Below are 276552 nucleotides of genomic sequence, written 5' to 3' on the forward strand. Positions count from 1 at the left end.
CGGGGGGCGGTAGCGGCCGGCGCGGCTCCTGCGCTCCCGGAGGAGTCCGCCCGTGCGATTCAGCACCCGGCAGTGCTCTGCCTCTGGGCTTACCCCGCTCTCGCCTTCCTTACGGGGGCAGATGGAGCAGCGGGCAGCGGCGGGGCACGTGCCGAGGAGCTGCCATCTCGGGGGTGGCGAGGCCGTGGGTCGCCCCGGAGTTATGGCCGCTGAAGTGGCAAAAAGCCGTGTCCTGGCCACTGGGTGTTCAGCAGCGAGCGGGTGATGGAAAGCCCTGCTCCACCGCTTGTTGCTGCTATGAAGAGTTACCCTGGGTTGGGTTAGCTGCCAGCAAGGGCAGGCAAACTGGGCTTCCTGGCTCTGCTTATCCTACTCCTGTTACTTATCTCCTGTTCCTTATCGTGCTGTGTTTCTTCTCTGGAGGTAATTTAGTCGCGTCCTGTCCTGTTTAGGTTTCCCCCAAGGTTTAGAGGGGGCTCTGTGAGTGGGGCCAGACCTGCAGCCAGCAGAAAGGCTACCTGGCGAGAGCTGAACACGGCCGGGCTGCCCTGGGGCCAAGGGGGACGCACCCTGCGTCCATGATACACCCCTAGCAGGCCCCTGCTCCATCTCCGGGTGGGACAGCCGAGGGGCCTGTGTGAGTGCACAGGCCCTGTATTGACTTGCCCTGGCTTCAGGTTTGAGCTTACAGCCCGTGTTCCCTGATGATCTACCTTGTGAGCTATGGGAGAGCTCATATGTCAGCCGGGCTTCTCTGGTACCTTCAGTTTTGCTATCTGGTTCACACTGACTCAGCCCAGACACATGCCACCATGTGAACTTCCTTGTCAGCCGCCTGGGGGGGCAGAAGAGTTGTCCCCCTTGATTCTGCAAACTCAGACCATCAGCCCTCAGTTTAAAGATCATCCGTATCAGAGAACCCTTCTGTCCCTGCTGAGAATGACCGGGATGCTCTTATCACCTGCCCGCTTCTGATGAATCTCCAGTGTCCAGAGCTGGGCGCTCATGCACCAGTTTCCTGGTGACCCTCTTCCAATGACAGCCCCATCAATAAGAAATCCCTGTTTGTGTTGAGGGCACACACCCTGTTTATTTTTGTTTCTGCTAGTTTCATGGCAGGGCTGTACAGACGTGGAAAAAGACACAGCTCTGTTGATGTTTGCCCCTGGGGTCATTATCTAGTATCTGAGTGCACGTGGGAACCTGCATAATCTCAGTTGTGAGCTGGGGTCCTTTTCTGGCTTCTGAAGAATCATTTATCACTGCTTTGCCTCTGTGCTGTATTCATTTAGCAGGAGCGACTGTGATGGTTATCTGAGCAGAGCTGAAAACAGGGAACCCAGTAAGCCCTTGGGGCAGAGCCAGAACAGACACTTCAAAGTAAAACCCCAGGCTGGAGCCTACGACAAGTGAGGGAAAGCCTCTTGTGCACAGGTGAGCCTCTCTGAAGTCTCACTCAGGCTCCTGGAAAACGTGCTTCTTTTCAGATGACTTCTTTATCTGCGCTTTCTGGTTGTCATCACTTGAGGGCAGTTAAGCTTATGTCAGGTCTTGCTCTAGTTAAGCATGATTGGATCAAATTTTAGCTGTAAAATTATCCAAAACCCAGTGCAAGCAAGGAAAAACTCATGGCTTTGGGGCTGGCTGTGCCCAGACTGTGTCAGGGAAGCTATAGTTTGTTCATCACCATCTTCCTAGGGTGGGATAGGATGCTTCCCCTTTACTTGAATACCAGCTGCTTCAGCAGACCAGCTGGGGCATCCTAAGATCACGAGTGCTAGATGTGACGCTCTCCTATGGTATTTCTTGACGCAGTCTGGCCTACACAGGACTCAAACTCTCAGGCAGAAGTTGCTGGCAAACAATGTTAGTCACATGAAAAAAATGGTTGTCCAGTGACCGATGTTCAACCCTCAGTGTTTAATTGCAGCCGAATGCCACAGTGATAACGGGAGGCTGAGTAAGTCCAGCCAAAGTTAGTTTCTTGAAGAGGATGGAAATTTCTTATTTCTTGTCCCCGCCAGGAGTGACTCAGTGGCTTTGTATAGACAATGTGTTGGGCATATGTGGACACACAAGAAATGAGTACCAGGGCTCCTAAGATGAAGGGATGCAGGGTTGAGGAGAGAATGCCAAGGTGTGTGTAGAGCTGTGAGCCTTCAAATCACAAGTGTGTGGTGAAAACCAATCTGAACAAAAGTGATGCTCAGTGGTGTTGACCTACACCACGACAGGCACCCAGCTGGCTGTTGCCTCCTTGCTGTACTTCTGGCAGGGGTGGTAGTCCTGTGCCATGCCTTCCCCTTCCTTAGGAGACATTGGAGTTTTTCTCCTGAAATTTTTCTCTCTCTGTATTAGCAGCTGTGAGCTTTGGGAATAGCGGTCTGGATGATGCATGCGCACAGCTCCTTCCCCTGGCCTTAGCGATCAACATTGTGAAAAAGTGTAAGATGAAGTGATCCAGTGTCATCTGAACTGACACTGAAAGAATGAGTAATATTGCTGTGGCCTTGCAAAGCTCTGAGTAGGCTAATTAGCCAGGGTGATGGCATGGCTAATTGGACAAGGCCGGGTGTGGTGCTGGTACAGGTGTTTTGCTGGTACGTGCAGGGAGGAAGCCTTCTTGATCAAACTTAAACTACTTCTAGGTCCTCCCTAACATGTCTGGTTGAAATTTCCTTTTGGTGGGACCAGGTACCACCTTATCCATAGAAAGGATACAAGACATCAAAGCTGTCCTTGCTTTGTGTGAGTGTTGGACCAGATGGGTCCTGACTCCCTTCCAGCCTCAGTTACTCTGTGATTCTGAACTCACCAAAGGACTCAAGAGTCTTCCCCCAACACAAACAAGCCAGCAAATTGTCCCCGCTGAACCAGAAAATTGTAGAGCAATGAACAGCACAAACCCCGTTGATCTTTGGCTCCATCCAGCATAGCAACTGAGGGAGTTGTACCTTGGACTCCCCACCAGTTTGCTCTGGGACACACTTTCCAGGGGCTGCAGTCCCTGGTATGAGGGGGAATGTACACGGCTCTGCCTGGATCAGATGCTACAGCTACTGCTACTGTGTCTGAGTAATTGGCAGAGACGCATGTCGCAGGGAGCAGCTGTTGAACAGAAATCACAGAGGGTCATTTAGTTAAAAGTTAAAGCAGAATCAAAATATAAAGCATTTGCCAAGGCAGATGTTTTGATGCTGGTAGGGCTGTGCTGCGCACACCGGCAGTGGGCAGTCGAAGTCCATTCTAATGTCCACCCAGTGTCCAACCTGCAGCAAGGGTGGGAGGCTGGACAGGTGTCCCCAGAAGCCAGAGAAAGGCAGAAGTTTTGCCTTCTGTTAGAAGCTAGATTTCCCCTTGGTCTTAGCACTGCCCTGGAAACTAGCACCCAAGTGGAGTCTGCAGGCCGGATAGGAACTGGGGAGAAGTTTCAATGTAAGGAAGATGATAACTTTGATTTATTTTCTGAGACAAATGAGATCATTTCTTCCCTCTGTGTTACAGTTGAGGGCTCTTGTGTTTTTCATTCTTGTGTTTTACAAGTGTTTATAATTATATGTGTGGCTTCAGAAGCCAATTAAGCCTTCATTTGGAGGCTGCTCTGGATGCTGGAAGCCCTCCATTAGCCTGGGCTTCTGCCAGGGAAAAACACTACATTGTCTTTAACAACTGTACCAGCTCCTATCTGCTTAATGTTGATTTTCCTATTAAGTTCAGCTAATACTTTTCTAATTGTGTGAGCTGGGCCTGAAGCCAGGCTGGGTGACTTTTGCCGGCTGCTTCCTAGGCTGAATCAGAGATGGGCAAAACCCTCACAAACACTTCACTGTGCACATGTTCAGTTGCATCTAAACAGCGGCTGTTCTCCTGAAAACTGACTCAGGCTTTTATTTGTGCCCACTGCGTTGCTTTCCAAAGCAAGCCCCACACAGTCAGGAGATGTGGATGCTAGAGAGCATACTCACCGCAGCACTAGGGGCCTGGCATTGCATCAGCTTACCCCATGAGGTACCAGAAAGGATACCATGGAAATCAGAGGCCAGCCCACATCTCTGCTTGTGGATGAGCCATGGACCGTGGGTCCTTTGAAGCAGATAATACAGTGCTAACTGCCCAGGAGGGAGTATTTACAAACGGAAGGGCTTGTTATATCCACAGGTCTGGGCATTCACAGCATGTGGAAGGGAAGATGCTGACACCGTGGTAGGGTAGGAGATCTCAGCCACTGTATTCAGACAGAGTGCTCAGGGATGCCGTTTGTCTGCTGCGGGTGTGTTACGAGAGAGTGGTATGACAAACCTACTGGACCAGACACTTGTCACTGTGGTTGAGGCAGAGGTGTGATGTGACCACCACTGTCTGACTGGAGAGGTACTACCTGGCTGCAGGCTGGGCGTCTGTGTCCAGGAGCTGGTTCTGGAAGCCTTAAGGAAAGATGGGATTTTTTTCTCTTGGGAGCAAGTGTAGAGGCAATGTCCAAACAAAATGTGTGTTGTATCATACTGGCAAAAGAAAGGCTGGCTATTCTCTGAGAGTCTTGCTGAGAAATAGAAGCCATTATCAGCAGATAACTGACAGCCATCGCTGGAGGAGACCCATGGTCTACACATTAAAAGTGTCTCCTTCTCAAGCCTTTTCTCTCAGGCTCTGGTTCAAAAATACGTATGATAAATGAAATCTAAATAAAATGGCCACATGACAGGTTCAAAAGTTCATTTGCCTTGGAATTTCTGGCAACAAAGTGTGTTTCCTGCTTAAGGTGTTTGAAACACAGAGAGGAAGGTTTAGAGAGCTTGAAATTCACTGCAACAGAGCACTAGGCATCCAGACAAGTCGTTATTGTAGATGGTTTCCTGGTAGCGTAAAGAAGCAAGAGGGAGCCAGGGCTATTTCAGAGCAAAGTTGAAAACACTAATTGACTTTTACTCACTGGGAAAGAAGACGTAGCATGACAAATGGCTTTGTGGTTTGAATCATTAGAGACTGAGGAGAGAGTTGCTGGCTAATGGGACTCTACTGGGCAGAAATGGCTGTGTTAGGATTGCTGTGAGCAATTTGCAAGATGTGCTCGTAAAGCACAGCAGGAGTCAGCAGGACCCCGTCTGATGCCACGTGGCCAGGCAGAAAGTGAGGTGGTAGAGGGATGAGGCTGAAAAGGATCAGAGAGGAACTGGGCAGCACCTGGTGGTTGCCTTCCTCCCTGGGATGAGCAGTGCTGCGCAGCCCTTCCTGGGGAGGTCAAAGATGGCTCTGCCCATCTGAGGAGCAGGCTTAGTTGCTCTGACGTGCCTCACCTGGGCCCCCACCCTCTGCTTATGGATCAGGAGCTCTATTTAAACTTGGGCCTTGGGCCTCAGTCCTCTCCCGAGCTATGTTGTAGGTAGGTCTGTCTCCAGCCCTATCTCCTGCTGCTCCTGATAGGGCTCCCTAAATGTCCCCTGCCCTGATCCATCCCAGGGCTGTGGATGGACTATTGGTTGGTCCCTGTGCAGCCTGTCCTGCTCAGTGAGGGCACAGCCTATGCTGACGTCATCCTCAGCTCCTGGCTTGTCCCTCTTTATGGAGCATCTCCGCTCCTGCTGCTTCCTAACACAGCATGTTTTGCAGTGGGTCCTCCTGAGAAGGCGACTGGAAGTCTGATGAGCTGCAGAGGGGTCACCAGACAAGCCCTAGGAGGAAGGAGCTAGTCTTCTGGCTTGTGGCCTGTTTTCTGGAGGAGAGATGCCTTCTAGCTACAGCAAACACGTTTATTTGTTGAAATAATAAGGTAAGAATCCAGTGCTCCTTATTTCACATCATATGCATCAGGGTTTGTTTTAGCTGCTGGAAGAAGTGATCTCAGAAATAATCCAAGGGTCAGTTTTCTAACATTAGACTGGAATTGTCTTTATTTACTTTTACAAACTTGGCCAAGGCTCAAGGCCCTCTAATGTTATGTATTCTTCAGTAAACACAATTAACTGGAAACTCAGAAACACTGATATCATTTTTTCCCTTGGGACTGGTCACTGTGAGCTGCTTTCTCCAGCCAGAAAATTAACTTCCTTTTCCCCAGGGTTGCAGAATAGGTGGAAATCCATTTGGCTCAAAAAAAAAAAAAAAAAAAAAAAAAAAAAAAAAAAAAGGCAAAGAGGTTTGATGATGCATCCTAGCTTGGCTTCCTGCAGTGGTCAAAGGGTAGCAAAGTCTGGTAAGAGCGGGAAGGTCTGGATTACGAAGGGCAGCTGCACTTCCCATGTTGAAGACAGGTTGTACAGAACTGGTGGGGCCCTGCTATTCAACAGCAGTTCCGTGATGGTCTCTGAGGCAGCCAGGTGGGATTGTTAGGAGCAGGACACACTGTGCACCCAACATTTAACCAAAAACCTTACATGTAGGTATCGTAGCTGAACTTTAGACTCCTGTTTTGTCACGTCCTCAATAAGCCCTTGCTGAGGGAATGCAGAAAGGCCATCTAGAGCCTCACCAAGGTCCAAGGCAGAGGTAAATAAACTACATTTGTAGTAGGAGCTTTTCTAAGTGGTGTTATAAGCCCCTCCCCAGGTGATCCAATCTAGTATTTCATGATCTTACAGCTGGAAAAATCTTGTCTGCTGTCTAATCTAATCCTTATTTGCTGTACTTCGGGACAAACATTTCTTGTTCTTAACCAGCATGGACACACACTGAACAGTTTATCATCTTCCTCTCTGTAACAGCAGCTTTTTATGGATGTGACATTTAGGTACGTCATGTATCGTTACCCTGCGTCCCTTTGGTCTGCTCACTTCTAGATTGGACAAACTAATTCTTTCATCTTGCCTTATAGGTCTGTGATCTGGACTCTCTCCAGTTGGTCTACAGCCTTCTTGAAGAGCAATACCCATCTTCCAGCCTCTTACTGAATGTCTGAATGAGGAGAGCATATTGATTATCCCACATAAACATGCATAAAAGATTTGTAAAAGAAATATTAAGGTTGAAGTGAAGCCTGAATTAAAACGTGTGTGTAAACAATGGGGGAAAAACAACAGAATGAGGATTAAAAGAACGACCTGTGCTGATAATGTAGAGCACTGCTCCCAGAACCGGGTTCCTAGGATGCCATTCCTGGTTGTAAAACTGAAGAATGTGTTTGTGGCATGACCAAAAGGCCTGTGCTCTGGTAAGGTCACAGCACAGACAAGTCATCAGCAGAAGACCCCACGTCCTGCACAGAAAATGGCATTGAGGTTGCAGCAATTCACATACCATTGCTTTTTCTGATAGGCCACCAGGAAAACAAACAAACGTGTCCAGACTAGGAGAAGCAGATAATTCTCAAATCTGAAAAGTTTAGCCCATGCTGTTGGTAGCAAGAAGGACACTGTGTACAGCTTCAGGCTGGCATACCTGCCTTTCTGCACCTCCTACGTCTTGCCCTGCCCTCAGCAACCTTTCCCTTCCATTCCTCCAACAACACCAGGCTGCCCCAGCCTTTGCTGCTCTCCTGTCTGTACTTCCAGGTCTTTTCTTCTTTGGTCTCTGTTGCTACTCCCCTGCAGTCTGTCATCATTCTTGTTGGTCTTGCAAGTCTTTTGTTCTGCTGCTGCATCCCAGCTGTCTGTTTTTCTCCCCAGCTGTCACAAGTTCATAGCTACCTGCTGTCCTGTGCTTTTGGCTGCATAGTCCTGGTCCTGCTTCTCAGTGCATAGTGGTCCCAGGCTGGTGGCCTTTTACCTCCTGGGAAAAAAGTTTATCTGCTTAGCCACGTAGTTGATCGAAAGCTTCTGTATCTCATCCGTTCATCCTGAGCTGACCTTCAGCAGACTGTCTGTGTGGATAGCACATTCTGCTCTCCCTCCCTTCGCTCCCTGTGCAGGATTGCTCACGTTATAATTCTCCATGCTTTTCCTCATTACTAAGTCTGTATTTACACTGCTTCTGAGCCCTGTACATGCTAGATTCAGTACTGCTCTTCCATGGCTGAATATTTGGAGATTCTGGACTGATTAGGAAGGGCAAGGGTGTCTCCACCCAAGCCCCTTGGAAGTCTGATTTCATGTACTTGCAGGTAAACAAAGTATTTGCCTTGCTGAATTGTAAACTCTGGGTAATTGGGCCAGTTAGTTTATCAGTGGAGGCTGGTTGAGATAGTCATGTTTCTGCACCAGTACTGAAATAGGTTTCCTGAAAATACATTAGCAGCTGCAGAACACAGAACAGGGCTGGATAAAAATTGGATGGAGTCTTGGTTGGGAATAACTTCCGTGTCCCTATATAATAACACCTGAGCGCGTATCGTGGGTCAGCTTGGGCTTCAGGGTCTATTACTGTTTTGTTGTGATATCAAGCAGATACTGTTAGACTAAAGGATTTGCTTTAAGGCTCTGTTGATCTCAGGCTGGGGGTAACATATCTTCACCCTGCTCTCTCATGAACAACTCCAGACAATATATGAAAGGGAAGCTGAAGAGAAAAAAAAAATATATATATCCTTCCACTCTTACAGCTGTCCCCATTCCCCTTCCAGCCTCTGCTGCACATTACCTTGTGTGACTCACACAGAACAAAGACAAGCACGAATTTAGAGCTAATTTCTTTAAAATTTGAGCCCACTTTGGTCTCTGCTGCTGACAGAGTCCAACCTGCCTCCCCTACTGGACTGATGGGTTTTGGACCAAGTGCGCATATATTAGAGAATTTAAAAAGCAGTAAAACAGCACAGCAAGATTCAGCCTCTATTATCCAGGAGCCATAAGTAAAGGCAATCCACAGCTGGATGCAGGAAAATGGAGAAAACCAGAGGCAAAAACCTCTCCTGTCAACACCAGGTTTCATGCAGTGGAGTAACTCTGTTAAGCTCAGCACTATCACGTTGGTGTACTTTGGCTATGAAAGAACATGATGTGGGTGTCATCTGTGGACAGTGCCCGTTCCCTCCTAGTATGAACACTATGGTGTGAAGTTCTTTTGACAAACCAGCCCTGGGGATGTGGCACCAGGCCGAAGATGCTAAACTGGCATATGCTGGCCCCAGGGCAGTGAGTTCTTGAGCGGGAGCAGTCTGAGCTTTTATGATAAATACCTTGAGCCATGCTTGCAGGGGTTATGGCGCTGCTTGAGCAGGTGAAGGTCTTGGTTCCACTCCTTTCTCCATGACTTTTTTTACTTTTTGTGATTGGGATGCAGCTGGCAAGACAGCTGGCCTCTGTGCCTCCTGACTTACTTCCTTTACATCTCATTGAACAGAGGCTGCTTCAAGAGTTGCTCAATAACTCTTGACGAGAAAAATCCTGTTGGAACACAGTTTTTGCTCGATACAGAAAGCGTCGCAGTCCACACTGGGAAGCTGCAACAGAACAGCTCTGCAGACCAATGGAAGCATGTCCAGGATGGTGCCTCTAGATTACTGTAGCACAGAGTCCCTCAGCATAACAAGGATATAAGCATCAGTGATCAGCAGAGAAACTACGCTTGAGGGCTTGTTTTGATTTCTGCTTCAGCCTTCCAATCTAACACAATTAATGCGCATCAGGGAGCAGGGCAAGGAGACACTTTGTTCTTGTATCTTGCAAAGTCAATCAGTTGCATAATATGAATCAGAGAGGCAGTAGGAACGTGATCAAGTGCAGAGAAGGGACACATCAAACACTTTATTGTGGCTATGGGGAGCGGTGAGCCAGGTGTCTCCCTACCCAACTTATCTTTCCCAAATTGCCTTTAAGCCTGTTTTGTATCAGCTGCCTGTCACTCTAAGCACAGCTCAGACTGTAAGGTAGCTTCCCTGGAGCCCCTGTCTATTAGAACAGGAGAGGTAAGCACCCCCAAAAGCCTCCAGAACGATTTGGAGTTTCAATTAGCCACTTCGTTTGCATTAGCCTCACAGCGGGGCAGGGATTGCTCAGGGTCTGTGCAGCGCTGTGTGCTGAGCAGAGCACGGTTAGTGCCAGCATGCCTGCGAGACAGGTGAGAGACAGCACCAGGGCAGGGTGTCACCCTGACTCTTTGACTCAAAGGACTGAACTCTAAAGGGGAAATGGCCTTTCTTCTTAAGATAAGGCTTAAACTCGGAGCTCCTGCAGCTTGGGAGAGGTGTCGAGGCAGCTGGTCTGGTGTGGTGCAAGTAGGTTTCTTTCTGTGTGTCGTCCCCCCGCATCCTTCTGAAGCTGGGCCACTGTGCAACCAGGAGTACCTGTCACGGCATCCTCACACCTGGTGCGAGAACCAGGGATCCAGGTATCATGGTAGCCTGAGCTCTTGGCTGCTCCCCCTCCTGAGGCTTCTGCTTTTCTTTCATCAACACGTGCTTAAACATTTTGCAAATCTGTAATGCTTATTCAAAGCTTGAGCTGCAGATGTACTACCCTAAATCAGAGGGGACAGACCGTCCACACAGGGCGGAAATTGCAACACCCTAACTGAGGGTGAGCCTGAAAAAGCCATACATGGTTTTGGCAGCGTCTGTCTCTGACAAGGAAGAAATGCCTCACTGGAGCTTGATGCTGACTTAGAAAATGGTGGATTACCAGTCTGTTCTCTTCCAGCACAAAGTTTGATGTGATGCCTTACCAGATGCTCTGTGCACACCTGCTGGCAGCTAAGCCCCACATATTTTGGTTGAAGGAAGCAGGGCTACAAGGTGGATAGCAGTGAGGGATGTTGAAGGGAGAGGGGGCAAAAAGAAATCACTCCAATATGAAGCCTTCCAGGCATCTGACACTGTCTTAGGCAATTTCCTTCTTTGCCTAACAAACAGCAAGAGCATTTGCTGTTGAAAGCACGTCTGAAAGCTGTGGGAGTGTATAATGACTGTGAGGGGCTTCTGGGCTTTCTTGCTCCACTTTGTAAATTCATCTCTCATCCTTGTTATATTAGCACTATTTTTAGCTGCTCTTACTCAGAGCATAAGTGATTCTCCATTATGCATCTCAAGCACAAGATAACAATAAAGACAGTTAGGGACGTTGCCAAGCAGAAGGGTCATGCTGGAGGCCTGTGCCTGGCACAGCTCCCCTAGAGATCCTACCACAGTGTCCCAAAGCACTGGGGCACTTGTTTCAGCTCTCAGTGACCTCCCTTGCAGGGCAGCAAGGCCACTCAGTGCATGCACATGCTCCTTCCGGAGACAGCCAAGTCTCCCTGGAAACCCTTGGCTGCTGGACTGTGTTCCCAAGGATCATCTTGTCCAGATGCCATGGGACGTGTCCTCCTCCTTCCCATGGCTCATCCCTGGGGCCTCTCCTCATATAGCTTTTTGTCCCCTCTGTACATCACTGACCACTTCTTCCCTGCCTGCTCTTCTCCTTTCCAGCTCTCATGACCCCAGCCTTTCCCATTTCTGGCCAGCGTGGCTCCATCCTGTTCCTCAGCCTGGCCTTCCCTCCACAGGCACCCCAAGATGCTGGTGCTCACAGGGCAAGGGAGGAATATAGCTAGGGTCTGCTGGCAGCAAAGAGGTAGGACACGTCTCACGGAGCGGAGGTGAATGCAGAGCGGCGTGAGGCTATCTCAGTGACAGAGGGAGAGGACAAGCAATGCCCAGGGAGGATTTGCCGGCTAACAGGATATTGGGCACGTTTTTATGGGCATCTAGTGCTCTCTGTAACAAACTAGGGTCCGTGCCTGGCAATCCTTTCTAGGTGGGTCAAGCCCATGAAATTGGGCTGAGTGGTAATCTCACGTGAGGGTTTTGTGGGTGAAGTTTAGTTGGCCTGACTGGGACTGCAGCATTATTTCACAAAATGGGGAAACACAGTTTGTCAGTACCACTCTCACCAGAGGCTTGCAATTTCCTACGATGCACAAATAAGATAAACACTCTACTTATGGAATATAAAAGCACTTTGTACACGATGGCAGTCAATTTATACTGTGATAATGCTGAACAGTACAACTTCTTTCAGAGCCATGCTTGTCTTTAGAGCTAACTTGTCTCTCCATCTCTCCAGAGATCAGAAACAGTACCCTGGATCTGAACATACTTGATCTGAGAAACTCTAGGTCCATAATGTACCTTTGTGGCTCCATCTCTGAGATTATCCAAGGCAGCATCTCCTTTGATTTTTGCATTATATCCTTGGGACCACAAGTCCCCTGTGGATGACAGTTTAGGGATTGCTGCAATAGGTCTTGGTCAGATCCCTGTGTGATCCAAGTGATCCTGTGTTAGATGAGCCAGTTATGAATACTGGAGGCTTGATTCAAAACAGGTGTAGAAGCCCCTGTTTTTCCCTTCTGTGTTGAAACTTTTTTCTAGCTGAAACACCAAAGCACAAATGTGCCTTGGGATGGCAGCTTGCAGGAGTCTCACCTGCCGAGCCAGTAATTGCAGTCTTTAGCACCCAGCCTGCATCCAGAGTACCAGAAAGACAGGCAAACAGGGTTTCGGAAGAGGCAATAAGATCTCAGCCATGTGCATTCTGCTGAGAAGTTCAGAAGGATGAAATGTAACAACATGGAGCATTTATTTATTTTTTGGAAAAAGCAGACGTTTCTAAATGATAAAGCATTAAATGTTGTTACTCTCAGCGTGATGCTGTGAGCATCAGCTGAAGGGCACAGCCATGTACCATGTGCCATAGATTTTGCTCACAGCTCTTTCTCTGCTTTTTTTTTTTTTTTCTCTGTGGCACAGTAAAGCTCAGGTCTGCTTGGATTTTCAGCACTGCTGCAACATAAATTTTAAATAGCAAGATGTCTTGGCAAAACAGAACTCACCGAGCAGTGACTGTTTTCCAGTAGTCTTTGCATGTATTGTATGTACTATATGCATTCCTATGCAATCAGTTTCTGCATCAAGTGACCTTTTCCCAGTGTAGCAATTCCACATTTTTGCTACATTGGGTGTTTGCCACTTCCAGTTCCATTTTGTCTGGTTCACCTCCAAGACACAGGTCAAGGAACTTCAGGCTAGGGTCAACTGTTTTCAGTGCAGTTTCATTTTGTTGCTTCCTTTTCGTGATTTCTAAACTAGCTGCACATCAGGGCTGACTGATCCATTGAATACCTGGCTCCTTTTAGAATTGCCCTTCAGGCTGGGGCCACATCAAGAGCATTTACTTCTACCCCGAGTCAACTCAGCAGTTGTATGCAGCAGGCTGGCATCACACAGTGCTTTTGAATGGATGCTGTTTCTCTGCTGCAGGTGCTTGTCCTTGCTTTTGTGTTTCTTTAGCCTGCAATCATGATGCTCTGCGAACCCATCCGCAGACTTGTCAGACCTCACCCTTTAAATAACTGGCATACCCTTGAGACAAGCATTGACAGATGCTTGCTGCTTCCAAGCTGCCTTTTGTAAGCGGGCTTAGAGAATTAAACAACTAAACTGTGACCGGAGCAGTAAGCAACATGCTTTGGATGCTGAGCCATGACCCCACTGACAAAATGTCCCCTGGGCTTTGCACTTCTGAATAAAGCTCTAGCCTTTGTTCCCTGGCATGGGCCCTTGTGGTATGGCAGCTCTAATCCTGCTCAGCTGTCACTGGAAAGATAAGAGGGAAGGAAGGAAGAAAGGTCCATCTAAGGTTAAGACAGTCGATCTCACTAAATCTGCAGTGATGAAAGATTTAGCCTTACAGCCTGTAACTTCACATCCTCTAGTAATTGTCTAGGCAGAAGATAGCTCAATCACATTAAAAAGTTGGGCTTTTTAAAGCTGTAGAAAGGAAGTCACTGCACAGCTGGGTTGCTAAGGTGGAGAAGGGCTGAGGAGTGGTTTTGTTGTACGCTGTACGTAAAGGCATCTTAATTTCTGACGCATCAACCCTCTTCCTGCCTCCCTTTAAGCCTCCTCCTCCCCTGTACCTTAGGGCGCATTCAGGTGAAGCAATCGGCCCACGAGTGAGAGGTCCCCAGGCGAGGTGTGCGCAAACCACTGACTGTAAGCTAACGTGGTGATGGGCCCACAGGGGTCAATCACAGCTCCTGTCTCAATAGGGGATTTCCCAGTAAGCTTCAAATAGTAAGTGCAAACAGCTTGTGAAGAAGAACTTGAAGGAACACAGAACTGTGTGTTTAAATCGACAGCAGCTAAATTCATGTTACACGGTATCAGCTCAAAATATGGAGTGAAAATACTTAGACCTGGTTGCTGCCAGGGGTGAAACTGTTCACTGCGAGCAGTCCCTGGTGCGTGTCTCACTTGAGCCGTCTTTGCTCAGGGGGAGCAGCACCCAGCTCTTGGGTGCTGTGCTTCAGCCAGGGTGTGTGGGCTGAGGAGGGACTGGCAGCACACAGACAGGACAAAATCAGCTGCCTCACGCCCCCAGGCACATTTCAGGCACAGAAGAAGCAATGGCAGCGTTGGGATCTGGTATTGGGAGACTTCCAGCGGAGCTGCAGGCAGAGCTGGGACAGAGTGCAAGCATCTGCTTGGTGTCCCTTGCAAAAGACCAGTGAGCGTGTCCCTGCCTGGGGGCTACACAGCCCTGGGGATGATCTACACAGTTTTATATCAACCGAGTGCAACTGGCTTGCACTAGGATTCTTGGAGGAATAGGCTAAAGAGCTCTCAGGACAAAGAGTGGTCCTTTTTCATACATTTTAGAATAAAAGGAGACTGGAAGAAAGCCATTCTCTAAGAGGGGGTGAGCTATATAGTCACAGAGCTATTAACCTTTTGATCAGTGCAGGAGCACTATTAGTATGGACGATAGCAGGCTCATTTGAAAAGGTGGTGATATAATTGATACCAGCTGATGTGATTTAATGGAAAAATAGACCTTTTCTAATGAGCTTAATAGTGCTTTTATGAGGGAGTTGTGGTGGTGAAATAGATTTATAAATGAATATGGGTTGCTATCAATATTTGGCTTAAAATGTCATAAAATCCATATTAAATGGACTAAAAGTGGCTAAATGAGACATTTCAAAGTGTTTTTAGAGTTGGGAAAGCATCAGTGAACAGGCATATGTTGGCTTGGTTTGTGGTCCAGTGTTATTCAAAACTTTCTTAGTGATTAAGAGGAAATGTTTAAGGGGCTGTTAATCAAGATGGATGATGAGAGAGAGATTTGGGAAACTGGAAGGCAAATTACTCAAATTATAGCTTTTTTTGTTGTCTGATGCCCATAAATAAGAACAATAGCCAGACCAAAAAACCCCACTTACTTCATTAGCGAACGCAAACCAGGAGAAAAAAAAAGTCCATTTGGGCTGAACAAAATTCTTCCTTTGATACAAGACAAAATATTGTCTTCTGGGTAGTAACAGGAGAAGGGGGCAGCCCAGAAACTGAGGGTTGAAGCAAAGAAAAACCCAACCAAAACCCCCAAAATTATGAGGAACTTCCAAGCGCTTAGAAATGACAAAAATCCACTGACATAGGAGCATGTATAAGTAGAAAATACCTGAGAGCATGGCAAAATTGTATGAGCTGTACATTTGCTTGTATGAATTGTATGAAGTTGGGGCTAAGGAACGTGCTGAATGAATGTGCTAACGTTTACAGAGCATCGCTTCAGAGAGGAGCGGGCTCAGCAAGAAACTCTGACAACAAACCAAAGCTGCTTTACCTTTAAAAGTTCATCTTTGCCTCGTCTAAGAGAAGCAGAAAGGTGACTGGGTCAGCCTGGAGGTACATCCACTTGAGAAGGTTTCCATGTGAGCAGCAAATTAACCGTGTGGCAGAATGGTGAGTCATCCCTCTCGTCCGGGCTAATTTGGGAAGAGATGCTCTCTCCTCAAAGGCTGCCTCTGGGGACTGGTTGTGAGGGCCATGGCTGTGGTCATGCGTGAAGTCAGGCGATGCATTGCAGAGACATGGGAAAGAACAATTTCCTCAGACTATGCTGTGGGATAGCGTTTCTGGGATTCCCGGTGCTGGCTGGGGGACCCTATGGGGACAAGCGTGGCCTCTCCATGTGTCTTTTAAAGAGGTCACAGTCAGTGCCCTGGGACAGGAAACATGGCTGCATGCCGCGTCAGACACAGGCACGCACCGAGCTGATTCATCCAAACTCAGACCCAAATGGTTCTTCCAGGGCTCTCTGCTCCCAGCTTATGAGCCGTAATTCAATCAAAGCACACATGTATGTGGTGAAGATGCAGCCCTTGTTACTGGAAGGAAATCTTACCCACTAACAGGTGTACTGGAGAAGATGTCAATGGCGGGGGGGGTGCACTGGAAGGGATTTTGTGCAAAGAGTGCTCGGGGCTGGGGTATGGGAGAAGCAAATCAGGGAGTTCAGGACAGCTCCAGGCCTCCTCCCTGCAGCAGGGCTCAGTGCCGGGGCTGCTCACGTGGGCAGAAGTGTCACCAGGGCAGCTGCTTGCGCAGGGCTTCTGCAGCCTGGCGCCTTGGGGACCAGTGCCACCCCGGTTAGTGCTTCTCAGGGGTGTGGGAGCTGCTCCAGTTCCTCACCAATGCTGACTGCAGAGCAGATCGTGGGCCAGACATGTATTGGGATGGGGATGCCCATGATAAAGATGGGCAATGCTCTGCCCAGTGTCTCCCTGTGCACCCAGGTGATTTGCTAGCCCAGTCCCAAGGTGCCTGGCTGGCTTTGTGAGACATGAAGAGGAGGAGAGTGGGCCACTGTTAGCCTCTGCAAGGTGGACTGGGGAAGGCAGCAGTGACAGGAGAGGCTCTGGCCCAGCAGCACATCCTCACAGCTCCCATGTCGTGCCCTTCTCCGTTTCCAGTGACACAAAGCAGCCGTCTTCCTCGCATGCTTGTGCATCCCACAGCACGCTGTTCTGAGATGGGAAGGGACCGAGGTGGGGGAGTCCCGCGCTGTCAGGAGGGCAACAGCCTGTAGTAGCTCGGCTCTGGGCAATGACCACTGAAGCAGCATTCCCCGTGCTCCCTGCCTCCTCCCACGGCCTGCCACTTGGCTGCAGCTGAGCTGAGGGACACATCCCACACACACTTGTGTACGGGGGTGAGCACACGTGTGTGACGTTTTTCCCTAGCAGTGATGGTGGGAGGAAAAGCTCCGTTTCATAGCCTTGTCTCTAGCTGCTTGGGGAGGCAGGGCAGGGGATGCAGCAGGTACGAGTGGGTGGGGGATGAGGGATGCCACAGTGGGAACTGCAGACGTTCACTATCGTGCTGTCTGCTGTGAGCCCCTGGGTGCCTCCAAAGCACTGCACGGCCAAGAGATGTATTGGCCTGGGAGCCCACACCCCCAGCCTTGCACCCCCCAGCCCATTCTCACTGCTGATTTCTCCATGCTGCAGGTGAAGCGAGCCAGAAGTGACATGACAGGTGTAAAAAGTGGCAGGAGCTGCCCCTTCTCTATCTGGCAGGGAGGAGGAGATTTTGGTGTTCGAGCACAGCACAGTCTGTGCCCTGGGAGAAGAGGCCTGACTATGAAGGGTAAGAGATGGAAGGGGGTACTTTTGATTGGGGACCAGCTGGAGCAGCTAAGAGGATATTAAACTGCAACAGCTGGGAAACACAGCTTAGAGGAGAAACAGTACGCAAACCCAAACTCCTCTCGTGGGGTCCAGACTGAACCAGTTGTTGTTAATGAACTGGAAAAAGGGAAATTTCAACTGCAGCAGTTCTCGGAGTCTGCATACCTAGTCCAGGGAGGATGGTCTTAATTGCAAAGCCCTTTGGGCTGGCTGTTGTGATGGCAGTGTTAGAAATTTCTTATTACAGCCTGCTCACATAGAGGTTGGGAAATGCAGGAGGTGACTTGATGTTGACAACGCCAGCATTTGAGTGTCATTAGAGCCACACAGCGAATGTGCTTGCAATCCACAGAGAAGTGTGACATTCCTAAATCTGGTTATGTGATAATTTGCAGAGAAACTGCAAAATTTCTGTGTTCTGCACAGAGGTTCCCTGCCCTAGCAAGCAGCCTTTTGGAGCTTCCTGAGCCAGGAGGTCAGGCTCTGGCTGCCAGGGTTATGGTCAGGGTTAGAGCTTGCAGGCACCTTGACCATGTCCGCCAGCAGAGCTCTTGAATTGCTTGAATGAATGCGCAGCAGTTGCACACGAACAGCATTAACATTGCAGAAGTTTGAGATTAAAATGAAATTAAATTAAATATTTAGCAATTAATTAATTAGTTAAGTTTTTTTCCCATTGGCCATATTCTGCCCTTTGGCTTCTCTCCTCCGCAAAGAGAATACATCAGAGATCTTTAGCACCAACTCTGCCAGTGCTCAGTTGCTTCCTACAGATCCACCCAAGCGCTGTCAACTCAGCAACACTAAAAACACAAGGGGATTCACTTAGTTAAAGTTTTACACTGCTCTGCACTAGAGCTGATTTTTGGTCCAAACAGTGCAGGACTTGCAGGCATGTTGCCTCAGGATTGGCAACAGGATAGTCACATTCATACAAAAGCATTTTAAAGTTAATTGCCTTTCAGCACAGTTAATGATCTGAGAGGATGCAGTATGTATGCCAAGGCAAGTAAACTAGTCTGGGATTCGGGTTGTCTGTGCTGCTGCCTGTAGGCCCTAGAGGCACAGGAGGGAAAAGCTCACCCTGCAACTTCTGCAGGTCATGGGCAAAATATTTAAAGGTTTCTGGAGAGGGACTGCAGCAGTGGGTGGCGTAGGCAGACAGCCTGCTGCTGAACTGAAGCTTCTTTATTTCACAGCGGGAGCAAGACTTGAAGTGCAGCAGACCATATGCATGCCCGTCTGCCCAAAGCTTTCCCCTCTTTTATAATGATGGTACAGCCTGTGCTGAGCCACAACTCAATAAATATCAGCCAATTCTCTCTCTCCAGAGGGGCAACTGCCTTCTGCACCCTCCAAGGGCTGAGGACAAGTGGTATAGCTGGAATCATGCTGCTCTCCCTTGGGACTACAGCAGAGCCAGGCAGCGCAGTCACCACCAAACATCCCCACAGCCAGGTGTTTCATGGGTTCATCCTTTAGCACAGAGTAGCCTCAATGCTGCCACAAAGTCCTCTCTGGGAAGGCACAGTTATGCCTATTGTTTAAATTAATCATCTTCCCGAGTCCCAGGGTCTGGCTTTTGATTAGGGGCAAATGCAAATGGAGAAGTAAGGTATTGCAGTGATACCCATATATCTAAGGCAGCTGTGTTGTCAGCCTCCTGTCTTTCTTTTTCCTACACATGTACATGAGCTGTCCCCAAATATGCGTGTGCCGGGACACACACATTGTATATTCCAGTAGTGATATGCCCCTCAGAGCTTTTTTTTCAGCCTCACCAAAGGCGTGTATCCGCACGGTTGTAGAATAAAAGAGGACAGTCTTATCTGCCTGGGTAGTTCCCTGGTGAATTTACTTTCTTCTTTCCTTAGAGTGCTGGTTTCCGCATTTGTTGGGATTACGGGAACCTTTTGTGTTTAAAATTCTTGTCCCTTGTTTTCCCCAGGTTGCTTTAAATAGACGGGGAAAATGAACAGAGGAACCAGCAAAGCTCATCTCCCTTCTCAGAATTGATTCTCTGACCCTTTTAACTGTGCCCCTCTGAAAATCTCCTCCAGCTTTTATCGGCACTGTTCCATCTTTTGCAATAAAGGAAAGCCCCTGAAGCTTTTTCCACCCTTTTAAAAGAATCCACCTCTGCAGCCAGACACCAAGCTTCATTTCTGGTAAGGTTTTCAATCCCACTCACTCCTTTGTCTTCGTTTGTACGTCACCCTCTTGGGTGGGCAAAAAGGGGACGGGTGCTACCGCTGTGCTGACTCCTGACTGGGTCACCGAGTGCTGCTGGGCTGGCTGGGCTAGGCTATAAAACAGAGCCAAGGCAGCGCAGCTGGCTCAGAGACGAGACTGAATTCTGCAGACGGTGAAGGACCCTCACGCAGCCTCTGCCGCCTCCTGCGTTGTTGTTTTTCCTGGAATACAGAACCGACCCCGGGAGCAAGATGTGCAAGGGACTCGCTGCGCTGCCAGCCACTTGCTTAAAAAGGTACTGTTTGTTTCTGAGCATCTCTTGATCTGTCTTGTTTGTCTGGAGATACGCTGATATATTGCACTTTGTGTCTGAAGCAGAAGTAGCAGATTTGGCTCTGATTCTTTTGTAAGATTAGATACAAATGATTGCTTACAGGCTTTTTCTTCCCTGTTAGTCAGAAGCAGAATTGCTTAAAGGTTTTGTACGGAGCTGTGGGAACTCTAAACCCATCCTTCCCATCAGCAAAACAAGCAGCTTTTAGCATTGCTATATTTTTATATTCCTGTCATCCGCTTCTGCTGCAAGCCTTGCACCTCTTTTCTCCTTTGAATCCTTTTTCTCTGCTGAATTTTCTGTTCTTGATTTTTTGAGGGGGAAGCAAGGCAGACAGGGTAGCAAATAATTGAGGGTCATTCCCCAAAACACGTCCCAAATGCAGAAACCCAGCCTGGCAGGACCAGAGACCCGGCCGCCAGCGGGCAGGGCAGGGATGTGGGCCAGCCCAGGGCACCGCAGATCTGAATGCAGCAGCAGCCGGTGTGGGGTCAGCCTGTATCCCCCGGGTGGGTACTGATGCTGAGGGACCAGGTCAGGCTGTACCCCTGGTGCACAGCGCTATGGGGCCAGTGTGGGGCTGGCCATACCCCTGTTGTGCGGTGCCGATCAGGATGGGCTGAGCTGTATCCCTGCTGTGGGTGCAGGATCTGGCTGCATCCCGGTGTGCAGTACTGGCCAGGCATCCCAGTGCTGGCAGAGCGGAGCCTGTGTGCCCCCAGGCACGCCCTTGGCAGCATGGCCTGCCCCACAGCCCAGCGTCAGGGGGTGTCTATGCCTGCAAGGTGGCCACAAGCCCTCCTGGAGGGGTTACTCCCTTTCAGGTGCTATGGGGCCTGGAGACCCCCAGCAGGGTGGCCCAGGTCCCCAGAATGGCACCAGCCCCACAAAACTCCCTGCTTATCCAGCCCATGCAAACTTGCATGGGTCTCTGCTGGTGCAGCGCTGCCTTTCTGGCCGCTTATGCCCCCACGAGCACTCCTGAGGCTGCTTCCCAGTGGCTGTGCAATGGGAGAGGGTTGGGAAAGTGCAAACTGAGACTCAGCCTGTTCCCATCTGGGAGGAAAAGCTCCCTGCTCATGGTGGATTTGAAAACAAGTGCTGAAAATGTGAGGAAAAAATATTGACACCCTCCCCCCCAATTTGCAGGAACATTTGACGGGGGGGGGGGGGAAGAACATTTGAAAAAATGCAAAGCAAAAAAAAAGTTCACATCTTTTAACCACCTCTGTCCAGGATTCCCCAAAAAATCCCTCTCTCCCAGAAAGCTGCGGGACTCGCTGCAAGCAGCAGTGTCTTGTTTCCTCCTGCTGCCGCCTTCCTGCAGAGCTGAGCGGCCTCCTTCTTCTAGGGGCAGGTAGCACGGCAGCGCCAGGCAGCCCGAGTCTGGCAGCACAGAGTGCCCGATGTCTGCCTGGGCAGGGCCTGCTCTAAAGAAGCTATGAGTTTCCTTCGCTCTCACCCTAGTGCTGGAGTTGTTACGGAAACATTTATGAGCATAAGCAAGCAGTGAGATAAGATATGGACGGGACCACTGACAGGATGCTATGGCTGGAGCAAAGAGCAGTGCTGGGAGGCTGAGCGGTTACTGGAGCTCTTGCTCTTTTCCAGTCTTTGATCTGAGGAGCAGGAGAAGAATTTCCTGCTTACGCTATCATTGCACCCTGCAGCAGGCCAGGGTTTGCACCCCTGAGCAAGCAGGACTGATATACCTGCCCCATCGTTCTTAAACTGGAAGGAAATCTAGAGAGATGCTGAGGCCAATACCAGCTGCATATCTAGATGCTGCTGTCAGGAAATGGTTGTCCTGAGCACGCTAGAAATCAGAATAAAATTAAGCACGCGCCCTTGTAGGAGCTCGCCATGGAGCGAGGGAGTAGCTTGCAGTCAGCGTGGCCGGTTGTGCTGAAGCTCCTGGCTCATCCCCTGATCTCGCCCCGTGGTCCTGCTCCGAGCCCTTCTCTTCCTCCCTTCCCTCGGTGTCAGGGGCAGCTGCTCGGCGGGGTGGCCTGGCACGGCCCCGCCGTTCCTGCAGCTGGGTGATGAGGTGGGGAGATGGCAAGGGCTGCAGGAAAGAATTAGTAAGCGTGTAAGAACTGGACACTGGTAGCTGGGCAAATCAGTTTAGGGAGAAGTGACACGTTTACAGCCCAGTGATGCCTATCTATCACAATATTTTAACTGTAAACAAACAGTAGGAAAACAGCAGCTTCTACCCCTTTGCCAGCCCTGCCTCCAGGCTGATTACCATCTCAGCAAGAAAATGGTGCTGTTGAACATGAAAAATGACTGCTTTGACTTTGTTATATTTGTCTGGCAACAGAAATGTGCTTTATGTGAGGAGTGGAAAGTTAGCACCATAGTCACTAGCAGTGACCTGCACTTGTGACACTGAGGAATGCTGAAGGAGCTTATTGTGGGTGAGGAGGCTGCAGAGGGAGTTGTAATGCATGATCTTCATCTCGTTCTTGAATTGTTTCTTTCAGTGCCAAAGACATGAAGCATCGTCTGGGCTTCTTGCTGCAGAAGTCAGACTCCTGTGACTACAGTTCTTCCCAGGGCAAGAAGGAGAAAATGCCTTCAGGCCAGAGGTAAGAGCAGATGCTGCCATGTAGTTAAGCCCAGGCTGGCTGCAACGTGTTGTTTACTCCTTCAGTGAGCTGAACTACATTAGCGTTTCTGCTGCTGCTTCCCAGTACCTCCTGAACACCTGTGTGTTTGAATCTAGTGTGGTGATAGTCCTCAGGTATTGATAGTCCCTTTCTACATAGGAGGTTGAACTAGAGGTCCCTTTCTGCCAGCACTTCTGTGATTCAATACACATGTGCACGTGGAAAGACTCGTGCAGTCTCCTGCTCAGGGGAATAACACCATCACAAGACCCAGTGCAACTTGACACATTGCAGAATCGGCATCACCGTCTCTTTGAGTTGGATTTGTGCAATGGTCCACACAGCTGCACAGAGGTATTAGCACAGAAAACAGAGAGAGCAGCCTGTCAGGGTATCACAGCTCTCACTGAGGTGCAAGTAGATGGTGTCCTTTCCAAGGAGGACTCCAAAGGCCAAGGTATGCTCCTGGGATAGATGAGCCCTTGGATGTTCTGGTATGGTAGGGGGAATGAATGCAGGATGTGTTCCCACATTCCTCTCTCTTCCATATAGCTACTGTTCCTCTGACAGGTTAAAGAAATCAGCCCTTTGGAGTTTACTGACATGACCTGTAAGAGTGATCCCAGGTCTGTGCCCCATCAAGAGATGCAGCCAGTCACAGAATAAACACAACGTCCCCAACAATTTTTCCAGGAAAATTCCTTTCCAGCCCATGGCTGGTGATGGGGATTGCAAACCAAAATTTCTGTAGATTAGATCTGGGATCACCAGGGGTCTCTGTAAAGCAAGCAGACATTTCCTTCTTGGTCTCTCTTGTATGCTCTTACAACACTCAGAGAAAGAGATTTTCTAGTGATGCTGAGCAAAAAATCAAATTTGTCCTTTCTGTGCTCCCCTTAAATCTTCCCTATGTTTCTCCCTTTGTCTCCTTTTAGGGTTAGCCAAGAGGAAGTCAGAAAGTGGGCAGACTCTTTGGAAAACTTGATCCATCATGACAGTAAGTGAAGAGGGCCCTTCTGCTGGAGATGTTGAGGGTGCTGCCTGCAAAGTGTGTGTGCTGAGCAGTCCCTGCAGGGGGCACGGGACATTATCTTACGTCTCTCAGCCGCACACAGTAGCTCCTTTGGCCACACAGGCCTGTGGGAGGGGTGGTGAAGGGTGCTCTTGGTCAGATCCAAGGGACCATCCCAATGCATCACGAGCGGGGCTTTGACCTACTGCTGAGCTGTCCCTTTTGTGAAGGCAACTGGTTTAGCTCCGTGCAAGGGGAGGGCAAGACTGCAGCACACGGTTAACAGTGGGTTAAACAAGGACCAAAAAGTGGAGAAACTGTTTGCAGCTGAGCCCATGGGAGACTTTGTCTTCCTGTCGGTTCCAGGCTACGCTGATGTCCTTGATGTTTCCTTTGTGTTGTTCCCATGGCCTGAGACTCTGTGGCGTGTCTTGGCTGTCTCCTCGGGGCCTCCTGGGAACACATGGGTTGCTTGTGTTCTCCTGGCTGAGCCACTGAAGGTCACAGTGGGGGAGTAGGCAGCTGAGGACCCACGTGTGATATCCCCATGGGGCCTGTCTGAATTCCAGCCTCCCTCGGCACGCACGAGCGACGGCCGTGGAGGCAGGCAGCCGTCCCCAGGGGAGCTGCTCATTCAGCTCTGGGAAGAAGAATGCAGAATGGCTGTTTGCTGGGGTTCATGGGTATGACTATCCAGGAACCAACACTCTTACCTGATCTGATGTTCCTCTAAACAATCTGTAGGAGGACTGGCTGCTTTCCGTGCCTTTCTCAAATCTGAGTACAGTGAGGAAAACATCGAGTTCTGGGTCAGCTGTGAGGACTACAAGAAAACGAAGTCACCAGCCAAGCTCAGCCCCAAGGCCAGGAAGATCTATGATGAGTTCATCTCAGTGCAGGCAACAAAAGAGGTATGTGCACAGAACATTTCTTGAGCAAAGGTATCACCCTAAATCCTGAACCAGGCCAGCAGCACAGGGAAGTAGAGATCTGGTAGTTTCACAAGAGTTGAAGGATGCCGCTTCTCTGTTAGTTAGCAGGCAAATGGTGTCATTTTTATTGCTTTCATATTAAACTTGGATAGAGAGAAAGTGGGTTTAGTTACAACCATGTGACCATCCCATATGTGCACTCAGCTGGGAGAAGCCTGAGAGGACTATGACTCCCAGTGTTCCAGCTGCTCCTGTGCAGTTGTTCAAGTTTCCTGCCTGGCTGCATCCCAGAGGGATATGTGTCAGTCTCCTCTGACAGTTTGTCTGGCAGCAGAGATGCATTGGTATCCAGCTGCACAGATTCTGCCAAGGCTACAGGGTATCCAACAGCCATTTCAGACCACTGCCCATCAAGGACAGCTTGAACATGCTTGGTGAAGGGACGCTTGCCTTTTCCTTTACCTATGCTAGCCACTTCTGGGACAGATTTGAGTTACGCTGTCCCTTTGGCCCACAGGTGAACCTGGATTCGTGCACACGGGAGAAGACGAGCCACAATGTGCTGGAGCCTACACTGTCCTGCTTTGATGAGGCTCAGAGAAAAATATTCACCCTCATGGAAAAGGATTCTTACCGCCGTTTCCTCAAGTCCCCCTACTACCTGGACTTGGTCAGCCCACCTGGTGCTGGCTGCGGGCCCGAAAACTGCAAAAGAAGCCACACTCACAGCTTAGACTGCAACTCTAACATCATCTCTCAGTGTGCCTGAACCTGCAGCGAGGGAGGGGCGGGCTGGGCTCTTGCAAGAATATACGGCAGCAAAAGCATTCATTGGCGTGAAGCCACAGAGCTGTCTCCAATAGCTGTCTAATGTCCCAGTTGTATCCCATGTCATGCAACAGCCAGCATTTGTAACCCAAGCCAGGCTCAGTTTGTGCAGCAAACCCTCCTCTTGACTCCATCGGTGTAGGAGCCCTTGAGTCCATGTCTGACATGAAAGCTGGGTGCAATCATTGCATGTCCGCTGTGTTTCTGGCGAGCCCTGCAAGCCCAGAGAGCGGCGGGGGAGGACCTGCTCAGACCCAGCACTGCCCACCAAGGGACCAGACCTGCAGTGTTGCAGTGTGACACCTAGCAAGGAGCAGGGGAAAGAGGAAGCCAAGGGAAGCGTTGGGGACTGTGATCTCGCCTTTCTATTTGTCAAAAGCTTAGATGAAAGGACTTGCTCTGGTCCTTAGCTGTTCATATAGCTCCCAAATGTCTAGGCTTTCAGTAGTATTTGCTCAGAACTCAGGCTGTGCTGCATTACAGTAATCAGACATAGGAAGAGCTGCTACTCTTTCTTGAAGGGAGACCAAAACTTTTCAAACAGCCTCCCTCGATCACCACAGCCACAATCGCAGCGAAGCTCTCCCCTCTGGCTGCTTCTCCCTCTCTAGAATCTAGTTTATGCTGGCCAAGGATCTTTCCTTAGGACTGTACAGAGCTATTATTTTGGGGGAAGTTCATTATTTAATATATTATTAATGGTGTCCTTCATGCTCCCAGGTTAAATACTGTAGCTGAGCAGAACAGAAACATGTTCCTTCTCTCCCAGACTGCCAGGTATATATTACTAACTCTGGGAGTGCCATCTGAATTCAAGTTTGCCTGCCCTGGCTTGTATGGAGCAGTTTGCGATGAAATAGAACCACTACCACAACAGCTGGGGAGGAAAGACCCTGCCTGGGAGTACTTGAAAATGTCTTTTTTTTTTTTTAAATGTTATTTATGTGAGTTTATAATTCAGTAGTAGCATGACTCACTTTTTTCCTGAAGGTGGTAGGAGGAATGTGTCAATCTCATTACCAGAAGGCAGCTTACTTTTTAATTACTGCAGTTAGACATGGCCTTCACTGGGGGCTTTGGGACTGACACTGACCTGCAATTGGAGGCACAAGGAACAGATGCAGGGCTTGCTGTCTTGGGCTGCAGTACTGGGTATTGCCAGCCAGCAGCTGGGACTGCCTGCTCTGAGCAGTCCAGTGGCTGTCGGTGACACTCTCCCCCAACCCTTGGTCTCTCCTTAGTTGGATATTGCGGCTCTGACAACCGTGTATTCCTCACTCCGCATCCCAGTCCAGACAACAGTTCTCACACCGGGGTTTTGACATGGCAGGAGGAGGTCGTGGTTCTCCAGCAGACACGTCCAGGCCCACAGAGAAACATCTCTTTTGACATTTGCTTTATTTTGTATTTATTAGATTGTACTGACGCATACCACCCCTGCATGTTCAGCTAAGAGATGGAGAGGCTTGCTAAAGCTCTGAACATAGCCAAGCATGTGGCTATGTTTTATTTCCCCCTGGTACTGGGAACTCTTGATAACTATTGCAAAAACTGTATTGATATTTAAATAATGATGAATACATTCTAAATAAAAATGTTTGCATTAGTCCCTTCTAAAGTGCCATTGTGTGAACCAAACAAAATGCATGGAGATGCAATTCGTTGGCCAAGGTTACTCTAAAAATTCATTTTACAAATGGCTTCACTCAGAGGTTGTTTTAAAGTACCGACAGATGAAACAGCCATTATATCCTTCAGATACCCTCGGCACTGTGAGCCTGGGGGATGCTGGGCTTTTTGGGGTCCGTGCTGTGCCTGACAGCGACCTCAGCACCGGGATCACCCATCCTTGCTGAGGGCCTGGGGCGAGCATGATCCCCCCTTGACCGCCTTGGAGGGGGGAATGTAAAGGAGCACCTCCTCGCTGCAGATGTTTTCTCACCCAGATGTTTTAGCTCAGAGCTCAACCTGTCCCCTTGCCCCAACCCTGCGAGTGCAGAGCTGCTGCCCGAAGGCGGCGTGGCTGGGGGCGAGCAGGGCTGGCTCTTGCTCAGCCCCTGCCCCTGCAGGCACCGCGGCTGCTGCCGGAGCGTGAGCCAACTCTGCGAGCCAAAGTCCGAGACAGCACCCAGGCAGCGGGGCTGGGAGTGCCCGTGCCATGCTGGCGCTGGGGCGTTTCCTCTGGACCAGCCTCCTGAGATGATATTTTTATTCCCTTTTCCGTTTACTGAGAAACCACCGCATCTGTTGCAGCAGGAGTTCTCAGAGGCCTCTGGTCTTGCCAAGGCTCTTGGGCACAAGTTTTGCAAGTGCCCTGTAGAGGGTAAGGAAACACCACACCTTCAGTGCAGAGATAAAATGAATAGTCCATCGAGATAGTAGCAGAAATAAATATACGTTTATGTGTGGATAACTGAGTGGTACAAGAATATGGTTAAACTCAAGCAGTTCCTCAGTGCACACCAGCGCTCCGCGTGAAGATGTCTAATGGAAATCACACAGAGAACGTCAGACTGAAAACCTGCTGCTTGTGGGTGTGAGGAGTCAATCCCCACTCCTGACCTTGCCCTGGCCCTCGGCCACAGCACTGGCACCCTCCAGGGAGTGACTAAGGACTGGCGGGAGCCTGGGCGAGCACTGGGACACCCTCAGCCTGCCGTGGGCAGCGGGCAGCTCCCGCCACTGCCTCACAGGCTTTGGCAGTCCCGTGGGCTGGGACTGGGCAGCACCGGCAGAGCCCTGCCTCAGCATGCAGGGGAGAGCCGGGTGATTCACACCGTGGCTGGTGAGGTGCGAGGGTCCATGTCACTGAATTAACCAGAAAACACACAGCAAACGATCCCCCGGCATTAACCCGAGGGATGCAGCTGCAGAAAGCCCTCCTCCGCATGTCCCCATGGTGGGGAGTGGGTGCCAGGGAGGCAGCGTCTGGTGCCCAGGGACCGTGGCTGCAGCGTGGGGTTGCCTTGCCCCACGGCAGGGGATGGGGGTCCCTCAGAGAGCGTGAGACCTGCCTCCTGCGCCAGCTCAGGCACCAGAACACGCCGGGGCTGCGGCACCCAGTGGCCACGGCCACAGGGTGATTTTGGAGGATGTTTTGGAAGATGCACCTTCACGTTCACTCGGGTGGATGGCCAAGGTGTCCCTCAACTGGGTCTAGGACCGCAATAAACCCATGTGTGCTCATCTCTGCCACAGCCCCCAGGCACAATATCCAGAAACTCTGGCTCTCTGACTCACTGGGGATCCAGATGCCTGCGTTACAAGTATGTATATGTGTGTGTGTGTATGTGTGTGTATACTTGTATATGTCTATAGGAATATAGATGTACAATATGTCGTGTGTATAGTGTTCATGCATATGCCAAATTTCATAAGAGCAAGAGTGATAAAATATATGAAGTATTTCCTACCAGAAATGTAATGGTTGGTATCAGCCCAACCGTAAGTACCTCTGGGCCTGCGGAAAGCTTGGCCGTGGGGTGGGTACAGGCATTGCCGCCTTTCTGGGGTGAGCCTGCCTGAGTAATTAGCCAAACGACCCTTCTACACAAACACAACATCCCAAGAGCTCCGAAACGATTCAGGGGCCACATTTTAGGGCCGCCCGGTAGCTCACTGGCTCCTGTTCAATCACGCCCTAAAGTAGGCTTCCAGTATTTCAGCAGAAATCAAGCTGGGGAAGGATTTCCAATAGAGCTGTTCACCTCTCCTGAAACCAGCCTCCACCTTTCTTTTCAGCACCTACATACCCAGACACCTTCTCCCTGCCCCACAGGTCGCTGTTGCAGCTAGTGACATCTCAGGTTTCGATGGTGCACAGCGAGCCAGCCTCCAGCAGCATCCCAGCATTGGCATTTAACTGTGAAACGTGTGAGGGTATCCGGAAATATCTCCCGAAGGATTAAGTAAAAATGAAAGATCTGGGTCTTTCTGCAGGGAAACCTGTTTGGTTTTGCATTTCTGTCAGTTGCGCCATGAATAGGGAGCTTGAACATGCTGAACCCACTTGTCTTGACACCAGTTCATGGAGACATTAGGAGGGTGCAGGGCGTGCGCCTGGGCAGAGGCGGTGGGAGCACGCTGCAGCAGAAGGGCTGCCCAAGCCCCCTGCCATGCCCAGCCCTGCTCCTGCCTCCCCCCTGCTGCCCACCAGCTCTGGGCAGCGGGCGCTGCCGGCGGGATCCTGCACCCTTTCGACAGGACCCTCCTGCCGCTCGTGGGCTCCCTTGGGATCTTTGGGGCTGCCTAAGCCGCCCCCTGCGCTCACCCCAGGGGAATGCCCCGCGAGCATCACCCCCTGCCACTCCAGCACCGACTTTCCCAGGCCATTTGCTCCAGAGGAAAAAAAAGTCACGTTTCTGATGGCCTCCATCCTTCCCCTGCCTCCCCATTCCTGCCTGGAAAACGCAGCCCACTTCCTGCAGCTCAGGATGCATTTTTCTTCGTCACCATAGTGACAACGTGTAAATATTTGGGGCTGGTGGGGTTTTGATCAGATTTTGAAAGTCTTGAAGAGGTTGGCAAACCCGTTGTTTATGTTACTGCAGTTCAGATGGAGTCTCATGACTTGCAGTTGAGGTTAAGCAGCTGGGGGGCGGCCGGGCTTGTTATTTTGCCGGCATCTGGCAGGTTGCTGGCTGGGCACCTCGATCCCTGCAGCATGCTCATTGCAAGCCACGGCCCTGCGGATGCTGCACTGGGAAACCATCACAGGGGGTTCATCGCATTTGCCTCGAGGCTGAAATGAGACCCCAAGCCGCCTTTCACATATGCCCTTGCCCCATCCTCGGATGTGATTTCTTCTGGTAGCGAACAGTGGGCTGGCTTGGAATTATTTGAAAAGAGCTGGTCTTTTTAAGTGACAGCCTTATGGAAACACATGTCCTGGGCAGATGGGAGAAGACAGGAGAGAGAGATGCAGGCTACACAAACTCAGCAGAGTTTGCTGTCTGTTCAAGAAGACAGGGGTTTATTTTTCATATTTCCGATGATGGTTTTGTCTTTGGGTTTGAGTTTTGTTTTTCAGTTGTTTGTTTGGTTTTTTTTTTTAATTGGATCTGAACAGTTGCAATTAGCAGCTTTTTTTCCCCCAGCATGATTTTCCTCCCTCTCTAATCGATGCCCCTCGATTGAGTTTGTGCAGAAGCGTCGCTTTGGTGTGCCTACTGCAGAGAGAAGCAACTGGAGCAAGAAACCACTGCAGCAGCACCTGAAGCTGCAATCCGAGCACGCTGCCAGCCACCAGCACTGCTGAGGGCTGCGCGTAGGCACTGGGGACGCGGGCACAGGCTGCAGACTGCGAGCTCAGGGCGTCGTGCAAGTGGTTGGAGCGAGTGGGAGGTGTGGGTTGCTAAACAGTCCCGGTGTTTTGAACAAACAGATCTCATTTTATCCTCTTTACTGTCTTCAGTGTGAGGCAAACAGGCTGTCTCACAGCTGACTCCAAGTGGAGTCACTGGGGAAGCGGTGCTGCAGGCTCGCTCTGCCCAGCCCTCGTGCCAGCCAGGTGCGCCCCGCGGCGCACGGCCGTGCCGCTCCCGGATCTGCCGTACCACCGTCCCTGCTGTACCGCCGTCCCTGCCGTACAGCCATCGCTGTGCCTGCTGAACAGCTGCTTTCTGAAGACAAGGTGACGCCGATCCCGCAGTGGACCCCGGGGCTGCAGGCATGCTGGGCTTGGCCAGGAAGGGGAGCACCCATAGGATACCCTGTGCAGCCCCAGCAACAGCCTGGGAAGCTGGGAGGAGGGGGAGAGCCTGGGGCAAATCAGCAATATGGACAAAACCGGGAGAAATATTGTAATGTCCTAAGAAGGCCTAAGAAGCTGGCGCCTCAGAGCCTCTGACTGAAGCCGAGCCCCGCAGTGCCAGCGATGCGCTGGCTGCCCAAGTGGCTCTGGTCGCTGCAGGGCTGGGGCTGCGCCACCGCCCTTCTAGGTCCCAAACCCAGGGAGGATCACCAGGGGTTTCTGCTAATTGGTCTTTTGTGGGAGAGGAAAGAGACTGTAAGAGAGGAGACATCTGGGCCATCTGACAGTCCAAAGCACAGGGGGAGATGTTTAGCAACGCCCCTGGGTGCTCTTTTAGGGTGGTATCAAGAAAGCAAAGCGGCTACAGGAGAAGGGGCAGGTGTTTAGACAGAAGCAGTGGGACCGCCCGCAGGGAACGCCTCGCACAGCCCTGCCACGTTGCTACTTGATTAACTCCTGATAAAACTCCGACCGCACAAATCTGGGCAGGGAGTCTTTCTCCATTAGGGCAAAGATCCTCTTCTGGGCCATGTCAAAGCTGCTTGGCGATGGCTCCACCAGGTTCTTCATGGTCACAGCCTTGGTGAAGTGGTCGATGTTCACCTGTGATGGGAGTGTAAGAGGGATGGGGACCCTGCCTTTGTGAGGGGCGGGTGATGGTCGTCTCCCCTCGCCTGCTCTGTCCCACCAACAACCACGCAGAGGTTACAGGGAGGGACTGAAACACGTTCGCTTATCTGGGGGAATTATTGGTGGCAAATCTGTAATGAAGGCTGAGGTCTATCCTGTAGCAAAGGTAACTCTGGGGCGAGGGCTACCATAGATCGTCATGCCGTATGATTAGCATAAGCCCTCCGTGGGGAGAGGGGGACAGGCATGTGCTGGAGGTGCCTGCGGCGGGAGGCAGCCCAGCAGAGGCTGAGCGTGTGAACAGGGGCACCGGGGCTGCGAAGGGTGGGAGTGCAGCCCGTGGGGATGGGGCTGCCTCTTGCTGAGGGTACAGCCCTCTGAGCCCCTCAGCCATGGTACAGGGTGCCCTGCAGCCATCACTCGCCTTTGGGATGGGGGCCACCTGGGCGGCAGCCTTATCCCTCCTGGCACTGACTCCTGCCCTGCAGCCACTGACCTCTTTGGGTGCCTCGGTCTGGATGAACTCCTCATAGATCTTCTTGGCCTTCTCCGCCATCTTCACAGGGGACTTGGTTTTCTTGTAGTCCTCACAGGCCACCCAAAACTCGGCGTTCTCCTCGCTGAACTCGGAGCGCAGGAAGCTGCAGAAGCTGGCGAGCCCATCTGCGGGGGGAACGGGCCCTCGCTGAGCACTGGGGATCCCAGGGGGGCCGAGCTCTTGCTGAGCACCAGGGAGGGACATGGGATGGGGGGATGTGACCACAGGGGGATGTGAACTTACAGGGGTTTTGCAGGAGCTTCTCCAGGGAATCACGCCACTGCAGAGCCTCCTCTGGTGATGGCCTGAAGGGAGTAAAGAAAGCCCAGGTTGTCCATGCTCACCTCACAGTCTGGGCTCCAGGTTTTTAAATAATTCCTTTAAAAATGGGGAGGAATGGAGTAACGAGCTGTGGAGACTGTTGCAGAGCAGTGGCCATGGTCAGGCAACGGAGATGCTGCTGCATCACAGCACAAGTGCCCTCCTCCCGGGGAGAGCCGAGTGCCAGGGGAGGTGAGGACCGGCTAACTCTCCCATGTTTTGAGCAGAAACATGGTCAAACCTCAAAGCGAGTCCCCTCTGCAGCTGCAGGTCCCCACCTTGCCCCAGCACTCGTGTACAAGAGGGCAGAGCAGAGGCTCTGCAGGCAGCTGGGAAGCATCCCTGCGTTTTCCTGCTGGGGTAGGGAAGGATGCTCCCCGCTGAGGAGGAGCGGAGGAGGCTGGATCCTTCCAGCCCTGCACTGCCGGGGCTGGGGTCAGCGCCCCTCCACTCCCACAGCCCTCCCGCCCCATTCCCACGCCCCGCGGCGGGGCGGGACGCCAGCCTCGGCTCCTTCCCCTCCAGTGGAAACCTTCAGTGTTTTTCATGTGCGTGGCTTTTCCTCTTTTTTTTCTTTTCTTTTTTTTTTTTAAATGCGATGCTTGTAATATGACTAAAGAGGGTTGTGGGTTTTTTGTTTGTGGTTTTGGTTTGGTTTTTTTTTTTAAGCCTCGAGGAGTTTGACCGAGCTGCCCTGGGGCACGGGGCTCCTGCCTGCCCTGCTGCCCACCGGCCAATGCCTGGTGCTGGAGGGAGCGCTGGGCTCGCTGCAGGCCTTCCCCTCTCCCCGTGGGCAGCGCTGCAGCTCAGGCTTGTTTTGCTGCCGCAGGGGCACGTGTCAGGGCCAAAACCCTCTGGGTGAGCAGAGCATCCCTGGGTGTGGGGAGGGAGCAGCAGGCAGGACAACCTGCCGGTCCTGGAGGCCTTGGTGCTTCAGCAGTGAGTCTGGGGAAAGTGCGGGTGCTCCTGCCCAGCTGGCAGCTGGCGTTTGCTTTCTGGACCTCAAACTGCATTTGCACTTGCTATCAAGGATCAAAAGCTCTCCCTGCCCCCATGCTCCTCCCAGGTGTCTCCCCACCCCCAGTGAGGGGGAGCATCACTGCAGCGACCCAACACAATCCAGATTTCCTGGAAACTACCAAATTCACTTTTCCATTAGCTGAATGTCCCAGGGATGATATTAACTGCGAGTGAGATGCTGACGGATGAGTGATACTGAGGCTGCGCAACAGTGCAGTGCAGGAGAAAACACCTCCTCCAGCCAGCGGGGAGTGAAGATGTCCTCCAGCTTTTGCCGGGGACAGCTAATGGGGACAAATGTGTCTCCTTCACAGAGGCATCCAAGGCACAGCAGCGACTGAATGTGAAACGTGCCGTCCGTCGGGGCTCTGCCTGCCCTGCCTGGCCCGGGCAGCTCTCGCAGAGGCACACTGCAGCCAGCAGGCACCGCGCTGGCAAGCATCCCCGCATGCTGCAGCCAGCAAGGCGGCTGCAGCTGTCTGCAGGCTCACGTCAGGGCGAGCAGGGTGTTCATCTGCACATTGGGGCTGATTTTGGGGGGTTGTTTTGATTTCTTTTGGGTTTTTAGCAATCCCTTGGTGCAGGGTTACTGGTTTAGAGTAACATTGCCTGGGCTGAAGGATCTGTGGGGAGAGGGACCGGTGTAAAACAAAAAGTCGTGATTTTAAAGTGGAAATAGAAGCCTGGCCTCGTGAAGAGTGGGCATGCGCCTCTCTTGGTTTTAGTCGTGACATGGCCACTTGAGCCCTTTGAGATGAACCTTGTTCCCGGTGCCATGAGCAAGGCTGGCTGGGCCAGTCAGCCTTGCCTACCTCTAGCAAGTTAGAGAGCCTGGGTGCTGTCAGACCTGGGTCCTCCAGCACTGTGTGTGTCCAGCTGCAGCTCAAGGACAGGGAGCAACTCCTTGGGGCAGGGACAGGTGTCCCCAGGAGAGTCACCCGTACCCGATGGCAGCAGGTCTGGGGGGTGGCACAAGGGCGACTGGGCAGCGGCTCAGGTACTTGGCTCAGCTTCCCGAGGCTGGGCTGGAGGTACCCTATGGCTGGAGGCCATCACCCTGTGTCCAGAAAGCCATCCTGCTTTTAGATTTAAGCTAACATTTCTTTTAAAGGTTTATTTTGTCTCCTTTGAACTGTTCCTCCTGCAGCACAGGCCGTCAGCCTCTCTAGCTTCTCCTCTGCTTTGCTTTGTCATTAAACCAGCTCAGTGCCGGAGAGCAGAGGCTCAGGACAAAGGCAATGAGGTGAGACAGTGCCATCATTGCAGAGCTGCCCAGAGCCAGCCATCGCGCCGTGGGGCCATGCACCCAGCTCAGGGACACGCTGCAGCCCCAGAGCCACCAGGCTGTGTGAGGCTGGCACCTCTGGACAGAGGCGGGTGACTCAGAGAAGTCCAAGTGCCGTATGCCTCTGGCAAAACCTTTATCGAATGAATGTGAAATCTCATCAAAAGTAAATTGAGTTTCCATGAGAAATCTGGTTTCCATAAAGCTGTATTGCCTGACACATGCTGCCCTGACGTAACTCTTGGAGCCCGCACCTAGCCGGCAGGTCACAAGGAGTGTGCCACGAGCTGCCTGCCACGTAAAGCCCGCTGTGCCCACCCGGACCCTGCAGCCCGGGCTTCAGCTCCTCTGCATCCCAAAAGGGCTCGTATCCACAACCTCCGGCCAAGCACACGTGCCAGTGCAGCCCGCCCCGGCACGGTACTCACTTCTGGGCCTTGGGTGGCTTCTCCGGCTTCTCTGGGTAGGGGATGACGAAGTCAATGGCCGAGTCAGGCTTCTGGAGCAGTGTGCCCAGCTTGGTCTTGATCTCCTTGGCCCTGCAGGAGGGGACGAGCAGAGGCAGGTCAGGCGGAGGGATGGGGCAGCGGGGATGGTCCCTGCCCTGCACCCGCAGAGACCCCGGCACAGACCCCGGCACAGCTGCTGGTGAGGTACAAAGCTGTGTAATTAATTACACACAGACAAATGGACCCTAATACTGTAAAGGCGCCTGGCTGAGGCATTTCAAGCTGGGGACTCAGAATTAGCAGCAGCTCTTGATCTCCATCTCTTTGCTTTGTCCCCATCTGTGGCTGGGATAATTGTATCAGCGGAGCTGGTGGGCTGCTCTGGGGATGAATTAGGGGATGTGTGTGTGTGTAGCACTCAGTTTCTATAGTGATGTGCCCTGAGGAAACACTGGTGAGGAGGCGAAGGAGCTCCCTTCCAAGAGGAGGCCATGCAGGGCACTGTGCTGGTCTGCACAGCAGTGCCTGCCCCACACTGAGCCCCATCCCGCCTTGCACCCACCAGCAGTGCAACACAGGTGGCATCTGGAGCAGGGTGCCCTCCCCAGGTCCTGGTCTGCAGCCAGAGGGAGCAGGAAACTCCTCATCGTGTCCCCTGAGCTTTTTGATGTCGCTGCCTCTGCCTCCAGTGATGCACAGTGCAACCCCCGAGCGCAGAGCTCTGCTGCCCAGTACCCTTGCACCATGCAGCCAAAATCCTCCCTGTCCCAGGGGATGCTATTGCTAACACATAGGTTAGCACGCACCTCTATGCTTGCCAAAATCAGGGTGAAACGCTCCTTGCTGTGCTCTCTGCCCGCCCCGACCCTCCCAAGCACTCACAGCTGGGGGCTTCCTCCTTTCTGGGCACTTTTATTAGGATTATATAATTTTTCTATTGCTCTCTTGGGGACCACCAGCAACCCACCATGCTTCCTGCTAGTGCTTGTGGTTTGTTTGCTCATGCCTAAGTAATATATAAGCCCTACGTCTGCAACAGGAAGGGTCCTGCAAACAGGTAACTCCTAGGTGCGGCTTTCCCCGGGCAGAGGGGAAGAAGGGCTTCAGGAGGTGAAGTAGTCTGACTAGCAAAACAGTTTCATCCTCCATCTTTCACCCTTCATCCATTTGGAGGATACATAGACAAGAGGGGTCCTGGGGCTTGACAGCAGGTCCAACTGTCTCCCAAAGTGTGCCCTTTTGTGCAATATGACTTGCAACGTGGTCCTGAGCATCCAAAACCACAGAGGAGGCTCCTTTGCTGCAGCTCAGCGTTGGTAGCAAGAGCAAGCCGAGCTTCTGCAGAGAAAACTCAGGTGTGCTGCATAAGACTGAACAAATAAAGGGGTGAAAATGGACACACACACACACCCATCTTTGCAGGGCACGTCTCTGCCCTGGCACAGCAACATTTAGTGACTTCCAGGCTCGCTGGCACAGGGGGTGGATGAGAGCAGGGGGACACGCTGCTTCCCCACGGGCTGGCTGGGCTCGGTGCCTTCGCCACGGCGCGGCTGTTGAAGCCGGGCTGCAGCTCCCTGGCGTCAGGGCTCATTGCACTTCTCTCTGCTGTTTATTTTCACAAGCCCTCTGTGGACAATCGCTCCCTTGCTATGTCTGCTATTTCATTTCCATTCCTTCAATTCTTTTTCCGCTCCCTGTAAAACTCCCTCTGCGTTTTGGTTTTCCACCCGCCAGCCCCCGCGGGTGACTTTTTGAGACCTGGCGTGGGCTCTGCTCCTCCGCCGGCTGCCCCTCGCTTCTGCTGCAGACGCCTGCATCCGACAGCCACCCTTGCACAGGAGCGGGCAGGGGCTGGCAAGGCCCAGGAGCGGGCAGCAGAGCCAGCCGGAGTGAGCAGCCCAGCTTGGGTCTGCACGGACCACCTGTGGCGGGTGTACAGCACAGGGCAGAGCAGACTCAGAAATCCAACTGTCTTCATGGAAAATGTCAGCAGCTACAGGGACAGCTTCTGTTGCTCATGCTTCTGAGAAAACTTGAATCTTGCCTGGAACAACCAGGACCTTAGGTGAAGGGTGATGAGGTCCCCACGCTCCCTGCACCGAGGTGTCTCTGGGGCAGGGATGCTGCCATGCACAGTTCGTTCCACTCCCTCTAATAAATAAATAAAATGTGGATAAATGCTCTGAGCTGAAGCTGGTTCTCCTGCAAGCCTCAGGTGCCCATTGGCGTCCCACAGGCTGGCACTGCCGTGCAGTGACCCCCATGGCACAACCCTGACCCACAGGGATGGCACAGCTGCAGCGAGGAGGAGCGGGTGAAGGCAGCAGGAGCTGCAGCCCCGTTAGCACCAAAGCAACAGGTGGATGCAGAAGGTGCCCAGGAAAGCTGCTGGGGCATGACAGCCTCCCCCCCGGTTCTGCTTTCCCGGACATCTGTGCTTGTGGCCACTGCTCCCTGCAGGGAAGGGGACACATGGGCTCGAGAAGCTTGTCTCAAAGAGGGGCTGAGCAGAAATGTCGGCTGCCACCTGGTCCTTTCCCTGCCACTGCACCGTGCTTGGGAGGGCAGAGCCGGGGATGCTGCTGTGGCCGACTGCTATGCACCAGGGAGGGTCTCCTCCAGGCAATCGGACCACGCACGCAATCGTGGGGGTTTCATCTGGCAGGAGCAGGGGTGAAGAGCAGGGGGGAAGGGGCTCACCCACCTCTGAAATGAGGACGGTGGATGCCAGCGGGCCCCAAACAGGCACGGGGAAAACACGGGCTGTGCTGGGAGCAAGGGCACCGAGAGCCAAATCTAACACACGACAGCCTAAGGAGGTGGGGAGATAGGACCAGGACTCTGTTGCTGTCTGAGCAGGACATGGGGACCTCGCTACCCTGGTGCAAATGGGGCCAACACACGCACAAGATCTGGATGCAATCAATAGCGGCATCACGCAGCAGCAAGCACTGTCCCGGATAATGCTCAGACCTGGTTCAAAATCTGGCTCTCTAATTCCCACCCTCTGACAGTGACTAATGGCCAACATCTGTCGGGTTCAAAGGACACTAATGGGCCTTAATGGCCCTGAGCAGCCCCAGCTGAGCCCCACACCCTGCCCGCGGCCAGGGGCTCCATGTAAGCTCAGCCCTGGGACTACCTTCCCTTTAGTGGTGCTGTAGGTGGGCTCCTTCCCAGTCTGGTCTCCTGGCTTGATGTTGGACCTCTATTGCAGCCCTACTGCCTGCTGCTCCCGACGGGGCTCCCTGGGGAGCCTGGTCCCAGTGTGGGGACAGCAGCAAGAACGTCCCCACCCCGAGTAAGTCCTCAGCTGTGGGGCCTTCATGAAATATGGGGAGACCGCAGAGATGAGGAAGCGTGTTGAAAGGAAGTGAGAAAGGACAGCCAGAGGGCTGAGCGCTTGCAGGCTGGCGGGAGGGAAGGACTATTTAAAGACACCATCCTGGCATCCTCCAGCAGATGTATTACAAGCTTTCAAGCAAGACTTCAGCAAAGGCTAAACAGCAGGGTAAAAAAGGCAGTTATAAACAAAGAGGCACCCTTCAAAACCACCCCACACCCCCCCCAGCCATGACCAAGTGAGAAAAAGCAAGAGGACCATAAACTGTGAAAGGTTAAGTGTGAGAACATGTAGGAGCAAGCCAAGAAAAAGTCTGAGAAACAGCTTCCAAGATGCATTAAAAGAAAATATGGGCTCTGTCAAACACGTCAAGAGCAAGAAGTCTGCTGGGGAGAGCCAGGAGAGACTCCAGCTTTAAAAACAAAACAAAACAAAAAAAAGAGGTTTGAAGAAGTTAAAGCTATAGCTGAAAGCTAAAGCTGCTGCTGTGCCTGAGGGCAGGGAGGTGCCAGAGGGAATGCCCCTTGAGGGGGAAAAAGGCTCTAGGGGGGATTTGAGGAGCCATAAAGCTGCAAGTGTGATACTGTACGGGCATGTCAGCAGCAGCTGTATCAGACAGCTGTGGTGGACACATGGACAAATATGGTCTATTGGAGAGGAGACAAGGCAGATCTGGCAGTAGGAAAAGATTCCATCAAACCTATCGGCCCTCTCTGAAGAGGCCAGCAAGCACGTGCCTTGGGGAGAGCCGGGGGGTACCAGCCCCTTGGGTCTGCAGGAGACCTTGGATGGGCTCCCCAGACCCCAGGCAGCTGCAGAGGGGAAGGTCGTCTCGTGGATGACAGCGTGGGGAACAGCGTGGGAAAGGTAGCACACAACATGTCGGGGACATGGTGTGTTTTCCTTGGTGGGGACGGTCCTAGGGGAACGTGGGCTGGGACCGTGCTGTTAAACATATCACATGCATGGGGAGAAGGGCTGAGCAGCAGATAATGTGCTACCCCGATACGGCACTTGGGGACCGGTTGCGAGGAACAGCAGGAGGGTCTCTTGAGACTGGCAGTGAAGCGGCTGTTGAAATGCCTCATAGAGCAACACAAAATGACGCACACGGGACAAACCCAGTCCTAACTCCACGTATAAAACCGTGGGCTGTAAGCGAAGCGGCCTTTCAAGAGTAATGATTTGAAGGTGTAACAGAGGTCAGTGAAAGCATCAGCATAGCAGCAGTGAAAAAAAACTAATATAGGATTAGAAAGTAGCAGAAGAGTGACAACAAAGATGACAGCAGAGCAGAAACGTGTGGTTCTGGGAGAGCATCTGGAAGAGTGCTGCCCATGGTGCAGGAGGCTGCAGGAGACCAGGCAAGGTGAGCATGGGGCCACGTGGATGGCTGAAGGGCACGTTTCAAGCAAAGAAATTGTCACAGGCCCGTGCTCCTGTTCATGCCTGTGATGGGAATTTGCCTTGCTTTCGGGCAAGCAGCATCAGCTTTAGCTGATGAGGGGGGACTTCTCCTGAGCTCCCCCCAGGACAGTGAATGCTACCCTCGCTCTCATCTAAAAACCAGTACTAAAGCATTTGCAGTTGCGAGGAAATCCTCACTGTGTAATTCATGTCTAAAGTCTTTTACCAAGTTTCCTCCTTAGATGAAGGATCGAGTGCCCTGCTGGTGCGGGGAGACCCCAGCCTCGGGCCATGGCCCCCTTGGACCTCGGCTTCTCACTGGACCCCCTTCAAGCCCCCTCCAGCTCTGCAGGAGCGGAGGAGGGGGCAGGTTTCAATCAGCATGGAAATGGCTGGGGGCTGGAGCCTGCCTGGGTTCCCAAGGGGTGAGAGCAGCCTGGGAAGCACCACCACCACCCGGGGCAGGTTTCGAGGTGAGCACCGGGGCAGAGGGGGATGAAGATGAGGATGAGGATGGGTGCCACGAGCCAGGCAGAGCAGGCACTCTGCACAGAGCCGAGCCTCGTGAGAGGGGCCAGGGCTGGCTAATCCGTGTGCAAGGGAGATGCAGGCGGTTAAAGAGGATTTTGAGGGACTTTGGAGCCAGGGCTGTTTTCACCAAAGAAAGGCAACCGCTTTCCTGCTTTTTTCCTCCCCCACATGTTTTGCAGACATTAAGGTCTGAGGACAACACACTCCTGCTCTGGGCCCGCACAGGGGAGACGCTGACGTTGAGGGGTGGTTTTGGGGCAGCCCAGACTTGCCCAGCAGAGAGATTCCCAAACCAGACAGGAGAGTTTGGGACTGGATCAGCGCTCACACCCCCCAAGGGTCCCAGTCACTCGCAGCATCCCACTGAGCCCCCGCCAGCAAGCATCCCTTCCCTCCCAGTTCAGAGCTGGCTGACCCCAGTCCCCATAAGAGATGTCCACCGTGGGGCTGTGCCGGAGGAAGAGCCTCTCTGCCCCCAGCCGCCCCGGCAGAGCCCAGCGGAGAGGCAGGCACCCCGGCATCCCCACGCGGGCTGGCCGCTCTCACCTCTCCAGGCACGTGTGGGGCAGCGCTGCTAATCCTTTGCACATCTTGGCAGGCTGTAGTTTTCCTCAGCCACGAGAAGAGTGTGAGCGATGGCCAAAGCAGGCAGCAGCAGCTCTGTCTGCAGCCCAGCTCCCCCCTCTCCCTCCTATATAACGCCGGGAGCTGGACCCCTGCCAGCCCCGTAACCAATGCCGTCCGTCCCGCCACAGCTGGCCCCGGCCCCAGCGGCTTCTGGATTTTGTTTTCTCCTCTCTAAGCTCACATAGAGGGAAAAATGTGTTTTTTCTGGGGTGAGATCAGGTAATCAATTGGAAGGGCCAAACTGCTGTTGGGGGGGCTTCAGGAAGCCCACAGGGTTTCCTCTTAATGTTATATCAGGCTCCAGGTCAGTATTTAGAAAAGCCAGGTAGAAATGCTTCATTCAAGTGAGGTCTTTTTCTATGAAAAATTTCACTTTCATAAAAATAAAAGTGCTTAGGAGAAGTCTTGCTGTTGATTTAAAGGCTGTGGCTAACATCAAAATATCCACAGCTTCAATAGTGGTTATCAGCTGGTGGGTAACAGACTTGTGTTCCAGAACAAATTCCTTTTAATATAAGCTTAAAAAAAAAAAATCTTTTAATCATAGCAAATGTTCTGGTTTTATCTGACAGTGACACTTTGATGAGGCCAAAAAGGCTTCCCACCCAGAATTTTGTTAAGCGGAAAATTTGGACCCTATTTCCATCTCCTTTCAGAGCAGTAAAACACATGCCAGAGCCCGGAGCCGCCACCGATGTGGGATGTGGGGCCTGAGCAGGGACCGGTCCCCGCCTCCCCCTGCATGGCTCTGCCCCACCAGGACACAGCCCCTTGCTCACCCAAAGCTTGGGTGCTGCACAGCACCGTGGTGTTTCTGTTTGCTTGGGTAAGATCTCTTTGATTGCTCCTCTAAAACTCATTATCGTGGAGCGAGGGCCTCCCTATGGTCGTGACATCTCTGGCACGAGTTCCTCCTGGCCTCAGCCAGGCACACCAGTGTAGGTGTAACCCCAGAGAGAGACGGACTGCTGAGGCAAATTATGGCAAAGATGGGGACCAGCTTGGCTCCGAGGGGCCCTGTAGCCAAAGCCCTGACTCGGTGGCTCCCTACAGCCACTCAGGGGGGGAGGATGAGCTGCAGCCAGCAGCTGCAATGGAGTCACTCCTAACACTGCTGAGCAGTGCTTGGAGTGGAAGGGGTAACTGCAGCCATCCCAGATGTTTCCATCCTGGCTTCCAGATGGGCTGTGACAGCCCATCCTCATCAGGGTCACCTGGGGCATGGCTCATCGCCCAGGTCCACATGGCCAGGCTGGAGCCAGCACAAGGGGAAAGCCCTCAAACACACACAGGGTGGCTATGGGGGCCTCAGCGCCAACTCTTTTGCAGTGGCAGGACTTACTCACACCAACAGGGGTCTTTGCCACCCCGCACCAGTGCCTGTGCAATTACACCTGCTCTGGCACAGGCACGCAGAGGGTGTGCGGCTCCGTTCTGCCTCCACCTCCCACTCCACCCCAGCCAGAGCATCCCCTGAGCATCCTGCTCGGGCTGTAGACTCAGGGTTCACCCTGAAAATCTGCCACATGCTTGTCCTGACCTCAGCTGCCTGGGTGACTTTGAAAATGCGCATTCAAGTGCTGTGTTTAGCACCCACAGCTCGGAGCTGGGAATAGGAGACCTTGCTCCTAACCTGGCTGTCCAGACTCGAAGGGCACTGATGGCCTTAATTGCCCTGACCAGCCTCACCTGCCCCCTCAGCCCAGGGCTACATTTAAGCTCAGCCCTGGGCTCCTTTTCCTCTTCTGAGCTGTGTCAGAGGAGTGCCCGGCTCTGGATGGACTTTGGACCTGCATTGCAATCCTGTCTCCTGCTGTTCCAGGATTATGCAGCAAATAATGTCTGCGTTTCAGCGTGTGAGTGCAGTGACTGAAAGCTGGAAGTCCACTAGAAACCGTGCCTCCCTGGAGAACTTGGGTTAGCTTTTTACTAGTTTGTAATGGAAATTGAATGAAAAAAGCACACCCTAAAATTTCAGAGGATGAGATACTTGAATGACCTTTCCCTGGGTTTGTGCTGATTATCCCCAGATGCACCCAAGCAGGTGTGCCAGACCTGCCGGGCTGGGGGGCTGCCCCTTCCTGCTGCCCGGCACCGATGTGGCCACCAGCCCCTGTGTGCCTCGCAGAGCAGGGAAGGAAACAATGGCAGCTGCAGAGGATGGAGGTACTTTAGTCCTTCACAGGCTGCTATCATTTTGCCCTTTTCACACAAGAGTTGGGCAGGGGCTCTGTTACCAGCATGGAGGTGCCTCACCCCAATTTGGGGATAGCCCAGAGCCCAACTGCCCCATCTCCCAGCAGCTGGGATGCAGCAGGGGGGCTCTCCGAGAGACTGCAGCCTTGCAAGCTCAGCAGGGCTGTTGGGCTGTGCCGGTTGCCGCAGAGCCAGAGAGTGTGTCAGGGCTATTTGTTTGCTAGCAGGGATGTCACCAGGGTACCCCGAGTGCCAGGTCGGTGGCTGCTTTGAAAGGCTCTCTTGAAGGCGAGGTGCTGTTTGCAGGGTGCTTTGCCAGCCGGCTGGGCACCTCCTGGCACGGAGGGGAGAAGGTGGCAGTGAGGGGTGGGCGAGAAGTGCCAGCGGTTCACACAGCTGCCGGGCTGAGAAGGGCAGCGAGGCCATGGGACCACATGGGAAATCCCCACAGCCTTGCGCTCGGCTGCTGAGACATTGGGAACACAGTTATTTTTTCTCGTTAATCTTCAGTAATAAAGTCAGCATCGGAAATCCCGGGGGAGCTTAGATCTGTGGGATCAGGCGGTTTGCGTGAATGCTGTCCAGCAGACACCGAGCACCCTTACATGCTCTCCTTCCGGCTGCAGCCGGGGCCGCATGCCCCTGGAAAGCAGACAGCCTCTCCAGGCACGCCGGGGGCATGGCTCCAGCTCTGCAGACCTCCCGCTGCTTGGAGGAGCCTGGAGCTTTGCCCTGTGAGACCCCATGAAGGAACTGGGTCTGTCCCTTAAAGACTTTTACCTACTTTACCTTTTTCAGTCCTGGGTGGGCAAATCCCCTAGTCCTGTGGCAATGCCATAGTTTGGTGATGGATGCTCTGTAATCTCTTCCACAGCCCCAGGGTGGGGGTTTAATGAATGCACAGAGCAAGCTGGGGAAATTGAGGTCCAAATGAGTGATGAAGCTTCATGAGAGAGGGTCATAAGGAAGCTCTACCGTGTGCTGGGATTGCAGTTGTGCATTTTAGCAGAGACTTATCTGAAACACTGAAAAAGAAACTATATACCATTGAGCAGAAACAAGGGTCACACAGAAATAGTTTGTATTATTTTCTGCAGACCTTTGTCCAGTAAGAAATGTTTGGTTTGTGCATTTCAAGGCTTTAGACTGCTAAGAAAATATTTCCAATAAGAAACTACCCAGACCTTCCTTTTCTTCCCACGACAGCTTAATTTCTTTAAGAGCCCTTCTGGGAGAGCCTTTTTGGAGATCCAAGTGCACCCCGAGGACCAGATTGTCTTGTGTACACAATGGCTGGTTTCCTCCAAGAGCGCTCTAGGTTTCTGCCTTGCAACTGCCCCCTCAAAAGCCACGTGGAATCTCCCATTACACCAGATTTATCCTGGGCTCTGTTATTTCAGGACTTTATTATCCAGTCTAACAACTTGCCTTTTATAGAAGGCAGCCTCTCTGCTTTGCAGTTTCCTGGTTCCCACTGGAACTTTTTAAAAATTAGCATCATAGTTAACAACGTTGGCTTTTTGGTAGACGGATCACTGTAATTCTCACCCAGGCGAGTATTTGGCAGTTCATCTGAGCACTCCTTCCAGCAGATTTTTAACCATGTGTTCTAAAAATGGGGTTAAAGATATCTCCCCCCCCCCCAGTGCCTTGGGACAGTCATGCAAATGCATGTCCCCTAAGAAATGAACCTAGTATGAGCTCCTTCACAGCAAAGGCCAATGTAAGTAACTCATCAAGCTTTTCCGTGATGGCTCTTTCCTTCTTGTAGAGCCTGATCACGTCCTGTCCCCGGGGCTCTCTGGGGAGCTTTCTGCTTCTCACATAGTCATGATTCATTTTTATGCCTTTAGGACACTTTTCTCAAATCTTCTGTGGCCAGCCTTTCACCTGTAACTTTCCAGAGCTTGTGTTCTTTTTTTACTCTCTCATCTGTATGCAATTTTCACTTCCTTTAAGGTCTTGCCACTTCAGGTGTTCATTTCCACTCCCCTGTATAAGGACATCACCTTTTTTTTAAGGTGAGCCTGCCTCTCATTTCCCTTTTGACATCAAATATGACTTTTAAAGTTACCACTTTTGCTCTAACCAGGACAGTCTGGTCAGTAATTATGGCTCCATGGCCCCTCATTTGTTACCTTTGAACTAAGTCCTGTGCACACTTCAGGAGTCACTCGGGTAACACACGGTGTGGGCTTACACCATCCCACTGCCTCCACCAAGCCTTTGAGGTCCAGCCCGATAATTAAAACGCTTGTGTAGAAGGAAGGAGACAGGGGATCCTGGCTCCCTCCGCTTGCTGCATCCAAGTCACTGACACAGGAGCCATGGGTGAGGTCGAAGAGGAGAAAACCCTGGAAAGCAGTGTCACCCGGAGCACAGGGACTCTGGCCAGCTGGGAATTCGAGAGTCACGTCTGTCCTGCATCCCAGCTGCAGAGCCGCCAAGTTCCTCGACCCCAAGCACAAGGCCTGAGAATGGCCAGGGCCACGGCTGGGACACAGTGCTGCTCCTCACGCCTGCTCTGCACCTGGGGCAGGGACCTGCTCCCTTCCAGCACCCGGGCAGCACAGGGCAGGGGCAAGCCCACCCCGAGACATGCACAAGGCTGGCCTCACCTCTTGCACAGGCAGAGCACCCTTGGGAACAGAGCTAAGCTCTGGTTCACTTGTGTCCATAAGGAAAGCCCAGAGGAGCCTGTGGTGACAGGCATTTTCAAGTCAACGCAATTATTTGCGTAGCGTTCATGCTACTGTAGGTACTACAGTGACAGCCTGGATCTGAGCAGCAGCATCCCTGTAGCGGCCCCTCTGCACCCAGAGCAGATCGGCGAGGACAAGGCATGCGCTGCGTGTTTGCAGAGACCTACTGCAGGCAGAGCCAGCGCCCCAGGCACATCAGCAACTGCTGCTGAGCTTCCAGGAGCTCCACTATCAAAGCGGCACTGGTGCCACCGTGTGCTCTGCAGGGCGCAGCATGTTCTCTGCTCTCCTGTGTCCGTCTACAGCACGGCCACTTGCCCGTGTGCGTCCCTTGAAGTGACACCAAAAGACACAATCTGTGAACAGATGTGGTTGGGTTGGCAATGTGCAGGAGACAAACAGGATTTCGACACAAAGTTGGCACAAACAGACCAGTCATAGGATTTTATTTAAGGCCTGAATTCAAGAAATCACCTGGATTACACCATTTTTACCTGGATTCGCATGCTGGATCCAGGCAGCAGAGCACATTGTTTCTCCTCACCCACCAGCCAGCACCTGCATTTTTGATCACTTGACAGAATCAGCCACGATGCAAAGTATACCTCTGTCTCCACATTAGCCATGGAAGCAGCCCACTCCTTTCCCACATGTGCATTCATCCTCGGCGCAGAAGAGCATCTGAATGGTGAATCAAGCTCTTTCCTGCCCATCCCTTTTGCTCTACGTGCCCTGCTGTGGCACTGCCTTTCCCAGCTCGTGAATGGCCCCATTCTCCAGCACCTCCACCTTCCCCTCGCCTGGCTGCAGCACACTGGCCACCATAGCCCTGGCCACTGTTTCCACAGGCACTGAGTAAGCGGTGGGGAAGACCTGAGCCACAACACGCAGAAACTGCTGGGCCATCCACTCCGCGGGGCGGGACTCCTGGCGCTTGCACAGCAGCACCCTGCAGAGCGAGGAGGTAAGGTGGGTCAGGCTGAAACCATCCCCTGGGGAAAAACTAGAGACTGGGTTCTCCAGCTGCACCGGGCCCAGCCCAGCTTGCTAAACCCACATGGGGGCCACGGGGCTTTGGCAGGGTCCTGAAATGTGACTGAGCTGAGCCCTGGGACACTAAACTCTTTTCCCCGCAGTACTGCCAAAAGCAGGATGCCAGTTCTCCCAGGCAGCAAGAGCATAGTACAGATGAAAGGATACAGGTGAGTGTCCCCCCTGCATAAGGTCAAGGTCTGTGTGGAGACAAGCTTTGACCTATGTCCCCCAACCTCTGCTCTCAACCCAAGCCTCTTCTCCTTGCATGGCATGTGACACTAGCATTGGGACAGGCCATGGAAAACTGCTGTGCTTGATCCCTGCAGTACTGGGAAGCAATGTGCTCATCCAGGAGCTGCATTTGCAGCTGATGGCTTTTTCCACTTCCCTTCCCAGCCCTCCCCTTATGCATCCTTTCTCTCTTTCTCCATCTCCCAATCCACGGCCCTGGCACCCCTCCACCTGAGTCCTGTGTCCTCCCTCCTCCACCGCTACTCACGCTGGCCGGAGAATGGTACAGCGATCAAAACCAACAGCCTGGACCAGGTTCTCCACTTCCCCCTGTCAGAGCAGTCGGGCAGGATGAAAGGAGAAAAGGATGACTGAAAGCACCATTCCTGCCACCCCATGAACTGGCAGGAGAGAGTCGCTGAGCTGTGGGCAGGACGGCACTAATGCCAGTGCAAAGCTGGTACGGGCCAGGCACCGCCTGGGCAGCAAGCAGCTCTCCAGGGAAAGGCAGCACGGGGCGAGCATCCAGCGTGGACACACTGACCACTGGTCAGCAGCGCACCCTTGCAACCATCACGCTAACTGCAAGCGGACGCTCCTGAGACAGCATCTGGACACAGTGTCCAGCCTGGGGATCCCGGCACAAGGCACTGGCAGATGGCAGTGAGTCCGACAGATGTTGGGGGCTGCAGCACACAACGTATGGGGAAAAACACTTTTGCGATGGGTATGGTCCCACCTGGGGAGCCTGTGGGCTCTTCACCCCAGATAGTTCACATCTCACCTGGAGACAGCCCTGAGCCTCCCCATATAGCTGTGAAGCCACCCCAGTTTGGGATTGGGGAGCCTGGGTCGGGCTGGGGACCCCAGCAGGTCTGAAGAGGGACATGGATGCCGCATGCGGGTGCTGTGCTGCTTTGGACGAACCCAGCCCCCTTCCCTCACCCCCTTGTCCCCCAGCAGCAGCAGGAGCCATTTGCATCTCTTGCCACCTCAGTGCCCGCTTCCCTCCCGAGCGCCCCAGGAGGAGCCCCCAGCTGCCCCCTCACCTTCACGCGGAGGTAGAGGAAGCGGCTGTGCTGGTTTGCCCCCCGGGAGGACTGCAGGACAAAGTGTTGGCAGCCCCCTGCCCGCGCCAGCTCTGCTGCCTGCGCCACGTAGTCCCGGTCCACACGGACGAAGCCATCCTGCGGGCGAAGGGCAGAGGGGCTCAGCACGGCGGGGGAGAGGGCAGGCGGCACCCTGCCCCCCGGGGGCCCCACTCACCGCGCCGGCCTTGGCCCTGGTGGTGCCCAGGCAGCAGAAGCCAACGTCGTGTCCCTGGAAGGCGGCGGCGTGCTCGCTCAGCCGCTCGAAGTCCACCACCGCCTGCTCCTGCGGGGAGGCCGAGGGTCAGCGCGCCCGCCCCGGCCGCCCCCGCCGCCCCGCCGCCCCCGGCCCCGCGGCCCCGCGCACCACGGCCGCCCCGCTCTCCTCGCCCAGGCTCAGCCGGCGCCGCCCGACCAGCGTCACCCTGGCGAAGAGCCGGCGGGCCAGCAGCTCCCGCAGCAGCGCCCGGCCCGTCTCCCCCGAGGCGCCCAGCAGGAAGCAGGCCCTGCCCCTGCCGCCGCCGCCGCCGCCGCCGCCGCCCGCCGCCGCCATGCCGAGGGCGCAGCGGCCCGGCGGGAGGCGGCGCGGTGGTGGGGCGGCCCCGGGCGGGGAGCGGCTGCGCTGCCGCCGCCCTGGCTTCCGCCGGCCCGGCGTTTACCGCACGGGAGCCGCTGTCTCGTCTGGGCTCTTCCCGGCGGCGCTGGCGGCGGCGCCGAGGCGAGGGGCACCAGCGGCGGTGCGGCACGCTGTGGTTGCCCATGAGACAAGGCCTTTTTCGGGGGCTGGGGAGGGTGCCCGGGAGGCTGCAGGGTCCCTGTCCCCCCGAGCAGGGAGGGGGCCGCCCCAGGGGACCCCCCCTCGCCTCGCTGCTGCTCCCAGCGCGCAGGGAGAGACGTCTGCTGGTGTCCCCCCTCCTGTCCCTCCGCCTGCTGTCATTGCGGGGGGCAGAGCCACGGCAGAAAGCGTCCCCGGGGGGATCTGTGCCCTCCCTGCTCGGGCGGAGGGGATGTGACCCGGGAGGGATGCTCAGAGGAGCCTGTCACCTGCCGGGCGGCTCCTCTGCAAAACCCGCGGGGCTCAGTGCGCCCGCGGTGCCCCGTAGCTGTGTCCCCTGGGCAGGAGGTGAGTCGCCCCCCCGGGCACCAGCTCTGGACCAGGCCGCAGCCGTGGGGCTTGCACCCCAGCAGTGACGGCAGCCCTGCTCACCGGGAGCAGCCTCGCGGTGACGCCGGTGTGAAGCAGCCGGTGGTGCCTGAGGAGCGAGGGGATGGAGCCCACTTCCCGGGTGACCCTCGCCGGGCAGGTCTTGGGGCGTGTGGGCAAGCACAGACACCCTGCTCCAGATCCCTGCCTGGATGTTGTCCTTCTGATGGGGACGATGGCAATCAATCATCACCGGGGGGGGGGCAAGTCCCACCAGGAGCCAACCCGGGGCACGGCTCTGGAGCGGGCACATGGGCACCAGGGGCTCTGTGCAGCCGCTCCCACGGGTAGCGTCAAGGGGCCCCACAGCACCCCGATCCCGTTTGTCTTGATTCCTGGGGAGGGAAGTGCAGAGGCCTGAATGGCTGCTTTCGGGATCAGCCAGGCGATTTTCCAGCCTGGCGTGTCTGCTTGGCCGAGGGCTGAGGATGAATCCCTGGTGCACGTGCCACATGCGAGGCAGGACGCGCGTCATGACCGTCACCGGGTTAATGGCCGGCATCCCGCTCCGCCTGCCAGTGTGCCGCCGGCACCCACGGCCACACGCCCCATCCAGCGGGCTGTACTCCGCAGACGCAGGCAAACCCAGGTGGGAGCAGGAGGGGGAGGCTGGGATGCGCCGGGGCTCGGGGTAGTGGGACAAGTGCTTGGGAGTGGGAGGGGAACCATACAGTGTGACAGTGCAGAGTATTGGCAGCAGCGTGTATGGGGCACGTGGTAAGCTCTAGGATTTCACGGGATGGTGGGATAGCTCTGGGGAGGGATGGGGTCGGGATGCATGGGGGCCACTGCTCATGGTCTGCTTCTCCTCCACGGCAGGGCTTGGTGGGGCCAGCCAGGCACCGGGGCGCCGCTCTCCTGGCGGCATGGAGGCGCGGTGCCAGCGCAGCGTGGCATTTGACTGCATGCCCCAGCCGGCAGCCTGCTGCCCTGACTGGATGGCGGGGCTCCCCGATGCCCTGCCTCTCTCCCGCCTCTCCATCCCTGGCACCCACGACTCCCTCAGCCTGTTTGGCAGCCGGCGCCTGCGGTGCCAGAGCTGGGGCCTGGAGGCCCAGCTGGCAGCCGGCATCCGCTTCCTGGATGTGCGCTGCAAGCTGGCGCGGGGTGAGCTCCACGTCTACCACCTCTGCACCTTCCAGCGGGCCAGCCTGCGGGGGGTCCTGCGCCGCACCCTGCGCTTCCTCCGCGCCCACCCTGGCGAGGCGGTGCTCATGCGCATCAAGGAGGAGCTGCCCATCTTCCACCGGCCTGGCTTCGCCGGCCGGCTGCACCGCTGCTTGCTGGAGGAGGGACAGGGCCGCGTGTGGTGCCGGGAGGAGGTGCCAACGCTGGGCCAGGCACGGGGGAAGATCGTGGTGCTGGAGGCGCTGGCGCGAGAGGTGCTGGGCATCCCCTACGAGCAGCTGAGCATCAGCGACGCCTGGAACGTGCTCTCACTGGAGCGCAAGTGGGCCCGGGCGCGGCGGCACCTGGAGAGGGCGGCCGGCGGGGACCCCGCCACCATGCACCTCACCTTCTGCTCTGGCAATGGGCTCTTCACCTGCCCCGAGGAGGTGGCCCGCTTTGTGAACCCCCGCTGCTACCAGCACCTGTGGCGCCGGAGGGGGCAGCCCGTGCGCTGGGGGGTGGTCATCATGGACTTCCCAGGGGCAGGGCTCCTGCGGCTCATCGTGGAGAGCAACACCCCGTGGGCCAGTGGACACATCACAGCGGCCCCTGGCACCCCCACAGTACCCTCGCGGCACCCCCGCGGCAGAGGGGACGGGCGTCGCAGATGGCACAGCTCCGCTCGCTTCCCGCGCCGGTGTCCATCGGGACGGATGCTGCTGCCAGCCCCACGCCCCTGCCGAAGGACGTCAGCGCCCGTAGAGAAAAAGCGGGTTTCTGGCTCTTGCTGCGTGCCTGGAAGCCTTCCCGTGACGATGGTGTGACATCGCCAGCGGTGGCAGAGGAGGGTTGGCAGCTGTGGTCGGAACCAGGCAGCCCGAGGAGCTGCCCCCTGCACGCCGCTCTCCCCTGAGGAGCCAGGTATGGTCCCAGCACAGGGCTAGGCCAGCCGAGCCCCCGGCAGAGCAGCAGGGACAGGTGGAGGGAGAAGGTCCTGCCTTGCCTATTCTCGGGCCAGTGAGTCCACCCGAAATGCCTCTCTGCAAAACAGTCCTTTTCCTGTCAAGGGTAAATAAAAATAAAAAGAAGCTAGGAAAGCACTCACTGCGTTGCCTTGCCATTTCCTAGCAGAAACAACCTCTTGCTTTTGCTGCTCAGCTGTGAAAGAGCCTGCGCCCCTCTGCCCATGGCCAAAGCACAGTTAAATTGGTGTTTGTAACCATCTTGCTCTTAAAGCAGAGCCGCAAGAGGTCAGAGGAGGAGGAATTCATTTTAAAGGTGACAACAAATGGTTAGGGACATCCTTCCCCTCATTATTTTAGCTTTTGTTTTTTTTCTTGCAGGGGCTTGCCCCAAAAGTCAGGACTGTTAGAGAGAGGCAGCCTCAGCAGGTGCCACCGACCTCGTGCATGGAGAGCTGGATGGCCACAGCAGCGGCATCTCAGATGGGGCTACCCCGTCCCTGGGATCACACACCAGGGGAGCGCTGCACAGGGCAAAGCCTGGTGCTTTGCAACAGTGCGGGCAGCATGGACAGGGCAGTTTGTAGATGCACAAAAGCAAAGTGCTTGAGACATAAAAAAGACCTTAAAACACATGTTGTGCCAGCGCCTGCCCTACCTGCAGAAAACAAATCAGCAATTTAAATAGACTGTCAAGTTGCAGGACACAGTAGCTCCTTGGAGCAGAAAGATAACCAATATCCCAGAGGAGAAAGCATCAAACTGCTGGCTGCGCTGAAGCAGGGAGGTGAGAAGAGGAAAGCTCAGCCCTGGCCTGCCAAAAGGTGAAGAACATCCTCAAGGATGCTTCTGTCTCAGGGGAAAACGCAGCTGGGCTCAGTGCCTGCCGGAGGGGGTGCCACAGGATTTCCTGGCCGGAGGAGAGGACATTGTTTGCTCCGCAGGGGCTGGCCCTGGCTGGAGATAGAGCTCTCGGTGCTGAGTATGTTCATCCGCTGGCCCTGCGGTGGCTCTGCTCGGGGAGCAGGGGAGGACAGAGCCCATGCTGCCAAGAGCCGGACGGGAGGGGAGGGGAGCAGGCAATAATAGTGCACAGGGGGTGACAGGGGTGACAAACAGGAATCTGTCTCTGGGCTTGCTTTGTTAGACAGGAGAAGATTGAAATCTCTGCATTAAACCAGATGCGACAAAAGCACTGGTGACGTCTGGGGTGCTAGCGGCCTGCTCCAGTGGCTGCCAATGCCTCCACTGCCTTGGTTGCCCCCGCGCCAAGCCAGCATGACAGTTCTAGGTATCGCTCTCATGCCAGTAGGACGGGTGCCATTGAGGCAGGGCCAGGCAGGTCGGTGGCCCATCCCGGTCTTCCCGGGACACACAGTGCTGTGGGGAGCTGGGCAGGGTGCAGGCAGAGCAGTCGCAGTTCCTAGGAGCAGCTCTGCATGCTGGGTGGTTCTGCTCTTTCTTAAGGCAAGGGCTGCCTGCGTGGCTGTGGGGCTGCCCCTGGATGCGGCACATCCCCGGAGCTGCACCCCAGCACCCCGTACCCACCTTGTGCCCCGGCTCACTGGCAGGGCAGAGGCACTGCCTGGGATTCCCCAGCTGGGCAGAGCCACTTGTTTACTCCCTACCACAAAAGCAGTGAGATAACTTCAGCATTATCTACGCCCCCGGCATCCTGTTTGGCAAACCCTTATCTGTGCCATGCATGTGTTGCTGCTGCCAGGCGCCAGGGAGCCAGCAGGCAGCGCGGGCAGGGGTACGTGGCTGGCAGCGGTGCCCAGTGAAAAGGCTCTCCCATCACCCATGTGGCAGGGGAAAGGTGCAAGGCAGAAAGCTGTCCTACAGCTGAGATCAAGGAAACGTCTCTGAGAGGGACCAGGTGGGGTGGGCAGGAGTGATTTGCCCAACACTACCCCTGCATCCCACAGCCGGGGCTGCCCCAGTGCTGCGAAGTCCCTGTGCGTGGGGGTGCAGGGTGCCATGGCCCCTGGGCTGTCTTGCCACTCCAAGCCAGTGTGGCACTCAGATAAGGCCTCTTCCTGTGCCCAAACACTTTCAAATTGTGAGAAAGATTTTATTGGGCGCTGGGTTCCTCCAGGGCCATCGGAGGAGGGTCCAGGTGCTCAGGCTGCAGGCCAGGCATCGCGCTGGGAGACGTGCCCAAAGGCACCCTGCAGCTCAGCGACACCCTTTGGGTCAAACATCCCCTGGGGACCTGCAGTGGGGGGTAGCTGTCCCCTGCCTGCATTCAGGAGGTGCCTCTAAAGCCTCAGGGAGAGCCACCTCAGTCCCCAGGGTGGAGCAGGGGAATGGCAGCAATGGGGCTGCACCCCGGTGGGGTGTGGGTCCTCACCAGCACCATGCCACGCTCCTGCAGGGGTGCCACTGGGTCCCTCCTCGCTCTGGTGGGCTGCTGAGCCCTCCCCGGCGGTGGGGGTGAGGGGGGCTCCCCAGGAAGGTGCACGCTGTATCACTGGCGGCAGCTGAGCTGGGCGGGCTGTGTCAGGGTGACTCGGTTCCTCTGTGGTTTGCAGGGGGACATTGCACAAGGAGGGGAACAGGCTGTGCCACCGTAGGGCGGGAGCCTCTGCTGAAAACAACACGAGTGTGCCTTTGCACGGGGGGGGGGTGTGGCGTGGTGGTGATGGGGCTGCTCCTTGCACCCCTTGCCCCCAGGGTCTTATTCCCCACCAGGTCCTGGGCACTCCCTGGGGACACATTGTGGGGTGCAGCCTGGACTTGGCTCTGGGGCTCTGCAGAGGCTAAGCCCTGGGGCATCCACCCACCTCTCCCAGTGCCCACCTCCCCATACAGCACGTACAGCCCCTGGCACTTTGGGTCCCATCCACACCTGGGCACTCCCAGCGCTGTCGGGATACTCGTGCAGGCATCACAGCCTGCCCTACACATGACACCCTGCCCACAGCACGGTCAAGCACACCAAGAGGGAGCAGAGCATCAGCCTAGGCGGGCAGTGACGGCTACAGCGGCCAAGCTGCTTCCCCCCGGCAAGCCCTGTGGTCACAGCCTGTGGGTGGGTTGCCCAACCGCGCCGGCTGCACAGCACCCTCAGCAGTGGTTTGCAGGTGGCAGTGGGGCACCTGTGCCCCTTCCCCACAGATACAGCCTGCGGCAGGGCTCTCACAGGAGAGAGAGCATCACCTCCATCTGTGGCTCAGGACCAGGGCACAGCAAAGGAAGCACATTTCCATTCCTGATCCTTGCAGAGTCCAGAGGGATAGTGAGGAGGTGACACAGGAAAGCATCTTTGTACCTGCTCCCTCGAGCCCATGCCAAGCAAAGCCCTGGCTTGCAGCTTGCACTGTGCCCTCGGAGAGGCGGCCGGGGGGACAGGATGCACCATCCTGCCATCTGGGAAATCCCTGCGCTGCTCAGCCCGTAAGGCAGGGATGGGCCCTTCCTTCATAAGTGGGGCAGCAGGAGCCCAGTGGCGAGCCTGTGCCCTGCAGCATCCTGAATCCTTCCCAGGGAGCCAGCCTTGGAAACCACCCGAGATGTGAAAGGGCTCCTGGGCAATTAGCCAGCTCCCAGCAGAGCTGCAGAGCTGATTTGGCTCTTCTCTTCCTCCTACTACGTGTACCTTTGTCCACTACCTGCAAAGCAACCCTCAGTACCCATCCTGCCGTGCAGGACCCTCTCTCTGAGCCCAGGTACCTGCAGGCACAGGGTACCTGCCCCCACAAATAGCTTTGAACTTGGCCATGTTCTGCCCCTTGCAGCAGGAGCCTCTGGGTCTCAGCCACCTTGCTTCTGTTTTTAAAACAATAGCAGAAGCTATTTGTAGTTACAAAAATAAAGGTGGGAGTATTTTTTTTCTACTGCTCTGCCCTACCGTGTCGGGTTTCAGCAGAAGTGAAACTGGCAGGGGCAGAGCCTGCTCCCCCCAGGGCCATGCACCCACAAGCATCCCTCTGGCTCCCAGTGGGTCTCCCACCACATCGGAGAGGCAGCTCCCACCCTGCCCAGGTGACCCTCAGCATTTGGAGATGCTCTCCTGTGCCAGCAGCTGCCCCTCAGCCTCTCTGACCGCCTGGCTGCTTCTTCTCTTGCCGTAATTGCACACCCTCTGCACATGAGCTGCTAGAAAGCGAGCGCTCCTGAATTACTGGACATACAGGCTCATCCTCAGCAATTCTATAAAAACAGACGATTGCAGTAAAACATTTTGCAAGGAAGATATCCAGAGACAGGAACCGAGTTTCATTTACATTTGCCAAGTATAAAGTCATTGTAGTGGGTTACGGCTTTTGTGGGATGGGTTCCTCCTTTTGTCTAGCATGAGTCCCACTGGAGCAGCACCAACTTCTCTGGAACTGGAAAATGCATGTGACCTGCATGGCTCTCGTTTTGGCTTTAGCTGGAAGTGAGCAGAGTAATTTCTTCAGGAAGTGTTCCAAGGCAATTTTACTTAGCAGCAGAACAGGGTAAGGAAAGATTTATGATGATTCAAGAATGATCCAAGGGGAGGTGGACACAATGAGGCATGTTCCTGAAGCATCAGTGGAAGTTCATAAAGGATATTAACAACTCAGGGGAAGTTCCTCTGGCATGTTCTTGGACCTTTCTCATAAAGACTTAAAGGCAAAGACAGGAAAATACATTGTGTAAGTAACTGTTTATAAATGGTATATGAAGATTCGCAGCCAGAGCAAAAAGCCTGTGAGTGAGGAGAGCATCCAGCGCAGGAGCCAGGAGGCTGCAAGCCACGCTCCCGCTCAGCCCACGTGGGAGCTCATCCCTCATCCCTCCTCTGTCCTCTGACTGCCAGTGTGGGCACTGCGACATGGACATGGTGGGTCGGAGAGGTCTCGGTGCCCTGGGCTGGACCCTTCTGCACCTCCTGGGGGACTCAGGCAGGTCCGGCTCATTGCGGGTTGGCTCCCATGGCAGCGTGGGGATGCAGCCAGCTCCTGTGCCGTGGGGCAGGTGACGAGTTGAGTCCCGCCAGAGCCACTGCGAGGGCTGACCCTGCTGTTCCCCTCCAGCCCTGGGCTGGGAGCAGGGTCTCTGGGGGTGGGAGAGCCCTGTGGCAGGGGAGGCGGAGGCGTGGGGCAGGATGCGGGCTGGCAGCAGGACTGGGGTGGGAGGGGAAGAGGCCAAGGGCAGGGAGCGATGCTCTGCACGCTCGGAGGAAGTGTGAGCACCGCTGCCCGCCGAGGGCCAGACACGCCTGGTGCTGCCGGTGGCTGGGCAAGGTGCATCTGTGGCGCCGACATGGTAGGTCCTGCTCCTTTCCTTGGGGACGGCTCGGATTCTGCCCGGAAAAGAGGGTTAGGGAAGGGCAGGGCTGCAGGCAGGCGCTGCCAGGAACCAGTGCCGCTACTGGGGACCCATGGGATGGACCCAGGCTGCCCCTGAGAGACCCTGCCCCGGGCAGCGAGGCCATGCCAGGCACACAGGGCACTGGCGCTGCAGAGGCAGCTGCCAGCCCTGGGTGGGGGGAGAGGGGCGGGGGGCACAGGGCATGCCCTGGACTTAGAGGCTCCCCAGGAGTGAACTGCACTGCTGGCAGAGCCTCCCCCGCTGCCCAGCTGTGCTGCGGGCACAGCCCCCGCAAAGTGACTGGCTGGAGGGGCCCTTTCTGCAGCAGAGCTGTACCTGGCCGGCGGCACTGCGCGTGCCTGTGTGCGAGCTAGCACAAGCAATGTGCCCTTGTGGCTACCAGGACCGCCTGGTAGCAGTGAGGGTGCACAGCGGGGTGCATGACCCACTGTGGGATGTGCATGCTCACACCTCCCTCCCTGGCACGCAGGGCACTGCTGCAGGACTGCGGTCTGCTGGGAGGACGTGGGCTCTGGGCTCTCGTGGCATCTGCTACCTGGGCATCGCTGTCATCGCATGGGGTAAGCCTCCTGCCACCCACTCGGTAAGCCCAGCGTGACCCTGCTGCCGAGAAGCCTGCAGGTCCGGGAAACTGGAAAAGGGCAGCAATGTTATTTTGGGGGCTCATTAGTCACATCCCCCATGGCTGCCAGCCCCAGGGCTGGATCCTTCTGGGCTGGGAGCTCCCTCCAGCCAGGCCCATCGCGGGACAGTGCTCCCCCAGGGAGGGCCAGGCCACACGCGGGGTCCCCACAGGGTGTCTGGTTTCCCAAATGCAGCATGGCAGCTGGTGCATTATACCCTGGACTGGAGAAATGCAGCAGCAGCAGCTTTACCCACTGCCTACGCCCATGCCTATGCTGCGGAGCTGGGCGCAAATGTACCCACAGGACTCACAGGTGCAAGGGTTGGGAGCACAGCTGGGGCAGCACCACACAGAACTAAAGCTGCTAATTGACATCAGGAGAAGAAATCAGAGTAGAAACTAACTTGGTTTTGCTGCCTGTAGGATATTTCCTTCACATGTTGGCACTGCACAGAGCAAAACCTGCTGGTGCCTCTCTGTCCCTAGAGATCCTCCATGAGCTGGGTTATTTTCCAAAGGACCTTTTGTGATTGACCTAAGGAACAGAGGCAAATGCAGAAGTGTCAGGAGGAGGCTAAGATTTAGCTCTGAGGGGAAAACAAAAATGCAAAGGCACCCTGAGAGCAGAGGGTGCTGAGCGCCGCCCTCGGGGAAGGCGTTGGGGGCTGCCAGGGGAGCTGAGGGGTCGAAATGCAGGCAAACAGCACCCACCTGGGGGTTCAGCTCCAGGTGGAGCAGGGAGAGGTAACATAAGGCTGAGGGGAAGGAGTGGGCATGAGCTGTGTTGTAGAGAGGGTGTTACTGGTGGAAAGAGGCAGGAGAAGGATGGGCACGTAGTGGATAGGCTCCCTTGGTCCTTCTTGGTTTGGGAATGGGGTGTGCGAGGGTAGCAGGGTGGTTGCCCTGAGCTGTGCTGGGGAGGTAGCAAGGGCCAGGAGGTGGGTGGCAGGAACTGAGGACAGGGCAGGCTCCCAGGAGGTGCCCTGAGCTTCTGTCCTGCAGCCCCAAACTCCCAAGGGGTGAAAAGGAGGGCTGTTGTTGAAGACCATGTTTTCCTCAGGTTCAGCTTTGTTGAACAAAGTGGATAGTTTGCTCTTTCACAGGGAAAAACAGACAAATTATGTGAATTTTGCTTAGAAAAGTGCATAATTATTGACAAAACTAGAGCCCTAATTAGACTTGTGAAGCCCTAGATTTGCGTCTAATCTGTGATGCCCAGACCTTTGCCTGCATGACCACAGTGTGATATGCTCTCCTGAAGACACAGGGTACCCCAGGCCGGTTGTTCGGAGCAAACTTTGATTCCCATCTCACTTTCTGCACAGATGGAGATATGACCCCCATATGACTTTCTGCAGTTGTGGAGATACCTGCTTCTGGGGAGGAGGGGGGAAGCTTTTTTTGGTGGCTAAAACCCTTTGATTGCATCAAGTTGTGGTGCGAAATGCTGTAAATAAGAGCAGGGTTTCAGCAAAGTGCCCTTAAATCTGGGTGTGGGTTCCAGTTAATCTCTAGCTTTGCCCTGCCTGGTGGGCATGACCAGGATGTGAACTTGACTTTTGCAAGACATTGTTTTGCAATACTGAATTTTACAAGACTCTTCAGACCATCTCTGGCTCAGATGAGCGGCTTGGGATCCAAATGCTTTTGGGGGTGAGGGCATGCTTGCTGCTCTGCCTTGCTCCAAGCTGACTCTCATGTAGAAGTGTAAAGCAAGAAAACCGAAGTGGTACACTTCTGCACTTGAGGAAGGAACTGTGTTTAAGAAACCACCTCGATGTTGGGTTTTCCCCTTTGGGAAACCTTTGTGGGCAGGGGAGTGGGACTGTGGGGCTGGGCTTTCACCCCTTTTGCTCAAGGAGGGGTTGACATCGCTGCTTGGGGCTCTTCTGCCAGCTGGGCTCTGCCTGCCCCATCCCATGCTGCCCTCTGTCTGAGCCTTCACCCCATCTCCCCCACCTTCCTCATCCCTGTGCCGCCCCACTCCGTCCCGCCTCAGCTCCTTCTGCCATGCCTGATCCACCCAGGTCTCCGTGTACCCTTAGAGCTCCATTCTCACCCACACTTGTCCCTTTGTCCTGTCCCCTCACCCGGCTGGTTGCCAGCATCTCTTGGCCCTGATGCCAGCCCTAGCTCACCCTCATGTCCCAAGGGACCCCATCCCTGACCTGGCTCCCATCTTTTCTGCATCAATCCTGGACCTCATCCTCTCTCGCAGGCGCGGTGATGCGGATGGAGGTGGGTGCCTGGACGTACCACTACAGTGACCGAGGGGACTACACATGGGAGCAGGCCAGGAACTACTGCCAGACCTTCTTCACTGACCTGGTGGCGATCCAGAACAAGCAGGAGATCGAGTACCTCAACGAGAGCCTGCCCTTCCATGGGCGCTACTACTGGATTGGCATCCGCAAGCTGGGTGGCACATGGACCTGGGTGGGCACTAGGAAGGCGCTGACGAAGGAGGCGGAGAACTGGGCAGCCGGGGAGCCCAACAACCGCCGCTCCAACCAGGACTGCGTGGAGATCTACATCAAGCGGCCGCAGGAGTCGGGCAAGTGGAATGATGAGTCCTGCAGCCGGAGGAAAAAGGCACTGTGCTACCAGGGTGAGCGGGGGCACTGCAGCGCAGACCTGGATCGGGTGGGCTGGGGACCTCGGCAGGGTGGCCAGTGGCTCCTGATGACCATCCTCTGTGTGCGCAGCCTCCTGCCAGCCCTTCCCGTGCAGCCAGCGCGGCGAGTGCGTGGAGACCATTGGGAGCTACCGCTGCGAGTGCTACCCTGGCTTCTACGGCCCTGAGTGCGAGGACGGTGAGCCATCCATCCCCACCCCTCCCTCCCTACTGGAGAGCCTGAGCCCTGGTGGCAAAGCGGGCAAGTTTGTTATGCTCCTAATGGTCTGGTGGCACTGTGTCTCTCCCAGTTGTGCAGTGCGCCAAGCTTGAGCCCAACGGAGTACACATGAATTGCAGCCATCCCTTCGGAGACTTCAGCTACAACTCCACCTGCACATTCGAGTGCCAGGTGGGGTTCGAGCGGCGAGGAGCAGGCATGCTGAGGTGCCTGCCTTCCCAGCAGTGGTCAGCAGAGACCCCCACCTGCACAGGTAGAGCCTGCCAGGAGCTGGGGGTCTCAGGGATGTGGCACTGATGCTTTGGGGGGCCAGCCCTGTGCGCCCAACATTGCTCAGGCAAGCAATGGGCTGGGCTTGCTGTGCCCCTGCCCTTTGGGGAAGCAGCTCCTGGTGCTGCATGCAGGGAGCGATTTCCCGATGAGGCTGCAATGGGCAGAGTGGCTGTGAGCTCTGGATAAGCCCCCTGCTCTCCCCAGCCGTTCCCGTACTCTTGCTCCCTGTCCTGAATCACATCCAGGCACCAGCACCCTGCACACACCATGTGCGGGGGCAGGATGGTGTCTTGGCATCTCCGTCACCTCAGTGGCACCATCTACTCCTCCCTAAGCCCACCCTGATCCACCTTGGGAAGGTGCTCGGCATCTCAGGGGTCCTCAGAGAAGAGTGAAGGGGGGCTGCTGTCCCACAGCTGGGGGAAGGGTGTGTACTGGCAGGGCTGGGCTGCCACAAGCAGGGTGAGGACCGGTGAGATGAGGTTAGATATAAGCTGGGAGGGACAGAGTGGGGCAGGAAGCCGCAAAGGAGAGAAAGCTGTGGTATGTTACACTGCAGGGGCAGGGAAAGTCTTCCTGTCAGCAGCTTTAAGGTTTGCAGCCAGGCGCCCCAGAGAGGTGCTGAGCTTTTCTGGGGAGATGCGAGAGCCCTGCTCCACCATCCCTGTGCTGCTGCGTGGTGGATCTGCAGCCTTGCACAAGGATGGGACGAGTTGAAGACTGGAGCAGACATGGGACACAACTGAGGACCCTCTGTATCAGGAGACCCAGCAGGAGGTGTCAGGGGCTGGGCAGGGTCTCTGTAGATATATTTAAAAAAAAAAAGCCTGCCTTAAAGTTAGTGCTGCCAATGACACCTGTGCTGGGTGGGCCTGTGGTCCAATATGGGATTTGTTTTAGGCAGCTGAGACCAGCAAAGCTTTCTGCATTTAAGAGGAACGGGCACGGAGATGTGATGTGACTGTCCTGTGGCCAGTGTCCCCAGCGGGGTAGGGTCAGGAGCTGGCTCCCAATTTTGTGGAAGTTTTGATGATCTTAAAGGTCTTTTCCAACCTAAACGATTCTATGACTCTATTTGATGAAGTCCCCTCAGGCAAGCTGGGCTGAGCCTGTCCGCTCCAGGCTTTTCAAGTTCCCAAAGGCTTGCTTTCCCAGCTTGTTGTTTTTTTCTGCTGGCTGTACGTGTGATGATTTTTCTTTTTTATGAAGAATCAGATGAGTCAGTCGGTCACCCTTCCTGATAACGAAGCTGTGTTAGCAAGCATTGCCAGCTGGGTTTACTGCAAAAATGAGCAGAGGGTCCTGCTGCCGCAAGGCTGACGGTGCTGCGGGCACCGCGAGGGACGAGGCTGCCTGCCCTGCCCTCACGCGCCCTGCCCTCTGTCTGCCTGCAGCCATCGCGTGCCCCCAGCTGGCTGCCCCCGAAAGGGGCCGGGTCGATTGCTCCCACCCCAATGGCACGTTGGCCTTCGACTCCACATGTGCCGTCTCCTGCCAGGAGGGGTTTGAGCCGACTGGGGTGCAGAGGCTGCGGTGCACGGCCGACAGGGTCTGGACGGGCCCCCCCCTGCGCTGCAAAGGTAGAGCCCGAGCTGCATGCTGGGGGGTGCCTCAGCGCTGGGTTTTTGGGGCCCTGATAGACAGCTCCAGGGATTCTGTGGGAAACCAGGCTTGCCTGTAAAATAGCTATGAAAGGAAAAGTCTACCGAGGAAAGTGTTTGGTGTCAGTCTGAAAGCAGAAGGTGCAGGGAATGGGGTCTGTCTCACCCAGGCTGGGTGCCAGTGGAGTTAGATGTCCTCCTGGCACTAACCTGCAGTGGTCCTGCAGTCAGCAGAGCCGCTCGCACCAGCAAATGTCGGGTGCTGTCCCAGCACACAGCAAAGCATGCCCCAGAGACAGCCTGGGGAGGCTGGCATGCAACCCCTATAGCTATTGCAGTCAGCCCCTCCTGGTCCCCTGCAGCCTCACAGCCATCTGGGCGTCCTTCCCCCTGCTGCTGGGACAAGGATGGAGGCAGGCCTCTGCTCCACCCCAGGGAGGGAGGCAAGTAGGACTGTAGCAGCCATGGTCCTTCATCCCGGGGCTGCGACCTAGTACCCTAGGGGATACACCCTAGTGCAGGGGATAAACAGGGCTCTGGCAGAGCAGCAACTGCCCCCCCAGGAAATCATTCGTATGGCAGAAAAGTCATTGTACCAACTATGTTACTACTGTTTTTGAAGAGGTGAGACTTGTCTGGGTGAGAAAGGTAAATCAAAGACATATCACCATAGATTTGGTTTTATTTGATTGGGCTTCAGCCCTAACCCCTAGATTTAACCTCATCTATCCTGTCTCTGAGACCTGCTCTCCCATTGCAGCTATCACCTGCCCAGTGCTCAGCGCTCCGGACCGGGGAGAGCTGAACTGCTCCCACCTCCATGGGGACTTTGCCTTTGGCTCCATGTGTGCCTTCTCCTGCCAGACAGGGTTCGCACTGATGGGGTCGGAGAGCCGTGAGTGCACGGCCACGGGGACCTGGACGGGGGATGCCCCGCACTGTGAAGGTAGAGCTGCTGCTAGAGCTCAGGGTGCCATTGGCCTTGGGGTGACACTAGGATGTTCCCCAGCCTCTTGGTCCCAGCAGTTTAGTCTCCCAGTCCCCAGGCTCCTCCTTGAAGTGTGCCTCTTTGCCCTGCAGCCATCGCCTGCCCGGTGCTCAGTGCGCCAGACCAAGGAGAGCTGAACTGCTCCCACCTCCATGGGGACTTTGCCTTCGGCTCCACGTGTGCCTTCTCCTGCCAGACAGGGTTTGCACTGATGGGGTCAGAGAGACGCGAGTGCATGGCCACAGGGACCTGGACTGGGGACTCCCCACGCTGTGAAGGTAGAGTTGCTGCTCAAGGTGTCACAGGCCTTGGGTTAACCCTAGGATGATCTTGGATGTCATGGTCCTCTCATTCCGACAGTTTAGCCTTGTAGTCCCCAGGCTCCCACTTGAAATGTCTCTCTGTCCCTGCAGCCATCGCCTGCCCGGTGCTCAGTGCGCCAGACCAAGGACAGCTGAACTGCTCCCACCTCCACAGGGACTTTGCCTTTGGCTCCACGTGTGCCTTCTCCTGCCAGACGGGGTTTGTGCTGGTGGGGCTGGAAAGCCGCGAGTGCACGGCCACAGGGACATGGACTGGGGACTCCCCACGCTGTGAAGGTAGAGCTGCTGCTAGAGCTCAGGGTGTCACTGGCCTTGGGGTGACACTAGGATTTTCCCCAGGGTGTTGGACCCAACAGTTTAGCCTTGTAGTCCCCAGGCTCCTGCTTGAAGTATATCTCTCTCCCTGCAGCCATCGCCTGCCCGGTGCTCAGCGCTCCAGACCAAGGACAGCTGAACTGCTCCCACCTCCACAGGGACTTTGCCTTTGGCTCCACGTGTGCCTTCTCCTGCCAGACAGGGTTCGCACTGACCGGGCCAGAGAGCCGCGAGTGCACAGGCACAGGGACCTGGACTGGGGACACCCCACGCTGTGAAGGTAGAGCTGCTGCTAGAGCTCAGGGTGTCACTGATCTTGGGGAACATGCCTGTGCCTCCCCAGCCTCTTGGTCCCAGCAGTTTAGTGTCCCAGTCCCCAGGCTCCTCCTTGAAGTGTGCCTCTTTGCCCTGCAGCCATCGCCTGCCCGGTGCTCAGTGCGCCAGACCGAGGAGAGCTGAACTGCTCCCACCTCCATGGGAATTTTGCCTTTGGCTCCACGTGTGCCTTCTCCTGCCAGATGGGGTTTGCACTGATGGGGCCAGAGAGACGCGAGTGCACGGCCACAGGGACCTGGACTGGGGACACTCCACGCTGTGAAGGTAGAGTTGCTGCTTAAGGTGTCACAGGCCTTGGGTTAACCCTAGGATGATCTTGGATGTCATGGTCCTCTCATTCCGACAGTTTAGCCTTGTAGTCCCCAGGCTCCCACTTGAAATGTCTCTCTGTCCCTGCAGCCATCGCCTGCCCGGTGCTCAGTGCGCCAGACCAAGGACAGCTGAACTGCTCCCACCTCCACAGGGACTTTACCTTCGGCTCCACGTGTGCCTTCTCCTGCCAGACAGGGTTTGCACTGATGGGGTCAGAGAGACGCGAGTGCATGGCCACAGGGACCTGGACTGGGGACTCCCCACGCTGTGAAGGTAGAGTTGCTGCTCAAGGTGTCACAGGCCTTGGGTTAACCCTAGGATGATCTTGGATGTCATGGTCCTCTCATTCCGACAGTTTAGCCTTATAGTCCCCAGGCTCCCACTTGAAATGTCTCTCTGTCCCTGCAGCCATCGCCTGCCCGGTGCTCAGTGCGCCAGACCAAGGACAGCTGAACTGCTCCCACCTCCACGGGGACTTTGCCTTTGGCTCCACGTGTGCCTTCTCCTGCCAGACGGGGTTTGTGCTGATGGGGTCAGAGAGCCGCGAGTGCACGGCCACGGGGACCTGGACGGGGGATGCCCCGCACTGTGAAGGTAGAGCTGCTGCTAGAGCTCAGGGTGTCACTGATCTTGGGGAACATGCTTGCGTCTCCCCAGCCTCTTGTTCCCAGCAGTGCAGTCTCCCAGGCTTCTTTTTGAAGTGTGCCTCTTTACCCTTGTAGCCATCAAATGCTCAGCACTGGCCACCCCCAGGATGGGCCAGGCTGCCTGCTCCCACCTCCATGGGGACTTTGCCTTTGGCTCTACGTGTGCCTTTTCCTGCCAGACGGGGTTTGTGCTGATGGGGCCGGAAAGCCGCAAGTGCATGGCCACGGGGACCTGGACTGGGGACACCCCGCGATGCAAAGGTAGATCTTGTGATCACACGTGTGTCTGGAAATGCTCTGTTGTAGCAGACTGCTTTCCCCAGCATCCCCTTCCCCTTAGCACCCCTGATCCATGGCAGCTCATCCCCTGGCTCCCCAGCCCATGTGTCCCCATCCCACCACTATTGGTCCTGTCCTATTGATGCTACCACTGTGCTTTATCTCCAGCCATCAGCTGCTCGGTGCTGGACCCCCCCAGCAGAGGCCAGCTGAACTGCTCTCACATGCACGGGAACTTCACATACAACTCCACATGCACCTTTTCCTGCGAGGACGGGTTTGTTCGGATGGGAGCAGAGGTGCTCCGATGTGCGGCCACAGGGAACTGGACCAGGCATCCCCCTGTGTGTGCAGGTACGGTGGGACCCCCCACTCCCCTAGGGTGGGGCGGGGGGGGGGTAGCTTTCTGCAGCACATCTTGAACATGGCGGGGGGTACCCCAGCAGCTTGGGTGCCGTGAGGTCCTTCTGACAACTTTCTAACCTGGGTCTCCGGATCTGTTTCAGAGGACGGTGCCCCCTTCTTGAAGCAAGTCCTGGCTTACAGCAGCGGCACGGCTCTGGCGGTAGCCGGCATCGTGCTCTCAGGGACGCTCATTGCCCTCCTTGCCAAGCGGCTCAGCGACAGAGGTACAGAACGCCTCCCGCAGCCCACCGTCGCTTTGGCCAGGGGCTCTCAGGCAAGGTGGTTACAGAGTCCCAGGGGAGGGATGGGATGATCAGAAGAGTTTAACAGTGTGTCTGCCTCAATCCACATGTCTTATTTGCTGTGACTTGCTTGGATCCTTGGCAGTTTGTCCAGCTGAAAGTGTCAGCAGCCAGGTTTGGGGGGCAGAGCCAGAAAAATACCTTCGTTATGAAGGGGAAGAAGGCAAATGCTTCAGCCCCTCCTCCCCGCTCCATCCCATGCTTGTCAAACTCGGTTCAATTTCAGACGCTGCTGCTGCAGCTTCTCACGTCCTTCACTAAACAGATCTGGTTATTTCTTTTCTATCATCTGTTCCATCCCCATGGACATTTTGGCACTGTTATCAGAGGAGAAGAAGAAGCTCCTGAACCCCACCAGGTGAGAGCCGTGCTCTGCAGGAGGGTGGCTCTGCCCCGTGCCCGTCACAGCCCTGTGGTCGCCCCGCTGTCACCCAGACCTGCCTGTGCGAGGCTGCTTTTCTGTGCAGCAGGAGCATCCTCAGGGCTGACGGGGCTGTGCTCACCCACGCCTGTCACACTCCCGCCAAGCTGACACCCTTGTGTCTGTTTTCCAGTGACCTAGGATCACCCGGCATCTTCACCAACGCAGCGTACGACGCCAACCTGTAAGGTGAGCGCCGGCGAGATGCTTGTGGCGCCCTGCGCTCTCGCAGCATGCGGGAAACGTTCCCCCCTGCTTCTGCTGGGAGTCACACGTGGAAAATTCACCTGGGCAGCCATCCTCCGGGCTGGGGTGCTGCCAGGTGGGGACACCCCTTGGGAGGGGAAGGGGGGACCGGCTGCTTTCTGTGCTGCTCCGAAGGGGCTAACGCCAGCTCCGGCTCTCCTGTGCTTCCAGCCTGGCCGTGACCAAAATCCACCACGTCCCCCAGCGCTGCAGACCCGGCGAGAGCTGCCGCCGGGGCCCAGAGGGACCCCCGCCTCCGGCCGCCGTCCGGGCGGAGACCGCGCCCACGCTGCGTGCACACCCCCACCCCGGGGAGCGGGGCTGCCTTCCTGCACCGCCCACGCATGAGGACCTCCGACGAGCAGCCTGGGGCCGTGGGGCCGCCTCCGCCGCCGGCCCCTTCCCCTCCCGGAGCTGCCTCCCCCCCTCGGGCCTTCCCCCGCGGCTCCCCCCACTCGTGCTTCCGGCGACGGGCTTGTGTCAGCAGGGCCTGAATAAACGCCTGTCTCTAACGAGCCGCCTCTGTGTGCCTGGCTGCGGGCGGGGGCGGCCCCGCCTCAGACCCCGGCCTCTGGAAGCGAAGCCGCGGCGCGGGCAGGGGCCGTGGGGGCCCACGCGTGCCCCGGGAGGCCGCGCCCCGCCGTCTGTCCGTCGGCGGCCGCCGTAGGCGGGGCGGGGCGGGGCGGGGCGCTGCCCGGAAGGAGACGTGGGTTTCGGGAGGAAGGCGGAAGCGATGGCGGCGGCGGAGGCCGAGTGGGAGCCGTCGGGGCTGCTGCCGGCCCCGGGGGGCGGTCTCGACTGGGGTGAGCGGCGGGGGGGGGCTCGGGGGCCGGGGCCGGGGCCGGGCCGGGGGGAGCTCCCCGCCGGGGCCGGGCCGGCGCTGAGGCCGCTGTCTCTCCCGTAGAGGCGGTGCTGGGCGAGGAGCTGAGCGAGCTGCTGGGCGCCGCGGAGCCGCGGCGGGCCCCGAGCGACGAGCCCGACGTGAGTACCGGGCGGGGACGGGGGCGGCGGGAGGCCGGGCTCCCTGCCCCCGCCGGCGGTGTGTCCCCGCGGCCCGGCTCGGGGGCTGGAGGCGCCGGCGGGGATCCCCCCGGGGAGCGGCGCGGAGGCTTCATGGCGGTCGTCTGGCAGGAGGCACTCGAGCTCCCGGGCCGGGGCGCCGGTGGCTGACCGGCCTCACCCGTTCGCCCCTGCCTTAGCTGCGGAGATGCGGAGTTGTCCGTCAGTTAATAAACTGCGGGATCAAAGCTGGAGGTTGAAGAGGGGGAGGGTAAGGTGAAAGCTTGGGGTGCCGTGTCCAGGAGAAGCTGCGTCGTCGGTGGCCGGAGGAAGGTAAGCTTCCCCTGCCAGGCAGCGCTGAGGGCAGAGCGCGTTCCTGGGCTGCGCGAAAGGAGGAGCGTGGGTGCCTTACCTCTGTGCCCACCGACGCTGCGCTTTATCACCTTGCCTGTAAGATGGCTTCTTGTTTTCTTGTCTGTTTTCGCGTTTTCTCCTAAACCCTTTGCTTGCAGCCTTATGTATTGATCCCCATGTTTTTCGCTGTCCGGTCGTACATACTGCTTTTTCTGTCCCGGGGCATTTGCCTCATGGATTCTCCACTCTCTCTTCTTCCCCTGCCTTCTCTTTGCTTACTGTGTCCTAATCCACCCCCAGCACAAGCCCTGGGTTGTCCAACATAAACCTCAGGTACTAAGAGCATTCCTACAGGCGTTGTAGAGCCAGGTGCTGGAGAAAGTTTGGGAACTGCTGCATTGTACAAGGGCAGGGTGTTGCCCATCAGCAGGTCAGCATTAGTTACCTGTGTGGAGGCTCTTACTGCACAGCTCAGGCTGTGGTTTTTGGTCATTCCTCCTCTAAATATGCTCTGACGAGCTTTTTCTTCATCCTAGCCTGCAAATACTAATTTCTGTGCAATCTGCAGACTTTCTGAGCCTCCCTTTACGAGGCAAGTGGAGAACATAAGGAGAGGTACATCTGCAGGATAGTTTTTAGCAAGAAAATCTTTGTATATTTGTATAAGTTGGGTATGTAATATTTATATTTTTCATGCACGTGCTCATAAAAACGTTACATTTGAGTAGGGAACTGAGACTTACAGTTGCATCAGCAGAAAAAAAGGAGCAAAAACTTGATCACTGTTTTAAAGGTCGTACAAGAAATAATATATATGAAGTGGTTTTGGTCTCTTTTTTTCTGTTGGAAAAGAAAACTGGTGTCCCTGGCTTTAGAAGATGATGATGATGTCAGTTTATTCAAGTATAGGGAGGCCTAATACATACTGTTCATCCGATCTTGAGCAAATCGGTCCTTGTGTCTCTCTTCCTGCTGGTATACTGATACTGCTTTTGTTTATAAAGTGCTTTGAGCTCTGATGATAGAAGGGCATGAAGTAAATCTTTCAATGAAGATGAAAGGGAGGATGCCAGCAAGTTGCTAAGATTTGTGTTTTATAGAAGGTGGTTCAGTGACTGGACTTAGAACTTTGACCTTACAAATTACTGATAACAGTACAGTAATTAGTGACGGTCTTAAACTGGTATGCTGCTTTCCTACAGCTCTAAGCTTTAAAAGAAGCCTTCTCTTGTGTATTCCAGTTGAGAATTGCCCCCTTAAGGGCTTTTATCTCTGCGTGCCTGGAGGCAACTGAAGTGATAGTTTTGTTTTGTTTTCCAGAGCTGTAAGAATGTGAACATAATGGCTGGTGGTTTCAATGTGTATTGTCTTTTTGTATTGTTTCTTTTTCTGAACTGTCGTTTCAGGAAAATGATCTCTATAACTTTCATTTTGATTTGGATTTGATGTCTTGGGACTCGGATCTTTGGAATATTACAGGCCATGCTTATGCAGGTAATTTACCGTTTTTATTTTGCAGGTGTGACTATTCCCTCCCGCCCCACAAGGGTGAGCTGTTATAACTTTAGGATAGTGGTAACTTATGTGAAACTATTCGATGTCCTGCAGCATTTAGCTCTGTGCTGAGGAGTCATGCTGTGTTTCTGTCGGATGGGTACAGCTGGCAAGGACTGCCTACAAGCTAAGCTGTTTAGTATCTTTAATCTCGCTATGTTTTCTGCTGTGCCTTGCTTCAGGGATTAAGTAGCTGGTGTAGGGCAGTGTGTTCTTTACTGATCTCCCATTGTTAAACACTTGTACAGTAAAATTTCTTTATCTGCCTCTTGCAGATGCAAGCGTGAAGACAGAACCCTTATCACCAGCCACTTCAAATTGTTCGGTCCCTTCTCCATCGTCTGCGGACTCTCCAGTGCAGAATGTGCCTGTATGCAGAAACTTCCATGTAACGCAGATAGCAGCAGTAATTCGGAACCAGCTGTGACAAACAAAAAGCCCAGTGATTTACTTGTCTGACCGACTTCATGGCATAAGAGGAAACAGCTTATTTTTCCAACCCTTGCAAAACCAACTTCCCTTCAGTGATCTTCTCCTTCCTCTCCTGCTGTGACCCTTTCTAAAAAGAGCATGTTCAGTTCTGTTTCCTCGGTTGTGTGTACTGGGCTGGTTGCCAAGCAAAATGCCTTCTAAAGTCTAGCAGTTGCTGGCCTCTGCCCCCCTTCACTCTGCTGATAAGGAGAGGTACTTCTTTGGTTTTCAGTGGTACTTAACATTGACCAGAATAAAACTGCAGAACAAAACCTTTCTCTTGTTTGCTGAAGCAGCAACACAGATGTGATGAAAGGCTGTTATACTCTGAACTGCTAGTAGACGCTTCTATGTGTTTCTGAAGCATTAATCTCATGTACTTTCTATCTGCAGGATGATGTGGACTTCAGCTGTAGCTCCCAGATGTCTCCCATCTCTCTCTACAGCAGGAGTTGCAGAAGCCCTGCATCCCCTGAAGGAGATGGAGGGAAGAAGCCTGCTGTCAGCATCACTTCTCGGTCTGGTATGAAAGACTGAGTTACTTTGATTCCGCAGATAGTACGCGTATTGTCTTGCCTACGGATGTTTAACTAAGAGACATTAGTATATCCTGTCTATCCTGTCATTTCTGACTTGAATTTGTGATTGGATATGTCTGTTTTTAACAAATATTATAGATGGGTAAAAAAAAGCATACCAAAAGCCATGTTATTACTGCTTGAATTCTTTATTTTCTATCTTCTGGTCCAACTCTGACTCTTTTTCCTTTCCTAGCAAATCATTCTGCGAGGACCCTGAAGAGGTGTGGTCAGACAGCATCCAGGCCTTCGATACAACCCAAACCCCTTTTGCCTGCTGTACCTGAGGCTCAGGCTAACATCGGCATCCCACCTAAAACCATCATTATTCAGACTCTTCCCACACTTGTGCCGCTGCCAAAGCATCAGCCAGTTGTTAACATCCAGCCAGCACCTCCTAAAGGTAGGTGAATTGTCGTGACTGAGCTAGGTCTTGGGGGTAAACACTATATCTGTTTGGGATGGTCGCTAGAATGAAGTTAGCTTTGGCGAGTGAAATGGGAGGGGTAGGGGGGAAAAAAAAAGAGGGGTCCTACAGGCTTTGCTGAAAAAGCTTTAGGCCGAGAAGATGGCGTTATTCCTCTCTCATAGTCCTGTGAGAAACAGCACTCACCTGGGCATTATGTGGAATGGAAGACAGTATAGTAAAAGAGACTATGCTGAGCACTGGCAGTTGTGGAGATAAAACTGCTGATTTGGAAGGGTCTCTAGGGATCCTTTGCTCTACTTGTGATGGCAAGAGGTGCATAAGGTGATTACAGTACTATTCTGTCGTAACCAAGGGAAGATCCAGCAGAATCGGTTAGGATGGCTTGGATGAAGCTTGAAAGCTTGGGAGGAGTGATAAAAGCTTTTTTTTTTTTTAACCCACATGAAACTCTGCCACAGGATGGTGGGAACATGAGTTTATGGCTTTTTATCTCACTGATCAGCATTAAATAGGATGTTGCGAGATCTGCTAAGAGTTGAGAGAGCCATGCCAGAGGTTAGAATAGTTGCTTACAGCTGCAAGCTGATTTTAACAAGTGGCAAGTGATTTCCTGTTTGCTGATAATTCTTCGTTCCTCCTGTTGCCCTGTAACAGATTTTTGAAGTAGCTTGAGCCTTCATTTCTGAATCCCAAGTGTTACGTTACTCTTTAGCTAAGGCAGTAGGGGCATAACTTGCATTGCTGAAATTGTCAGATGCAGTTGCTGGCTTTCACCAGCTGATGGCTGCAGTTTCTCTCAGTTGACTGTACAGGCACTGAGGCGTGGAAGGAAAAAGAGACAAATACTTAAGGGCATGTATCTAGAAATTATTGCAATAGTGAAAAATTTGTCTTCGTTACTAGTTGCTCTGCCAACAGGAGTGAAGCCAAAGCTGGAGACGCTGACATTTGTTATAACATGCCTAAGATTGTTGGACTGCTTAAAACACAGGTCAGCACAGTCAGCGTGACCTAATTCTTATTCCTTCTGATATTCCAGCTGATTAAATACCATCTGGAATAAGCAATGTTGGGGATATGGATTTTTTTGATATAAGTATAGTACTGTGAAGATCAGCTTTTCCTTTTCCCTGAAGAAAAGTCAGGAGAGTAGTTTCTGTGAGGCACTATAGAGGAAATACTTTTGGGAAAGTATTTCCATGCCATGTGTTTATTTTAACTGATGGTGTGTTTAAAAATTCTATAGTGCTGCTTCCATAACAAAACCATAAGGATCTTTTTTGTTAATCAAAACACCCTGAACACGACAAGTTGGAGCTACCAGTTTGAAATATGCTATTATCTTGAAAGGAGCATGAGGAATGATATTTTTATAGTCCCTTTCATAAAAGCTTAAAGAAGAAAGCATGATCTTAGAGCATCACATACTTTATGCATTAAAAAAATTGTTGAAATAATTTCAAATTCACTATTTAAGGTTCTTAAATAGGGTAGCACTAACTTACGATATGTTCAAGATCATCTCTGCAAAAAAGGAGATCTAATCCTACATCGCATAGATAAAAGATCTTGGCGCTAGGTAAATGACTTAATTTTTCACCTTCCAGAAGGTTGGGTAAATGCTGTAATACATTGTCGTGCATTCTGGTTGGAACGCTCAGCTGAAACATGTTGTTTCTGAAAGCTGGCAAGGTCATCTTGTTACAAAGGATTAAAGAGACATTCATGTGTTTTCAGACAACAAAATATTACTCAAGCACCTGCTTGAGTTAAATGTAGTTGTTGGACTGAAATTTCTTGGAAGTGACTGTTTTTAATTCCATTTCAAACTCTGTCAAAATTACCTCATTTTTTCTGCTTGCTTTTCTTTAAGCTCTGTTCAGCTTATGCATAAAATTTCTTACATATGACATTTTTCAGAAAAATTGGTCTTGTCTTAGTGTGAATTGAGGCTTTAACTTATGTTTTGAAAGTGTAACTTGCATTGTTCTTTCTTGTTTATCTTTCTCTATGCTGTTTCTGAATTGGTTTGTATAGTATGAGTCACTTCTGTGTAGCAACTTTTCCACTGAATACAGCAATAAAATAGGGATGGACAAAAGGGAGAAGAAGGATTGAGGTAAGCTGGCTAAGTTCTTTGAAAAAGTTGCTCAAAGTGCATCAAGTATTAGCAGTACCGAAATGAGTAATGTTTCTAACAAGTGTTGACTTTCAGTTACTTTGAAGAGCCATCAGCTTTGGGGAGAGAGCTTGATTTAGTGGATCCCTTTAATATGTCCAGTTTTGGTTTGCAGGATGGATTAAGAGCCCTGCAAACTTTTGAGCTTTTTTTTTTTCTTTTCCCATTCCTATCCTGTGGAATATACTAATGCTGAAGAATTGGACTTGAGATAAATCATGCGGGACAGGAAAGGAAGCAAGGCTGTCTACCTTCTATATCAGTATTCCCCTACAAACTGGTCATGTACAAATCCATTTCATATGCTGAGCACTCCTGTTTGTTCTCGTGTTCTAGGTCAATCAGTGGTGCTCCCCCAGCCCACCATGGTACAGCTCCAGGCTTCTGGGGTGCTTCCTGCCTCCCAGCCAGTCATTGCCGTCACTGGAGGGACCACACAGCTTCACAATCATACGGTGAATGCATTGTCTCCAGCTGCTGGAAATGGCTCAACAAGTGGCAAAATAACGGTGACTAAGCCCTTGCTTCAAAGCACCACACCAGCAATGGGGCTGGATGTAAGTTCTGACTGTGTGATGATAGCTGATAACCCAAGCTTGGAAACAGTTTTCAGTTACCTGCATGTGGGATATAATGGGAGGACCAGGTCACTTTAGAGTCTCAGGAGGGCAGAGCTGTAGTTGAGCTCGGCTGATAGGATTTCGAAAAGTCAACAGGGAATTTGGCACCTTGGCAAAGAATGGGGAGGAACAGCTTGATATCTGCTGGCCTGCCTAGAGTTGCAGACCAGGTACGCAAGCATTGTGGCAGAAGACAGCGCTGATATATTTTTTTTTTTTTTTTTTCCTTTGCTTTTCTTCTCAACTGCAAGCTTTCAATGGTTGGAGCTCTCTTACATACAGGAAGATTGGATATATCTGAGTTTTGATTAGTGCTAAACCATTTTTCTAATCTATATAATAAAAACACTCCTTTGGAAGTAGGTGAATTGGAAATGTCAGCAGGAGGCCTGATTCTTTTTCCATCCCCTCTATCTCCCCAGATTTTACTCGTGATTTTTAGAAACTTCAGGTATTGAGTTTCATGTGATCCTAATCTCATCAGGTTCCCTTTTGATCCTACACTGAATGAGTAGAAAAGGGGCAATTGCTCAACAGTCACTGTGCAAATAAGTTTTTTCCACAGTAGCTCACAGTAAGCAGTAGGTGTAAACAGAAATAGCTTTTGAGATGTGTGGGGTTTTTCCCCCTTCAGCTTTGACATCTTAACTAGCTAGCAAGCTGGGTGTTAACTTGATTTAGTTCTTAGTAGTTTGGAGCTGCTTTGGTTGCAGTTTGTTGTCCAAAGGAAGGCATGGTTGTGGAAAGTACCGAAGCTTCTTGTGTGTGGCTTTTAAACTCTCAGGGTGTCGTTCTCCAGTGTGGTATTCCAAGCACAGTTGTCGTGAGCAGAGGGAGCTGTCACATCTCTCACAGTGTGAGGGAGAAAACGCTGGTGTCCATCCACATGAAATTTTGTAGTATAGTGACCTGCTTATTGGCAGCACAGGACACTGTTTCTCAAAGGCATGTGCTTTCTGGCTTCTTTGGAGGGATGCTGCTGTACGGTTTCCTGCTGTCTGAGCATTGCCACTCATCCTCACTCTTTGTGTTTGTGTGTGGGCTGCATTTTAAAATGAAAAATTATTTGCTACAAGTAATTCAGCAGCCAGACTGCAATGGAAACCTAATCTTGACTTTGCAAGAAGCTAACAGAGGTCTGTCAGTAGACAGACCAGTTAAGAGCGCTGCATTTTTAAATGATAATTGCCTGCCATGCAAAGCCAAACTGAAGAGACCTGTCAGCAGTCATTAGATTTGTGACTCCCTGTAATCAGGACTAGCATGGCACCTTGCTGTTGTCTGAATATAAGGTTTAATTGACAAAACCCCCTTATTGTCATCACACTTCATATACACATCTGTGACAGTCAGTAGTCAAATGTGTAGCTGAGGTAATGAATAGCTGTTTGTTTTGAACGATGGTTGTGTGGGTATTTCCACCTGAAGCTGTTTTAGGGAGGCAGTTTTAAGACTTGGTATCAGCCTAAATGCTGCACATCTTACCTATGTTTATTGAAACATGAAAAAACAGTTGCAACTGCTCTTCAGCACATACTGTGAAATAGCACTTTGAAAAAGAACAAATGTTTCAGGATGCAGCTGGCGCCAGTAGGGTTAAAACATCTTGTGATTGCCATAGACGCCATATGTGGCGCTCAGAGTTGCACAGCTGTAGCTGTCATTTGAGCTCTGTAACATGTGTTTTTGTTTGCTAATCTAAGCAGATGTTGCAGGATAAAAAGAAACACTGCAGGACTTTCTTTTGGGCTTAGGAGGGATGAAGTGTTAGCTTAACACTCAGACCTTCCAGTGGATTAGACTGAGATTGGCTTATAGCAAGCTGTACGTGTGAGGCCCTGTGTTGTGCTTGTCCTGATGGCACACGTATGCGCAGCTTGCCAGCCGCAGGGAAGTGCCAGGCTTTCAATGCGGCCACCCTTCGTTGAAGGAAAGAAGCTCTTAACTGAAAAAGCAGATTGCTTTTCCTGTTGCAATTAAATGGTATGAGGACATAAATGGTAGGTGTGTGAGGGAATCCAGTTTAGTTGTGTCCTTATAGGGCCTTTCTCTCGTGATTCCACCCTGTAGTGAGAAAGGATTTAATTCTGCCTCCCTGTTCTGTTGACAAAAAAACATTGTAAATTTAGAAAAAATTAGATTACGCAAAGTTACTTCAACATAAGTGTGGATTTCTACTAAAGAATCCTGTTTTCTGTGCTGTACATTGAGTAATTTTCATATGAAATAAACGCATTAGTCAAGTTGTGTTCTGTTGAGTTAGAGACAAGAAAACCCAGATCTTTCATAAGAACAGAGAAAACACTTGCATAGGTTTTGTATTCCCGTATTTAAGATGCATCTTCGAAGACAGCAGCTTTCGTAAGCTGAAGTAATAAGCCAGCCAATGTGAAGTTGAAATGGTTTGTACTTTCAGCTCTTTGTTAACTTTCCTGGTGTGTGTACCAAAAACTCTGTGGAGTATGAGACACGTTCTTCCTGCCTTGTGCTAGAAATACAGCTTGCATTGGAATGGAGGTTAAATTTTGCTCAGAACTGAGTTTTCTTTGGAAGACTAAATTGAGGTTGCCCTGTTTATTTGTAAAGTGCGTGACTCCGTAAAGACTCTGAAGACAGTGGACAATCTGAATCTAGTTAGTACTGTTGGAAGCAAGGTTTTGCAATGAACCTTTCACTTCATATTTACAACATCTTTTTTGTGTGTGTGCTAGCGGTGGTGTAGTTTTTAAACCTAGGAAACAAAAGTTGCGTCACTGATTAACGTTTGATTTTAATGCCAATGTTTTCCCTTTATGGTCTGTGTTTCCTGAGAACCAGAAGTTACTCTTTTGAGTAGTAAATTAATACAATACAACCTACAAAGAGGGAGGCTGCAAAAGAAGTTAGCAGAGGTGTTTGCTACGTTTAATCTTTGTTCAGCACGTGTGCAGAGCAATGTTGCTCAAGCAGTCTGATGTTATAAATTAGTTCCTCTTTCTCTTCTGATTATCAAAATGCTCAAGCAAGGGGCATGTTTGTCTTGATGCCAAGCCAGCTATGTAATGCTTAGTGCCATACTGCTTCCAGGTTTAAGCATTGTTGCACTATTTCACCCACACAACTCTTTGTTTCCTGCATCAGATTTAGGCAGGATAGGGTGTGTAGTTCTGGCTTATTCCCCAAGAAAAGCCAGGCAAGCACTAGAGGGATGACCAAGGACCTTGATCTGTTTTGGGGATTGTCAATTAAAACAAAATAACACAAGGACATGAATAGTTGGGTTTCATTTAAGCAAGCTTAAGAAATGAGTCGAAGTGAAACTGGTGTGGTGGCATAGACTGAAATGCAGTTATTGCACCAAGTACCCTGAATCAGACTGGGGAGAGCCGCTGTTCCTGACAGCGTTTGGAGAACACTGAGTAAGGGAGGGCAATCTAGGTAAATACCATCTGAAACGTAGCTGGTGGTGTCCGCAACAGCGATAGATGTACCTTAGGATCTACTCTCAGTGTGCAAACGCTGCACTGGTGCTTTAACTCCATGTTTTCTCCAGGGAAGCAGGTAGATTTGCCAGAGGTTTCAGACACTTAGTCAAAAGCTATCCAGTAGCGAATAATCCTGAGCAGGTCTGCAAACAAGAATGGATGTAAACAGTTTGGTCTTCTCTGTTTGACTTCATGATGCAAAATCTCTTTTTAAAAAGAGGAATGTAACTACTTGTTTGAAATATCGCACAACTCGAGCCAAAGCTGCTGCATGAACTCATTCCTTATTATTTCATCTCTGGATAGTTGAAGTGATCCTGGCCCCAGATCGGTGTGTTCTATACGCTGCAGTCTTTGGCTAGCCTGAATCTTTTTTTTTTTTTTTTTTCCCCAAAGTTTTTATATGTCTGCAGAAGTTTTCTTAAGTATTGTAGTACTTAAAAAATTCAAGACAAAGCTTAGTGTTAATGAAAATATGTTAAAAACTTTTCCTTCTCCACTCTGTGCTAAAGAGAGAAACTGGAATAAGTACAAACAACTTCATTTTCACAGACTTTTGTTGGTGGCAGCAGACTAGACATATAATAAATGATCTTTACAGAAAGCAATTAGATCAACATGGAGACAGCCCAAAACGTTAATGCACTGTAACGTGTTTTCTTAGTCTGTGTCACCAGACTGCAGTATCGTGAAGAAGAATGACTTCTTCAAACAGCCTGTAGCCAATTTTTCTTGCAGACACCAAAGCCCTAGAGCAACATATTGTCTGTGTGCGGGTATATACAGGGAGAGAGTCGGAAAGCTATGGTTAAGGTTCTTTAGGCAACCAGACCTTAACTGGAGCACACTGTCTGAGTTCGTTACTGTTACTATTCTGTGACTTGTTTATTTTTTCCTAGACTGATACTTCTAGAATAGTTCTCATCTTTTTTTCTTTCGCTTTCATGCTCAGATAGATACAGATTACCCTGGTGCACGTGTTGGTAGCTACTGGAGGATATTCAGGTCTGTGTAAGATACAGCATTCAGTTCCCTTTCAATGTAAACATCATTAAGGCACATCCTGTTGTAGCTTAATAATGTGATGGAAGTCTTCTGTTTTTAGTAAAAACAGAGTTGCTGTTGCTAATCTGCGAGGGAAAGGAAATCAACAGAGTAGTGTTTAAACTTAGGATTTCAAGTAGTTTTGTGTAGCTCTGCAGTATCGATCATCGTTATCCTTGTCAGCAGCAAGATGCTTTCAGTCTAGGTCATCCCACTCAGTGCAAACCATAAAATAAGTAAGTGGTAAACGATGATAGACTGTTCCTGCTTGGGAAAAAAAATCAGAGTCATCAAGACTGTTGGCGGATGGGGGGGGAGGGTACTTTGAACTGTCCCAGTCTGGTCTTGCAGACCAAGTGCCTGCAAGTGGTTGGAGTGAATTATGTGCCCTCCTTCAGTGTATTTGCTGGTTTAGCTTCATCCAGAAGGAATCCAGTTTGTATACTCTATCAGAGACTGTTCTGTGATGTGAACCAATGCATGTTAAGTGGGGCAATCAGGAAATGTGCGTCAAAGCCACACTCCTGATCTGAATTAAAATGCTAGTATAGGTGCACCCAGAGACTGCATTTAAACTGCCATGTAAGTGCTTGATACACATAGAATGTGCAATCTGAGGTCAGCAACAGTATTCAAAATCTCAAAAACTATGTAGCAGAGCTGGAAAAGTTACAGAAACAGGTGTAATCAGTGTGGAAATGGCTTCCATACAGGACAGACTAAAAAAATGCAGGACTTCCCAGTTAAGAAAACAGGTGACTGATTGTAGCCTATAAAATGGTGTACAGTACAGTGAAGGTGAAAGACATTGTTGCTACCTTGCAGACCTGTAGATATGTATTTTCTGTGTTTGTGATTTGATTGATCACATCAAACTGCTGCTCAAGTATACATTTTGTGTCCCCTACACATAGAAGGTTGAGAATGCAGGAGAAAAGAGAGACAGCGCAGGACCTGTTTTTTCATTATCCATGAGCTATAACTCTTGGAGGTGTACTGTGATTCCTAGTTGCCTCTGTTCTGAACATTTCAGCTCATTTGAAGCAGGGTGCAGGAAGCTATCTATGCAGACTTTTGACAAAGTAGAGGAGCAGAAATTATGCATGAAATAGAGGCACTTTTTACTTATGGATCATTAAGAGGCCTCCATATTGTCTGTCCAGGTCAATGTCTTGAGAAGGCAGCAGCGCATGATCAAAAACCGTGAGTCAGCCTTTCAGTCACGGAAGAAGAAGAAGGAATACATGTTGGGACTGGAGGCAAGGCTGGAGGCAGCCTTATTGGAGAATGAGAAACTCAAGAAAGAAAACAGCACACTGAAGAGGCAGCTGGATGAAGTGGTATTAGAGGTAAGACTTTGTGGTGAAGATCTGACTTTATAATAAAGACAGTTGCTCAGGTGGAAGGCACCGAAACAGAATCATGGAAGTGTTGACTGGGAGACCTTTGGAAGTTTCCGGCCCAGTCTCCCGCTCCAAGCTGGACTTTCACCAACTCTAGGTCAGGACAGCTGTTGCATTATCTAGTTGACTTTTAATTCCTTGTTTATGGTGCCTCTGAAGATTTCACGGAGAAGGTAGACTGGATAGAAGCTGAACATAATGTACAAACAAGAGAGGTTTATTTTAAGTGGTCCTGGGGTGCATTCATACATGATCAGGCAAGTATAAATCTAAAAAGCATGCATAATTTGGTTTATTTAGGTCCTGACATACCTTTGCATGTCTGTGCCCCTTTTTTATTGCATATTTTCTCTGTTTTTTCCTGTCTAGAACCAGAAGCTCAAAGTATCATCTCCAAAGAGAAGGACGCTGTGTGTGATGGTGATACTGGCTTTCATAATGTTGAATTATGGTCCTCTGAGGTAAGCTGCCTAGGAATTCTTCCTTGCGTAGCGAGTTTGCTGTCCTGTGATTTTTTTTTTTGTTTGAATCTTTATTATAGTCTGTGTTGTGTTTTAAAGCCTTGAGCTTGAATCCTGACTTCTGTCCTTTACTCTCCTCCTGTGTAGGGGGAGACTTATCTGTGTAATGGTTCCTCTTTTGGAATCCTCCTGGCAACAAGAGATGGATCTTATACTTTTAATTTCTCTTGGCTTGGCATTTTGTTAATCAGTGCAGCGTACAGCAGTTTGTCTGCTCCATTTATACCTGAAGAGATTAAAGAGCTGTGTTTAGAATCGTTTTAGAAAAAAAGTCACAGACTGCTTGTCTTCATCTGTGCTAATCTCAATAGCTCTGAGATCAAGCTGCTTCTAGTACCCAGTGCAGGAAATACCACTGTTTGTTCCAGTGCTTTGCAATCCTGACCATTGGATGTGTCCAGCCACAATCTTCCTCATTACAGTGTAAGCTCTGTATTACTTGTCTTCTAGATCTGGTGAAGAGATTGTTCCCTCTCCTTAATTAGTTGAAGTGGTAATCAAAAACATCTCTTGTTCGAGCTGTATCAGTGGGGCATAGGAACCAGAGAGCAGGAAGGAAATGCTGCATTACTTCCCAGACACTTTATAAAGAAATCTGTGGAAGAGAGGAGACTAAAAAGGGATACTTCTGTCTATTTAAGCTGGCTTTGGAACATAAGGACCTTTTATATGAAGCCATTCACTTTTTCAAAAGGGGAGGATATTTCAGTAGATTCCCAGTCAGCAGTGTCTCTATTTGTCCTCAAACCTCGGGTCAAACTAAAGGAATGGGATGGGATATATCTGGAGGAAGACTCTGTTTCTGACTATGATAAACTTTTACAATGTTGGTGTTTGTATTTTTAATAATATTAGAAAATTTGCTAAAGCTGAAATTACTTTTGAAGTATTCGCACTTATTGCAAATACTGTCTATCTCAGGCAGTGAAATACAGCTGATAATTTTACTTTGATGTGGATGATTTTAAGGTAGACCGTTTCTTAGTGCATTTAGGGTTTGTATTGGGAGTTTTGGCTGTCAGGCAGAAAAATCAGCTTCCAGATACTAAGTGATTGATTTGTACATCCCATCCACATTTGCGAACATTACCACTCACTTGAGAGATGCTGTTCTTACTTGGTGAGAACTAATAGGATGAGTAATCTTTTTGAACCTGGAAGAAATTTTAGTTGCCTCTGCATTACAATGAGGAGTTGGAATGCATGAAGCTCTTGTTAGTTTTGAGAGGCTTGGAAACATACAGAGGATGAGTGGAAAGTCTTTTACCACAGTGCTCTAAAGTTCCTGTGTCAGCTTCTCTACCCCCCAGGAATGAGTAAAGTGTTGAGCTTGATGGCAAGAAACTGCTGTCAAAGTAGACTGAAAGGTCAGTTTCTGTTCATATCTTTGCAACAGTCAGTAACTATAGAAATGTGACAGGGTTAATTTCTTGGCCTGCTTGGTGTTTAATAAAATAGATAAAGCAAAAAAATGCTTGGATGTCTGGGTGAGCATGCCAGCGTAATCGTTGCGCCTGAACTAGGTGGTCTGCATCAGTACTGGATTTAGGCAGTGAGGAGAAATGTAATTGCAAATTTGCAAGGAATTACTCTTATCTTTCTGCTTTTCTTTTTTTTCCTAGTGGAATAAAAGCTTGCACTGCATTTAAAATACTAGACTGTATCAAGGTGGTGTGAATGTGGATTGTGCAATACCCTTTGGAAGGCTGACAATGTGGGATATACAAACCATTACTTAAGATTTCACTCCTCCCATATGCATTTTCTTCCTTTTATAGATGTGTCACTGAGTGGTACCTCCACGAACATGATAGTCACAATCGCTATTCTCCTCAGTCCTTAACAACAGAAGTTTACAATACACGTGATGCTTTTCAGTCCTTGCAACTTGTTAGAGAAATAAGGATTTTATTTTTTTGTTGATATCCATGCTAGCTTATAGTTCAGCAAAAGTACTTTATTACACCCCACCCCGGCCCGAGTTAGCTATCTGTGGAATACCTAATTTCTATGTAGTGGTCAACTGGAGAGAAATTTGATTTGAAACTTTGTGACAGTGTTGCCTTTTCTTCTATGTAGGAAATCATTTCACTTGCACACCGGTATGGAGATATGAGAGCATTCAGGCACAGGATGTTTTGATTCAAATACATTAGCAATGAATATTTCATTATTTAAAACTAATGAACCATTGCAAAGAGAGAGTGACATCCCAAAAAACCAAAAATGTGGGCATTTCACCCCCTAAATTCTGTAGCAGGCTTTGAAATTCCCTTAGCTGGCCTTATTGTAAGATGCTTCACAGTTTCTTAATCAGAAGTGATAGGATTCTTTGAAGGCTAGAGGTAAAACAAAAGAACAGATACGTAGGTTTTCTCTTGAGCTGCCTATTTCCATCAAACCAGAGAAGGCAGGGAAGCAGTCAGGTTGGTTGGGGACTGGGATGTGAAGCTGAAGGACAGGCAGTCCTGCAAACCCTCTGTGGCCTGCAGCAGGTCAGTAGAGGTGCAGTGCAGTGTTTGGGCACTTGGCATCCCACACAAAAGATATCTGGATGGTTGGCTGTGTAGTTAGTTCTATGTTTTCTTCTGTATTAGTGGATATGTGTTGTACTAGCACTGTTTCACATAAAATTTTGTTTATTGGTCTTAAGTCTTGTTGACTATGTATGTAAGTGGTGAGATGTTTGCGGTATTTCATGGAGGACTCTGAGGCTGTGGTGTTCTGCTGTTTTAAGATTATGAGAAGCCATCCAGAATGTGGCAGCACTTGGCAAACAAGTTTAGCAGATAAAATTATTCTGCTGACACATTTTTTCATGCTGGCAAATATACTATGTGTAGGGGTAATCTGTAACGTTGAACATGGGAATATGGGAGTGGGCCTGAAAGTCTGGTAGGGAAGCTGGTATATTGACCCAAGAAATCTGTTTGAAAATATTGGAGGGAGAGTCTAGTCCAGTCCGTTTAATTGCCAACAACAAGCTTGTCAGAACATCCTTCAGTCTTGGAAATGGCACTATGTTATCTCTGATAAAAAAAATGTAAGTTGAATTAAATATAAATTGAACATAAATGTGAATTGAATACTTGTCGTAGCTTGTATAGAGTTAGTGTTAACTCTGCCTTATAATGTACTGTGTTACTGAACTCTTTTGGGTTTGTTGATATTTGTATAGAATACTGAAACTCTCAGTTATTAAAAGCAGAAGTGATTTAGCAAGAGTTCTATTAGTGTAAGTTTCTATTTCATCTATTTGCTTTATGTTAGAAGAAAGGCATCCAGGAATTTCCCATCTGTGTGTCAATGAACTATGCTCTAATATTTGTGAATTATTTGGATCTGGATTTAACATCTATAAAAAATTTCGTTTTATTATTATTTAAGAATGATTGGTGAGGTGTATGAAGAGAGAAGGGTACATTTTGATTTCATTCTTTGAAGAGGTCACCCCCTTTCCCCAGTCTTGCATACCATGAGGTGCAGGACAGAATTGGCAACCCACCATGTTTGCACGAAATGCAGTGAGCACACAAACCTTGGCATGTAGCAGGGCTGGGACCTGGAACCACAATATCTGGAGGGAGGCAGCATCTCCTGCCTTCGCACTTGCCTTCTGTGAGAGCCGGCGTCAGTCGGCATGGCTGCATTCTCAGCTGGCATGGCACCCCTGAAAGATTGCTGACTTCCGGCATTAAGAAACATATAATTAGCTTTGCATTTTTTTAAATCATCTACAACATGAAATCTGAACGTTTTCAGACTGTTACAATTCCTAGATGCCTTTCTTTTCTTGTTTAATTTCTATATTTGTGTTACCGTGCCTGGGTACTAACCAGATCTGAAAATGTGTTAAACAAGCACAATGTTGAAACAAATGGAAACCAAGCACATGTTCTAGTCTAAACAATCCATGTATTTATTTTGGGAATCTTTTTCTTATGCGTCTCTTCCCTGTTCCCATTTGAATATAAATTGTCTTGTGTGTTTGTTTTTTTTCATGCAAGTCCTACATGTGATAGTAAAATATTTGCAGGAAACTAACCCAACTAGTGTGTAAAAAGTAGAGAAGGGAGAAGGATCACAGAAGATGCAAAAGGTAAATTTTCTGCACCTCTGCTTCTTGGGGCAGTAGCAGCAAAGCATGTAAGCCAGGTACTTGCTAGTGGCCTTAGCATTATTTTCTTGGCTATGTTCAGCTATTTATTTTTTTTCCCCCCTAATGAGTCTGCTCAAGCTTACATGGTGGTCATCATCTAACAACAGTCTTAGAGCGTTTATAAAGATGTCAGCCAGCCAGAATGTGTCCTAACTACCATTTCAGGTATTTAGTGGACAGCAAATAAAGAAAAGTATGGAGTTGGAGAGAGGAAAGGCAGATCTGCAAAGAGATTGGAACAGAGGGTTTGAGAAGGAGGTGTGATTTTTTTAATTTTATTTTTTCTTACAAGTTGGCTATCTCTGCATGGCTGGAGCCCCTTTAAAACTGGAAAACAGACTTGGTGATGTAACCAAAAATTCTTAAGCTGTATTTATGGTGGAGGATGACTGAGGTGGTAACTTATGGAGCTAAGTAAAGCTGGTGCTTCAAAATCTCTTGTGTCCTGTTGGCCTGCAGCAGCTGCGCTAGAATTGCTGGCCTTTTGTAGAGACTTCATTGCAGCTGCTCTCTAGAGTGTCCTGATGGGTTTTCCTCTACTTTCCAGGACTATCCTGGAAACTGAACAATCTATTAAAAATTTAGATCCACTGGGCAATCTGCAAATAAAGACACCAGCCTGGGTAGCTGAGAAGTATGATTTTTCTGCTGTTGCCATAGACTGGAACAAATAGAGAAGCAGTGATTTTTGACTGTTGAAAGACTTAGGGGCGCGTCCCATTTCTTAGATTGGTAACACAAACGTTAACAAAAAACCCAGAAGTGGTAAGATTAATCATCTTTTAATAAAAATGAGTAGATCACCCAAGGGTTGTTCAGCTGCATGCTGCCATGATCTGCTGCTTGTAAGCATGAAGTAAGCAAAACACAAGTCTCTCACCAGCACCCAGATTAGCATCCCACCTAGTCTGCAGGCTGCTAGTCAGTATTAATGTAGCCTGCTGAGCTTTTGGAGTATGCATGGTTTGGGCTGCTGAAAGCACCATCCGTTGAGCACACCTGTACTGGTGTCGGTATGGTTTAGAGCCCTTACTTGAGCTGAGCGGTCTTGAATTGGTGTGTGGGAGAGCAGGATTATTCTGAGGTTTGGTGCATTCAGCAGTGTTTTTGTACAAGTTTGCTATTGTTTGAGCCTTAATGCTGGACTCCTTGATTAAAGAAACAGACCAGTCTTACGGCAAGCAGGAGCCTAGGGATACTTTGGTGGTGGGATGTCACAAAGTTAGAGAAATAATTTTGTAGTTCCCTTAAAGGGAGCATTAGCTGTGTGGGCAAAGGAGCTAATCTTGTTACCATAACATCACATGCAGCAAGTGTTGTGCTGCTGCAGGGATGTTTGAGCTGTGTGTTGTGTGCTCAGGTTTGTTAGTGCAGATCCCACCCACAGCAGCCAGTCCTGGGCCAAAGTCTCAGTATGGTCTGGATCTCACCACTGTGCTGCCCTAGGAGGTAAGCTCAATCACGAGACTGAGCGGTGTGGTGGCATGTTTGAGAACACCCCAAATGTCTGCTTGAGCAATATGCGCTAAGCAGACTAAAGCCATGTGTCTGGCACCTGCCTAAAATGAAGGGCCATGACTAGCAACTGCAACACAGTATTTTGGTTTCCCGTTGCCTTAACAGTTCTTCCTGATGGTGCGTGTGCTCCTTCCGCACACCATTCCAGTGCGAAGTCAGGCAGGTTAGTTGAAACCACCGCTGGCTTGTGGTGTAATGGGACTCCCCAGCCAGGCTCCCTGCTTGGCCGTTGCCACCTTGCAGCCGAGCTAGCGCCTGATCTGGGAGCGGTGCTGAACTGCGAGCGTTAAACGTTGTCCCTGTGGCCCGTGATTTCCTTCAGCTGCAGGCTGGATAGCGTTGTCTAAACTTGCGCCGACTGCTGAAGCATCTCTAAAGATGTTCTGAGAACAGAGAACCACAAATCATGGGCTGTACAACAGGGTGAGTTTCTTACTCTCAATTCATCCAGTCCTGGGCTTTTTTGCACTCGGTAAACGATAGAAAAGGATTGTTTCTCTGCTTTTTGCAAGCCTCAATAGCCTTCCATGTATCTTCAGCAGGTTAATAGACTTAAATATGGTATATACCTGAAGTATGCTAACAAACATACACGCAAATGATGACAGTCAAAGGGCTATTAATTTCTTGCACACTAGTAGAGAGGAACTGGTGGAATGTGAAGAGAAAACTATTAGATGAGTGCAAGAGGCATGCAACAGTGCTGTGTTAGCCAGCTCCTTCTGGCTGCCAAGGAAATACGGAGCCCTCTGAGTGTTTTAGCAAAAACAGCAGAAGCTTCAGAAGACACTTGTGGCTCTTAACACTTCTAATACGGAAAACTGACTTGAATGTTTGTGACACTGAAAGAATATGTTTCAATGCTGAGTTGAGTGTACATTTGTGTTGGAGACGGCCCAAAGCTAGAAAACTACTTCTGTAGCACACCTTTCGTCTTGTGTTGTAGTTTCTCCTTGAGTAGAGAGAGAGAAATCGAGAGGAAAAGGACAGGCTGAGTAATTTGGACTTGGGTTCAGGTTCCAGACCTTTCAGAACCTGTCTTGATGGGTTGGTGCTTGAATAAAATTGAATACTCTTGATTTTCTTACAAACGACAACCGCAGGAGCAGGAAGTGATTCCTTCCTCCTTCCTTTACTGATCACAGCCACATGTTCGTCCTGGCAGAGTTGTGCTTTGGCCTGGCTGTGCTCGCTTGCCTTGTCCTGCTGCTGCTGGTGCAGTTGCAGAGCCTGCACAGGATGCCAGATGCACTCACTGATAACTTACCCTTTTCTCCATGCATTCATCTGCTGGGCTGGGAGTGAAATACAGGAAGTTTTTGCCTGAAGGAACATTGCAGTTGAGACTACTTGCATCAGGCCTGCCCAAGCTTTGGCAATAAAGGCCAGCCCGCTTCCAAATAACTGTGTATAGCTTTCTAGGCAAAAATAAATGCTCTGGGTGTCGATGCTTGCTTTCTTCCTTTCTTTTCTAACAGCTTTATTAAAAACAATTTGCTTTTTAAAGAAAGCAAAACACAAGAAAAACACAGAGATCATCCCTCCAATTTGGGTTGCTTTCCGCATCCTTCCCAGCAGAGGAAAGAGGCCGGGCCCCTCTCACCAGCCCAGCACTCACAGAGGGTAGCTGTGGAGCAGCCTGGCAGGAGAAGGTAGTGCCTTGCTGTTGGCAGATGGTGCCCTCATCGGGAATAAGAAATAGTTTCCAGAGAGCATTTGGCACTGTGGCAGCCTTGTCTGGAATCAGTTAGGAAGAGGACAAGGTCCTCGGTTGGTGTCTCCTTGCAACGTCAACTTTAGCCCATTGGAAACATCCCAGCTCATAGTCAGAGATGGTTCTGTCCCCAGAAAACTCTTTTTTATTATATCACTATTGGCTTTTGTCTACAAATTGCTGTACAACTTAAATGTCACTATGCAAAACTTGAAGTGCACAGGGCTTGTTCAGCCAGAAGTACAAATGAAATTTAGTTTGGGCTCCTGGCAAGGCTTGATTTCACATTTATCAAACTGACATTCAAACCAAAGAAGTAAAAATACAGCTAAAATATCAGGTGCCATTGAATGCCTGGAGAAACCATGACAGGAGTGTTGCTTTTCTTTCCTTCCTATAATCAATTTTATCTATACTTCTGAACAAACATCTGCATGAAGCATTTAATGGTTCTTTCTTTTTTCCCTTGGATCTGGTTTTGCATCTTAAACAAGCTGATAGCTCAGCCAGCTTGGACAGGGTGTTTGTGGTTGTGTGAAAACCCTTTAATGCTCACGGTATCTAGGATGTCCAAATGCAGGCTGCAAAGCCTTGGTAGGCACCCCAGGTGTGCAAGTGCGACCAAACAGAAAAGGTTCCCGCTTCCAACTTCAGACTGGTCGTCTTGTCCAGTAAAGCCATTTCTCAGCTTTGGTCTTTCTTGACTTTTAATGTGCGGCAGTAACTCAATTCCTGCGAATAGCAGGACTTGCTCAGGGCAGATATGCCAAAGTGCTCTTTCTTTTCGAAATTCTGATGCTGTAGCCCAACAGAATGAAAAAAATGTTCATGCTTTAACCGTCTGTCATATTAGAACTTTTTTTTTAAGCAGCTATTGATATCTTAGCTGAAAATACTGTTTTTCAGAAGCTTTTTTCCCTCTGAGTGGGATCACCTGCCTTTCTTTTTCACTGTTTCTAGCCTCTTCTACCTGATGTTTTTAAATGCTCAATATTGACATCATCTTCAGTGTCATGGTGTAGGGATCTGCTCTGTAGACCCTTCCTGTTCCAGCTTGTATTGTTGCTGTTCTGCCTAGCACGTGTAAACCTCAGTATGCCTCAGGTGGGCAGGTGCTTCCAGATGTAGCTCTGTAGGAAAGGTCCGTCCATCATCCCAGCTGCTAAAGGGATTCCTTGGTCCTAAGTCATGCTTTCCCCCCGTGTCAATTTGAGATGTCAAAGGAGGAATATTTCTGATATCCTGTGTCATACCCTCATGTACCCACTTGGCAAAGAAAGGTCTTTGAGAATGACAAGTCAGAGGATATAGACTGTTACCTACATGTCCTGTCCCATTTATTACCTGAAGATGGAGCCCTATTTACAGACAAACTCCACAAGTGACCTCTCGTGTAAGAAATGAAGGGGAAGAAATGGTACAACAGAACAACATCATCTTCTATTCAGATGGAGAAAAAACTAACAAAACTCCCCAAGTAACTAGAAGGTGGAAGCAAGGCGGTGTTTCAAGTTGCAGGGTTTTTCCTTATCCAAAATGAAAGATCTTTTGGTTTTGGGTCATTGCCAGAAACCAAAGGAGCAAGGAAGGGTATTATTTTTTTTTATTAGACATATTTGAGACTTTGAGAAGGAAGCTTTTGATCATCTTCAAGGTCCTAAAAAAAACGAATGGGAAAAGGGAGGCAAATGTAGCCCATGTAGCTTAAGGCAGAAACTGCTGCTAGCCCTGCTTCAAAAGAAGCATTTTGTGGAAGGAAAGGGCATTGAAATAAACACCATAAATAATACCATATTTTGTCCTCAAGCTGGTGCCCATGTTCTCAGAAGTGGGAGCCATGGTTTATGCCTGTAAGGGTAGCAAAACATACTCTGTTCACCTCCTTTTTTGTCTTTTGCTGCTGAAGATGTCTTCTTTCAGGTTGAAACATCCCATACTTAGCTGCTGCCAAAAGTGAAATTTTAATTTTTATGAAAAGACTAAGGTGTTTTAAGCATGAGAAGAGTAAAAATAAACATTTCCTCTCTATTAAAGCTGATATAATAAAATGAGGTGTGTGTGGTTTTGAGTGGCTGTACAGCTAAAACAACTAAATTACGAAAACTGAAGATTAGCTATGATTGCAGAGCAGTGCTTATCTTTATCCTTGAGGGACTTGATTTGGATTTCTCTACTTTTGCTCAGAGTGAACTGGAGTAGCAACGTGTGGCATGTGGCACTTCACCTCAAACTAGTCACATTGCCAAGCTGGAACCTGAAGTAACAAGAATCGCCTTTGCAGAATGAGGCAAATAGGAAGGAAGAACCATCATGGAAACATGCTTATTTGTCACAATTCTACTGATGAGGTTTTTGTCAGCTTTAACTAAATAATTACATGGAAAGTTTTTTTGGTTCAACATGTCATTTTGAACAGGAAAGGAGAGAAGTAGGATAGGATAAAACACCAAACCCAGTAGGTCCATCAACACACTGGATGGCTGATACACTTCAGGCTGCAGAGAAACGGTTTGTAGGAGACTTACAACTTTCAGATCTTGTGATGGATATTCTTGATTTCATGAATAAAGTTCCATATACTTTTAGCTGTCACGGCTCCAAATTATGTAGAGACATTTCACAGATGAGTGACTTCCAGCAGGAACATGTGTCATCCCTTTAAGCATCAGCCTTAGTTTTGAGCTCTGGTTCTGGGCTTGAGATGCTGCCAGCTGTGCTGATGCTTTCATTGGAAGAGAAGAAACGCGATCTCAAAAAATATATTAAATAGTGGAGATGTAAAATTGTATAGCCTGGTGTTGCGTGATGTATGAGGCTGTGAATAAACCATCCAGCTTTCCCTGCTATGCGGTAGAAGCAATGAGACATTGGGATGCTAGTGTACGTATACAGTAAAGAAACAGTCTGTAAGTACAGTTCTGCCCATTGTCATTAGTGAAAACAGAGCCTGTAGCGTTTCTGCTGCCCTGAGTCTGTGCTGCTGCCTGGAAACCTGAAGGAGAGGAGGCAGTCCAAGCGACATCAGCCTGGGTCTGGAATTGCCCTGGCTCTGGCGGTTCTGCAGAACGTGACACAATTACTCACCTGGGTTACTGCTAACAGGAGCGCAAATGTGTTGGCAGAAGAGAGGGGATTGCTAGGCAACTATGTCTGTGTGCCTTCTGCTTGGTTGTGGAGTATTTAATCTGCCCTCCTTGCTAGTTCTTGCCTTTCTCTGTTGTTACCATTTGTATTCGTTGCCTGTTGCAAAGTGATGCCATGTAACAAGGAGGAAAATGAGATCTTCCCCTGCAGAGTTTGTGCTCTGCTACACAGGAGAGGTGGGGCGTGAATTAAAATGTCCTCCCTAGTCAGTGATCAACATGCATGGCAAGGATCTCTTCGGCATGCTGGGGTCCTGTTGTATTTTTGTATTTTCACCGTGTTGCTGCTGGTGGTGCTCTGCTGTTGTCAGCTAAGAAGGTTAGGACTTGATTTTGTAAATATACGTATTTCAGGAAGCAGCCATGTTTACAAAAGGGTAAAGCTAGCCTCTGGAGAGGATATCTTGAAGTATTGCTTTTGTGCTCTCAGGATTTCTCACTTGTCAATCACCCTTCTGAAATAGGATGCAGTCAACTCATATAGCAGCTGTCTGGTTGTTTTTCCAGCTCACATGTGAAATGCTGCTACCTTGCTTTGCATGGAGAGCAGCGCAGACGTTCCTATGCTGCATGGCTGGCTGGCTGGCTGGCTGAGCAGCCCCCAGGGGAAGATCCTTCAATCAGTGCAAGCACAGACCAGGACGACAGGGCGTCTGGGACCATGGCCTGCTGCCGCTATGTAGATGGGGTTGTCAGCCCTGCCAATGTTTCTAAATCCAAGTAGAATTGAACATATATAAGTTTGTGTACAGTTTTGTTAGCTGTCTGGCATAATATTCCAGGCTTGCAGCTGCACAGAATTTGGTAGCTATATTTTCCTTACATATTGTATTCGTATAAACCGCGTCAACTGTGCTTTGAGGCTGATGAATGTTAAAGTACAGGGGTACTTTGATTTGAATATAGGTAATTTTCTTATGCCTGCAGATCTAGGTTACAAATGGATTGATCTCTGTTTCATCGGATGAAGCTTATCGGGGAACATGAAAACCAGATCATCAAAATCCTTCAAACAATTAAAACTGAAGAAGATAACAGAATTGCTTTTCTGTCTACTAATGCTTTAAATGACAGTAATATAATGACACAAGACATCATGTTTTTACGTTAGATATGACATGAACCTTATCCATGTAACACAGCAGCAGCCAGAAACTTATCCGTCTGAGTATTTAACACTTTACAGTAAAGTGTCTTGCAGACCCTTTATATATGTAATATGTTTTTCTATGGTGGTTATGTTTTCCAGTGTATTCGAAAAGGATCCCAGTGAAGTTGATTCCACTGCGAGTTCCAGCCACCGGACCAGAAATCTTCTGGAGTTCTCAGCTAGGCAGGAATCCAGCACAGCTCAGAAAATACCCGAGAACATCATTCCCGAGAAGAGTAATAGGTGAGATGAAAAACTTTAGCATATTTTAAGTGGCAGAGGGCAGTGGTGCTTTTAGACCTCACTGTCCTTCCGTTTGCTAACCTTTTTGGCCAGTGTTATTGTTGCTCTTAGAGTGCAACTGAGTTTACAAACACAGTGCTTTGAAATCTGATCTCTTATGGTTTTTATTACTTAACAAAATTTACCAAGTTGCTTTTCAAAGGGATATGATGTTTTATCTCCAAGATTACCCAATACATAGAGCTTCAGAGTGTACACATGGCTATGCTGTATGGTGTTAGGGACAATGTGGTGGAAGAGAGCGTATGAACAAGTGTGTGTCATGGAGATTTTCATGACCTTCAGGTTTTCATCTGTCTGCTTTTTTCCCTGATCTTTGTTTTAGCTTGCATAGTTATGGTATTTGTCATATTATCTGTCTCTTCTTACTTTTCAGGCTGGAGTATTTACTTTCTTAGTTGCTCAAGAGAAGACTGGGGAAGTTCATGATTAAGAACATACGCTGTACTTAGCACTGCACTTTTTTAGAAATCTCTCAGTCCATCCTTATGCTTACCCATTATTTAATTATATAGTTGCTTTCAAGCTTCCTAGAATCTCTAGCATTCAGTGCATAAGTGAACATATAATTGTCTCCAGATTGAAGTCTGGCTAATCCAGCTCATGTTTTCCCCTTACAAGATTTATCCTATCAGATTGTCCCTTTCCAGTAGAGTGTTTTGGCTAGTTGAACAAAGCCAGGCACAGATGTGCAGAAAGCCCTAATGTATTTTGCCATGCAGAAAGAAGGCAATAAATCAAGAGCATTTTAAGGCTGTAGCCATGGTGAGGGTTTTGTGTCCTATGTGGCACGTTTCAGACCATGACTTATGCGACGTAGTGGTAGAGTAGTTCTCTTAGGAGGATGTGCTAGTGCCTGTACCTCCTCCTTTTCTTTCACTCTGTTTTTTGGCAAGCTGTGAGCTCTTTGCTGCATATTCTCCTCTGTCAGTTCTAGATGCAGTAAACAGGAGAAGCAGACATGAAGATGGAGAGAAAGCTGTGAAAGGGAGGGGAATGTGAATAAGGCTTTCATAAGCTCTTGTACCTGATTTTTCAGAAAGAAGTTGAGGTTTAGGAGCTACAAGTGTCCGTCAAACCAAGAGGACTAAGGCTGTTATATTGATACCCTATCAAGAGAAGAACTTATAATAGGTATTTGGGATAAGTAGTTAACCCCTGAGGAGGTACAAATGACCAGGAAAAAGGAATATTAGCCTTTGCTTTGTTGCTGAGAGTGCTGTGGATTTTTGTATTGAAATACACACTCTTTTTCTCTTTTTATCAAAGCCAAGCTAGCTTCTGGAGACTGTTGAAGATGTAAATCCTCTACACTCAGTTGTAATATAGTTTGTGGCTGCACCATTGTCATATGGCTCATGGTCTTTACATCTGCATGGTTTTAGTGGCCAATAAATCTAGTATTTCTGTAGCAAATCTTGCACAGGTCTGGAATGAAAGAGAAAGTTGCCTCTGCAGAGATCTCCTAGTTTACATATCATGAGGAATATTTTACAGGCTTCATTTTCTTTCAATATCTGGCCTGTTTGGGAAGAGATCCAACATCTGCTAATGCTCATCTGTCTTCCCTGTGTTAAGTGCTATCAGACCCCTTTGGGGAACTGACTGAGACCGTTGGATGTTTGATAGAAATCGTTATTCACCTGTTTCGAAAGTCCCATAGGAGCAGCTGTAACCTTTGTGGGTTTGCTAATGGTAGTGCTGATTCTCTGGATTTGGTCAAAAGTTCATGAAAAACTATTTTAAGGGATTTCTTGATGTCTTTTTCTTTTTTCCCCAGGTATGATCATTCTGTGTCTGATAACAAAGCACTGATGATAGTCTCAGAAGAACCACTGTTATATATTTCACCACCCCCACCCCCCTGTCAGCCCCTGATCAACCGGACAGAGTCACTGAGGTGAGCAAACAACGTTTCCTGAGCATTTAAGCTTTTATTAGGAGTTTAGATATAAATTGTGTGTTGGGTGAGTGCTGCTGGACAGACAGCTGTGAATGATGTTATTGTCCATTCATAGTGTTCATCCAGTATGTGACCAGTGCCTCTGTAAGTGTCTGTACTGTCCCATATCTACTACCATGGAGGCAGGAGATTGACTTGGATGTTTGTCATGTTTTTATGTTTTTAGTAATGATTTTCACTCAGTTTTCACACTGATCATTTAGCAATAACCAAATAACAGTTTTCTGATTGCATGGAGGTTTTTCATGACTTGAAAGAGAAATCACTTCATATGTAGAAATGCTCATAATATGGAAATCAAGACCAGATAAAAGCCTCTTCCAACTGAAATACATAAAAGATGGTCTCCTACTCTTCAGCTTCCAATACAAGCAAACTTAACCTGACATTGCAGGTGTGCTTTATTCGCTGTTAGAAAACACCTAGCTCCACTTTTTCCAAATATATTAGTGCATCACTAACCTTATCTCCATTCTGCTTTGTCCATTCTTTCTCTCAAATTTATTTGCTGTATTTTAGCCTTCTTAACCAATATTTTGTCTTGAACTGTCAATTTTTTTAAATTTCTGTAGTCCTTCCAGTAATTTCAGAATTACTGTTCACTGGGCAAAAGAAAGTACTGTATCTGCTTTATGTTGAAACATCCACGATCCCAATACTTTATAGATATTTCCTTACGAATTCCCTCATAAATTTAATCTTGCAATTATATTTTCTTACTCTGATATTAAAAATAAGTTTTCGTAAGGTAAAAGAGTAGTAGTCTGCAGCATCTTTATAGTGGCTTGTTAAACTGTTTTCTAAAATTAAAAAACTCGGCCACTGTTCTTTGAAACATCTGTTAACTCTGTGGGTTTTTCTAGGCTGAATCACGAACTTCGAGGATGGGTTCATAGACATGAAGTGGAACGAACAAGATCTAGAAGGTTGTCAAATAACCAACAGCAGAAAGCACGGGTTATGCAGGTAGGCAGGTTTATACTGGTGAGTCAATAGCATGACAAGATAATTTCAGACAACATAACAAACTATTCTCTCTTACTTGTCTGCACTTGTCATTATAAACAAAAGTAGCAATGGTGCCTGTAATTAGGGTACCCGACACTTCCCATTTTAAATTGTGGGTTTGGTTGATTATTATGTTGTCAAAGTTCTTCCATTCCTGCTCTTGGATTCAGGCTAAAAGTTTTTAATTTTTTTTAGCCGTCATCAAAATATGTTCAGTGTTTTCTAACATGACTTTTATGACTTCTCTGTAAGTCTGCGTAAGGATAACCTACAGCGTATTCATCTGGCTCATGGTTAAGGGGCGCAGCTGATTGGTTTTGTTGAAATATCTCTATTTCATTTTTTTCAGATTTTTGCTAGAGGGATATGTTTTTGGTAAGACTACAGAATTATGAGATTTGTGCTCATATTTCCCATTTTTTAAAATCCCTTTCATCTACATGGCATACTGATAGTGACGATGAAATTAAGACCATGAATTTTCAAAGTGTTTCAGTTGATTAAGAGCTAGTAACAGCCTTAAAAGGAATTGAACTTGACAATGTGGGAAATACCACATTTTTCTAGAGAAAAATTATTGAATATTAAACTTCACATTCTTCTCACTGTTGTCCAAAGGAGAATGGTAGAACATTTAAGTAGGGTGAGTGTGGGTGCTTCTAGCGTTTCAAACAGCAGAAGCGTGTTGTGGGTAGTATATTTTGGCAGAGGCACAAAGTGGATGTGACCTCAGAAGAATTCTGCAAATCTGACATCAGTGATAGCAAATTTTGCATGTGGATGACACAATATGTGCAACTGTTGTGTTTGGTGCCGGCTTCACTTCTTTGTCTCCGAATGTGTGACTTTAAATTTAGCTGTATTAAAACACTTGCTTTTTCTTTGGCTCCAGCTTGATTGCTGGTTGCTGTTTCAGTTATTCACATTTCACCAGTGAAAAAATGTACATTTATTGTTTGGGGCACTGATTAACTTCTGCACCCCATTATATATTCACTCTGCTACAGATGTGATTCATGTTTTATGTAGTGCCAAACCAAGAAAATGCTTATTGTTTTGAGTTTGTGTCATCGTTTTGTTTTCCCCCTTTTTCAGAGCTCCCTCAGTGAGAAGGCAGATTCCCAGCTAATGGCCATGCCTTACACAGACACCAGCCTCAGGTAAGGCAGAACAACTGCTTTGTTATTGCTTTCTACTTAATAACCTAGTTTTTCACCAACAGCTGGTAAAAATGCCAGTTTTTACCTTGTTGTCATGATTCTTAAGCTGGGTGCTAGCTACATTTATTGGCCTAATTTCTGACCCTTAGCAAATAACTGCTTCTAATGATTCAAACTACACTTAAAGAAACCCCTGTGTTGCAGCACCGCTCTTCTGGGGTCTTTCTACCAATGAGTCTTAAGAGAATCTTTACTTTACTCTGCAGGGTCCCTTCCTAAACAGGTTTGAATCTTAAGGGGGAAAAAAAGGGGGAATTGTCTTGGGATTATCTGGAGGAACATCATTAGTTTATATGAAGGTTTCAAAGGGCTGTGAGTCCAGTAAGAGAAAGGTTTCTCTCACTGTCTTCAAGAGCAGAGCCATTATAGCTAGCACCAAATTATTTTGACAAAGTTAAAGTATCATTACATCTTATTTCTATGGTTTGTCTTCATCTCCTGATTTTCCCTGCTGATTATTAGAATACCATAACACAGAGCTTCCTGATTGCCCCTGCCCTCCCTCCTGCATACCTATCCTGTCCCTCTTCCCTGGGTACAGGAAGAACTGGAGAGAAAAGGTTAAGGAAATGAAAATTGTCTCTCCCGAATTCTTTGTGACGGTGTTTAAAACCATCTCTGCTTTGAAGTGCCAAAGAGGAGTGTAAGAGCAGAATGGAGTATAAAGGGGACTTCTTTTTGAGAAGAACACCTGAAATGTTGCCATTGAAAGTAAGACAGCTGTGGCCCTTCTGTTTGCGTTGCGGCTTTGAAAGCAGGATCAGCCTGGGAGAAAATAACAAGCTGCAGGCAAATGTTATGGAAACCAGACTGCCAAATTTTGATATTTCTTGACTAATAAGAAAAAAAGAAAAAGCTTTTTTAGTTCTGTAGGCAGATGAAGGATGTCTGTTTTAACTGAAGACTGGACGAACAAGCCTCATGGCATAAGGCAGTTTAATATACATGCTTGCATTACTCTAAAAAAAATTATCTGGATTATTAAAACCAGTCTGCAACATCATGCAGCTCTGTATGGAATAATCTGCTGTGCTCAGAAAGAAGTGAGATTTTTTTTCAGATGAATGATGTTTAAATGAACAGGACCAGTGAGTCATGGCAGCTGCATGCTGTGACTGTCCTGGAACTGCTAAGAACATAGAACAGACTTCCAGTTCCTCCCAGAGCCATCAGCTATTAGATGCTCCGTGAAATCATAGAATCACAAGGTAGTTTAGGTTGTAAAGGACCTCTGGAGATCTCCAGTCCAACCTCCTACTCAAAGTACATTTAATTTCAGGTTTACTGTTTGTCTCTGTCAGAAGAGACTGTCTCCATCTCCATTGTAACCCCCATTAAGAAGCTGAGGGTTGCAGTTAGAGCCCTCTCAGCCTCTTCTCCAGGCTGAACAAGCCCAGTTCCCTCTGTCTCCTGTCTCTCCTTGTACATCCTACGCTCCAGGCCCTGACCGTAATGCCAGCCCAGTATGCAGTTGCCCCCCAGACACCCTGCTGGCTTGTGTTCAGCTTGCCTGCCAGCAACCCATGTCCTTCTCTGCAGCGCTTGTGCCTCATCGATTGGAAAGACAGAAAAGGTGCTGTTTATTCAGTTCTGTTGTTGATGCTACCCTGAGGCATTGCCTTTGGAGAACTGTTAATGCACTAGCAGTGTCTCTGCAGATGTGTAAACCCAAAAAATAAACCACTTGTACTTTTCCTGATAAGTAACGTAAATGTTTGTAGATGGCCCTGAAGCTTTTATTAACGATGCAAGTGTCTTTCTGTGGAGTGTACAGTCAAGGTTTTTAATTTTTGATACCAGTCCTGTGGCTGGAAGTGGAGTGACCTTTACCTTCTGCAACGCCCTTGTTGGTGACCTGAATCCATGACCAGGAGGACATTAGCAGGATCTAGATTTATCTTTGTAGCACTGTTGATACCAACATTGTCACTTTGGTCCTGGATTCCAAAAGAAAATTAATGAGTTGAAAAGTTTTGCAGTGAAGTCAAAGCAGAGGAGGGAGATAAAAATTAAGATGATTTCAAAGAAAACCATTAAACCCCCTCAGCATTTTATAGTCTATTTAGCTTTCTTCAGAGGTAATTTTGATGAGGGTTTCTGCAAGTGCATTTTTAGGCGTCCGGATAGGAAACTGGGACTCTCCAATTATTTTCCTCTTTCTAAATTTTGCACTATTGAAATTGTGGTTCTTGGTGCATAAAGCACTGTGTCCACCACCTCATTACTTCTTAAAACAAGCATATGTGTAACATCCTAGTGCTCTGTGATGCATAACGGAGTGCCCTTTGAACGTTTAAAACAAAAAAGACTCATTTATCTTCCAATAAGTGGCCAGACTCAGCACCACTCTTGTGGATACACAATTTAATATGATGCTTGCTTGTAATATGGTAAGGTATTACTAAAACAACTGGTAGCTTTGCACCTGTTTTCAGATCTTAAGTTCCTCTCTTCCTTTCACGGAGCAGTCCACAGTGGGCACCCTTAAATGCCCAAAGTTAAGTATGGTGTAATCCACTGGTATTACTTGGAATTTGGGACTAATGTTAGACTTGTTCCATGAACCCAAGAGAGCTTTGTAAAGGGCCAGTGGTTTCCAAGTGTTTTGGAACAGCTCTCTCCCATGGCTGGATTTAGAGTTATAAAAGACTGTTTTTTAGGTCTAGCTGTATCTTTTGGAGTGTGGGCGAGCAAACGGATCTGTGGGACCTGTTTCAGTTTTCAGGATGTGTTTTACTGAGCAACACGTGGGCGTGATGCCTTTTATCACAGTAAAACTTCAATGCTGAATCTCAGGGGTGGTTTGGTGGGCCTACGTGTTTTTATGAATGAGTAATCAGGCTCAAATTAGCTCTGATCTTTGTTTCCTGTGTGTGAAGGATGTGATCTGATTCCTCGCTTGCAAAGTTCTGCTAAAGAGGATATATAGGGTAGAGCTGCCTGCTCTTGATCCCCCAGGACTTACCCCCAATCCTGTTAAAGGGCAACTGGCTTGGCAGCTGCAGTCCTTCGATTGCAACAGGACTATATTAGCAGTAGGAGAGGAGATAATGACAGTCTACTATTACTGCTGCTCAAGAAAATCACTTGATGATAGATTTGTGCCTTGTTTTGGGTGCATAGTTATGTATATTTTAGAAACATACCAAAATAACCGAAGTCAGCCACCATAGTTTAAAATCTGGGTCAGCAGAAGACAGCTTGGGAGGGATAGCCTGATCAGTGTTTTTGCCACAAATACTGCAAACAGACAGTATGCTATTAAAGTGGGAAAGAATTAAAATGACTGGTTGAAGGTCCAGCTAATGGTTTGTGTAAGCACAGCTTTCCCATTTGATTAAATATGTTATTTTTGAATGGGATTGGGGAAGTATACATGATACCAATACGTGCTGGGAATTTCTCACCTTTCCAACATAAACAGTGGATAAGTACCATGATTGTATGACTTGCCAGTGTTTTTGCTTAGAATGGTTTAGACAGAGTGTCTTTTCCTCATGTCTGATATATGTAAGACAAGAATTGTGAAAAAGATAAGCCAGAATTATGTGAATATCTTATTTTTGCTCCACTGTCTAAATTGAAAACCGAGAGCAAACCTTTGAGTTGACCAAATTGATGCCAAAAAAAAAACCAGTGGGTGAGAGAGAAGGTGGGGTTGGTCCCTTGACAGTAAGTTAAAAGCTCTGTTTGTGCTTAACTTTGCACTTCTTTCAATTTGAGTGGTTTGTGTCCTTAGCAATAAAAAAAAAAAAAAAATTTAAAAATGTTGATTTTTTGTTTCTGAATGACATTTCATTCTAAAATTTCCTAAAATCTATTTTCAGAAGTCATCACAATTATTCAGACACTTTAGGTTGAGTTGAAACTTTTTTTTCTTGTTGAGCTAGCAGGCGGTTTTTTGCCTTGAATAAAATCAAGCCTGGAAAAGTTTCCTGCAGCAGGACCTTTAAAACACCTTGAACTTTCAAAAAATACCCAGTAGTTTCACTGTCTTCACTTGTGTTTAATGTTTCTCATGCTTCTCTCAATGGATGAAGAGCTGCTGTTCTTTTGAAAAGCAGGTCTTTAAAGTTATCTCACTGAAGTTAACTTTCTTGTCTAAAATAATTACCTTCCCCCCTTCTTTATTTCAGCAGGAACTCAGGGAACGAGCTGCAAGTGTATTACGCCTCTCCAAGGAGCTATCAGGATTTTTTTGAAGCTATTCGCAGAAGGGAAGATACGTTCTACGTGGTATCATTTCGCAGAGTAGGTATAGTTTTTGTTCAATACTGGCCTTTTATGTGTATCCATAAGACTGTTTCTAACACTGAGTGAGTGTCTTTCCTTGTAATACAAAAGATGACCTAGTCAAGGTTGAAGCTAAATTTGTTTCTTCATAAGTGATGCTTCTGTGTATCCGTTGCAGTAATATGGTCAGATCGTGGTCTTTGCTAAATACGCCTATCACAGGGGGAGCTTTGCAGAAAAAACTGTAGTGCCAGGGCAAGACAGCACAAAATTGCACGCACCCTGTGGTTAACGGTTATGCATGGTAGCAGTCCAATAATTGAAATAGTTAACTGGATATTTATTTAATAGGTGTATAAACCTTTTATGCTTCTGGGTATAGGAATACATGTACTCTGTGCACAAATTATTTCTGCTAGCTTAACATAATATTATTTCTATCTTCCCCTAAAACACTTGCATTTGCAGTTTTATGTGCCACGTATTGCAGCTGTACAGGACTGCATGCAGTGAGAACAATTTTTCTGCTGTTTTGTGACTTGTAAGTCGAGACAGATGAGCAATTCTGCTGTCTGTGCTGGGATACAGCATAAGCTTGTGTTACAGCTTTGTCAGGCACATCCTCATGTCTGCAGTGCAGTTAGTGACAGTAAAAGCTGTTTTAAAATGGAATTCCAGGTGTTTGATGGCATTTTCTGTACTGCAAGCCTGAGCAGTGTTGAAGCCAGGACAGCTGCAGTAGTGAGAAGCTGCTTGGGTTCTGGTGATGGAAATGATCAAGGCAACACTCCCTTTTGCAGAGGGCTTGATGAGTCCTTAGACATGTCTATAATGTGTATTTGTCCCTGGCCTGAACCTGGGGTCTTGGCTTGCTAAGCCTCCTGCCTTGCTATTTTGTAGTTGTGATATTAGATTAGAATTGTTATATGCATGCGCACTCCCAGCCATGGTTTTCCTAGGACCCTGCAACTCTCCATTTGTTCCCTCATGATAGGAGTGTCCTGAGAGGGGTCCCAAGGTGGTGGGGGACCAGTAGTTGCCACTGCAACAGCTCATCCAGCTACAACCAATTCCGTGTAAGAGCACACAGAGGAGCATAACTAGTTTTAACAGTTTCTGTGTTGTCATAATGATAGCAGTCTGTAGATGCTATATGTACGTTGGTAACGCATCCTTGTTCAACCTGGTCTACGGTAAGTTTCTTAATTTGTGAGATACATGTCTTTAGAAAAGGTTCAGGCAAATATAAGTAGTGGTGCTCTTGTCAGGATTAGGGTTTTATGCTGAGTAGAAATATGAGGTTAGTTTCCAGTCTTGGGATTACTGGGTTGTGTCACAAGGCTGGAATTTTGTTATTAAACGCTTGGCGTGTTCTGCTGTTCTTTCAGCTAGCAACACAAATACAGCCAGCACCAGGCTCCGCATATCCTGAGGATGAGTAGAAGAGAGTGGAGAATTGATTATAAAAGTTTTTCTGAAAACTCAGAACAAAAAGCAGAATAGTGTTTGTTTAGTTCACTGTCGGCCGTTGCTGTAGTCCACCTGAATGCATGTACTGATACATACGCTGTCGGATTAATGACCTGGAAGTTGTCAGCTCTCATTTCGACTTGCAGAGCTGTCATTGGAAACAGAGCATGTCTTGTGCCACGAAATCCCTACTGCTTGGCTCTGCTCTACTGCAAGGAGAAATGCAGGGACTTTTTTGAACCATCTATGAAGTTTATTTGGTAGCAAAGCTGTTGGCATTTCTGTTTTATGAATGAAATGTCCTCAAATTGAAGGCAGTTTTATGCATTACCTCATTTATTATTTTAACAGGGCAAACCTGATCTAGTGACAAGCTCTGCCCTAGGCACTTTTAAATTACTTGCTTGGATTCTTTTGTGAGTGCAGAAGAAAGGACTCCTGCACAGCCCGAGGGGTGCCATCAGCAGGGCCCCAGCCAGGGAGGTGCCCTTTCACCTTCTCCTGAGGACTGCTGACTTCATCTTCTTTGGACCAAAATTCCCTTTTCAGTGATGATTAGGAGCTGAGAGAGGGGGACCGATTTCCTCCTCAGTGTTACGGGACAGTTCACTCGAGTTGCTTGCTCGCTTGTCCAAGGTAGAAGGCAAGGCCTGGAGATGATAGGTTTTGTTCTCCTCTCTGGCGATTTGCCATGCAGACTCTCCCAAGCACTTAGTAAGCTGTTAACAGCCATATACAAAAGAAGAGGAATCATCCAGTTAAGAGTCCCAGGGAGTGGATGGTTCTGGTATCGGTGACGGTCCTGCTCCGAGTGGGAGATGGGACTATGGATCTCCAGAGGTCCCTCCCACCCTATGTCTCTGGGATCCTCTGCCCGCATGCTTTCTGCTGTGTGCAGTGTCACGTAACCCAGCATTTTTCCTGGATGCATATGCTGAAATGTAACACATTTTTTTGTATGTGTTCTGCATTTCTGACTTGCGCTAGAGGACCTGTGCCCTGAGTTCCTTGGATTTTCTAGAAAATGGCATTTGCTAGGGCTGCCCATGCCACTCTTACATAGTAGAACTCAGCCAGAGCTTCTGAAGGTGCAAGGTAGGGGAGCAAAGCTCACATGCACTGTGTCGTCCTCTGGTGATGCTTGGTACCCGTAAGACCGAATTTCTCATGATCTCTTCAATTTTATTTTCTTTCCTTGCTTTAGAAGGCTTGCATGTCTGCGTATTTATAGTTGGAGTTTGATTTTTTTTATCTTTTTTAAGGAGGAGAGAGGAAAATGAAGTAGTATTTGGATTAGCTGAGTTCATACAAGAAGCAGGGCTTTCACTCTGGGAGTCTAGAGAAATTAATTTTCTGCTACTGCCAGGGGAATCTGTAATGCCATTTTCAAACAACAAGAAATATGTAACTGACAGTGAGTAAAGAATTCTTGAACTGAGGCAGTGTTGTCTCCCAGCTCTGCCAGGCCTCAACAGCCAACATCCCTTGTAGGCAGGGCTCGTCACCATTTATTTCTTGAGATGTTAACTTGTTAATTTTATTTTTCATTGCTGCTTGACTTTTAGGAAGCCATTGTTCTCAGCATTGTTCATTTGGCATTGCAGAAACTGACATCTGGCAATGTAACAAGATAATGCATTCCCAGTAGTATATATTCACACCTGGGCCCTCTGCTGTCCCCAAATGCCCCAGCACTCAGAAGCTATGTCTTTGCAGCCTGCCTCGAAGTTGGGCTGGTTTGGGTTGGTTTTGGGAGCATGTTCAGAGCTGAGAGGTCTGTGCAGCGGGTACCGAGAACGAGTTGCCGTGCTGTGAAAAGCGTACGGCAGTTTGAGCTCTGCTGAAGCACATTGGAGTCTCCAGTTGGCATTGAACCGTCCCTCCATTTCTCCCAGGTCTGAGAGGCAGAATTGGGAGTCTGTTGCTTTGCCAGCACCTTTGATTTCTGCCCTTTAACGTCTGTGATACCAAGTCTGCTTGATCTGTTCTAAAACCCCAGTGGACCGCGGCTGCAAAATTCGAGTTAGTTGATACAACGTGCTCCGTCAGCAGGGAGATAGACGCCGGGCTGCCGCTCCTGTCAGCCTGGCACTGAAACAGCTCTCTCTCAGAACTCACATCTGTTTTGCCGTGGAATATTCAGACCTTGAGATTGTTTCTGGAATTACTTGAATAGCCAGCTTAATTTGAAAGGTAATTAAGTAAATCATTGGAGAAAACAAACGCATTCCAATTTACTTTGGCCTGTAAATGCCACTCCACTCCAGATCCTTTCACTCTTGTGTGGTTAGGATCAGAGTCCCCGCAACTTGCAGTGATTAAGCAGTAGATTTCCCCATCCTGGAAGATTCTGTCAGTGACCCTTTGATGACATCTCTGCAGGCTTATTAAGGACAGTGACATTTTTTAGGGTAAGAATGTAATTACTGTTCTTAAGGAAAGCATGGTTTAGAGTTTGATTCGCTTGGGAAATTTATAAGGCCACTAGCATTTCCTCTCACTACTTTATTTGTTTCAAAGCACAAATGTCTCCTGATACCAAAGTTTGCCCATTACATTTAATGCAGCGCGCATACAATATCTGACGGTATATTGCAGTAAAAAAGTAGACATTAAAAGGTGATTCTGGTTATTATTTGTTAGAGTGAGAGTGGTGCTGGACCTATGGGAATCAATGGCAAAGCCTTTACCGACTTCAATAGGACCAAAATTTCACTTTGTAAATTTCTGCTTCAGTGCCGTGGCACTTAAACTATAGAGCTTTAAGGAAACATATTATTATGAAAGTGAATTTCTGGTCCTACAAGCTGACATCTGCAACGAGCATTTAAGGATTTCTCAAGTTCTGCAAACAAATTTTCACTGAAGTGATTAAGCCAAATTTAAATCAGAACTTTTGCTTTTTCTTTGTGTGAATGTTCAATGTGCTAGGAATAAAAATATCTAAGTTGTGTTTTGGTTTTGTTGGTAATAAGCCTGTGCTGTGTTAATTATATTTGGGATGATATATTACTTTCAGGCGGCAAAAGATTATAATGCCTGGCTTTCACATTCTTGTGTAGCAGTAGTTTGCTGTGCTGCACACACAGTTCTGGCAATAGTTTGAATTTATTCAGGGAGGATGAGTGAGGCAGGTTCCAATTCACTGCACACTTGATGCCATCTGCATCCTGCAGGCAAAACTGCATTATAAGAAGTCAGCTACAGATGGTGTTTCATAGCCAGAAATTCAGTCCTAACGTATACTTTTCTCCTATTTTGTTACACTTGACAATGGGTGGTTTTTACTGAACATGAAGTTTTCTGCTGTTGACTTTGTTTGTGGATTTCCGTGGGCTGGGATATATAATTTGGTCTTCCATTCAGATAAAATGCAATGATTAGATTCATATAATGCTGCTGCTCCTAAAGACATGGTAGCTAATTTATGTATTTGAGTCCTGTGGGTTTGCAACTGCTGCAAGTTAACATGCAGATGTTCGAAAGATTTTACAAACTCCTCTTTCTCCTTGGGGAACCTGACCTTAGCTATTGAGAGGAAAAAATTACTTTATCCCAGGATCCTAGGATTTTAAGATCTTGTCCTATATTGTATATGGATGCTGAGAATAACTGAGGACACAGTATCTATGATAAAATTGCCTGTCCTTTTTCAAAGCAGAGGTCACCCTTTAGCCCATCTTCTCTGTGAGGCCAACTCTTGCCTCCCTGGGAAAATCTGAGAAAACAAACAGTGTGTGTGATTGTACTTCATCGTGCCCTGATGCTCAGTGAGCCGGCCTCTGTCAAATCATGGCTGCATTTGACTTTCAAATTTGAAAATCCAGTACGAAAACCTCCTGTTTCCATCTTAGTGTCGCTAGTGAAAATTAAGTCTGGCCTGCTGCATTCTTTGTTACAAATTCCCTCTTTTTGGCTAAACTGTGGATTCTCTCTGTGTCAGAGTGAACTTTCTCCTTCCAAAGCCCTGGTGTCCCTATGAAAACAGTGAAGCAAACTTTCTTTTTGGTCTTTCTCAAACTGTCATCCTTCCTGGTGTGGAATATTCCTGGTAGGTGAGGAGCAGGGAGAGCTGACTATCAAAGCAACTGGGAGGTGGTGGGAAAAAGCATTCTCTGTGGTCTTCTGGGTACTCAGCTGGGGAAGACGTTGCTTTTGGTAGCATCGTAGAGCTTGATCTAAAAACCTCTAGGGAGAAATTTAATAATCTAAAATTAAGTCTAAAACTGTATGTTGGTCTGTAGAGCACAAATGGCCTTACCTCAATCCTGGGATTATCAAAGTACATGTGTACGAGAACAACACAGCTCCAAGTTTAAGTAACAGGAAGATCAAAAGAAGTTTTTTTAGGTTTGCAGCTGAAGGCCAGCAATTCTGTGAAAAGCATTTCTATCAGGGCCTTACAGTATTTTCCAGCAAAACCTCTGATTGCTTCATTATTTCTCACTGTTGTTACCCTGCAATGCCTGGAAGTTGTCTTGCTGTGTGAGAACATACTTTCAAGAGTGAAGCAGCAAAAGGCCATGCGTGTGCTGTAGAGAGCAAGCAGGCTGAGCGGAGAAGAAGGAGCCAGGCAATGAGACACCTTGGCTGTGTAGTGAGTGGAAGCCAAAGAGGAGCAGCCAGCAAGTACCAGCTGCAGCGTAGCCTCTGCCAGGCGGCAGCTGTTTGGCTCAGCCAGATGCAAACAGCGGTTAGGAGGGACTGGAACAGGAATGCAAAACGCGTTTCTGAGGAGGGAGGTAATGCCTGTCACATCAAATGGGGTTTTGTTTCATTTGGATATGTCTGTTCTGTTCCTAGCTCTCCAAGACATTTTGGAAGCAAAGTCTTAGTCACTCTGATTTTTATCTCCTTGGGTCCCTTTGAACCCCACTGTCCTCCAAATAAAATTGAGAATTAATGGGGTGTTGAATACAGATGTATAAGTTGAGACAGAAAAGTCACTCGAATATGTCTGGCACGGGGCAAAAGATACTCTTGAGTTTTCTGTGCATAGTCTTGATTTGTTTGTCTTCTGTATGGTTGCTGGAACTTCATGAATCATATTAATGCCGTCACTGAACTTCTTTCAGCCTTGTATGTCCCAGGCCTAACTAATACTTTGTTATTTTTAAACTAGTATTTGGAAGGACAACATACACTGTAGATAATTATAGTGAAAATAAAACACACTGCAAAAAATGTCTCCAAAACCCAAACTGGTTGCAGACAGACGTGACCAGTAATAGTATACATGTATTCAAAATGTGCTGCATGCTTGACACACAATGCGTTGTGGGCAAGAAATAGAGGAAGATTGTTGGTTTTGGAAAGCCTCTGTAAAAGACCCGCTGGTTATGAAATTGGTGTGGACATAGGTTAGAGAAGTATAATTGGGAAGTGTGGGAGGAAGATGTGATTATAAAATGGGAATTGTCTCAGTAAAGGAAGTGGCAGCAGTATCTCACTTATTAAGAATAGAGAACAGACAATTGCTGACAACAGAGTGAGCAGGAACACACGTTTATCCACAAACAAGTAATGTGCATTCAGTGAGAGCAGGCAGTGGAAATGCAGCTCTGAAGCAGTTCCTTTCCTTCAGGAAATAACCCAAGTTTAATAACGCATTAATAATACTATAATAATGCTTTTTTTCTGTAGGAATAGCATGGTATTCATTGAAGAAAATTTGGCTCAGATTATTCTGAACAGTTCCCAGAAGGGAATGATGGACTCTTGCTTATGATTTGTAGCAGTATTTAATTATGGAATCGATGCTGACCGAGCCGTAGCTGTATAAAGACATAAATGATACCTTCAACTCTGGAGCTGCAGTAGCCAGGAAGGCATTGACTTGTGTTTGGTAGGAATGAGCTTCTGCGTGAAAAAATGACCTTCATGATATTTCATTTGCCTTGAATGATAGTATATGCACAGAGCACTTTGAAATACCCATGCTTATTTTCGTAGTTGGACTTCACACTTTCACAGCTTCAGACTACTGATTTTTTTCTGTTCATATTCAGTTTTTATATCTGACAGCCCTAGACAGAGTCTTTATAAAAGTAAAATGTGCAGAACTGAGATGTTCTTGATTTCATTGAATAGTGTTTGTGTCCACAATAGAAATCCTACCTTTTAGCGAATGTTAATCATTATAGTACTACATTTGAGAGCATTATTTAAAATCTTAAGCGCACTTTTAGAGTTAATTCTGATCAGATGAAGTTATTTGCTTCCTTTTGCCAGGTTTTTAGCTGGACAGCACACAAAGCTTATTTTATGAAGTAAGAGCCCAGGTGCTATTACGAGTGCATAGAGATTATCATCACCTCCCACTGGACCGGACAGAACACTTGTGGCTTCCAGGTTTTTTTTTTAAATCACTTACACTCCTAGGACAAGAAGTGTGATAAAATTAACTGTACATTTTTATCTTTAAACTGGCTTTGAAACTTGTAACTGGCTTTAAAACTGTTTGAGAGTGGAACATAAAACTTGTTTTCTACTTCTGGGACTTATGGTTGCTTGTGACCTATCTACCGGGATAGTTAATGGACAGAGTAGTACCTGCAGAAATTCACTTGCTTCTCATAAAGGGCTAAGACATGTTAGGACACTCTTTGGCACCTAAATCTCCTTTCTGTGAATCCTAGAAAGCAGCAGGGCCTTTTCCTCAGGTTGCAGTCTTTTTTTCTTCTCTGTGTTTTATTACAGTATCGGGATGGGTCTGTTGCAGAAGTGTATGCTCTATGGCTAAACGCTCTTTTGGAGAGTCCTGTATAGGTGTGTTCTACCTGTGTCCGTAGCAGCTTCTCACCACTTAATTATTTTAAAATATACTTTCATACCAGCTCTCAGTAGGGTGAACTTTTGTTTCTGATAGTTAAAGCAGAGAGATGGGTCTGAGAATGAGATAATTTTGCTTCATGCCTGGTATGGCTTGCTCCTCACCATGACTACATGGTGGATGGAAACTGTCCAGCTCTGGGTCAGTGATTCAGAATTTGGAGTATCTTGGGCTAAGCTGAGAGATCTTTCATGCTGGCAACCACTGTTCAGGAAATGCTCTTTGTGTTTTGATCGCAAATGTTAAAATGTGCTTGTGAATAATTCTGGCACTAGAAAATACTTCTCATCAAGAGAAGGCAAAGCTACGTGGGAGAGGCACATGAGCAACTCGAACAGCATGTGCACCCCGAGAGTCCTAGGTAGAAATGGCCTATCTGTTACATTCCGTGGGCCACTGCCCTTGGAGTTTGGTTAGCAAAGCTCCACTAAGCATTGCATTGCATAAGTGATTATTATTGTTCCTTGGTTTCATGACTATCCAAAATAAGGTTTGAAGCATCAGCTGTCTCCAAGAGAGGTGATATCCAATATGAGAAAAACAGTCTAAGCTGTGCTCAGACTGAGAGCTTGCTCTGTGCAAGGAAGGTACACGGGCCTTCTTCTCAAGCTAAGTCCAGCCAGGCTCTTGTGTATTAAACAATACTCTCCTCTGACATTCTAGAAGTGGACATTCCCAAGCTGTTCCTCATTCAACGTTCCTTCCCTGAAGCCTTGGCCAGTGTGGAGGTTCTTGGGTTGAGTCACTTGTTAGCATCTGGGAGGCCCTTGTTTAATCTCCTTTCCAGGAAACCCACATGGAGCTCTCCTTTCTAAGAACAGCCCTGAGTGCTCGGACCTGGAGTTTTTCACTGGGATCAGGAACTCAATGGGTAATCACTGGGCAGATGACTGCTGGAAAACGAGGTTGCAAAGGAACCATTTTGCTGTCTCGGGTAGCCTGGGGCCAGCATCTCCAGAAGGGTATCTCCTTGACATGAGGGAAATACACTGTGGGTTTCTCTTTGCTTTTGCTAAACCATCTGTTTGGTATTTGCTTACCAGCTGTAAGCTGTAACTCTCCAGGAGGCAACCAAGGTGCCACATACAATCTAGGCAAGAAGTTTCCTAACTTCTCAAGTTCAGTTTCCAAAGTGCTGACATTGAGAAATCTGTACAAAAATGAAATGGGACATGAACAAGCTGTCATTTGGAGAAAAAGGACAGATGCAGCAGTTTTCTTGGTGTAAAATTTTGACAAAAGCAGTTAATTGTGGCTCTAGAATAAGAGAAAGTGTAAAGAACTACATTTACACAAGCAGAAAGAAACTCTTTAGGTTCAGGCTAAACACAGAGGTGATACTACAAATGCTAAAAAAGGAGTGTTAAGCCAGCTGGGTAAACTTGCAATGCCGTGACAGGATATTTCCGTTTCAGTGTACAGTTGGTTAGTGTCGGTTTGGTATGGCAGTCCAGGATGAGGATTTTACCCACAGCATGTGGCTTGTCAAAGGGACGTAACACATGCATGTAAAAAGTGTGTATGTACTTCAGTCTCATTATCTTGCACACGTATGTCTCTAAACAGGAGAGTACAGCTGCAGACCTTGTGAGAGAGAACAGCCTGATGTCCTGTATGTGCTTGAATAATTAGCATTTAATTCCCTACAGCACTCCTATCGCTCCTCTGCTCTCCTGGCGGTTATAACCATCACTGTCTGTTATCCTCCTGCAGATTAGGACCTCTTCATGTGGATTGAAACTGACAGCCCTTGTGACTTATATAGTCTCTCCGAATCTCGATAGTTGATTTAAGAATTTACCTGTTTGCTTATAAAAGTCACTTCCAGTAACTTAATTCTCATAGGAAACAGAGGCCTAGGAACAAGACCAGTCTGGATTAAAAGAAGGAAAATAAACCCAGAACCCTATACCTCGTCTATGGCACCTTTTGTCCGAATCTGTTACAGATCACCTTTATCTGCTTGCAGTGCTTTTTCTGTTTGAAAATGTCCTGACAAAGCCTTGATGCAGCTGCTTTGGCTTGTATGAAATTACAGCATTGAATCTGACCCATCAAACGATGTGTTGCTGTGCTCCTTGTCTGCGTATCCCTCCCAGTAACGGCATGTGCAGTTGTTATAGGGCTGTGTGCGCTTTTGGTATGCTTATAAACAGCTTTCTGTGTGATCAGAGGGAGAGAGGGAAATGATCTGCAGCTCAGGGACTGCCTGGAGTTCACGTTGCCTTTCGGCAGGTCAGGGGTAGCTCTGCAGAGCCAGGAGAGGTTCAGAGGGCAAGAGGGAATGGAAATGAAAGGGAGCACATCTACCATGACGAAGTAGCCTCAGGCTTTTGCTCTTCTCTATATCCTCCTGTTGAGGGCCTGATTAGGTGTTTTCATTGATCAGCTGGGGCAATAGAGAGAACAGAGGCTACACATATTAAATTGGTTAATGACAAGCCGAGTGGCCCTCCAGCTGTGTTGGAGGAGAGGATTAGGAGTTAGTGCCTTCAGGGTGCTTAGTACCTCTTTGATATTTTGCAGAAATTGTGGTGACTCCAAGATGTTCAATCTTTTTGTGTAGAATGAAAACCACTACGGTAGTAGTGGGGAAAAGAGGGGAGGGCTCATGTGGGAGCATAGTTCAGATGGTTAAAAAAGTGCCCATGCAACTGATGCAATCCACAAAGTGAGATCGGTTATTTTGCCATAGTATTTGTAGCCTCAGTGTCTAAGAGTACACGGATGTACTTGTCCAAAAACCTTCATGCGTCATTCTTCACATCTTTATTCTATGATTAGAATTCCAGTAGAGCCTTTCTTTGACCTGAAAGTCCCCTGTATTTTGAAATAGTTAGAAAAGCTGGAAACTCCAGTGGCTTGGTAAAATGTTGTCAATGGGGCATTTCATTTTTAAAACCCACATTTATGAAAACATGGCTTCTGTGGTTCTCTGATATGGTTGCATCATACTTTGCAGGATATTGGTGGAAAATGTGGAAATTAGCTTGAGACTTCTTGTTTCACAAGCAAAATTTACGTAATTAGAATACTTGAAGGCAAAAGCATTTATTGTAGTTCTAGATGTTTAAATTAGTGGCATATGTCAAGTGAGATGTGCACAGATAAAGGCAGAGAACTGCACCCATTCATTTCTGTTTGGTATCACAGGCACCATCTCCCTGTACACCAGAGTTTCTAAATAATCCTTAATGAAAAGGATTTTGTAAAAATCCACTAACAGTCTTGTGCAGCATTGCCGTTTTGTTTTTCACTTGCTGACAATTGCGCTCAAACTGTGAATGTTCACAAAATCATAAGAGTTTGTGCTGGAGGGGCCTCTGCAGGTCTCTAGTCTGAAGCAGGACTATTGTCAGCACTAGATCAGATCAGCTGTGGCTTGGTCTAGCCCAGTCTTGGGACCCACCAAGGACAGGGAGACCTCCCACCTCTGTGATGACCCATGGCAGGACTGCACCGTCTGGCAGGGGAAGAATCTGAAAGTCCCAAACCACTGCACGTGGCTGTGGCACCTTGGCATGTCATGCGGCACTACAGAGTTTGGCTCCGTTGTCTCTGTAACTCCCTTCAGGTACTTGTAGGTTGCTCCTAGATCGGCACCCTCATCTCCTCTTCAGCAGGCTGAACCAGCCCAGCTCCCTTCATCTCTCTTCAAAGACCACGTGCCCCAGGCCCTGACCATCTTGATAGCCTCTGCTTGCCCCACTCCAGCTTCCCCACATCCATCTTTGCCTGAGAGAAGAGAAGGGGACCCAAAACTTTACATGGTATTCCAGCCATGGTCTCACCAATGCTGAACAGAAGGTGACAAAACTTTCCTCAGTGCCCTGGCCACACTCCCCAAATTTGGCATAGGTTGGCTTGATTTGCAGTGTTCCTATAATACTTCTATTTTTCTTCCTTAACTTCTCTGCATCTGGGTTTTTTACTTAAATCATTTCACAGACTGCTGCTGCTGCTTTACGGACTACCAGGAACCACAAATTCTCGGCACCGCGCAAGGCTCCTTCTCTTAATGGAGGCAGAAAAGCCCCTCTCAATTTTTCCCACCCGTCCCAAACACCTACCATTGCATGGACTGAATTTCCTTCTGGAGGTGCCTCTCTGCTGTAGATTTTAAAGGGAGCCTAGACAACTCTGTCAGACAGCTAAAGCTGGAAAAAATTAATCTCACCCTAAGTGGGGAGATGAAGGGCTTCTATTTGCTCGAGCCATTATGTTTTAAATGTGGTTGAGAGCTGGCAAGTACTGATAGAAGAAAACACATTGCTCTCCAGGAAGAGAGACAGGCCCAGCCTGAAAGCTATAGCCCAATATGTCTTTTGAGTAGCGTGCAAGCAAGCATCTCTCTCTATTTTTTTATCTACCCAAAGCTGACCTTTCACTCTCTTTAATCTAATCTGGTGCCTGTGATCTTGCTAATTCAATTGCTGTGGCAGACAGGCAGTTACTCACATGCACAGTCAGGAGATGGACAGGGAGTGTGATGCTCCTGCACCAGTTTACACCCCTGCTTATCCTTTGTCAGTCAGGCTTCAGACCAGGATCCAAGTAAAGTATTGTTGTCACAAGAGAAAGCTTTTTCTAAGGAAACTGCTGTTTTGGTCATGAAAAGTGCATAATGCTTAGCCTCCATCACAGTGCTGCAAGTTTTGATGGCTTATATGAGTTCCCGCAGCACTGTAGTGAAAAAAAATGCTGTGCTCTCACACTGTTCAAAACTGGATAATTTCTTCTCTTCCCTAGCTACATGAGCAGCTTCCAGGATTTTTTTAGGGTAAAGACCAGTGAGCCAATTAAACAGTTTACCACCACCAGAAAGGAGAGTTCCTGTTGTCAGTGTTTCCTTGGTTGTGTATACTCCTGTCAGATCCGTCCTTGAGCTGTTTTATTGTGTTGGCAGAAAAACAGTCTGAAGGGTTCAGAGGACTCGCAGGAGAGTCTGACAGTTGCCAGAGGTTGGCAGGGAGTGCGAGGGATGAGGGAGAGAGAAGGGACCCTCCTGTTTCTGGTGGCCACGGAGGTCAGATCGCTCAGCCACCTGTAGCATATACCCAGCCATTCTGAAGTTCACTTTTGTAAGATAGGTTGGGGGCGATTAAGAAAGAATCCTCAATGTCAGGCATCCGAGATCCTTTTTGCCCCCAAGTGTGAGTTAATCATGTAACTTTTTTATGCCTTTTAAGACCATTTTCCATCAGGTTATTTTCTTGTTTTGGTTTGAGAGCTTCTTCTCTGGGGAAAAAACATTAAATGTTTATAGACCTTTTTCCCCTTATAAAATGAAGTCTCTTTCTAGAACTGATTTACACCTTCCTCAGCAACACTAGAAATTCCAACAGAGCAGGCGCATGGCAACAAAACTGGACTCAGAACTGAGATTTAGAAGTGAAACTTAGCTACAAATGTGAAGAGGAGGAAGCTCATCAGGCTGGGGTAAATATGAGTCAAGCAAACCAACAGGCAAAAAAATGGAAGGAAACTTCATCTTCATACTCTCTTGTTTTAACTGAGATTATTAGCAACAGAGGTGACAACTTCTTTAACATTATTGTGCTGAATATCTCTTTAATTAGAAGAAACTATGAATAGCTGATGAATCCTTAGCCATACAGATGTCCTGGGATCTGCAGAATGAGAAGCATCTTTCCAACAAGCATCTGTAATGCAGTACACATTGCACAGATTAAAATGCTGCTGTCAAATTTGGATTCAGCCCACTGCATCTTGATATTAAAACCTTGTTGTCTCTGAACCAACATTTTCGGAAAACATAAGGCAGCTTGGATTTGGAGCACTAGCCCTGGCCTGAGTGTGCCAGACCACCGTCCAGCCATCGGCGGCCTAGGAACTTTGCCTGTCCCTGCTGCCAAGACGTACAGAGACCCACCCAAGTCTGAGCTGAAGTCATTGCTGAGCTCTGGGTAAATCTAGGGGATTCAAGCAAAAATGCAGTCTCGCTGCTGACTGAGAAGAGCGTTTGTTTCCTTGTTATCTGGTTGTGTTTCTTTCTGTATCTCTCATGTTGCCTTATTTTTGTGGGTTTGACAGTGGCATTTGCTTTGTGGGAAATTATGTAAAGGCACACTTTTATTCAACTTTGGCAGAATGTGGAAGGAGGGGGAAACCACTTTCTGTAGTGAAATCAGAGGAGGGAAAATGATAGATCGGTAGAGAAGGAAGAGCACCCATTTCTTTAGGTTCCTCAGGGAAATGCTCCTAAAGCCACTTTACCCAGCAGATACTGACAATGCAAATGAGGCCTAAATTTTTAAAACCAAGTCAAAGGCAGTTTACTGAAAGTACTGCCTGTATTTATAAAACGCCTTTCTGCCTGTGACCTAAAACATCATTTCTTGCCACTGCTGGGAGGTGATACCTCCATCTCAGTGAAGAGGAATTACCCTCGGAGAGGTTAAAAGGTATATTCGGGTACCTTGAGCATATGAGGCTAAAGGATGGGGGGCAGGAGGAGGTCCCCAGAGACTTATCTTATGGCCAGTTGCTTTTCCCAGAAAGCTGAGGGATAACAAGCATTTCTAACAGAGACTTTCCAGTCCTTCTGATGTATGTCTGTGTAGCTGATTCAGCTTCCAAAATTAGGAAAGATCTGTTGCTGCTAATTTCCTGTGCATCTGCTGCTCTCTCAGAAGCAGCATCTCCCTGGCTGCAGATTAGAATCAGGCTGCCGCTGTCTGCTCTTGGGCAGTCAAGGGCAAATAGCGGCAAGCTACGGCTGTCCCAGCAGGGAGAACAGAGAGGAGCACCCTCTGCTACTGGGCTTTGGGTTTTCACTGCTGACTGGAATCTTCATCAGAGCAGAAGCTTAATTTGCAGAACTGGGATCATTTTTAGATAACTTTAATTGCATCTGTTTAACAATGATTGTGGCCTAGAATTTAATTCAGACTATTACTTTATTCTCTCCTGTCATTAGCCTTGAAAGCTGTTCCTGGTTTTTGCCACTCATTGCTTTTGATTTTTTTGTTTCCTCCTCCGTATGCATTACCCTCCCCAGTGAATAGATTGCCAGCAAGTTAGCAACAATCACACATCAGTGGATGGATCAGGAAAAGGGAGAAAGTCACAGTGACTGTAAGATGTAAGTTGCTGTCGGCCAAATGTCAGTTTATTCCTTCAAACCAGATTTGAATCTAGTGCCTGATATCCTGGCTGCAAAGGACATGTATGGTCTTTTTGCAGACGCTAAAATTTGTTTTAAGATAAATCCCATGCTAGGTGTTCAGCTCAAGAATGCATCTGCTCACGTTCAGTATTTGGGCTAACGAACAGTTTGGTCCTTTTGTACAATATGATGGACTGGGTGCATCCTTTTTAGAATAATTAGCCGATTCTGTAAAATGGAGCTTTGCAGTCTGGCAGTACTTTTATCCAAAACTTTAAATGTATATTCACCTGTGCCCCAGTAATAAATATAATTGTTCTTTTCATGAGAACAGCTTTTGGATCCATTTTCTAAAGATTGCCCTACAGACTGAATCCTGCATCTGTGTTCGAATTCTGGCTGTTTGGCCCTTTGGCTGAGCTGTCAAAAGATGATGGGTTTGTTGCACTGACAACTGCAGGTGATCTACGTCTTGCCTTGCAGCTATCTTACATAGTGTGGAGATTCAATGGGAGATTTAAATAAATTATTTCTGTTGCTGCTGAAGGAAAGAAGACAGTAATTTCAAACCAGAGCTGGATCTTCTGCCACATGTTGTAGGACTGAACACACTATGATCAAATTAATTGCCTTGATATAAAAAAGGTTAAAGTCTGGACTCTACTTGACAGTTGTTTCTGGTTAGGATTTTAAAGCTTTCTTGCATTCCTGACTACCTGCGCATGTGGGAATTTTTGCTCTGTAGGAAAGGATGCTTTCTTCTGCTTTGAAAGGAAATTGTTTTGTCAGAAGAGGGCTCAGTCACCGACTGTGTGGCCTTTCATGGACTTGTGTAGCTATTCTTAAACATTTCTCATGTGTATGCAGCCCTGATTGCTATGAGCATCTTTCTCATACAGTCTCTTCGTGAGTGGTCTGCAAGTTAGTAAGACAGGGAAAGGGTAAGGTAGAAGCATAATCTTGACAGACCCTTCCAAATTTGAGACAAGGTCCTTATGGATCTTAGAAATGCTGGTTAGAAGAGCCCTCTGGTCCAGCCTCCTGTGTGAAGGAAGGCTGTTGCCGACACTGCGTGACGTTGGCCGTGGCATTATCAAGTGGGCTCTGAAGACCTCTGAGGACGGAGATCTCACCACAGAGTGAGATCAAAGTGTTCTAGTACTTCACTGTCCTTTGAACTCAGTCGGAAGAGAAAGCAGAGCACAGCCTCGTTAGCAAACAGATTTTGAATCGCAGTGTTGTGTTGATCCGGCATTTGGAGAAAGCCTGACATAAATTTCTTTTTACCCGTCCAGCTTCTGTTTCATGGGGAATCTGATCTAGAGAGAAATAAGGATTTACAGTCTAGTCTATCTTGTGATACTGGATCCAAGGAGCGTGCCCATGAAACCACATCATTTTTGTTCATTGGTTGGCTCTCTGCTTCTGTGGCAGGGTTGCAAAGGCAGAACAGCAGCAAAAAGGTGTTTGTTGGTAATAACGTTCCTCACTCCAGTTTGCGCTGTGTGTGCTCTTCTGGGGCAGAGTCTCCAGTTTGGCAGTAATTCTGGGAACCCAGAATTTGTCTTATGTAGAAGACCTGAGGTCTCGCAAGCAAATATAGAAACTCTGGGTTAACGTTTTTTCTCTTTTGCTGAGAAGCAAAGAATCTGGATTATATCCTTTTTGGTTTTCCTGGACCTTATTCACATGCCCTACCTAAATTACATGTTTTTGCAATTACAGATTGCAGTTGCAAAACTAATAGCCTGCAGATGCTATGCAAAAGCAGAGCTCTGCTGCAGTGAATTAGAGAAGGAGGGGAATTTCTTTTTATGGGTAGTAGTAATAAAACAATTAATTCCTTTTGGGTCTTACAACTTTGTAAAATCTACAAAGATAATTGACAGGCTCAACTGGGAGTTACAGATGAACTGCATTTCTGTGCTTATACAGCCCATGGGAAGGACAGAAAATGGCAGAGAAACATCATTTTCAAATAATTTGGAGCAAACTTTTTTAAATTTTATGATGGTAGTTTGAGAGAGCCTTTAGAAGAAAATATGATCCTTATCAAACATAATGGGAGGAACTTTTCCACCAGTACAAGCTGGGATTTCTTTTTTGTCTTCACAGAAGTGCAGCACTGAGTCAACTATTCATATACACGTATCTTTTCCAGTTTATCTTGAAATTCAACTATTTCCACAAATAACACACACACACAAATTATCAAAGCGTTTTCAAGTCCTTAAAAATCTTCCTATACAATTTTAACCAAAACTGTTTACTTAAACATAGAATTCTGTTCTTCACATCCTCTTACTTTGTGTTTAGGAATTTTTTTTTAATCTGCTGCCAAACCAAAATTACATCATAGCAAATGCATGCATTGTTCTTTACTTTCGGGCCTTGCAAAGCAGTTCTGCAGACAAGTTTAACTGGCTGGATTTCTGTCCAGTCTCTGTCCTGTGCCCTCCTTGTTCACAAGGCCTTTCTTTTTCTTTCCTATACAAAGGAAAAAAGACAAAACTACAAGGAAGAATACATTTATGATGGAAATAAAGTCCAAATGGGGTGCCTTTACCTCACTCTCCACTGCAGTCGGACTGGCTTTGCTGTGCCTCATGGTGTGCCTAATTAACGTATGTCCACCCAAGCCTCTGCTAGCTGTGGTTTTCTGGAGTATTCCCTATTCACAGGGGAAGACTGATGGTATTTATTGCCTCTTATTTAGGATGTGCTGCAAGTCAAAAGTGAGATTGAAAAAGCTCAAATGGAAATGAGGCGGGTTCATCTTGGGTAATTCCAGAATGAGGGATTTGCAGAGGAATGGGGAGCTTGAGAATAGCCGGTCATTTTGTAGCTGGTGTCACTTTGTTAACAGGATGAAGATAGATGTCTCAGTAGGACGGAAGGTTGGCGGGCCTGTCTTCTGGAAGTGTGCTTATACTCTGATTCCTGAAGGGAGACAGGATTCCTTCTCAGAGGCCACTCAGAGTAGATACTACTGTTTGACTAATAGATACCTAATTACCAGCATATTTCAGTGTTATCTTAAGCCATAATTCCTCCTCTTTGGCCTTGGAAGTTGAAAAAAGGGATTGTAAACCATGAAAACAGAAAAACTGAATATTCTATCAATTTTTTCACCTTTATATGACATCTGCTTTACATCTGCCTTTGGTGCATCTAAGTAATACTTTGCATTATAGTCTGTTGTCTATTAGAAAGTTATTGTGTTGGTCTTCTCAAACCTTGATGGAGTAATGAGATTCTCTTGCCATTTTATTCTTGCTTTCTTAATTGTAACCTTACTTTTCTACCTAGAGGGAACTGAGTAGGATGCCAAGTGAAACAAAGGGCAGCAAATTAAGCTAGGAGGACGTGGGTTCAAACCAAGGAAAGGAAGCGATTCATACAGTAGAAGTAGACTTGTGGAACTTCTTGCCAAACTGCATTATGGATGCTATAAGTTTACATGTATTCAAGGGAGGACTGGGAAAGTTCATGGACAAGAAATCTATCAAAAGCTACTAAATATATAGAAGTCACATCTTTGCTAAAAAATCCCTAAAACAGTAATTGAAAATGGTTGGTGGCTGGAAGACAGGTAGGGGGAAGTGTCGTATCTGTACACGCTGCTTGTTTCCATCTTAGCAAGATGAGTTGGCTTTCCTTGGAGTCAGAGGAGGACAGCATTGGCTCTTGGGCAGCAGCAGGAATGCCCAGGCCAGGACAGGCAAGAAGAGGAAATCAGGAACAGCTTCAGCAGCAGGAAAGCTTAATATGCCTCAGGTCATTGTGAAACTGGGTCCTCTGCTTTTACACCTGGAGATATTTTTTTTGTTCTAAAATAGAGTCATATGGTGACTGCTGTTATGTCTTGGATCTTTTGGGAATCACAAGGTACTGGAGAGATGATGTGAATAAACGTCTAAGCCTGAGATGCTTGCAGTCCATTTAAAAATCTAAATTAGGTCACTTTAATTTGGCCTCTGTTTTTTAGGTTCCTTTTGGTCTTTAAGGTAACGTAACATAAGTTCAATCCAAAAGGAGAAGGGAAAAAACGAAGTAGTAATTCTTGCTTTACTTATGTTTGGTTTCTCCATTTGTGAACTGCACAGAGGACACAGTTCACAGCAGTCTCCATATCTTTAGTAGTCTCCATAACTTTTTTAGTTCTTAATCCAGCTCTTGACCTTTGCCACAGGTTCTCCTTTACACTGAGAAAACACTTAGTGCTGACCTCCAAAGCTGAGTAGACATGCTGCAGTGCTGCCATTGAAGAGAATGGAGGAAACTCCTCCAAGGGAGCTTTGTGACAGAGTGAATTTCCCATTCCTCTGAGGTCTCTGGGATTTTCACGAGGCTCTCTGACTCACAGCAAGGTGCTTTCCAGTTAGTTTTGGAGCCCAGGCCATGTCACATCTGGCAGTAGTACAGTTGACAATAAAAGGCACTAAAGACTTCTTCATTAAAAGGTCTCTCATGTGGGAACTAAACTGGACAGCAACTCCCTCTTCTGCAGGGACAGTGGGCAGAAAGCGTTCCAGAGTGCAGTTAGGTGTTATTTATAAAAAATTGTCTGGGAATGTCAGAAAGGTGTAATCTTACACTACAGGACATTTTATTGACTGTGGGATTGAGCTATTTCTGGTAAAACGCTTAAATAAAAAGCGTATCTCATCACTTCATTGCTGTGTGCAAAGTGTAGGCTGTAAAAACCACCTGTGCACAGGAACACTGGTATTGGAACAGCATTGGCGTGAATAGGAGCGCTTTTGGCAAACGTAAAAGCAGAAAAAGAAGCTCTATTCCCACCACTTCTGGGAGCTTTCCTGTTATGGGACAGTTTGCCCTCCCCGCCCCCCCACCCTCCCCCAGTGGGCTTAAAACATAGAAAAGTAATTAAGTTCTGTTATTAGGGATTGGGACTTGAATTCTTGATTACAAACTCTTTTCTTTAGTATGCCGCAAAATCAAACTGTGTTAATATATGCTAGCTAACCTCAAGTTTAATATATGCAGAACTAGTACTCTTTCAAATTAAGTTAAATGGTTATCGTTAAACCCAAAGTAGTAAACCTACTGGGGCCTCCCAGGGTGGGCTGTCGAGAGCCGATGCAGAGAGGCTGAGACCTTGTGAATTTTTATTGCGGGTTTTCTGTGGATTCCTTGCAGTCTTTATCCCATCTTTCACTCTCTCCCATACTCATCTTCGCACGTCATGGATTTCCTGCAAGGATCCATGACGGGGTGAGTAAATCCGTGTGGATTTCTAAGGTCTACCTTAAAAAAAAAAAAAAAAAAAAAGGGAAAAAAGACATATCAACTTTAAAAACAAGGCAGCTTTACGGTTCGTGTTATAATGAGCAAGTATCGTGGCTATGAGTCACAGTTTGTGTAGAGGTTTTAACTGGTTTCCTCTCTTTTTTCTGCTCTTAAAACTGTTCCCATGCTTTTCAGATATAAGGGTCAGGCTGAAATAGTAGGATAGCGGTAGTTTCAGAGGCACCCTTCCCTCTATAGTTACTGCCCTGTTTAATGCCACCAGTAGCGAAAGCAATGTTGCAGGAACTTCTGGCATTTTCAAATGGACCAGTGCTGCATCCAGTATGGTGTATCCTCGGGACACCATATGGTTGCCATCACCCAACCGAATCAACAGTGAAATTATACAGCCATTTCCTCTACAAATTTGTAAACTTTCATACACGCTCACAGAGGAAACCAGAAACAGATATGCCAAGACCTGATTCTCGTTTACACCATGATCTGTGCTGTGTGCTTCGCAGTGTCGGGAACCGCTGGGGTAAATGAGAATCAGCCCCTAGGCCATGAGTGCATTGCAGTAAGTTCTGTTCCCTGGAGAGCAGCCTCCTTTTGTGTCCAGAGAGCTGCTGAAGTTCAGCCCTGGCTGTCCTGAGAGTGAAGTTCCAGCTTCACGGGTACCCTTTCCCGGTTAGGAGTCGCATGCCAAAGGCTGCGATGCTGCTCAGTGCAGGTTTGGTGGCCTGTATAGGAGATCAGGACAGAAACGTCACGCTTCTGGCAACAGCCAGGCAGCCTGAAACAATTATTTTGAAATTTTCAAAAAGTGTGAAATCTGTGGTTTATGAAAGAAAAGCTGGCTCATTGGCTCTGTCAGCCCATGGTTTTAAAAAGCCCAGCTCCTCAGAGGACCTGCACAGGGCAGCCTCTGAAGTTGCATGCAGCTTTTTGGGCCTGCGGAAGCACATTTTTGTTTCATACTCTTTGTATGGCCAAAAGCGTACCTCTAAAGAAGGTCCAGTGTCATCTCATTGACCTGAAGTCCCTGAAGATGTTCAGAAAAAATAGGTTTGAAAGACAGTACGTGGATTTGATGCACAATTTTTCTGGTCAAAAAACCACTTGCTTTCTATCTGCTTCATCTTGAGATCACTGGGTGTGGTCGGATAGTTAATAGATAAGCTTTTAAGCCGTCAGGACGTGTTGAACGCTACCAAAAGTAGTGCCACTAAAGAAAAATGGTCCCCCCCGGCAGCTTTGGGAAGCTGCCAAGACTTCAGTGAGATGTGGGAAGCTCCTCAGCCTGCATCGGCAGTGGTTCTAATGCGGTCCTAGAATCACAGCGTGAAGATTGAGGCTGGAAGAGATTGAGGCACGATTCCCTGGGAGACCTCTTAGTCATAAACAGAGATGAAAAAATGCCCAGCTACAGTGTGTGTTTACTGTAAGAAGCCTTCTGAAGCTGCCTGGACAGAGTACCCTTTGGCATGCTCAGGCGCCTGGCTCTATTTGCCCACTCTGCTCTGGCAGACAACTGTCTTCGTTAGTTGCAATATTCTAGCACATAGCTGGTCTCCAAGGCAATGGTAAAGATCAAATCTCCTCATCAAGGCAAATTACAAGAAGAGCACATTAAGGTTTTCCTGTGGTATTTTAATCCAGTCTCCTTGGAGCTTCTATTCCTGTAAAGTAACGAATGTCACTTGTTTTCGAAAAGATTATCCTTAGTTAGTCAGAGGTGGATCTCTTAACGAAGAGCGGGGCACATTCGGACATCTTGACAAAGTCTTTGTGAGAAATGAGATAGTGGAGTCATGGCTCCCACATGGATCACATCTGTACTTTGCAGGGTACGTGCTCCAAACCACTGAGAAGGGTCGGAGCCATGGCTTGCCCTTCAATAGCGTGACAGTGTTTACATAGGCAGATGTGCTAAATACACTGTAACAAAGCACATTTAAATCAAGTCGCATTAATTATTTTCTAGTAGATAATGCTTTTGCTCAAGACACCAGAAGAGGCTTTTGAAAAATACTTATCCGTACCAAAGTACAGCATTTAAGAAAGTAAGAAAAATCTAGGGGAATTGATTTGACAGATAAGTAACCTCAGGGATAGGAGGAAAGACAGCTCTTGCTGAGAGTGCAGAGCCTTGGAGGGTTTGGAAATCCATTGCTTTGTGTCCCTTGTCACTTGGGTATCCCTCAAATGCATGCACATCTCCTCTAAACATTCCCCACAGCACTGGTAATATTTTCCTCCATCACGGGCATGCTGCAAGGATTAATTCCTTCTTGTTTCTTTCAAACACACAGAAATGGAGGAGGAGCTCCGCAGATTGCCTATAGCGAGGTGGCATACTGCTCCCCAGGGAGGCGTCTGGTGCTGGGTGCAGTGTTGCTGATGGGACATGCATTGCAAAAGCCAAAACAAGCAATATTGCCAATTCTAATCGTTTAAAAGCCAAGAGTCCAGCTTACAAAATTATGATAGTTTAAAGAAAAAAAAAGGCAAAAAGACCTTTGACTAGCATGTTTTCTCTCTGTTTAATGAAACTTCATGATGTGCAGTGGTGATGTTTTCTTTATGTCCTTTAACTATGAGAGTTAGAAACAGTTGGTTGTTTTTTTTTTTAAATGACAACTAAGATGCCTGCAAGTTTTCATGCATCTAGGTAGTGGGGACTTTGGGAACCAAACCACATGTCATGAGACTGAGGCTGAAGCTGCAGGAGCAGCCAGTTTTGGAATATTCTAGCACAGTGGAACAGGATTTCCATTGCCAGTTGACTGGGGGGTTAGAGACACATGAGGCTCCAGAGCTTAATCCCTGTTAGAGCCCTGACAACACTGATCTTATGTAAGAAGCCTTAAAATCTTTATTGCAGTTCCATGTGTTGTTGAGTCCAGAAGCAGATCAGCAGGCACTGAATTAACCAGCAGAGTGAAAAGATTCAGTGAGGAAATTCATTCTATAGGGGTGCCTAATTTCTAAGTGTTTACAGCTCTGGTTAATTATATTCTAATAATATGGTGTCCTGAATGTTTTGTGATGGCAAGGACTTGATAAATGTGATTATTAATCAGGAGTTTAACAAGCAACAGCTTCAGACTTTATCCCCAGGAAAAAATGTGTTTCTATATCCCAACTTATTAAATTAAGGTAGTGCATTTGTGGCTGGATTTTTAGTATCTGTATCTATATTTATCTATCTGTCCATCTCATCTGGCTTCAATATCACTGAACTGTAGAGATGATCAAAAGGAAAATGAGAATGCTGCAGCTAGGGTCTCGTTTGAAATATTGTCTTTCCAGGCTGATATTTTTCCAGTCATTCTGCCAGCAGTCTCAGGTCTGCATCGTCTATTTAAATTGTCATCTCATCTAAGTGCAAATCTTGGCCCAAGCCAAGGCCATCTGTTGTTGGGTAATAGTTGTGATTTATTCTGCCTCTGGTTGACATTCATGCTCATGGGCCAGATGCTGACTTGCAAGATTTGCTTTTATTCATTTTCATTTTTATACCATGTGTTAATATCACAAACAGCATTTTAATTTTAGACCTTTTTTTGTCTGGTGTTTAAAATTAGGGATGAGTAATAGCATCACACACCCCTCTGGGATGCAATTCAACATACTTCAGAGCAGGATAGGACAGGAGAAAATATTTTACATTTTAGAAATGCATTCAAGCAATGTTTCTAAATGTCTAATTTCTTCCTAATCACTAATCCATACACTCATTTGTGTTCCATATAAATAATTAGGTATTGATTTCAAATAAAAGTTGTGGACTATTTGAAGACTTTTAGGCTCGAGAATGTTGTAGGTAGCTAAACTGTAGGCAAAATATTTATGATACTCTGCAGCATACCTGCTACTACCTTCACCTTCAATGTAGAATGAGGTTAATTAGGAAACTTTGTCAGTTAGGACTGATTGTCAGAGGGACACTCCTGCATCTAAAAGATAAAGATTATTACGGAGGTGGATAAATTTCTCTAATTCCAGATTTTAAAAATGGCTCTTCGTAGTAGTGATGGGGCAGTATCCACCTTCCAGACAATCTGCGTATCTTGCACACTAGCTTCTGGTAGCCGTTTGAACTTACAGCTGACTGGCTTTTTATATGTCTGTCTTGTCCAAAGTTGGTGTTGAAACACTGAGGAGTTGTGCAGCAACTCCAAAGCATATTTGGATACACAAATGCGATTGGAAATTACTTCATTGTCTCACTGTCTGCTGTGGGAGCAGAAGGCTCTGGGTCTTCCTTCTCACACTGTTCAAACTGCTCCAGTAAAACAGAGGAGTAGCGGGTGAATTGATACATGAACATACTACTTCGCTGTGTAGTTTTAGGAGACATTTCAGAGTCTGGAAACTAAAGGGGAGGTAATTTTAATGTCTTGGGTAGCAGAGCGGCTTCACTGAAAATGGTTCCCTGTGCAACTTGTATCAGATCCAGTGAGTTGATCTTGTCGGGTTGTGTTTGGAGGGATTGCTAGTAGTAGTGCACGTATAATAGGTATCGAAGTTTTTATCATATCAGTTTCTGTCTCTAACAGGATTTTGTATGGCTGAGTAGGATGTGTTGGGCCTGCCATGATTTGTGTAAAGTAAGTTCACTTCATTAGGTTAGAATGAGTCATAATATTGGCATTTTATATACCTGTCTTCCTTCTTATATTCCTTTGATTTTGAGTAACTGTAATTGTGATCTAGAAAACAATGCTCCCTTTGTTTCTCTGATTCAGGGAAAGAAGACTGGGTGGGATTCATTTCATACAGCTTCAGGTGTTTGGATGTTGGTTGACCAGTCTGAACTAGACCTCATTCTCATGATAGTCACTGGAGAGCAGCAGGCTTCTCTGGAGCTCCCATCATCTCCAGTGCTATCTTAGTGTAGAGCGAAATACCTGCTGGAGCTGCCCACTTCAACTGACTGATCTACCAGAAAATGACTTGGTGTTTTTGTTTTAAGTCAGAATTATGGGGAAGGAGAGCAGATAGTGGTGAACTGCTCATTTCTTCTTTGCAGCTCTTGAAACATCATTCACAGAAGTCTAAAATTAGTTGCAATTAAATCTAACTCCAGGTATTTAAAAAAAAACGGCTTCTAGGTGAGGCACAACTAAGAAAGGTGAATTTCATATCTCATTTTCGATGCAAGGTTTAGAATAAAGTATTGTTTTCCAGCAGATCAGTTTGGTGCAAGCTGAACCTGCCCAGCAGTGTTAGTGCATAGTTTGGCTGCGCTGTAGTCATGGAAATGACATTTGTTAGCTGCAGAGTCAGTCTGAGCCAAGTCTTTGAATTTAACCATGGTGGAGGAGATACAGAGCTTGTAAAGGCCGAGTCTGAGGTGTTTGTACTGCCTCTAGTTACCATAGGACTCTTAGGAGAAGTTGGTACTTACAGTGTCTGTCCGGTGGACTGCAAAAAGAGAATCATAGGATCATCGAAATGGATAGAGAAAACCTGTGATGGTGCCTAGCCCGACCTTCTCCTTGAAGTGGAATTGTTGCCGACAGTAGATAAGGGCAGCCATAGCTTTGTATAGCTGAGTCTTGGAAACCTCCAAGATCCCCTAGCTCTCCGCTGACCTGTTCCAGGATTGCGCCATGCTCTCGATCAAAAACTGTTTCTGAATGTCCAACCTGAACCTCCCGTGGTGCAGCCAAGAAGGTAACGATACAGGAGGTATCTGAGGAATTTTCCTTATTTTGTTGCTATCCAGAAATTTGGCATTTCTGTTGTGACGCTGCTGTTTATTTCTATAAAGGTACTCTGATTGTAAAGTCTTTGTGATAGTTCTTAATACGTTTTATACATACAGTAAATAAAGGTGCCATTATAAGGAAAACTAAGGCAGCATCAATTAATATACCAATCTTCAGATACGTTAGCAAAAAAATAGTAGTTACTTGTAATGATTCACAGGTGATCATCTATGCAGTACTTGAGTCTTGCTAGGTGATGATGTTGTGGACTCTCAGCAGCATTGAAAAAGAAAAAAAAAACAGGATAAGCATTTTTTTAAGCGATGTTAAAAATAGTCATCAAATCATGACAAGGACATTGTTACAAAATGTAGTTTTAATGGACATCTTATCTTTGGCCTGTTCCCTTGGGAACACTGAATTTCAAGAACAGCTTTTCTGTAAAGTTCATTGTCTTACTGAGCGTTGTCTTAGTCTCAGTGGTTCAGAAATGAAATGGGAATTACATATGTAGTCTGAGAATTATACCAGCGTGGTTTTATAATTTTGGTACCAAGATGTTTTTAATTACAGTCATTTATTGAAGTAATGTTTTCTTCTCATGGTCAGTCATTTGTTTTTTGGGGGATTTTTTGGTGGGGGGAAAAAAAGAGAATGATATTTCTGCAATGTATCTACAGAATATCTTGATGTATTTAACACCTGACTTCGTGTGTAAGTTAGTTCCCTGAATCTTGGACATAACAATGTCATGTTTAGATATTAAAATGGGGAAAATACAGTTACCCTGACATTAAGAAGTTAACAACTGTGTCCTGAAGGAAGTCTAATTCAGTCTACCAAAAAGATAACCTTGGCCAAAAGCATGAAATGTTTGTGTGCCCGTTCTTACCCTTAAGCAGGGAGCTGAAAAGCTGCATGTAAAGTTTCTGAGTGCTGGGTTTGTAAAATATTGTGGGAGTTTTACAAATGGAAAAGCAAGAAATGAGATGAGAACATCAAACTTCCTTCTGCTTTTTAACCATGTGAGATAGATGCTGGCTCTTGAAAAGTGTAAGACAGGTGTTCAGATCTGGTTTTAGGACAGTTGCAAAAACTTCTTAATGAGTTGGTCTCCTCGTGTTTGACATGGTGGCACCTGCTGGCTTTCGTTCCTCTCAGAGACACTGGGAATGAATTCGGCATTGCTGGGATTGGGAGAGGGGCAAACAGAGGGGCTGGGAAAATAAACCATTCCATTAATTCTTTGGGACCTGGAAAAGATACTTGGTGATCGCCAGGTTTTTGTTTCACTTAGAGCCTGAGTTAGAACTTTAAACTCCATTTGTCAATTATATAAACACAGTCTTTTGTACCTAATTACTAAGAGAGAGCAAATATATTTCCTTCACAATGTCCACTGCATACTGAGATGGTGCAGTGAAGCAACCTTCTGTCAGGGAAGCTAAGCTTTGAAAGGCATGGGAAGCTTCCCTCCTCCTTAGTAGTCTTCCTTTGGTCAGTCTAGATCAGCATAGCGCAATAATATGGGAGATGCCTGGACTGGCGCTTTATGTTCTGTTACTTCTGTTGATAAGGAAAGAACCATATTTTCCCAGGCTGCCAGTTGAGCAATTTGAGTTCACTAACAGCAAAAAAAACTGAAGAAAGGCTGCATTTTTCCTTGCAGGTCAGATCCATATCCAGAGCATCTCCTGCAGATGCAGCTTCTACTGCTAAAACCCAGGGTAGTTAGTTTGAACACTGCTGTCTTACAGCAGCACCCAGCCACCTCACAGTTGAGATGAGCTACTAAAGCACAGCTTTGCCATCAGACTTCCCTGGTAGGTTTTGCCAGCAGAGCTCCTATTTCACACCTCATCACAACCCTGACTGATACAGTCCTACTGCATGAGGCATGTGGTGTAGAGCTTGAGATCGATACAGCAAGATGACATTTATATATAAAGCAGACAGCACTGCAAGTAAAGGCTCCAATTCAGCAAAGCCCTTAACCACACGTTTAAATATCATTGAAGTCAAGTTAAATTACTTTAATCATATACATAAGTACTCTGTTGAACGAGGGCCTAATAGTAGTTTCCATCTCTTTCCACATGATCAAGGCTTTTTCATATTCTGCTGCATGCGATAGAGATTTCTTCTCAGTTACACAGCATGAGCACTTGCTGTGACTTTTGGAAGACTCCCTCAACAATTTGAATTTGCTAAGCTGTCGTAAATAGTTTTATGTGGAATGCCTGCAAGACAGAATGGAAATGAATTTTCTCAGCTCTATACTTTCAGGGTAGATTTAACACATCTTTTCCCCTGTTTTCCAGGACCACCTGTTATTGCCAGCCACCACACATAACAAGACCAGAAGACCAAAGATGTCTATAGTGTTGCCAGCTGTAAACATCAATGGTAAGTCCAAAACATGAAAGAGAACGATAGGAGAATAATTTCAAAGAGATGTGCCTGACTTGTATGTGGAAACCAAACTTAAGACCAAATGTCTGTCGTTGAAAAAGAAGTCAGACTGGTCATTACTGGGCCTTAGTTGCCAGGGTCCGCGCTGGAGCTGGGGTGCTGGCAAATCACCAGTGCCTGGTCACCGAGACTGTAACGAGAGGCTGCGTGACTTGGCCAGCAGTTCTGCAGTATCTCATTCTAGCTCCTTCAAGGACAGGGGTGGTGCCATCCAGTCGCGGTGATTTATACACGGCTGATTAAGGGTTACTTGAATGTGATCTAACTTCTCTAACTTGGTGGCTACAAAGATCCCATCGAGTGTGGAGACTGTCCTCATCCTCTCATTTGGGTTCCTCCTATGCCTGCTTAGCAGGGCAAATTCCTTGGCCTTACTGGTTTGTTAGGATGCTGAGTGCCTTCCATCAGCTTCCTCAGCTATTTACTAGTCTGTTATACAACACTCAGTGTGACTGGGACCTCTCAGCACTGCACGGTCAGGATTAATAATAATCATGTTACAATGGCGCAGGACAGCAGAGAAAATAGCTTTGCACTAGGGGCACAGGCTTACTAGCAAACAGAAATGTTCTTGATCTGCATTTCAGTCCCACATGAGAGACAGGACATGAACTGTATAAATACATCATTAATTCATATGGTGAGGAACTGCCAAGTTAGGACATGTTTGGGGCACAGGGTCACTGTCACAGTCATCAGATGCATTGTGAATCCTGTAACAGTATAAGCTTCAGTTTCTGAATATTTGTGCACGTCATGCTTTTTTAAAACTTATGTGGTTTACAGTACAAGTGAATCATAAACCCAAATGTTTTTGTTAAATTCAAGCATGCCGAAAACATTATCTGATGATGCAAATTTCCATAAACTAAGAAAAAAAAAATCAGTTCAGGCTTTCAGCATTTTGATAATTACATTTTCCCATGCAGTACAGTAAGTCAAGTGTGATAATCTATAACTAGCTATCATAGGGGAATTTTTATTAGATGTATCAGAATTTTTTTTGGCATTTATCTCCCTGAAACTCCCTTTTCATGTCCATTACAAAAATCCTTTTCTGGCTGAGCTGAATTATCACGTGCACATGGGCACTAAATTACAAACTATTTCTTCTTAACGTGTTACTGAGTCGTCTTTTGCTTGAAATAACTTTTCAGTTGTTGGAGTAAACATAATTTGGAAAATACACATCAGAATCCAGTGACAAATCTTATCCTTCGTTAATGAAACATTGTGAAATTATAGTTACTTGAGTTCTTTGGGATTTTTCTTCAGAACATCAGCATAATCCAGGAAATAAAAAAATGTCCAGGGATTTGGGCAGAGATGTTGAAACAGATGAGACACAAGGATAGCATTAAGTAAACAACGGCGTCAAATACTGTTTCCTCTGTGACACTCAGCCAGGTATTAGGAAAAAAATTACAAGATACACAAGAGCCAGTAGGTAACTTGGCTTGATTTTTAATTTGATTATTAGTAGATTACCTGGAGGAGACGATTCCCTAAAAACTTCTGCCTGGAGAAGAATCCATTTCTCTCCTTTGAGAACATTGCTCCTCCACCCTGTTCTGCCTCCACGGGGACTGAGCACGTCCTGAACAAGCATCTGGAAGTTAGCTGACAACAAAGCTTTCCTCCCAGCTGTCTGCTGTTCTTTTAAGCCCACCTTAATTCTTTGTCCACCTGCAGAGAGTTGGCTGCTAGAAGAGGATGGGCGTCCCTCAGAGGAATTGGCAAAACTTCCAGTGAAAGAACTTGTCCCCTCTTGCCTTTCTCGTGCCTGAGCCAGATCTCTGTGGTAGAAGGGAAACCTTCTCCACTGCCACTTACTTGCCCTTCCTTTTTGCTGCCACAACCCTGGCAGAGGAGATGAAGGGAATTGAAACTTTTTTGGAACTTCATCACTTGCTTTCTTCTGCAGGATCTTTATTTGTCCGTGTACTAAAATTTATCCATGACACTGTTTCCAAACATGAAACAGCTTACAGTTCAGTCGAGAACCCTTCAGACTGCTTGGACAGTCTTTTCCTAGCAGGACTGTCAACCTTTTCTGATTGCACTTTGATTGCTTGAGTGCCTTCTGAGCTCTGCTAGAGACTCTGCCTTTAGCTGGCTTGAGCCGTTCCCACCACCGGCTGCAGGGACAGAGAACAGGTACGGAGAAAGATTAGCAAGTAAAATGAGTTGTCTGTCGCTGTCCCACACGACTCTGCATGGAGGTTAATGACATGGTTCTGCGAGATTGGCCTGGCAGTTTTCAGCAGTGTACAAAGCAGAGTCAAGGTTACAGTTTGAAGAGTTTTTTCCTGGAGGGAAGAGTTGGGGTAAGTCCAGCCAGTGGCAGTCCTAGTGCTTTGCAGGTAATGGCAAATCTCAACAGAAAATTTTGCAGTAGACGGGTGTGTCTATGTGCGCATTCAATAAGATGGACGTTTAAGAGAACAATATTGTACAAAGCAATAACAGTACATTATTCATTTTCAAGATAAAAACTTGATAAAAACTATTTGGTTGTTGTATGTTGGAAAAGAGTAAAAATGGCCATTACCTTGTAACTTTCTCCTATGTGCTTCTTCTCCTGGTCAGTCTGAATCGCCCATGCCCCTCTGCGAGCGTGAGGATAAGCCAGCGAAATCCCCACTGGCAGCTTCTGTGCAGGTGCACAGAAATACGTTTAAATATTTAAATACGTTTAATATGTTAAATATGTTTAAGTATTAAATTTTTAACAAAAGTATAGTAACTTGTTACACGGTGGTACATGTTAATCCTAACCTCTTACCCTCTTTTCCTGCTTCCCCACCCTGTTCCAAGCCCCTTTCCAAGCTTGCTGGGCCACCCCCCCCAGTTCACAGCCAGTACTTGCTGTCAGCTCCGCCATTTCTGCCTCACAGGATGCTCTCACAGCCGTTAACTCTTCTCCCATTTCCCTGCTGGCTGCTGTCCCTCCGCATGGCTCTCCCCTTGGCCCCCGCAGCCAGCCATGCCCACGTTTTGACCTGCCTCTGCCCAACGACAAAGCCCCAGTATTTGTGGACACAAGTAATACAGAAAATCTGCCTGATGGTACTTAAGGACCTTAGGGTTGGTAAGCCTGGAGGGAAAAAACGCAGAACTGGGTAGTCCTAGTCCCATTGTACATGGTTTTGGGGGCACCATTGGTGTGCCTTTACTGAGAAGTTATTCCAAGAAGAAATATCTTTCAGTTTCTCATGGGAATGAAAGCCAAGTGCAATTTACAGTTAAACTCCAGCTTTTGTTTTTAAGCAAGTCATGTTTGTTATGCTGGATTGCAGCTATTATTTTAGAAATCTAACTATGCACTTGAGACCAGTTAAGTCTCCAGTAGATTTCATTCCTAAATTTGCTTTTATTGTAATTCAGAGTCTTGTTGGCTCATTACACCAATTCCAAATTGACATATAGGCGGTGCCTTTCTTGAAGTTTAAATGAAAACATCTGCCATTATCCTTCTATTTACTTAACTGCTGTAAAAAATGCAGTGGGTTATAACATAGATCTTTGGATCAAAATAATCTATAGAGTACAGCATAGCTAAGCCACTCTTCCTACCCTAAGCACAAGCCTTTTGTCTCTGCAGGATGCCTGCAGCTCTGCAGCGCAGCACACACCACCAGTAGTCCTCTCCTTGCAGCACACAAAAGTGAGAACATATGTACAGTCATTCAGTGTAGGAGATAGCATTCAACATTTAGCCCAAGAAGCCCCTTTCATGAATGCATTTCTCCCTGGGGTTGTTAGATACTCTCACAGCTTGCACTTTCTCTTGGTAGGAGCAGCTATAAATGTCTGTGCAGGTGTGTACTCACCATGAATACTGGTGGTCTTAGCAGCAGCACAAAGACCAAAAAGGCCTTTTTTCTTCTTAGGATCCCCGTGCAAAACAGTTCCCCATACGTGAAAGTCCTTCCATCATTTGCTCTCTCTAAATTGAGGGTTGGTGTCTGCACTCTCGGCCAAACAAAAGTGAGAGACATGATGGAAAAGCCACTGGTGAGATCCGAGGCTCATTTTCTGGGAATTCGCAGCCATGACAGAGAAAGGTTTGAATTTTATACAAATATTCTGGATCGGTCCTTAGTCTAATGTCACACAGTAGGACTTGTCTTCAGCCTGCCTTTGAGATAGTTGTTTGTGAGCCTGACTCTCTATAACTTGCATGTTCCTGGTTCTTAAGGAACCCTGTTCTCTTAAGGGTTGGTTTTTTTCATGAAACACGACAGCAAAATAGTCTCCTAAAGGCAGGAATTTATTCTGAGCGGGATGGTGAGTTTTGCAAAGTCCATGTGCTCTGTTGTTCTGGCCAGCTTCTGATCGCTGCCACTTCCCTCAGCCTTCCTTCCTAGCATCCGTCATCATACTGATGTAACAGACTTCAAAAGTGCTCTGACATAATACGTTCTAATTAAAATGGTCAATAACAAATCTAGTGGTAAGGCTTTTTGATCAAAACTGGAGGGATTTCTGCCATCGAGCAGTATGATTATTTGCATGCAGCTACAAAGAACGTTCTTTCAACTGACAGCCACGTGCAAAAGCCGCTCACAGATGTCCGAGGCTGGTAGCAAACTGTCTGTGAAAAATCCATAAGGCAAACAGAACCCACACAGGCTGAGAAGGAAAATAAAAACAAAAGCTCTTTGGGAAGTGACAATGTTCTGTAAGTTCCCATGTCCTGGGGCTGAATAAATAAAGTCTCCAACTTCCTCTGCCTTCCAGGGTCAAGCAAACAAAAGATGCCATTTCCGTCTTTCGAAGCAAGAAGCAGAATTCCCAGTCAGTCACCAGATGAGGAAGGTCTCAAACAATACCTACCACTTAGGGCAGCTGACTTCCCTGAAGGTTGCTGCTTATCATTTTGGGTAGCCTTCTCCCACTTTGAATAGCTTCAGTGTGGTTTCCAGGGGACTAATGGCCCCAGCTATCTCTAGCTGTTGTTGGTTCATTCTTCTCTTCCTGTTAGAAGCTGAATCTTAGTCCCTGTGGCTCCCTCTCACAGCTGCTGTCCTTGGCCCCACACTGAGAAGCTCATGCCACTTTAGTCGGTACCAAAGTCTCCTCTCTTGGCTGCACAAGCATGATTTGTAGAGATCCTTCTCTCATTGTTTCTGATTTTATTTCTGGATTTAGCAGAACTTGTGGAGAACTCAGCACAGCCTTACAAGCTATAGAGTATGAGCATAAGGCTCTGGAAGTCATGTATGTAGGATTACAACCTATCTGTGAGATGAAGGAAGGGTAGCTGCTAAGGTGTTTTTGGAAGGTCACTGAGAATCCTTCAAAGCATCAAGACCTCTAAACCAGGATGTAGGAAAATATATTTGAGAACGTCGCCATGCTGTAAGTCTACAGGCCAATTTGAAAATGCCATCCTTCTGCTTCTTGAGCTGCCAGTTGAGGAATAAAAGTTTGGTGAAGCCTGACCAGGGAGGAATCAGAGCCGTGGTTAGCTCTCGGTTAGACCTCACTGCAACAGCCAGTTACTGAGCCTGGACTGAGAAACGGGGAGAGCCTGCTATCATCTCCTGTGTGCAGTCATGGACAAGCAGCGTGTTGCATTACTGTGGTTCTGCTGTAATTAGGATGGTTTGCTAATGTCACGGATGTACTTCAGCTCTTGTGCTCATGTACAGCTGTGCTCTAGACGTCAGGATTGAAATTGTGGCAGAACAGATTTTATCAAGGAATTTTAACCATAGATTTTAGTCATATTGTAAGAAGTTGCTATTCTTACTCTTGTCTTTTCAAAGTGATATAAAAGTGCAGTTTATCAAAACAGAATAACCCCCCCAAACTTTCCTACATTTCTTTGAACACCAGAATTGATCATTGCCTACATTCAACATTAAATAGACGTTTTCAACAGATTTGGTTGTCGGAGAGATTCTCCTCTTCCCAGCCATTGTCTGTTGATATATGTTGTCTTTGACAGGAAGGAGAAGATTAAATTATTCAAAAAAGTATGAAATAAATCATTCAAGAATCTGTGCACAAAAGTAATGGAATCTGTGTCACTTGAGTTCATGTTTGTTTAGTTAGACAGGAAACGATCAAGAAATGAAATCATAAAGGCTTATTCCCCTGTGACTTTTCATAACGAGCTGTTTACCTAAATTACTAAATGAGTAACCTATTTTTATGTATTCAAAAGGACAGGAAGATGATTTCAGAGGATCTTCTGTGCCTTTTTGCCTTGTTGTTAATATGAAAAAGAGTATCTCTTGGGTTTTGCGTGATAGAGTAGGCCAAGCCCCAGTGTAACTGGCCTTCCCTGTGTAGACAGGATAAATGCTACAGATGGCATTTTCTTGGGAACACACTGTTCATGAAGCGGGTAGAGAATGAGTCATAAATTAATTGGACTTCGTACTTCATATTTCCAACGCCAGTGTTGAGTTATTACACCAGATTGTTTTTTTCCATATAAAATGCACACTTATATAAAATCCACAAAGTAGAAGAAAAAAGAAACCCATGACATTAGCTGCCAGGGTGGATGCCAGTATGGAGTCGCAGAAGGAGCCTGATTCGGTTTAGAACTGAACGTGTATGCGTCTCGCTGCAGAGACCCTGTCTTCTAGATGTTCGTTAAGCCTGGATGCTGATCCTGCCCTGTGGGTATGCTCTCCCACCAAGCTTCACAGAAAGCACTGCGCCAAGAGCTGTGCTGCAAAGCAAAGAGAAAATTTTCATCCCGATCTGTGAGATTACTGTCGCCGTCTTGGCTACATTGAACTGTGTTTGTGCAGCACATCGTAATTCTAGCCTCGAGCCCAGCTGATCTGCCTTAATACATTTTCAAATGTTGTAAATTCACGATTACATAATTCCTCTTAGTGTTAAATTATAGGTGGCAAACACAGTTTTATGTTTGTGATACACAGGCCAACTCTGATTACTGGTAGCTCTTTATTTCTACAGTGATCTGAAACATAATTACCCATAATGAGCTCACCCTGGAAAAACATGAAAAACTGCAACAGAGCTGGTAGAGGAGGTTCACATTTATGAGTTCTGTCTTGAGAACACCACTGGAGTAAACCTAGAGATTAGTAAAAACACAGCAGTCCAAGACAGACTCTTTCAGTGTTTGGATTGCAGTCTCTAAGGAGACTGCCACCAGCGGGGCCAGGAGGCCTTTGCCTTCTTCTCATATCCCAGGTCTAGTCCTCCACGCTGCAGCTTTCCTCACCCTCTTCATACTGTCCGCCTTACCTGTGGCGCTTCCTGGGTGTCCTCCGGGCTTGATCCTTTGTGGCAGGGTTGCTGTAGGAAAGCATTTGAAAAATACATCCTGAGCATCTGAAGAACATTTTCAATTTCCGTCATCCACCACTTCATTGTAAATCATCTGCCTCCATCCTATCTTATTCTGTAGTAGCCCCAGGTGAAAAGACCATGGCACATCCAAGTACAGCACAAATGCCTTCCGAGTGAATGTGGATGAAGAAATGATTGCCAGCCCGAGCTGCCCCTCACCATGAGAAAGGAGGCATCTCTGTTTCAGAGCAGGATTCATGCATTAAAGCTGTAAATCTCCTGTTGCTGTAGCTGGAAAACAGAAATCTTTGAAATGGACATCTCATTTTTATTAGTGTGCCGTGTTCAGATAGGCACTCGGCAGCATGTGTATATGATTTTTTTAAAATTAACTGGCAAATGCATTGAATCAGAGAAGCTCAAGTGGAAGAAAGTGCTCGCCTCATGCAGACAGAAGCTTCACAGAGGTGGTGTTAAAAATACTCTTCTACGAGCAAGGACTGATCACAGTATCTAAATAAATGAGGTAATTTTATGTATCGAAGTGAGACAGGTGGAAAATTCAGCTCACTCCTTGGATACCATCCAACCTATAAAGACATTTCAACTGTAAGTGAATCCAGGCTCACACCAGCCTTCACTCTTAAACCAGTGAGATGCTAGCACTAGGATACAAATGATATTGGGTGATAGAGAAGGTGCATGTTAATGAAAAAGTGATGCTGCCTCTTGAAAAAAAAATGAAGTCAAATAGTTAAATTAATTTTATCAGTAAATGCCAACAAATTGAAATGGTGAAGTACATACTACAGTTCAAAGGTAAGGGCTAAATAAGAATAGGAAAACATATTAAAAGAAAACCAGTAGGGTAAAATGCTGGCAAATGGTATGAAGATTGATTAAAGATTAAAAGCTCAGTGCAAAAGTCTTTAAAAGGACCCTAAAAAATCCAACAGCCTTAAGTAACACATTAAAGTAGATTCATAGAAGTAAGAAGATATCTTTTAAACAATAGACATTGTAGCCAAATGAGGGAATAGAAGAAAGAGCACGATTTCTGGCAGAATAAATGTCAAACCATAAGAAGTCAAGCCAGAAGAAGATATTGAGGAACAGTGTGCCTGAGGCATAAAAAAATAATAAAAACATTTTTCAGAGGATGCCTGCCAGGGAATCTCTAGTGCTTTAGAGGACCAAGGTGTGAAAGAGCACTTAAAGTTGAGGTCAGCACTGTTGAAGGAAAGAGCAAAAAATTCATGTGCTGATGTTAACCACTGAGGCTATATAATTATCAGGAGAAGGGCAAGTGGCAAATGAGGCAAACTTTTTCAAAATGGTCTCAGGAACTGTAAAAAATGAAGTCTCGCTTTTGCGCAAGCTGTCCGAATCTGAGAGAGTTGAGCATGCCTGGGGGCATGTGATAGATTGGGCAGAGCTGGCACGGCTTCTGCAGAGGAAAGTCGTGCCTTAGTGCTCCATTGCAGGCCTCAGAGGGATAGCGGGTGGAGGATAAGGGTGGTCTCTTCAGCACAGTAACATACCTGAGTGTTCAAAAAACTTGGGAAAAAAGTAGTTCTTCAGAAACTGCTAAAAGAAAGCAAGCTTTTGTGAGGCAAGAGGGAAGGCTCACTTGTGGATTGGTATCTCCCTAAAAGGTGTAAAGGAAAGGTGGAAACGGATGGTCACATTTTGCAATGAAGGGGATGTTACCAGCAGACTCCCATGCAGGTCTGTGCTGGGGTCACTGCCCCTGCGTCTCCAGGCGCAGGCTGAAAGATCTTGGGAAGGAGTGAAATTCTGTTCAACAGGTGAAACTTGGTGTGAAAAAATGCAAAAGAATTTACGTGGGAAAAGTGTTCCTGAGCAAACATACAGTGGCAGATAACCGAGCTGTTACTGCTCAGAGCAGCCACTGCGCAACCTTCCCCAAAGCGTCAGCTTAGACAAGGAAGAAAAGCAATGTAATTTTTTAGAGAGGGAGTAGAAAAATCATGAACCATCTTTACAGCCCTGCTGAATCCCCATCTTCAATACTATGCATTTTTGGTCATAAATGTTTATAGATGAATAAAACAATGAAAGATGCAGGAGAAAAAGCAACAGGAATGAACATTAACTGTAACAGCTTCCCTGCCACAGCGACTATTGGATTTGACAGCAATGCCTGAGGGAAGGGTTATAACAGAACCCGAAGAACCCTGAATGGTGTAGCTAGGGCACCTGGGAAGCAGTTATTTACTGTTTCATGTATCACCAAAAGTACCTGCTTGCCCTGACTTTTGCTTCTGCTGCTGGTGACTGTTAGAGGCAGAAGCACAGGTTGGATGGGGCTTTGCTGCCAGGACTTTGCTCTCCTACCTGTGCAGAGCAGCCGCTCTTAGGCAGTACCAAGGCTAGAAAAGGAGAGTGGCCAGTCTGCCAGCACAGTGGGAAAAGGAGGAGCTTGCTAGCATTTAAAACCAAAGGTAGCATTGGGCCAGAAAGGTTTTCCAGCTCTAACAGCATCTGTAGGACGCCAGACCCATGGTGGGGACCAACGGGAACAGGCCCATGCCTCCCGGTCCCTCCCTGCTGCACACAGAGGGAGCAGCCCCCCGCGTGCTGCCCTGGGACAAGCCCTCCAGCCCTTGCCCTTGAAAGAAGCCTCCACTGGAATGCCTTTTTAGGCTGCTCTCCTCTGTACAGTTATTTGTCTTGTAAGTGGGTATGTCTGGATTTGCAGGCTGTGTGGGGAGTTTGTTTATACTTTTTGTGCCTCCCGAGGTGTTTTTTTTTTTTCCCTTGTCATTAGCATTGCCACAGCTGGTTGGGTTTCAAATATGGCTATCCTGCAGCAATGATACCCTGCCAACAACACGCATCTGCACAGCCAGCGCTGTCAAAAATGTCTCAGTATTTCTGAGAAATACTCTACCTGAGGGAGCTTTAAATGATGTGCCTGGAGGGTCAACACTGGTGATTCCGATCTCCTCTTCTTGAGATGGCCATCGCCTCCCTCTCCAAAACAGTAAGAGCAGTCACAGCAGATCCGCACTGGGCTCTCTGCTCTGTAGCTCGTGCTCTTTCTCTTAGAGGGAAGTGAAAGAAGATTGGAAGGGGAGGTGGGAGATCAGGTGGGAAATGGTTCCTGGGAAGAGCCAACTTTCATTCCCTCTCCCTGAGACCTCCCAGTCTGGACCAGGTACTGCAAAGCACATCTGGCACAGACCTGCCACTGGCCACATTGCCCACAGGCGCTGGCCTTTTCCAAAAATCACATAGTGGTGCAAGTTAAGGGCGCGTTGTGCTCCTCATCCACAGCCAGTGCCGATCTTTCCTGTGGCTCCATTATTTACTTAGGAGGCCACAAAGAGCTTGTTTCCTCCGGTTTTCTTGCTTACCCCTCGTGCCTGTATATATCCCCCTTGGATAGCCCCTGGCACCGATGCTCCAATGGCTTAGACATGGGAAGAGACCCTGTCTCCGAGCTCATGGCTCGGCAAGGTGACTTTGACTGTGGATCCCGTGTTTCTGACCATGGCCCCTCTTCCTGTATGCGTATAGACCCAGCAGCCTGGCTCGCTGTTTGAGAGGTGCTAGGAGACCCGGAGAACTGAAATGCCCAGGACCTCACTTAACCTGTGACGGGGACCAAGGACAGCTGAATCCACAGAGGTGACACTATTGCAACTGGTTTGTTTGGAAATAGTTCCAAGCAGGAATTTGCTTTCAAAAAGAGAAGTTATTTGGGTCACAGTATAACTTTCTCGCTTGCCTCAAATAATCCTGTCTAACAAGCAAATCTGTAAATGTTTTAGGAACCCTGCTGCGTTGTTGCAGTGAGTGTATTTTTAGTCTTTGTAGCTGTTACAGTAACACTGCTTCGTTTATATACTTATTTGGTAGTGTGTACCAACCCTTCAGATGGAAACATTGTCCAGATGTGCTGGGTAGGACAGTCCGGGCTGCTCCGTGGTGGTGAGATGGAAGACTGCAGAAGTGACCGAGCCGAGAAAGCCCCCTGAATTATGTCTGGGGGCAGCTGCAGCCCTTCAGCAGGCCGGCCCCAGAGCTGTGTGCAGCTGGTGCCCTCATCTTCTTCCGAGGCTTGCGCTTTCTGAACTCTGTGCTGCCCTGGACATAAACTCTGTTTTGGGCCAGGGCAGGTTGCGCTGTAAATCGTTTGGGTCATTTGGTGCTATATCATTATTTAAAGCAAACTTCAGCATTGTCAGCTTGGCGCAGCTAGCACAAAGCAACCAGGTACTGGAACACATCGGGTGGCTCTTTGAAAGCTGCCTAGGCTCCTGCCAGTGTGATAGATGGGGCTGCAGAAGGGGCTCCAAGTGTAAATTAACACTGACACTGACTGTCTTTGCAATCTGGCGTGGCAAAGCAAGCTTTCTCATTAGAAGGAAATGTGGAAAGTATAAAGGGCACACGTAGCTGTTCAGCAAAGATGGCTTTAAAAGAGTTGATGGTTTTGTATCGCCTTACACAGAGATAATTCCCTGGCACCTAACTTTGACATCAACTAAACTGGTTTCATGGCTATCACATTCACTCTATGCTGTTGTCCACGAGGAGGGGATGATTCTCTAGCCTTACTGACAAAGATAGGTAATTAAAGTAAAGATGGGGCAAGTGATTTCCCTCACTGTATCTTACCAGCAGAAGCAAGGACATGTAGACCAGATCTGTGTGGTTGACACTAGCTTAACTCTATATTCAGTGAGCACAGTGTGGGAGGAGAGCCAGGCAGGTTCTGACCACTTTTACAAGAAGTCATCTACTAAGAAACCAGCCAGTAGGTACGTGGGCTGTCTACTGCAAAGGCAGTTGGGACCTTAGAGAGAGTCTTAGGACTGGGGGATGTCAAATCAGTGGCCCAGGCCCTGAATTATACAGTATTGGTCTCACAGAGTATTTTTCGGGTAGTCCACTGTGGGACTGCCAGGGATAAGGCAAAATTCATAGTTGATTTGGTAGAACAAGGCACTGTCAATGTTTCGAAGGCGTGAGCACATCTTCAGAAAGCCGCAAAGCTCTTCCATGGTGGTTGGTGACAGCCTTGAAACACTTCACAAGGTCCGGTGGCATTTCAGGGAATCTCTCTTGCAGCCTTTCTGCAAATTGTGCAGTTTTCAAGACAAGCATTTTCCGACAGCAGAGCTTGGGGGGGGGGGCTGGTGTGGTGTGCATGTAAGTGGGAAAGGGTTAATTAGCAGAATAATTTTTTCCTGTCCTATGACTGCATCCATGGGGCCAAACAGCCCACTGACCTGTACAGAGTTTGAGTCTAGAGAGACAACTGACGTCACCGTTTGTTCTGACTTACTGCAGAACAGACACTAAGATTTTCATTCCCTGCCTTTCAAGCCCTCTGCCTGTCTTCTGCCCTTCTCTAAGACAGCATCTCTTACAGAAGTAGATGCTTGATCTCAAAGACAGACATTTGAACATTCGATTGATTGGTACATGTCGGTACTACTAAGAGGAGAAGGAGGACTTTAGTTTTATGGTCTTTCTAATAAGCCAGTTTTGAAAATCTAGTACTTCGAATATGAAGACAATCTTCCATCATTTCGGTAATTTGTAACAGTGGTTATTACCCTCAGCCTGATTTGCTAAACATTTTTGGTTTGGACTGCTGACTTCAGCTTTCATCAGTTCGGTCTTGCAGCATGTTTGTTTTTAAGAGGAGCTGCCATAAACCCTAGAGAGTAGCAATGGGGAATTAGATTTCTGTTCCCTAGAGCAAGCTCGTGCTGGGAGTTTGGTACGGTCCGCGAGAGCCAGCGAGCCTTGAGAAGGTGCAGTTGGATAACAACGATGCTTGGCACGATTACCTTTGCTGTTAATTTGAAATAGTCTATCATCTGAAGCACAGCTTTTAAACCTGTTAACAAATAATTAAGTGCAACACAACCTTTTGGCCTGGGAAGGATAGCTTCTTACGCCTGAGGCCATATGAATAGCTGTATGTTCTGAACTTCAAAGAGGAGCAATAAACCTATTTATAAATCCAGACACCTCTGCAGGAGATCTGTTCCTGTGTTTTCACTTATGTAATCCTACAAAACATCAGTCATAGGTAATTCAACACAATAAACTTTAGAAATAATTCAGTGTCGGTGTTGCTCTGGGCTATTAAGCAGCCCCCTGTAACACAGGTTGGCAGCACTGACCTTCCAGCCAACAAATGAGCAGCGGCAGCAGGCAGCAGCTTTGAGCTGTCAGTCCTGCCTTCACAGACAGCCCTGCCCACGCCTGCCTCCTTGCAGAGGGCTGTGAGATGTGATGCTGCGTGCTCAGGCAGCGCAGTACCCGGCTGACCTGAGCGTGGAGGGAAAGCACTGGTTACCTACACTGACGCCGCCAGGGATCAGCCACACGCGACTGCCAAGCTCAGCGCTCATCATCGCCTCTCTAGAAAACCCACCTTGTGCTCCATTGGTGTCTCCCAGATGTTGGTGCTGCTGGACAGCCCCATGGAAGGGGAAGGAAAGAAAGCCTGACCGAGCTATTTTTAAAAGATCTGATGCAGGAATCACAAGGCAAAATTGTTGGCCTGTTCTGTGAATGAGGTCAGACCACAGAGTCCCCTGAGAACCCACAGCTCTACTCCAGATATTGCCCTCTTGCTGACAAGGGATTAAGAATAGCAAAGCTGAATGTGTTCAACTACGTAGCCATTGGATTTAAACTGACCATGAAGGAAATATGGCACAGCCGTGTTCTCACTGCCGTCTGAACCATGGGCACTGGCTGGTGTGCCTCCCTACCCTGTGGCAAACGTCAGCTCAAATCTCACTGAAAAGGCTTCGCCCAAGTTGCACTGCATTGCCTTTGTCACGAGCAAAGAGCAGACGGACAGTCATCACAGCTCAGTTGACGTTCGTTGGCTTCTTTGTGGACCTGGGCTCTGTACCGATCGGTTGCAGCCTACCTTGAGGGGCTTCAGTCATGAATGGGCGCCTGCAGCTCACAGAAAGGCAGGGCTAGAGGGACCACGAGCGACTGCGAGTGCCTGTGCCTCTGCGGAGGGAGGGTCAGGTAGCCTGGCTCTTGTCTGACAGGTGGTCATCCAACCTTTCCTTAAAAACTGCCAGTCACGAAGACCCTCTGGTCTCCCGAGGTATCTTCATCCAGGGCTTATGTTTCATTATCATTAGAAACTTGGTCAAAGATAAATCTGTTTCTGTTGAAATCAGTCTGATCATTTCTAGTCCTGTCATGCTGTTGGTTTGTGCACAGCGATCCTCTGCAGTCCTCAAGCTTTTTCTGCAGTGCTTCTGCCCGGCCCCATTTTGTACTCGTGTTTTCCAGTTCTCCTGAGTGTTGTACTTCGCTCTGGCCTTGGTTGAAATGCATCCTGAAGATTTTGGACTGCTTCTCTCTTTTATCGAAACTGCAGTCTAATCCAATACTCCAAGGTGGTTGAAATCTCTCCAGTTTAGCATCTTCCAGAAATCTTCTAAGTATGCTCTCTATTCCTCATCCAGATCGTGAAACAGTTTAATGGCATCGAGCTCAGGACAGAGCCATGTGGAATCATTTTTGCAATGCCTGCCCCTTTGACAGTGAGCTAGTCTTTCCAAACATCGGGTTGTGCTGGCTGCATTCAGGTCACGTTTGCCTGTTGTTTTGCTGAGAGCATCACGTGGGCTGACGTAGAGCATCAGCCCCTCCACCCTCTGGGCTGGGATGGGCCAGGCAGGGCTCTCCGATGGTGGCCAGGCATCCTGGGGCTGGCAGAGCTTTCAGACTGCTCCTTTGAATACAGCTGGTCCAGGCGCCCAGCAGCATCACTGAGCAGCAACTGCTCTCTCTGCGGAAAATCCCACCTCTTCTACATCATTTTGGTGCTAACGGTAATGAGAAAGGCTGCTAGAAATGTCTGTAGCGGGAATTGAGCCATTCCTGCTACTGTCCTCATCCCTGTGAGACGAGAGCCTTTGCAGAGGCTTCCTGCAGCAGTTCTTCATGGCGGGTGTGTGAGTCCCCTCCATGCCTGCCGGCCAGAGAGGCTCATTGTCAGCGTGATTCCTCCCAGCTATCTCAGCTGTGGTGGCCTCAGAAGACACAGGGCTTCTTACAGAGGGTAGCAGAGCTGTGGCTTACTAAATTGTGGTCCACTTTAGTCGCGGGGGAGCCTGTGTCAGTGCTGGGAGAAGCAGGATCCCGGCTGGCCGAGATGGGCTGATCTGGTTCCCATGCTCCCCGCTGCCACCCACGCAGTGCAGCTCCCTCCCTCGCATGGACTGCTCTCTGGGATTGCTGTTCTCCTCCGTGTTGTGCAATGCCAGGGAACCTAAAGACAGCCCGCTGTGCTGGCCGCTGCAGGCAGACGCGGGAAAGTCTTACTGCCTTACCGAGAGGTTTTCCTGGCCCTGGCCGCCGTCTCACCCCACCTCACCCATTTGTGGCTTTGGACCACATTTTCTCACATAGCTTGGGGTCCTGTCGAGCTGTCGTCTGCAACGTGAGAGCTGAGGGGCTGTGTTTTCAGCTTGCTGTGTCACAGGGAGCCGATCTGTTCCCATTTGCTCTCTCCAGCCCAAAGGCCAGGCTCTTACCACCCCCAGCTTCTCCTTGTGCCCCCAGCTGCCCCGTGCAGCCCCTGTCCTGAGCAGCACCACCAGCCCAGCCCTCTCTGCCATCCAGTCCTGAGGCTTTTGGGTGAGAACCAACAGCATGTCCAAAGGATGAGAGAAGGGGTGACCTGGAGGGATGGCCTCAAAAAGGGTCCCAACTGGGGACACAGCACCCACAGCTATGGCAGGGCTTTATCAGCAGCACCGCAGCCGGGAGGGACGAGGCGTGAGGGACGAGGTGCTTGTCAGGGTGTTTGGATCAGACATGCACAGCTGCTCCTGGCCTCGGTCACTCGGTGCCACATACAGAGCTTTTTCCGTTTCATTTCTGCAGGTGGGAGCTTTGATTTCCCTTGCAGGCCCTCAGCTCCCTTAGCAAGGGTTTGCTCCTACTTTTCATTACTATACCAGACATACTTGATCTAATGGCTTCTACAGGTGGCGTGGGGTACAAGAGGGTCCGGCCGTGGTTGTCAGCTGTCATCCAGAGTCAGAGTTAATCCAGGAAAACAGTAAAAATTAGTAATGTATATTGCATTCCTCCAATCCATACGCTTTCCATTAGGTGATCTTCCATCCTTCTTAGCACAGAAAGAAAACCCTGCCGATGGCAGGCAGCGTTTCTGACTCTGAAAGGCAAAGATTGGTCGTGCCTGGAAATCCGATCTCGGCTCTTACATTCCTGGACACACTGTCTACACAGGGAACAGTCTCCCACCTTTAAATCCAGGCAGCAGATGCTGACCATGTGCACAGCCTCTGCCTGCAAGCCCAGGAGCTCCTGTGGCAGCAGACGTGCCCGGCCTGGGGCCGCGCCACGGTGGTGCAGCCTGGCATGCCCTGGCGCCAGGGTCCCGTGTCCTGGCCTGGGTTCCCCCGGGTCCAGAGGCCTCTCAAGGGTAATGGCCTTGTCCAATGTCACACCACAACGTCACACCAGTACAACAGCCAGGTCAGCGTGGTAATGAGGTGCCATTAATTCTTTCGAGAGGTAGCATTTTGACTTTGTTTATTAATAATCTGGTGAAGATTCCTCTAGATCCTCAGTGTCAAGAGGGTTACAGTATTCTTAAACCACTAAAAGGAAAGTGAAACGTTCATCTTTCTCAAATAAGCCCTATCTTCAATCACGCCTACGCTTTAGTGGTTCAAGAAAACAGTTCAGTAATAAATGTTATACAAGGTGAACTCCATTGGTAATTATGTGCGGATGAAGAAGTGGAAAAGACTTGCATTAATTTCTAGGTGTGACTGGACATGCTAAGCGTGGCCTGGGCCCTTTGAGGTGTCACGAGCAGGCTGGCGCTGCGCTGTGTGAGATGGAGTTCCATGTGTGGAGCTGCAAAAAGGAAGGGGTTGCCCCCTCCAGCTCCTGCTCCAGGAAAAAAAAAAGGTCCAGAAAGCTCTGCTTTTGGTGCCATTAGGTCACTAGCTTGCAGGGCTAACTCTGACTCTTTTTTCCCCTTACTTTTGCAGAGAATGTGATCAATGGGCAGGACTACGAGGTGATGATGCAGATCGATTGTGAAGTGATGGATACCAGGATCCTCCACATCAAAAGTTCGTCTGTCCCTCCGTACCTCCGAGAGCAGCGCAGAAACGACACCAACACCTTCTACAGTGCATCTCCCTCCGTCCCGGAGACGCCCCATGCCCTGAGGGCTATTGTCAAATCCCTGCAGTAGCTCCTGCGGCGTAGCTGCACAGCCCGTGCACCCGGCATGCAGCAGGTCCTGCTGCCAGGCTGCGCCCCTTCACCAGCGGGCTCTTGGCACATCGGCACAGCAAGGGCAGACCCCGCTTAGCCCATTCCTGTGCCTGACCCTACCCAAAGGCTGCATCCTGCCCAGGGATTATACAGCTCAGCTGGCCCCTTGCTGGGGACAGGCTGGGGGGACCCACACAGCATGCAATGCCTGGTGCCAGGGGTGCGGGTGATGCACGCTGCTGCGGTCCTGGTGTTGGCATCAGCAGCTGGTGCCTGGGGCTGGCACCAGAGGGGCACGGGCCATCCTTGCTACTTATGCACCGTCCAAAATCGTGGGGTGTGGGGTTGTTTTTGGTGGTGGTTTTTGGGTTTTTTTGGTTTGTTTTTTTTTTTTTTGGCCCTGTTAAACAGTCTCCTGAGGTGGAGAGCTGAGCGCTGGGGGTCCTGCCCAGAGACACTGCCGCAGAGGCAGGAGGGGGAAGCAGTATCCGTCGCCCAGCTGCAGGTGCAGGGAGAGCCTCGACCCTGCATCCCACACCAGGCCTGCCGCCCCAGCTCTGGCCCTGCGCCCCGGGACCAGGAGCATCCCTCCTCTGCCAGAGTGGCTGTGCTGGGCCTGGCCGGACTGTCTCACTTCTTGTCACCCCCATACACATCCACACACCTGTCCCAAGTCCGTGCCCATGCAGCCTCCTTGCTGGGAAGCAGTGGGCTCCTGCCCAGGGTTGCAGTGGTGTGCTGTGGAGCAGCCCAGCCCCAGCCACCCAGCAGGGCGGTGGGAACCCACACTTACAGCCAAAGCACTACAAGCAGAACGACCCGCACTGCCACAAAGCGTGGCCCCGCTCCCAGGAGTCACCCTGCCGGGGGCAGCCCTTGGTTGGACACTGCGAGCAGCGTGCCTGGGTGGTACGGGGCCTGGGCTGCCCTCCCAGGCACTGTACACACACACGCGCACACACACACACACAAACACTCACCCACAGCCCCGTACCTGCATGGATTCGCCCACGCAGTGCTGCTGTCTTCACAGGGACACATGGCAAAAGGCTGGGGCTTGGCCCAAGGGTGGCAATTTAGTGCAGCACATGCATTTCTAAAGATTGTACTGCTGTTGTTTTGTTTTGTTTTGTTTCCTCCCCCCTTTTTTTTTCTGTCATTCCCTCCTCCATTTTTTGTTTGGGTGTTGTTTTTCTGTTTGTTGGTTTGTTGAGTTTTTTTGTGATATTTAATGCTTTTCACAGTTAACAGCCTACAGATCAGCACTGGCCCTGCCAGGGCCGAAGAGCTGCTCCAGTTCAGTGGGACACAGCCACAGCACCTTCCTCCTGAAACACAGACACACAGAGAGACGTGCACAGCCCGTGTACGTGCGCACACCCACACACACCCCTCCCCTGCCTTGCCAGCACTGACAGCCACCCATCACGCAGCAGGGGAGTGTGCCGTTTGCCCCCCCCCCCCAGCACTGAGCTACCAGACATGGCTCTTGCTGCAGTTACAAAGCCTGCTGCAGAGCTCTATTAACTGGTCCCAAGTTTGTCAGCCAAGCCCTGGGCCGGAGCTGAGCCGAGGGGCTCCAGCACACGGTGCACTGCGGTGCTCAGCTGCGATGAGCCGCCAGCAGAGCATCAGCTTTTCGTAATGACTTCAGCATGTTACGTTATTTTTTTTTTCCCCTTTGCAGTTAGCACAGAAGATGATGGGCTTCAGTTTGCCAGCCAACTGCCTTTCCTTCATTGTCTGAACCGCTGACTGACTGATGTGGGTTTTATTATTATTATTATTATTATTATTATTATTATTATTATTATTATTATTATTATTATTAGTGTGTGTGGCTGTTTGTTAGGAAATAAAGGTTGATCCTGCAGCAAGACAAACAGCTCAGGGGGAAGCGAGGAGGAGGGTGAGGAGCAATACACCCCCATAAAGTATGTGCCTTGCCAACACTATGGAAAAGCTTTGCCCTTTGCCACGTAGTCAGCGCGAGCTGCACAGGCCCCCCGTCCCCTCGGCGCTCGCGCTGCTGGGAAGCAGCCGGGCTCGGCGAGGGTTTTGGCTGCGCTCCTTGCACCAGTTCTGTTTTCCTGGCCCCGGCCCCACCTGACTTTGGGCCAGCTCACACAATAGTCAAAAATAAAAACCCCAGCGGTGCCCCAGCCAGAGGCACACAGCTCCCCCGCAGCCCCGGGCAGGGGCGGCCGGCTGCTCTGGGGGGTCATTTGCTGGCGGGAAGCTGGGGAGGGGACCCGGCGGTGGTGGCTGAACTTGGCACAGCCCGGCACACTGGAAAGGGCTGGTGCTGGGGGCCGGGGACTGCTGTGGCACCACATCCTCAGCCAGCACCCCTGGGCTCCAGTGGTGGAGGGCATCTCTTATCCTGTGTAGTTCTGTTCCTTGTGTCCCTAGCACTGAAGGCAATAAAATGGTTCTTTTATTTATTATTATTATTTTTATTTTGCTTGTTAATACTGTTCTACTTAAGCAAATGACTAGAAGGCCAGCATGGCGCCTGATATCTCTTGGGCTGCAGTATGGCTCTGCTCAGCACAGCGTTGGCACTGCACAAGGCACATGGACCCAGACCCCCGCTCCTGCTCCTGGGGAGGGGGCACCCTGCACCAGCCCCCATGAGCTACTCGCCCACAGTCCGGGGAAGAGGGGGCCTCACCGCAGCCCCTGGCGACCTGAGGGCAACTGCAGCTGTGACAGAGCCAAGCTCTTCTCAGGGCTGGACATGGCCACACCGTCCTGCCCTGGTGCCAGGACCAAGCAGCTTACAGCCCCCCCCGAGGTCCCCTCTGGCTGTGCCTTTCTGTGAACTGGCACTCTCCAAACCAACCAAAACCCACCCAAAAAAACCCTGTGCATTTCTATGCACCCAAAGAAAGCCCCGAACAGCTGCAAACGTACTTGATCTTTTATTATTAACAACAGGTAAATACAAGATGCTGCCGGGCTTGAAGGGCAGGGGCTGTGCCTCTGCGAGGGGCTCCCAATGGCCAACAGCCGGGACCAGGGCGAGTGAGGCAGGGAGAGGGCACACGGGCTGGGACCCTGCGGGAGGTGGAGCAGGAGCGGGACGGGGAGCGAGGGCTCCCCCAGCCCCACAGCTCCCTGCCCAGGCAGCCCAGCGCCTGGCAGACCAGAGCCTTCACCCGGCAAATTCCAAAGGTGGCTATTTCAGGTTACAAAATGAACAAACAAAAGCCATCTACACATATTTACAGTGTCCCCCTCCTGCCACCAGCTTGCTTCAGACGCGAGTCAGGGCTTGGGGTGTGCCCAGACCCCCCGAGCAGGTTGCAAAGGGCAGAGTCCCAGCCGGAGGGGACAGTCCTCGGCATAAGTGCCAGCACCAGGGGCTACCGGCGCTGCGCTCGCAGCCCCATTGTACAGCAGGATCGCCGAAGGGCCTGCTGGCCATCGGCTGGGAAGATGGTCCTGAGAGACGGGACATTCCCATGGGACCCACACCCCCTCCACCAGGACAGGCAGACATCACCGTCCCACTGGGACCTGGTGCCTGCAGCAGAAAGGCCAGCTTTGCACCACGTTCTGGGTCTTGTGCCGATCATCTTTAGCTAAAAAAAAACCACATCAGGAGGACCGTGTCTGGGCCACCGCCTCCTCCGCAGGCAGGAGAGCCGGGTCTGCCCTCCCAAAGGAGGACCTCTTCCCCGGGGGAAGGAAAAGCAGAAGCAAGGTTACAGCAAAGACAAAGGGGGTGGTTCTGGCCTGGGGATCGATCTACAATCCACCATTAAAAAAAAACAAACAGCTTGAAACAAAACCCATCATTTACCCTTTGATTTGTACAAAATAACAATAATAACAATAAAAATAATAATAAAAGGTGCTGGTGGCCCCTGGCTCGCGGTGCCCCACTGTGGTGGGGGGTCTCAGTAGGCAAAGATGACGTGGTAGGTAACTTGGTGCCCATTGTCCCAGGCGTAGAGCAGGCGGTCCTTGGGGTTATAGTCTATCTGCGTGGTGTAGGCGTACTCGTTCTCAAAGAGCAGCCGGGGGATGATCTGCGTGTTGGTGTGCGTGTCAAAGGCGTAGGAGATGTTGGCGTTTCTCTTGTTGTAGCTGTCGACCGCGTACAGGACCCCGCAGATAACAAAGCAGTTCCCGTAGAAGTTCTTCCGCAGCCCCGTCCGCCACGTGGTCTCCTTCTGGGTGCTGAGGTCAGCCGCGTTCAGCTTGCTCAGCACAATCACCTCCTGGTTGAAGCCTTCGTAGCTGATGGCCGGGTAGATGACCCACAGGCCATTCTCATCCACGGCAAAGTCCACATCCGAATGGCCCCGCCACCGCCACGGGGTGGACTCCTCGTAGGCCACGTCGTGCAGCATGGCCCAGGCAGCCACGTACCGCTGCTTCAGGTCGTATTTGATGATGTTGCGCGTGAAGGCCCGGTTGTAGTAGAAGGAGCCGTTGTAGACAACGTGCCCTGTCCCGATCCAGCTGTATGGGAGCTTGTAGGAATTGCTCCAGCGCCCTGCGGGGCAGAGACACCGTGCTGGTGAGACCCTCCCTTTTACTTTGGGGTGGGCGGCCCCACCGCAGCAGCCCCCAGCACCCTCTGTCCCCCACCCTGCCTGCACTCCCTCCCGGCCACCAGCCGCAGCCTGGCATGGTGACAAGCCAGTCCAGAGCCACCATGGGCAGCCCAACCTGCCCCATGCTCTGGGGGGAGCAGGTACCGGTGCCCAAGAGGGGAGGGTCCCCAGGCAGAGCATCCCCCCCCATGCTGCAGCATCCCAGAGAACGGGGACGCTACTTGGACCAGCCGAGCGGCAGCTGGCACAGCATCAAGGATGGCGCAAGCCCACCTTGCTTGAAGTTGTCGAGGTTCCTGAACTCCACCAGCGTGTTCCCATAGTAGTAGTTGGTGACGTAGATCCGCTCCTCCCGGGCCAGGGGGTCCTTCATCCAGGCCCCCTCATTGCGCCCGTAGGTGTTCTGGGTGGTGGGCCCCGAGATGGTGGACAGTGTGTCCTTGCAGCGCCCTGCACGTGCAGAGAGAGGCTTGCAAGGCCTGAGGCAGGGCGGCCACGCTCTACCCACTCCTGCCAGGGGTCTGTGGGCATCACCCCCCTCCAGCTCCCTGCCCACCCAGCAGGTATCCCCACTGCCTTGGCCTGGGCTCAGCCTCACAAGGCCCAGCAGTGCCAGCTGGATCCTGCAAAGAGCTCCCCATAGCCCTGCCCTGACTGAGACCTGTCCCAGGTCTGTCCCCATGAAGGCCCCTTCCTGCCCTGCCCAGCCCCTCAAAGTGGAAGGGGGCTACAGTAGGTTCCAGAGTTAACAAGCAAGTAAAATCTGGTGCCCCAATAAAGCGTTTGTCCAGCCATCATCTCCATGACACCTCCCACCCGTGACCAAATCCAGCTGTGCTGTGCTTAGCAGGACGCACCGTGGGCACGAGCAGCCCCCATGTGCACAGCTGGATCGGTGCAGGACCTGCAGGCACTCACCGATGATGTTCCTGATGTCCTCCTCCTCCAGGGCCTGCTTCGGTGTGGCAGGGATGGTGGGGCTGACTGGTGTCGCCAGGGTGCTTGCCTGTCCCCAGGTTCCTGGGCTGCTCTCCAGGGCAGGGCTCGTCCCCACATCACTCGAGGTCCCGGCAGTGGTGGCCACAGCAGGGCTGGGGACAGGGCTGGTAGCTGTGGGCAGGCTCTCCATGGCTGTGGCCACCGCTGTGCTGGCCGAGGCAGCCGGTAGCTGTGGGGTCCCCTCCTCTGCCAGCCCTGCCAGAGCAGTCGTGGTCTCCGGGGTGGGGGTAAGCCAGCTCACAGTGGTGGGGTCCGGCGTGGGCCCCGTGGACGTGGCAGGGGACAGGGGCACTGTGGCTGTTGCAGCAGTGTCGGCAGCTGGCGGGGTGGTGGGGTCGCTGCCGGGGGTGGGTGGCCATCCCACTGGGGAGGGTTTCCTCATGCCCTCGCCCGCCCGGCTGCTGGGCCTCAAGAGCTGGTCCTCGATCAGCAGGTCCACTGTGTTGTCCCCGCTGAAGAGCTCATCTGCTGCCAAACACAGGCACGGGCGTCAGCCCCACAGCGAGCGGGAGCAGGTCCCCCATGGCCCCTCTCCGCTTGCCCCACCCCTCTGGCTCCTCTGTCCACCTCTCCAGGCTTTCTTGTACCACACACTTTTCCTCTTCATTTCCAGCCAGAGAAGGGCTGCACGATTGGCAGGGGCTTATGGTGCCCACATCAGGAGGTCAGTGAGACCCCATCCCACCCATGTCCACCACCTCTGGCCGAGCGGAGCAGGAGGTGAGGGACTGCCATTCAATCCTGCCAGCTCCCAGAGATGGGGCAGATGGAGACAGCTGCAGCGCCCAGCCAGATCCCACTCCCCTAACCCAAGCTGCCAAAGCGGGTGCCTCAGCCAGGGCACGGGACCACTGGTGCCCTTTGCTCCTCTTTATCTCCGGGATCTCTCGAATCCATGCACGGCTGTGCTGGCCAACCTCGCTGCTGAGCTGGCCTTGCACAGAAAGGGCACTTGCCTTGTTTGCCTGTGCTGCCAGGCGCTGCCGGACCCTGGGGGCTTGGCCTCCAGCTCTCACCGCGGCCAGAGCCATGAGCAGCACCTTGCTGAGCTGCAGGGCAGCCAGCCGCAGCTGCAAGCCGCCTCCTGCCACCCCAACCACTGCACAAACCTCCAGGGATGTCATTGGGCAGGCGGATCTGCAGGACTAACATATGTAATAAACTTGCATTTACTTTCTGGAAAGGTGTTGATGCTGGGTGTTTTAAACTGAAGCAGTGACCTATTTCCTTAGCTACCAGGGATTTTCCGTGGAATAACAACACTGCACTGCTCCCCCATGCAGGGCTCAAAGGCTGCACAGCGGTGAGGTACCAATCGTCCCACCTCCTCCTGCCTCCAAGCCCTCCTCTCCGTGGTGGCCCCACGCGCTTTGCACATGCGTTCCTGAGGGACAAGGCAGGACTCAGGGACGGATGCTGGCTTTGCTACGGGATGCAGCCAGCCATCCCGCTGGACGCAGCTGCAAACCCAACTCACGCTGCTCCTCGATGTCATTCTCCGACTCAGTGGACTGGGCTTTGTAGTAGGTGACCCCTCGGACGATGGTGGGCTTGGAGGGAGGCCGGCTCCTTACGTGCAGCTTCCTCTGCAAGAGCTGCTTGGGCTTCTCGTCCTCTGCAGAGAGGTGTAGCTCCGGGAGAGACTCAACAGAATTGATCTGCTGGGAGATGGTTTCATCTTTCAGGAATCTTTCTTCATATTTGCCCTGGAAGAGACACAGGAGGTTTTTACGGGATGGGCCAGAATGGCTATATTTTGGGGGACGAGGCAGGTCAGGCTGACTAGCCGAGCACTGGGTAGGATGGTCTGTCCTCTCTCCTTTCTCAGGGTCAACCTCAGTCCCTTCTACCATGGGAAACCCCCCGGGAGACAGCGGTGGCGGCAGACCAGCACTGCACCTGCCTGACCTTGGTGCCACCCTGCAAACCTGGGACTGCATGCTCAATAAGGCACAGGCTATGGGATGCAGGACGTGCAAGCAGAGCAGGGAGACCCCAGGGTAGCATTAGCAGGGTACCCTCCTCACTGCAAGCGCTCGCATGTCCACCCGCCGGACACCTCCTGGCACGCCAGAGACGAGTGCCAATGGCTGATCCCTAGCGAGTGCGCGGTGTGCACCAAGCTTTGGTAGAGCGGAGGGGCTGAGGGCACCTTCCCAGCAGGACTGGGAACCCCCTGGGGCAGGGACTGGGAGCTCCCCCCAGGGCAGGGACTGGGAACCCCGCACCGAGGCAGCCACCAGCTGCTGCAGCTCATGCCTGAAAGGATTTCATCTCGTTAAAGGAAATCGGAAAGACAGCCTGAACATTGAAGTGGTGCCCATTTGGCTGAGAAGATGCCTGGCCCTTGCCGGGGCTGGCTCCTCTCCAGCGGGCAGCGGAGCCCCTGCTCAGGTTACGGCCTGGGTAGCAGGGGGAGAGGGGCTGGGAGCGCTGCTGGGCACGGCCCTGGGGCAGAGCGCACTGGCATGTCATGGTCAGTGCCATTTTCCCACCCGCCAACACCCAGCGCGCACATGGGAGCCCACCGTTCTCCCCGCTAGGGCTCGGGGAGCCCACTCCTATATAGGACCCACAATGCCTGCTCTCAGGGGAGGCAACATGCAGGCTGTCCTCACCCCCAGGAGCTGAGCACCCCTGTTTGGAGCTGGCAACGATGCAGAGACCATTCCCCCCTCCCCAGAAACCTCCTTTGTCCCTGCAGGGGGGACCCTAGGGTGAAGGCAGGATGCTCCAGGAGCCACCCAGTACAGACCAGAGCAGCGTGAGGCCACCCTAGATTGCACCACCAAAGCAGCAAGGGGGTCAGGACACCCTGGGCAGGCCTTTTCCCAAAACACCCCTCTTTGGGGCTGCACAGAAACTGCTGCCCTGGGCAGGGATGTCCCCACGCTGGGCAGACCCCGTGGGGACCCCCACAGTCTGGGGCTGGGCACCGGAGACAGTGGAATGCCCAAATCTCTGCCCGGAGCCAGCCAGGCGCAGGGGCTGCCTGGGGAGGGGTAATTCCCTGGGAGGGAGGGTGACAGGCTGTCCCTTTACTGAGCCCCCAAGCCCTGCTAATCAAAAGCCCCGAGTTTCCCAGCGCTTCCCAGCCGGCCCCGCAATGACATCACTCTTTCCGAGCAGCACGGCCGCCACTGACCTCGAAAACCAACAACCCTGCGGAAAGGGGGGAGGCCCAGGGAGCAGCCTGCTCCTGTTCCCTCCTACGTCCCGGCAGCAGCTGGGCTGTGCTGAGAGAAGGAGGCTGGAGCTGAAGGCACGGAAATGAGGTTGGCTGAGCCGAGAAGAAAATAATCCCAGGCTGGTGGCCTGCTGCAGGCCACATCCAGGAGACACCCTCTGGGCTGGCTTGCACAGCAGCAGCAACCTCGAGCTGTGCAACCCGCTGGGGCGGTCATACCTCTACATGCGTGTAGGCAGCCTCGGCATCCCGCTGCAGTGAGCTCTCAAAGTCAGCAAGGCTGTTGGTGATGAGGCTGGAGCAGTTCTCCCTGTCCCTGTGGTGGGGATCCTGCGGACCCTCCTCCGCGTTGGCTCCTGCCTGGTGGCCTTCCCGTGTGAAGTTCCTGGACATGCCCTAGAAAAGCAAGAGAGGAGACTTTACCCCACATAAAGACAAGGGATGCTCTCCAGCCCCCAAACCACAGCCCAGGAGCCAGCGAGCTCTGTGTTCCCATCCTGGGCTCACAGCTGGGCTTCTCCATGCAGCCAGGCACTTCAGCTGCTAAGAAGATGCCCCTGACCCCAGTGGGATCCAGAAACCCCAGCCCTGGTGTGCACATCCCAGATCCACTCTTTGCCACAGGGTCCCGTGGAGCGGGAGAGTGGCCTTGAGGTTCTTCAACACCCATCTTCAGCCATGCTCACCGGCTCATAGAAGGAAGAGAAAAAGACAAGCTAAAACATCTAAAGTCCCAGCCTCGTGTCCTTTGCCTATGGCAGCAACTTCATCTCCCATTTATTAATCCCACTTTCCTAGCAGGGTCCCATCCTGCCTGGCCGCTGCCTGCCTGAGCTCCGAGGCAAGTCCTTGAGGTTGGCATCCCACTTGTCTGGTTTCTGTTCTCCCAGTCATGCCCCGCTGCCCGTCCACGCAGCGCCCGCACTCAGGGACTGCTCCTCCCCATCACCCTCCGCTCGCACAGAAGAGAGGGAGAATCTGGGGAGAGGATGAGAGCCAGTGACCCTCAGAGAGCTGTCCTGGGACCGGGAGGGAGCTGGGGCTGGCTGCAGCTCACTGGGCAGCCCAGGGCAGGCAAATCCCTTTGGCCTTCTCAGTCCCCCAGCCATAGGCACACCTTGTCACCAAGGGGTCGTTGCAGTCTCTGCTCGTCGCTCCTTGGTCTTTTACACCTTAAATGGCAACTGCTTTGAATAGGTGTCACGTCAACCAAAGCATTTTTGCACAGAGACTGGGGGCGGTTTTCCCTGGTCCTTCATTTTCAACCTGTCCTGCCATTTATTTCTCCTAAAACCCACCATGACCTCCATCTGCGACCTCAAAATCGCCAGCTGATGCAACAGCTGCAAGCTAAAGACAAAGCAGAGGAGCTGCCTCGCTAGAGAAGGCGTTAGGTCTGCGGACCAAGTATTTGGGCGTTCATTCCCTTGACTGACACCACTTGTGTAAAACACATCGGAAGCATCTCACAATACCTTCTCATCTCTGCAAAAATACCATCCTGAGCTCAGTTAACCACTGACCTCCTCCATGGATATCTGAACTCCCAGCCTTTACCCGGGAATTGAGTCACAGCTTTATCATGCAACTTTAAGGCTGAGTCCAACCATGCAGGGATTTTTCAGCAAGTATTTTGCTGTAGTAAGAAAAGGAACAGGGGATCTCATAGAATCATTTAGGTTAGAAAAGACCTTTAAGATTATCAAGTCCAACCGTTAACCCAGCACTGCCAAGTCCACCACTAAACCATGTCCCTGAGCACCACATCTACATGATGTCATGATGCTCTCTAGGAGCTGCAGCAGCTTTGACACCCTCCTCCTTTTGGGATGATGGCTGATTCCGACAGCCTTGTGCCCTTATCACTTACTCTGTGTAATGTTTGGCTTGTGACCTGCTTAGGGATAAACTCTGCCTCCCCTTGAGTGGGGAGGCACCACCAAAGCCTGGCCTGCGATGCTGCTTGAGGCCGCTCAGCTGCTTTGCCGGGGAGCAGCCGCCAAAAGCACACCCGCCTGGGATGCCGATGCTTTGAAGCCATGCCAGGCTCTTGTTCAGCATCTCAGCTGTCCATTGTATCAGATCCCGTGGCCGACACCGGGTGTGATCCTCCTCCTCCTCTCAACAGGAATTTACGTGCTAAGCCAGCAGCAGGAAGCGTTTCACACCTGCTGCCTGCGCTGCCTGCACCAGCTCTGCCCTGCCCCAGCGGCACTGGGGAATCTCCATCTAACCCAGACTTCTCCTGTCCTTCTCCATCCTGCCCGAGTGCCTGCAGGCAGCTTCAGCTGCTTGTTACATGATCCTGCAGCCCTGCTGCTCAGAAATTAAAGACCCACATGTGTGAATTCTCTCTACCTACACCTTTACTGCTCGATCTCTGACCAAACAACTTCATCCAGACCAAGTTTTCTGTCCATCTGCCTCGCTGTGACAGGCTGCGAGCAGAGCAGCCATGCTGCAAGGTCACCCCGACGTGCCCAGAGAAGTGCTACCAGCACCGCTCGTGCTGAACCCCCTGTGCAGGAACGGGCTGGTAGACAGGGCCGCTCTTGCACTGAAGAAGAGCGCAGCGGTACCCGCACGTGAAGTAATCACGTGTCATTTGTCAATACCCAAACTCTTAATGCTTACCTTACCTTAGCCTCTGACTCAACCATTGGCAAGGTCTTTGAGGAACCCGAGCTCCCCACTCACTGACCTGATGGGCTGTGTCACTCTGGTCTGACCTGTTTAAAGGTGACAATGTCTAACAGCATCATTTTCAGTCAACTAGTTTCAAGGTGAGACAAATTCACGGACCACAGATCCGTAAAGGGTACCAAAAAAGGGCTGCCCCCTCCATCATCCCTAATCCAGCTAACTGCGGATGTTAAACAGCAGTAGAGCATCGGTCTGTCCTGATGGGGTCCTTTGTGTTCCCCGCAGCATCCCCTGCTCTGGGCAAGCCCAGCTCACCATGCTGTAGGACAGGACTCACCCCACCACCAGACCCACGGCTACCAGTGCCACGGCAGCAAAGCTCCCCAATGGGGATGTGCGGCACGGGGCTGGCGGCACAGCTCCCACTTCCCTCGCTCCGCTTCCCTAATTAGCAAAGACTCAGCAGCAAACCCAAGTAACAACTGGAGAATACGCTAAACCACAGGAAGAGGGTGGGACTGCAAACAAAAACATTGGTTCTTTGTTATTTTTAGACCTCAAACTCCCTTTTCCCCCTTTTGGGTCAATCACCATGCTTGGAAACCCAGAGCCCCCCAGGCAAGCGCGCTCCTCTCGGCTGTCTCCTTCCTGACCCCGGGATGGAGCACGCCGTGCCTTCCCGAAACACTCTGCAAGTGGAATTTTGGCTTTATAAATCATCGCCTCTCGGCTCCTGGCTGCAGACGAACGGGACGGCTCTGCTCCGACAAGAATGTGGAATTACTGTCCCAGATACGGACCACGGGAGAAAACTCCAGTATTTAATCTGGCAACCTGTTGCTACATAGCTGAGTGCAGCTCAACAAAGCGCAAACCCTACGTTGGACTAGCCAAAGAAATATTAAACTGTATGGAAGTGAAAAAGATTTCACTGGAAGTCTGCTCTAAAAAAAGTGGAAGGTACTTTATCTTTTTAGCAGCGTTGAGGGTTCAGCTCTTTTTAAATGCAGGCCAAGATGTAACTTGGTCCTTAAGGAATTTGACCTCCTTGGCTACCAGCTGTCCCGGTGAGCGTGTCCCAGCACCAGCCCTGAACCGCTCACCCCCGCATCAAACAGCACAAAAGCACCTGGTTGCAAGCAACTATCGCACCAGCACAGACATAAAATTGAGAAGAGGAAAAACTTAACAGCAGGCCCCTTGGATCCCGAGCAGATGCTGGTCCTGGTGACGCCACAACTGGGACCCTGCACCCGGTTTGGGCCATGAGGGATGGGGGGAGCTGGAGGGGGTCAGGGGAGGCTGATGGGGTGGTGACACCCTGGGCACTGCCTGCAAGGGACAGTGGAGATCTGGTTTGGAGAGTCTACTCTGGTCTGGTCTAGTTTCGACAGTCTAGTTTGGTCTAGTTTCGTTTCAGCCAAATAGTTAATTAACATTTCTTCCAAAAGGAACGAGGCTCTGAATGCACCAAAGGTACCAAGTACTTGATTTGAGGCAAGTCCCGCTGAAGGCAACAACCTCAAAGGAGAGCAGGACTCATCTTACCTCCTCGAGCTTTTCCACCCGACCCACCAGCTTGGTCGTGACTGAGTGCAGCTTCAGAAGGTCCAAGCCATAAAAGGCACTTTCCAGCATCTCGACGATGGAGGACAGCTGCAAGGCAAAGGGAGCACACCGTCAGTCAGAGGCGCTTGCTATAAAGTACCCTGCGTGGTTTCTACAGCCAAAAAGTCAAGGGCAATGCACATATCTGAGCACAAAAAGTTTATTAAAACACAAGTTTTTCCTTACACAGCCCTGCCACATTGCTGCTGCAGTCAGGAGCACAGCATGCAGTTTCAGGGGTTCAGGAGCATGTTTTGGGTGCTGGGGATTAGTAAGGAGAGCAAGGAGAAGCACTGCCCTCCTTGCCAGCTCTAGGCAGGCTCTCTCACAAGCCCAAAGGCTTAGCTACCCCACCGGTGACGTGGCTGGCAACAACAGAGGCAACAAGCAAACGGCAGCTCAAATAAAAGCGAGTTTGACATCAGACTCTGAGATCATGCCATCCCGCGCTTTTTTTTCCTGGAACAAGAAGAAACTTGTTAAAAAAATTTAAAATGTTCACAAACGCAAGAGCGAAGTAACTGAAATTCAGTGCCAGCCTGCTAACAGTTTGCTTCCCTGGAGAATAAGTTTAGAGGGATGTTGCCTTCTCCTTCAGTCACCCATTTCAGAGATGCCCTGTACTTAACTCCTGCCCGCAGCGGGAAGTGTTGCGTCCCCGCATCCTGCCCAACAGCCCCTGCTCACCGATCCTGGGCATCCAGCCAGCAATACCCTTGTTCTGCATTTCATAGGGTCCCCGGTGCTCACTCCGCAGAGGACGGCACCAAGCCAGGCACGGGCTGGCGGGGAGAGCTCCTAGGCCATCCCCTGCCTCCGCTCCCACACATGCCTGCTCCCTCCAGTCCCACATGTCCCCACGTGCACAGCGTGGTACTGCAGACCTTACAGCGCTGACAGCTGAGAAGTATTTTCAATGCATGGGAATTACTACAAGGCAGTGACATTTTCTCCCAGCAGCTACAAACTGGTCAACGGAGCTCCATAAACATGGGAGAAGTACAGGCAGCACTGCTGGCAGCACTCTTGAGTTTCCACCCCAGCCTCTGCAGTCTCCCTGTGGAGCTGACAGCAAAGGAAAGACTTTTTGAGCCAGATAAAATGGCAGCATTAAGAGACAAGGACTGTTTTATGGCTATGCATCCACTTTCCACCGAGAACTGGACGGAGACGACTGACACAATGCACGCAACCTGCCAGACAGCCACTGGAGACATGTGCTTTCCCTCCAGGCTGGATAATTTCCACCAATGCACAAAGGCTGCAGACTTTATTAACCACCTTCCAAATCTTCCTGAACACAGACTCCTTGCACAGCCTCTGCATCTGAGACCCCCAAAACGCATGCCACGCCTACAAGCAGAGGAGCAGCAAACTGCAATTTCACAAAAATAGATCTTAGAGTCAGCTACCCCTGCCAACACCAAGCTGACGCTCCCCAAAGCGCCATACTGATGCACATGTCAACTCACTCTTTCCTTCCCTTCACCCACTGCAGACTTTGGCTCTCACTGTCTGATGGCCCATGCGACCTTATTAAAGCCACAGATGGGACTGAAATCTTCAGCTGCCGACACCCAGCGCAACCGTTTGGCACCGTGTTGGGGTGCCCCAGGGATACCCCTGCTCCCTGGGCTTACCTATTCTCTTCCTCACCATTCCCTTGGGGACGGATCCTCCAGCCCACCCATCGGGGCTCTCGTTTTGGGGAACTTCTCACGGCTCTGCCACAAACAGAGTACCCAGGGTTTTTGAGTCAGAGCGTAAGAAATCCTGTTAAAACCCAACAGACATAGAGCACAACTACGCACATCCTGCTGCTGACCAGGCAAGAACCATGCTCATCAGACCAGCAAGGAGAGTAAAACCCCTGGGGCTGTTTGGAGCAATGAGGTGGCCTGGCCTGTCCCTCCTGGCCCCCCACTGAAGAGCATGGGAGCTGCTCCTCATGAGTCACTGGAGACTGTGTCCTCTCCTGCCTCCCGGCCTCTCCTATGCAAGGTTGCTGTTCCCACCGTGCGCAGCTCCAGGAGGGACTCTGCGGTCGGCGAGAAAGCAAGCCTGTTTTCACAGCTCCCGGGGTTTGACTTTTGCAGCAAAGAAAAACCCCACGTGTGTATATTTGGATAAACCTTGTGAAATCGTTTGGCTGCAGATCCTTGCGAAACGAGCGGGGGAGCCTGGGCCAGTTCCTAGAGGACAAGCTTTCACACCACAGCTGGCTGTGAGCAGCTCCCCGGTGGGAAGAGGCAGCCGGAGCCAAGGGTGCAGCTTGCCACGCCGCTCTGCTCCTCCTGGAGGCTGACCGGCTCCGGAGAGGATGCGGAGAGAGGTGCGAGCTGCTGGTGGAGGAGCTCTGCCTGCCGCTGGGTCAGAGACTTCAGGGGTCACTCTGTCACCCCAGAGGGTGTCCCCTCCCCTAACCGCAGCTCCTCATCTAGGGCCAAGTGGGGCATCCTGGCTTCTCCTGCAGGTAAGGGACCACCAAACAACTCCAGACTGGGGGGCCTCTTTCCCTGAAATGATGGATTGTCTGCCTGTGCCTGTTTATCTTCTCTAGCTGCAGGGGAGCTTGGACAAGAAGCTGCTAACTGTCTGCAGTTGGACAAGATGAAACACATCCTCCAGCTCCAAATTAATTAGAACAAACCCATCGTGATGGCCCTGGTGGGAGGCTGCTCTGCAGCACCTCGCACGATGCCTGCCTTCCCACCTGAGCTGGGACCAGCAGCACTGCCACGGGGAACGTCCCACCACCACCCACACGAGTGCCACCAGCACACAACCTTCTGCTCTGGGGACTCCCCAGGGCTGGACCAAGCCAGTGACCCTTTGGGGAGGATTTCTGCTGCCCTACCCAGTAACAAACTGGAAAACTCGGTAGGCTCTGATGCCAGCTGCTAGACCACCAGAAGTAAGCATCCAAGAAAAGTCATGAGTACTCAGAACAAACACCATCACGTTCAGAGAAGAGGTACATATTATTGAAGAGATAAAATGCTAAATAGTATAGAAGCATCAACATTTAAAACAACAAAACCCATCCTGCTATCAGCCAGCTGTATAACACACCCTCACGCTGACGCATCGGTGGCTTTTGGCCCATGGAAGCCAAAACAGCTTTTTGCATGGGTCTTCGGGAGCCCCTTCTCTGCGATGGGAACGAGACCTGGCAGCTGTTGTGCGGAGCAGAGCTGTCCCCCTGGGGACGCTGAGCGCTGGACAACGGGCAGGCAGCAGCCCAGTCCCTCCTGGGCTTCCAGTGCAGGCAGCCACAGCGGACCCTAGGCAGCAGGGGATAAATCGGGCAGCGTGATGCTGAGTGAATCATCGACTGCAGCTGCTTGAATCAATCTCTTAAGCTGAGCTTGATTTTTACATAAAACATGCAGATACAAAAGTAACTACGGGATTTCTTTAGAAAAAAGTTTAGGAAAAAAGTTTTATAGAAAAAGCTCAGAAAGAAAAGGCTTCAGAAGACCTCCTCCTCCCAAAAGAGCCCTGAATTGCAAGCTGCTCTCCTACCTTCAGGTCGCTGCTCTCCGCCTCCCGCAGCTTCTTCAGCCTGAAGTCCCCCTCACAAGGATTGAGCGCCGAGGGGGGGGCCACGCACGCACACTTGCAGCTGGGTCCTGACGTGATGGTTTCCACCGTGTAAAAATCCTCTGCTTTGAAAGTGCCTTCGTTAATCCTTTGGCAGGCGCCGCGGCCCAGGGGTCTGACCAGGCATTTGCACCGACAGTCCGAGCCTTCGGACACCGCCTTCACCTTGTCGTAGTCACCTAACAGCTGAGCACAGGTCACCAGCAGTTAGCACACTTCTCGTCCTCTGCTTGCCCAGCAAGGGACAAGGACACCCTGGACCTTGAGGTCCAGGCAAGGACACTTCGGACACCCTGAACCTCGAGGAAACTGGCTGGCTCTTCCAAAATCTGCTGACCAAGAAGTTTTCTAGAGAGTGCTTTCTGATCCCTACCTACAAGGAGAATAAAAACTGGCTTCTTCCAACAGGGTATTTTTTATTCCACTTTGCATAAAATGGACCTAGCCACTTTGAATTTTAAATACGAGAATTTTAAATATGAACCCCATCCTGCTGTCTTTCAATGCTCCATGTCCACTAGACCCAGCAAGTCACCTGCTACCCCGAGCAAGGTTTCTTTACACGGGCAAACAGGGTAAGGGTGCACTGGAAGGGCGACTGAAAGCCACCCTATAAGCAGCGTAACCTGGTGGGGAGGCAGTATTTCTGATTAGCCCCATACAATGCCAGGAATTTCCTTTACGGAGATTTGCAGACAGCACTTCTGAAAGCCCAAGCACAAAAATAACTTTGACGGTATGTTTCCAATAGTCTCCACGTTAGCCATTTCCGAGGGCAGATAATAGCACACAGTCTGATCGGCCAAATCTAACAGAAACCTCCACCGCATCCCACTGGCGGGGAAAGAGTCTGGATCCCTCCCCTCTGCACACAAAGAGGCTCCACCGATCCCCCTCCCAAGGAGCTCCCCGTTTTCCGAGTCCCCCCAGGGAAACGACAGCAGAACTGCTCCCGCTGGGCTTCAGCGAGTTCACCGTGCCCGGAGCGAGAAAACTCCCTGCAGCTGCACTCGCCCAGCATCGCCCAGCACCGCCGAGCACGCACAGCCAGCAGCGCCCAGGGTGCGCCCAGCACCGCCCAGGGTGCGCCCAGCATCCCCCGGCGCGGCACTGCCCAGCCCCACGCCGCGGGCACCCCGCGCCCCCGGGGCACCCCGCACCCCCGGGGCGCCCCGCACCCCCCGCTCCCCAGCAGCTACCTGGGAGAGGATGTTCTCCTGGTTGTCCGCCTCGTCCTGCAGCGGCTCGGCGGAGGGCCCGGCCGTGCCGGCGGGGGAGGACCCTGCCCGGCAGCCGGCGCCCAGCGCGGCCAGGCAGAGCAGCAGCGGCAGCGGCCGAGCCATGGGCGGGAGGCGGAGGGGGCCGGGGCCGGGGCCGGGGCCGGCGCGGAGCCGCCGCTGCTCGCTCAGGTGCGGCGCGGCGGGCGCGGGCGGGGCCGGGCCGGGCTCCCGCCCCGGTCCTCCCTCCCTTCTCCCTCCCTCCGGTCCTCCCTCCCTTCTCCCTCCCTCCGCGGCCGGACGGGCCCCCGGGCGGGGCCGAGCGGGCGGCGGGGCGGGACCGGAGCCGCCCCGGGCGGTGCTTCCCACCTGCGGCGGGGGCTCCCCGCAGACCCCCTCCGTCCCCAGCCCAGCGTGGGCCCGGTGCTCAAGCTGCCTCCGTGAGACAGGGCGAGCCCCGTCCCGGGGGGAAGGCTGGGGCCGGGAGGCCAAGGGGCCTTGGGCATCCTCCGCCCGCAGCAAGTTGCGGTGAGCTCCCACGCGTGGGGCTTCTCTGGCAGGCTGCAACCCATCTTCCCAAAACACCCGCGCTGCCTGCCTGCACCAAGCACACCTGCGCATCCCACCCCTGCGGTTTGCCAGGGAGCCGGTGGGGGACGGAAAGCCATCCTTACAGCCTGCCCGGCTCCTTTTCCATCTCCCGTAACAGCCTGGCTCTCGTCCTCCGCGCGCTTTGGGTCACGGGGAAGCCGCCCTGATGGCACGGCACAGCACAGCACGCCTGCGGCTCTCCAGTAACACCGCATGCGCTGGGGTCACGCAAGCAGCACGTGTTTCGAAGACAGGCTCCCAGCCATGAGTGCAGATCTCCATGTGCTTACTGAAATTTAGGCTGACACCGTCAGGAAGCGGCCACGCTCTGGCAGTCCTGCATCCTTCTGCGCCTCCTGCCAAACGGAAACGTCCCGGACGCGCTGTTCCCCGGCAAAGCACAGGCGCAGCATCCTCCGCTGCGTAGGTGTCTGCACTGCCATGGGGATGTCTGGGCCTTGCTGACGTGAGCAAACCTGAGATGCCCTTATAGATGTACCGATGGCAATCAAACACACACCAGCACCGCGCTCCAGGTAGGGAACAGGCTTGCGTTTGCCTCAAAACCTGCCCACGGGTCAGAGGGAGAAGCCACACGCACAGCAGGTGGCATGAGAGGCCACCCAAAGCTCTTGCTGAAGCAAGGCTGTGCACCAGCGAAGCACCCCCAGTCCTTAACACACACGTGTCCCAAAACCACCCCAAACCTGGTGCCTGCAGCCCTGGGACCAAGCACCTCTCTAGGGGGGCTCCAGTTCTCCCATCCTGTTGCTCTCTCCCAGGGACAGTCTGCAGGCATGGAGCTGCCAGACACAAAGAAAACATCTTGTGTGAGAGAAGAAGCGGCTGTGGCATGGGGGACAGCAGGAGCTGCTGACTCCAGGGCCAAGACCGCAGGCTTCATGTGGCATGGCGCTGTGCCTCCCTCTCCTCCGGCCTCCCTGGGAAGTGAAGCCTGTGGGGAAGGGGGCAGGGATGTGCAGGTCCCTGCAGCAAGGCTGAGCGCAGAGCGGGAGGGGAAGCAGACAGGGAGGATGGGAGGACAAGGACAGCCAGCCTTTGAGCAACTGGAGTGGAAAGGCATTTCTAAAAGCCTCCCCCCACCAGCCTCTCTCAAGGATAAAACATCCCTTGGGCACCAGCTCCTTCACTTCTGTTTCCATTGCTCCGTGCCGACAACAGCTGAGCTTCCCTGGGGTCAGCTACTCCCTCTGTCAGCACGGACTGCCCTGAGGCTGCACGACCGGGGCTGCTGGAGCCCCCAGCTCATGTCCAGCCGGGCCTCCAGCTGGCTCAGAGCACCGGCCCCCCATGCAGTCACCTCACCGTCAGGGCCAGCAGCTGAGAGCAGCCCCGAGAGGTCCCACGGCAAACACCACCTAAAATTTTTTAAGCCTTTTCCTGACAGTCACTTTCAAAGGCTGGAAAAAGAAGGAAAACAAATCGACCACAGTAATTTAAAACAAAAAGGACAGATTTCATGTATTACTGACATCCTTTGTCAATTCCTTTTCTTTATAAGGGGAAGAAAGCCTTTCTGGTGGTATTTAGCTTGGGTTAAAGACAAGTTTAAGCCTGTCCTTTGGGGGCAAAAGGAGACAGCAACAGGCACTTTGGGTTCACTGCGGTCATCTCTGAAGTCTGAACATTCCCCCTTCAAGAAAAAAACAAGACAAACCCACAGACAGAGGAGGACAGCAGAGCAAGCGAGTGTGGCTCTGGCTTTTCTGTCTTGCTGAAGAAGGCTGGCCCAAACCTTGGCCCGAGCAGGAGGCCCCAGTGTCCCCACGCCTGTCTGTGCGACTGGTCTCGTGCAAAGCCAAGGGCTGCCCAAGGAAGCAGGCAGACAGCGCTCTTCAAGCGCCACAAGTGAAAACACCACTGGGTCTGGGAAGAAGGGAATCTAACAGCCCCATGACAAGCAACAGAGCATCTCTGTGCCTGGAGCTGTGGGTGCAAAAAACCTGCCCCCCCCTCCCCCCAAGCCCCCCTGGAAAGCATGCCCTTGTGTGCCTCTCACCTCCCGGGGCTGATCTGGGCCCCTGCGAGGTCTGGGCAGCGCCTTGTCAGGGGCGCTGGCAGCAGGGAGACGGTGCCATTGCGGGTCAAGTCAGGCCACGGGTACGACGGTGGGAGGCTTCAGATCCGGGCTGCCCCCGATGCTGGGGCTAGGGAGTCGCTCACTTGGGTTTTAGGGGGTGCTGAGCTTGGCAGCACGGAGGGAGGCGGCGCAGGCAGAGGCCCATCGTGCCCTTTGAGGACAACCGCCGCCACCCTCGGCACCGGGGCGGCCGGGCGCTTCCCCCGTCCGGGCACCGCTCCCCGGGGGCGCTCGGAGCCGAGGGCGGGCGGGTCCGGGGCGGGTCCCGGGCGGGTCCCCGCGGCCCCGGCGCAGCCGGTCCGTGCCCGCCGCCGGCCGCCGTCCCGCTGGGCGGGGGCGCAGCACCACCGCGTGGCACCGCCGCGTGGCACCGCCGCCCCGCGCGCGGCCCGGCCGAGAGCGAGCCCCGGGTGCCCGCGGCTGTCACTCCTTAAAACTCCTTGCAGTTAAAGTGCTTCACAGCGGGGCAGAGAGGCAGTGCCGGCCTGCCCGAGACCCTCCCCGAGCCTCCTCCAGGCTGAACAGTCCCAGCTCGCCCGGCCTTTCCCGGCAGGAGCCGTGCTCCAGCCCCTTCATCATCTCAGTGGCCCTCCGCTGGACGCTCTCCAGTATGTCCATCTCTCTCTCGTACTGGGCAGCCCAGAACTGGACGCAGCACTCCAGGCGCGGCCTCACCGGTGCTGAGCAGTGGGGAAGGCTCACCTTCCTCCACCTGCTGGCAGCACTCCTCCTAATGCACCCCAGGACACCATTCGCCGCCTTTGCTGCAAAGGCACGTTGCTGGCTCACCTTCAGCTCCGTGTCCACCAGCACCCTCAGGGCATTTTCTGCCAAGCTGTTTTCCAGCTGGATGGCCCCCAGCGCGTACTGGTGCATGGGGTCATTCCTCCCCCGTGCAGGACTTTGCACTTCCCTGTGTTGAACTGCATGAGGGCCCTGCCAGACCATTTCTCCAGCCTGCCTCTGGACGACCCTCTGGTGTGTCAGCTGATCCTCCCAGTCTTGTATCAGTGGTGGGGGTGGGAAGGACACGCATCTACACAGGACACACACACCCCCCCAGCTAACTTAGGGCCAAAAGCTGAGCGATACCTAGCATCCCCAGTGGGACACATCATCTTCCTTGTTGTCTGGCCCGGAGGGGAGCTAGAGGCTGTGGCTGATCCTTGCACGCTCCTGGTATGTGCTGTAGCTCTTCCCAGCACCTCCCTGCGGCCTCAGCTCCTGTGGCTTTTGGTCCCGTGGCCTCAGGTGCCAGCACCACATCCTGTTGAGAGAGACCCAAGTTGCAGGAGGCAGATCTCCTTGTTAGCATTCCCATGCTAGATTTTGCCAGGCACTATAAGCTAGTCCAGCTGTGCCTTCCAGAGGTCACATACAGAAAGAGGCTGGTGGAGTATGCCATCATGCCCCTGGGCTCTACAGCTCAGTGCCTGCTGCCAACAGCAGCCGGGGCCTCATGAAGGCAATGCTTCTGTAGCTGCCAAGGGCCAGCAGAGAGATATCTGAGCATTTGATGCGAGAGGTGAACTCAACAGATGCCACTCATCTGGGGACAGCACATGGCTGGATGGCAGGAGGCCACGCAGCCTGGCGAGGGGCCGCAGCAAGCGGTGACAGCTCCTCATGCATCAGCTCCACCACGCAGCTTTGCTGCAGGTGCCCAGGGTGGGGGAAGCTCCGTCCTACCTCCATCTGTTGAAGGAGAAAATCCATCTCATGGAGCAACATGACTAGACAGAAAAGCTCATGATGTGACCCTGAGTTGCACAGGAATTTGAGAGGTTTCCCTACTGACCTCAGCAGTCACACTTGTGTTTATGCCTGTGAGTCAAACGAGACCTGGGTGAACAGGCACATGCCTTGGAAACCATGTCTTTCTGAGGCCGTCCAACCCATGCCACTTGAGGGAGGCATGACTGCATCAGCACCTTCCAGCATCCCTCCTTCAGCCCACCCTGGGCAGAGAGAGGAGGTCTCTCCGAGCCAGAATAGGAGATGTATTTAAGAATATGTCTTAAAAATAATAATAATATAACTTTAAAAGACTGGTTTTTAAAACCTGGAGCAGGCCAGGAAAGTTGCGCTGTGTCAGATGGGCTAGCTGGCTGGGATGAGCCCCAGGCTTCCTAGGCAGGTCTGTTCAACGTAGTAAGAGCTGATGAGAGCAGCTTAAAGCTGAGTTTAGGAGAACTTGCACCAAGCTGAGCTGCATAGGCACTGAGTACAAAGCTCAGGACAGATTACTGTAGTACAAGAAAAGTGGGACTTCATAAAAGTTCTGCCTTATAACCATATTATGCTGAAATTCATGGCTTCCTATTCCCATTCACCATGCAGTGCCGGACCTAGGGGCCTGGCAGTTTCCCATCACTGTCAGAGACTTTTTGGACCTGCCTGGGGTTTCCTGCACACCGCGGGTGCGTGTCCTGTGCCAGCTCTGGTACCTGCAGGGTGCAGGCAGCACAGCTCCCGTGGAAGCCTCGGAGACCCTGAAGCCCTGCTCTTCATCCATGGGAACCCCTGCCCCATGGTTACGCCATGCATGGCATGGCTGGGAAAATGGGTCTGGCTAGGAGCCCAGCTTTGAGCAGCATGAAAGATGACAAAAAAAGGCAGAGGGTAATGGAGAGGAGTGTCCACCCCCCTGACCCCCAGCTCATACCCACTGCCTTCTTCCCTGGTACAGGGATGCAGCTACACACATTCTGTCTCCCTGAGATGCCAGCTGTTTGTACCCATCCCCACTGCACACTGTAATTATACCTGGCCAAGCCCCTGTGCTCAAGACAAGGTTCCACCTTGCTCTGTTTCAAAATATAAATCCCCTGGAGCATGCACACCACAGCAGCACAATGTGCCCTCTCTGCTGCGTGGTGCTGTTGCAACGCTACAGGCTTGGGGAGGAGTGGCTGGAGAGCTGCCTGGTGGAAAAGGACCTGGGGGTGTTGGTTGACGGCCACCTGAACATGAGCCAGCAGTGTGCCCAGGTGGCCAAGAGGGCCAATGGCATCCTGGCTTGTATCAGGAATAGTGTGGCCAGCAGGACCAGGGAGGTGATAGTGCCCCTGTCCTCGGCACTGGTGAGGCCACACCTCGAGTACTGTGTTCAGCTTTGGGCCCCTCACTACAAGAAGGACATTGAGGTGCTGGAGCGTGTCCATAGAAGGGCAACAAAGCTGGTGAAGGGTCTAGAGCACAAGTCTTAGGAGGAGCGGCTGAGGGAGCTGGGGTGGTTTAGTCTGGAGAAGAGGAGGCTGAGGGGAGACCTTATCACTCTCTACAACTACCTGAAAGGAGGTTGTAGGGAGGTGGGGGTCGGTCTCTTCTCCCAGGTAGCAAGTGATAGGATGAGAGGAAATGGCCTCAAGCTGCGCCAGGGGAAGTTTAGGTTGGATATTAGAAAAAACTTCTTCACCGAAAGGGTAGTCAGGCACTGGAACAGGCTGCCCAGGGAAGTGGTTGAGTCTCCATCCCTGAAAGTATTTAAAAGAAGGGTAGACGTGGTGCTTAGGGACATGGTTTAGTGGTGGCCTTGGCAGTGATAGGTTAACGGTTGGACTTGATGATCTTAAGGGTCTTTTCCAACCTTAACGATTCTATGATTCTATGATTCTAAGACCATCCCTGGGTTTTGAGACCACTTAGCCAACACCAATGGTACGAACAGGCTGACCCCTGTTCTTACCTCTGCCATCGGAGTGCTTCTAAAGAATGTTTATCAATATGGTGATAGGTGCTTTATATATATAAATATATAGAACGCATCAGCACACTTTCAGCACACCCACACGCTGCCCTGGCCGCTCCATCAGTACCTAGACATGCAGGGATACATGAGCTGCCCCTCGGCTTCTGGGCCATCCAGAGCTAATCAGCAGGTCCCACGCTTGGTGGAGGCTGTGATGGGAAGGGATGCGCAGGGAATTCACTGCAGCAGCGGCATCCCCGGGCACCGCACACGTGTGCTCACATCACCCTTCGCACAGAGGCTGCACGAGCACCCATCTGCGCCCCTGCGCATCACACAAGCTCTCACTGAAATCCAGCACAGTCGCAAAAAGCTGCACCTCTAGAGATGAACATTCAGCTGAAAACACAAAATGAGTGATCTGCAGACAAAAGCTGTGATTTAACAAGCTGGGTCGGAAGGACAGAAATATCTCCATGCAGCCCTGGCTGTAGCACCTTGGGTTCAGATTTTCCCACCTCCCTGGATCCCCATCCTGGCTTCCCTGCCACCGGGCTGACCCAGCTGCGCTCAGAGCAGCCCCGCAAAGACAAGGGCCGGGGAAAAGCAGGGCCCATAGGGGAAGCAGGGGCTTGGGGGGAGCCAGAGTGTTGCTCACACCTCCATGAAGCAAGGAGGTGAAACCTTCTGTTTCTATCTCCCAGATGGAAAACCCCACTAGAATTTTCTGGGGAAACCTCCAACTTGGACAAAAGTGAGTCTCTGAGGACTGTTTGGCTTCAGTCCTCTTGGCTCTGGGGAAACCAGCCTGGCTCTCCTGCATAACTCCCAGCCCACCTTGGGCACCCACCTTGGGATGTCCCTCTCGGTAATACCCTGCTCTGCTCTCTCCTGAGCTGATCTGTGGACCTGAGAGGTCAGGGGACCTGGGCTGTGCAGGAAAATGTGGGCAGAGCTTTGCATGCCCTGGCCAGCCCCCACTGAAGCTGCTGGTGGTCAGCATTTGGCAATGCTGGCAAAGCAAGCATGGGTAAGGTCCAGGACGGACTGCCTGTCCTGCTCCAAGCAGCACTTTTCTGGTGTCTGGGACACTGTGGTTGGACCCACAGCTCACATACCGGTGCTCTGCTGAACACTGCAAAGGCTGACCTTTGTCCTGCAGCAATTGTGTCACTGCAGAGCACCTCAGAGAGGAAGACGTGGGCACAGTCAAGACAAAAAGGTGGGGAGAAAATGGGGATTAGCAGAGGCTGATAAAGACATGACCTCTTCCTGGCAGAGGTCCGGGTCACAAGGAATGTTGGCAGGTCCCATTGCAGCTAATCACGAAGCTCACCTTGTCAGGCAGTGAGCAACAAGCATCAGCCTGATCTGCAGCATTCAGGGCAGGTGATTGAACAGGTAGGGTGGATGTGCCAGGGCAGAACTCTCCAGAAGACAGCCACCATGTGCCAGCAGTACCTGCTGGTGAGGTGCTTCTGGCAGGACATCCGGAGATGGAACCAGCCCCAGCCCCACCAAACCTGTCCTAACACGCTCCCTGTTTGCCCTGGGGTAACAACAGCAGCTCGCTCCACCATGGTCAGTGCCCATGACTCACTGAGGATCCTGCGGGCTCATGGGGGACCCAAGGGATGTTTGGGAAGACACATCCATCCCAACAGCTTCTAAGCTCACCATCATGACTGTGTGCTAACACTTCTCTATCTTCACCAACACCACTGCTCTACACCCCAACAGCATTGTCCCTGAGTTTGGGAAAAGAGAGGAGAGCAGAGGCTGGACCCAGCTCTCAGCCTCCATGGCTGGAGAATGACTGTGAACACTGAGGAGAGATTTCCTGCAGGAGACATCCCACCCTCATGGCCCCTTCTCATGAAACACCTTGCCTGGGACCCTGGCAAGAGCCACTGAACTTGCTGAGGGCTTTGTTGATGAAGGAAGTGCCAAAGGCCGTCCCACGTGGGCAGGAGGAAGCCGGTGGTGCCCATGGGTGGGAGGAAGCCGCTGGTGCCCATGGGACTGAGGCAGCTCTCTGGCATCTGGTGAGAGCTGTCTGCCAGGCTGGCACGCTGCTGAGTGGTTCACCAGCCCAAGGGTTGGATTTTGGCAAGGCAAAAGTTCAGTCCCGGTGGGAGACAAACTAGGTGCTGCTCATGTGACTGGCTGGGTCCCCCCACAGCCAGGGGGACCTCTGTTGACTTCTGGTCCCACTGCAAATGCCGGAGGGGTCCCAAAAGGCCTGCAATGTGACAAGGCAGCTGCCAATGCACCTACGCCGTGCAGAGCAGGGAGCTCCATCACGGATGTCCCAATTGCCAAGCACCCTAGTGTCTCCACTACTCTGGCACATCTTCCCCCGCAGAGACATCTCACCGTACAGGAGGTGTTTGAGCACGAGGATGGACCTCTTACCTTAGCTGCAAACTGCAAGGCCAGCACATAAGACCCCTGGATCCAAAAGCCTCATGACTCAGGGCACGAAAGCAGAGCAGGAGATCCCAAGGTCATGACCAGTACCGTGGGGCCCTGTAGCAGCAGGGAACAGAGAGGCAGATTATTGGTGCTGGTGCTAGTCCTGCTCCAAGAGGGACATCCCTGAAAAGGGACCTGCAGAAGCCCTTTGTCATCAACACTCCAGTGAGTGTGCAATAAAACACCTGGAGACACGACTCACCATGTGTATACAGAGAAATGACCAAACTGCCCATTGCCCCCGCCAATCCAACTTCTCCAACCTTAGATCTGGTGTTCCCTTCCAGCCTAAACATGAGGCAATGTACATGCTATAGCCTCCTCTCCCTAACTTCACTGACCTCAATCTCTGCCGCTGCCTGGCAGCTAGCCCAGAGATGGAGCTATCCTCACAGCTGGCCTCCAGCCCTTTCTGTTCCCCAACACCTCTGCTATTGCATGGACCCAAATGGTCCCCCCAGCATGTTCTGCCGGCTCCCATCCACACAGCCCAGACCCAGGTGACAACACATGCCTCTCCAGACAAGAATGCCTATCATGAGCTGGCTGGGGAGCTCTTGGGCACAGCAGGAAGAGCTTGAGTCAACCCAAGAGTTTCCCAAGGCCAAGGAAGCCATGACATGCTGAAAGGTATCCAGGGAATTCAAGGCAGGGATGTGATGCAGCTCTTCTGACCCCCGAGCTGTGGCAGCTGCTGACAGGCAGAGTGTGGGTAGGTAGTGTGAGGATCTGCTCCACTTCTGAGTGGTGTTACTGCATTTTAAGGCCATTAATAAATCACCAGTGCCTGGAGGCCATGCAGCACATGTCCCTGGGCTCTGTGGGGCTGGCAGGCGCAGAGCAGCATCCCTGCAACCTCCATGTGCCGCTGCTTGGAAATGACTTGTCCAAACCGTCTCAGCAGGTCTGGCTTTTGCTGGCTTACCATGGATGAGCCACCATCTATTCAGATGACAAGGAGATGAGATATCGCTGCACCTGCCTTGCACTTCCCAGAGAGGTGCAGGCCACAGTGACTCATGGAGCTATTTTGGAGGTGAATCTCAGGAGTACCTGAGTTGTGGGCAAGTATGCCTAGGTCTCCAGAGATGAACACGATGCTCAGAAGCATGGCTGTCCTCTCAGCCCTGTCCCACACAGCCACTTGTACAGACTGGCTAAATCCCCCACCCCTTAGGTCACTGCTGTCCCTTGAGGGTGGGACTGTGTTCAGTTTGCAGTGCTCGGCTGGGGGTGGCACTACGCGCTGTCTCAGTGCCGTGGTTCCAAAGCGGGGTTCCGGGGGCTCTCTCCGTGCAGCCAGCCCTGGAGGGGCCCTGCACGCCCTGCCGCCTCCTCTCCGCCAGACCGCCGCATGCCTCCCACTGTCACTGCCCCGGAGGAGGAGCGGACGCAGGTTCTTCCAGGGGACACGACTCCCGCAGGCAGATGTACGCTGAACCAAACTGAACCAACCAAAGCTTCTGCCAAGACAGACAGAAACAAAGAGCAGGGCAAGACTGGAGCCCTGCCTTCCTGGTGCACCCTGAGGTCATCTTTGTCTTTAGTAGCCTCTTTTTTGAGACAGAGGATCCTACATAAGTGTTTAGCATCTGTGCTGCTGCACAGCAAGACCTTGCACAGCTTGACCCCAGGCTGGATACCCAGCCACCTCCTCTTGTTTGCTTTGCTTGAGGCAGTTTTAAGGGAGAAATGAACGCACAGCGATCAGTTCAGTTACTTTGCCTCAAGATGAATGTCAGCAGTCCTGGTCGTTCATCTGCCTGCCCTGTAGTCTCCCCTGCTAGCACTTTGGTTTGATACAAGTGCTTGCATCTGCAAGAGGGTTTCTGGCAGGGCAGCCTTCCCAGGCTCCTCTCACTGAGCACTGATGCCAAAAATGTTAATTACAGCACCGCAGCCTCTCCAAGCTTTGCTCTTACACAGGAGCATCTATTGATGAGCTAGATAAAGGATTTACTACTCATTCTGATTCTTCTCACAAGCTGTTCCTGAACTCATCCACCAGTTCACCTTCGAGGTTTCTCCTTTGGGCACAGCTCCGTGTTCTGCAAAGCAACACTGAAAAGCCTGCCTGACCCTGCAGGCAGTGTTGGCTCTCTTTGGGCTTTCCCATTTCCTTGGCCATGTGGCACACATCTGCCCCGAGCCTCCGACATCTCACCCTTCAAGCAATTCAGCCTTACTCTCCCCTGGGAAGCTGCAAAGTGGGGTGGTGTGTGGGAGCAGCCCTGGGACAGGGCCCGGGGAGACTGCGGGGTCTTCATCCCTGGAGACTTTAGAACTCACCTGGACACATCCCTGAGCTGCCTGGTCCAGCCGTGAGGCCAGCCCTACTCAGAGCAGGGCTGGCTAGAGGTGCGGGAGCTCCCTCCCAGCTAAATACTTCCTGGGGCTCTACAGTTTGCCCATTCTCAGCGAAACCCGCCTGGATCCACGTCCCCCTTGGCTCTTCACTGCCAGACAGACCCCTCATGCTCCTGCAACACTCCCAGAGGGGTTTCCGCTCCCCGTTTCTCACCCACCCAGCTCTTCAGAGCTACATCTCTCCTCTCCCCCCAGCCCCTCTGGGCAGCTCCCCTCTCAGCACTTTCAACATCAAAGTTGCCGTTCAAAGGTTAATCCCGGATGTTTTGACACAAGCTGGCTGTATCATCACATCCACCCCTGTTTACAGGGGCACACATCTTTGTTGTTTCCTTCAATCCTGTTGCCTTCTCCTCCCAGAGAGGCAAAGGTCGCCCAGCCGTGGGGATTTCAGCCCTGCCACACTGATCTCAAGCCTTCTCCCCCCTTGGCCGTGGCTTGGGCTGCAGTTCCTACCCGTACTCCTATATTGGTGCCCTACGTAGCTGAAAGTCAGCTGAGCTGTAAAGCAATGCAGGACTCAGACTGCGTTTGGAGCAAGGCAATGCAATTGCCCATGAAGATAAGAAACCAATGACTCAGGACGAGGCATGATGATTAGATATTAGATTGCACAGCCCGATTGTGTAGGACGTCATAGAGCAACCATGATGAGTTTTCCATGCTCAAGCACGGAAAGCTCCATATGCAAGGATCACAAACAGAAAGTTCCTGTCTTAACACTGACTCACAGCTGCTGCTGCCAGCTCTTCCCCCATCCCACGCCTGGCGTTTCTCACCGCCCTGCATCACCCCCGGCTCCGCCACGGGTCGCCATGCTCTGGGCAGGACCTGTTTTCATTGCACAAAGGGCTCGACAACTCCACGTGCACAACCTCAATGGAGGCACTCGACTCATGCAATGGCATCAGCAGTGCCTCCACTACCTTAGCAAGCGAAGACAAGGGGACAAGAGCAAATTGGGAAGAGGCTGACAGATGCATGTACCTGCCTGTTCTTGTTGACCCAGTTGCTGTTTCTCCATTACTGCTTTCATGCCCGGATACACCTGCTGGCTGAAAGGCATTAGCTGGGGGATTAAGCTCCAGATTAAGCTCTAGGCATCTGTTAGCCAAGACCAAGGCATGAGGAGGCATCTCTCCCTGCAGACTGGCAGCTCCAGAATGTCAGCCAGCCTTGCTCACAATCACCTGGGTGGAGGGCAGCGAAACCAGGTGGCACAGCACCCCTTGGGCCAGATTCACCAGGCAAAGTTCACAGAGAGCAACAAACAACTGAGCCACCCCCTGCCCTTTGGGCAGCCTCCATTTCAAGGCACCAGGTCCTACCTGTGCTTTCAGGACGAAAGACAAAACCTGAGAGGTGGTTACAGTTCCCATCCCACAGAACAGTCCCACCCTCTGGATGCAAAGACATCCAGCTTCTCACAACATGGAGAAGAGGAGCAGAAGGTGAGGTTGAACACCACCAAGTTTCCTTCTACGGAAGAGCATGGACAATGATGCCTGGGGTCACAAAAGTAGGCAGAAACCCCTATAGAGCAGTGGGATCCTATGAAAAGTGCTGCAGGACACTAGAGCACCTCCTCCAACTGAAGAGCAGTCTTCTGGAGACCGTTGGGCTGGTTGTGCATCTCCAGCTCTGTGGAGCACCAAACTCATGGGAAAGCACAAGCTTTTTATCCCATCTTGCCAGCTTGTCCCACCTCTCCAGGGCTCAGCTTGTGCTTTAATGCCTTTTGTTCCTTCTTCATGTAACTCTGTTTGAGCAGGAAGCTGAGCCAGAGATTTCCAGAGGCCACTTTGCATCCACACCAACCACAACCACATGCTGCAGCGGGTCCCCCGCAGCTCCTGAATCCCACACTTGCATCACCCAGGATGCACATACGCTGCAGTGCACCAGGTGCCTTCAGAGCAACTAATGTGAAACTAAACCACGCAACAGGCTGAGCTCAGACAAAACAGCACAGAAACACACATTTTTTTCCAACCCTGAACCCCAAATCCTCAAGGGAGAGCTACAGAGTGCTTTTAAGATGAGCCCAGAAACCTGTTCATAGCTCTACTTGACACCAATGTCATGGATAACTCAAAGACTGGTGGTGGTATATCACACGTCCTCTCCCCTCACCAGCCTCTGCATGCTGCATAGGCAAAAAGCACTCACCCCATCCCATCAGGCACAAGTTCCCCTGATAAATGCCCAACTTCAGCCCGCAGGCACACACGTGAGAAAAAAAACCTCAAAGGTCCTACCTATGGTCATCAATTTCTGCTCACCCTAGAAATTTGCCACTTTATTCCAGGCTTTAGGGAAAAAAAAAACCCCAAACAACAACAAACTGTGTACCAGAAAGCATTTATTTTGCCTAACTCTACTAGCTTATTCAAAGATAGATACCTCTTCTAGCACCTCCAGACTTTACTGCATTCAAATCCTTGGACTGTCACAGCTACAGTGCCAGCATGCAGCTGGTGCAGGACAATACAGGCGACCATCTCATCATGAGAGCCCTGTCCTTCCCATCTCCCTGTAAGTTGCACTCATTTCTCCAAGCGCTGTGTCAGACTCCGTTTTGAGTAACATTTGCCATTTCATTTATCTCACCCCAGAGAGAGAATGAGGCAGGGGTAGTATCCGAGAGCAGTCAGAGCAGGGATAAGGAATGACTGAGTGCCTCTGGCTTTGGGGTAGGTGGGGAATCCCGAAGGTGAAGGGGCTGAATGGTACCTACTACAGCCCAGGGCAGAAGCACAACCAAGTCCAAGATGCTCATCTAAAACCAATCAAGGAGACATGCTTAATTACTCTCCAGAACAAGGAGCGAAATACTGCTGTAGGATGCTGTGGGGATCAAGCACACCAAGTTGAAGAGACAGCCAGCCACTGACTCCTTCCCTGTGGAGAAGGAACAGCACCAGAAAGGGGGGGCTCTGGCCCAGGGGGTTTCAGGACGCAGCTGAACAAAGCCACAGCACCCAGACCTGGTGCTGGGACAGACTTTATTGCATTTAAATAAAAGTCCACAGAAGCACGCCTCAATCTGCTTCACAACTCTGAACACAGCTACAGCCAGAGCCAAGGGAAGCATCTCTCCACAACGGCCAACTTCTCATTCTGTTCCAACATCAGGCCAAACCAGAGTACATTCCCATCCACACTAGTGCTGGTAGCCCAGGTATTCACACAAGGGCTGAGCTGAGAGGTGCTGCTCAGCCCAGACTCAGGACTGAGCTATTTCTACTGCAGACAACAGCACGCTAGCAGTACCCCTCTACTTTGCAGAGATGCTTAAAAACAATGCAGGGTGGGAAGAAGGAAAAAAATAAAAGCAAGATTCTTTAAATCTGTATCCCTACAAGCCAACTCAATGAAGAGCCCCTGCAGAGCCTGGCTGCCAGCTCCGTGCTTCTGCAGTTTCCCCCAGAGACCCCTGAGCCAACCCTTGTGGGCACACCAGCCCCCCGCAGGGTGCTCCGGCCTGGGCAGCGCAGCCACACCTCCCGAGCTCAGGGAGCCTCCACCCCAGGCAAGGTGGTGCAGGGCTGAGCAGCACAGCCTCCCTCCTAACCTCGCCCGACCCTTGCCAGGCCCCAGGGAAGCATCTGGGCACACTGTTAACACTCCCTGACTAGAGAGCATTACATCAGTAATCGTGACGCATCAGGGTGAGCAAGCACCAAAGACATCTGCATCTCCCAAGTACCTAAGGCTGGGAAATAGTCCCAGACATCCCACAGGTGCTCAAAACACAAAACCACACCGAAGTGTTCAGAAATCACTCATGTCTTTCATTAACTAGAAGGAACAAGAGAAGTAAACCCAAAGAGGTGGTTAACAGTTCTCCTATGGCAGGAGAGAACAGACCCCGTGCTTCCCAGGTACGCGCAGGCCTGTTGTGCAAGGCAACAGACCAACCTCCCTCCCAGCCCTCCGAGTCAAAAGCAGCCAGCTATTGGAGTAAAGACACCACTGCAGCAAGGACAAGTCAGTTCCAGTCATTTATTCATTGCAGCATTTGAAGTATACCAGGTACTTTGTGAAGCTCCCAGACAGACAACAGGAAGAATACTTGGTACAGTAAATTTATATAAAAAGGCAGTTAAATAGATAAAATAACATGGTAACCTCTCACTCTTGCTACAGAGCAGACTAGCCCTGATCCCAGGTTAACATCAACAGCTTCAGTCTTTCCAGCCAGTTGTGGTTACAACATTATATGGCCCCATACTCAGCAGACAGCAAGGCATCTGTCCTCACAGTTGAGGCAAGGGGTACACTTCTCAGGCCAGCTCTTCAGGAGCTTGGCTTCAGATGCTGTGCAGAGCCCGACTTCCAGTAAGGTTCAATCTTGTTGAGCATGTCTGGAAAGCCAGCCCCAGCTTTGGTGTACAAATGACGAGCAGCTCTTCTGAAGAGGGGCCTTCAGGTACTTCAGGATCAGCCACAGGTAATATGTTCAAGCCATCTAGAAAGACTGGTAGAGCCAAGACGCAGGGCAGCACCCCAGATTGTTGCCCTTCCTGCACTAAGCCAGATTTAAACCACGTTTTGAGTCTGTTCCTGAGCTGTGCACAGTCCCGTCACGCTCTTGCAAGACACTGCTTTGCAAGTATGTTAAGAGTCTCCACCTACTCTACGTCTCCAGTTTTATGCCAGAAAAAAATGCCATACCAGAAAGACTAAGTATTTCTCTTCAGTTTTTGTATTTCCATTTTCAGGAACTGTTCACCTTCTGTCTAGAAGGAAGATGGGGTCTGAAGCCATGTGCCTGCAGAACAGCAGGCAACACAAGTAGCACCAGAATGAAGAAAGCCTATGTTACTGATACGAGACTGTTATCCCACTGAGACTGGCTTCACTTAATCTAGGAGATCACTGTATCTCTCTAGAGCCTGCTTCTCCAGTTCCAACAGCTTTTCGTAAAGTTTCTCAGCAGTTTCTTCATCCACATTAATCTGGAAGACAATAAGAACAGCACTGTGAGACCATCACCTCAGTGGCAGCCAGCACAGATGCTGAGGGCAGCTCTGGTGATAGCAGGGTGCACCTCCAGAGCTTCTTCTACATTCACAGAGAGGCAACTAAAGGCATCTATCACCAGGGCACAAGCCAGAACATATTTCAGGGAAGCATCATTACACACTCATCCTGTTCTAAGCATCATCTCCACTGTCTTCCAGACTCCAGCCTGAGACAGGAGTTACTCTAGGAAATCTCACAGGTAACCCCACGTCAGCATTCAACATGCATCTTGTTCCCACTCCAGCCACAGGACACCCTTGGCACCAACCATGCATGCAAGGCAGATGGCAGACCCCTAGCCAAGTCCCCTGCAGCAGGAGGCTGCTGCTCCATTTACCTTTCTGGGCTCCACATAGCTCTTCCCCAGTCCAGAAGTGCAGCTGTGGTATTTGACAAGCGCATCCAGGTACTCTGGCTTCTGTTTGAACAGCCACACCTAGGAAGAGCAGCACAAACATGTCCCAAGTCCAGCGCACACTGTCCCAACCAAGCCTGCAGTCAAGGACCTGACTGCCAATGGACACAGAACACACCACAGGCACTTTTACCAAGCAGGGGAAGATTTGATATCTAGAAAAGAAGTTCTGAGCTGGCTCCCCTCAGCTGTGACCGACTTGAGCCAACAGTAAGTCATGTTTATGCCCCAGTGCTAAACCACTAAAGCAGTTCACATGGCTAAACTTGCTCACTACTGTTCTTGATGCACACTGTGCCCTGCATTACCCACCTCCGTCCCCTGTACCTGCGTATCTACGGCTGCTTGACTGCCAACAGGGAGAGCAGCGATCTCCCTGACGGAGAGGGAAGGAACAGTGTTTTTCCAAAATCATTTATTTTACAGGCACCTGATGAAGGGCATAAAGCATCACCTGTTGGATCAGCCCTGGTCACAGGTGGTCCCCCAGCACTCACTGCTGTAAGCTGCTCAGGGGGGAAATACAGCATCCACCCACCAGTGTGGCAGAGAGGCTCTTTGTTCAAGCCAGCAGACACTGGAAGAGCTACCCAGAAGGGCAGAATATTAAAATCAAGTTGTGAACTACTTACATGAGCTTCTGCTCCATTATACGGTGTCAGGGTATAAGTTTTGGCAAAAAAGCGGATCTGAGGGGAAAAGAAGTACATGACAGAATCTGTATTTTGGCCCAAGGTTTCTTTGGCAAGCCCTCTGCAGCCCCAGTCAACTTCTCAAAGTAGACTACAGGTAGCACTGCACACTTATGACTAAAGCATCCCTTTATCACCATAAACTCTGGTCTCCAGAGCCACCCACCAGATCAGCAAGCCTCTCTCCATGCCCCGCCAGAGCTCATCCCCAAAGCAAGAGACAACAGGTCACACATACGCCTCACAGACACCTCTTCTTGAATGGCGTCAAGAGCACATCAGGCAGGAGGCAGAAAGGATCTGCCCTACTGCCAGTGTTGAGGACAAGTGAGGAGGCATTGCCTCTCTGCTGCCAGGAGAAATGTGATCCGTCAGGATCGGCTGCTGCCAGCTAGGGCAGCTGAAGCAGAAAGGCCAATCTCACAGTAAGAACATCAAGACTCGGAGCAGGCAGCCTGCATGCAGGGACAGAACTGTAGTGAACCTGAAAAGATGAAGCCCAGAGGAAGAAAGGCAAGGGAAGTTTTGAGGAAGCAGGGGAAAAGAGAGTAGAGAGCAGCAGGCTTTGCTTTTCAGGGGGATGGAAAGAAGAGAGCAGGAGACACTGCCTTCTACAGGGATGGAAAGAAGAACACTGAAAAATACAGACTCTGTTATAGAAACAAACAACATTTCAAAGCACAGGGACCCAGTTTTGTTCTATACTCTGCTGCCACCAAAATGATAGGGTTTCACGAGCCCATAACAGGCTGGCAAAGCTTCCAAGGGGGGCCTTGACAAGCGCTGCTAAGGCTGAAGGGCTGAACCCTGGCTCTATGTACAGTGCTGTCCAGCACCAAGCCTCCAAACTCAGCTTGGAAATCAAGGCCCCAAGGTGCCAAAGGGAAGGTTTGCAGAGCAGCCAGCCTGCCCAGTCCAAGAGAAGGGAGAGCTGTATAGCAGCATGGGTAGCAAGGAGCCAGAAGCACACTGCACATTGCTTGCAGTGAAGTGTATCACATAACAGGGCTATCTCAACCCAAAACCAGCCAGGAGATCCACTTACCAACCACATGATGGGCATTAGCAGCTTCCACAGAAAAACAGGCAAGATTCTGTAGGTCATGTTAGACATAACGAGACCAGGACAAACAACACTGGAATACAGACCCTGCAGAGAAGAAACCAAGTTAGTGTGCAAATACACAATAGTTAGTTTAAGAATGGATCATACTCCTTCCCTCCTAGTACTTCTCAGCAAGAAAATGAAGGTAAGTATAGAGGCCAGTTAATAGTAGATGCTCTCCTCTTTAAAGTTACCAGAGCCAGACAGTGATTAGATGTCGTGATTTCTGAGAGGTCCAAATTGGAGATGTTAATGTTAAATCTGTGCCTGTTGCAAGCCCATGAGACTGAAGGCGCAGCCTGCCAACACATCCCAACTTCATGTTGCAGCCTACAGGCAGTCCAGCAGCAACAGCAGTCATCCCACAGATTACAGCCTGCTCAAAGGCTACCTCACCTTTAAGAGATAAGCGTTCAGCCTCCTAGGACTAAACCACTTTCAACCTGAAGTATTTCAAAAGAGTGCAATCACTAACGCTGGACTAGGGCTGCAGCTTGCCGTCAAAATCCAGCAATACCCTGTGACAGGGAAGGCAGGTTGCTCATACATCTTAGTGTGATAAACGTGAATAGCAGCATGGAGCCATCAGGAGAGACAGCAGAGCCTGCACCTCAAGTGCTTGCAGGCAAAGCTGCCCGAGCAGCCTTTTTCTGATAGGCAGGTATGCCTGAAAAGAACAGCAGCTCTTTGCTCTTTAAGACCAATTCTTTGGTCTAAAGAGACAGCTAGACCTTGCAAGGTAGGGACCGCTCCTAAAGTCTTCTGCTTTCACAAGTTTCTCTGACAAGAACCCCAGAAGGAATCTCTCTGGCAGATTCTTCACCACCCACACCACCAGTTCAACCTCAGCGATGTTTAGTTCTTACGTATGCATTAAGGAACATACCAGATTGCTATGAACGAATGCAACTAGGTAACAACAATGTAGTGATAATTATAAATAGTAGGGGCTTATTAGGTTTCTTCAGACATGCAAATCCCATCGTCACCTGCTTATTAAATTTCCTATTCAGAACCACACTTGTCAGGTCAGTAGCATATTTGGAGGAACTGTATGATTCCCGTCCCTTGGCATGCTGATAGTCAGAAAGGCTGAAGGCAGACTCCCTGGCATTGCTGGAAGAGGTCCAGATGAGTCGTGAGGGCTTTTCGTTACCGCAGAGTAGAGACTCAAGCTGACGAACCTGCAAAAGAATTGCCAACTTATTTAACACAGTAATTTTAAAGTCTCACAGTATAGCTTTGCCATTCTTAAAAGCCACGAGCTTATCTCAGCTTTCCCAGTTTCGGCCAGTCTTCACCAGACTAGCCAGAATCAGCCACTGCTCAGGTATAATTTCAGCCCGGGGTCCACCAGGAGCATTTACAAGCAGCCACCATTCTCTTACATAGCTCAGCTGAGCACCTCTGAATATAATATAGCCAAGTCTTGGTATTCACCGTGGACAGAGAGAACTAGGTATGTTTTACCTCTATCCACTGAGTAACTGGAATAACCTCGATATTACATTAACCCTTGCAACAACGACTATCACCATTTATTGCTATTTTAACAAAGCCCGAGACCTTTGCCTTATTATTCCTTATCTGTCAGGCTGCAGCCTGCATCAGCGTCCGAACCTGTAAGACAGAACTGATTCATCAGTACCACCTGTACCCATCCCTACCCAGATCAACCACCAGACCCAGGCCTCAATCTCCATATGCAGCCTCACCAGGATAAAGTGTCCAAAGAGGTTGGTAGCAAACACCTCCTGCAGTCCATCTCCGTTAAGCCTGTCCGTCTGGGTCATTATGCCTTCCGCAGTGGTCAGCATGTGAAGCACCTTCCTGGAAGCCAAGGACAGGAGTTAGAGAGGAACATGGCCAGGAGGCACCTAGCGCTGCCCCGCTTCAGTCCTTCAGAAGTATCCCCCACCTCACAGCTTCCACACAGACTCTCTAGTTTCACCTTCAAGGGCTCTATTAATCCACAAAAAAAAAAAAAACAGCCAGAAGAAGTTTACAGAGTATCCCGGCCCCTTTATTTGCAAGTGTCTCAGTAACGACTAGACCAGAGAAGACTTGTCCCTTCCTTCACTTCACCACAGTAAAGTACCATTAAAAAAGAGTCTTGCTCTTCTATTTCACGTTTAGATAACAAAATCAAGCTGCAGCATAGAACTAAGCCCTAGGGCTGTGCCTAACTCAGATAAGGAAAGCAGCCTAGCATCTATGTCCAAGGCCCCAAACAAGTGTATTAGACTCAATGCAAGTCACTTTGCTTCCTAGCTCAACTTCCCCATATTGCTTATAGAATAATTACGCTTATCCCCGTGGCGCTTATAGAATAAGCATCAACTATTAGCTTCACAAAATACTGTGATCCACAGGTGAGAACAACTACAAAAACCTACAGTGGAACCAAAACAACAGTAAGGAGACCCAGTAAGAGCAAACTTCACCTCCCCAGCACCACACCAGTGCTTTTCACTCGAGGCCTAGCACCAGGAGCTGCAGGCTTTGGGTGAACTCTTACCCTCCCCGGGTACCTCACACCAGGGATCAGAAGCAGCCCTGGGTGCCTTGGAGCACCCTGGCACTTCACCCAGCTGCCAAGCCCACCCCACGCAAGACCGTGCATCCCACGGGGATGTGCTCTGTGTCACGCTGGGGAAGCGAGATAGGGTCTTCAGCCCCGGACCCAAGGGCATGCCCTGGCCATGACGATGCTGCCAGCACCCCATGCTGCCTGCAAGCCCGGGACCAGGCCTCCCCAGCATCTCCTACCCGGTGAGGAGACCATGCCAGAGCGCCTTGAAGTTCACGTGCGGGTTGGGCATGATGCCAGCATTGAGGTAGACAAAGTCCAGGCGCTGAAACCTGCGTGGGGAAGAGCACAGGGGTGAGAGGCGGAGGGCGGACGGGGGGGTCCGGTGGGGTGAAGGACGGAGATGCGGTACCTGCAGCGGAGCTCACGGGCGACGCGCAGGACGGAAGCCAGGTTACCCAGGTCCACTTCCACGGTGGAGACCTGAGCGGCAGGGTGGGTGGCCAGGATGAGGTCTCGCGTGGCTTCGCTCTTCTGGGCGTTGCGGCAGGCGATACAGAGATGGATGCGGCCATCCTCCTCCAGCAGCCGCTGGCAGAGCGCCAGCCCCACGCCGCTGCAACGGCACGGGGTCAGATAAAAACGCTTCAGCGGGCTGGGGCGAACCGGGGCGGGGCGGGGCGGGGCGGGCCGGGCTTGGCTTGGCCCGGCCCGGCCCGCCCCGGTTCGCCCCAGCCCGCTCCGTTATCGTTCCTCTCCCTCCCGGTCCCCGCCGCTCACCCACTGGCACCGGTCACCAGCACCACTCGCTCCATCGCCGCCCCCCGTGGCCGCCGCCACCGCCGCTCCCCCCCCCCCGCGCTATAAGCGCGGCCCGCACGTGACGCCCCGCCCTGCCCCGCCGCTCCCGCCAATCGGCACGCGCCAAGGGGGCGGGGACAGCGTCCCCGGTGGCGTGATGGTGGGCCGAGCGGAGGGGGCGGGGCGCGACGGGACACGCCCCCTTTTGTCCCGCCCCACCGGTGTGCGGGCCACGCCTCTGTCACGCAGGCCACGCCCCGGACGCGCAGGCCATGCCCCCGGTGTGCAGGCCACTCCCACTCCGCCGCGCTGCTTGGGTACCCCCTGCTGCCCTTGCCCTTGCCCTTGCCCTTGCCCTTGCCCTTGCCCTTGCCCTTGCCCTTGCCGTGCCCTGCCGTGCTGTGCCGTGCCCTGCCGTGCCTTACCTTGCCGTGCCCTGCCTTGCCGGCCTGGCAAAGGCAAGCCCCTCGTGCTCGGCAGCTGCAGCGGGCAGGCTTTCCGCAGGCAGCCGTGGCACGCTCTGCCCTCCCGTCCTTTGCCACGGAGAGACGTTTCGCAGCCCAACAGAAAGGCCGCCAGGTCACTGTTTGCCGGTGCTGCTGTGGCGGAGAGGTGTGGGTGCGCAGGGCCCGCCGGAGGTCTCGGGTGCAGCCCTGCTCCTGGCAGGGACGGTGTCACGGCTGGAGCAGGGGACGGACACACCAGTCCCCCGCACCTCCCCGGGCGGTGGGGCTGCTCCCCTGGCACCCTAACATGCTATTTCGCCCATGGCTGTGCAGCCCCCCGTGCAGGGCGCCCAGGCACAGAGCCCAGGAGCTCGCACCGGCAGGAGCTGCAGTGCCTGTGGGACAGATGTGCCCCTACCCAGCGGGCGCTCCCAGCTCCTGGCTCGCTGAGGCAGGGCTGGGAGAGGCCCCATTGCACCCAGGGCAGGGAGAGGGCATCCGAGGGCAGAGGCAGACGGGTACCAATCACGTAGCATGAACAAAGCCTGTCCCCACTCCAGGTTCAGCTGCACAGCGCCGTGCAGCCACAGGCTACACGTGCAGCAGGGATGAGACCTCACCTGCCGCAGCCAGCGGGACCATGTATGCGAAGACCAGCTGAGCATAGACCTCTGTCCCTGCCCTCCCCTCTCCCAGGCCCACTGTCCCACCTCGGTCCCCGCCTGTGGGCATCTCCTGACATGGATGCTGAGCCTCAGAGCACCCCCCCCTGTCACCCAAGGAGATGGCCAACTGGTGCGGGTCAACCAGCAGGTCTCTTGAGCATCCTTCTCTTACGCTGTTACCTGTGTGCACTCCCCCAAGCTCTCCCCATACAGCATTTTGGGGCACACAGTGCAGCCCCAGAGCCCCCTGGCAGGCGGGTACCAGCCGGGCTCCCGGGGGTGCCCACGGAGGAGGCGAGCTGCCTTCTGAACTGCCGCAAGGAAACCATGCAACCAGATTCACGTAGCAAGTGTCTCTTCAGCGGGTTTGCCCCTATATATAGGTGCATCTACTGAATATATACATGCCTTAGCAATAGTATACTGGAAACTGTGCCACGCGTGACTTGATGGTGCTGAACTAATGTGCACAAAAGTATGGAGGGGTCCAGGTACCCTCTAAGTACAAAGTTCCTCCTGTCCAGCCGCAGGAGGATCTGATTTTGGGGCATGACAGGTAACCTGCCAGGGCTCCTGGGGGGCACGCGGCTTTGGGACCTGCCCAGTTCTCTCACGGAGCTGCCGGATCCAGGAGGATGGACCGCTGCCAGACTGCTGTGGGATGCTCAGGGTGGCAGAGTCCAGCCCCAGCTGCAATCCCTGGGCCAAGAGCCAGGGAGAGCTGTGGTGCCCGCTGCTCCATGCCCACGGGCTGTTGCAGGCTTGGGCACCGGGCAGTAGACGTTGAAAGCTCTGCTGTGCGCCTTCCTCTCGTGGCAGGTGAAGATGCGGGTTAAACCTGGGAGAGGAGGACTTGGAGATTTCCCCTTGGAGGTGAAAGGTGCTAACATCCTGCCGCCGGCTGCCACGCGGCACCCACGGGGCATCCAAAATGCATTTCTTGGGCAGTTGAGCAGCTCTGGAGTAGCTGCTGTTGGTGAGAGGAGGTCCCCTCGGCAGGCCTCTCACCGGGGCTGGCATGCCCGCTCCTACCCAGCTGACACAGAGGAGCTGCGGCTGAGCATGCTGCCCGCCCCGGCAGCGGGGCGAGGCGCCGGGAGTGCAGTCAGGCTTCTCCCTGTGCAACTGGGGTCTGGCCAGCAGGGACGGGGCTTCCTGCCCTTCCATGCGGCATGTCCAAAGCCCAAAATGTCTGGAGAGTTTTTGGTTTTGCCCTGTGATTGCACAGCCCGCTGTGAGCTAGTGGCAACTCCTGGCTCCTCCTTGAGCAGGTAGCAGCTGCCAGATGGTCCCTGCTCCAGCAGGCACACACCTGCATGCACCCCTTCCCCAGGTGCCTGCCCCACACACGGGCCAGGAGCTTCCTCACGGAGAAAGTCCAGTTGACATTCCTCCCCTCCAACTCGGGGAGAGAAGCCGCTCTGTCCTGGTCATCGTCAACAAGAACACACTGCGTCAATAAATAACCTTCATCTCAGCCCGTGTCGCGCCGGGGCTTGGGTCAGCAAGCGAGCAGGAGGTCCGAGTCGTCCCATGCCGTGGCTCTCCTTGCTGCCTTTGGGGTTTTTCCTCTGAGGCTTCACTGTACAATGAGAACAAGACCAGCTGCCCGGGTTTTATTGCTAAGTCCAAGTGAAGTGGCTTCGGTTTGCATATGGGGCTCCTCTGGGGATGGGGTGGGATGGGGACCGGGCTAGGGGGGAGCAAAGGGTCATTCTTCACTGGCTGACTCCTGGAGAAGGCGATGGATGTCCTGGAAGGAGGGACGATCTTTAGTGTCCCGTCTCCAGCAGCTGAGCATTAGCTTATAGACTGAGTCAGGGCAAAGTGCAGGCTGGGGAAGGTAGGTCTTCAAAACAAAAGGCAAAGATGACAAAGGGAGAGAGTTACTGCCACAGAAACCAAACAGCAAACTGCTCCTGGGGAGCCCCATTTCTCCGTGCACCAGGGCAGGGAGCTGTGCTGCTGTGTGTGTAGGGGCAAGGGGACACCCAGATGGCACAGTGGTGGGGCTGGGGACACCTGCTCATGTCTCCCAGCCTGGCTAAATGCCAGAGAGGGGACAGCAGGCAAGCGGTGCTTCGGGCTGTGTAAAGTACAGGATTTGCTGTGCCGGGTCCTTCACTAGGACTCCTTCCCAGAGGAGTTCCTGCCCCGTAACTCTCCCATAGCCAAGCTCTCTATCTGGTCACCTTAAAGCCTTTTCCCAGGTCCCTCAGTGTTCCAGGCTCACCACTGCCTGTCCTGTCCCATCCCGTCCCATCCCATCCCGTCCCGTCCCGTCCCATCCCATCCCATCCCATCCCATCCCATCCCATCCCATCCTATCCGTACCTGCCGGCCCTGGTCCCGGAAAAACTCGCCGGTGTTTTCGATGACCTGTTCGTCAGACAGCTGGGAGTAGGGCTGCTCCCGGCAGAGCGTGAAGGTCTCCCACAGCGTCACGCCGAACGCCCACACGTCACTGGCCGTCGTGAACTTGCCCTGGCCAGAGGGAGCAGAGCGGGGTCGGGCATGGGCATTACCCCAGCCTGCTCCATAAGCCCTATGTGCTCAGGGTTCAAAACCTCCTTCTGGATGCTTCAGCTTCCAGATCTGGGCCCAGAGGGGAGCTTGGTCCTGCAGACCTGCTCTCTGCCCAGGGCCAGAGGCTGGTGAGCTCTGGGTCTGGCTTGCAGTGACTGGTCTGAGAGCTGGGGCCTGGTAAGGACCCAACTCCCTGCAAAGATAAAAAGTAACCCTGCTCCCTCTTCCAGGTCTACCATGGCCAGGAGAAAATGTCAAGCATCCTGCTCAAAGGCTGGGCACCGGGACACCAAAGAGCACCATAGTCCCCCCCATCCTGCCTCAAAAAGCTGCTACCACTCCTGCTTTCTGCATGCTTCACCCCAAAGCTGGACTCCAAGGAGGAGAGGCTTCCCTGTCCCTTCTGCACCCCCCAGGCCGAGGAAACGAGGCTGTGAGCAGCCCCAGGGCCGTGCCAGTGTCCATCAGAGGACCCCAGCCGCCGCGTACCAGCAGGATGCTCTCCCAGGACATCCAGCGGATGGGGAGCACCGCCCGCCCCTGGATGCGGTAGTAGTCCCCGCTGTAGAGATTCCTGCTCATGCCGAAGTCAGCTATCTTGATGGTGTACTGCTTCCCCACCAGGCAGTTGCGTGTGGCCAGGTCTCGGTGCACAAAGTTGAGGGAGGAGAGGTACTTCATGCCAGAGGCAATCTGGGTGGCCATGAACCGCAGGTTGCTGTAGCTGCCAGGGGGGGACAAGGGAGGAATGAGGCGCTGGGCAGGACGGCAGCGGGGGGGGTACACAGCCCCAAGCAGGGCACCCCACAGCCGGGCAGGGTGCTTAGAGCAGGCAGCCCTGCCCACCCCTGCCTGTCCCAGGCAGCGCTACCTGACAGTGGGCGCGTGACCGTCAGGGGGACTGCCTGTCTGCTGGCGGGACAGGAACTGGTTGAGGTCTCCGTTCTCCATGTACTCAGTGATCATGCACAGTGGGTCGTCTGTGATACACACCGCCAGCAGCCGGATGATGTTGGGGTCCTTCAGCCGCGACATAATCTTGATTTCCTTCAGAAAATCATTCCTTTCCGGAACAGAAACCACACGGATTGGATAGACAGACCCAGAGGGGCATGGAGGTGTGCACAGACCAGCCGAGCGTGCCACCCACCCGCCCGAGCCTCGCAGGGAACCATGGGTCCCCTCCACTGGGACTGGGGACCATGAGGGGGAGCTCAGGGCTGATCCGCGCATGGCTGTGGGGTGGACTTGGCTGGTAGATGGGGTGCTGGAGAGCTGGTTAGGACCAGCAAGGACCAAGAGTCCTGAATTGTGGCAGCCCAGCATCTCCAGACAGCTCGGACACGTGTGGTCCTCACGGCTGCACCGAGCACCTGGCCGCCTGAGGCAGGACATGCTTTCCAAGCGTCCCGTCTCTCCTGGTGGGACTCTGTGCAGGGAGGAGTGATGCCAGGGCACGTGCAACCCCCAGCCCTGTACCTGGCATTCTTGTTGGCATCTGCTCGCAGCATCTTCACAGCCACCAGCACGGGGCAGTTGGAGCTGGCATCCAAGCCCTCGAGGGCAAAGTCCTTGCCCGTGAACTTCTCCATTCCCTCCACTTCACAGAGGTGAACCTGGAGACAGGCAATGGGCAGCCCTTACCTCTGCTGACCGACAGCCTCCCCCGGCCCCCACGAACCGGGAAGAGCCTTGCCCGAGCCCTGCCTGAGCCCTGCTCAGAGCAGATCCAGCTCCCACTCACCTCCCCAAACTGGCCTTCCCCCAGCTTCTCCTTGAAGGTCAGCAGCTTCCTGGGGAACTCCTCGACGGCCACATCCTTGCCTGAGAGCAGGTCCATGGTGAGGGCTGGCACTGAGTAGGTGTTCCCGCCCGTCACGCCCTGCAGGTTCACGATGTCGGCCTCGGCGTAGTGGGGGACACCCTCGGGGACGCTGGCCTGGGATGGCTTCACAGGGCCGCTGCAGCCTGCGGGGGAGATAGAGGGGCCAGTCCTGCCGTGGGTGTCCTGCCCTGCACCCTCCGCTCCCCGGTGACTGCTCGCACTCCAGTCACTGGCTTCTCTGTCCCCATCCTCTCCAGAGCCCCCACACTGCCCCAGCACAGCTGGGCTCCTGCAGACACCGCAGGCTGCTGCGCTCCTTCCCCATCACCAATAAATGCACTGATCCAGCCCCAAGCACCAGATGAGCAGGGATCAGCGCCCGACCTCCGGATCACCAAGGAAGAGATGCTGAGCATCCCAAGGACAGTGGTGGGGACACAGCCTGGCCCAGTGTGGACACCAGTGATTGCTCTTGCTCACAGGCTTTGTGTGACCTTGGAGCAGGATGCACAGGAGCTCGTGCAACATCCCCCCTACCCCTCTGTGCCAAAATGTTTGGAGCTTGGCCAAAAGCTGGGGCTGGGACTGTGTTGGGCTCAGTGCATGGTGGCTCCGTGGCTCTTGGGTGGCTCCATGGCTCATGCAGGGTGTCCCGGCTCTCACCTGTGTCCTCCTCCCCCGGGGTGAACTCGGGCAGCTTGCGGATCAGGCGGGAGGGCTCCTGGTAGTCAGGTCCCAGGGGGAATATGCGGTCGTAGGTGGAGCTGGACTCCTGCTCGCTGGAGGAGGAGGAGCGGTTGTGGTTGAACATGCTGGATTCACTGGGCAGGGAGAGGCTGACGGTCATTTCGTCATCCAGCATCCTCCGTGATGCCTGCGAGATGGGGGCAAGGAGGGAGAGAGCTGGGATGGGGGTCTCCACAGCACCGGCCAGACGGGGTCTCCTGTGCTCCATGGCACTGTGGCCATGCTCAGCCCTGAACCCCCCTCTCTGATGCCCTGTCCCAGGGCTGCAGCACCCACCTGGGGAAGGCATTTATCCTCATGTACCCCCCCTTCTCCTTCTACTGTCTGCCTCTATGGAGAAGAGCTTGGCTCCATCACCTCTGCGACTGCCCTCAGTTAGCTGGGGGGCTGCAGTGAGACTCCCTTGGGCTCCTCTTCCCCAGCCCAGCTTCAGGACAGAGGGACGGACAAGCAGGCAGGTCCCAAAGTCACCGCCCTGCTCAGCTAAATCCCCTTGCTTGGAAGCTGAGTGCAAATCACAACCTTCCCAAGGAGGGGAAGGGAGCATCAGCCCACGCACAGACTCTGCTTTCCCTGTGCTGAGCTCCCAGGAGAACCTGCCTGGGACAAGCCCACCGCCCTGGGGCACCTCGCCAGCCTCCCCGCCCTTGCCCACCTTCTCCAGCATCTTCTGCCAGAACTGCCGCCACAGTATGATGACAATGATGGCCACCAGGATGAAGATGATCGCCACCAGGCACCCGATCAGGATGCGTGTGTTGCTGTCGTCTACCTTGAGTGTGGGGTCTAGCAGGAGGAGAGGACACCAAGAACTGGTTACACCAGCGCAAGGGGAGATCCCATGCCCGTTTCCTCCACTGGATGGGGCAGAGCCTCCCCAGAGCATCACCCCAGCCCCTGCCCAGCTCAGGGCGATGTGCTTTTCAGTGCCTTACCATAAGTGGTGGGGACCACAGGCACCTCCGGGGGGGCCACAGAGTTGTTGTACATGGCTGCGTCTGGCAAGGGAGAAGAGGAGAGCATCGGTGGGGTGGGAACGGGTGCCCCACAGCCCCACTCCCTCCTCAAACCCCCTCCCCAGGAGGGTCTGGGCCCCACAGGGCTCACGGTGGCGGGTACCTGACTGGAAGGTGATCTCGCTGAACATCATCCAGGAGTCAGCAAAGTAGTACTGGCACTTGATGGCGCTGGCCATGCGGTGGAGCAAGGGCACGGTGACGAAGCGGGCGCTGGGGTTCACGTCGTCCAGCACCAGCACTGAGGAGACAGTGCTGGGCTCCCACTCGCTGGCGTCGGCTCGGAAGTAGCACTGCACCTCCTTGAAGATCTTCACCCCTTTGGCGAACATGTTGTTGCAGTGGACCTGTGGGGCAGCCCGTCAGCGCGGCCATGGTGGGGGACGGGGATGGGAGACAGGGCAGGGGGCGCACGGACCTTCATGGCGGTGAAGTTCCTGATGCGGTCGAACTCGAAGGTGATCTCCACGTAGCCACCGGTGGTGCTCTCGTTGCGCCAGCCCACGTAGTCGTAGCCCGGCCAGACGTGGTACTCGTGGGTCTGCGTGAAGTCGTCCAGCCCTGACACCCCGTCCGTCAGCTGGCCCAGGCCCTCCGTCATGCTGGCACGTGCAAGGGGGGAAAGGGAGCGTGACTCTAGCCAACCCCACAAACCTGCCAGTGCCCAGCACTGCCCTCCCCCAACTCCTTGCAGCCCCTGGGAAATTTGGGGAGGGTTTTTTTTGTGCTTCTTGAGGTTGTCCCTGGAAAAGGCTGCAGGATGCTGACCATGTGGTGCAATTAGCATAAATCCGAAAGAAGGCTGGGGGTGCTGCCCCCATCATGCTGTTCCCGTCACCATGTGAAGCCTCCCAGAGCTGGCCATGTGCCCCGCTTCAGGGGCACCCCAAGTATTTGCTCTGCTGAGGATCAGCATGCCAGCCTGCAAATGTAGGGAAGAAACACCCCCATCCCCTCCTGCCCGGCGCAGCACCCACCGCGTGCGGAAGCCCCCCCAGTCCTCACCTGTACCCGAACGCTCCATCGTACACTGAGTCATTCAGGTAGATGACAGTGCCCCCAGGAAGGACGAGCTGCTGCCCAGCTGGCGCGTTGTAGGACACCAGCCCATCTGCGGGGAGCGGAGGGTGAGCAGCTGCCCATGCTGGACACCCCACTGCCAGTGGGCCCTGCCAGCTCCAGGGTGCTGCCAGCCTCCAGTGGGACAGACAGCCCCCAGAGGACAGACAGTCCCACAGCCAGGCTCTGGGGACATGGGGAAGGGTGCAGGATCACGCCACCCACCCAGCCAGACACAGCCGTACAGCTCCACGCGCAGGCAGACATTCATGGAGTGGTCGGTGACGGGGATGAAGCGGACGAAGCGGGCAATGAGGGGTGGCTCCAGGTCCTTGAGAACGATGTCGTAAGGGTTGGTGTTTCCATCCAGCACCTGGGGAGAAGAGAGAAGCGTGGTGGGGACGGGAGGGTGCAGCCCCCCCCGCCCCCGCCTCCTGGCACAGCCCCTTCCCGCCGCCTCACCTGCTTCCTGTGCCGGTTCCTCCAGGAGATCCAGCGGGTGCCATCCCGGCTGTAGGTGATCTTATACATGGGGGCAAACTCGTTGCCGTGGCCCCCAGCGTGGCGCCCCTGGGTGCCCACCAGCGTGATGAAATGCAAGGCACGCAGGTCGATCTGCAGGAACTCCTTCAGGTCGTCAGGCTCCACCGGGATCTCAGGGCACCAGGCGCCATCGCCATCCTCCGAGTCCAGCCTGCGAACACACAGCGGAGGAGCCATTTGCAGGTGGCCGAAACAGGCCCTGTGCTCCCCCTTCTGCCCCTCCGTGGCAGCCCAGACCCTGCTGTGGCTGTCACAGGAGGGTCCCCGCACTCACCGTCCGTACTTGGCGGCTGTGGACTCAGACCACTGGCTGGAGGCCGAGATGTCCTCATCGGGAATGTGCCCGCCTGACATTCCCAAGGGGTACCGGCACACCGCTGCAACGAGACCGGCAGGGTGCTGAACGGGCATCCCTCCTCACCTCCCCGGCTGAGATACGTGCCGAAATACAGCATGGCACTGCCGGGGCTGGGGCATATCCACAGCGCTGCAGATGCTGCAGCCCGGGCAGCTCAGGCACAGCACTGTCCGTCCCTCTGGCTTACAAAGGGGGCATGAAGCACGACAGGATGGTCCTGCACAGGCAGACACCTGCCTGGGCAAATGCAGCAACTGGCCGGGGATGGATGCCAGCCCAGCTCGAAGCAAAGCTGAGAGCAAGGAGAGCCAGCGCTCCAAGGGCTGCTGGACACACCTGGTCCCTATCCCCAGAGGTCCCTTCAGCCTTGCTGGCAAGCATTTCAGCTGTGGTGGAGGGAGAGCCCATGGGCTGGCACTGCTGTCCCCACGCTCCCTGTGCTGGGGCCACTCAGAAGGCTCGCTCCAGAAGCCGCTTGCCCAAAAAACCCACCCACAGCAACCTGTTCTCAGCCATGCCGCCCCGCTGCTCCCCCCACCTGCATGGGGGAACAAGTGACAAAGGCGGGCGCTTGCCCTCCCCACTGGTCCCGTGGCTCCCATCACCAGCCCTGCTCCTGCCCCGACTGCAAGTGGAAAAGTACCTGGGGTGGCGGGCGGGCTGCGTCCCCGAGTGGCAGCCGGCTCCCCCGGCACTGCATCCACACCGCTTCCCAGGAGTTATTTTTTCACGCCTGGCTGCCAAGAGAGCTGCTGAAAGGCCGGCTTGTTTGGCCGTGTTTACTGTCTGGCCGCCGGCTCCAGCCCACAGCGCTCCCTCCGCACACCACCCCGAGCAAACACCCTCACCGAGGTGGCAGGGCCCAGGTGAGGATGCAGTGCTGGGGCCACCTTCTGCCCCCACGGGCTCCGGCTCGCCCCCGGTGCTGCGCCGGCAAGCAGCCCGCGTCCCAGTGTGCGGTGCTGCCCGGCAGCTGGCTCCCGTCCCTGGGTCCCCGCACCATGGGGATCACCTCCTGCATCTGACAGAGGGATGGGCCCATCTTCAGCATGAGCATTGGCACAGTGGGGAGCATCTCTTCTTGTCTCCAGCTCTCCCACTTGTGATGCTCTGCAGAGTGCAGCTCCCACTGAATTCCCATTTAATTCTTGCCGAACATGGAGCCAACCCAGCTCCTTTGCCCTAGGTAATAGCCATGCTGGCCAGGCAAGCCAAAGCTGCCAGCCCTGGATGGCTGCAGAAGAAACAGGATTGCTTCCTGGAGACCCAGCAAACTCTTCCTATGGGTGGAAGAAGCCTTTGAAGGGACTTGTTACAGGGATGCCCCAGGGAATCCCTGCTGCGCCGAAGGAGCCTGGGCTCTGTGTCCATCCCTGCAGTGCAGGAAGGGGGCTGAGCCCTGCAGAAACAACCATTTGAACACACTTCTCTCACTGACGTCCGGTGCAGTGTTGTGGTTTCTGAGCAGAAGCCAGACACCTAGTCAAGCCACTTTACTAAAGCCAACCTTGGTTTGCTGCAAAACCGCCAAAGAAAGCACATCACAGCGGCAGCAGACAATACCCTGGTGCCTTGCCTTCTGTATGCTGCAGCTTCAAAACTGAAAGGGCTCAATGAGCCCCCAGTGGAGAAGGGCCCAACTCGGAGCCCGGGGCTCCGGCTGCAGCACTTCGCCGGTACCCCAACACCCTGCCAGCCTGCTGGTGCCAGGACAGGTACCCATGGCACGCAGAGGGTGCTTCTGGGTCACCAGCGGTGGCTGAGTCATGTGAAGGCCAGCAGAGTGTTGGGGGGTTGAGGGGCCATCACACACTGCTCCCAGAGCTGTAAAAGTCCTGGAGATGGTGGAGATGATGTGAGCCCAAGCTCAGAGGTCCTGGCAGGAGCACAGCCCAGGGGAACATACCTCGCAGCTCTTGCAGCTGCCTGGTCCCCGTCTCACTTACCTGGGTTGACCTGGGCTCTCGCACCCCGTGGGATGTGCAGCAGCAGCAGCAGCAGCAGCAGGGCTGGTCTGGGGGGAGCCAGCATGTCGGCAGTCCTGTGGAGACAGAGCCGGGACTTGTCACACCGAGGCAGCTGAGCTGCGCAGGAACGCCAGTCCTGCTTGGGGCGGCCAGCTGAGGATGGGAGGGCTTCCTCTGCATGAGACCCTGTGTCCCCACCTCAGCCTCGGAGGAGGAGCAGAGCCCCAAGCCTCACGTCTGTGATGATGGTCGAAGGGGTCCCGGTGTCCCATCTCCTCTGCCACCACCCTCCCAGGAGCCACAGCATCGTGGTGCCGCGCCGACACAGCCTCGGCACAGGCAGGTAACACAGCCCTGCCGCATCCCTGGAGCCGGCCACATGAAATGGCCACGGGACCCACACGAACATCCCAGGGCTCTGCTCGGGGCCGGTGCCGTCAGACTCCACCGATGGATAGAAAGGCTCCGGCTGGGCCGCCCACCCTCAGATGGCTTTGAAAGCAAAACGTTGCACAACCCCATCATATAACAAAATAATAGCACATTGTACACGCGGTTTCCCTGCCTTCTGGCTAGGCAGAGATAATAGCAGATAATCGCCTGAGATTTACGGCACATTTATTGTGACAGTTCTCCACGGCAGAGCGGATCTCGGGGACATGGGTGACGCAGAAAAGTGTGACAGAGGGCACGGGAGCCAGCTTGCACTCGCTGCCTCCTGGGGAGCGTGGGATGGGGCTGGAGGGGACCTGGGGGTCCTGGCAACGGGGCTTGGGCTGCAGCAAGGGGAGCAAAAGGGCTGGTGCTGGCGAGGCTCCTGAGAGCAGGGTGCAGCCCATGGCGCAAGGGGATCCCCCAGCCCGGGGACATGCCTGCCCTCTGAGTCAGTGCTGCCACCACGGCCACTTCGCAGGGCAGTGGCCATCACCCTGGCTAGCCTTCAGCTGCCAGGAGCCCCCAGAGCCCGAGCAGCTCCTGCTGCACCCATGCACCTCTGGGGAAGCGCCACGGGGCATGGCACCAGGCCGGGGGATGCACTGGGGACACCAGCGCCAAGTGGCGAAACCCAGCGTCCCCTAAATGTCACAAGCCTCACCCCAGGTTTCCCCTCCCCTTATTTGCCAAGGGGACATTCATCCTCCTGGGACAGCCCTTCACACGAGCACTGGATGCAGATTAGTCCTCTTTTTATTAAAAAAGACTATTTTAATCTCGTTTACGTGCACATTAACCTTTGCAGGAACAACTTACTAACCTGGGGGCTACAAGGACCATAGCTCCTGGCCAAGTGGGACCTGGCTGCACTTGAGCGCTGAGGTAAATCCCAGCTGAGTCCTGCTGTACCAGTGATGGCTGGGCTGGGCTGGCGGGTCCCCAAGCTGGCCCAACACCAGTGACCCCGCAGGTGAGTGCCTGGTTGTGTCCCTGCACCCACCTCACGTGGGGACCCACACCCTTGTCCCCACTGCCAAGAGAAAGCCCAAACCCACCCTGAACAAGCTGCCACACGGTGGATGCCCCCGTCCTGCAGCACCCAGCTGGGAGGTGCTGGATACAGCCCTGCTCGCTGGCCAAACCAGGGCTTGGCACGGCAGGAGCGAGGCAGGCTTGCTGTGACTGTGCAAGCACCCAAGGGGAGTGCAAAGCCCTGGGAGGTGCCGCCCGCACCCTGCTAGAGGCTCGCTGCACCCAGCAGCGCTGCTGGATTCCCCGGGTGTCTCTGCTAAACACCACGAGCTCTGCAGGAGGTACAAACAAACACCTGGACTTAGGTTGACTTTTACCCCTTTTTTTTCTAATTTTTTTTTGAAAAGCACATATATGGTTGCTTTTTTTTCTGTTGCCAGCTGGGAAAGTTTAGTTAGTTGCAACTAACTCAGCTGCAACTGGGAATTTCAACTGCATCGCTGAGAGGCACACACAAGGCTCCTGTGTTTGATGATGGCCAGTTCCCCCAACATTAAAAATCGCAATTTCCTTCTGCATTCCAAAAAACATCCAAGGATATTTTTTCCCACTATTCTTTCAGGCTGAGTAAACTCTTGAAGCATCAGGATACCAGATGCTGTAATCTCCTGCAGGGAACGCATTTACATTTAGTCCAATATAGGGAAATTATCCCCACGCAGCCATTGCGAAGTGCTCATCGCTCCTCGGGGGAGCAGGGCTGGGGGACAGCGGGGAGAGGGTGACTCAGGTGCCGAGGCTGGGGGCTAAGGGACGCGTGGTCAAACTGGCCCAGCAGTATTGGCAACCCAGCTGGAAATCATTTTTGTTCCACCAGCCCTGCAAAAGAGATGGCTTTGCAACCTTTTGTCTGAAAATGTTTGCCGAAAATTTTCAATCACTGGAAATTTTTAGTGCAGAGAGTCTTTGGAGCTCCTCCCTGGCGTCTTCTGATCTTGGGAGCCTCCCTTGGCCGCTGCCTTTTTTTTTTTCTTCCCCCCTTTTTATTTTCCCCACTTCTTATTCTACTGAAATCACCAGGGAAAATTAGCGGGGAAAAAAAAATTAAATCAACATTTGTTTAGAGACAAATCCCACCCAAGCTGCAATCCCTCTTGCCCCCAGCCTGTGCCTGCTGGTGAAGTCCCCAGCTTGCTTCCCAGGTCCGTGGGGAGGGGGCTGGGCAGCAGCAGCCTGCACCCCCTGTGCACGCCAAGTCCTGGACATGGGTCTCCAAGGGCTCCCATTGCAGAGCCCCCATCCTCGCATGGGACTGGGAGCTCCACTCCTGCTGGGGTGGCGGGTGGGTGGGACGCACCAAGGCCATGCTGGAGGGAATGTCCCCGAGCAGTGAGAAGCTCCCCGTGACCCTGGACCGTGACCCACGGCACACAGTGTTTCAGTGAGGGGGTTCGGGACCCCCGCCCCAGCTGGCACTACAGCCCCCAGCATGCCGTGCCACCGGCGCAGCCTCGGCAGGAGCACAGTGCAGCATGCCGGGACCCATAGTCCCCCTCCCCTCCAAAAATGCCATTTTAGACCTTTGCTGGGTTGGATGCAGCCCCATTTTCTGCAGTGGCAAGCACCTCCCAAGCCGCGGGCTGGCCGGCTCAGCCAGGGGCACCACAGCTGTGGAGGGTGCGAGTCACGGCTGGTACGTCCCCGTGGCTGCCAGCTGCCCCAGAGAGACCCGCCAGCAGCACAGCCCATGGCCGTGGGGCCTGGGGACATGGTCCTGTGGGTGCTGCACCCAGCAAGCACCCCCGCCAACCGAAAACTTGCAGTCCTCCTTCTCCACGACACCGTGCCACGGTGCACGGCGTCGCCCCGCCACGGTGCAGGGCTGCACAGCATCGCTCCGCCACGGTGCAGGGCTGGGAAGCCACAAGCAGGTCCCCAGCACCAGGATGGGGGGCAGGATGCTCAGAAGCACCAGACTGGTGGCCCTGTGTCCCCTCCCCAGTGTGATCTGGTGCCTGGCTGGGGGACCCTGGGGACACCAGGGCCTCTCTGGCTGGCCAGCACCACCGCCAGCTCTGCCAACAGACACACAGGCGGGAACCTAGGAGGGACACCAGGAAGCGCTGACCTGGCATGAGGCATGGGGGGGATTGCTGGCAGTGGGGGGGAAAAATGGAGAGAGGGAGCCAAATGTCACCTCCCCAGGTGGGGACGCTGCTCTGCTGCTGCCCCAGCCCCTTCCCGGGTAGACCTGCAGCCTGGCCCCTCTGCCCGGGCTCCGCTGAGGAGCACGGGTGACCCTGCATCCCCCCAAAATCCCAAAGCCGGGGGGGTGAATGCCTCCCCACGCACCCAAGAGCGACTCACCAGAACGAGGAGGCAGTGGTGGGTGGGAGGGCTCCTCGCCCCTCACCCGGGCCAGGGGAGCCAGGCGAGGAGCGAACTTCCCCGGGCTGATGCAAGATGCCTCTGGGAGCGCGTTCACATTCTGCAGATTCCTGGGACCCGGCCAGAAATCCCACAATCCTACATCTTGCACATTTGGTTTCAATTAGGGAGCGGAGAGAGGGAGCCAGTCACCAATCCAGGCTGGCTTTTCGGCGGAGGTTATTTTCCTCGGCCCGAGGGAATGTGTGCAAAGCTATAATTTACAGCAAAACCCATTCATAGCGCAAGAGAAAAAAAAAAATCCCCGTGGCCGGTGAGGAAACTTAAAGCAATAGGCAGCGCTTTGCTTTCCGGCACTCGCCCCCATGGCTGCGGGATGGCACACGGGTCCGGGACCCTCCCCCTGCGCTGTGGGGTGCAGGGGCCAGGCGGGACACCCCCAAAATGCAGGTGGATGGAGGTGCTCCACCCAGCTCCATCGCTGGCCCAGAGGGTCCCACGTGGGCTGCCCTGCTCCAGGCCCCTGCTGGGAAGGGTTCCAGGCTCCTGCGCGGGCACGCGTGGAAAGGACACCGGCTGGAGAGCCGACCTGCCCCGGCACGTGGCGTGCAAGAAGCACTCTGTCTCCCCACGCTGCATGCTGCGCTCGTGGTTTTACATCATTTCCAGGCACCAGCTTGGTACTGTGGCCACTGACTACGCAACGCGGCAGGGAAAAAATAATAATCGGCTCACATTAATTTTTGCGTAATAGCTAAAAATGCCATTAAAAAAAAAAACAAAAACCAATTTTTTTTCAGACTAGTGTTTCAGCTGTATAAAATGCCAGCACCCACACTGCTGTGGGAGGGAAGCAGCACCCCTGGCAGCAGTCCAGCGGCTCCCAAAAAGCACTCGCATCCCGCAGGACACCCCACAGCCCCAGGGCTGCAGCCTTGCTCCTAAACCAACTTCCTCACCAGAATCCCAGCCTGTCTGCTCTCCAGACAAACAAACCAAGTCACCAGCAAGGAAAGCCATCCATTTCCCATAGCAGGACACCAGCGACCCTCACTGCTGCCGCCAGAGAGGGGCTGCGGTGCCAGCCCAGCCACGGGTGCAGCAAGAGGCGCGTCCCAGGGCAACGCAGGCAAGGCAGAGCACCACAGCTGCCTCCAGGCTGGCAGGCAGGAGCAGGTTGGTGCGGTGCCTGCTGCAGGGCTCCTCCGCACCATGCCCTGGCATCCTGCCCTAGATGGGCTGGCAGGGGGATGCCCTCACCCGCACACAGGCTGCCCTACGTGCACGCCGGCACAAGCGCCGGCCAGCTCCGCTCCGCCCCGCTCGCCTCCTGCTACCTGGAATTGGCGCTCAAATAACTTGGCAGCGACCAGTGCCGCGTCGCTCTATCCCAGGACCCAATGCAAAGGTGTTGGTGTGCAAACAGAGCCAAAAAGCCAAAGTAAACACCTCCCCTCCCCCCCTCCCAGCACCCGGGGAGCCAGCCGGAGCAGCTATCCCCCAGGTTCACTGTGCAGCCCCTCGCTCGTGCTCGGCCCTGGTCCTAGGGCCATGTGCATCCTCCCAAGGTGGGCCACGCTGTGCTTCAGCTGCTGCCTGCCCCATAGCAAGAAGGAGCAGCTTCAGGGGTGCCCGCCTGCCCTCTGGGGAGCGGAGATGTCCCTTCCCCACGGCAGCTGCTCCTAGAGCCAGGCAGAGCCAGCGGGCAGGGGGAGGCAGTGGTGCAGACCACCCGCAGCATGGCACTGGCTCCTCACATCCACTCTGGCTCCCATCCCAGGCTGTCTCCCCCAGGACCCGTGGCCGCCAGCCTGCCTCGGCCACACGCAGCCTGGCTGGCCCATGGCAAGCCACCAGCAGCCATGGCACCAGCTGGGACCCCCCGCATGGCCCCAGCTTCCCAGGCACGCTGCCTGGAGAGCTGAGTGCTCAGCTGAGCCTGGGGTGCCCGACAGCCACCTTGGCCCTCGGGGGACTCAGTGACTTCCCCAGGGGGAGTAGTTCGGGCCCCATTCCCAGCCCTGCAAGGGAAAATCCCTCCCCAGGCAGGACTTGGGAGAGGCAGAGGAGCCAGCCGAGCACCATCTCCCCTCCCAAAAAGGAGGGAAGGCAGCAGAGCCACTCTGCCCAAGGGCATGAGGACACCACGCTTTGGGGCAGTGGGCTCTGGCAGGAGCCAAAGAGCCCTCCCTGGAAAAGCAGAGGGCTCACGATGATGCTGGAGGGCACTGTGCCAGGCTGGTTTCACCCTGAGCGCTCCGGTAGCATTGCACACCCACCCATTCCTACCCGCTCAAGGCTTGCCGCCACTTGCAGCAATTCAAGAGGAAAGCGCAGCCCTCTGCTTCCTCCAGAAACGCCACAAACGAGCGCCATGGGCCAGAGGACCTGCCTGCCACCCCCAAGGCAGCAGCTGCTGCTGAGCTGGGCAGAGCAGGGCACTCGGTGTGACACAGTCAGACCTCTGCACTATGAGTAGAGCCTCTGCAGAGAAAGCCACTGTCACTAACACACCACCAGATGACAGACAGGAGGGACTCAGAGTTTAATTGGGTGTTTCCAGTTGTGCAACATACAAAGGATGACCAAAAGGGAGAACATGGGCAACGACAAGGACCCTATTAAAAAAAAATAGTTGTGTAGATTTGAGAAAAATAAAAATTCGAGATTAACCCCAGCCCCGTACCATAAAAATCCTTTGCATGTACAATGACTATTACTATATACATGTTTAAAAATAAATGCCCACAGCCTGGAGTGCAAAGAGCAGCACCATAGCTGTGCTTTGTGGCAGGGGAATCCATAAAGTGTTTGGTTTTTAAATTAAAATATAAATAGAAGCGTACAACATGCCAAGAACCGAGCGGGTTACATCCTCCTCTGCACAGGGCCAGAACGAGCAGGATCAGCCCCTACCAGTAACAGCTATAAAACTTCATGTGTCCGAATTCCCAGCCCGCCAGGCGGGATCGGCAGCCCGGCTTGGGCACCGCGCCTCTGCTACATCCCGTTCTTCACCAGCTCATGGATCCCATCCTCGTCGATAATCAAAGGTGTGCGAAACTCTCGGTCCTTCACGTACTTTTCCAGACCCTAAGGGAGGACGAAGCGGTCCGTTAGGAATGCACCACGCGTCATCTGCTCTGCTGACCTGCTCAGAGGTGGCTCTGGTCCCCTCCAGTGCTAGCGGCTTGGGGGACACTGTCTCAAAAAGCTCCACAGTGAATTCAAGTCATGCTTTCGTGGCTTAACCCCCTCCCCGGCCAGGGCTCACAAGCATGCCCTGCCAGCCTCCCCACCCGCCTAGTTAATCTGCAAGAGAGCCCGAGCCCTGGAGAGCCAGTACTCACTTCTCCTCCATAGGAGACAAGGGGAGAAATTTCACATTGGATTGGCAGGTCGTTTGCATCCTTCAAGCTGCAGAGAAAAATAAAAAGTCAGGAGGGTTAGCCACATCCCGCCAGGGGATGCAGATGGGGCCCAGAGATCTCGCAGATGCCAGCACAGGGGTTCAGCGGCTCTCTGGGGCACCGGTGGCTGCCGGCCCACGCAGACCCCGCCAGCGCAGAGCTGCCCTGGGTTAGTCAAGCCTTGCGTGCTCTCCACAGAGGTGCAAGCTAAAGTTTAGATACCAGCAGTGACTGAAAGGGAAGAGAGCTTTAGATGCAGCTTTAATAAGGATCTACGTGCCTTTCCATGTGTGCAACTACAGCAGCGCCTACGCCCCTGGCCTGGACCACAGCCCCGCTATATTTGATGCTGCATGCAAGCTAGTCACCCCTTCCTCTTCCTCCTCCTGCACCCTCGGGGTGATGAGAGATGCACTCACAGCAGCTTCTTGTTCAACTGGTCACAGGAGGTCTTTTTGTAAACACACTCCTTGTTTAAAGCACAACCTGAGGACACAGGATAAGCCTGTCTGCTCCCTCAGAAATACTCCCTGCAGCACTGCCTGCTCCTCCTGCCTTTGCCTCTTAGTCCAACTGTCTCAGCTCTTCTGTTCTGCACGTGAGCCTGAGCTGGTGAGGATAACACAGACCCCCGAGGAAGCCTGGCCCTGAGAACAGCCACAGGAGCACTGCTGGGCAGGGGTCTGCCCGGGGTCCCTGACCCTGCTCCTCCTGCCACCAGCCTTTGCAGGACCCCCCAGACGCTCCCTGGATCCAGCCGGTGTGTATGCCCGGCCGGGGGGTGCAGCCGTGCAGAGCCCATGAGGAGCCAGAGCAGCACCCCAGGGTGTCCCTTCGCACCCGCTCGCCACCGCAGCCGGACAAGCATTGCAGGACATCATCTGTGACAGTGCTCCCTCCGCCCAGGTCGAAGCTCGTCCCTGCTGCCACGCACTCGCTCAGACTCTCCTGTCCCAGCTGTGAGTAAATAAAACTCACCCATCCTAACCCAGCCCTTGCACTTGTGTTTGCCTTAGAGTTGGATTCATTTCAAGATAATCGTAAAAAAAAAAAAATTGCCATTAACTGGCGATGAAGGATATATGTAGGATAAAGCGCATCCTTTATCCTACATTATACCTAGTGCGATGGCCTAGTTATAAGCCTGAAAGCACTTAGAGTCTTGAATTAAAAAGAGACCCTACGTGTATCCCACCAGAAAGCACCAGAAGATACAACTTCTCCTGAAGGGGGAGAAAGGTAACAAGCTTGCTTAGTCTGCAATTCATTTACACTCACCAGCTCTAAGTGCCAGCCGCACAGACGTGCCCTGTGCCTACAGAACAACACGCTGCTATTACAGAAGTTGCTTTAACACTTCTGTTAACTTTCCCTTTTACTTCTGTAAACTTTCAAGCGCTGAGCCAGGGGCTTTCCCTGGTGTTATGGTCTGGATCTTCAAAACTCAAGAGCTGAAGTCACACAAAGCACAGCTGACCGCCTACACCGAGATTTGCACATGCTACATCAAAGCCTGCTTGACATTTACTTAATGTTTTTAATCCTGTTTCAATCTGCCTGGACGCCTGGTGGACACCGGGAGACGGCAGCCGTCTCCAGCTACCAGACCAGCCGGGATCAGCCCAGGCTGTGCTACGCTGTGGCGTGACAAACAGGGGAGCGTCACCGAAGGGACACGCCAGCGTGTTTCCCAACAGCATCCCGCCGGCAGGGCGACCTTTGCGGGCCGCGTGCGCTCAGCGGCGGGCTGCCTGCTGCCCTGCATCTGTACCGATGGCACAAGCCCCTTCCAGTTATACCCGCCGGCTGCCTCTGCGGAAAGGAGCCCAGGAGGGAGCAGACTCTGCCTACCGCCCACCACCATGAGAAGCGGCCTCCGCGGGGTCCTGTAGTGAGACATGCCCCGCGCCCAGCATGCGGCCCCGAGCCCCCAGGCCCCGTTAGTCACTACGGGTGCCTGCTCACCAGCGCGCACCCATCGCAGCGACCGCAGCCTGGCACACTGCTTCGCCTACAGCCCGTTAGTACCTAAGCACAGCCCCGCCACCATGCACGCTGCACGGTATAGTTACTTGTCATTGACATCAGCTGGTGTGGCATCTGACCTTCCGTTTGTGACACTACGTGGGAATAAACAAGCGTTAGCAAGGGTGGGAATAAACAGAGCAGAACAAGTCTGGGGTTAGCTGTTCTCCAAACAGGGGCGGCGGGAGGTCTCTCGGTCGATGGATGCCATGACCCCAGCCTGGCTGCTGCACAGATCCGCTGGTGTGCTTGGGCTTTAGGGAGCCACCTCCTCCCTGCACAGGCAACCTTGGCTGTGCAATGGAGACTGGCAGGGTTCGGTTCACAGGCGTTGAATCAAGAAGGAAAGCTCCTGCTGATCAAGCGAGCGCCCTTCCTGTAGCCACCACCTGGCCCACACCCAGCATTGCCTCGTGGACCACCCGGGAGAAGGGACTGCCCAGTGCTTTATACCCAGCCCAAAAAGGATGGGGGAGCACCAGGAGCAGCAACTCACCGAGGGATGGCGGGGATGCGTGTGCCGTTTTCGTCCACGAAGTGCCCCCCCGCATTGAGAACCCAGCAGTGGTGCAGGGACATCAAGGCATGTCGGGCTGTGGTGGGGTTGTCCTTGCCGTTCTGGCTGTCCGCATTCTTCAGGGGAGAAAACTCATCCTCACGCAGCACCTCGTACACCACAAACTTCCTGGCGGGGAACAGGGTGCGGGAGGGTCAGGTTTGGGAAACGTGGCTGCTCCCTGTCACTTTGGCTTCTCCCCACCAGGGTGGCTGAGCCAGGGCCGCAGCCACCCCACAGCCCACACCCACAGGCTCTCCTCACAGCCACCAAGGAGGGAGGGCAGGACCTGGACTGTAGGGTCAGCAGATGTTCCTCTGGCCCAGAACAGGGCTCAGCTGAGCAAGAGGTAAGCAGCGCCTGTCCCTCCTGCTGCTCACGTGCCTGCTCATCTCAGGGCACAATTGTCCACTGCTGCTGAACAGCATGGGAGCTGGCATCCTGTCCCAACCCCAGGGCATCACCGGTGAGCACAGCCCTGGCACCCTCCCAAAGGCTCTCAGAGCTGTCCGACAGAGAGCCAGCAGCCTGCTCCCCGCAGAGAGAAAAAGGACATACTTGGAAAACTGGAAGATGTCAAAGACGAACTTTTCCATTTTGATCCCATTGGGCTTCTCAGGTTGGATCAGCTGCCCTGTAGCGATGTCCACGTGGGGGATCTTCTTCTCAGCTACGTGGTGCTGCAGCTGTGGTTCGTAAGTGCTGCAACAGGCCAAGAAAGAGCTGTCACTCGCCCGAGCAAGGCATGGCTCCAGCCCCCTGGCTCAGATACTGCTGTGGCAGGATGGCCGCTCTGCCCTGACCGCCAGCCACCCCGAGACAGGAGCTGCTCATCCCCACAGCAGCCAGGAGAGGACAGCCCCGCACACTTGCGCTCTGGCACCAGTAGCCAGCGATGGCCAGGGAAAAACCTTATCTCAAGGAAGGGACCGTGCAGAGAGGCAGGGGCCAGACCTCGCGGGTCCCATCCCAGCACGCCTGCAAACAGCTGGAGCTCAACCAGTGGAAAGCAAGGTGCAGGTGGCCGGGCAGCTGGCTCTGCTCAGCACTGGTGCTCCTCCTCTGGCACACCAGCAGCACTCTGGCAGGCCCTTACTTGACTACATCTTTGAGGAAGGCGGTGGTGAAGTAGTGATTGGCGATGTTGCCCGCGTTGAAGAGCAGCCGCCCATCTGGGCCCCGTTTCTGGGCAGTGGCCAGGGAGATCTCACTGTACTCCACCACCTGGTAGACGCCGTCCACTCGGCACACCACACCAACTGGCTCTGTGGGGTTGGTCTTCTCCACCACCTGCCCAAGAGAAGCACTGTTACAGAAAGGCCCCCAAAGCCCGACATTTCAATACACCCCGTTGTATCTAGCAGCCCCTGTGGAGGCGTTTTCCTGCACAGAACAGCAGGGTTAAGGCAGAGATAGGGATGCTGGAGCCCTCCCTTCCCAGGTGCCTCTGGTGACAGTGACCGGAGAAGGGTGAGATGAGAGGGCTGGGTGACAGAGTGTCAGGCACACCCAGAGGGTGCAGGCAGGATCTGGCACCAAGCCCACATGTGGCTGGCAGAAGGCACAGATATTTTTAGCACCCAGCCTGCACGTGAACAGCCAGCCTGCCACACACAAGCAGGTGGCTGCTGGCTCAGCAGAGCCATCCCCCCACACCTGACCTCCCTCCTCTTCCTCGCACACCACACACCTTCCCCTGGGCCTGGGACCCCCCCAGCAAATCCCTACCCATCGCTGTCACCATGGCAGGACAGCGTGCAGGCGCACAAGGCTTTTTCCTTTCTGCCTGCTAGGGTTTATTTCTTCCTCTCACTCGGGCCAGAAGGAGGAACTGCTTTCCCTTTCCCAGCTCGCTGTCTGAAAGCTTCAAGGTCAGCAAGCCCTCTCACCTGTTTGCCAAAGCCAAGCCCAATGTAAACACAATCACACAGCACCTTTGGCTGTTAATCCAGCCTTTAAGTAAAGCTTCGGGCATGCAACATCCTACCCGTGAGACACGGGGCTGGGCTCAGCGTCAGCAGTCAGCTGCACCCACTGTGTCCTGGTCTGGTGCCCAGGATGTCATGGCTGGGGACAGCTGGCAGCCTGCGGCAGGGATCATGGCTGCCTGTGCTCCCCGCAGCTGCCCAGACAGCAGCTTCCCAGCATCTACGTGGGGACTGGGCACCCCACAGGGCTCCCCAGCTGCTCTCGGCCCCAGGGACTAGGGGACCTGTGAGCCCTGGGGCTCTTGGTGCCACATCCCCATGCAAGGCAGGAGGGGAGCAGCACCAGGCAGGGGTCAGTGAAGCCCTGCATCCCCTGGGATGCTAGACCCGAGGGACAGGTGGGACTCCGGCAGCACGTGCTACTCCACCAGCAAGCTCCCGGTGTGTAGCTATCTCTCCTGGCTGCGGCAAGCCGAAGAAGGAAGGGTGAGGAGTCAGGGAAGCCAGGCAAGGAGCAGGACAGACCCCACCCTGCTCTAGGGAAGTGGTGCCTGCCTGTCCCTGAAATCATACCTTGGCCCCACAGTCTGCTCCCTTCTCCAAGCAGAACCCGATGAACCTGGGGTCGGCCACCTTCACCAGGATATTGTCCACGCAGTAGACGTGGACACTCTGCACGCCCCTCCGCTCCATGTCATCCACAATGCCATGCGCCCCCAGGGCCCGGTACAGGCCCCCGTTGCCATCTGCAGAGGGAACAAATCATTGGGGCTGCAGCAACACCTGGATGTCCCGTCAGCCACCCACACTCATCCTCCTTCCCCACGGAGCCAGGGTGGGGGGTCACTGGCCCGTCCATACCCCACCCTGGTCCTCCCTGCCAAGACAGACACCTCCCAATCTGCGTCACCCCTGGGCCACGTCACGCTGACAGACTGCCCTACGCAGGCTCCGGCTCCAAAAGCTCATCCTCAGCACTGAGTCTCACCCCTGCGCACCCCTCCCGCCAGCTCCCGGCCACCGACCTGGCGCCATAGCAATCTTGCCCTTCTCCTCCAGCAGGATTTTCCCATCAAACCCCAGGGCAGGCAGCATGCCCTGCTGGAAGAAGATGATGTTTTCCTTCTTCAAGCCAAAATAGCGATGCTTCAGGAAGAACTCCTTGGTGGACTCCATCGTCCGGCCACTTGTCATGATGTACCTACCGCAGCGCAGAGACCCAATGAGCAGGGAGGAGAGGCAGGGTCTCCCACCCCTCATCCCAGACGTGGGGAACCGCTTCAGCCCCTAACACCCAGGACAAGCTTCTTCCCCCCACAGACATTTAGAACGATCTGACTTGCTGTGGTCCCACCTCTTTGGCAAGCCAACGAAGGGCTTCACCCCTCCTCGCAACATGCATCTCCAAAACCCTACCACGCCCTGTGCGGCGGAGGGGACAGCCAGCTGCAGCAGCCAGCTCCCGCCATGACGCCAGCCAGACCCCCGCCTGGCGTGGCTGCCGCCCCACGCAGCGGGCTGGCCGCAGGCGACGAGACACGTGTTCCCAAGGGCCGCGGGGTTGGGACCTGCCAGTGCCACCCTCCGGGCCTTGACCCACGAACCCCAAGAGGCTATGCCCAAAGCAACGGCACTGGTGTCAGGAGGGTCTATGCCAACCCACGGGCCCTCGGGCTGCCAAGGGGGCCTGCACCAACCCACGGGTCCTTGGCCTGCTGACGCCAGCGGGGCCCCACCAACGCGAACCCGCAGGACCTTGACCCCCCTACGCCAAGGGGGCCCTGCCAGCGCCACCCCACGAGCCTCGTCCCACCGAGGCCACCCCCGGGGGCTCCGACCTACCAGGGCCCAGGGCAGGGCGCTCACCAGGGGATGTGGCAGGGGGTGCCGTGCTGCTCCTCCGCCAGCTGCTGCAGCCGCCGCAGGCGCTGGGCCTGGAGGTGGAAGAGGGTCTTGCGGGAGGGCAGCCCCACGTCGCACATGCCCTTGGGGTAGGGGACGCCCAGGCGGGTGCCCTGCCCGCCGGCCAGCAGCAGCGCGGCCACCCGGCTCCCCGCGATCTCCGCCAGCCCTGCGCCCGGGAGAGCACACACGCGTGGGGCCCGCCGCGCCGGCACCGCGCCGGCACCGCGCCGGGCCCCGCCGCCCCCCGCACCTACCGCGGCTCTCCCAGCGCGGCAGCAGCCCGCGGTCGCGGCAGGCGCTGCCCAGCACGTCCCGCGGCACCGGCTCCATCCGCGCGTCCAGCCCCGCCGCCCTGCCGCCGCCGTCCCCGCGGGCGCGGCGGAAGAAGCGGTTGATCTCCGCCACGTCCATGTCGCGCAGCTCCGCCGCCAGCGCCCGGCGGGCCGCGCCGCCCAGCTCGGGCCAGAAGCGCAGCACATGGCCCTGCCCGCCCGCCGCCAGCCGCTGCCCCAGCGCCGCCACCTCCTCCCCGGCCGCGTCCCCCGCCGCCGCCGCCGCCTCCATCCCGCCCGCCGTCGCAGGGCCACCGCCCCCCCGCCGCCCCTTTATAGCCCCCCGCCGCCGCGGGGCCGCCAATGGCAGGCGGCGGCGGCACGTCCCGCGCCCTCACTGGCTGCGGGGGGCGCGGCGTCACCGCGGCGGCTGCGCCCCACCACACGTGGTGCCCGCCGCCCGCCCAATGGGCGTCGGAGGGGGGGCGCGTGGCAGCCCACCCCCCCTCGCGGCGCCGCCAATCGGAGCGGCCCCTGCGGCGGCGGAGGCGCGCGCGCTGGTGACTGCCATGGCAACGCCCGCCACGTCAGCGCGCGGCCCCGCCAGCGGCGGAGGCGGGGGGCGGCCCCGGTCCCCCGGGAAGGGGCGGCCCCGGTGGCCTCCAGGCGGGGCGGGGAGCGGGGCGGGCAGCGGGGCTTCCCGCAAGAGCCCCGCCCCTTCCAGCCGCTTACTCCCGCGCCGGGCCCACGCGTGAAGTGGGAGCCGCGGCCGCCCTCTGCCCCCGGGCAGGGGCGCGGGGCCGCGGCCTCCGGGCGGGTGGGGCGGGCAGCAGCCCCCCTCGCCCCTCCGGCAGCAGGGGAAAAAGAACCAACCCCAATCACCCACCCCAAAACGGGCAGGCGAGGTCTCTGCAAAGGCGGAGCCCCGCGGAGAGCGACCCTCCCGGCCGGCCGCGCCCCGGCGCCTTGCGGGGGCCAGCCCCCGCGCGCACCGCCGCAGGCAGCCCGCGCCCCCTCACTGGGGCAGCGCGCGGTGAAATCAGCGCGAGCTGCGGCCAAAACCCGGTGACACCGCCCCGCCCCGCCCCGCCCCGCGCGGCCCCTCCCGGCTCCGGCGGCAGCCGCCGGAGCTGTGCAACTCCCGGCGCTCCCGGGGGAGCCGCCTGCGTCAGCCGAGAGGCGCTTGTCCCTCCGGATGATCTCATTTCGGAAACCGTTACACCGGAGCCAGCGCAGAAAGTGCCCGTGCGCGGCGCCAGTAAGCGGTGCTGCCGCCGGAGCGACGGGGAGGCGAGGCGGCGGGCTCCGGGCGGGCACAGGTCAGCCCGCCGCTCCCACCGGGATTTCCAGCCGCGCTGGCGGGGCTGAGCAAGGGGCCGCCGAGTCCCCACAGCCCCGTCCCCCCGCCGGACGGACCCCTGGCCACGCGGCCTTTCGCCGGCGGTCCCGCAAGAAAAGCATGCTGGACAACCGCTTCGTACTGAAGCATCATTTATTAATTAATCATCGGTACCAAGCACAGATCCGCTCAGCAATGGTGCGTGACGGGACACAACAGCTGACGCCTAACCCGAAGGGAGGCGCGTGGTTACAGGATCCGGCAGACCGGGAGGAAGTGTACTGAACGCTCTGGAAAGACAACCTGGATGCAACGCGGTGCTCAGGCTATGTTGCTAGGAGGCTGGAGACCAGTGAGAATAAAAATCAGGAATAGAGCTAAGATCGGAGCTGACTTGTGCTTTGGCCAGTGATTTAAAAACCAGTTACCCTCCTTCCATACAATAAATAGGTGGAAGTGTAAAGAACTCACTCTCTCCCCCTCATTGCTCCCACACAGACACTGGTGGCAGAGGAAGGACAGCAATTCTCCGATTGGCAGTGACATTTCGTGTCAGGTCAGCTCTGAAACCCAGGCACCACCAAGGAACAGCTGAGCACCAACATGTTTCCCATTCACACGCACGCTCCAAGGGGATGCAGCCCCTTGGACTGCCTCCTCCCAAGGAGGCATCCCATCAGAGCAGCACCAGCCTTCCCTGGCTGCCTTCAGAGGCTTCATCCTTCATCCCGTTCCCCCCCAGAGCAGATCTCTCCCTCAAAGGCAGCACACGAGTTTTCACGTCTAGTTGCTGCCTAGCTAGGACTACACAGGTCAGTGCTACACCGAGGGCTCTTTGGAGGGAGCTGTGTCAGCAGCACAGGTCGAGAAACCCAGCAAGCATCAGAGTGGAAAGCCTCAACACTTCTGCAACTCAAGCAGGCAGTAATTTAGAGGTGAGGAGAGCCAGGCCCATCCAGGCACACACCGTGACAGATGCCTTGGATTGAATCACCGTGCACACTTCAGATACAATCTAGAGTTAAGAAACTCACAGGCTTTAGCAGGGCTGGAACTTATGCCAAGCCACCAATAGCTCACTGAGACACCAGAGTGAGCTTCAGCTTGGTAGAAAAAGGCTTTGAAGACAGAGGGTGAGGGATAATGACAAAATGCTTCTGCTCTGAGGATTTTCTAAACCTCCCTGTACCCCCCAGGCCGCGGAGGGAAGCCAGGGGCTAGATCCAGTGACAGGACAGAAATCAGCATCTTCAACCCTTGCCAGGAAGAAAATAAAATAAAAATAAAAAAAAAAAGCAGCTTTGGGGTTTTTGCCCAGCTCAGTGCTCAAGCTTGGTCAATAAGCATCTGGAGAGAAAATCTGGTGGCAGGAGTTTGCATCTTGAAGATTTATTTAGCTCCTAGTAAAGCGGCTGAACAAAACCCCAGCCAAACTCTGGTGGAACAGCTCTACCAGGCTGCAGGAACAGGTAGCTCCTCTCTAAAGATTAATCCTGGCACGGCTCTTTATCTTTAGTTGCAAATCCAAAGCACAATTCTGACTGAAGAAGAGATATGCTTGAAATATGACAGAGCAGCTCACAGTCCTAGACAAACACATGTGAGAACTTAAACGCATTTAAGTTCTGCACCTGCGCCCTGGCGTCTCCCTGTCCCAGTACCACTGTAGGTGACAGACCTCACATCCCCCACCAAGGGCTCTCCGTGTCCCCAGGTGGGCTGGCACTCAGCGGGGCAGGAGCTCTCGGGTCTGCTTCTGCCAGCTGACGATGGCGTTCAACACGCGAACTTCTGGGCCAAAATGCTTTCATTCCCTGGCTCAGCCTGCCAGGGACAGCAACAACTCAGAGCTGAGGAGGTCAGTCAATACCTACCAATACTTAAGAGTACTTTAAACACTGCTCTTCACATAATAAAAACCCTCACCCAGCTAATCATCCAATTCCTCCCAGACACTAAAGGTGCTTCACTGCAAGGACAGTTAAATTGAAAGCAATGAATCACACACCCAGACTACGCAAAGTTGCTTTACAGCTATGTACACCAAAGTAGCGTTATTCCCAGACAAAGTCCGATCAGCAAATCACACCTTAAAACTCATTGTGGGGTATTTTTTTTTTTTCCTGGAAAACCCACCACCTCAAAAGCAACAGGAAAATTCAAAGAGATTGGTCCTTTCTGGGGGAGTTTGGGAAGGGCCATAGTAGACAGGATTCTACGCCAGCACAGAGAGGAACTCGGACTCGTGAAATGCTATAGACATCGGATCTCCTGACACACCGCTCACACACGCACAGGGCAAAAATCAAGAGGAACTTTTAAGTGCAGGATTCCAGCAAGTCCAGCATCAGCAAGATGCAAAAAGTAAACTGCAAGGTAATTCAGGTATTGTTCCAGGGAAGGTCAGAGACTGTTCAGGCAGCTGCCCACAAGTTTTTCAGCTGGAGAAAACAATTCACGAGGGCTCTCCTCCTCACTAAAGCTGGTACCAGGGCTGCAAGCCAGAATACACTGGTCCCCCTCTAAGTAGGGCTGTCTCACGCTGCGCTCACCAAGAGCAAAGTGCCCACCCCTGCAGGGAGAGGCTCCACTGGGTGTAGAGATTTGCACACGCCCGGGAAACAGCCACCACCGACCCCATGCCAGTAGCTGCGTGAGCGAGCGTCTGCCTATGCATTACAGCCACACAAGCAGAGAGCTTGCTCTGGAGGGAGCAATGATGCTGCTTGCCCAGTTGTTTCCCCCCCCCCCCCCAAAAAAAAAGCACGTGGCTGTTGTCCCTGACACTGGGAAAGAGCTTCTCCTGGCCAGTCAAGTCTGATGACTGAGCGAGCCCTTTCCATACAGGATCTCAGATTGCCTCAGGCCCTTTGTGTAACCTATGAAGGACCAAAAGTGTCAGTGCTTCTAATCTACAAGTCTAATGGGTTAATGCAAAACCAAAATGCACAACACCGAAAAGCCAAGCATGGGACCTACGACAGACAAATATTTGTTCTTTCTTATAAGACTCGCAGGGCAGGAGTCCTGCTGAGACACAAAGAATACTGCGTGCTGTAGCACTCCTTTCCTAAAATATCACCTAAAGACACTTACGTATTACAGATGATTTGGCATCGGAGCTAGGGAGCATCAGTGCCAGCACAGGGTATATGCTAGAAAGATGACTCCACGCGACAGGATTTTCACATCACCTCAGGCTACAAAGTGCTTACAGGTTGTGTTGGGACTGAGGCCGGCATTGCTCTGATGACACGTACCCGCCATCAGTCCCTGCCCACCCCAGGCATACAAGCAAGTTCAACTCACCGCAGGCAGCGTCACCCAGCGTGCCATCTGTGCCAGGTCAGACGGATGGCTCTTCTTGGGTCACGCAGCGGTGACAGGGTAACGCCGTAGGCTCAGCAGATCTGATTTCACTGCCTCTCTCTGCTCTGTGTGATGGGAAGACTCAAAAGTCTTCCTGGTCTAGTTTAGAGAGGATGGTACTTCTGGTTCTTTATTTACCATAGATATCAACAAAAGGCAGGGAAGCCTTCCTCCTCCTCCTCTGCACTGGAGGAGAGCACATGCATTATAGGAAAGCTTAACAAAGAAATTCGCTCTCCAGAGCAAAGTCAAGCGCTAAGGCCAAGACTTTAAATGGTCTCATTTCAAATCACTTCAAAGTGCTTGCCAAGATCTGCTCGGCCTCCCAGGCCCCCGCAGTCACCACTCCTGCCACCCAAGCACCCGCTGGGGCAAAGCCACACACCCAATGTAAACGAGCAAGCACAACACACACACAAGCACACGCTGAAAGCCATCCCGGCCTCCTCTGCACATCACAAAGCAGCAGTAAAGGTTTCAAAGCCCAGTTAAGTCCTTTGCATCTCTCCTTCACAGATGATTCAAAAGCAGGGCTAGGAAGCTCTTTTGTACATTCAACTGTAAAACACGTGAGGAAGAGGAGCAAGACAACTCTCCTGATTGTTGCTACTGCCTACAGCAAGTTTTGGTACAGATATCCTCTCTTATAGGCACTCAGTGGGTAAAACGTAGCCACAACAAACTTGCCATCAAAAATCTTTCCAGTCAGCATTTTTTGGGCAGCTTTGGAATCACCAGCATTTGCATATTCAACAAAGACCTGAAAGAGAGAGAGGAGAAATAGAACTTCCAGTGCAGCATGCCACCTGCCCCCTCCCACTCCTGCAACCAGAGAAACAGCTCTCAAACCAATTTTGCCCCTCTGTCCTTGGTTGAGCCCAGAGAAGTGGAGCTAAAAAGGAAGGAGCTGCACCTCTGAACTGGAATTTCACCCCTTGCTCCTCATTTCTAAGGGCAGCATATTTGGCAAGGTGGGAGAAAGTATGATGATGCTCTACATCCTCAACGCCTCCTCTCCCACCCATTGGCTTCTTCCCATCCCTCCCATATTCCGGCTCCCCTGCTAAAGCTGTTTGGGGACCTCCTAGGTTAGGCAACCTTACATAACCAGGAAGGAACCTGTGCTGTCCTTCAAGATAAGCAGCTATTTTTAGCACTGTCATCAGCCAGGAGATTTCCAGGAGCTGAGCAGCAGTCCTGCAGCACACAGCGAGCATGTGGGAATACAAAGCCTCTTCCCTCCATTTACTTACTTGGCCTTTACCAGGATTCTCCTTTGGAATAAGCAAGGAAACCACCGGTCCGTATTTCTGACACTCCTCCCGTATGTCTTCCAGGATATCTGAGAAAGGAAAGAGCTGGTTGTCTTTCACCTTGTAAAGTAGGATGAGCCAAGAAACAATGAAGGACAGATGAACACATCAAGAACATTCAGTCAACAGATAAGTCTTTTCCTCTCAATTTAAAATAAACAATCGAGAGGTGCCACAGCAGAAGCTGACACTGCTTAATGGCCACATAACGAGATGAAGTGTCTGAACTGAGGCTCAGGAACACAGATCTGCAGGCAGTGAATCCCCGACAGCAGGGCTTGGAGCACACGGACAGTGCTTTGCCTTGCACACAAAGCCTGGCCTTCCAGTAGCTAAAACATTTGGGATTTGTGAGTGGTTTTTTGTTTTTGTTTTGGTTTGGTTTTTTTGTTATGGTGCTTGGAGGAGGGGAACTAAAGTCACTGCCACAAACTGTTCTTTGTGTGAGCAGAACCCAGCCTTTTAAACTCATATCCCCAGAGCTCTCTAGCTTTTGCCACTCACGTAGATCTGAGCGCGAGCAGAAATGCAAATTCCACCAACATGCCTTGCCACCTACCATGTACAGTTTTTGCTACAGTTTAAGATCTCCAACGATATATTTCAGTTCTCTGCTGAGATCTTGGATAAGTTCACTAGCAAACTTTTGACGATCTCTGCTAGTGGGCCCCAGAGTCCTCCGCATGTCCAGCGGAAGCCACAAATACATTATGAGGTCTGATTTTCTTCTTTGGCTAAATGCTCACAGAATAAACTTCTTTTTTTTTTTTAATCTGGGATCCTTCAAAAACTCACTACAAGCTCTGCTTTCTCTCTCAATCTTTTAGTCTATTCTCTGTTGGTGCAGTTGACCCACTTGGTATCAAATCTCAGCTGAGCAGCTCTTTGGTTGCTGTTCTTGCGCCTATTAATTGCTCTTCTGCTTGCTCTTGCATCCCCAAAGCCGAACAAAACAGAGCCTGTAAGACGATATTGCTATATGGGAATTGCATGGCTTGCACCAACCTTCATATTCTTCTTCGCACTGCAGAGAAGCATCGCTTAGAACATTTAGCAGCCGCAGCACAGGCGTGGGGAGCATCACCAAATCTTCGATATGGGGAGCTGTTTGACACCCACAGTCAGAGAAAAGAAAAGAAATCAAAGTCCAAAGGAGCAAGAAAACAGGAAGTTGACTCAATATGCACAATCATACACAAGCACTTACTGCTCCTTGCAGTACGGTTTTGTTTCTCTCCACTGTTACCTGCATTTACAGCTTGTATTCTCCCTGTTTCCAACTTATCTTCACCTGTGCACTGAGAGACTCTTTCAAAGGGTTCAGTGCACTCTGCAATTATACTGAGGCCAGCACCTGAAATTGCTTTTAAAATTACAAAGCTAGCAGAAATTAAGACTAGAGTTATGTCTACTTAGCTCAGATTCAGAAACTGATGTGACCTCAAGAGTAAGGCTAGTTGAGCAAACTGCCCTGTACACATGGAGACGCAAGAAGATGAAAGAACTACTCTGCAACCTCCCTCTCCTGTTACTGCTACCAGACAAGCTGAAAACAGGCTGGCCAGCTTCTGTAACTCCAATTCTTGAGCTATACTGAGGCACAAGCCTCATCTCTCTCTAGGATATCTTTCAGTTCTTCCCTAAACACCATGTAAACTCTCCCCCCTTCAAAATCCAACTGCAATGCACTGTTTCAAAGACCACTGTAAAATCTTGCAACAGAAACGTGGAAAACTACTTAGTGACGTAATACAGTGCTACAGACTAAGGCATGGCCACAAGAGGGTGGCCACAAGGTGGGTAAGCTGTGATCCTGTGGACAACATTACAGGAGCAGAAATAAAGCTCACTGCCATGGGGCGCTTGGCTCTAAAAACAGGCAGCCCCAGGATGGCCTGGAACAGTGTATCATGGATACTACTGTGGAAGAAGTAAACAGTCAAGGTGGACAGACTAACGCCAAACTATGAGTCACGTCCAAGAGGACACCCAGTCCTCTAGAAACTCAAAGCAGCAGGGACAGTGCTGCTTCTCCAGGGACAAAAGCTTGATTTCATGTTCCTGAAAGGCACTGGCAGGCCAGTCATGAGTTTAAGATCTGGGAGCCCAACTTGCAGTACTTGGAGAGTGTCAAATGTTTTTATTTGTATTGGCAGCTACAGTAGCTGAACACAATAGCAGTACCTCACAGTTCTCACACTTGACAGCGAGAGAGAGGAGAGAAAAGGGAGGAAATGGCTCCAGTTCTTCAGCCTAAGCCTTCTGACTACATTTGCAAAGATAGCAGGCTATTATTTTCTTGGACATATTTCTCCAAGCTAAGCACACCATACATATGAGGGAGCTGACATCTCTGCCAGGCAGACAGAAGACGTTGATTTCATAATGCAAGGGGAGATGACAGGCAAGCACATACGCTATAAATCTCCTCCTGTCTGACACGGAAGAGTCCTTATGAAAAGCTTAGAGGATGAAAGGCCTTATCAGTCTAGATGATGCCCAGATAGCGCTCAGGGACAGCCCTTCGAAGAAACGTGCTGCATTCAGATAACCAGGCATGTTCAAACCTCTGGGACCATTGACAAATGCATTTCTTGCAATACCCTTCTGCCCTAGGAGGTACTTTCTGCCCATCCCCTCTACTCCTCTTCAGAATGCCAGGTGATACCAACCACGCTGACAACACAGAGGGCTGCAGCCTGCAAGCAGGTCAGGAAAGAACTTGATGAACTGGAAAGTCAAGACTTGGCTGTAAATGACAAGGAAAGCCATTCTCAGCTGTCTTTGCTCTAAACAGAACAACTGTGTCCAAGTGAAAGGCAACAGATCATTTTTTGACTTCCCGGGAAAGCAACAGTAAATGCTTCTTTGTGCAGACAAGCTATGTACAAGTTTGGCAAAGAAGAGAAGCAGCAGCTAAGAAAAATTGAAGCTGTTGTATAAACTTGTAGCACTAACCACAGAAGCACCTTCCTAGGTACAGTTAGAGGTCTGTGTGTTTAAAACTAGACCAGAAAGCACTGCCAGTATAGTATTCCCTCTGCTCTAAAGCAATACTGGCTGCAAGGTTCAGCTCCTTCCACGGAAGGTGGCTTTGATTACAACAGTCCCAGTTTCTGAGATGCAAGAGAAGTTGAAAACAGGACTGGGTTTGTTACCTTTGCCTAATACACAGGAACACCAGTATCTTGATGTGACCTCAAGAGGCAATACTTAACCTTCACTGCAAGGTAAACCAAGCAACTTAAGAAAAGCAGGGCTGAGATTCAAGAGAAAATGCTAGCCCAGCCAGAAGCTGGATGCCTGAAGCATTAATTTATGCTGCAGAAAAGCTGGACGCAAAGCTCTTCACTGGTGTTCTTGAAGGTGGACAAGCTCTGGAGAATGCTACCGTGTTGCTTTTGGAACAGAAAACAGGGAGGGATACAAGCCTAAACAGGGAGGGATACAAGCCTAAACAGGGAGGGATACAAGCCTAAACAGGGAGGTCTCAGCCCATCTTTTGCTGACAGCCTGAAACCCACAAGGAGGGTCCTGGGGAAACACTACCATTTTATTAAACTGAAGAGCAAGTGCCAGATCAAAGAGACAGTGACATCTGTCTGTGACCTGCCACACACGCACCAGAAGAGGCAGGCCAATCACTGCAAAAATAGGCTCACACCATGAGAACACACTGGGATTATTTGACCTGTGCAGAGGAGGCAGCAGATGCTACCACCAGCCACTGCCCTAGTTGCTCACATTCCTGGCTTCTGAACTGGGAAACTCTTGGCATAAGAAAAACCACTCACTCACCATAAATAGCACTGCACCCTTCAAAAGCACCTTAACAGTCACAATATTAGGTAAGTACCTTGGTTACTTCTGTCCCCTCAGTTGAATGCTGCTGCCCATACAGTCTTGATCAGTTTGATCTGGGAAGAATTTACTGGGAGTCCAACCAGGGAAAAGTGACAGCCTGCAGGGCTAGAGGGGCAGTGCAGCACTGAGAGCACAGGCATCGCTCTGACCTGCCTGCTGTGGTACCGCAGAGGGCTGCCGAGCGCCGCAAAGAGCAAAGGAGCAGCGACGAGGCCAGAACCAGAAACAACACAATCTAATTGCGCTCTGTGCTGCTTCCAGTACATGCTGAGAAAGCTGCGAGCAGGGGCAACGTGCACAGCTTACCAAAGGGAATGCTGAAGAACGGGCTGCATAAAGCCTTCTCAGCGGAGGCTCGCTTTCCTTGGTCACAATGAAGCATGCTGGAAGAGAAGACACCCTTATGCTCTTGCATGTGACATTCCTGCATCAACAAATTCAACTCAGGCTGGAAGCCAGTACAGAGGAATACCCTATCATTAGGGTGCTTACGGTACAAACAGAAGAGTGAGAAGCACATCTTCCAATTCACAGCTGAAGCACACCAGAAGGATCCTCTGAAAGCATTCTGGGTACATGGGACAGCAGGCTGTCCTTCTCGATGTCTCTCAGCACCAAGTGATGGAAGTTGCTCACTTACAAGTTCACAAGGAACATGGCACGTTCCAGCTCCACCTCCCCAGGCCATTCAGCCCACATCTCAGACACATATGCAGCCTCATGAAAGTGATCACACTCCGAGGAGCTCCCACATCTTTCCACAAATGGGATTCAAAGCAGCTAATAGCCCAGGGTTTGCCTGAGAACATGCCCTACTCAGCTTTACCAGTGGCTCCCGATGCTATTTCTGCCAAGTTGTGTCCTCATTCACTCTGTAGCCTCAGAGCAGAGTCACAGGACAGCAAAAACAATCCCCTTGGCAGACCTCTCAGTAGAGAGCTGCACAAGTGCATTTGAATCTTGACAGCAGTGGAGAAGCAGCACTGTCTGCCCCCCTCCCTTGTTTCTGACAACACTCCCCTAAAGCAGCAAAGTCTCCAGTTTTCTCCAAATATAACCTCACTGGCAGGAAGTGCAAAGCACTGAGACAGCAAATGAGGAACAGCATGACTGCTATTTTTTTATGTGCTTACTCCAAACCGTGCCAAAATCAGAGAAGCTGAAGCGTCTCTGCTAATGCTTGCGCTTGTTACTAGCACAGTGGCAGGGAGACTTTTTAAAAAAGAAAAAAAAAAAGTGTTAGGTGTGGGCTCTAAGTTACCAAGAGCAAGGCATGAAACTTTACAGAGCACATCTTTAAGCAACAGTTAGTAAATATAAGATACCTTTTGATAAGGTCTCTGAGGTGATAAGCTGGAATGGCTGAATTAACCACCCCTTCACTGGCAAATATGCGATCAATGATGGCAGAACTGTTTGTCTGGAAAGAAAAAGAAACAGTGCTTAGGGAGGAAAGAAAAGACCAGTGCAAAGCTTGCAATAACCCATCATTTTCTGGACTGGATGCAGAGGGCTCTGGTACTGTGGTGTTTTGTGAGAAATCCCCAGCGCTCCAGCCTCACATGTTAAACCAGCAGGCCCACGTCAGATGAAGTTTTTCCCATTTGCCTGTGTGAAAGCTGGAAATTTCCACACACACGCCAATTTGCTGTTACTGTGGACATTATGATGCTGAAAGGATACTCTTACAGGGAAAGGGAACACAAAACAAAATAATTTCATACAGACCAGAGGACAGAGTCAGGCTCCAAGCTCACAACACAGAGCCTTCCTTTTGTTTTCTCAGGATATAGACTCACAAGAAGATCCCCAGATTAGTGCTAATGTTAGACTAAAACCAGCAAATAATTCCTCTGTCATTGTGCTGCTGAACTAGCTGGCAGCCATCAGCCATCCATTTCGTTCTTCCTTCTGTGCGACACTATAGCCAGTGCCACTCACCTCCCAAATCTTGGCAAGACACAGGCTCCAAACACAGAATCCTGGAGCCCTCAGCTTTCAGTAACCTGAACGCAGGCAGCATTCAGACACGCCAGTCTCGCAGGGCAGGCGGGTCTTTAAGGCTCTGGAACTTTAATTCTCAAGGCAATAGGATTAAAGAAACATCCTGGAAACGCTCTCTAATTGCCAGGTGCTACCTCACAAATCCAGGTTACCAACAAGAAGCAGGAGGACTTGTTTGGTGCAAGCAAGAATGCCTGCAGCAGCTCTCACTCACCTTCCATTCCTGAGATTGGACTGTATGTTTCAGTTTCATTCCTGAGAACATTTCCAGTAAAACAATTCCCAGACTCCACAGATCCACAGCAGAGGTACACTCCGTCTCACTCTGGAGCCCTGCCTGTGCCAGGCAGTTCTGCAGTTCTGCCTCTGGAGCCCGATACCCGTCTGTTTGAATGTATTTCACATCCTACAGAAGATCAAACAAACACAAGAAGTTAATTTTCCAGACTCAGGTTCTCCGCTCTATCCTTAAATCAATTCACAGAGGCCCTTCCAAATGGGTGACCAAAATACTACTGCTAAATTGACAGAAAGCATTGTACAGCCAGTCATGTTAGGCAGGCAGTTCAACTTGCTATACTGCTGTGTTGATGAGGAAAAAACCAAGACCGTCTGCAAGAGAAAACATCTCCCAGCAAAACAGCAGGCATCCCACTAACATCTGATCTTGCTGAAAGACAGCACTGCTGGCAGGAAGAGGCTGGATGTCACTGCAGACTGGCCCATTAACATCTCATAAGCGCAGATGACACTAGAAGTTTCAGGATAAGGGCTGAACACCCACAACATGCTCCCACGTCGGCTGCATGAGAGCACAAACAGCCCGGTCTCAACAGTGAGGATCAGTAACAGCTGCCATTATTCAAGTACTGATGTTCTCTGGAACAAAATGCTAAAAGAATGAAGCAAGCACCTAACGCTCAGACAAGGAAATTATCAAAGGCGCTTCCCACGCACCTCTTCCTTCTCCCCCTTGCAGCCAGAAGTGCTACAGCAATCAATATCTGCCCGGCTGCCACGGCTGGCAGAGTAAAATAAAATGCCCATGCACTGCCTGCTTAAAAGGAAACAGGAAATTATAGAATCACACAAGTGCTGGTTGGAGGGGCTGCTCTGAAGGTCTCCAGTCCAGCCTCCTGCTCATGGCCAGTACCTGACCAGTCCGCTGTGGCTTTGTCTGGCCAAGTCTTCTACGTGTCAAAGGCAAAACACATGCTGCATCTTTTTAACACGGGAGGGCTCGTTTTAGACATGCTGATGCGACTCAAGGAATGACAGAAGAATATGCAAGCCTACTTCCTGGATAAAGCGCAGGACTGGGAATTCTTACCAGGGGAATATATTCGAACCAAAATTACCTGGTTCTCTGACTGAAAATAAAGTTTACAAAAGACATTTTCAGGCAACACAGCTCAAAAGTGTTTTACGAACTTAAAAAAAAATTGATACACAAATTGCTCATCAGCGTCCCTCCTCCTATCAGCAAAGAGCAGAACCTCTAGCATGGCAAAAGCAGCAGTTTATCAGCCTCACCAAACAACATTTAGAGAGAGAGAAAACACCGTGGTCAAAGCCACCAGCAAAAATTGCAAGACGGAATTTCACTCCTACGATCTAAAGCATTTTGAAAGACGAAAGTGGCTGAGACCTTGCTCGATGTACAGCCATTCTCTGTTAAACAGTAACGGCAGTAAAAGTTATGCAAGGATAAGCTCGGCAGAGTTGTCACAAATAAAAGTAATATAGTCTTGACTCAGATAAGGAAATCATGCACGTATGCTGCTGCCCAAGGCAGAGGTGGTGAGGGGAAGTCGGTGCACATTCAAAGCAGGGTTAGAAGGTTCACCTGTACTGCCAGCGTATTTCTGAGAACGGGCAAAGGAAACTCGGTCCGAAGTAAGCAGATTGGAAGGAACCATAGAAGCAAATAAAACACCTGATCAGCTATTATGAGGCAACTCACAGAGCAAGCAGCAAAACACAGTTCTGAATTAAAAAAAAAAAAAAAAAAACACAACCTGCATTAGACACAGGACACCAGGAGAATGTTTTTTGCTGATAGACAGCAACAGATTAGCAGCAGCACAAACCAGCGTTCAGCCAAGAACGTGGGAGAACTGAAGAACAACATGGAGGAGTTAAGAAGTACAAACATTAAAAACAGCTCCTGTACCAAAGAATTCAGAGACAGGTCATCCACACAATCCTCTGATATTCACAGAGCTGTACAGTCACATTCACGGGCTGTACCGTCAATACCAGGTAAACCAGTAAAAAAAGTATATGGATTTAAAACCTCTAAATGAGTAGAGTGCACGGGGTAGGAACAAGCCAGGACAATGTTTGCACAGAAAAATCATAGCTCATTTACTAGACTTATTGCCCGTTACCCAGGGATTAAAGGCAAATTTGCTAAGAGGCTACCTCATCAAAAATCTTTACTGATACCCCTCACAGGCCATTCCTGAGAGAGGGAGAGGTGAAGGAAGCTCTAAGATGCCACCAGTAGAACCTCCTGAGGCTCTCTGCTTTCATCAGAGGCCATGGAAGAGAATAAAAAGGGCAAGAACTTACAAAACCCAGTATCACCAAGACAAAAAAGTGACAGCACGAAGAGGGAGTGAAAGCCCAGCAAACGGGAAAAGCAGAGCAGAACAGGCAGAGATCTGTCTGTGCCAGTAAAGAATGGACACTGCCTACCCACAGCACGGGAAAGAAACATCCAGACTTACTGAAAAAGGGAAGCTGCTGAAGACAGGATGAACGTAAAGACAAGCACAAGGACACTGCCAGAGATAACGCAATTGACTCGGGAGGCTGATGGTGAAGCCTGGATTACTACTACATACGATAAGGGATGATAAAAGGAAATTCCTACAGATCTGGGTGCTCCCACTCGTCTGACCACATAAAAACTAGCAAACTTTCCAGGAAGCTGAGACACCACTTTTTTCAGTGCATCATTAACTTTGGAATTTGTGGTCATGTGTAGCACAAAGGCTAAGACATCAACAGAAACCAGAGACATGCAAGGAGAATGGGAACACGAGCTTCCGTTGCTGGGGCCAGAAAACATTTTAGCCTTTTCCAGAAAACCCTCAGCACCAGCTCAGCTACTACGCTGATCAAGTCACGTTAAGTCCTACACTCATGAGCCAAAAGCACCACAGACCCACACAACTCAACAGAGAGCCAACGGCTTTGAGAGCAGCACGTTCCAAACCTGATTCCCTTCTTTGAAGCTAAGTCCAAAGTCAATGAGCTTAAAGCACTCCTCCTCCGCGCTCCACAGGATGTTGCGTGGCTTGAGGTCTGCGTGCACGTAGCCTTTGTGGTGCAGGAACGCCAGGGCTTCGAGAACATCTCGGGCGCAGTGCTGGATCATCCACATGGAGCAGCCCTGGTTGCTGGAGTGCAGCAGCAGCTCGGACACGCTGATGTCCAGCAGCTCCAGCAGGAGACAGCGAGACGGGCCATTCGCAGAGTAGTGGTTGGTGAACACGCCGTACAGCGTCACTACGGTGAGACGCATTGACAGGCATTGGTAACGAGCAATTACACGGTCATCACGCCCCACCGCTCTCCGCTACTGCCCAGGAGATCACAAAAGCTGCAGGAGGCAGCTCATCTGCTTTACAAAGTGTGATGTTCAGAGAGAGGGAGAACCAAACTTCAGAGGGAAGCAGCAGAGTCTCCCAAAGCCCTGCCAGGCTCTGCTAACGCAACGGGGCCAGGCGCTCCTGCTCAGGCCAGTCTCTGGGACGTGGATGAGCAGATCCCAGTGGGTAAAATGGAGGTAGCACCACTCTTTTTGGGACACCTGCCAATCTCTTCCTCTGTGCATCTAGGTATATTACAGCGTTAAAAAGCGCTTCACACAGACAAAAAATCAGCGTCGGGAGAACCTGGGGGCTTCCAACAGCCGCCTCCGACACGCAGGCTTCCTCCCTTCCCATTCCCACCCACGCAGCTGCCCGGGGGCTCCTGCCGGAGCCGGGCAGGGCTGGCTGGCGGGCGAACACCGCCCCACTGCCGCCCCACCGCCGCCCCGTAGGCAGGACGGCTCTCGCCGGGGCAGCTCAGGCCGCCCTGCCCAACCGAGGACTCGGGGGCGACCTACTCTGCCTACCCAAAGGGCGATGCCCATCTCCTGCCCCCCCCGCGGAGGGGACCCGCCGGCCCCCGGCCCCGGGCAGGGGCGTGGGGTACGCAGGAGCCTGCCCCAGGGGGTACGGCAGCACCCGCCGCAGGGGTGTGCTTCGGGGTGTCCAGGCTCGGGGCCCTCAAACCTGCCTGCCCAGGGGTGCCAGCCCAAGGGGCGCGCTGGTCTGGGGGCCCCTCGCCCCGCCGGGGGGGCGGTTTGTGGGCGAGGGAACCCCTATTCCCAAAGGGGCTGGGGGCTCCCCTCCCGGGTTGGGGGGTGGCTTGGGGACACCAGTTTGCCCCGGGGGGAGCCTGTCGGGGGGGGGGGGGGGGGGGCCGCAAAGGGGGGTCGGGGAGCGGGGGGTCACCGGGGGTGCCGGGGCGGGGGGGGGGGGGGGCCGGGGGCCGTTACCGATGTTGCGGTGCCCGCGGAGGTGCTCGAGCGCGGCGCGCTCCTTGCGGAAGCCGTACTCGGCGCAGTCGGCGGCGGGCGGGCGGGCGCCGGGGCGACGCGCGGGGCCGGGCCGCGGCGGGGGCGGCACGAACTCCTTAACGGCGCCGGGGGGGGCCCGCGGGTCCCCGCAGCAGCGCACCCGGTAGACGGAGGCCGAGGAGCCGCTGCCCAGCGGCGCCTGCACCTCCCACAGCCGGCCCAGCGCCTCCAGCAGCGGCGCCGCGCCCCACACGCACCCCGACATGGCGCCGTGCCGCCTCACATCGCCCCCCCGCCGCTGCCCCGCCGCCGCCGCGCGATCGGCACCGGCCCCGGCACCGGCCGCCGCCGCGCTCCGGCCGCCATGACACCGGAAACGGGGCGGGGCGGCGGCGGCACCGCCCGGCGGCCCCTCCCCTGCCGCGGCGCGGGGCGGAGCCGGCGGCGGGGCGGGCCTGGCGCGGCGATGCGGGCTCCTCGGCCCGGGCGGCGGCCGGGGCCCGTCCCCTCAGCGCCCCCGGGGGCCCGGCCCCTCGGCCCGGGCACCGACCGGGGGTCCCGTCCCCTCAGGGCCAAGCACAGAGGCCATGTCACCCCCTCAGCCCGGGCACCGCCGAACTCCCCCAGCCTCCCCCAGCGCCCTGTGGCCGTGCCACCGGGCCCGGCTCCCGGGACGGGGGGCCCTTTGCAGGTGTCAGGCCTCCAGCAGCGCTTTTTGGGAATGTTTCCCTTAACCCCGTGGCTTTAACACGGCAGCCCCCGTCGTCCTGCGCGATCACCCCAGCAAGCCCGGGGCTGGAGGGCGGCTTTCCCCGGCGCCCCTCAGCTGCACGGGGCCGCCGCCTCGGCCCTCTGCCCTGCAGCCCCCACGCAGGAGCGTCCAGCAGGTCCCCGGCCTCGTCGGGGGGCTTCGGGGCTACGCCGAGCTGGTGCAGGCGGTCCCCTCCCACCAAGGGACTGCTACGTGTCAGTGGGTAAAAAAGAAAACAAAAATTTATTGTGCAATCTGCATTTTTTGTCCCAAACTACATACACACCCTAGACAACATAAATAGAGGGACTGGACCAGCAGTGAGGTTCCCTTGTGATCGGCAGGGTTGGAAGACGCTGGTTCCTCAAAGAGGGGCTACAAGCCCTTGTTTCCATCAACATATACAATGCAGTGTAGGTCTAGACAGCATACACACATATATATATATATATACTCATATAGATTTCCGTTTGTGGGGTGGCATCGGCCGTGCACAGCATCATCACATTATACACAGGGCGCGTTACACCTCAGCACCGGCCGCCAGCCGGCCACGGGCCCTGCACCGCTCTGGCGTCTCCTTGGCTCTGGCGCGGGGCCTCCCGAGCGCTGCAGAGCCCCGGCACCCGCCACGCCGACGGGCAAGGAGGCCCGGGGGCTGCTCCCAGGGCAAAGGGAGCGCTCAGGCCCGCCGCCTCCTTCCTTCAGCAGCACCACAACGCGGTGGAAGACATTTCTTCAGCCCAACTGGCCTGCGTGGCCCAGGAGCAGCTGCAAGCAGAGGTGCCCCACCCATGAGCCCCTAGCCTCCTCCAGCCCAAAGCTGGTCTTTGGAGCCTCTCCTCTCAACACCACCTTTGCGGTGAGGATGCACGTAAAAGCTCTAAGCAAAGTGCCATCTTGCAGCTGCTTCCGTGCACCGGCCCAGGGGTCCACAGGCTGGCTAACCTCTCCTGTAATTCATGAGGAAACAATCATAGAGCAGTATCAGAGGACCACGTGGCTTCTTGTGTCCCAGTCTCGTGAAGACGTCACCGTCCCAGGAAATAATGGAGAGCGGTGGCACTGGCTCACATGGAGTGGGCTGCCTGCCTGGGCAGGTCCGTCTGGTCCGTGGTGGCTGGGGCGAGACCAGGAAACAAGTGGAAGCTGGAGGGGGGTCTCACGGGGAGCTCGACGCCCGCCAGAGCCCACTGGCCAGCAGCCGTGTGGCCCCAGGCATCCAGCCCTGCTCCCTGCCAGAGCCCATGCCATGAGTGGGTCTTCTGCAGCTGGGGCTCTACTGCAAAGAGAGATGGCACTGAGAGGACTAACGCCAAGGGGTTGGCACCTGGAGAAGGCCTTGGGGGCATCTGCCATCCTGGCTCCCACGCATTGGGCACGAGGGCTGGGTGAACCTGCTGGCACACCGGGACGGGGTATCTCAGCGAGCACATGATGTAAGCTGGGACATGCTCCAGGCTGGGGCAGCCAGCCCAGATGTGGGGAACCATGGGGGACACTTGGCCCGGCACAGCTGACCAGGTTGGGGGCAGGCTGGCATTTCTGCACCCATCCATGCACGAGGACTCAGGCTGCTGAGCAAGCCCACCCTCGGTCCCCAGCTCAGCGTGGCCCCTGGCTGCAGACAGGACGGTGGCACCTTGGCAGGATGGGAGCTTTGCAATGATGGGTGAATGGGCCCGGGATGGGGCTGCAGAAGCCATGGCAGGACAGGCTGTGCCCCTCCTGGGAATCTGGGGAGAAATGGGGTGTCATGGCTCCCCACACCCCACGCTGGGGTAAGCAATGGCTCCTGCCACGCTGGGGTTCCCCCCTTTCCAAAATAATGACCCCAAAAATGGCAAGTGGCAGTGAGAGATGTGTTTGGGAGAGCCAGCCCCCACAGTGCCCCCATCACAGCTCCCCCACTGCTACTCGAAGGACAGCAGGTCGGGATGAGGCCCCTCCACCTCCCGGCCAGGGGTGCATGGCTCTGGCCTCCCTGTGCTCCCCGGCGGCTCGTGCTCCAGCCCTGGTCTCCGGGAGGGCTTCTCTGTGCAGGCTGAGGTCTCAGTAGCCCTCTCGCCCGCTCGCCACTGGCTCTCCAGGCTGCCCTTATGGATGAGGTCGGGCACGGGGAGGGCAGTGGTGGGCTGCTCCCCACTCGGCTCTGGGGTGCCAGTCATGCTGGGGACCCCAGGGCATTCTGGAGGGGATGGGTCCCTGGTCCCTGGCCACTCCTCTGTGGGGTCGGGGTGGGCTGCGGGCAGTTCGGGGGGCTCCTCCGTGCTGCTCCTTGGGCTGGTCCCTCCCGGCTGCGGCGCAATGAGCATGTCCTGCGGGGTCTTCAGGGCACGTGGCGTCCGCTTCTTGGTGACAGGGGGCGGGGGGTCCAGCCGGGGGAAGGTGTCCAGCCCCACAGCCCTGCAAGCACAGAGGAGCAGTGACATGCAGCCCCATGCCAGGGCCCCTCCAGCCTGTCCCCATGGCCCCGCCGCAGGGTGCATGCCACAGAGACACTCACCCGTCCTCGCTGGCTGGCTGTCCTGTGCCCAGCATGGCCCCGGCGCTGGCGTTCACCTCCATCACCCCCACGCTGGGGAGGCCGGCCGGCTCCTTGCGGCGCAGGAGGTCGTTCACCTTCGCCCCCACGGCCTTGCCCAGGTTGCGGAGGTGCTGGCTGCCGGCGGGGCGGGAGGGCTGCAGTGGGGCGCCCGCCACAGCAGAGACGTGCTGTGGCCGTGGGGTGGGTGCTGTGCTGGCACTGGCGTTCTCAAACATGCTCTGGTCCACTGGAGGGGGAAAGGGAACAGAGAGGGGGTGTGAGCCGGGCTGAAGGAGGGACCCTGGCAGGGATAGCATGTCCCAGAGCTGCCCACCAGCTCCCAACCCAGCAGCATGGGGGACACAATTTGGGGGACAGGGAGGCTGCTCCTGCATCCCTGCAGAGGCTGTGGGCAGCCGGGCCATGCCAGGGCTGCACAGGGCAGTGCATGCAGCAGGGACAGCATGGGGCGAGACAGGGTAGCAGCGAGCCCAGGGCTCCACGCTGGCGCAGCCAACACACCGAGAGCTTCTCTTACCTGACACCGAGCGACTTGGGAAGCAGGTTGTGGAAAGAAAGAGAGAGAGAGAGAGAGGATTTACCAAGGGAATGGCAAGGGGAGAGTGGGCCTGTCCCTTCCACGCTGCTGGGCGAGGCACACTGCCAACCCCCTGCCCAGACCTGCCACACTGCCCATGGAGATGGGACTTACGTGGGGCCCCTATCAGCCAGGCACCCGTGGAGCAGCGGGGGTTCTCCGGGGGCACCCCCAGCCTGGGCTCTGCGCTGCCCACCCCAGCAAGGCTCCCTCTCCAGCCCAGGCTGGCTGTTCCCTTGCACTGGCCAAGCTCCCCAGAGACCCTGGGGGCCGAGCCCACTGCCCAGGAGCATCCTGCTGTGCACTGTACACACGTGCGACATCAGCCCTTTGTGACGTCAGCCGATGACGGCACTGGTATCATGGCGCAGGAGCCACACACCGGCTACGCGAGGGTGATGGAGAGCTTCGTCCTTCCCACTGTCTCCATTGGGGCTGTGCCCCGTGGCACCAGGACAAGAAGCCCAGAGGCCCCATGCCGCTGGGGCCCTGCCAGCCTGCCTGGTGAGCCTGGTGCCTGCCAGCTGCGGCCAGGCAGGGGGTGCAGGCAGCCGGCACTGCCTGTGGGGAGGGCTCCCCCTTGTACCTCCTGGGCATGGCCGCGGCACCGCTCAGCCTCCTGCGGCACAGTGAGGGCCTGCAGGCAGACAGGCTGTGGAGGGGTTTAGCTGGGCATATCCTCCTGCATGGGTGGGAAAAGGGGACTGGGAGCACCCATGGCAGTGGGTGCTTTCTGGGGACCTGGGGGGGTCCTGCAGTCATACCCCACCTCTGAGCTACACCAGTTTCTCCCCCATGTCTTCCCAGCAGGAATTCTCAAAGCTGTGGGTGCTGCCCCTGGGAGCGTCAGAGGAAGGGTCCCCAGCACCACTGCCAATGCTGCGGGGGGGCTGGGCTCTTGCAGGGACCCCCGACTCACTTCAGACCCTTTCCTCCACAGCCTGTGGCCCCTCAGCTGCGCCGGGCAGCGAGCTCCCTGCCCACACCTGCACCATCTACCGGCCCTGGTTCTCGCCCTACAGCTACTTCATGTGCACCAAAGGAGCCACCCAGCAGCACCTGGGCAGCCTCTCCTCCAGCCTGGCTGCCAGCAACTGGGAGCCTGAGGAGCCTGATGACCTCTCGGAGATCGTCTGCTCCTCCTCTGGCTCCTTGGACCAGTCCCCCAAAAGGGACAGGCCGGCCAGTGGCGGAGCCAGCATCACGGTCCGGGACATCCTCACCGCTTCCCAGCAGCAGCCAGTGCCCCAGCGTGGCTACCAGTGCATGTCATGCTGCCGCATCTTCCCCACGCTGTGGTCGGTCAAGACCCACATCCAGCACAGCTCCCAGGAGGGCTACAGCTGCAAGGTGTACTACCGCAGGCTCAAGGCCCTGTGGGAGAAGGAGCGCAAGGAGCAGGAGGCTGCAGCCTCCAGGGCACCCTTGTAGCCCTGCCAGCCAGGCAGCCGCCGCGGGAGGGCACTGCTCCATCGCTCCCGCCAGCAGCAGAATAAATTGTTTTACAAGCAGCCGGCCCTGTCAGCCTGCTGCTCTTGCCTACACAACAGTTCCCCCATCCTTTAAGAGAGGCTCTTCCCGACTTTTCCTTCCCCAGCAACCAAAAATCTCCCGAGCCCCTGAAAGCGCCACTTAGCACCTCTGCATCTCCGTGGTGCACTCTGCAGATGCTGGGAACCCCCCGGCACCCTTGAGCTGTCAGGTCAGCCCCGAGACGAGCCTGTGCTGTGCACTGGCTGAAGGGGAAGGCTGAAACCCCTCTACCCTCAGCAACATTCGGGGCACCTCGCTTTCATGGGTGGCCCGTGGCTGGCACCGCAAGCAAGGGTCCCGCAGGGGATGATGCTTAGGTTGGAGGGGGTCTATGCAAGGCCAAGGGATGTCACTGTCAGTGCTGGCTCCCAGCATGGAGGGGGAGAGAAGTACAGGAAGAGAGAGAGTCAGCGAGAAGGAAGAGACAACAGAAAGCCTTGAGAAATAGAAAGATTTATTTAGCAAAAGCCAGTCGACCAATGACAACACCCAAGGGTTAAGTGCACTTACATTGACAGATTGGTTTCCCAGATAGATTGAGTCAACAGTTAGTAACACCACAGTTGTAGGAAAAGAAAGGACAAAAAATATAGCTATAAATTCCCAGTCAAGGTCCATAACAAAAGTGAGAGGCTAGAGAGGCATCTTGGAGGCAGCACTGAGTTAGGAGGATCATTTACACATGTACACTTGTGGTGTGGCAGGATGCTGGCAGGGTCCCACCTGGCTCTGGCAGCACCCCCTCAGCCCGTGGAGCACCCACCACCGTCCCCTGCAGGCAGAGTGCCGGGCAGGAGCCCGAGCCCGCAGCTGGTCCCGACAGCTCCTTGCAGGGCACCGCCTGGGCTGCGTGTGTGCAGCAGGGACAGGCAGGAGCAGTGGCCTGGGGAGGTGGCTCAGCCCTGCCTGCTTTCTGAGGCAGCCCAGCCTGGAAGAGACCTCCTGCCTGCAGCTCCTGCCTCCTCTCAGGCTCTCCCTTCGTCTCCCCTGCACGTATGGCCGAGCTCCTGCTGTCCCCGCTCCTGCGTGATCTGTCTCCCCACATGGAAATCCCTCTCCAAGCTCACCCACGCATCCCTACCCTGCCTGCGCCTCCGGTGCGTGCTGCTATCCCCACTGCTCCCTCCTGGTGGGACCAGCCTCCCACCCCATGCTTTCACCTCCAACTGCTGCAAGCTGGCAGTGGGATGTCAGGGTCCCCAGCAGAGGGGCTGGCACACAGCTGTGCCCACAGCAGTGCAGGACAGGGCATACAGAAGTATTGGTGGCCAGAGGACAGGAGCACCCGGGTCCCAGCCAGCACCTGCTCCCACTCTGCTCCCTCTGTGGCTGGTGCAGGGGCTCTTCTGGATACCAGGCCACTGCTGGGGACCCCGACACATGGCCTTCCTTCCCACTGGGACTCTGCAGCTCCTCACAGTGTCCAGCCTCCTCCTGTGGTGGAGGGTGCATAGCACAGCTCGTACTGACCCCGGGGGTCTCGCCTCAGCAGCCCTCAGTCCCAAGGGGACCGGGGCAGAATGAAGCGATGGACCTTCCTCAGCAGGAGGGCTAAGCCCTGGAGGAAAGCAAGAGCCCGTGCCTGGGAGATGCTCAGCTAGGGGTTAGGTACAGGCAGATCTAGCAGAGACAGAGCTGGTGAGGGCAAGAGCAGAGGGAAGCAACAAAGCAAAGCAGAAGCAGGATAGGAGGGTGGATGGGAAGACAACTGTGCCAATCCCCACCTTGCCGAGTGTTTCCACAAGGAGCAGGGGAGACATCAGGACTCTGGCTCACACCCCTTCAGCCATGGCCTCTTAGAGGCTGCAGCAACAGGCAGCTGATAAATGTGCTTGCAGAAAAGAGACAAGCTCTGGATCCCTTGGAGGCTCCCACAGATGCCTCAGCCATGGGCATCTCAGTGACTTGTGGGGGATCCTGAGATCTTGGATTCACTTTTCTGGAGGGTGCAAACCAGAGATGTGAAGGAACCCACCTGCAGACACGAGCAGTTTGCTCCCCATCAAGGGGCAGCAAGCGCACCCGTCCTTGCACACGGCCAATGCCAGCACTGCATCCCCCAGCCCTGGTCTGGGGGCAAGCAACTGTTCGGAAATGGGAGGGTTTGTCTATAAAGCAAAGCAGGGAGTTTGTGGTGATGGTGGGTCTGCTTGAAAACGTGACTTGAGAGCACCGGAAAGGCTTGAAACCTGGCAGCCATGCCGAGGAGCCCAAGGACCAGGCAATGAGGGAAGGATACCTCACAGCCCTGTGCTGTGTGCCCTGGCTCCCTGCTCCTCACTGAGCCGTGCCTTCCTCTCCACTCCACACCCTAGGAGAGGAGTGGGCAGTGCCCGCGCACCCTCCACCTGCTTCAGGCAGGGACAAACCCTGCCCTGGAAGTGCCACGAACACCAGCACACTGCCAAGAGCTGCCTGCGCCCAGCCACCCTGTGCGACCTCGTCTCACCCCTTCAACTCCTTCCCAGGCTTGTCCCCACTGTCCGTCCTTCTGCTGTCTCACCTCTCACTCGCACACCCACCCCAACAGTGCACCACCAACAACCCTCACCACCCCACTAGCACAGCCCTGGCCTCATCTCCCACCCTCTCCACCACACAGAGAGCCAGATCCCCTGCCAGTGGCTCTGTCCCTGCTCATTGCCCCATGCTGGCTCCTCAGTTGCTCTTGTCCCCACTCACTGCCCCATGCCTGCTCTCTCATTCCCCCAGCAAAAATCTTCACCTGCTTTACTGCTCCCCCCTGCAGCAGCACCAGCAGCAGTGGCTAATCAGGCAGGCAGTCCTTTGCCTCTGCCTGACCTCAAAACACAGCTTGCAGGGGGATGGGGACCAGGGGGTAACACAAGCAGCTGTCAGCTCGCCATCCGATGCGAAGCGGGGACACTCCAGCTCAGCACACAGGCCCATGCATGCTGGAGCACAGCATGCCCAGCGCACCCCCTCGGCACGGCTCCGTCCTCACCTCTGTACGCCTCCCAGCTGTGTGCTGGAAGCCTTGCGCTCCCTCCTCCGCCCTCTCTCTCTCTGGGCTGTCCTGTCCCTGCCAGGGCCAGGGGGCTACGGCCAGGGCCCAACCCAGCTCCAGCGGGTCCCAGCTGCTCCACACCACCTCCTGCCGACCCCTACACCGCGATCTCATCCTCCAGGCTGTCACCCAGGTCCTGCCTGGGCTGGACGTGGAGCAGGTGCGGCGGTTCCTCCTGGGACCAGGAGTCACGCTCCTCGCTCTCGTCCGTGTTGGACTCGTACTCGGAGGCAATGCCCGACTCGCGGAACTTGATGAGCTCCAGGCTGCCCAGCGCCGGCTCTGGGGCGGGCGGCCCCGAGTCCGGCAGAAAGCGGTAACACTCCAGCTTCACCAGACAGTCGTTCCTACCTATGGGGCTGCCCAGGGCGCTGGGGAAGCCTGAGCTGGGGCCCAGTGGTGGCGGGTGGGTGTCCTCGGGCTGCGGGGTGGTCGGGTCGCAGAGGACAGGGAGGACGTTGGAGCGGAATGTGATCTCCAGCAGACTGTCCTGGGAGCCTGCTGCAAGAGAAGGGCACGGCTGAGAGGCAGACACGGCCACCCCGGCTTGCCTGGGCATCCCCCGACCACCATGGCTGCCTGCAGACTGGCCAGAGGAGGACAATCTGGGGCCATTTGGGTGTCAACCTCCCCAACACCACCGTTTAGAGGGGGTTACTTGGTGCCACTGGTGCCAGAAGCTGCTGCTGGCCAGCAAAGTGCCGGTTTTGCAGGATAAAAAGTTATGTCTCCCACCCCAACTACTTTGGGGAGCTGATGGCCACGTCTGCTGGAAAGGAAGGTCAAGGATGGGCTCTTGGGCAGGTAAGGAGCTGGCCTAGACCATGCAGCCACTGGGGAAAGCGGACATACAGCTGATAGATGTACGTGACTGCCTGTCCATACAGCCCTCCCCATGCCCCCTCCCACACTGCATGCAAGCACCCTGCCACACACGCGCAAGCCAGGCCAGAAGGGCACTAATATTCCCCTGTACAAAACCACTGGAAATGCACAAAAACTTCATGAGAAACACCCACACACGTCTTCCACAGACCCGGCTAGCTACGAGGGGAGAGGAAGGGGCAGGAGTGCTTACTAGTGGTGTTCCCCGCCAGCTTCAGCTCCAGCTCCTGCACCTGTTTGACCAGGAGCGAGATGTGCTGCAGCAAGTCCTTGTTCTGGAGCAGGAGCTGGTGCACACGAGCCTGGGCCTCCAGCCGCGCCGCCGCCTCCGCGGCCAGCTGGTCCTTCAGCAAGTGGACCTGTGTGACAGGAGAGAGTGGGTGAGCGTGTGGGAGATGCTGCTCGAGGGCTGAGAGCTTCAACTCCAGCTAACTCTGCTCCTCTACCAGGGCTCACCAGCATCCCACCAAATGACTTGATGAAGCCATTCCCTGCGGGTACCCACAGACATGATGAGGAGAGTGAGGGCAGGCAGCAGTGTCACACCAGGGCACGCTCAGCAAATCCAGCACATGGTCTCTGGTCTCTCTAATGGAAAAGCCCGAGGCAAAGTGAGGCAGTGCTGACCAAACTGTCAGTCACGCACATGTGCCATGAATGCATGAGGAAAGGGCAGACCAGGAGGAAGCCAGATGGATGCGGAAGAGAAGACACGCTCGAATGACTGGATGGTGCTGTGGGTACACGAGGGTGCAGCCAGGCACTGCGAGCCAGCCCTCGCTGAGCTGTCTTTCCGGGCAGGTTTCCCAGAGACAGTGTCTTGCACAAGGCAGGGTCCTGCCAGCGGCATCTGTCACTAGCAGGGGCTGAAGCATCAGAGCTGCCCCGAAGCTGCAGGCGGCTCCGGCTGCGACAGGCACGACACGCCTGGAGCAACACAGATGGCAGAGCGCTGCTGAGACACGGTGGCTCTGGGCACACCTGCTGGCTGCTCATTCTGGCCCTGGGAAGCAATGCCTGGACATTAGCCGGTGGGAGTCTATGAGCAAGAAGTCCATTGATTTTGGCATAACTACCCATACGCAAGCATCTGTATCACCAGCACCGTGTCCCAGAGAGGGTGGGATGCTGCTGGGTGAGTCCCAGGGGCAGCAGGGGCAGTTCTCTGCTCTGAGCTGGAGCAAGGAGAGCCCCAGGAGCGTACTCCAGACAAGGCGACAGTCGTGCAGAGCCACCCGGGAGGCACACTGGCTCAGCATCCCCTTCTGCCACCCACCCATGGCTCCTACAAGTGCTCCTCTCTCCAGCAAGGACTGAGCCAGCCAGGCTCACGAGGAACCAGGAAAGCATGGATTTAATGCAAAAAAAAAAAACCAACCCAAAACAAAAAAAAACAAACCAAAATGAAACAAAGAAAAAACCACCAAAAAAACCAAAACCAAAAAACAACAAAAAAGGCAGTTTTACCTTGGCCTATGTCTGGTTTCGACTGGGATAGAGTTAATTTTCTTCCTAGTAGCTGGCATAGTGCTGTGTTTTGGATGTGGTATGAGAATAATGCTGATAACACCCTGATGTTTTAGTTGTTGCTAAGTAGTGCTTACACGAGTCAAGGACTTTCCAGCTTCCCATGCTCTGCCAGGTGCACAAGGAGCTGGGAAGGAGCACGGCCAGGACAGCTGACCCAGACCGGCCAAAGGGATATTCCATACCATATGACGTCATGCCCAGTATGTAAGCTGGGGGAGCTGGCCGGGGGGCAGCAATTGCTGTTCGGGGACAGGCTGGGCATTGGTCAGTGGGTGGTGAGCAACTGCATTGTGCATCACTTCTTTTGTATATTCTTTTATCATCATTATTATTTTCTCTTCCTTTGCTGTCCTATTAAACTGTCTTTATCTCAACCCACGAGTTTTACTTTTTTTTTCCCCCAATTTTCTGCCCCATCCCACTGTGGGGGAGAGGGTGAGCCAGCGGCTGTGTGGTGCTTAGTTGCCGACTGGGATTAAACCATTGCAGCCTAGAAAGTGACCTTGGGGAAGCGGGAGGGAGCTTTCCGTAACTTGCCAAACCCAGGAGCTGCTACTGCAGCTGCAGGGCCCCAAAAGCAGCACAGCTGGGGACCACTTGCCCTCCTGGATGGGTACCAGGAGGCAGCGCCGGGTCGTGTGCTGCCTGATTGCAGCCAGCAAGGTGGCAGGGCAGTGCCCTCGGCGGGGCAGAGTTGAAGCACAGCGAGCTTGGGGGGTGGCAGGAGGCCAGGCAAGGGGCTGGGACTTGCTTTGCCACTGCTGTGGGAAGCCAGAGAGCCAGAGTCACCTCCTGCTCCTCCTGCCAGCGGCAGGAGAGTGGGGCACAGCAGCACGGTGGGACGAGGGCCCTCTGCTGAACAATGGCGGGTGAAGCGGAGACCCCGAGCCAAGCTAGCAGAGGTGGAATTAAACGCTAAGGGGGTGCCAAAGCTCAGTGCTGGCAGTGTCAGCCTGGAAGTCATCCTTCCTTGCAGCCGGATAGCTGCCTCCATCACAGATGCCTGCAGCAGGGCCCAGGTGATGCTGGGAGAAGATGCAAGCAGAGCCCAAAGGTCACATCTTGCTGAGGGGCAGTGGCTCGTGCCACCAGCCCCCTGGGGACAACACCCAGGAAGGACTCCTGGCCTTGATTCAAGAAAAGGAACTTTCCCAGGTATCTGGAAACGCCTTGCAAAAGCAAGTCTCTGGTCAACAAGGGAACTAAATTCATCCTCAGCCAAGTAATTAGAGGCCAAGATAATTACAGGATGGTCCCTGAAGCTATTGACCGAGCACAGATCCTGGGCAACACAGTGGATCTCCTGGCTTTGTTAGTAAAGAATTAAGCCTGGGCCCATCACCATGTGTTCAGAGACAAACTGACTCAGTACTTTTTGAGAGAAGATAACAAGTGCCATTGACAGAGGTGTTGATGTAATGCATTCAGTCATCTGAAAGGTATTTGACATGATAGGGCCCAACTTTTTCATTAATAAAGTACAACGAGACCAAATCACTACAGTGCATGCTGAAGGGATTAGAGAGCAGCTAAGTGACAGCTCCTGGGACAAGAACCATCCCGTGGTGGGCAGAGGTCCAGGGCAGGGTGTCAGCCCTTGGACAGAGGGGGATGAGGCTACTGGATGCCACCTCATGAGACAGTCAAGAAATGGCGTTACACTATTTCAGATATTTTTTTATCTGGAAGTAGGAAGAAAAAGAAATTGCCACTGCAAGGCTCTGCAGGTACACAGACTGGGAACTACTGAAGGTGAGCAGTCCCTTCCACAGAGGGACACTGGCAAGCTTTGCTTGTAGCAACACTATACTTGGGCAGACATAAAGGATCCCCTGAGGATGCAGGTCTCTCTTCCAGAGGGAAAAGCAGGTTCCCAAGTCCGTGACCCCAGAAGGCATGCAGGCTCTTGGGGCAGCAGCACAGCCAGAAGGACGAATACTGATTTTCTGATGCATGAAGAGGAAAGCCACAGGAAAGTACAGAAAGGCTGCTGGAGCCGATCGCTCAGGCCAGGAAGGAAGTCAAGCAATTGCAGTGAGCTCTGGGAAGGCTCAGGGAACAAGTAAAGCTAAGGTAATGAGTTGGATAAAGTGGCCAGAGCTGCTTAAATGAGAAATACCTGCATGGAGAACGAGTTGGCAGGGGCAAATGCTGAGGCCAGGCATTTGCAAGAACACAGGGTCCAAGGGACCAAGAAAACCGGTGGCATGCAGACATAACGCTAATCCATCAGGGCTTAACGGAGCCATTGCTGGGAGCAAGGGCACAGTGAACCATGCCGGGGACACACTGTGCCACGGAGGATAGAGGACACCGCCCGGCCCGCTCCCACGCCCTGGTGTCGGGGTCCGCCCTGGCTCAGGTCGGGTCCTCACCCGCACCTGCCCTGCTCCAGGCAGGGGTTGCCCCGGCACCGAGGGGCTCAGTATCGCACCCCAGCCCTGCCACTGCCCCCAGGAAAGAGCAGAGGGGAGAACCTGTGCCACAGCCACTTGTGTCTGCTGCTGCTGCTGCTGCAGGAGCTGCTGGAGAAGCTGCATTTGGTGGTGGGCAGAGAGGGGTGTTCCCAGGTCAGGCAGTTGGGCAGACGAGGGCAGCAGCATCTTGGGCGACGCTGTCAGGATATCTTCAGGGTGGAGGCAGCCCTGCAAAACACCAGCATCAGAAGTGTGATGATGTGCCCCTCGTCATGGAGAACTGCCAGGCACACATGGGCTGTGGCACAGAGCAGCCCCTCAAATACCCAGGAAAGAAGCTGCTGCACTCAAAGCAAACACACACTTTGCTGGGGGTGCTGAAAAACTTCAGAGACTGTGCTTTTTCAGTTTTGACAAAAGCCCAAATACTTTTGTAGAAAATTCCTGAAAAGGCTGACGTTTCCCATGGGAATTTTCACTGTATCAAAAATGTCTTTTTTTTTTTGTTTTTAGTGGAAAAAAATCCCTATCAGCTTTGCCCCAGACATGCTTTCTGTGTGGCTGCACACAGCTGAGCCTCGGCACAGCACTCTCCAGGAGCACCCCGGGCCCCGAGCCAAAGGGCAGCCCTGTGGTGGCAGATGGCTTTGATCCAGGAGCCGGGGAATGCTGCACAATCCCTCCTGATTCCCAGGCCCCCAGGATGCACATCAGAGCTGCAGGGCCAGGACTGTGCTGTGCCCTGAACGCGGAGAGCAGGGACCCACGCACCTTGGCATCGGCATAGGCGCTTGCCTCCTTGCCCACGGCATCGAGGTCGGTCACGCCGCGGCTGAAGTCCAGGATGTCGGCTCCGGGCAGCGGCAGCTCCACGGCATCAATGTCCGTCTCCTCTGCCGAGGCGGCTGCCCTCTCCACACCAGCGAGGCGGCAGGCTGCAGGAGCAGCATCAGAGCAGAGCACAGCCCGCTTGGAGCTGGAGCTTGCTACGATGCACCCACGGTACAGCGAATGATGCCCACTGGTCCCCACCACCCCCATGCCACCCACCCTCCAGCGCCAGGGGGGAAGCAGGTAGAGAGTGACATGGCTGTGCTTCCTGATGCCGCCCGGGACAGTGCTTGCATCTGAAAACACACCCAGCCCCAGCATGCCAAACCTGGGGAACAGCAGCCAAAACCCCTGATGTGGGAGAAACGAGCCATCGAGAGCAGAAGACACAGAGAAAGCTAAAGAAAGGTAAACAAGAGATTATGGGGAAAAAAACCTCAGATGCTCAGAAATCCCCAGGGAACTGCATATCGTGGCCGGGACATTGTGCAAAGGAAAAACAAACAATGACCAGTCCAGGACAGCTCAATGCTTAGGTCATCACGACAGCGCTAGTCGCAGAGGCGGGCAGGAAACCACGGCACAGCCCAGGCGGCCCCTGATGGGATGAGGGGGATCTAGCACCCAGCACGGGGCAGGCAGCCCACACACGGACAGGCAGCAGGACCCGCCAGCATCCCAACGGGCACTGGAGGTGTTTGACCAACCTCTTGCAAAACATCTGTCTCCCTTCCAGCGCAGCTGCCGGCACCAAGGAGCACAGCAGCTCCCCAGGGCCCCGCAGAGCCTGGAGCAACGCCAGGAGCATCCCTGCACCCTCCGCCCACAGGGCTGAGGAGGGAGGGGGAGACCATGGGCTGCCTGCAGCTGTGGGAGCTTGATCCAAGAACCTGAGCACGGCTTTGTACACGCAGGGAACTGTGGAGGTGGCGATGGACCATGATCTGGGTCCATGGCAGAGAGCCAGACCCAGCCCCGCAAGCGCCTCGGGATGCAGGGAAGGTTTGTGCTTAGGGCCTCTTCTGTGCAAGCAGCGAGGAAATGTTTGCAGCGTGTGCAGCAGAGCACGGAGAGTATTTAGGTGCCCAGCAGAGTCCTGGGCGCTGCTAATGGGCTCCCAGCAAGGGGGATGTCTGCGAGGATGATGGCTAACACCTAGTGAAGGCTCCTTGCTGGGCAAGATCCCAGCTTGAGCCCAAGGCGCCACAGGCCAGACTGCTGTGCAAATCCATTCCCCACAGGTGCCAGCCAGCAAGAAGCAGTGTGGAAAGACAGTGACCCTGCAGACCGTGTCTGCCAGGCTCTGGGACGCCCACGCCACCCCTGCCTCCACCCTCACAGAGTACCTGGGACGTCCAGGTCATCCCCGTTCCTCTCACTGTCTCCATCCTCCTGCCCGTCTGCATTCTGCTGGGTGTGCTGCAGGCTCAGCTTGTGGCAGACCTCGAATGCCTGCCCCACAGTCCGGACAATGCGCATGGCTTGGCTCTGTGGCAGGCAAGGAGAAGAGGAGCGTAACCTTAGCTGCCCCTGCATGGTGCCCTCCCCAGCCCGGCACAGCTCTCAGGGGTCTCTGTGCACTGCTGCAGGGACTGAGCACAGCTGCAGGCACCAGAGCTCAAACCATGGCAGTGCTCGGGGCTGCCTGCTGCAGTGCAGTGCCACGGGGTCCTGCTCCAGCTGCCCCTCCGAGACCCCTGATGGCAGGATGAGCATCCCAACACCTTTACCTTCTTCTTGGATTTGAAGACGTTGCACCTGAAGACATTGCTAGACCCATCCCTGGCAATGTAGCTGAAGATCTTTAGGTCCTGGGAGTCGTGCGACACATAGAATATCCTGCAAGGACAGAAAGGAGGGGAGGATATCAGCATACGTATTACCCACATGCCCAGTGGAGACTGCCAAGGCCACAGCCAGCGCTTCCCAGGGCACGGGGTGCTGGCAGTTGCCCAGCCTCTGCAGCATGTCCCTGCTAAAGCCCATCAGAAATTTTTTTGGCAGTGGTTTTGCTTCAGCTGGGAAAATTAGCCTGCTGACTCAGCAGCAGCAAGCATTTTGCAAAGGCAGCACGGGCCTTTCGCTGTTCATCCCCCAGGGACAGAGCCAGTGGCCCAGGAGCCCCCCAGAGACCGAGGAGAACAAACCTCACTCCTCTGCCTTGCCCGTTCGGAGAGCTGGCCACCTTGCTCAGGCACCTGCCCCAGCCAGCACACTGCCCGCCCCCTCCCTGGTATGGCTGTGGCCCCTCCTCGCTCCCATTCAGCTTCCCCGGGACATGGATGCCCCATGCTCTTAGCTTCTGGCAGCAAGATGGAAGAAAAGAGCTGGGGATTTTTGGAGAGTACAGCAAGTGAGGGGAGCTGCCTGCTGTGGGGATGGCGGTGGCGGCTCTCTGTGGTCAGTCCCCAGCACGGTGCCGGTGTGGTGTAGGGTGACACGGTAGAGCCACGCAAGCCTCCGTCCCTTCAGCGGGCCAGCTTACCTGTAGATGGGATCGTGCATGACGAGCATTTTGTTCTCGTCCCAGGCCCATTCTTTTTTCTGCAACAAAAGAAGCTGAAAATGAGTACGTCAGATGCTGCCCTTAAGATCAATAACAGGGCAGACAGTCCAGGGACACACCTGGGAAGCGCTTGTCACAGCTCTGCTGCTGCTCCCCTGCAAGCCTTTGCCAAGGGCGAGATCCTTCTGGGGCTGGCGTTGTCCCACACCACCTTCCACAGGGACCCTCAAGGACCTTCTACACCCAGATAAGGACTGGCTCTGCCATCCTTCAGGAACACGGCTCATCCGTGGCTGGTCCCAGCCCATCCCTCCCTCTCCCAGCCCACCAGAGTCTCCCAGAAATTCAAGGACCCTGCATGTCCCTGCACCATGAGGAGAGGGCTCCCACTGCCCAGGCACTGCTGCCGCAGGGACCGGTGCTGCCTACCTTCTTCTTCTTCTTCAGAATGACCTTCACACCATCCACTGACACAATGAGACTCACTTTCTTCTTCTTGATGTTCTTGGCTTTAAACTCGTACTGCAGGGGACAGAAGAAAACACCTGAATTAGCTTTCCTGTGCCAGGAAAGCCCCACGAAGGGCTGAAGAGGCTCCGATGGGAAGGGGTGAGAGGGGCAAGGAAAGATTTCACCAACCCCCCTTGCCTCCCCAAACACAAGCACATACCCACATCAGCCTGCGCATCCATGCCAGGACAGGACAGGGCGCCTTTTTGCCCAGCAGTATCCCCATGCCCAGCATCCAGAGGAGCACACCCCGAAGCAAAGGATGGGGATAACGCTTTGCTCAGCCCAGGATGCTGCTGGGAATGTTAACTTGTGTTTCAAAGGCACCCGCTCTGCCCCTCTGAAGGGCCGTACCTCCCTGGAGAGGGACCGCCACCTCCCCAGCCCTGCCAAGTCCCCAGGGCTCCACAGCCTGGCTGGGTTTGCCCCGCTGGCCTGTGGCCATTGCTGAGCTCTGGTAAGAGAAACCTCATTTCGAGTGGGGTTTTGTAGGGGCTCGGTATAAAACTGAACATGATTGCTGAGGACCCTGTGAACCTCTCCAGGGGAGATGGGATAATGCAATTACCCACTTTGATCAGAAGTCACTGGACAGGAAAAAAAAACAACAGGAACTTTGAAAGATCAGTGACTAAACACAAAGCTCTGGCCCAGCCCCAGGGAGAGAACGAGATTCCCAAAATCCAGCCACTTTTGCATTTAGAGTCTTGCAAGCGGGGAGGGGGCTGGCAGGGGAATAGGCTAGATAAGCCATTTAGGCTGAGCAGCCTCCTGCTATGGGACTTTTGGGGAGTCCCATAACCTGTCTACCATGAGTGCACCCACATCAGGTACCTGGTGTGCTGGTCTCACACGGAGGGTGCTGTCCACAGCCACGGGGACAAACCCAGAAAAGCCCCTCATCCTGCACCTCACATGCCCAAGGAAGAGGAATTTAATTAATTCTCTCATTATTTCGCCAGTCTCTCTGCAGAGGGAGCACAGGGCAGGCATCCCGATGCAAAGCCCTGCCTCCGGTCTGCGCCGAGCCTCTGTGTGACATTTCCAGCACTGCATGATGTATTCACTTTGGCAGCCAGAGCCAGCGGGCAGGAAAAGCTGCTGGCCCTGACCTGCGATCGAATGATAAAAGACCTGAAAATACAATTCCTCAAAGCCATTTTAAAGTTGCTGATGGGGATGGGAGATACAGATGACTCAGAAAACAGCTGGGGGAATGCAGTTCTGCCTTCCCCAGTGCACAGACCAGGCAAGCTGTGCAAGCCCACCCGCTCCGGGGCTGAAGCCATGGTGATGGGCTGGAGAAAGCAGAGCTCAGGCTCCCACCATAGCTACAGCCAGCCTCAAAATCCCCAGCTTGCAGGGCTTATTCCTCATTGAGAAGGATCTCACCAGAGTCCCTCAACCAAAGAGCCCACCGGGGTGGGTTTCCAAGTCCCATCTCTCATATTCCCCTTCCCTGCCACTACAAGCAGAGGTGAAACTGCATCCAAGAGCCCCCTCTCTGTGCCTTGTTAAGACATCAGACCAGTACTGAGATCACAGCAGTGTGTCTGGTACCTAACACTAAAGAAATGCCTTGATTTAGCCCTGAAAAGATGAGCTCCAGCCCAGCTACCTTGGAGTAATTAAGCCAGCACCTTCTGAAGCTCTGCATGTGATTTTTCCAGGAGCCACGGGCTGAGCTGGATGCTCTCCGCAGCACCCAGAGTGACTGCACGGCACCTTGTGGAGCTACAGCCTGATTTATTGGTCCTAACGATCATTGATTATAAACATCAAGTTGCATTTCCGAGCTGCTGGAGCCGTGGGGCTTCTATTCTGGGCCATCCCAAGTGCTAATGAATGTGGGCTTGGAAGAGACAGCAACCCTGAAAAATATCTCGGGGTTAGAGAGACTATTTTTAGCGTGGTTTTCAGGTGAGTAACAGCCCCAAGACAGCAATGCAGACCGGCCAGGATGTTTCAGCAAAGATGCTACCCAGCCCCGGCATATGTTTCAGGGACAGAATCAACACAGAGCTCCTCCAAGAGGCTTCCACAATCCCTGGCTGCAGGCAAGGGATTCTGCCCGGGCTCGCCCCGAGCCTGGCAGAGGGGAGTGCCATTGAGAAAGTTGTTTTGCCTCTGCTACGCTGAAGCCAAAGTCCCCTTGCGCTGACGGCTCACGGCAAAACTCCAGGAACCGACGGGAGCAAAGAAGTCAAATTCTCAGAAGGGTCAACCGGCCAGATTTGTTAAGCCTTTGCATAAATCCAGGCCTTTATCCCGACGCTGAGGCGAGAGCCAAGCCCCTTTGCAAGCCCAAGCCATGTGCTTAGAGAGCTATTGCACATCCTGCCCCAACCAGAGCTCGTTAGCGCAATCACTCCAACTGGTGCAGATGCTCTTTGGGATACATTTCCCATGCAACGAAGCGCAGCTCTAATCAATAAAACGCTAATGAACTCATGCCCACTGGGGCTCTAATGAAACACTAACTGTAATTTAATAACAAATTAGCGAGGAAGAGGATTCAATAAAATGGCAGTGCAGCCAAGCCGTCTCTCACATCCCTGGGCTGCATGGGGCAGGCACGCTGAGTCCCAAAGGCCAGGAGATGCATTCCTGATTTTTGCAGACTTTCAAATTTGAGTTTGGCCAAATAGGTGCAGAAGGGAGGAAAAGCACCCAGGAGAGAGGGGCAGCAGACCAAACCGAGAGGGAGAATAGACTGCTCTGCAGAGCCCAGCACACCCTTCGTGTGCTGCCAGACCCCTGCTTACAGCCGCAGCATGCAATTTGCTCTGCCTTGTTCACAAGGCTAATTCAGCAAACCAGAGGGATTTCACCCCAAGCAGTAGCTCTGGCTAGGGTCAAAGCAAGCACCAGGTTTGCGCAGTTCCTCTAAGTGAGATTTGAGCCACGGAGACCGTAAGGGATGAACCCAAAACCGTACAGGGCAGAATCTGTGCTCAGACCTGCCAGCTCATGGTGCAGCAGTTCACATTAGCAGTGACAGCAGCTGCCGCAACCAGCCCCACTCAGTGCCCTGCCATGCCGGGATGCTGCTCGCTGGCTACCGCAGGAGAAAGGCACATCTCACCACAAGTCCTTGCACACCCCAGCAAGCCCCTGCAGCTCCCAGGAAGGCAGGGGCTGATGGTCGCGGTCAGCCCGAGGCACCAGGTGAGACACCAGCCCAGGAGCAGTATTTGGGGCTGGGCTGGGTGGCCTGTGCGCACCCTGGCTCTCCCCAGCACGGGAGGAGTAGCTGGCCCTATGCTGCCTCCTTGGACTTCTCCAAAGCAATGGTAAATCCTTTCCATTGGCAGACTACAGATGCCAGTATGGACTTTTTGTTCCTGAAGACTGCTGGACGTCTCAGTCTCACCAACGTGCTGCATGTCAACAGGACCTGCCCTTGCTAATGCCTGCCCTGCAAGCCTGTTTACTAACGGGAATGGGAAACCTCTCTCTGTATGACTGATCAGGACCTCCCTGGCTTGGAGTTATTGTTAATAACTCTTGGAGTTATTTTTCAGTTATTCTCTATCTGCCCTGGGCACAGAGATCTCCTGGGTCTGCTCGCATTTGTCAACATCCCTCCTTCTGCGGTGAAACAGAGAGAGAAAGCTTAAGAGGGATGCAAAGCATTAGGTGTTTAGCTTTCCCTGTGGCTGGGAGGAGAGCAGATGCGATGGTGGGGTTGGAAATGCCACCGAAGGAACTCTGAGACCATCTGCACAGCCAGATCCAAAACCAGTGGGCACCAGCTGACCCAGAGAAAAAACCTGCACGCTTCCAGGGAGATTGGACCGATGCCATACAACCCTTGCTGGGAACATACCCTGCATCCCCACAGGTGCGCTAAAAATCACACCACCGCTGCTAAAAAGCTTGTCACCGAGCCAATACAAAACCATGCGTGCAGCCAAGCAAAAGTGGGGTTTCTCCAAGCTGCCAGCGTGGGACTCGCTCTGCTGCCGGGAGGGGATGGGGAGGCTCAGGAGGAGCTTTGCTATGCATCGCAACGGGAGCCGTAGCAGTGCCCCTGTAACCGGCTGCGGGGAGCTGGGTGACAGAAATTCACCCCGTGCACTCTGGGTATGGCATTCTGATTTTAGGTGACTCTTTCCCCTTCGGTTTCACACCATGTAGCATTTCACTGTATTACTTATTTATGAGTAATAATGTCAGAAGGTCAGAAAGGCTTTCTTGACTTTCAGCCCAGGTAGTTTGCCCATCTTGGGCACAATTCTGGATTTTGAAATATCTGTAACAATCCTACAAGTTTGGGTTAACTATATTAATTCTTGGCTATAGCAATGTGGCAATCCCGGGAGATACAAAATTTCAGGGAAAGGCACAGAAAATGGAAAGAGCAACAGAGAAACCCTTCTGATCCTGGACTTGCACAGCTTCACAGTCTCCGACTGAAGCTCTAACCGCTCCACTAAAATTTTTAAGCAAAGATTGAAAATGGACATTTGAGCTACGGCAAAGTTAAAAAAAGAAATTATTCAAGAAAAAAAGTAAAGGTGGTCTCACTAATGAAAAAGAAGTGTTAGATCACTTGTAAACTCCAACAGCTAAAAACTGAATAAAGATTACCCCTTAATTTTACACTGCCCACAAAAAGACATGTTCATCTTCTCAATTAGAAAAGAAACATCTATTTTGGCAGAGCACGAGGGCCTTACCATTGACCCCAGGTGAGTGGGAGTCTATTTTCAACATCTGGCTTTTATGCGGAGTTCACTATTTAAATAACTTTAGATGGAAAACAATGCCAGGTGGTGTATGCATCATTGCTCAACACATTCCCACTGGCAAAGGATTAAACTTGCCCTTTCTGGAGAAGAGAGTAACATATGTTGCTTAATAGAGAGCGCATGTAACCTTGTCAGCTTAGAGTAAAATTATGTATGAATCTGAGTGTGATGGGTATGTGCGAAAAGCAGGGAAAACTCAGAGCCTGTAGAAACATGTTATCCGTCCCCATCACACTGTTTCTACACGGTAAAAGTGTAAGAAAACTTGTAACCACGCACTGCATGCTAGGTTAGGCAGATCAGGGAGATGCTGTCTTTCTGGATTCATCATCCCCCCACATTCACAAGCATTTGGAAGAGGTTAACCTGAATAAAAATGCCCTCATTTCATTCCAGCCCATCTAAACTGCGGCAGGTACAGATTCAAGTGCGCCCACTAGCACTCTCCATCAGGAAGGGAAGGTACTGGAACGCTATACAATCAGATTGTGCTAGCAGAATACAAATAAACGGGAAATTTTTTAATGGAAGTTCCCCTAAATGCATCGAGCTGTTCCTGTCCCCTTCCATCCTCTATCCCCCTCCTCCTTAAAAAAGAAAAAAAAAAAAAAAAAGGTTGTACTGGGGAAAGAGCAGTGGTCTGAGAATTCAATTAATAGGGAAAAAGCAACTTCCACAAAACGCATTGCTACTCTGCTAGCTCGGGAGGCAGGGGAAAAAAAGCCTGCTATAGGAAAAAGCATAGAAGGGGATATATTTTTTGCCAGAAAACTGTATTTCTTTGTGATTATACAGAAAGGACATGAGACTCTTAGCAGCTAAAGAGCCACCTCTGCTGAACACGGAGGGCTGGCTGGCAAGGACCCTGCGACGTGAGCAGCCCAGGCTCTGACCTCTGCCTGCGATGATGCCCCTGCAGCTCTCCCGCGGCTCCTGCAGCCCACTTCATCATGGGAATGAAACCACAAGCGCAGGGCTGGCCCAGTCCCTGGAAGCTGGTGCCCACCTCCCTCCGTACCCCGCGGCGGCTCCGCCTCGCAGCTGGCTGGCACAGCCACTAATAAAATACCTTTAGAGTTAGACTTTAACCCAAGGTCAGCTTCAGGCTAATGAAAGACATGGCAAACTAGCGAAGGCTTTCCCAGCACTTTGGGGGGAGGAGTGGTACTGTTCTCTTGATGAAGAATTAACTTATTACAAAATGACAGCTGAGCTTGAGTTCAATCAGCACAGCTCCAAGAATTAACAACTTGGGGGGGAAACCACATACCTTGCAATTTCTGCTGCTGAAAACACAGGGAATGAAAGTAAATCTCAGAAGTGTACAGATCAGGCATAACCCACAGGAGAGAAGCCTGAGAAACCTTGCTGGGATCCTAATAGCAGTAATTGGGAGGAACAGCAAACAGCGGCACCATGCAGGGGACGAGGATTTCGCTTTACTGAACCACACAAGGAAATGGCACCGACACCGGTGCCCTCAGATGACTCACAGCCGCCCGCGGGCTGTGCAGGAAAGGGAACCGGAGAGGGACGTGGCTCTTTCCTGGATGGGGCTGCCGAGCTGCCCCAGGGATGGGCACGGGAAGCAGGGAACAGAAGGAGCAGGAAAGGCAGCACCTGGTGCCCGCATGCCCTTTGTGGGGTAAGCAGCGGCCAGAGTTCAGTGCTGGGGTCCTGCGGGAGCATGAGGAGCAGACCGCAGCCAGGAACATCTCTCCTTCGGTTCCTTCTGGCACTTTTTTGACAGGAAGACGAGTGTGACTTCCAGTGTTGGAGGGGCTGCACCACGCCGAGGCGGGCAGTACCGTGAGCACAGGACCGCGACATGCCTGTGAACCAACAGTTCTTTGGGCCAAAACGCTGGGAAAGCCCATGCGTAGGTACGGCACGCACTGCGCCCAGCTTGCCAGGCGCAGAGGAGCTGTGTGCTGGGACTGGCGGCATGCACACGGGATGCATCAAATGTGACCACGCCTGATAAAGACAGGCAAGCTGCAACACCTCTGTGCAGGATGAGACGGAGATTTTGTTAGAATCACACAGCACAAGCCCAGGCACACTTATGTGGGCAAGGAAGAGGCACAGAGAAAGGCCTCTCAGATGAGTTTCAGCATGGAGTGCTGGCCATCCAAGAGGAGCCTAACCATTTCAGCTAAACAAGAGAACACGACCAGTATCTCTAAATACAGTGGCAGAAGGAAAAGAGCACTGGAGAGGAAAAGGGAATGATTTAAAACACAGCTTTGGCACAGTAGCAAACTGATGCAACCTGGCCAGGAGTAGCCTCGCAGATCAGAAGAGAGTCCCCGGCCATCCAAGCCACACGGGTCTGGGAATATCGGGGTGGTGTCAAGCAGACAGCTGGGCACGGTCTGCTCGTGGCAGGGAAGGGAGGCAGCAACTGTCCTGAGAGCCTGGCTGCCAGGCGGGTAGGGTAGGAGAGCCAGGGGCCCTGCTGGCGGGGTGCTTAGGCGTGGAGCATCATTCCCTCCGGCCGCCCTCGCTCCAGGTTGCTGCCCCGAAAGCACAAAGGCACCTGCCAGCCTGCCCCGGCCCGCGTCTCCCTCATGCATTGCCCCAGCTCTACCAGGGCAGCAGCAGACGTCGGGGAATGAAGTGGCTGGAAAGCAGGATACCTCCCAGGAGGGTGGTCAGCTTCAGTCAAGAGGAATTTCTGAACAAGGTTTCAAAATATCTGACAGTCCACTGTCTCTGGGCTGTGCTTTAAGCCCACAGGGGACTCAAGCTTGCTGGAGGGGAGTACACTGGAATACCTGCTTAGCCTACTAATCTGATCACCAATAAATAGACTAAACTTCATTTTTAGAAGACTGCCTTAAGCTGCCCTACCAAAGTGCCGTGCTGCTGCCTATGCCTATCGAGGACTCCCCTTTGCCATGGGCACGCAATCCCGTTGTGCCTCCAGTGAGCACATGCTATCACTCCAATCCCTGCATGCAGCTGCAAGGTATGTGCCCAGCTGCGGGCATGCCCATGCACCACACACCGGCGGGGTGCTCACCCGTGGGGTGCCAGCAGCACCTCCCCGCCCCCTCCCGGGGCTGGGAGAGAAAGAGGCAAGGGCAGCGGGGAGATCTGGGCATCCCCACAGCGCGGTCACTTTGCTTGTGCTCCCCTCTCCTGCTGCCAAAACCTGGGACAAAACTAGCCTGCAGCGCTCGTGCCAGCAGAGGGGACGGCTCCCATCGCAGGGCACGGAGTCACAGAGATGTTTGGGGGCAGAACCAAGGTTCCCACCGGCTCCATCGGCAAACCGCTGGCACGGCATGGGCAAACACGCTGGACACACCTTTGCCACCCTGCCAGCTTGGGTCTGAGCTGCTCCTCAGGCTTAAATTTCTCACGTCATCCTGTCTACACCCCAATGCTGGTGGTTTTGCCAGTAGCTAGACTTCAAACAAAGGGCACAGTAATTTGGAAGGGGGGGAGGGCTAATGAAGTATTGGAGGTTTGTTCTTGGGCTTAACAATGCTTTTTAAAACTCTTCCACAGTTCCTCAGAGTTTGCATTCGCACATATGGGAAAATGCGGCTCTGAGGTGCATGTGTTTGTCTGAAATAAAATATGATTTTGGTTTGTACTGACAAGGTCAGTGCCTATTTTCCCATCCAACTTCAGGTTTAATTTTGGTAACCGTCTGTGACGGTCGCGAGTACTGATGGGTATAAATGGGAATCAGTCTAAAAATATCCATGTTGTGAGAGCAATTGAGCAGAGTTAAGGTTGCCACTTTGAAAGAATCCCTGGATCACAGCATACCCATTTATCACACAAAATATGTTTTCCAATAACATTGACTACTTCACAATAAATTCCTTCTGCTCAGTTTGCTATTTCCTACCACATAGCGGCCCCGATCCACTTCCTCCAACCTCCCCTCACTACCTCCAAGTTTCACGAGTTGAGCCGGCAAACTGGGACACATACATAAGCCATCTTCAGTCCAAGCAGCTTCACAGGAATCTCAGAGAAACCAGAACTGGTAAAAATTAAGTCAAAATCAATCAGAGAGTTAAAAGGGTAAAGTTCCCCTAGGTAACAGCTTATTCTCACCCCCCTCTTTTCCAGGCATCCATTTACAAGATGATTTACCTCCCTTACAAGAAATCCTTAAGGGTTCCACACCCCCCCCCCCCCCGTCCCAGTCTTAAAGTGTTGTGTTTGGGTTTTTTTTTTTAAAAACCTTAAAATCAGAGATTCAAAGGAAACCTGAGACACATCAGTGTATCCCCTGCTCCTGAGGCCGCTTGCCCCGCTGCCCACGGTTGCTCTGCGTGTGCAGGGAGACGGGATGCAGCAGCACGGCGCACACGAGGGATGCAGCCGGCGGTGCAGGAGCACATTGCCCAGCAACATCCCTCAGCTCCACCCAGCAGCTCATCAAAGCCAACAACAGGTCCCTGTGCACGTGTTATTGTTCACTTCATTGGGGATTAACTAATACTGAGCTTATAAGAGAAAGCTGGGGACCCCATCCCAGCACAGCCATATCATTTCTCCCCCAGCTTGGGCACACACAGCGATGGCTCTGAGTGGGAGCGACCGCTCGTGGGCTGGGAAAAGCAGCGTTTCTCAGCCAGGCGTGAAGGTCGGTGGAGACTGTGCCACAGGCTAGCCCCCAGCCTTGAAAACATCTCTGAACCCCTTTCAGGAATCCAAGGAAGCAATAACAGTACGGACCGGACCTGTGTGGGAGGCAGCAAGCTCCCACCTGCCTTCACGCACTGCCATCTCCGATGACCAAGCGCGGCGTGTGCCAATTAACCAGTGCGTGGGTGCGTATGGGATACTGGTCGAACTGGTTACAAAAATAACCAGGCTTTGAGCTGCTCCCTTTGGTTAATGAAAACAAGGAGTGGGCTCTGCATGCATCTGCAGGCACTGCTTTTGCACTGCTTTTCACAGCCCTGGAGATACAAGACAAGAGATGAGCCGTAGACATTTTAATATTTACCACCTGTTGCTAAAATAAGCAGAAACACATTCCTTGGAAACCCCACATCTGACTGGAATTTGTGTTATTTTTTAATTAGATATGCATTGATTCGACCTATGCAGGCAAAGGCAGCTGGTGATGGCTCCTTGCAACCGCTCTTTGAAGAAGGTAGGAAGCTACAAGAGCCTAGAAATGGCCTCCATTCATCCAGCCTACAGTGGGTTTCAACCCATGTGCTAGAATGAGCTTGGCTTAAAGAAAAGCCTTGCCATCTGCAGCAGTTCAGTCATGCCCATTTACGGTAATCCCTAATTAAACTCCTGCCTCTTTCTGGCACCGGCAAGACCTGATGCCCTGGGGACCCCAGGAGTGGCGGGTGCTGAGCAGTTCAGGCAATGCCCAGCCCCACACCTTCCTCTGCCCCAGCAGGAAAACAAAATTTCTGTGTTCAAGATTAGCTTTCTTCCCCAAATGCTTTCTCTCTAAGACAGACCCCGCCTCAAGGCAGCTGAGATCATCCCCACCTGCATGGAGGGGGGCCGGAGGCAGGGCTGACACGGCAGAAGAGCACAGAGGCACCCCAGCTCGAGCTAAAGACACCCCAATTCCACCCCCTGGGCAGGTGACAAAGAGAGGGGCACCAAGAAAACATACCCACACAGCACTTCAGGAAGGTGTCAGTGCAGCAAAGCGAGCCGACTCAGAACACGGTGAGATTTACGCCCCGAGTTGTGAAATACAGGATTTATTTAGGTATTTTTTCCTGCTCACCAAAGAGCTGCTCTCCCACAGTTGCATAAAAAACTTAAGACCAGTTGAGAAGGCAGATGAGAATAGCCAGGCAGAGGAGCAGTGACAAACTGAAGGAAGGCAAGCTGGTAGTACTGTAACTAAATCAGCAATTACGAAATTCAGACAATTAATAAAGAATGAATGAGCAGCAGCATTAAACGCTTAGCGCATCAGAAACAAGCCAGCCCTGTGGGGCTCATTAGATGCCGGCGGTGCTCAACAATGTTTCTGGGTTGTAACTGGAGAAAAGAGGTAATTATTCATATCACGCTTGTTTCATGGTTCCTATTTCAGCAATAACTAATGCAAGTATTAAAAATCATTCATTAAGTTCTACATTTCAAAGTCAACAACTCCGAATAATGTCCTTTAGAGAGATTTAGAAAGAATTATAGACTCAGATCCTTGGAAAAATTCCAAACTAATAAAAGTTTCAAGATTTTAGGCGGAGTTAGAAAACGGCCAATATAGGACTTAATGTCAAGCAAAAGGATCACAGTACAATCCAGCACAGCACTAGTTCTATGCAAGTTGAGATGCCTAACTATCTCACTAAAATTAAAAGTGTAGCTTACAAAGGTTTTAGGCTGGCTAAGCAACTTAGAGAATACATTGCTGTTTCCCCCTTTGCATGCGTTTTGACAAAAATGTTATAACAACCATACAGCCCAGATTAAGGTGACAAAATCCACCTCACCGGTGGATCCCAAAAATGGAGCCATGACAGAGACAGATGAGAGAATGCCACCGTGCTTGCCGGAAACCCCACAGCAAGGAGAACACAGCAATGCTCATTTTTATGAAGGTCTGGAAGAAAAAACGGGGTATTTGCTATCCAGGTCAAGTGTACAGGAATTTGGCATCTACCCATTTCAGGTTGATTTTATACGGCATTGGCCAAGCAGGCCCTCAAAGGAAAAAGGAACAGAAGCTGCATCCATAAGATGCAGAAATGCATCCTAAAAAACCCCAGAGACGTCAAAAGGTGTCATCCCAGTGGAAAAGACGCTATGAAGACAGCATGGTCCTGGTCCTGCAATGCACAGCAAAGTAGAAAGGTGAAATTACCTCAAAACATAGCACTGTTGAAATCACAGCTAATATAATACATCCCGACATAACACATTCTGCTTTATGGTACACTTCAAAGAAGCAATAGAAAAGAGTTCAGCAAAAAGCAACAAGAACATGAGGCAGGTTTCCTAGACTCAAGTCCCAGAGGTTAAAACAAACTTGGTTTATTTAGCTTATCCAAAGAGTAGGCCAGGAACGGACTTGTCCACAGCTCAGACGTGGGACTCGGGGAGAGCCTTCTCATGTTGAAGGCTCCTTGACTTCAGGCAAAAGCAGATAGACTGGCTGGGAGCTGAAGTTGGATCCATTCAAACCACAGAAAGACCCATCTCTTCACAGAAAGCTCGGTGGGACCCACACCCCGAATCACGCTCACCACCAGCTTTAGGCCAATTACTCTGGATTTCTCTTTTTTAAATATTGAGGATTTCTCAGCATGTATGTAGCGGTCAGCAGAGATGTGCTCTTTGTGTTTGCAGTACTGGAGAGAGACACACACATCGCCGAAGTTCCTGGGGATCAGGGAGTGTTTGAAGGAGTCCAGACCAGTCCCATCCATCATGTTAAGAGGGAGTAAGAAAATGCCACTGGCGCAAAATGCCAAAACAAAACTGGAGGCTTTGGAGGGAAAAAGAAAGGGATGGCTCTCTATAATGCATATCACTATAGGGCTTTTTTCAGTTAGAGAGTTAAGCTGAAATTTAACCATCTTTGCTGACGTTTCCTGCGGCAAATACCCACTTCAGGCCAATTTTTGCAGTTTCTGCTGAAACGGATCAGCAGTTTCCATAGGGAAGCATATGGCAAGGAGAACTGGTTTGGTTGGGTTTTTTTTTCCCCCACCATGTTAAACTCATGCTGGTGAAGACCAAGCAACAGATTAAGAATCACTTAAATCCTCATTCTCCATCAGGGAAGCCTGGCCTGAGAAGGAAACATTTTCTTCTCTGAAAATTCATCCAAATTTGGCTACATTCTTCATTTAGAGTCTTCCTCTGGGCAGACTTCACTGCAGCCTGGGAAAGTCCAATCCCTCCAAAAATCCCAGCTGAAGCACATCACCCACTGACTATCGTCCACAGGGGCGGCGGAGCAGCTGGGGACCGCAGCCGTGGCCACAGCGCTGTGCCAAGAAGCAGCAGCCCTTGCGTGGCCATCGCAGCCTGCCCGCGGGGCAAGGAGGTGCGGGCAGGAGGAGGCAGGGGACCTCTAGGGCTTCCATCATGCTTTGCACGCTACAGCCCTTCTCCGCTGGGACTGGGAGAGTTCTCGCCCCCTTTATCTTGTTCTCGGCTGTGCTTGTTGTTCTGCTGTCCTACAATAGACACATCCTTTCCTCCAGCTCCCTAATTAAACGAGATCCATTCCACAGACCAGCTCACACAATAGTTTTTGCAGCCTCTCCTCTTAAACAGATGTGATCCTTTCCTCCGCTCCCACGCGCCGCAGGAACACGCCATAACACACTCACCCTTACAGCTCTCACGGCCGCAAAACCCCGCGCCAAAATCCTTCTCTCCTTGCTGCAGGCTGCGAGGCAGGCTCTGACGCTGCTCCTCCCCCTCAGCCATTTGTGTACAGCATCACCTGGAACAAACCTTCACACTGCACCAAGCCAAAACCACCAAGAATTAATTTAGTTTTTAGAAACTGGTGCAGGTGGCATTTTTTCACAAGGCTGCAGCTCCACGTTTCACCTGTCTTCTGAGGTGATGTGACAGAGGAGAACACTTCAACAAATTCAATCAAGGGGTCTTCGAGGGCCAGCAGAGAAGCACAAGAGCAGAAAGGATCATACACAAGAGTAGCATTTAAAGTGTTGACTTCAGCTTGGTTCAACTTTAATTCAGTTCAGTTCCCTGCGCAGGGATGCCTCCCTTGGCAAGAGTCTGACGAGTCACTTAGTCTCCCTGTATCTCAGTTTCTCATCCATAAAACAGATATTAAACATTGCTTCACCCCTGACCCTCTGCTTGTGAGGTTTTTTTTGCTCTTTGCTCTCCTTTTCCTAAGCTATTTCTCCCCTTCATCACACAGCAAGAGCCAGGTGTCATCTCTGGACATGCTCATGCCTGGCTGGAAGAGGCAGCTGCCCAGGATACAGCTGCCCGGCTCTCTTCTGCTCAGGTCCATGCAACATCAGCTTCAGTGGTCAGCACAAGGGAGCGTTTGGACCCCACTCCATCCCAAGAGTAAAACGCTGCCATGATGGCAGCAAACTGATGAAAGCCCTGATTTATTAAAAAACACAGGAAAATTCCTTGTTGCAGTAATGCAGAGGAAAAAAACTCCAAATAAAAGCAATGCCATGGGTGTGAGGAGACACAAACTCAAAGGGACTGGAAAAGGGGGATGGGTCCAGCTCTCCACTGTGCTGACCACGAAAGCGCTGGGAGATGCCGGGATGAGTTGCAGACCCCAAAATCAGCCACACCTCGGCGTACTCCTCTCAAACCCATTTTCTCCTCTCAACAACCTCTCAGGTGCCCCAGGAGCTTATTCTTATGCACAGTTAGGAATTTACTCTAAAATGCAAAGACAAGCGGAGGTGGTTAACTTTGCTAGCAAGTTTCTAGAAGCAGAAGAGACTGTCACCTCTTCGTGACAGTGGTGGAGAGCACCGAGCTGGGAGTGTTATGGATAGTGACACTGAACACAGCCCTTTCCCTCAATAACAGTACTTTCTGCAGAGGTTTATCCAAGTTAGAGGGTCAGGCAATCAAAGGCAGCTATGTCACCTTGCAGAAGGAGCAGAGAGCTATCAAAGGATGACAGTTTCTGTAAGAACTCTTCAAACCCTCACAAACAGCAATCACCAGTGCTCTCATGACCTCAAATCTCCCAGAACAAGCTGCAGACCTCCCTCCTGACAGCCAGACTAAATCCAATCATGCCTGTGAGCCAGAGTGTGCAACAAATCACTCCTTTCTAGGCAGTAGGAAAAGCCAGAGCAGGCATGTGGAGAGCAGGAGAGCCACCTCGGCACCACCAGCAGCTGCCGCGGCACTTGTGGTGCTTCAGACGTTATGTGCGTCAGTGCTCCAGCTGCGCTGTGTTCCTGTGGAAAGCAAGGTTTGCAGCACCGGATTCCCTTGCTTCTAGTGCAGCTGAGCCCTGGCACCGAACTGGGCCTGCTGCGCTACCGAAAATGTGTGTGCAACATGGAGAGCCTCAAAGGATGGAGCCATGGAAAGCCAGGGGCACCTCTCCAGCATGCACCAACACCCCTGCACGTGCTCTGCTGAGCCCAGCGGATAATGCAACACATTAGTGCAATGCTTAAAGCCTGCTTGAAGAAACATTGCCAAGGAAGAACAAGTGTGAAGCAGGAGGAAGAAGAGGGGACATAAAAGGAGACAGACATTTGTGAAATGACTTGGTTCTCCATGACTTTAGAGAGGGGGTGGGAGCTGGCAGAGCACTCCTGGGCTGGGAAGGAGTGATGCTAAAGGTCTGCCCTCTCCCCCACGTTCAGGGAGCCTGGCAGACGTTATTCCCCATCCTCTCCCTTGAGCTCCCAGCAGATATTTGCCAATGGCTCAGACGATGGCATCAGCGAGCCGGTAACGTGACTCACCATGAGTGCCGGTGGGGAAAGCCCCCAGCCGGGGAGTGAAATGAGTCACGGGGAGATGCGGTCAGCTCTCGGAGAAGGAAGAAAGCCCAGGTGAGGAAAGGCCAACCCAAGCAAACACAGGGTAAGGATGTGTGCCGGGGACACAGGGGACACGAGGCACTGCTGCCTCCCAGCTTTTTGCTGGCAGCTCCAGTCCTGCCCTGGGCTCAGTGCCTACCTGGCTCCCAGCCCTCTCACAGCCATCTGCCTGGCTACAGGCCAGCATCACCCACCAAAGGCATTGCTGCTTGTGCGGGCATGCCCAGCATCAGTTGATGTGCTCCTGCCAGAGCCCTGAGCACCACCAACCCGTGGGACACCTGCCCAGAGCAGAAGGGCTGAGCATCCCAGAGAGACAGGAGGTATGGGGAAGACCACGCACCAGCATGCACCTCCTGGATCATCAGCCTTCCCAAAGCATACTCCCCTGTGTGGGTTATGGCTGCCTTCATCCTCGCTGGGTCCACAACCAAGCTCTCTGTCCCGCTGGGAAGCCCCTGCTCTTTCCCAAGTTGGACCCCCTGCCACCAAGCTCTCCTCCCCACCACAGTTTGGAGCCTGGCCACAAAGGACATGCTGCCGCCCCAAGCCTGGCAGAGAATGCTTAACTAGGGCACTGCCGAAAGCCAAAAGGCAATGAGCTTATCATGACTTATTTATCAGGACAGCTACCGGGGGAAGAGGATCATGCCCGTCCCCCATCTCTCCGGGACCCGTTGGGTTGCGCATCCGGCTGAGCCGAGTCATTACTGCCACCGCGTGACCCAGCAAGCCTGGCAGACAGCTGGCACAGGCAGTACTTGCTCACGTCTGCTCGGAAACACCTTCCCAAAGTCCCTCTGGTGAGCAGTGCCCAAAGCCCCATCTCTACCTGGCTGCCTCTGGGGCTCAGACCTCACTTTTCAGCATTAATGGCTCACACCTCACACGTTCGTAAGAGTTCAGGTGCCTGCCCTCTGCCACAGGGAGTCGTTTACCTCCTGAAACTTGTGATTTTACTACACGTGCATTACAACAGAGTGTACGTACAACTCGCACTACTTAACGCTGACAGTAACCTTCAAAGCTTTGCTGGAAAGCACTCACTGCATCCTGGCCATAGTATTAAAACAGACAGCAAAGCCAGGGCCACCACGCTTTAGCCAACTCTCCTGGAAACATCCCTCCCCTATGGGCAGTCCTGGTCAAAAGGCTGCTCCGGTGAATCTGGGTACCAATTTAATCAGTTTTTTGATTAAATACTAGCCACAGGATGAGATCCTGACCTATTTAATGCAATCGAGTAGGCGGCATGTTGGTAGCAATACTGGACTAGCCATTATTTTATTATGAAGTTAAGTGGCACCGGTGGTGCTGGGAGAAATACAATGAACTTGCCCGGAATCCTTCACCCTTTTTACTGCAATTGTCAGAGCACTGAAAGAGTAATTGAAATTATTACAGATATCCCTTCAGTTCCTCCCAGATCTAATACAATGTAATCTTGTTCATCTTGGGTAATCACGTCAAGTCATTAGTTCGGCGATAATTCACCTCGCGCAGAGTGCCGTGACTTGGCAAAGAGCAGGCTGCGTTCTTCAGGCGGCCAAAGCCCGAGCATCTCCTGGCCAGCCCACCGCCCGCTGCCTGCCCTGCAGGTCCCCCGCTGGCAGCTGGGGGTGGGCTGCCCCCAGGCAGGGCTCCTGCATGCAGGGCCAGCTCGCTTTCAAATCCTGCTCCGTTTTACGGCAGGGACAGCCATGCTGCTCCTTGCATGATGAAAGAAAGGAGGGAAAAAAAAAAAAAAAAAAGGCATCACTGTAAATGACCTAACGCTTTCAAAAACTCACCGTGGCAGGAACAGGGGTACCTCAGAAATATTTTAATTGAATGAGCTCAAAATTATACCAGGCGCTCTACACAAATAACTGGCCAAACGCATCAATTTTCACACCAGTCCAACTGTGCATGTGGCTCGCAGAGGATGCAAAATCTTGCTTTAAACAAGCTTGTTGAAATTCAGCAATTTTGCCAATTTGCTAAAATAGAGCTCAGCTATGCAAAGCAGAAGCCCCACAAAATCAGATGTACCTGACAGAGTAGGAGGTGTAGAGGAGCTAGATTTTAAAGTGCTTGAAATGCCTCCTTGTTTTCAGCCTGCAAAACTCAGCTGGACACTTCCCAGAAACAGGCTTGCGGAAGACTTCCACAGAAGCAGCTTTTAAAAAGTGCCTGTATAGGATTTCATTCTTTCTGGCATCAAAGAAAACCTGGATTAAAGCTGCATTCAGCAATCCAAGCAGCAAAAAATGGTTGATTCCAAATTCTCTAGAACAACCACACCAAGCCCCAGCCAGGTAGCACTGGCTGCACTGGAGACATGCCAGGAGCACAGAGAGGAAAGCATTTGCATATATTTACATCATGACAACATAAAAAAAATACGTATCATTGTTATCGTCGTCGTTTAGGGCGCCATGTGCTCAGCCATTCTGGGAAAGGGGAAAAAAAAAAAAAAAAAGAAAAGAAAGGATGTCATGCAGCTAGCTCAGGCACTTTAAACTGAAATCTTCAACAAGTCATAGTCCTTATGGTTGGGAAGATGCACTGGTTGGGCTCTTGCTCTTCAGTACCGTAACACCCTCTTCAGTAACTGACAGACGTATGACCCGTCCCAGAGCACTCTCATGAGCTCCCATCTGAATTTCTCGAGCTTTACCCATGACTGGCACAGAGCAGAAGAACACTGTGGCCTCTGGGCTGCTGCTTCCCAGGAGATCCTGGGCAAGGAAGGTCCCCTGAGCTTACGCCAACAGGACAGGCCGGCTGCAGCTTTAACAACCATTTAATTACTGTTGAGCTTGGGACTTTTTGATGTTAAGGTGCCCATGGGTAACTATCTGGACTCACAGATCGGTTTCTCGCACCTTGCATCCAGAGGAGCCAAGGAGCATTTTGAAGGCCAACCTACCCCAGCACCTTAGGGCATGAAGCAACATGGACTGGGTCACCCTGTTTTGGGATGAGGAGGAGAAGGGGTTCAGTTGTATGAACACAAGCCCAAACACTTGCCAGGAAAACAAGCCCTGGCCTACTGTATTTATTAGTACTGACATGGCCATTGGTGCTCTGCAGGAAAGCCAGGAGACATAGGCTTTGGAGGAAAGCTGCAGCAAATGCTCACAAAATTGCTGTCCAAGTGCATCCTTGGCATGGCTAGTGTCCCGTTCCACCTAGTCCTTTCAGGGCCAGGGATTTGCACCAAGACGCAGAGCAAGTTGGGGCTGTGTCCCCAGCAAGCCCAGCAAATGCAGGCAGGAAAAGCAGGAAGGCAGAGGCAGCTGGCTGAGCACCTCCCCTTCCCTCCTCACCCCCGAGGTGCCAGAATCCCGGGAATTCTCCATCATCTTCCTGCTTTTGGACAGAAACCCTCCCTCTGGCCAGCACTGGGAGGATGGCCATGCTACTGCCAGCCCTTCAGCAGGGGGGAGGAAGGGGATGGCATCCCTGCCCTGCAACACCAACTCCCTGTATAAAGTCCCTCTCAACCCAGATCCACAAAAGGGACCAGATTTGGGCTTAATATATACATCTTGCTCTGGTGGAGCCATTCTGCCCACGGCCGTTGCTCTGCTTTGCTCTCCAGAGAGCGGCAGCAGGGTGGCAGAGCCTGGCCTGGAGCAGGAATCCCAGCAATGCCAGCTATGCCGTGTCCTCCTCTTTGCCCCCAAAGGGTCAGGTCTCTATCTAAACAGGAAGCCGGGATCAGCCGGCCCGTGGCACTCGCCCTCCGAGTCCCGACTGCCAGGGAGGAGAGCGGAGGCAGCGCTGCAGGAGCTGCTGCTGCTCGTGGCCCGTCCCTCCCTGCTCCCAGCCCAGCACAGGCAGTTATGGGGGGCTTCCAGGGCGCTCTCCCCTTCGGGACCCCCGCTGTCGGGCAAGGTGCTTCCTCACTTCTTTGCAGGATCACTTTTTTTATCATTTAGTAAATAGAGGCAAAGCCCAGAGAGCAGCTAAGGCGAAGGCAGCACTGAGAAAGGGGAGCTGCAGCGGCAGGGGGGATGGCGAGGGTCCCCCTCCACCAGCAGCGACTAACTCAGAACAAACTGGGACACAGCACTTTCCCCCTAAACCATGGACTGCATTAAAACCCGTACAAACCTCAGGGTCAGCAGCTGCTTCACATTCCACATGCAGAACTGCTGCAGCTTGCACTTGAAGATCTCCCATCGCTTGCTTTCTGTGCCTAAATGAGCTTTTTCTTCCTCTGGTTTCCCCATGCCAATATTTTGGGATTACTTTATTCCTTAAAGAACACAACTACCCTTCTGCTTTAAGAAGGACACGCATTCCTTGACCTCCAGCCAAACTGAAACCAGCCTCCGGCGCCCAGCTCAGCCAGCAAATGCCCTTGCAACGCTGCAGTAACATCTTGCTGCTGGGTGCAAGGCCAGGGCAAAACACAGGAAACCAGGGAAGGGCTACACGCATAAACTCCCGTCAAACAAACATCCTGGCGTCCTCTTCACAAACAGCACCCCGCAACAAATAAACAGACATTAAAAGTCTCTGGCAGAACTGATCTGCAAACTCGTGGCCTTTCAATGACTTGCATCTCTCCCGTCTTACACTAGATCAAGAAAGCCTGAGCACATGTTTCAAGCACATCAATCATGATGAAAAATCATTATTTTACCCTCATTTGTGTCCTTCCCCCCCCCATTCAGTGCTTTATCTATGAATTTTCTAGACTATGCTTAAGTTTCTTTATATTGGTCAACCAAGGACGTTTTGGTGGATTATTTTTCCTAGGGTTTATTTAAGCCCTCAAAGTTGTGCCAATCCTCCCATACCAATGTGGAATTATGTGATTTTGGGGCCAGAGCTGCATTCTTTCAAAAGTCTCATCTTGAAAGGCAGCAGAGGAAACAGCTGTTTATAAGAGCTCTTGACGGTGTAACAGTTGTTCTGTCCCAAACCTTGTTTGGAACTAAGTTGAGCAAACCTAATGCCATAAAGGACTTCTCAACTTGTGCACCAGCCACAACATTAACCAGGGCAGTGGGTAGGAAAGCTGCTGAGAAAAGTCCACAAAGTATTTACACACTGGAAGTTTGAAACAGAAGAGCCTCGCAATCTGTGTCCTAGGGATATGATACTCCTCTCCTCCTCTGGTGATGAGGAAAGGGAAAACGAGATTATAGCAAGAGCCCACAGGAGGGACTTGGAGAGGAGCAGGGCGACAGTCGAGCCCCAGTAGGGCTGCTCAGCCACACGAGCAGGTCCAGTGCTCGTGGCATCCCACGAGGCCATCAGAAAGACAGCTCATCCATTACTCAATGCCCCTGCAACCATCTTCAGCTCCTTCCAATTAAGAGTGTTATTCCCAGGAGAGAGCCATCCCTGGAAGACAGGGCAGCCCCTTGCTGTGACCCATGGAGCAGACCAAATTACCCGCGCCTGCGGCCACACCACCACGTATGTTGGACCAAGGTCCAATCACTGCCCAAAGGGCTGTCTTCTGCATCAGAGAGCAGTCAAAGCTCCTGCTGGTTTAAGCCTGGGGCAGCGACCTCGCCGGGTGGGTGGTTTGCTCACCTCCCAGCCCGCCCTTGAATACCTTCCATTTGTGCAGGCGAGAGGCTGGGATGCAGAGGAAAAGCTCCTCTCCTGGCTATTGGCCAAGCATTATATGGCAACAGCCCCCCGTATCCTGGCTATAAGTATTTTGGGAAGCCAGATGACTTCATTACCAGCTGACATTCCCTGACCTACTCGCTGTTAAACAAGCTCGCTGCTGGCCGGCCCCAGAGCTCACTACTCAGCACTTTAATTTGCACATTGCCATTTACCAGGCACTAACCTGCTGGCATATCCAGGCAGCGCCCGAATTTTCATGCAGCTGAAGTACTTATGCAAGCAGTAAAACACAAACGTACCTCTTCCACGAGTAGTTTGCTGTTACCTTTGAATTGGGACTGACACACAAGGAAATCTTACGAATCGCGGACATACTAGTTTCTGTCTGGCACCAGCAGCCCCACGTCCCACACCCACCTTCCACCCCATCCCTGCCCCCGCAGCACACGCTCCTGCATGGGACACAGCACCGTGAGCACAGAGGCAGCCCTGCCGCCGCTCGGGATGCAGCTAACGCCAGCCACGGCACACGGGATGCCCAGGTACCATGGGGCACAGCCAGTGCTTGGGGACGCTCCACGCGCGATGGTGCGGCACAAGCAGCTTGCAGGCACTGTGCCTGGGTTACACGGAGATCTCAGTGGAGAGAGGGATGGTGAAACATACAGAGTTATGAATAACCTGGAGGACAGGACTTATGTGAGAGAAGGCTGTAAGCAGAGATGGAGGAGTGGTGCCCCGGCTAACCCAATGCAGAAGGGGAAGGAGCATCCTCACCACACTCACCCTGATCCGCCGCATGGCTGTCACGATCTCCACTCGGCTGTTTGGCCGCGGCACATCCAGGCTCCCAATGTACTAGGGGGAAAGAAAGAGCAGATTAGTCGAGTTTCTACAGCACTGGAAATCTCACAGTCCCAGCATGGCCTCAATGGCATCCCCGGAGGGAACTCAAGGTCACTTCTGGGGAACAGGCATCATTTTGCTCACTGCATCTGAAGCCTTGCATGCCTCCCACCACAAAGCTGTTCCCTCACCACAACGTTTCAAGAATTCAGCCGCCCTTATTCTAACAATAAAATAACTTCAGTAATCAGGCCAGCAGGACTCATTCATCTATGCCGTGATCAAAGTATGGAGGCATAATCCAATATCCCCTTGGCTGCGCTGAATCATCTATTATAGACCTGGATATTGGAATATCCCTAAAATAGCCAGGGCAACCTGTCCTGTGACAGACCCTTCACTATTTAATTACAGCCCTGCCAAACCCTTTGCTGTTTTTGCAGCAATGCTGAGCCTCCAGGCCAAGCCTCCAGAATAAAGGAGCCGCTTTGCTATTCAAAGGGGACCAAAGGCAGCACCGCTGCGACCCAGCACGGAGAGATGCCGAACAAAAACCTTTTTAAAAATAAAATGGAAGAGGGCAGATTCAGAAGAAGGATCAGAAAACAGACAAGCAATGAAGAGTCAATGCAGAGCGCTAAAAACGTGTAGTTAGAAGAAAAGCGTTTTGAGTCTATTTACTAGCCCCCTGTGCTCCCACGCTTCATCTCGACACAAGCGCTGACGTAACCCTCGGCAGCGCAGCATGGGCACTAAACCTGGCAGGGCTGTATGTTCCTGTGAATACGGCCATAACCTTTGCTGACACCGTGAAAACCCAGGTCACTGGTTTCAAGCACTAGCGCCGAGACGGGTGCTTAAATGGCCGAACACGTGCTAGGGGTCGCCGTACAGGCAGAGGCCGCAGAGAGGGGTTATTTCTCACCCAGCATCACTGCGGGACTCCCAGCTCCTCTCCACTGGGACGCTGCTGCCACCTCTATCGAGGGCACGGAGCGGGGGCTGCACGACCACCTTGGGTTTTGTGTGTGCGTGCCGTCTCAGAGAGCCCTCCTTGCTAAGGCTCCGCACTCACGTCCCGAACTCAACAAGCCCACCCACATGCCGAGGCCGTCCCCAGCCGCACGGCTCCTGCCTCGGGTGCAGATGGAGGCAGGCGTCCAGCGACCAGCACTGGGCAGTCAGTGCTGAGAGTAGATGTGAAGAGAAAGGATATAAAAATAAACACCAAACAGCTGGCGTGTTCGTCACGTGCCGAGCAGGCTGCCACAGTGCAGGGCAGCTTTATGTAACCGGGAATTAAAGCCCACGATGCACACCGCCAGCAAAGGCGGCATTAACTGCCCAGACCCCAACTGCTGAGTGCCCGACTGCAAAAGCACAAGTCTCGATAAGTTTTTAGTCACATCCCCCAAACGGAGCCTTCCCAGCCCTTCAAAGGCTCAGCTCACATTAAGAGAGGCGTCTTTGATATCAGTCGATTCCCTTTTCTTATATAAAGTCTGGAAACCATCAGAAAAAAGTAGGAGCTGAGAAGGAGGGCTGAGGCAGCCAGAGCCCTGAGCACACAGCCACCGTGCAGCATGTAAGGGAGAAGCCTTTCACTGTCTCCCCCCATCAGGTGAATGTGTTGGCTCCACAGCACCTCTCCCTCCGAGCCTCCTCATGCCGCTCATCTGCTGGGTAAGGCACTGCTTCCCACTGCTTCCCACTCACCTGCAAGGGAGACTTCTTAACTTAAATTGGGAGAAGGACAGACTTTTGCCAGCAAAAGGGACAGCCAGTGGATACCTATCTTCTTCTAGCTATTCCCAACAGCATGAGGTCACTGTCGTCGGAGGGGTAATTAATCGCTTTCCTTGCACAGGCGAGCACAGAGTACAGCCATGCACAAGGACAGGGCAAGCAGTGGCAGCCATCAGCTGGGCAGGAGATGGCCCCGTCCACTGCTGGCTCAACCTCCTGGCTGACAACCACAACCTTGGCCAGCAGCAACACTCAGTCATGCCTGTAATTGCATGTGCAAGCCCAGCAGGGCTGGGCCGCCCCATAAGCAAGTGATGGAGCAGAAACCAGACACTACCTTGGACCTGTTTGGATGGCTCTTCTGAAAAACAGCACCACCAGTAGGAAGTGTCTTGATGCTGTCCTACACATGCCTCTTTATTCAGCTATTCCCCTCCAGCCCATGCTTTCAAGCACCTGAACCAAGGGGCTCAGGTCACAAACCACGCAGGATTCACCTCCGCTTCCAGACCCGGGCTCCAGGGCATCCTGCTGCATCCTGCACCCAGGAGTGTGGCTCCACCAGAGCCCGTGGCACCTCCAGCCCCCGTGTGGGCTCACTTCACACAATTACTGTGCTCACAGCTCCAAAAACACCCACCTCCCCCTCCACTCTGGAGGCAGGTATTTTTTGCACGTTTCATAAAGCTCAACAGATGGACAAAGTCTCCCCAGATTATTTCTGCCTTCAGGGCAGAAATCACAAGCAGGAACTGCACTGCAGAGGAGTAACCCTTCACAATGTGATGAGTATCATCCCAAAAATGTGGACTTGTGGAGGTCGGCCTTTCAGCTAAATGACTATTTCCCAGGCAAGGAGCGGGGATGGCCTGAGAAACCACCCATATTAGTGATTTGCAGGCAATAAGCGCACCAAGGGCTGCTCCTGCTCTGCTCTCCTCCAGCCCTCCTACTCACAGCACCAACTTTCATTTCGGGAAGAGGTGTGGTAACAAGCAGGTGAGGCAGACGCAAGGACCAGCAAAGCAGCAGGAGCCTCCAGGGCAGAGGACTCCCCCCTCATCCCACCCCAACGCTGAGACCCAGGGACCCCCGAGCATGGGGGCTCCCAGACCCCAGACATGGGCTTTTGCCTTCCTTTAAAATCTATGTGCCCCAAGTGAGGTGCCAGGCGCAGCGGTGGCCCTGATCCCCTCAGGGGTTGATGTCCCAGCTCCCAGGGCTTGGGCCAGCATCTGAGCCAGCAGGTCAACCCTGCGGGAAAGGGAGGCAGCAGGGCCGGGGCTGAGCCTGTGGAGGAGAAAGGAAGGCGCCCAAGACAAAAGGAAGGAAAATAAAGCTGTGTGAAAGAGAGTTGACAAAGAAAATAAACCCATGAAAGAACCCACCCTCCCCAAGCCCCCGGGGAACCAAGGAGGAGGAGGAGGAAACCATATGCACATATGCAGGACACAGCTTTCCCAAATAATCGCCTCCAGATCTGTGGCCCCACCACTCTGCCGGCGGATGTGGGGCAGAGGTGGAGCCCCCCCACCTGCACCCAAGAGCCAGGTGGGATTAGGGGGTCACCGATCCCCACGCTCTGCAGGCGGGGGGCACGGCTGGCTCGGTGGGGAGGGCAGTCCCAGGCACCCCCTCCTCCCTGGCCCAATTAGGAGGAGAAAGGCCGCCCGCTCGGAGCGCCAGTGAATGGGCAGCCAAGGGGGTCCCTCCTGTAACAAGGCCCTCTGGCAGCCCCACAAAGGCAGCCCTCCCATTGCAAACGGCCAGAGCCACTGCGGCTGTGTCGCCCGGCAGCACGGGCAGGCAGGCACAACGCACATATTTTGCGGGGTGCTTTCAGTCCCCTGCTCACCCCACTGCTCCTCATCCCTGTGTGTAGGACCCAGTCTTCCATCAGTCCTTCCAGGGACCCTAGAAAGGGCAGCCCCTCTCCCTCCCATTGCACAGGCTTGGTGGCCGTCACCCATCGGGCTTCTCAGCACATGAAGGGAGCTTGCTTGCTGTCCCCCTCCCAGGCAAATAGGCTCCCCTGTCTGCCCCAGGCATGGCTGGAAGGGGCCTCCAGACGCAGCCCACACCATGCACGCTCAGCCCATGGCTTACAAAAGACCTGCCCAGTTCAGGGAAATACCAGTCCTCCCCAGGCCAGAGGAAAAAAAAAAAAACAAGAAAACAAAGGAGTGCATTTTGCCAAAGCAATGTTTGCACAAGTCACTTAGTTTCTCATTTTTCCTTGAGGTTGTTTAATATGGCTCATTTTCTGCTCTGTCAGAAATGAATTTTCTTGAGAAGGCGCTCTTTCTGTGACAGCAGGTGGCAGATATTTTCGGAAAACCGAAGGCCGATCGCATCCCTGACAGAGGGACACCTTCCAAGGGGTGTTGATGAGATCCCTTGCGGGTGGTGGGCAGTGGTGGGCAGCGAAAGCCTTCCTGGAGAGGAGCTGCCGCCTTCCCGAGGGAGGCACGCTGCCTCTCCGCCAGCCCGACACTGCGTACAAAGGTCAGGGCTGAATCATACCCAACTTACAGGGGAGCCTCGATTGGCTGGCTGCTGGGTTTCCAGCTTCAAAAGCTGCCCTGGGTCAGAGAGCTTGCCACAGATGAAGACCCACTGCTTCTGCAGAAGAGCTGCAGGCAGGCAGGCAGGCAGCACGGCAGGCAGGCAGAGGAGACATGCTGGCACCAGCCCCAGGCTGGGGCATCGCACCACGGGCTACACAGCCATCCTCGGGGCCAGGAGGGCCTCGTCTGGGCAGGGGACCCTGCAACCGGGCTGGGGAGGGGTTACCCGAGGTACCGGCAGCCAGGCGGGAGGCATCAGATAGATACAGAGTACGAGGGTCCCAAGATTTCTGGAGAGTCCCGGGCGGCATGAGGCCACACCAGGTATTGGGATGTCAGCCCCGTGACACACGGCTGTGCCACGAAGCAAGGGCCAAAGTGCTCAGGCACCAGTTCCCAGCCAGGCACCCTGAGCCTGGAGATTTGAAATCTCTTTATTTCCCCAGCGCCCAGGGAAACACCCAGCCTCTCTGCAGCCTGGCTGATAAGGGCTTCTCCCGGGGCTGCTGTGGTCAAGGAAAGCAAGGAGAAATCCAATTTGCTGTCCCAGGGCTCCCACTCTCCCATGCACAGCCTTCACCCAGAGAGCCAGGGGGCTGGGCTGGCATGGCCCCAGCTCTGCCCTGTACCCCAGGAACACCCAGCCTCGCTGGAAGGAAAGGGGGGAAGTTTACTCAGACTGCGGTGGTGTGGGCTCAGAGGCCAAAACAGACGGAAAAGCCAGGATGCCAGCTGACTTCAATGGAAAAAAGCCTCGGCTTTCCAGCCTGAGCCCAGCAGGCGGGTGCAACGGGCTCTCTGCTGAGCTGGAGGGCTCCAGCTCTTCCCTGCCCTCCCTTAACTGGGCTCTGCACCCTGAGGACACTGGGGTGCATCCAGCCCTGGGACCCAGGTAGTTTAATGCAGCGTGTCAGACTCATCCAGAGCTACGCAACCAGCCAGCGGGCATCAACACAGGGACACCTTGTGCCAGGCACCACTGGTCAAGCTATCCCTAAGGATATTAGTGCTTACCTGCCTGCTGATCCTGGAAACTCTTGCGCTGCCTATGAGCTGCAGCAGGGGCTCGAGCACCAGCAACACAGAGCTCTGGGGGTCCCAAGACAAGACCTCAGCGCCCACCAGAGCCATGTGCACCATACCCACCCTCCCCTCTCACTGGCCAAAATGGAGCTCACGCAACAAGGGGAGACACCTCTGCAGCAGGATACAGCCCTGCAGCAGGGACACCAGGAGCGAGGGGGTGCAGCAGCAGAGCTGAAGTTTTTCCATGCCAATAAAGAAGGGCCGTCCACTCGCCCCTGTTTCCGTACCCCACCCAGCCACACCGCCCACAGCTGCCCCCCACGCAGGGGCTGAGCTTCCTGTGCTTACACCCAGCTACAGCCTTAACAGGCGCTCGTGTACGGGATGCGCGAGACTGGAGCACTTCAGCGGCCAGAAAGCAGGGCTGGGAGCATCCCACCCCTGTCACTTCTTCCTCAGGACCTTCTGGCATCTGCTGAGCCCACGCGCTGCCTGGCCGGTACCCACAGTCTGGGCACAGGCAGCTCTGCCAAATCCCGGCAGAGTTAGGGTTTTTTTTGGTTTTTTTTTTTGTTTTTTTTTTTTTGCTAAGAGCTTCACTAAGCAGCCTGTGAACTGACTTAACAAGTATGGCAGAAATATGCCACTGTTTCAGATGAGAACTTTCGTGGCACTTGGGAAGGTTATTTATAGCCTTGAGCAAGCAATCCCGGGCTAAATCACACTGCAGCTTTGCTCCGGGCTGTGCAGCCCTGACAGAGCACACCATACTCCAGAGCTGCCAGTACAAACAGCCCCCAAATAAAGCTGCCAAGTCTCTCCCAGGCAGCTAAGGAGGTGCAGAGCTTCACACAACCTGCCTCGGGCTTCCCAGCCCTCCAGGAAAGGGAATCTTGCCGTGAAGGGAGCCTGAAGCAGAGGAGGGGAACCGAAGACCGCAATCGGAGCTGCCTGCAACTCAGCTCACTTCAAACGCTTTTCTGTACAGCCCCTACATACATAAAAATATACACGAGAGTGGAAACACACATGCATTTGCTGCTTAGTGTTCACCTGAGGCTATAATCCCTTTCCTGATAAAGTGATTATCTTTGCAGCAACCGGCAGGCACTGCCAGTGCTGGCAGCCCCGGGAAGGTGGCGGCAGGTGAGCTGGGGGGCTTCATAGGAAGGGACATACTGGATCAGACTAGTCTCCTTCATGTCCCATCTCCAAACATAGACAGCAGCAGATGCTCGGTTCAACTTCAGTTTCCCACGCACAAAAGCAGAGGAAAGTACTGACAAACATGAGAGAAAATGCCTCGTTGCCAAGATCCCTTGGGGGGGGGGGGGGGCAGGGGGGGGGAACCACCACCCAAACCCCAACACCCCACCTGCCCAGAACAGCAGCAATCCTCCCAAACCTCCAATCCCACGTTTATCTGCAAACAGGTCTGATATCAGGAAAGCCAGGTCTCAGCACGTCTCGTCCCAGCCCATGGCAGTCCTGGACTGCAGGCGGTGGGTCCACCCGAGGACCAAGGTTTGCTTGGACAGCCCCTTCTCCCCTCGCCTGCAGATCAGGGAGGAGCAGAGAGGGTCCTTGCACCCACCTCACCCCTTCATTGGGAACCATGTACATTAGGGCACTGCGAATGGATTAACGAGCCTAAAGACTGAAGGATTAATAGCTGTTTCCAAATAATGGGTACTTGGTAGGCAGGCCCTTGCTCTGGACCACAAGATCTCCAGGGCAGGAGGAGAGCCCAGCCCAGTGGGCTCCTGAGAGCAGCTCTAATGATGGGGGCCCAGTAATGGCTTCCCCGTGCAAATGCCGCAGCACCCAGCACCCCTGCACACGAATGGACAGTGGGTCCGGCAGTCCAATGGCAGGCTCCACCACCCCATTTAATTCTCTCTACACGCTGATCTCTCTGGAGGCGTTGGAGTAGCCTGAGTCATGATTTCTGAATGCACAGAATTGCTGGTGTTGCACAAGCTGACCCTTGGGTTTTGTACTGCAGAACCAAGGCTTTGGGAAGATAAGGAGTAAGCTCACATCCCCCTCCTCCTCACCCCGACCAGAGGAGAAGTGCTGAGCGGAGAGGTGGAGGAGGAAGGAGGAGGCTTCACTCTCTACATACCCATTTATTTAACAAGGAAACCATTGCACAAGTGGGAATTTATGCCTGCTCCACTGTGCCACGCTGCATGCGGCTCCCAGCTCTTTCATCCGAATGCTTCAGCTAACTCAAGAGGCCAGGCTTTTGATTTTATTCAACAATTCAGATCACAAGATGCAGAAGAAAGCGAATGCCCTGCCTTCCCTCGGAGCCAGCTCCCCCAATTCCCAGCAGCCTGGCTGAGGCGCCTCAGGGACACAGAGAGGTTTGATGCCAAGAGGGGTGGCCAATTAAAACAGATCCAGAAGTGTGAAATGTATTACTATTCCTAAGAAGACGGAGTGGGATTTTCCAACTATTGGATTTATCTCCAGAAAATGGATTAACGTAATCCTTAGAGGACACTTCGCTCAGACTCGGTGTCCCCGTGCCAGAGCATATGGCTGCAAGTAGCTCCAGTGGGGACGAGCACACAAGTCTCCTGAAAGCATCGCATGTGACAGCACCACTTGCTTCAGAGCAAGTCCGTCACTCTGTGCTTGAAAAGAGCCCAAATCCTAACTGCCTGCGGCCATCCACCCTGGGACACTGGGGCTCCCTCGGGAGAGAAGCAAGGGGAACATCAGCAAGGATGGCAACAGCTACTGGTGAACCAAAACACGCATTGCATCCACTACGTGTGCCATTTAAAGACAGCAACAGACAGCGTAGGTCTGAGTGTAAAAATAAAATTAAAACTTAAAACAATAGATCAGTGCATACCGACTCAGGCCTGTGTTACGCCCCTGTGGTGAGCCCCAAGCAAGCTCATCAGGAATCCCAGGCTGCTGGAGCAGAGACCGCTGATCCAGCTGCTGAGGGCTGTAACACCGGGATCCCCGCCACCCGCGCTATCAGCAATCCCAGGAGGTTTTTAGGAGACAGGCACGCGAGTCCCGGCGCTCCAGCCAAGCATTTTTCTTCTTTAATCTTCCCCCAACGTTCTGCTCTAAATCAGAGTTCCTCATTTTTGTGACTTGCGCTGGGTGCCTGGCCGAAAGAAGAGCCACACGGGTTTAAGCGCTCGGGATTCTTAGGGATAAAAGGAACTAAAGGAGTGTAAGCATTTAATTAATCTCCAGCAATCTAATAAAAGGGTGGAGTAATTGCCTAAGCCACCTGCATTCTGCATCTGGCATCAGGAGCTGCTGGAGAAACCCACAAATTCGGAAGCTGGGTTTCATATGGATCATGCTTGGCATTAACGTGTGCCACAGGATACAAAATAAGAGAAAGAGCAGCTAACAAAGACTAATGTGTGCCACCCCATTAATGCAGCCAGACCAGCAGCATGGAAAAGAGATGAGCCATGAGCAGACCGAGGGGCAACCGAAGCCCTATCCCACTGCTCATCCCCCAGGCTGGGCCACCCAAACCTGGCATGGAAGAGGCACAGCACTTACACCCGGGCACACGGGATTTAGAAGGGGAGATGCTTTGCAGCCTCCCCCACAGGTGAGGGCTGAGCAGGTGCTGGCAGTGAAACAGCAACTGGCTCCAATAATCCAGGAGCAAAAGGCTGCAAAGCGGAATTTGTACAGTCTTCCCAAGGAAAGAGTTGCAAAGCAGGTTTAAGTTTGCTCTGTAAACAACTCCTCTGCTGTTTTGCTCTCTGCAGCACAGTGCCTGCCATGAGGGAGGCCACGGCCTCTGCAGAGGAACCCTCCCAGCCACGAGAAGAGGGGGAAATAACACAACTTTGACACCCTCTGAGGAGCCGCAGCCTTGCCCCCGGGACACTGCACGGGATTAAATGCCAGAGCTGCGATACTTCCCCTGCCGGCACCCGTGCTCCC

At 52.1% G+C, this 276552-nt stretch overlaps 13 protein-coding genes across 39 annotated transcripts in view; 5 read left to right on the forward strand and 8 right to left on the reverse strand.

The window, feature by feature from the left end:
• The first annotated feature begins 19267 nt into the window (after positions 1 to 19267).
• On the forward strand, positions 19268 to 26836 carry RGS4 (regulator of G protein signaling 4). 2 transcript variants are annotated; one of them, XM_009462524.2, is made up of 5 exons: positions 19495 to 19807; positions 22333 to 22437; positions 23394 to 23455; positions 24215 to 24381; positions 24920 to 26836. In XM_009462524.2, the coding sequence occupies exons 1-5, from the start codon at positions 19764 to 19766 to the stop codon at positions 25169 to 25171; spliced, it is 630 nt and encodes a 209-aa protein (XP_009460799.1). In that variant the 5' UTR covers positions 19495 to 19763; the 3' UTR covers positions 25172 to 26836. The 2 variants fall into 2 exon arrangements, with proteins under 2 accessions (XP_087587881.1, XP_009460799.1); XM_087731755.1 differs by lacking the exon at positions 24215 to 24381 and having other exon boundaries at positions 19268 to 19807; positions 24920 to 25122.
• An 88-nt stretch (positions 26837 to 26924) lies between these two features.
• RGS5 (regulator of G protein signaling 5) lies at positions 26925 to 41184 on the reverse strand. Its single transcript, XM_009462529.2, has 5 exons — positions 41056 to 41184; positions 35205 to 35315; positions 32394 to 32455; positions 32109 to 32275; positions 26925 to 31585 (listed from the first exon to the last, which is right to left on the reverse strand). Exons 1-5 carry the CDS (start codon positions 41097 to 41099, stop codon positions 31424 to 31426), a joined length of 546 nt encoding a protein of 181 aa, XP_009460804.1. The 5' UTR covers positions 41100 to 41184; the 3' UTR covers positions 26925 to 31423.
• Positions 41185 to 46451: 5267 nt separating this feature from the next.
• On the reverse strand, positions 46452 to 48947 carry HTATIP2 (HIV-1 Tat interactive protein 2). The gene is made up of 5 exons (XM_087732639.1): positions 48756 to 48947; positions 48567 to 48674; positions 48350 to 48487; positions 47569 to 47630; positions 46452 to 46983 (listed from the first exon to the last, which is right to left on the reverse strand). Exons 1-5 carry the CDS (start codon positions 48939 to 48941, stop codon positions 46758 to 46760), a joined length of 720 nt encoding a protein of 239 aa, XP_087588765.1. The 5' UTR covers positions 48942 to 48947; the 3' UTR covers positions 46452 to 46757.
• Positions 48948 to 49805: 858 nt separating this feature from the next.
• LOC148052180 (uncharacterized) lies at positions 49806 to 51563 on the forward strand. Its single transcript, XM_087734397.1, has 2 exons — positions 49806 to 50181; positions 50412 to 51563. Exon 2 carries the CDS (start codon positions 50459 to 50461, stop codon positions 51524 to 51526), a length of 1068 nt encoding a protein of 355 aa, XP_087590523.1. The 5' UTR covers positions 49806 to 50181; positions 50412 to 50458; the 3' UTR covers positions 51527 to 51563.
• A 5218-nt stretch (positions 51564 to 56781) lies between these two features.
• LOC104010461 (P-selectin) lies at positions 56782 to 67408 on the forward strand. 5 transcript variants are annotated; one of them, XM_087730430.1, is made up of 18 exons: positions 56782 to 56902; positions 57438 to 57528; positions 59812 to 60201; positions 60299 to 60406; positions 60519 to 60701; positions 63083 to 63268; positions 63403 to 63588; positions 63724 to 63909; positions 64043 to 64228; positions 64363 to 64548; positions 64684 to 64869; positions 65005 to 65190; positions 65319 to 65504; positions 65691 to 65876; positions 66029 to 66151; positions 66557 to 66587; positions 66784 to 66839; positions 67068 to 67408. In XM_087730430.1, the coding sequence occupies exons 1-17, from the start codon at positions 56798 to 56800 to the stop codon at positions 66836 to 66838; spliced, it is 2760 nt and encodes a 919-aa protein (XP_087586556.1). In that variant the 5' UTR covers positions 56782 to 56797; the 3' UTR covers position 66839; positions 67068 to 67408. The 5 variants fall into 5 exon arrangements, with proteins under 5 accessions (XP_087586556.1, XP_087586557.1, XP_087586558.1 ...); XM_087730431.1 differs by lacking the exon at positions 64043 to 64228; XM_087730432.1 differs by lacking the exon at positions 63083 to 63268.
• Positions 67409 to 67480: 72 nt separating this feature from the next.
• Positions 67481 to 149813, forward strand: ATF6 (activating transcription factor 6). 7 transcript variants are annotated; one of them, XR_015698584.1, is made up of 17 exons: positions 67481 to 67699; positions 67801 to 67877; positions 69656 to 69743; positions 70079 to 70173; positions 70668 to 70797; positions 71049 to 71255; positions 73798 to 74018; positions 79753 to 79938; positions 80362 to 80453; positions 92297 to 92440; positions 94281 to 94400; positions 95327 to 95429; positions 96567 to 96631; positions 100828 to 100942; positions 129650 to 129734; positions 140628 to 140738; positions 147137 to 147274. XR_015698584.1 is itself a non-coding variant. In XM_087730438.1 (16 exons), the coding sequence occupies exons 1-16, from the start codon at positions 67630 to 67632 to the stop codon at positions 147343 to 147345; spliced, it is 2007 nt and encodes a 668-aa protein (XP_087586564.1). In that variant the 5' UTR covers positions 67481 to 67629; the 3' UTR covers positions 147346 to 149813. The 7 variants fall into 7 exon arrangements, 4 of the variants coding, with proteins under 4 accessions (XP_087586564.1, XP_087586565.1, XP_087586566.1 ...); XR_015698586.1 differs by lacking the exon at positions 140628 to 140738 and adding an exon at positions 108626 to 108745 and having other exon boundaries at positions 100831 to 100942; positions 147137 to 147153; XR_015698585.1 differs by lacking the exon at positions 140628 to 140738 and adding an exon at positions 108626 to 108745 and having other exon boundaries at positions 147137 to 147152.
• A 464-nt stretch (positions 149814 to 150277) lies between these two features.
• On the reverse strand, positions 150278 to 165385 carry OLFML2B (olfactomedin like 2B). Of its 2 annotated transcripts, none has more exons than XM_087730437.1 (8): positions 165176 to 165385; positions 163899 to 164162; positions 160314 to 160421; positions 156342 to 156518; positions 154413 to 154641; positions 152855 to 153400; positions 152210 to 152386; positions 150278 to 151875 (listed from the first exon to the last, which is right to left on the reverse strand). In XM_087730437.1, the coding sequence occupies exons 1-8, from the start codon at positions 165317 to 165319 to the stop codon at positions 151274 to 151276; spliced, it is 2247 nt and encodes a 748-aa protein (XP_087586563.1). In that variant the 5' UTR covers positions 165320 to 165385; the 3' UTR covers positions 150278 to 151273. The 2 variants fall into 2 exon arrangements, with proteins under 2 accessions (XP_087586563.1, XP_087586562.1); XM_087730436.1 differs by having other exon boundaries at positions 152855 to 153403.
• A 15024-nt stretch (positions 165386 to 180409) lies between these two features.
• Positions 180410 to 188606, reverse strand: HSD17B7 (hydroxysteroid 17-beta dehydrogenase 7). 3 transcript variants are annotated; one of them, XM_087732775.1, is made up of 9 exons: positions 188281 to 188606; positions 186601 to 186804; positions 186428 to 186520; positions 185374 to 185488; positions 184648 to 184842; positions 183599 to 183703; positions 182494 to 182550; positions 181784 to 181882; positions 180410 to 181379 (listed from the first exon to the last, which is right to left on the reverse strand). In XM_087732775.1, exons 1-9 carry the CDS (start codon positions 188487 to 188489, stop codon positions 181284 to 181286), a joined length of 1173 nt encoding a protein of 390 aa, XP_087588901.1. In that variant the 5' UTR covers positions 188490 to 188606; the 3' UTR covers positions 180410 to 181283. The 3 variants fall into 3 exon arrangements, with proteins under 3 accessions (XP_087588901.1, XP_087588899.1, XP_087588900.1); XM_087732773.1 differs by lacking the exon at positions 188281 to 188606 and adding an exon at positions 186969 to 187055; XM_087732774.1 differs by lacking the exons at positions 182494 to 182550; positions 188281 to 188606 and adding an exon at positions 186969 to 187055.
• Positions 188607 to 189807: 1201 nt separating this feature from the next.
• Positions 189808 to 202581, reverse strand: DDR2 (discoidin domain receptor tyrosine kinase 2). 2 transcript variants are annotated; one of them, XM_009462521.2, is made up of 17 exons: positions 201916 to 202581; positions 198121 to 198215; positions 196091 to 196193; positions 195736 to 195967; positions 195499 to 195646; positions 195220 to 195325; positions 194633 to 194816; positions 194318 to 194561; positions 194134 to 194196; positions 193854 to 193984; positions 193115 to 193325; positions 192371 to 192594; positions 192106 to 192242; positions 191498 to 191689; positions 191116 to 191350; positions 190435 to 190584; positions 189808 to 189949 (listed from the first exon to the last, which is right to left on the reverse strand). In XM_009462521.2, the coding sequence occupies exons 2-17, from the start codon at positions 198203 to 198205 to the stop codon at positions 189812 to 189814; spliced, it is 2583 nt and encodes an 860-aa protein (XP_009460796.1). In that variant the 5' UTR covers positions 198206 to 198215; positions 201916 to 202581; the 3' UTR covers positions 189808 to 189811. The 2 variants fall into 2 exon arrangements, with proteins under 2 accessions (XP_009460796.1, XP_087588898.1); XM_087732772.1 differs by lacking the exon at positions 201916 to 202581 and adding an exon at positions 198340 to 198690.
• A 1876-nt stretch (positions 202582 to 204457) lies between these two features.
• Positions 204458 to 212456, reverse strand: UAP1 (UDP-N-acetylglucosamine pyrophosphorylase 1). 2 transcript variants are annotated; one of them, XM_087734158.1, is made up of 10 exons: positions 212015 to 212334; positions 211722 to 211926; positions 210881 to 211056; positions 210429 to 210601; positions 209024 to 209217; positions 208486 to 208629; positions 207868 to 208056; positions 207419 to 207466; positions 205287 to 205353; positions 204458 to 205029 (listed from the first exon to the last, which is right to left on the reverse strand). In XM_087734158.1, exons 1-10 carry the CDS (start codon positions 212322 to 212324, stop codon positions 204937 to 204939), a joined length of 1599 nt encoding a protein of 532 aa, XP_087590284.1. In that variant the 5' UTR covers positions 212325 to 212334; the 3' UTR covers positions 204458 to 204936. The 2 variants fall into 2 exon arrangements, with proteins under 2 accessions (XP_087590284.1, XP_087590285.1); XM_087734159.1 differs by lacking the exon at positions 207419 to 207466 and having other exon boundaries at positions 212015 to 212456.
• A 1050-nt stretch (positions 212457 to 213506) lies between these two features.
• UHMK1 (U2AF homology motif kinase 1) lies at positions 213507 to 228879 on the reverse strand. 6 transcript variants are annotated; one of them, XM_087734161.1, is made up of 9 exons: positions 228477 to 228876; positions 227145 to 227437; positions 224136 to 224327; positions 223243 to 223337; positions 222224 to 222300; positions 219059 to 219157; positions 217994 to 218082; positions 217428 to 217500; positions 213507 to 216839 (listed from the first exon to the last, which is right to left on the reverse strand). In XM_087734161.1, exons 1-9 carry the CDS (start codon positions 228760 to 228762, stop codon positions 216823 to 216825), a joined length of 1221 nt encoding a protein of 406 aa, XP_087590287.1. In that variant the 5' UTR covers positions 228763 to 228876; the 3' UTR covers positions 213507 to 216822. The 6 variants fall into 6 exon arrangements, with proteins under 6 accessions (XP_087590287.1, XP_087590288.1, XP_087590291.1 ...); XM_087734162.1 differs by having other exon boundaries at positions 213507 to 213713; positions 228477 to 228875; XM_087734165.1 differs by lacking the exon at positions 219059 to 219157 and having other exon boundaries at positions 222224 to 222341; positions 228477 to 228879.
• A 593-nt stretch (positions 228880 to 229472) lies between these two features.
• The window catches only part of NOS1AP (nitric oxide synthase 1 adaptor protein), a 53975-nt gene continuing 6895 nt past the window's right edge, over positions 229473 to 276552 (reverse strand). For 2 of the 6 annotated variants that reach the window (XM_087734151.1, XM_087734155.1), the window contains exons 2-12: positions 267215 to 267286; positions 245533 to 245625; positions 245083 to 245156; positions 244328 to 244436; positions 243944 to 244085; positions 242538 to 242701; positions 241827 to 241994; positions 238013 to 238178; positions 237286 to 237435; positions 231755 to 232022; positions 229473 to 231654 (exon numbers count right to left, since the gene is read on the reverse strand). In XM_087734151.1, the coding sequence (XP_087590277.1) occupies positions 231162 to 231654; positions 231755 to 232022; positions 237286 to 237435; positions 238013 to 238178; positions 241827 to 241994; positions 242538 to 242701; positions 243944 to 244085; positions 244328 to 244436; positions 245083 to 245156; positions 245533 to 245625; positions 267215 to 267286 (1899 nt within the window). In that variant the 3' untranslated portion in view covers positions 229473 to 231161. Of the gene's footprint in view, positions 231655 to 231754; positions 232023 to 234343; positions 237436 to 238012; positions 238179 to 241826; positions 241995 to 242537; positions 242702 to 243943; positions 244086 to 244327; positions 244437 to 245082; positions 245157 to 245532; positions 245626 to 267214; positions 267287 to 276552 lie in introns of those variants that run through there. The other 4 variants (XM_087734154.1, XM_087734156.1, XM_087734153.1 and 1 more) reach the window with 3 other exon arrangements.
• Positions 232075 to 234195, forward strand: SPATA46 (spermatogenesis associated 46). Its single transcript, XM_087734167.1, has 2 exons — positions 232075 to 232877; positions 233329 to 234195. Exons 1-2 carry the CDS (start codon positions 232385 to 232387, stop codon positions 233802 to 233804), a joined length of 969 nt encoding a protein of 322 aa, XP_087590293.1. The 5' UTR covers positions 232075 to 232384; the 3' UTR covers positions 233805 to 234195.

The sequence above is a fragment of the Nipponia nippon genome, unplaced genomic scaffold (genome assembly GCF_047370975.1).
Source record: "Nipponia nippon isolate SJK-2023a ecotype South Korea unplaced genomic scaffold, ASM4737097v1 scaffold_5, whole genome shotgun sequence".
Lineage (NCBI taxonomy): Eukaryota > Metazoa > Chordata > Aves > Pelecaniformes > Threskiornithidae > Nipponia > Nipponia nippon.

Bases quoted from the DNA above. Each gene is read 5' to 3' on its own strand.
- RGS4 (XM_009462524.2), top strand. From the start codon at position 19,764: ATGTGCAAGGGACTCGCTGCGCTGCCAGCCACTTGCTTAAAAAG. The intron at 22,438-23,393 runs GTAAGAGCAGAT...GTCTCCTTTTAG, and splicing joins AAAATGCCTTCAGGCCAGAG to GGTTAGCCAAGAGGAAGTCA. The intron at 24,382-24,919 runs GTATGTGCACAG...TTTGGCCCACAG, and splicing joins CAGTGCAGGCAACAAAAGAG to GTGAACCTGGATTCGTGCAC.
- RGS5 (XM_009462529.2), bottom strand. From the start codon at position 41,099: ATGTGCAAAGGATTAGCAGCGCTGCCCCACACGTGCCTGGAGAG. The intron at 32,276-32,393 runs GTAAGTTCACAT...TTCCCCCCGCAG, and splicing joins GAAGCTCCTGCAAAACCCCT to ATGGGCTCGCCAGCTTCTGC. The intron at 31,586-32,108 runs GTCAGTGGCTGC...CTCCCATCACAG, and splicing joins AGACCGAGGCACCCAAAGAG to GTGAACATCGACCACTTCAC.
- HTATIP2 (XM_087732639.1), bottom strand. From the start codon at position 48,941: ATGGCGGCGGCGGGCGGCGGCGGCGGCGGCGGCGGCGGCAGGGGCAGG. The intron at 48,488-48,566 runs GTGAGTGGGGCC...CTTCGCCCGCAG, and splicing joins CCAGGGCCAAGGCCGGCGCG to GATGGCTTCGTCCGTGTGGA. The intron at 46,984-47,568 runs GTGAGTAGCGGT...CTCGCTCTGCAG, and splicing joins TGTACCATTCTCCGGCCAGC to GGTGCTGCTGTGCAAGCGCC.
- LOC148052180 (XM_087734397.1), top strand. From the start codon at position 50,459: ATGGAGGCGCGGTGCCAGCGCAGCGTGGCATTTGACTGCATGCCCCAG.
- LOC104010461 (XM_087730430.1), top strand. From the start codon at position 56,798: ATGCTCTGCACGCTCGGAGGAAGTGTGAGCACCGCTGCCCGCCGAGGG. The intron at 56,903-57,437 runs GTAGGTCCTGCT...CCTGGCACGCAG, and splicing joins GCATCTGTGGCGCCGACATG to GGCACTGCTGCAGGACTGCG. The intron at 57,529-59,811 runs GTAAGCCTCCTG...CCTCTCTCGCAG, and splicing joins CATCGCTGTCATCGCATGGG to GCGCGGTGATGCGGATGGAG.
- ATF6 (XM_087730438.1), top strand. From the start codon at position 67,630: ATGGCGGCGGCGGAGGCCGAGTGGGAGCCGTCGGGGCTGCTGCCGGCC. The intron at 92,441-94,280 runs GTGAGATGAAAA...TTTTTTCCCCAG, and splicing joins ATTCCCGAGAAGAGTAATAG to GTATGATCATTCTGTGTCTG. The intron at 95,430-96,566 runs GTAGGCAGGTTT...CCCCTTTTTCAG, and splicing joins AGAAAGCACGGGTTATGCAG to AGCTCCCTCAGTGAGAAGGC.
- OLFML2B (XM_087730436.1), bottom strand. From the start codon at position 165,319: ATGGCTCGGCCGCTGCCGCTGCTGCTCTGCCTGGCCGCGCTGGGCGCC. The intron at 164,163-165,175 runs GTAGCTGCTGGG...ACCTGTGCTCAG, and splicing joins AGGAGAACATCCTCTCCCAG to CTGTTAGGTGACTACGACAA. The intron at 153,404-154,412 runs GTGAGTTGGGTT...TGTGTTTGGCAG, and splicing joins GAATGACATCGAGGAGCAGC to CAGATGAGCTCTTCAGCGGG.
- HSD17B7 (XM_087732775.1), bottom strand. From the start codon at position 188,489: ATGCACCTATATATAGGGGCAAACCCGCTGAAGAGACACTTGCTACGT. The intron at 185,489-186,427 runs GTAGGAGATGCT...CTTGGCTTCCAG, and splicing joins TGGCATGGTCTCCTCACCGG to GAAGGTGCTTCACATGCTGA. The intron at 183,704-184,647 runs GTGACGATGGGA...TCTTCTCTGCAG, and splicing joins ATAGGAAATTTAATAAGCAG to GGTCTGTATTCCAGTGTTGT.
- DDR2 (XM_087732772.1), bottom strand. From the start codon at position 198,413: ATGGGACACCGGGACCCCTTCGACCATCATCACAGACGTGAGGCTTGG. The intron at 194,817-195,219 runs GTGAGGACTGGG...TGCACGTGCCAG, and splicing joins GATGGAGCGTTCGGGTACAG to CATGACGGAGGGCCTGGGCC. The intron at 194,197-194,317 runs GTACCCGCCACC...CTCCCTTGCCAG, and splicing joins CGAGATCACCTTCCAGTCAG to ACGCAGCCATGTACAACAAC.
- UAP1 (XM_087734158.1), bottom strand. From the start codon at position 212,324: ATGGAGGCGGCGGCGGCGGCGGGGGACGCGGCCGGGGAGGAGGTGGCG. The intron at 211,057-211,721 runs GTGAGCGCCCTG...GCGCTGCGGTAG, and splicing joins ACCCCCTGCCACATCCCCTG to GTACATCATGACAAGTGGCC. The intron at 210,602-210,880 runs GTCGGTGGCCGG...TTCCCTCTGCAG, and splicing joins CAAGATTGCTATGGCGCCAG to ATGGCAACGGGGGCCTGTAC.
- UHMK1 (XM_087734160.1), bottom strand. From the start codon at position 228,762: ATGTCGGGGTGCGTGTGGGGCGCGGCGCCGCTGCTGGAGGCGCTGGGC. The intron at 223,338-224,135 runs GTGAGTGAGAGC...TTTTCTTTCCAG, and splicing joins TCCAATCTCAGGAATGGAAG to ACAAACAGTTCTGCCATCAT. The intron at 217,501-217,993 runs GTAAGTAAATGG...TCTCTCTTTCAG, and splicing joins AGAATCCTGGTAAAGGCCAA to GTCTTTGTTGAATATGCAAA.
- SPATA46 (XM_087734167.1), top strand. From the start codon at position 232,385: ATGGCAAGGGGAGAGTGGGCCTGTCCCTTCCACGCTGCTGGGCGAGGC. The intron at 232,878-233,328 runs GTGAGCCTGGTG...GTGGCCCCTCAG, and splicing joins GGGCCCTGCCAGCCTGCCTG to CTGCGCCGGGCAGCGAGCTC.